This window comes from Pleurodeles waltl, chromosome 8, assembly GCF_031143425.1.
Source record: "Pleurodeles waltl isolate 20211129_DDA chromosome 8, aPleWal1.hap1.20221129, whole genome shotgun sequence".
Lineage (NCBI taxonomy): Eukaryota > Metazoa > Chordata > Amphibia > Caudata > Salamandridae > Pleurodeles > Pleurodeles waltl.
This window is the reverse complement of record NC_090447.1, coordinates 81,836,233-82,124,590: the sequence shown is the minus strand read 5'-3', so window position 1 is coordinate 82,124,590 and position 288,358 is coordinate 81,836,233. Positions and strand designations below refer to the sequence as shown.

Genomic DNA, 288,358 nt, shown 5'->3' with positions numbered 1-288,358 from the left:
TCTATGTAATTGATCCCAGAGAGACATCCGGAGATTAGTTTGTACAGCCTGCTTTGTTGGGTGAGAAGAATAGGGTGGATTGACACTGGCAAGGGGTAAATTGTTTGGAACAAACTAGCCAGGGGATGTGCATTACCCCACACGATGGTCAGTTGTCAATCTTTGATCAGTTGGATGCTATTTGTAGGCTTAGGAGTTGGTATTTTGTGGTTGGTTAGTATGTGGATGGGAAACTTGCCTGAGTGGGGAGTGGCCCTTTCCTAAAGGACCAAACAGGGATTGTGTGGTCAGTTGTCTTTAGTTACTTTTGTCCTTTGCCCACACACCTGAACCAGACTTCCTTGTTGGGTCCTACACTAGTAGCCACACATTACGGCCCTCATTCTGACCTTGGCGGGCGGCGGAGGCCGCCCGCCAAAGTCCCGCCGTCAGCTTACCGTTCCGCGGTCGAAAGACCGCGGCGGTAATTCTGACTTTCCCGCTGGGCTGGCGGGCGGTCGCCTTCAGGCCGCCCGCCAGCCCAGCGGGAAAGAGGCTTCCACGATGAAGCCGGCTCGGAATCGAGCCGGCGGAGTGGAAGCTGTGCGACGGGTGCAGTTGCACCCGTCGCGTATTTCACTGTCTGCGCAGCAGACAGTGAAATACATTTAGGGGCCCTCTTACGGGGGCCCCTGCAATGCCCATGCCAGTGGCATGGGCACTGCAGGGGCCCCCAGGGGCCCCGCGACCCCCCCTACCGCCATCCGGATCCCGGCGGTCGGACCGCCGGGATCTGGATGGCGGTAGGGGGGGTCGGAATCCCCTCGGCGGCGCAGCAAGCTGCGCCGCCGTGGAGGATTCAATGGGGCGGCGGTACACTGGCGGGAGCCCGCCAGTGGTGCCGGTCCGACCGCGGCTTTACCGCCGCGGTCGGAATCCCCATTGGAGCACCGCCGGCCTGTCGGCGGTGCTCCCGCGGTCCTCCGCCCTGGCGGTCTTTGACCGCCAGGGTCAGAATGACCGCCTATGTCACCTGTTCTCAGCCAGTTCACTCAGCCCAATCTGACCCTTCCCTGCCTAGCCTTGTTTACTTCCTCTCTATAGATCTGACAGAAATTCGAAATCAAACATAGATGATCTCTGCACCCCAAAAGATAATGCACAAAACATCACATCATTCAGCCCAGTCCCAAATATGACCTGGAATATTGTGAGTTTGTAGAATACCTGAAAGTAGGCTCTTCAACAGAACCTCAAGGCTATTTTATTGTCTTTTTTCTGGGACGCCGAGCAGGGGAAGGTTATCCACCCGGTGGCCACACGCGCGGGTTGACTATACAAGCCTGGACCACTGATGCTTATCGCTATCCCGATGGGGCCCATCCTTTAATACAAGGAAGGTTTTTGTGGTACGAAGAAATCCCGTATTGGGTTATAACATGTGGATTAGGTAGGTTTTTTGGTCCTGATGAATCGCACCGATCTTAACAGACATTTTTTGCCAGAAACATGTTGACCCCGATGATAGAAGTATAGTTAGTTCTGTACTCTAACTCTCCACATTCCCCCAATTCAGGGACTGACAGTTTTTTTGTTTCTGGGGGTGGACTAGACATTACTTCTAATCCTTACCCACACTCTGTTTTTAATCATGACAGGGGTCTGGGTTGATTAAATATGATATTTCCAGACCTCTAGCCAGTTTGATTTTCACATACTCATATACCAATCCCACATACTAGCACTCAGCTACCGGCATTCTTTACACTCAAAAGATCTCCGGCAAAGAACCCCCACGAGGTGCCCGTCAGGCATTGCAGTGCCGGCCTGACATGGAGCAAAAGCCTGATGATGAAGCATGTCACCATTTGGTGAGTGAGGGCTCTTGTTCTAATAAGAGCAGACTCATAGACTCTATTACTTACTGTATACATTTGTACTAGTCTATTGGCTGGAACTGTGTACTTTTGTTTTTTTGGTATTTTATTGTCCAGCCTGCCTTCACCCAGTACCGTATCCCTTCCCATCCCCTAACCTGCTTTCCCTTTCTGCTCTTGGACACCCTGCAGCTCAGCGCCTCAGAGCTACCTTCAGTATGGTGGGTAAAGCAATTAACGTTCTCCGTCATACAGAGATCTGTAGGATTGGCAGTTATCAGGAGTGCAGAGTCAGTCTCCATGTTATCAAGAGTAGAACTCAGAGCGAGTTGGCATATCAGCAGGAATAGAGCTCGGAGTGACAGTCATTTCTGGGATCACAGCTGTAAATTACTCTACATTTTTTCACCAGAGCTGCAAACAAAAGTTCTCAGTAACCCTGGATATTATTAGGATCGGATACCTGTGTTACGTTTGTTAAAATCAGGGAGCCAAGCTTTGAGTGACTTAGAATGTTTTTAAAAAAAGCTCTCTGTGAACTTGACTCCCTCAAGGACAGATCTGTACATTTTTCAGAGTATTATCAAAAAGAAAGTTTTGTGTTGTTGGAGCGCAATATTTAGCAATGCTTTTAGTACACCAGAAGTCAGCATGTGGTAATATATGTATATATATATATATATATATATATATATATATATATACACGCTATAAGGCCTTAAATGAGAGTTATTGTATTGAGATGTATTTTGAAATTGTCTTCATTTAGAAAATGGTGGACATTGTGACCACCATACTTTGTAAAGTGCTAACATGAGGTAATACAATATTTAAGTATAACCAATTTAGAATGATAGTTAGAAGAGAAATTATTTGATTTATAATGTTTATTTAATTATTAATCCGAATTTACATGTGTGCAGAAAAATAAATGCATGTTTCTGTTATACTTAACGTGATGATTTAACATGGATTGCAATTATTAATTAAACGTGCTTGTTTATTTAGATGAAGTATTAGTAATGTAGAATGTATGAGTTTGCGTATTATGTTTGTTTAACTAATGGTAATAATGAATGCAATATTTTGTCTGAAATTTTTGTATTTGAAATTACATGGCTGCTGAATCATTTCTTTCCTGACATGAATTTTTCCACTAGGTCGTTTCTCATGAAAAGTAAAGATCTCTATTGTACTATGTGTAATTCGTTTGCAACAGTTTGGGAATAGATATTTTGGGAATAGTAGTTTTACATGAAAAAGGAGGAAGATGGACTGAGCCATGAGAAGGAACATAAGTTGCAACAATTGATGTACAACATTTTTATACTGTCTGAGTCATGCGGAAAGGAGAAATGCCTTCGCACCAAGTCCTGGGAAGCAGAGCCCATGTTGCAAAGTGAAGCTAAGCTAAGATTTTAATTGGACATTGCCCTTTTACATCAGATGGTCATAGTGGACTGACCAATCAAACTGTGAGAAGGATTTCTAGTTAGGTGATGTACTGACTAAGTTTGAGATCAAACCCCTTTTGACTTTCAAGTAGTTAACACCCTTTTCTGGGGGGGGGGATCTGGCCATGAACAGCAATGGCCGCCTGACTGCAGAGCTCCGTGTGCCGGCGGGCTGCCATCTGTGCCCCGAGGGTTTCTGCCTACAGCACGCTGCACCCAGGTGGCTTGAAGAGCGCCCCGCCATCGGCAACTATAGACTGCTGCTCCCATGCGGAAGGGGCCTAGCTCGCTGAGTGCAGCAGCTACCTCGAGTCTCAGCTGAGGCGCGGCCCTGCTTCAAGACCGAGCGATCACCTTCTTCATCACCTCTGTGTGCCATGGGAGCACCACAGAGATGACAGCCCCCTGTCAGCACGACAGCTGTGGACGATGCCTTGAGGGTTTCTTTTTGGCTGTCCCACCCCTACTACGAAGCCTCTGAAGCCTCTGCTGGCACAGACCTTAGCCCTCGGGGCCTAGTCGACTGGACAAGGTGGAGGCCTCAAATTCAAAGTTCAGCAGGCCACCTGCAGCCCCACCCGGGTACATGGACCCAACCGCCTCCCGGATCGGCACTATAACATTGTTTGGAGCCCAGTGAGCCTCTCTGCTCCCTGGGCTCCGAACTATTCTCTACAGGTAGGCCCCCCTCGTTGTTGACTGTTTCCTGCTGGAGCTGGGGGGGCTAGCGTTAGCGATGGTACCAGCATGAATGTGGAGCCCGCCGTAGAATCTGCACCTGCCTCAGCCTTTGGCTTTGCTGGGGGCACTCTGGGACTGATATATTCAGGGCGGGACAAGGAACAGGCGCAGAAGAGCACTATGGAGCATTTACCTGTTCGCTCCCACCCCAGTCAGACTCGCCTGCTTTTCACGCCACGCTGCCCGTCTAAACTTGGTGAGTGATCCGGATCTTCCAGCTTTGTGGGACACAGCCGGATCATTGTTGTGATACCTGGCGGGGATCTCCTTGGGGCCAGGTGAGGGCCTAGTGACAGCAGTAGCACTACCTCACCCCCCCCAGCTGCGGCGACCATCGTAGAAAATCTGGAGATGTCCGAGGAGCCTCACCACATTTCTACTGCTTGAGGGCGCAGAGGTGTCTATTTTCCCACTGTTGTAATTTAGTAGCGATTAGATTAAGTATTAGCAGAAGACATCTTGTATTTAGCAACTATTGTGAACATTTCGCGGAATCCATTTTGTATTCATGGCAGCCATTATCTCTGCCACATCCTGCCATGTGCTCGCCATGTGCTCTGTCCTACCTTCCTGTTAACTACTCTTGAAAATCTGTCTAGTGACAAGTTATATTTAGCATCTCCCACTTTGCACATGCCCAGTAAGGTCTGCAGCTGTTAGTAATTAGTAACTGGCAGTAATGTGTCTACTAGTCCTTGAAAACTGTTAGCCCCTCCTACCTGTCGACTGTGCATTTCCAAATGACCTTATATGTCTAAAAGTCTTGCTTCTATAATTGTACCACCTTCTTTTAGCCCCAGCGTGGGTATAAAAGGACCATGCTCTCTTAGTTCAGTGTGCTACTTCAAACATTATCGAAGGGTGCTGTTTGAACTGTGGTACCACCTCATGAGGTTTAATAAACTTTGTCTTTTATTTCAGTTTCTGTGCCAACTTCTTCCTATATGGTCTGAGGACTTTGTGCAGAGAACGGCGAACCCCTTGCACTAGTAGGCCTTGCTGAGGCTTACTTCGACAAATTGGCGCCCGAACAGGGACTCATTGGCGACTTGGACGCCCGACGGATTGGTCGCGACGAAGGATTGGGATCTCGCTGCAGACGATCAATGCCTGAGGAGACCCGAGTCTTGGCAACCACTGCGTTTTTCCCTTCTTTCTGATTTTACCATCCAGGGGGCTCCGATCCTCGACTGAGATCCTTTTTGTTCATTTGTCATGCAGTGACCATTTGGTCGATTTTAGAACTTGGCAGTTGGAACCTGGACGCCCTGTGATTGGTAAGAGCCATTTTACAGCACTTGCTGTGGGTTTTGATGCCTTTGTTTCACCACTTACTGTGGCTCTTGTGTTTTGGGTGACTAGTCAATTTGTGTCCTTTGAATTGATATAGAAATTGCAATTTATATAGGCAGGTAATGAGGATAATTTTCTCCAATTTAATTTTGATTTGAAAGGCACCTTAAGTGCTACTTTGATTATAATACTACATATTCTGCATTATTTTTGGCATGCCTGTTTTTAGCGCACTTCGTAGGATGTGTTGCTTTTGTAATGGTACCAATTTGAGACTGGAAGAATCGCAACCAGCACCCCCAGAGGGGACGCCCAATAGAGATATGAATGTTAAACATGGTCTTTCTTCTATAATGTACAGCACATTATGAAATAAATACACTTGTGCGGATCCTGAGTTACGTTAGCCTATGCATGGGTCATTTGATTTGCGAAAGATTGAGTATGTGGAACAATGTATGTGTAAGCGAAGTTTTAGGCAAGATATGTTTGACTGTGTACGAATGTGGGAGAAAGAAGTGCGTGGACGAGTGAAGCGTGAGCAAGCCTTGCTTGGGAAAGAGCAGCGGAAGAATGTATATGTAAATGCATTGGAAATGAGAAAGAAAGAAATAAATGACTTAAAGGAGATAGAAGAGAAAGAACGTGAATTACAGGTAACTGGCCAATACACTGTTCGGCAACCTCTCTATCCTATCCTTAATAAACCGCACAATGCTTTTCTGTTACTAGATCGCCCTCCACCTCCGTATGTCGTTCCTTCTGCCCCTCATGAGTTAGCTGAGGTCTCCGGTATGGAGAAACAGAAGATACGAGACAGTCGCTCTATGTTGCCTGCTGACCGTGCATCTGAGCTTAGATCTACTGCTCGTAAAACAATTTGTAGCGTTGTCTCTGCTTCTGAACTTTTAGACAACATGAAAGGGTGGACGGAAAAGGAGCAGCTATATTTTACTGTGGCATTTGGCACAGAAGTTATTGAACTATTTCGGAAATATTCTGATGAGTTAGAGCCCAATGATGTAGCAGCTGATCATAAGCAAATGCATGTTGGTCTTTTTGTTTTCTCCCAGGTGGCTGATGCAATCAGGCGTTTGGTGAAATTATGTGTTGTGGCAGTCCGTTTGCAAGAGGAGAAAAGGGCCGTGGACGTAGTTGCACGGACATCTCAGACCGGCGGGGTGCAAGCTTCCATCTTCGGAACAGATAAGACTATGATAGTTCATGCGAAACCAATGCGGGAGGCCGCGCCTTTGTTTGTTCCTACTAAAGGATCGGATATAAGTGATGATAAAACTTCTGTTGATGCTAAGGGTTATTTTATTTATAATTGGGTGTATACTCCTTGGAATAGGGCAGATGTAATGGCACTTAAAACAGCATTACCTGACCCGCAGAAAAATCCAGCTGCCTTTTATGAGGAAGTTGAGTGAGCAATTAGTTCTTGTACTATGACTTTGGCTGACATTGATTTATTTTTCAGATTGATATTACCCCCAGATATGTAGAGAACTGTTCGTAAAGTTGATGATCGTGTAGTTTTTAGGGCGTCATGGAAAGAATTAGAACAGATGGTCGGGGATAGGGAACCTGCGAAAAAGCCGTATCAGTTGATTCTAGATCTTCCCGCAGCCATATTAGTTGAGTTAAAAACGATTATTCCCCCTAAAAAGATAGATTGGACTGTTTTAACGTCTTGTAAGCAAAAGGCAGGTGAATCGGTCTCTGATTTCTTTACACACTTTGAAGAAGCATTTCATGATTTTAGCGGCCAGTTATTGTCAGATGATACGGGCAGATATTTGTTCGTCGATAAATATGTCGCAAATCTGTTACCAGGAATAGCTAGTCGTCAAAAAGCCAGTGAAACTTCGTGGACTACCTCTACTCCGGTTTCTCTTTTGACTATGGCTCAGTATTATGAACGTCAGGAATTAGAAGCAAAAGGTAGCGAGGATAAAAAGATTAAAGAATTAAAGACAAAGGTTATGTTGGCTCAAGCTTATGGTCCACCTTTTAGAGGTAGTGATAGAGGTGGACGTGGATCTTATGGTTCTTCTTACAGTCGTTCGAATTTGTCTGTTGATCAGTGTGCGTATTGTAAGAAATTTGGGCATTGGGCTGCCGATTGTCCAGCACTACGTGTTCAGCAGTGTTCACGTGGTTGGGGACAAATGAGAAATCACTCAGGATATTCAGGGCCTAGAAGAAGCATGAATGATCATGCTAGGTTTGATGCTAATGTATGAAGGCAGGATGGGTTTAACACTTTTGATAGACGGAACCAATACCAGATGTCTAACTATGTGCAGCCTAATTTCCAAGATTCTGCTTATGCCTAGGATTGCCTAGGATGGGGTAAGGAATCAGTTGAAGTTCCAGTAGATCAGAGGGGTCCCTATGTCATAGCACATGTTTTGGGTTCTACTGATCAGTTTCTGGTTGACACAGGAGCCACTCATAGCGCCTTGTCTAAACAATTGGTTCCAAGGGTTCCCCTGTCTGGCTTAACCATTACATCGATAGGTTTCGATGGAACACCTTCCCCTAGCCCATTGTCACAACCACTTGCATTCATGTTGATAAATTTACTGCTCCATGTCCGTTTTTGCTTTCTCCAAATACACCAGACAATATTGTGGGTCTTGATATTCTCAAGTATTTCAGGGCTACAATACGATGCTCTCCCGAAGGGGTGCGTATTATTTTGAATGATAATCATCCTGTGATGGAAAGAGTTTGTCTTGTTAAAGAGGATATTGCATTAGCTTCACTCCCTAGTACTTTGTGGGCTACTTCAGATACTGATGTGGGACAAATGATTATTCCACCTGTACATATTAGTGTCAAGGAGGGAGCTGTATTGCCACGTTTGCCTCAATACAAAATTTCACAGGAGGGCGAAGAAGCACTCACACGAATTGTGGATGATCTTATTGCAGTTGGAGTTGTTGAGGAAGTTCCGTATAATGTTTGTAACAGTCCGATACTTCCTATTCTGAAAAAGGATACTGATACTAGGATTTATCGATTCATTATTGATTTACGAGAAGTGAATAAGATTGTGGTTCCACAATATCCTGTGGTATCTGACATCACAACACTTCTTACTTTGGTTCCCCCAACAGCAACTACGTTCTCTGTGATAGACTTGAAGAATGCTTTCTTTTCGATCCCTATTCATCCTGACAGCCGATATTTGTTTGGTTTTACTTTGAATAAACGATCATATAGATTTTGCAGAGTTCCTCAAGGTTATACTGAGAGTCCTAGTATTTATAGTCAAGCGTTAAAACAACAACTTGATTCTTTTGTTTTGCCTGAAGGTGTGGCTCTCATACAATATGTCGATGATATTTTGTTGGCAGCTGATGCCCCTGAGCAATGTGAAAAGTGCACTTTGTCCTTACTTTCTTTTCTTGCTTCACACCATCATAAAGTGTCACGAAAGAAATTGCAATATTGTAGACCAAAGGTAACCTATTTAGGTCACCTTTTGTCTAAGGAGGGCCGTGCACTTACATCAGATCGTATTCAAGAACTTTTAAACACACCGGTACCCTCTACTCAGAAAGATGTTCGTGCATTCCTTGGTCTTACTTCTTTTTGTAGGCAATGGATATTAGGGTTTTCACACATTGTCAAACCTTTGCTAGCACTTTTGACTAAAGATACTCCAATGCCCCTCCCATGGACAGATGAATGTGAAACTGCTTTCCGGCAGCTACGACAAGCCCTTTGTTCAGCACCAGTGTTAGGTACTCCAGATTACACAAAGCCTTTTGCACTTCACGTACATGAGAAAGGTGGATGTGCATTGTCAGTTTTTGTACAGACACATGGTGATAAGCAGCGTCCCTGTGCATATTTTTCAGCAGTACTTGATCCTGTCACTCGAGCGTTGCCTGGGTGTTTTCGTTCAGTTGCGGCAACAGCTGTGTCAATACGTCAGAGTGAAGGGATAGTTTTGTCACATAAGCTGTTGGTGTTAGTACCCCATGCGGTTGATGGTCTTTTAAATCAAACAAAGACGGAACATTTAACTAGCGCTCGTCTGACAGGATATGAATTGACATTGCTGGCTCCTCACATTACACTGAAGAGATGTGCAACACTAAATCCAGCCACTTTGTTGCCATATCCGGTGACTCAGCCTCAGTCACAAGAAACACATGATTGTATATTCCTTACCGAAGAACAGACAAAGGGTCGTATTGATTTGCTATATACGCCCCTTCCATAGGTAGACAGGGAACTGTGGGTTGATGGGTCTTGTTTGAAGTTGCCAGACGGTACGACTTCAGATGCATATGCATTCACCACAATACACATGGTAGTGGAGACAGCTCGTATACCACAGAAGTCAGCTCAAGCATCTGAACTAATAGCTTTGACACGAGCATGTGAGCTTAGTACTGACTTATGTGTGAATATTTATACAGACAGCCGCTATGCTTTTGGAGTGGCTCATGATTTTGGTTTGCTTTGGAAGGAGAGAGGCTTTCTCACATCCCACGGGATGCAGATAATGCACGGAGAATTAGTGCATAACCTCTTGGCTGCATTGACATATCCAAAGAAAATAGCTATTGTGAAATGTAGTGCACACAAGAGAGTGACTGATAAGATAGGGCAAGGTAATGCCCTTGCGGACCGCATAGCACGTGAGACTGCGATGCAACGAAGAACTACTTCTATGTATGTAGTGAAGTCACAAGCTGAACGTTGGCATAATGCTAGACAAGACGTATTAGATATACAGAAATCTGCTTCTGTGAAAGAACGTGAGCAATGGTATGAAGAAGGAGAACTGGATGATGAGGGCTGTTGGCGGAATAAGCAGATGGATAAATGGAAATTGCCTATAGCTTTTGTACAACGTATGGTTCAGATGGCACATGGGCTGGCACATGTTGGAGCTTCAACAATAACGAAGTTGCTTACGCAAGTTTGGGAGCATCCAGAAATTTCCAGTACAGCTAAGAGAGTAGTACACTCTTGTTTGATCTGTTTACAATACAATCCTGGAAAAGGGACACAAACTCCTGCGGGAGGGTTTGCTACACCAACTGCACCTTTCGAAGTTCTACAAATGGACTATATTCAGCTTGAACGCTGCAACAATTCAAAGTATGTCTTGCTGGTGGTATGTGCCTTCAGTAAATGGATAGAGGCGTACCCCACAAAGGATAATACTGCCATTACCACAGCGAAGGTGCTTTTGAAATAATTTTTCCCTAAGTTTGGTGTTTGCAGACTTTTATGGAATGATGACGGACCTCATTTTGTTGGGGAAGTTATTAAGTATGTCCTGAAAGGATTAGGGATCAAACAGAAGTTCCATGCGGTTTTCCACCCACAATCAGCAGGGTTGGTGGAAAGGTATAATGCTACTTTGAAGCTGAAGTTAGCGAAGATACAGGCTTCCACATCTTTAACTTGGCCGGATGCATTACCGTTGGCATTATTGTCTATTAGGCCAGTGCCACACTCTCGAACAGGCCTTACCCCCTATGAAATAGTACTTGGAAGGCTAATGAACATTTGAGGAGTTCCTAAGCCAAATTCTGTATATGATGTACCTTGTGTCCTGATGATTGATTATTTGGCACAGTTAACCGACAATTTGGTTTCTATTCATCAACAGGTTCGAGAAGCACTTCCTGACAGATCTACAGGTGAAGGCCATGAACTCCGACCTGGTGACCAGGTGATGATTAAGTCCTTTGAAAGATCAAGCAGCTTGGAACCAAGGTGGCGAGGCCCAGAGCAGGTGCTCCTTGCGACAACGAGTGACGAACCGAAAGAATTGGGTCCATAGTATTCACTGCAAGAGAGTGCTAACTACCTTGGTGGAACGTGCTGTGCTGACCGATCATCGAGAGATTTTGACTACGGAGAAAGGCCGTGCTATATCACCTGACGAATCTGCAGAGTTCTTCCCGGACCATACGATTTCTGGAGTGTCGCGATATAATATGAGACCGAGGAAAGAATCTGTAGTGCTGAAAAAAAACTGGTTGAGCTACCGCCCTGGGTTTGTGAAACTGAGAGCCAATGTTGCAAGGGGGGTGATCAGCCAAGCATTAGAGTAGTGACACCCGTCTTGGCCCGTGGTGAAGAAATCAGCAGCTGCCCAGGGATAAGAGCTCCAACGATTGTTTTTAATTAATTTCTGGAAGGGTCGATTATCACTGTTGCTAAAATGAATAACAAAGTGTTCATTAGTACTATGGGGTTTGTTGTTGTTTTGGTGGTTATAGCAATAATCACCTGGTTTGTTGAAAAGATGGCTCCTGCTCGTGAGTTTTTTGTTGCCACTACTCCAGTACCAGAGGATCACTATTACTTTACGCTTCCCTATCAGGAGCAGAAGCACCGTCAATCGCACTTCAATAATGCTTTCATTCAGATGTTGCATCATACTCATAATGCTACAAATACTACTAACTGTTGGGTATGTGGAATGATATCTGCGCATCAAAAGAAAGGAGGAACACCTTTCATTCCTCTTCCTTTTTCACACAATGTTCTTGTCAAGCTTGGTATATGCTTTTGTTTGCATCTGGAAAATGTACAGAGGGCGGACTTCTTTTTCGCCTTAATAAAGTATGCTACCGAGACAAAGATGGGTATCCCCAAGCCAAAGGAACTAAATGGGAATGGGAGGAGTATCAACCGGACAATGTTTCAATACCATATGTCTTCACAAATATAAGAGACTCTGACAAGAAAGAACAATTTGTGATTTCTGTTACAAAAACTAAAGCAGATTTATGTATACGTAGCATTGGGCAAATTCCAGTGGGACAAGCGGTTGTACCTTGATTTTAACTATTGAGGGTGTAAATAATAGTAGTTTTACAGCTTCACATAATACATATTTTGTTTGTGCTAACTATGGATATTACCAACTACCTGTTGGGTGGTCAGGTGTGTGTTATGTATCTTTTCTATTACCCCCTGTGTTTTTGGCACCTGCATCATATCACCGAGATTTTAAACTGTTCAATGACATCATTAAAAATAGATATAAAAGGACAATAAGTACAAATGAGGTAGACCAAACGGACACTAGGTTGCAACAATATGTTGGTTTTAATTTAGGGTTGTTCTCCTTTGTGGGTGCTGCATTAAAAAGTAGGAAAGTGAGACGATTGACCAGGGTTGTGGAAGCTGTTACCAATCAGGCAGCTCTGGCACTTGGGAATATTACAGAGGAGCTCCAAATTGCGAGGATTGTAGCGCTCCAAAATCGTATGGTACTAGATGTGATATTAGCTGATTGAGGTGGTGCATGTTGCATCATCGGTAGTAGTTGCTGTGTTTTCATTCCAGATCACTCACCTTCAGTATATCATGCAATATCTAAATTGCATAAAATTGCTGCAGAAATTCACACAGAGACTAGTACTTGTACTTTTTCTGGATGGTTTTAGGCTCTTGTTTCTGCTTGGGGCTGGAAACTACTGATTATCCTGTGTGTAATGATTGCAATATTTTCACATGCTGTATCTGTATTCAGTGTGGTCCAATGTCCTGCTCCATGTGCATTACTGCTTGTATAAACAACAAGTGATGGACGGAATGCTGAACATTGTCAAACACTCACCCCCAGTCACAGATCTGGGTTTAATCCATCGTTTTTTTGCTCACCATGCCACCCCAGTTTGGACCCAGCCATATGCAAATCAGTCTTGACCCGGTTCCTCATGGGAACAGTCCAGCCCGAACTGCCAAGACAGGTCCTCACTGGACCGGAAACAAGCAACCTGGGACCGGTTTCGGGGTTTCACCCCTCATCAGCCAGGCTAGCTTGAATCCAGTGGCATGGGAAGCACGGGACCCACGTCTGGGCATACCCTTCCCACTTAGGGCGACAAAGCAAAAACAACAAGTGATGGACGGAATGCTGAACATTGTCAAACACTCACCCCCAGTCACAGATCTGGGTTTAATCCATCGTTTTTTTGCTCACCATGCCACCCCAGTTTGGACCCAGCCATATGCAAATCAGTCTTGACCCTGTTCCTCATGGGAACAGTCCAGCCCGAACTGCCAAGCCAGGTCCTCACTGGACCGGAAACAAGCACCCTGGGACCGGTTTCGGGGTTTCACCCCTCATCAGCCAGGCTAGCATTAATCCAGTGGCATGGGAAGCACGGGACCCACGTCTGGGCATACCCTTCCCACTTAGGGCGACAAAGCAAAAACAACAAGTGATGGACGGAATGCTGAACATTGTCAAACACTCACCCCCAGTCACAGATCTGGGTTTAATCCATCGTTTTTTTGCTCACCATGCCACCCCAGTTTGGACCCAGCCATATGCAAATCAGTCTTGACCCTGTTCCTCATGGGAACAGTCCAGCCCGAACTGCCAAGCCAGGTCCTCACTGGACCGGAAACAAGCAACCTGGGACCGGTTTCGGGATTTCACCCCTCATCAGACAAAGCAAAAACAACAAGTGATGGACGGAATGCTGAACATTGTCAAACACTCACCCCCAGTCACAGATCTGGGTTTAATCCATCGTTTTTTTGCTCACCATGCCACCCCAGTTTGGACCCAGCCATATGCAAATCAGTCTTGACCCTGTTCCTCATGGGAACAGTCCAGCCCGAACTGCCAAGCCAGGTCCTCACTGGACCGGAAACAAGCACCCTGGGACCGGTTTCGGGGTTTCACCCCTCATCAGCCAGGCTAGCTTGAATCCAGTGACATGGGAAGCACGGGACCCATGTCTTGGCATACCCTTCCCACTTAGGGCGACAAAGCAAAAACAACAAGTGATGGACGGAATGCTGAACATTGTCAAACACTCACCCCCAGTCACAGATTTGGGTTTAATCCATCGTTTTTTTGCTCACCATGCCACCCCAGTTTGGACCCAGCCATATGCAAATCAGTCTTGACCCTTTTCCTCATGGGAACAGTCCAGCCCGAACTTCCAAGCCAGGTCCTCACTGGACCGGAAACAAGCAACCTGGGACCGGTTTCGGGGTTTCACCCCTCATCAGCCAGGCTAGCTTTAATCCAGTGGCATGGGAAGCACGGGACCCACGTCTGGGCATACCCTTCCCACTTAGGGCGACAAAGCAAAAACAACAAGTGATGGACGGAATGCTGAACATTGTCAAACACTCACCCCCGGTCACAGATCTGGGTTTAATCCATCGTTTTTTTACTCACCATGCCACCCCAGTTTGGACCCAGCCATATGCAAATCAGTCTTGACCCTGTTCCTCATGGGAACAGTCCAGCCCGAACTGCCAAGCCAGGTCCTCAATGGACCGGAAACAAGCAACCTGGGACCGGTTTCGGGGTTTCACCCCTCATCAGCCAGGCTAGCTTGAATCCAGTGGCATGGGAAGCACGGGACCCACGTCTGGGCATACCCTTCCCACTTAGGGCGACAAAGCAAAAACAACAAGTGATGGACGGAATGCTGAACATTGACAAACACTCACCCCCAGTCACAGATCTGGGTTTAATCCATCGTTTTTTTGCTCACCATGCCACCCCAGTTTGGACCCAGCCATATGCAAATCAGTCTTGACCCTGTTCCTCATGGGAACAGTCCAGCCCGAACTGCCAAGCCAGGTCCTCACTGGACCGGAAACAAGCAACCTGGGACCGGTTTCGGGATTTCACCCCTCATCAGACAAAGCAAAAACAACAAGTGATGGACGGAATGCTGAACATTGTCAAACACTCACCCCCAGTCACAGATCTGGGTTTAATTCATCGTTTTTTTGCTCACCATGCCACCCCAGTTTGGACCCAGCCATATGCAAATCAGTCTTGACCCTGTTCCTCATGGGAACAGTCCAGCCCAAACTGCCAAGCCAGGTCCTCACTGGACCGGAAACAAGCAACCTGGGACCGGTTTCGGGGTTTCACCCCTCATCAGCCAGGCTAGCTTGAATCCAGTGGCATGGGAAGCACGGGACCCACGTCTGGGCATACCCTTCCCACTTAGGGCGACAAAGCAAAAACAACAAGTGATGGACGGAATGCTGAACATTGTCAAACACTCACCCCCAGTCACAGATCTGGGTTTAATCCATCGTTTTTTTGCTCACCATGCCACCCCAGTTTGGACCCAGCCATATGCAAATCAGTCTTGACCCTGTTCCTCATGGGAACAGTCCAGCCCGAACTGCCAAGCCAGGTCCTCACTGGACCGGAAACAAGCAACCTGGGACCGGTTTCGGGGTTTCACCCCTCATCAGCCAGGCTAGCTTGAATCCAGTGGCATGGGAAGCACGGGACCCACGTCTGGGCATACCAGCAAAAACAACAAGTGATGGACGGAATGCTGAACATTGTCAAACACTCACCCCCAGTCACAGATCTGGGTTTAATCCATCGTTTTTTTGCTCACCATGCCACCCCAGTTTGGACCCAGCCATATGCAAATCAGTTTTCGGGGTTTCACCCCTCATCAGCCAGGCTAGCTTGAATCCAGTGGCATGGGAAGCACGGGACCCACGTCTGGGCATACCCTTCCCACTTAGGGCGACAAAGCAAAAACAACAAGTGATGGACGGAATGCTGAACATTGTCAAACACTCACCCCCAGTCACAGATCTGGGTTTAATCCATCATTTTTTTGCTCACCAGGCCACCCCAGTTTGGACCCAGCCATATGCAAATCAGTCTTGACCCTGTTCCTCATGGGAACAGTCCAGCCCGAACTGCCAAGCCAGGTCCTCACTGGACCGGAAACAAGCAACCTGGGACCGGTTTCGGGGTTTCACCCCTCATCAGCCAGGCTAGCTTGAATCCAGTGGCATGGGAAGCACGGGACCCACGTCTGGGCATACCCTTCCCACTTAGGGCGACAAAGCAAAAACAACAAGTGATGGACGGAATGCTGAACATTGTCAAACACTCACCACCAGTCACAGATCTGGGTTTAATCCATCATTTTTTTGCTCACCAGGCCACCCCAGTTTGGACCCAGCCATATGCAAATCAGTCTTGACCCTGTTCCTCATGGGAACAGTCCAGCCCGAACTGCCAAGCCAGGTCCTCACTGGACCGGAAACAAGCAACCTGGGACCGGTTTCGGGGTTTCACCCCTCATCAGCCAGGCTAGCTTGAATCCAGTGGCATGGGAAGCACGGGACCCACATCTGGGCATACCCTTCCCACTTAGGGCGACAAAGCAAAAACAACAAGTGATGGACGGAATGCTGAACATTGTCAAACACTCACCCCCAGTCACAGATCTGGGTTTAATCCATCGTTTTTTTGCTCACCATGCCACCCCAGTTTGGACCCAGCCATATGCAAATCAGTCTTGACCCTGTTCCTCATGGGAACAGTCCAGCCCGAACTGCCAAGCCAGGTCCTCACTGGACCGGAAAAAAGCAACCTGGGACCGGTTTCAGGGTTTCACCCCTTATCAGCCAGGCTAGCTTGAATACAGTGGCATGGGAAGCACTGGACACATGTGTGGGCATACCCTTCCCACTTAGGGCGACAAATACTGCTTGTATGCCTACCAAAAGAAGTATTACAGAAATGAAAGCACAACACATGTTAGATAAGGAAATAGCTGAAATGATGAGCATAAATATACAAGATGAATATTTAGATTATCCCAGAAAGACGAATGTCTTCAGCTAATGCTGAAAGGGTCGTCTGTTGTAATTTAGTAGCGATTAGATTAAGCATCAGCAGAAGACATCTTGTATTTAGCAACTATTGTGAACATTTCGCGAAATTCATTTTGTATTCATGGCAGCCATTATCTCTGCCACATGCTGCCATGTGCTCGCCATGTGCTCTGTCCTTGAAAACTGTTAGCCCCTCCTACCTGTCGACTGTGCATTTCCATATGATCTTATATGTATGTAAGTCTTGCTTCTATAACTGTACCACCTTCTTTTAGCCCCTGTGTGGGTATAAAATGACCATGCTCTCTTAGTTCAGTGTGCTACTTCAAACATTATCGAAGGGTGCTGTTTGAACTGTGGTACCACCTCATGAGGTTTAATAAACTTTGTATTTTATTTCAGTGTCTGTGCCAACTTCTTCCTATATGGTCTGAGGACTTTGTTCAGAGAAGGGCAAACCCCTTGCACTAGTAGGCCTTGCTGAGGCTTACTTCGACACCACTTCCTGAGGTTGACCTTTGGCCTCCACTTGGAATGCACATGGTGGGGCCAGGTCCTGAACTGGACCAGTTACCTCTGTGGCCGTGACTTGCGGATTTGCTCCTCCTGGCATACTGTAATCTGTGCATGCACCCGGGCCCAGACAACTGACTTTTAGTGCCATAATCTACAGTTTTCATCTAATGAGCCCAGACTGGAGATGCCCACCAGCAAATTCGCTGGTAAACCCATTAGCAAACCAGCACAGCAACTTCTTTTCTCAGAAGCCCTCCAGCACTCCCGCCAGATGACTCTGTCAAGGGACCACATCCGGCGGACATGCCCACCACCACAGCTTGCCCAGCACAGGAAACTACCATGGAACGTATACTCCAGGGAAGTCATAGTGGTGATCGTAGGCCGGAGGGAATGGACTTCACTAACTCCTCGCTAGCGGCTGAGACTAAATCTATCGGCCTGGACATCGCAGGTTTCCAGTCAGTCTCATGTGACGGCTGGAACAGCACATAAAGGCAGTGGAAAACCATCTCAACCCCATGCCAGAGCGAGATCAAGAAATCCTATTACTCCTCAGTAAGCTTATTGACTTGGAAGACAGGAGTCGAAGAGATAATGGCCCTCATTACAACATTGGCGGTAAAATCCGCTTACCGCCATGCAGAAGACCGCCAACACACCGCTGCAGCCGCGGAATTCTGCCACAGTTATTATGACCCACAGTTCTGAATCCGCCAAAATCTAGACACCCACACAAGTCCGTCATACCAAAGGTCAGTGATAAACTGGCGAAAACAAAACCTCCCCCGTCACGCCAACAGAAATACGCCCACACTATCACGACACACGAATCCATGCGGCGGTCTTTCAACCGCGGTATTCCATTGGCGGTACACACCGCCGCGCTCAAAATACACACACATTAACAAAACACAGCCACATTGGATAAATAGAAATACACACAACTGATACACATACACACACAACTCCCACACACCCAATACAATATAAAACACACACCCACATCACCCATAAACCCTTACGACAACAAAATCACCCACAGAACTTCCACGCACCTCACACAACACCCCACTACAGATCAGCACATTTATCACCCCACACTTCACCTACACCACCCCATGGCACGGCAAAGGCACCTCAGGTTCTCGGAGGAGGAGCTCAGGGTCATGGTGGAGGAAATCGTCCGGGTAGAGCCACAGCTATTCGGATCACAGGTGCAGCACAACTCAATTGCAAGGAAGATGGAGCTATGGCGAAGAATAGTGGACAGGGTCAACGCAGTGGGACAGCACCCAAGAAATCGGGATGACATCAGGAAGAGGTGGAACGACCTACGGTGGAAGGTGTGTTCCGTGGTCTCAAGACACCACCTGGTGGTTCAGCGGACTGGCGGCAGACCCCCACCTCCTCCCCCACAACTAACAACATGGGAGGAGCAGGCCTTGGCGATTCTGCATCCTGAGGGCCTCGCAGGAGTAGGTGGAGGAATGGACTCTGGTAAGACAAATCTTAACTATTACATCCCCCACCCTACCCGCATGCCAGCACATACCCCCACCCTCACCCCCAGCACTCCAACTCCTCACATATGTCCACCCATCACTAAAGCATGCCCACTGCACATACCCATACACCCCCCTAAACCATCATCACACAAGGTCCCACACAGGAATGCTAGCACTGGGGTACACGGTCACCTACCCATTGCACACCATGCCACACACAGATGTAATAAACATCCTTTTATACCCCTGCAGGACCCCTACCCAACGTCACCGGACAGGAGGGTCCACACATGTCCACACCACCAACAGAAGAGGCCCACAGTGATGACAGCACCTCTGTCCAACTGGATCTAGATAACCAGCCCGGCCCATCGGGGACCTCGGGACAGTCGGTTCCCATCACACAGTCACAGGCCACTACAGAGCTTCCCTCCTCTGGAAACACCAGCACAGCACCCACCCAGCGGGCCCATACCTCCGCACCCAGGACACGTCAACCAGCAGTGTGTCCACCACTACAGGGAACCCAGGCTAACCCACCACCCCAACAACAACAGGGACCTGGGGGCAGCCGCTGTGGGCACACGGATCAGGGGACGGAGGCCCAGGAACACAGGGCAACTGGGAGGGCTGCTGTGCGACAGGTGGAGGACAGGCCAAGGGAACCCACTCTTCACGAGGCCCTCTCCAACATCATGGGAGCCTACCACCACTCCCAGGAGACGATGGCAATGGTACTGGCCAAGTTTCAGGAGACCCAGCGCCTGCAGGAGGAACAGTAAACGACAAACAGTAGAGAGGCAGTAGTGTATAAGTACATGTAGTAGGCAGGTCTGTACTCTTACCTGTGTCTCACTGTAAATATTGCTGGATCACTGAGTCCCTGTTGTTCATGTATTCTTCCTCTGCTTCCTCGTCTTCAGTGTCCACAGGCTCCACAGCTGCCACAACACCTCCATCTGGACCATCCTCCTGCAGAAAAGGCACCTGTCAGTTGGTAATAACTTACTCTTCCCCCTGTACATTTCATGTAGGTTAGCGCCCACCAGAAAAAACATATTTGGCGTGCCATCGCCAAGGACGTCCGGACCCTGGGGGTCTACCACAGATGGATCACCCACTGCCGGAAAAGATGGGAGGACATTCGCCGCTGGAGCAAGAAGACGGCGGAGGCTCAGCTGGGGATGGCCTCCCAACGTGGGAGGGGTGCCCGTCGCACCATGACCCTCCTGATGTTCAGGATCCTGGCGGTGGCCTACCCGAAGTTGGATGGGCGCTTGAGGGCATCACAGCAGCAACAAGGGGGTGAGTACACTCTCATTCTGCTGACTTTGCACGCAGTGGAGGGGTCTGGGTGGGGGAGGTGGGCTGTGGGTTTCCCTAGGCCAGGGCGAGTTCCGTAGGCAAGGTCCCTCCGTAAGGCAGGCCATGTGGCACCCCACCCCACCTCTGTAGAGTGCCAAGTACACCTAGTCATGCCCCTGTGTCATCTATGTGTGCAGATGTCATCCATAGCCATAGCCTTGTAGCCCATTTCCCAGGAATTGAACAGTGGAGCCCAAGAGCGGGGGGCTTCTGTGTCTGTCGTGTCCGCCAACGGTAGCGGTAATGCATGCACTCAACATGTCTTTCTTCTGTTGTCCCTCCCTTTCTGTGGTCTCCCTGTTCTTGTGTGCATTAGCATCATCAGGCGGAGGAGCAGTGGCACCGGAGCACCAGGGGCCTGCATCCCACATGGCCATGGAGGGCCACACTACGGACTCGGACTTCACCAGTGGGACGGAGTGCGAGGGGAGCTCCACGGCGGGGACTGGAGCTGAAACCAGTGACACGGACTCGTCCTCTGATGGGATCTCCCTTGTGGTGGCGGCAACATCTGTGCCACCCCCATCTACAGGTACAGCTGCCACCACCCCTTCCAGCACCGCACTCCCAGCAACCCCTCAGCCTTCGCCCTGTGCCCGCTCACCCGGGAGGGTGGGCATCACCTTCGCCCCAGACACCTCAGGCCCTGCCCCAGTCACCCCTGCTGCCCTCAGTGAGGAGGCCATTGACCTCCTCAGGTCCCTCACTGTTGGGCAGTCTACCATTTTGAATGCCATCCAGGGTGTAGAAAGGCAGTTGCAACAAACAAATGCATTCCTGGAGGGCATTCATTCTGGTCAGGCGGCCCTTCAGCGAGCTTTTCAGACTCTGGCCTCAGCACTGATGGCAGCCATTGTCCCTGTGTCTAGCCTCCCCCCTCCAACTTCTTCCACCCCGACCCAATCCCCTGTACCTCAGCCTATCCCAAGCACACCTACAGACCAGCATGCACACACGTCAACACACAAGGGAAGCTCAGGCAAACCTAAGCACCACACATCCCACAGGCACTCACGCAAGCATCACACACATGCAGACACACCAACATCCACTGCCTCCACTGTGTCCCCCTCCTCCTCGTCTCCCTCCTCCCTCCCTGTCTCGTCTACACTCACACCTGCATGCACTACCTCTACAGCCACTACGTCCCTCTCCAGCACACCCACCACCACACCCCGCTCACGTGCAGTCACCACCCCCACTACCATTCACACGTCCCCTGTGTCCTCTCCCAGTGTGTCTGTGATGCCACCTCCCAAGATACACAAACGCAGGCACACACCCACCCAACAGCCATCCACCTAACGACAGCCTCCAGCGCATGCACCTTCACCCAAAGTCAGCAAACGAACACCTCCTACAACCACCACCTCTTCCTCCACTCCCAAACCCCCTCCAGCTACCCATCCCAGTGTGTCAAAAAAACGTTTCCTGTCCAACCTTGACCTCTTTCCCACACCTCCCCCACCCCGTCCGTCTCATAGGTCCCGAACTAGCACCTCAGCCACAACATCTCCGGGACCAGTGGTGCCTGTAGTCACCGGAATCTGGAGTGCACCGGCCACCAGGGCAGCCAGTGTGGCACGGAGCCACAGCACAGACAGTCCCCCACCTCTGAAGCATCAGAAGTTGGCCAGTGCCCGGCGGGAGAGGGGGAAGACTCCAGCCACCAAAGCCGCTCCCAGGGGTCCCGGTTGGAGTGTGGAGTCAGCTATGACACCTTCCAAGGTGGGGAAGGGCCACAAGAAACCCGGCAAGTCTGGGAAGAGCAGCATGGCAGAGAAGACCGCCGTCATCCCCGCTGCCCAGGAGGCCACCTCCAGCACCAGCCCAGCTGCCCAGGACAGGACTGCCAGCACCAGCCCACCTGCCCAGGACAGGCCCGCCAGCACCAGCCCAGCTGCCCAGGACAGGACCGCCAGCACCAGCCCACCTGCCCAGGACAGGACCGCCAGCACCAGCCCAGCTGCCCAGGACAGGACCGCCAGCACCAGCCCACCTGCCCAGGACAGGCCCGCCAGCACCAGCCCAGCTGCCCAGGACAGGACCGCCAGCAGCAGCCCACCTGCCCAGGACAGGACCGCCAGCACCATCCCACCTGCCCAGGACAGGCCCGCCAGCACCAGCCCAGCTGCCCAGGACAGGACCGCCAGCACAATCCCAGCTGCCCAGGACAGGACCGCCAGCACCAGCCCACCAGCCCAGGAGGCCACCTCCAGCACAGGCCCAGCTGCCCAGGAGGCCACCGCCAGCACAGGCCCAGCTGACCAGGAGGCCACCACCAGCACAAGCCCCTCTGGGCCATGAAGGACCACCAACAAAAGCCCCGCTGGGCCATGAAGGACCGCCAGCAGCTGAGTCCGTGCATTGGAGACTGCCGCCTCAAGCACCGCTACACAGGGCACCGCCGTCTCAAGCACCGCTGCACAGGGCACCGCTGTCTCAAGCACCGCTGGACAAAAACAACAAGTGATGGACGGAATGCTGAACATTGTCAAACATTCACCCCCAGTACAGTGATCTGGGCCTAAATCCATCGTTTTTTTTGCTGCCCATGCCATTCCAGTTTGGACCCAGCCATATGCAAATCAGTCTTGACCCTGTTCCCCATGGGAACAGTCCAGCCCGAACTGCTAGGCCAGGCCTTCCCTGGACTGGAAACAAGCATCCTGGGACCGGTTTCGGGGTTTCACCCCTCATCAGCCAGGCTAGCTTGAATCCAGTGGCATGGGAAGCACGGGACCCACGTCTGGGCATACCCTTCCCACTTAGGGCGACAAAGCAAAAACAACAAGTGATGGACGGAATGCTGAACATTGTCAAACATTCACCCCCAGTACAGTGATCTGGGCCTAAATCCATCGTTTTTTTTGCTGCCCATGCCATTCCAGTTTGGACCCAGCCATATGCAAATCAGTCTTGACCCTGTTCCCCATGGGAACAGTCCAGCCCGAACTGCTAGGCCAGGCCTTCCCTGGACTGGAAACAAGCATCCTGGGACCGGTTTCGGGGTTTCACCCCTCATCAGCCAGGCTAGCTTGAATCCAGTGGCATGGGAAGCACGGGACCCACGTCTGGGCATACCCTTCCCACTTAGGGCGACAAAGCAAAAACAACAAGTGATGGACGGAATGCTGAACATTGTCAAACATTCACCCCCAGTACAGTGATCTGGGCCTAAATCCATCGTTTTTTTTGCTGCCCATGCCATTCCAGTTTGGACCCAGCCATATGCAAATCAGTCTTGACCCTGTTCCCCATGGGAACAGTCCAGCCCGAACTCCTAGGCCAGGCCTTCCCTGGACTGGAAACAAGCATCCTAGGACCGGTTTCGGGGTTTCACCCCTCATCAGCCAGGCTAGCTTGAATCCAGTGGCATGGAAAGCACGGGACCCACGTCTGGGCATACCCTTCCCACTTAGGGCGACAAAGCAAAAACAACAAGTGATGGACGGAATGCTGAACATTGTCAAACATTCACCCCCAGTACAGTGATCTGGGCCTAAATCCATCGTTTTTTTTGCTGCCCATGCCATTCCAGTTTGGACCCAGCCATATGCAAATCAGTCTTGACCCTGTTCCCCATGGGAACAGTCCAGCCGGAACAAGTGATGGACGGAATGCTGAACATTGTCAAACATTCACCCCCAGTACAGTGATCTGGGCCTAAATCCATCGTTTTTTTTGCTGCCCATGCCATTCCAGTTTGGACCCAGCCATATGCAAATCAGTCTTGACCCTGTTCCCCATGGGAACAGTCCAGCCCGAACTGCTAGGCCAGGCCTTCCCTGGACTGGAAACAAGCATCCTGGGACCGGTTTCGGGGTTTCACCCCTCATCAGCCAGGCTAGCTTGAATCCAGTGGCATGGGAAGCACGGGACCCACGTCTGGGCATACCCTTCCCACTTAGGGCGACAAAGCAAAAACAACAAGTGATGGACGGAATGCTGAACATTGTCAAACATTCACCCCCAGTACAGTGATCTGGGCCTAAATCCATCGTTTTTTTTGCTGCCCATGCCATTCCAGTTTGGACCCAGCCGTATGCAAATCAGTCTTGACCCTGTTCCCCATGGGAACAGTCCAGCCCGAACTGCTAGGCCAGGCCTTCCCTGGACTGGAATCAAGCATCCTGGGACCGGTTTCGGGGTTTCACCCCTCATCAGCCAGGCTAGCTTGAATCCAGTGGCATGGGAAGCACGGGACCCACGTCTGGGCATACCCTTCCCACTTAGGGCGACAAAGCAAAAACAACAAGTGATGGACGGAATGCTGAACATTGTCAAACATTCACGATGAATTAAACCCAGATCTGTGACTGGGGGTGAGTGTTTGACAATGTTCAGCATTCCGTCCATCACTTGTTGTTTTTGCTTTGTCGCCCTAAGTGGGAAGGGTATGCCCAGACGTGGGTCCCGTGCTTCCCATGCCGCTGGATTCAAGCTAGCCTGGCTGATGAGGGGTGAAACCCCGAAAACTGATTTGCATATGGCTGGGTCCAAACTGGGGTGGCATGGTGAGCAAAAAAACGATGGATTAAACCCAGATCTGTGACTGGGGGTGAGTGTTTGACAATGTTCAGCATTCCGTCCATCACTTGTTGTTTTTGCTGGTATGCCCAGACGTGGGTCCCGTGCTTCCCATGCCACTGGATTCAAGCTAGCCTGGCTGATGAGGGGTGAAACCCCGAAACCGGTCCCAGGATGCTTGTTTCCGGTCCAGTGAGGACCTGGCTTGGCAGTTCGGTCTGGACTGTTCCCATGAGGAACAGGGTCAAGACTGATTTGCATATGGCTGGGTCCAAACTGGGGTGGCATGGTGAGCAAAAGAACGATGGATTAAACCCAGATCTTTGACTGGGGGTGAGTGTTTGACAATGTTCAGCATTCCGTCCATCACTTGTTGTTTTTGCTTTGTCGCCCTAAGTGGGAAGGGTATGCCCAGACGTGGGTCCCGTGCTTCCCATGCCACTGGATTCAAGCTAGCCTGGCTGATGAGGGGTGAAACCCCGAAACCGGTCCCAGGATGCTTGTTTCCGGTCCAGTGAGGACCTGGCTTGGCAGTTCGGTCTGGACTGTTCCCATGAGGAACAGGGTCAAGACTGATTTGCATATGGCTGGGTCCAAACGTGGGTGGCATGCTGAGCAAAAGAACGATGGATTAAACCCAGATCTTTGACTGGGGGTGAGTGTTTGACAATGTTCAGCATTCCGTCCATCACTTGTTGTTTTTGCTCAAGCACCGCTGGCCCATGAGTGGCAAGGGCACTGACGCAACTGAGTCCGTCATGGGGTGAATGATGCACTCTGGGCACAAAGCCCCCTCCAGAACCAGTGGAGAAAGGCATCCACTACCTCTGTCCTTAGCAGGATGAAGCACTCTGGGCACAAAGCCCCCTCCAGAACCAGTGGAGAAAGGCATCCAATACCTCTGTCCTTAGCAGGATGAGGAGAAAGGCATCCACTACCTCTGTCCTTAGCAGGATGAAGCACTCTGGGCACAAAGCCCCCTCCAGAACCAGTGGAGAAAGGCATCCACTACCTCTGTCCTTAGCAGGATGAAGCACTCTGGGCACAAAGCCCCCTCCAGAACCAGTGGAGTATCACATCCACTACCTCTGTCCTTAGCAGGATGAAGCACTCGGGGCACAAAGCCCCCTCCAGAAACATTGGAGACTGTCATCCACTTGAGAGACTGTGGCTTTGCACTCCCCAGGATTGAACAGTGGGCAACCCACCCACTGTAGAGACTTGAGAGACTGTGGCTTTGCACTCCCCAGGATTGAACAGTGGGCAAACCACCCACTGTAGAGACTTGAGAGACTGTGGCTTTGCACTCGCCAGGATTGAACAGTGGGCAAACCACCCACTGTAGAGACTTGAGAGACTGTGGCTTTGCACTCCCCAGGATGGAACAGTGGGCATGTGGCCCCCTCATGGATTTGGCGTTGTGCACTCACCCGGCTGAGGTGCCCCCCCTTTCCCTCCCCCTGAGGTGCCTGTTTAGTTGCTCTCTGATGCCCCTGCAGTGTTCTCTCCGTCATGGTCGGGGATCTTGTGTGGGCCTCGCCCATACCGTGTGGTCCCAGTGTTCCACGGACTTTATTAGAGCACTACCTGGACTACTATGCTTGGTATATATTTTGTACATGGGGTATATATATATTTCTCCCTACTTGCTTTTAATACATTACAATGGTTACACTCATTTTCTATTGTCTTTGCATTCTTCCAGGGGGTTTGGGGGGGGGTAACTGTGATATATTGATATGCATTAGTGTGTGTGTTGTAGTGGGTGAGGGTGGGAGTGTTGCGTGTGTATGTCCCTGTTTTTTCCCTCCCCTGTCTCGTAGGTGCAGTACTCCCCGTGGTCTTCGCCGCCGGCGTTCGTGCTCCTGGTAGAGGAGCAGGAAGACTATTGCAGGTAGAATTTGGAGTTCCGGATCCATGGCGTCCTCGTGGGGTGTGTAGAGGTGAGCATTTTTCCTTCGGTATTCCTGTTTCTGCCGTGTTTTTATCCGCGGTGAATCCGCCCCGGAAAAGGTGGCAGATTGGCCTGTTGTGATACTGTGTGTGGTACATTGTCCTCCGCCTGTCTGTTGGTGGTGACTGCCAAGCTGTTTGTTTGTACCGCCGTGGCGGTTGGAGTGTTAAAGTGTCTGTCTTTGTTGGCGGTTTCCGCCACAGTCGTAATAGCAAAAAAATTCCGCAGGCCTGTTGGCGGTCTTACCGCCGCTTTATCACCGTCCACCAGGGTTGTAATGACCACCAATGTCTGCTTTTTCGGCTTCCTGGAAAATATGGAGGGATCGGATATCCAAACCTTTCTCTGGAACACCCTCCCCATACTCACAGGCCTGGCCTTTGACCCTCAAATGGAGTTCCAGCGGGCACACTGCTTGGGTCCTAAGTGGCCGGATGGCTCATCCTGACCCCGTCCCATCACTGCCTGCCTCCGGCGCCTTGGCCAGGCCCGCCAACTCCTCATGACGACCTGTTCTAATGGTCCATTTAGGGCTGAGGGATACAAGATCCGAATGGCTGCAGACTTCTCAAAGGAGACCAACAATCTTCACAAGGCATTTCTGTCTTTCCGCCCTTGACTTCGCCAACTGGACGTAAAATATGGACTATTTGAACCAGCGAGAATGTGGATCACAAAAAATGGCAAGTTAAAAGATTTTTATGACCTGGAGGACCTGCGTCTCTTCCTGGATGGTTTGTCGGCTCAGGCCATGGACATGACCTCTTTGGGCTTGACTTTGGGGCAGTCTTGCGATCTCTCGGCTGCGCAATCCCACCATGCTCCCCCGGATAGACAGAATAGTTGTGACGGCAATCTTCACCATAGAGGCAGGGATCCTGAGAGACTGTCGAGACCCTACGGTGACAGGGACCAGGCATTTCAAACAATGGCGCACTATATTCAGCCCTCAGACAGATACAAGTCCTGTTCCGCTCTGAAACCTACCCTTGTTCTAGCTCAGATTTCTGTGGCCATACAGGTCCTGCCTGCTTGTGGGGCAGAGATGGGGCCGCAAGAACTGTAAAAACAAAAAACTGTAAACTTCGCATTTGTATAGCGCACTACTCACCCGCTAGGGTCTCAAGGCGCTGTACGCATACCGCTGTGGAACCCCTCCTGGCTTTTCCCTGTGAGGCACCCACTCCTGGATAGCCCCAGGGTGAAGCCAAGCATCCAAGCGCTTTGAGGGCCGTTGTGGAGATTAAGCAAGCTTTTGCCCAGAGTTACAGAGTGGGACCCATTAATTAGATTAGGCACTGAGGCGAGAATTATCTGGTCCAAGGGAATTGAGCCCAAGACCCCAGAGGTGGGAATTTAACCCTGGTCCCGGGCCAGATCTCTGCATCAGGGTCTGCCGCTCTTACCATTGTGCCACACTTCTCCACTGCACTCCTACCCCGTCGGAAGGCTGAACACTTTGCTGCATGCTTATATGTGATATGGTTATGCTACGTTGTGTTGTACCCAAGGATGCGGCACCTTAGATGGCTGTGTCATCCCCTACTGACCGGACTGGTCCCAAAGATGTCAGCAAAAAGACTTGACCTGAGACCATGGATTGGTGGACCACTGGAGGCTTATACACACCTGACAGATAGAGAATATACTTTTTTCTCTGCCCATGTCCGGGTCTCTTGAATCCTGGAACCTGCCCTGTCTGATCACTCTCCGATACTGCTATCTGTAGACATAGGTCTTACTACCCCGGGCCGTAAACCCTGGTGCTTAGCCATTCATCGCTATTGTAACCTGAGGGCAAATCACAACTACGGGTGCATGTCTCCACCTACATACAGGACAGCAAAGGCTCAGTTTCATCTGAGCGGGTACTGTGGGTGTCTGTGAAGACAACTATCCAAGGGCAAATGATGAGCGATGCAGCACTGGCTAATAAACAAAAGATAGCTCGCCAAACAGAACTGGAAGGCAAAATTGCGTCTCTCACTCAATTATACACAGCCCATCCCTCTCTGTCAGTGCGCCAACGCCTGGAGCAAGCTTGTGTGGCCCTCAATGAATTGTATACATCCCAGGAAGAATATGCGCTGCCACGGCTGCAGGGACACCACTATGAACAGGGGGGAAAGGCTGGCCAACAAGCTATCCCCGCGATTTATTCCTCAATCGGTGAGCTACTCACTCGACTGCAGGATATTGATAATGAATTTGCAGCATTCTTCTGACAATTGTACACTCAGGAAACTGTGGCTAGCTCTAATCAAATAGAGGCCTTCCTGTAGGGCCTTCGCCTCCCCGATTATCGAATGACGGTCAAACCCTATTGGATGGGGAGATCAGTAGGATCAAGATAGCGCAGGCCATATCTACACTCCCATCACCCATGGAGGATGGCTTTCCTAGGGAATTTTACAAATGGGCCGGTGAGGAGGTAGTTGACTCCTTATATATGGCCTCTTGAGAGGCCATTCAGAGGTCAGTCAAGAGGGATCACTGGGCTCTCTTTCAAACAGGGCAATGATCGCGGTCCTCCCTAAACCTAGGATAGATCCCAGGTTTAGGGAGGACAGCTATTGCCCCATCTCCCTACTGAATGTTGATGTCAATATTCTTGCCAGCGTCTTGGCCGCCCGCCTAAGCAAAGTCATTCCATCTTTAATACACCATACCCAAGTAGGATTTGTCCCGGGACGCACCACCAGAAACCATCTCCGTTCCCTCTCATATGCCCTGTGGGAAGCCAGGGACATACCGGAAGAAGCCTTTGCCTGGTCCCTCAACATAAAAAAGGCGTTTGATATTATTGAATGGGGCTATTTGTTTCCAACACTGCGGAAATTCGGTCTGGGTAATCAATTCATCACCAAAGTACGTCTGTTATATGATTGTCCCACAGCGCAGGTTAACTGTGGCAGCTTCTTATGTGACCCTTTTCCGATACGTAGAGGGACGAGGCAAGGCTGCCCACTTTCGCCACTACTTTTTCTGCTGGCAATGGAACCATTAGCGGCTACCATCCATCAATTCCCTCTCCTTACTTGACTACCTGTACAAGGGTGTGTGTCCAAACTCTACTTATACCCGGATGATATCCTACTCACCTTGGCAGACCTGGGCTTCATTAGAGAATATAGATGGCTTCGCGATCTTACCGGGTTATCGGGTAAATCGGGACAAGAGTGTAGAGCTGCCCTTTTCCACAATCACCACGCGGGCAGCGATATATACAGCTTCTCTTTTTGGTGGATGCCACCTGCCTCAAATACTTGGGGATCCTTGTTAATGGGGGATTAGAATGTATGATTGCGGACAACTTAGACCTGCTCATAGCTAACTTTGAGATGTGGTCCCATTTGGGACTCTCATTGTGGGGTGGAGTACAAGCAGTGAGGATTGTCACACTACCGTGCTTTACTTATGTGCTAAGTATGCTACCCCTCCAAGTGCCCCTATCGACATTCCAATTGATTTATGCAGTGATTTGAGCCTTTGTGTGGGGTTCCTCTCCTCCCCATTTGTCGCCTGCTAAGCTCATGGCACGCCGTTCTTGCAAAGGTATAGGGCTCCCATTTGTAGAACATTACGCCCTCACACTCCATCTCTCCCAACTAGCATACCGAGGTACCGGTCCCACCACAAAGAGGTACCGGTCCCACCACAATGGGTCACCACTGAACAACTGTTACTCTCTAGCCGGGGAGGCCTCAGTTCCTTATACAGAATCGGTTCCTCTCAGTCCTGCTCTGATAATCCGATGTTGTGGGCTATGCATGCAGCCCGGTGCAGAGCGCACCGCTTTCCACCATACATCCCCGTCTCCAGTTACGGGCCCCCCTTATGAGGCAATGACGGCCTTTGTATCGGAGGGGACACCCTCAATTGGGTGCAATAGAGCGTGGCCAGTATCGAAAGCCTGACCAGGTCATTGAAGACGGCGAACTTTAGTCATTTGTGAATCTGTGAGAGGAATCTGGCCTCCAACCCACCAAGCGTGGCAGTACCTACAACTAAAGCATTGCCTGGACGTTGCATGGGAGCTAGCCCTTGGACCCTCCAGACCTCATGTGTGCTCTCTTATCTCAGGACATGGGGTCACTTCAAGGGCGTTAAGTTGGGCCTTTATGAAGTCCTTACATACCCATCTTTTCTCGCAGCTTCTCCTCGACAATGTGTGCTCTAAGTGGCAGGTCTGCCTCCAGAGGGAGTTCGAGGTAGAGGACTGGACAAACATCATGGTGGCTCTCAATAGTTGTACTCGGGAAGCCCGCCTGAAGTTTTGTCTATTTAAAACAATGCACGATTGGTATTGGCCCCCCCGAAACTGTGCAGAATGGGTCTTCTACCTCATGCGAACTGCTGGTGTTGTGCAGAGACTCGATGCGACCTGACACACATCCATTGTGAATGCGCTTCGAACCGACCCCTCTGGGTGGGCTCTACCATAGGTGCTTCCAAGGCTCTTTGGACGCCGTTCTCTTCCTCTTCCATCCTTCTCCATGAAATGGCGGATTTACCCGATCTGTGCCAACCGCAACACCGTCTGCTGCACACAGCTCTTGCGATGGCCAAGATCTGTATCCTCCGTCATTGGAGATCTCCTGCTCCACCTACAACGGATGATTGCATGGTGGCAATGGTCCAGACCGCCGCCCATGAACGCATCATTTACTAATTGCAAGACCAGGTTGCCCTGTTTATACAGACATGGGTGTACTTCCTTGCCAGCGACTCAGAGCACGCTTACCACTCTCCCATTGCTGTTGTTAATGCCACAGCTGCCAAAGGAAAGGAAGTAAGCAATGACTCTTCTGCTGCCCTACCTGCACCACTCCATCTACCTTTTATCCTCCTCCACCCTATCTTCCCTGCTTCTATACCCTTCCCCCCCCCACTTCTCACTGAGTCCTCTATTTTCCCTCCTCCACTTCCTCCTCCCCTTCCTCCCTATCCCCTCTCTCGGCATGCACTCCTGTGGCCTCTTCCCCTCTTTCCCTTCCCCTCTTTCCACCCTTCGTATTACTATCCATTCATCCTCCCTCCTACTTTTAATGCAATATTATTTTCCTTTGTCCCACTATTTTAGAAGTTAGCATGCTGACACTTGGTATTTTTCTTTTTCTTAGTTTTACTATTGTCTGCATGTATAGTCCATTCCCCCACACATGTGTCCTAATTTATCATTTCCCTTTGTCCCACTATGTTAGAAGTTATCATGCTGACACTTGGTATTTTTAGTTTTCTTAGTTCAAACTTAACCCGAGTTAGTTGTTTTTCCAAATTATTTTGTCTACTATTTAGTCCATTCCCCGACATGTGTGACCTAATTTGGATAGTTGTAGGGAAAACCTATGTCCATAAAGATTCCTAATTAATATTCTGTGCATTTGAATTGACTGTGTCCTGAGCCCAAATTGAATTGTGTTTCTAATGCTCAAATATTGATGTTATTGATATGTGTTATTCTTCTTGAATGGTTAATGGTGTTGATGTTTAGTAGATTAAGAGCCTTATTACGAGTTCTGCGGTCCGACAAGTCGACTGGCAAACTCGCTGGGGGGACGCCACTGCCACCATATCACAATGTTCTCACCGGGCTGACCGGTGAGAACATTTTAATACGCCGTTCCCGCCGGGCTGCCTGGCGGGAACTGTGCCACGGTATTGGTCTCGGCTCCCTTAAGATCATACACATCATATACCTGGACTGCTCCCTTAAGGGTGCCGAAGCCAATACTGTAGCACAAGGCACCCACGGAACGCGCACTATCTATAAACAAAGCAGACAGTGTGCTTTCTGACAGTGCAGGGGCCACCCTGTGGCCTCTGGGCACTGGCTTTCCACCAGCTTTCTCATAGCGGGGACCCTGCCATGAGAAGGCGGGCAGAATGCAAACTTGTAATCAGCCAGGTGGCGCTGAACTCAGCCCCGCCCTGGCTGATTACAACTCCGTCCGCGGTCTACACGTCAGGAACCATGTTCCTGGCAGTGACAGCGGTCCCCTGGCTGGTACGCCCACAAGTATTTTAATGTGGCAGTCGGACCGCCATGGTTTCAGTGGTCCGACCGTCACTATGAGGTTGGCGGTCGTGGGACCGCCAGCCTCGTAATGAGGCCCTAAATTTGTTTTGGAGATTTGGTCAGCCGATGGTTTTCATTTATTTGTGCAATTTAAATCTTGTCAACTATTTACATGACTTTGGTATTGCGGTTGTGAATATAAGGCTTTAAACTTTTATTGATTGGAGTTTTTATTCAGTGGTCACATTGGTCATGGTGCCTGAATTATTGATTGGCATATGGATGTAAATGTTGATGCATGTTGATGCATGTTTCTTACTGGGTCAAAATGTCCATCGGCCTCGGTGAAGCGTTCTAGCGCTGTGAAGAGTGAAAAACGCACTCACAGTGTGACTCAGCATTATGAAGACCAGAGATCTAAATTCTAGTTATTCTAAAGACTGAACGAAAAAGAACCATAGAATATTATTTGTTCAAGATGTAGAATCTTGCAGAGTATCTTAATTTAAAAACAATCTCAGATGAATGTTTTCAAAATACTCTTTGCTGAACAATTCACAGTATTTAATGTTAGTTTAATTTTTTTGGTGTGCCTCTTCATGCGTCTACTAAGACAAATCTGTTTTATTTCATCAAACATTCTACTGTATACTAGGGCGCCATATCTACAGCACAAATGCCTTTGGGCATAGTCTGAGTTCTTCCTGAGGGTCATTTCTACATGACACAATAGTTTGAATGCCAGTATATTATTGCTAGGAACAAATATGTGCATTGTTTTAAAAAGCTGCATTATTGTATTGTTTTGTACTGTAACATTTATATAGCGCTTAGAGGGCGTGGGTATCGCGTTGTGGGATGCAGCGCTTAGCAGCATGATGGATGAAGACGTGTGCGCAGGGCCAGCCTTAGCGCTTGTTGTGCCTGGTGTGACAGTCTTTTTTGGCAACCCCCGGTTCCCTCACTACCACGCTCCAACAGTGTCTCATCTCTCCTAAGCCCCTCTCTGACATACATATAATATTTTTATAGCGCTACTCATAGTTCACTCACACGCAGTCTGTGATCTGCATGGTACGCACTCTTTGCAGCAGGCGCATTAACCCTCGGTGATGCTTTAGGATGCGACTGAGCTGCACTAGACAAAACTCCAATGCCTCCAGCAGTAACATTCATCACCAGAGTTATCTTGGCATTTCATTGTTGCCTGAAAACTGCTAGACATGCAAGGAACTCTGAAACACGTCCCTTAAAACTGAGTCATTTGAAACAGCGCTCCTTCCCTCAGGTCAGCACCTGGTGCAGCTGCACCAGTGCTCTGCCCAAAAGCTGGCCCTGAGTGTGCGAGATAGGCATGCAGTTTATGAAGTTTCAGTAGGCTGGCAGCTTTGGTGAGCTTAAGGAAAAAGAACTTAAAGGGGTCCCTGATATGATAAGGAGAGAAAAACCAGGGAACTAAATACAATTTACAAAAAATATATATAACTTTCCTATCTTATGCACAAACAAACCATTGTTGTGAGGTATATCTTAAACATAAAAAATATATTTTTTATTCAAATCATGCTCATAAATATGGATATTAAACTGAATATAGTCAACAAATGACATACATCCATTGATCAAACTAGCGGACGACAAGACAGCATAGACTCAGACAAACCACAATTGACACAACATGCAGACACAAACCAAACAAAATATCAAAGGATACACTCATACAACAGACTATGCCTCCATTTAAACACAAGCAATGTTCTCAATCTAATGACCTATAGATATATAAGTATCTGATATAATTCTCAATGTAGGAGGGTAAATGTCCTTTCACATCCGTGGCCGTGTTATATATACTGCCCATCAAAATCCTGTACAGTTAAGTACTGCCACTGTACTGCTTTGGTCAGCTCTGCAGGTCCCTTAATGGTGCTTGCGGGTACCGCCTGGGCTTGTTCATTCTGAAGTGTTTTGTGATGTGTATGGGCCAGAGCAGGCATAAGATGGAGAAGGGAAGGTGTGATAGGTGGACTCTGTTAGAATCATCTGTTATATGATTTTCATTGTATGTCTCAATACTGTGAGATGCTGAGAAGTGGTTATGGTATGTATTACTTGGGGCCTGCAGTCGTGGACTAAATTAGAGTTGTCTGGTGGCCACCAGTGTGTGGAAGATCTCTTCAGTTGTGCTGGTTTGTTGCTGTGGAATGGTACATGACTGGGTGGTTGACATGACCTGTAGCACTTCTATCTCATGCGAGGGTAAGGGGGACAAGCAATGCAAGGGAATTACTATGCAGCCTGCACGACCTCTGCCTGTTATAATATTAGAGAGGGATAAGAGGGCTATGCATGAATTACTGTAGTGAAATTGCACAATTGGAACCGTGCCTACACTAAAGGAACCACACAATTGGAGCCGGGCCTGCACTAAAGGAACCACACAATTGGAGCCAGGCCTGCACTAAAGGAACCACACAATTGGAACCGGGCCTGCACTAAAGGAACCACACAATTGGAGCCGGGCCTGCACTAAAGGAACCACACAATTGGAACCGGGCCTGCACTAAAGGAACCACACAATTGGAACCAGGCTGCACAACGATTCAAGTAGCAACAATGGCTCTTAGGTGGAGGCAAAGAGGCTTATGTGGCACTTGGCATGTTGTGCCTGCTGTAGTTCAGAAACAATGGCGGCACTTTGCAAAGTTACGCTGCATTGACTGGCATAGGGAGGATATTAGTTCTGCTTCTCACAAGTGCCATAGTGCAGCGACCATATTGGGTGGCGCCTTGCATAAAAGAGGAGCCACGTGTGCAAACAAGGGAGTAGGGAGAAAATGAAAATACACTGCACTTAAACTAAACCTCTATTCACAGGAGCACATTAGGCAAGCAGTCCCTCCCTTCTCTGGGGAGTTACCTTCACCATTTAACCATTTATATATGCATTCATGTTTTCACACATCCACCCATCAATTCATCCACATGTCCATCTATGCATACTTTCACCCATCAATCCTTTCTTCCTTATTTCATTTTACCTGGCCTTCTTTTCATCCTTTCTTTTTCCTCCTGTTCCTTCCTTCCTCTTTCTATTTACCCATCTTTTGTCATTTTATTATTACTTTGTATGTCTTACCTTTCTCTCATGTTTAATTTTTCTATGTGTCCCTCTGAGTTTTCCCCTATTTTTGTGATTGCATCCTTTTTTAGGAGTCGAGTGCGCGCAAGCGCTCTGTCCCTGTTGTAATCTCTCTGTGGGCTTCTAACCACGCCCATGCCACTCCCGTCACTTTCATTAGTTTGTGGGCTTGCCTTTTAAAAATTGATTGATTCCATTTGTGAAAGGCATGCATGGGTCCTACCTTTTCCGGTGTTTAGCCCTCCTCGAGCGCACCGCTAAACTACTGAAAACATACGAGGCTCCGTGTTTTCAGCTGGTTTCTGGACTACTTTATCTTTTCATTTCCTGCGCAGCGTGATCTTGCTGGGCAGAAGCCGACATGACATCGACCCTGTTACATGGATAATTGCACTTTTGCTGGTTACATGGATAATTGAACTTTTGCCGGTAACATGGATAATTGCACTTTTGCCGATAAGTTTCACTGCGAGCAAACTTCTGTTTCCTTTTCTGTGTCTCCTTACACTCATGGAGACCGTTGGCTCACGTATGTGAAACTGTTTTACTTTTCATTATTAGTTTATGTGGCAAGAAAAGTCCGGTTTGGAGTTCACAGCGCTATTAGCTCTAACGTGAGCAATCGTGAAACCCATTGCATTGCAAATGCTTGTTCTTTCTTTCCTTTGCTGTGCATGTATGCCCACGGCCCTCTGTCATATATTACCTAGTAGTAATATTTAGTGGTACTTTGTCACCAGATCTGCACACAGAAGAGACCCATTAACAACTAATTAATGGTTAATGGGACCCATTTCTCCGTTTTAGGACACCCAATAGCAGGTGGGGGTTGCCTTCCCCCCTGTGTGCACAATACTGAAGGTCCAGGGGGAGAAGGAGTCTCATCAGAAACTGTGCTGTAGATTCCACAGCAATGGAAAGATGCAGGCCTGCTGATTGACTTAAACATACTGAAGAGAGGTAGCAGTGCGCCTCTCCACATGAAAGGACATTTGATTTATATTCCTAAAGTAATTGGGGAGCAGCTGTTCAAGAGCACTCAAGCGAATGAGATGTTCTTTGTTTGTTTGCACTGAAGTTTGAATTGACTTTGCTTTATGTCGAATTGAGATCATTACAAAAGACTTCTCAGCACCTGGGGTGTGTAGAATGCAAAGAAAGGCTCTGAGTACCGGCAAAACTACAACTTTAAAGAAGATGACAAATAAAAGTTTATCAGAACTTTTCCGATGTGTTTATATACACGTAGCTGGGGTTAATTTGTGACTGCTGGAAAACGACTATTAAAAAATAAATTAACAGCTTTAATCGAATTTAAAGTTAAACCAATGCCATAAATGTTCATTTTTGTTCTCGTGTGATAACAGCTTCCCACTACAAAGAGACATCAGACAATTACAATAGTTTCACTTTACAGCCATGTACCTGGCGGTGGTGGGCAGTAGTTCTGAATCTTAATGTATTCACCGTGATATTGACATTATGAGAGCAATGCATGAGAGTAGAACACTCATGCGGTGTCTTGGTATCATTTCAGTGGCCCCTCCTTGATGTTCCTACCCCTGTACACTTCTCCACACCACATCAGTCCTCTATTCATCCTATTGAGGAGGGACTCGGTGTTGCCACTAGGCAGCCCCATCAGCATCGCACTACGGCTGAGGACCATGTTGGATCCGACATTTACAGTGCCATGTAATACCCAAGCAAGGCATAGGTCAGAGCTTCACAACATACGTGGACATAGAAAGTTGTGAGAGTGTTTGTGAACATGAGGAGAGGGCGCTGGTTGGGCTGTTCCATATCTGTGGTCTGTAGTTGTACTTAAAGGAGCAATTATTCTTCCAGGTTCTATCCAGGGTTATGGTTTGGTGTAGTTATCCTGGAAACAGCCACGTTTTCACCTCATTTCACCTCATTTCTGAACTGTAAGTGCTCTGCATACCTTGTACTTTGACTGGTAGTGAGATTCAGAGCTTGTCAGCTGGTACTGAGAAACCAGAGCCTCCTGTGGACTTCACATAGTAAGGTGGAATGATGATCTGTAGTGCACTTCTAGAGCACTGTGGCCTGTTGAGTTTGTTTTTGGATGTGTTAGAAATGGGGTTTTTGGTTGGCAGTCAGGTTATCCTCTGTCCAAGCAAGAACCCTCACTCTAGTCAGGGTAAGTCACACACAATCCAAAATTATCCTGGGCCCACCCTCTGGTAGCTTGGCACGAGCAGTCAGGCTTAACTTAGAAGGCAATGTGTAAAGTATTTGTGCAATAAATTATACAATAACACCATATTGCACCACAAAAATACACCACACAGTGTTTAGAAAAATATATAATATTTATCTGGATAATTGTAGGTCAAAACGAATAAAGATGAAATGTGAAATTGTAGAGATATCACTGAAAAGTGATATAAAGGGGGTGATTCTCACCCTGGCGGGCGGCGGAAGCCGCCCGCCAGAGTTCCCCCCTCCAAAATACCGCTCCGCGGTCGGAAGACCACTGAGGGTATTTTGGCTTTTGCACTGGGCTGGCGGGCGACCGCCAAAAGGCTGCCCGCCAGCCCAGTGCAAAAGACCCTTCCCACGAGGACGCCGGCTCAGAATTGAGCCGGCGGAGTGGGAAGGTGCGACGGGTGCAGTGTCACCCGTCGCGTATTTCAGTGTCTGCAAAGAAGACACTGAAATACTTTGTGGGGCCCTCTTACGGGGGCCCCTGCAGTGCCCATGCCATTGGCATGGGCACTGCAGGGGCCCCCAGGGGCCCCACGACAACCCATACCGCCATCCTGTTCCTGGCGGGGGAACCACCAGGAACAGGATGGCGGTATGGGCTGTCAGAATCCCCATGGCGGCGCAGCGAGCTGCGCCGCCATGGAGGATTCTAATGGGCAGCGGAAAACCGGCGGGAGACCGCCGGTTTTCCGCATCTGACCGCGGCCAAACCGCTGCGGTCAGAATGCCCTGCGGGGCACAGCCAGCCTGTTGGCGGTGCTCCCGCCAACCCTGGCCCCGGCGGTCCATGACCGCCGGGGTCAGAATGACCCCCAAAGTGTCTTAAGTCTTTAAAAAGCTACCGCCGCCGGCCTGGCTGGGACCGCCAGAGGACCGTCCCGCGGTCAGAAGACCGCGGCGGTCATTCTGGGTTTCCCACTGGGCTGGCGGGCGACCGCCAAAAGGCCGCCCGCCAGCCCAGTGGGAAACACCCTTCCACGAGGAAGCCGGCTCCGAATGGAGCCGGCGGAGTGGAAGGTGTGCGACGGGTGCAGTGGCACCCGTCGCGAATTTCAGTGTCTGCAAAGCAGACACTGAAATTCAAAGTGGGGCCCTCTTACGGGGGCCCCTGCAGTGCCCATGCCATTGGCATGGGCACTGCAGGGGCCCCCAGGGGCCCCGCGACACCCCTCACCGCCATCCTGTTCCTGGCGGTCGGAACCGCCAGGAACAGGATGGCGGTGAGGGGGTCGGAATCCCCCATGGCGGCGCAGCAAGCTGCGCCACCATGGGGGATTCCCAGGGCAGCGGAAAACCGGCGGGACACCGCCGGTTTTCCTGTTCTGACCGCGGCCAAACCGCCGCGGTCAGAATGCCCTGCGGGGCACCGCCAGCCTGTTGGCGGTGCTCCCGCCGACCCCGGCCCCGGAGGTCCTTGACCGCCGGGGTCGGAATGACCCCCAAAGTCTCTTTCAAGCACAAAGTACCTGGTTTAAAGTGGAAAATCTCCGCAAAGGGCCGCAGAAGAAGAGATAAGTGGAAAACTGGTGTGTGTGTCGATTTATCCCCTGCACACACCCCCCTGCGTCGTTATTTTTCACACGGGGAAGTCAGGCGTCATTTTCCGGCGCGCGGACAGTCTTTTTCTGTGGGTCGCAGGATTACCAGATGTCCCGGGGTCTGTGTGTGGATTCTCCTGCTTGTTTTCCAGCTGCGCGTTGTTCCGCGGGGCTGTGCGTCGAAGTTTCGCTCCCACGGCAGGCTTCGCCTCTGGAAGTCGGGCGGCGTTGTCCAAGCGAGGCCGTGCGTCGAAGTTCCGGTCGTCCCGAAGGCGTCGCATTGATCAGCGTCGGTGTGCAGCGTTTTTCTCGCCACGGAGCAAGCAGCGCGTTGAAATTTTCAGCGCACGAAGAGTCCAAATGAAAAAGAGAAGTCTTTTTGGTCCTGAGACTTCAGGGACCAGGAGGCAAGCTCTATCCAAGCCCTTGGAGAGCACTTTTACAGCCAGCCAAGAGTTCAGCAAGGCAGCAGGGCAACAGCAAGGCAGCAGTCCTTTGTAGAAAGCAGTCAGGTGAATCCTTTGGGCAGCCAGGCAGTTCTTCTTGGCAGGATGCAGGATCTGGTTCAGGTTTTGAAGTGGGGGAGACTTCAAAGAGTGGCTTAGAAGTGCACCAGGTCCCCTTTCAGTTCAATCCTGTCTGCCCGGGTCCCAGTAGGGGGTGTGGCAGTCCTTTGTGTGAGAGCAGGCCCTCCACCCTCTCAGCCCAGGAAGACCCATTCAAAATGCAGATGTATGCAACTGAGGCTGAGTACCCTGTGTTTGGGGTGTGTCTGAGTGAATGCACAAGGAGCTGTCAACTAAACCCAGCCAGACGTGGATTCTAAGGCACAGAAAGATTTAAGTGCAAAGAAATGCTCACTTTCTAAAAGTGGCATTTCTAGAATAATAATATCAAATCCAACTTCACCAGTCAGCAGGGTTTGGTATTACCATTCTGGCCATACTAAATATGACCTTCCTACTCCTTTCAGATCAGCAGCTACCACTTCAATACTGTATGAGGGCAGCCCCAATGTTAGCCTATCAAGGGAGCAGGCCTCACAGTAGTGCAAAAACGAATTTAGGAGTTTTACACTACCAGGACACGTAAACTACACAGGTACATGTCCTGCCTTTCACCCACACAGCACCCTGCTTTAGGGGTTACCTAGAGCACACATTAGAGGTGACTTACATGTGGAAAAAGGGGAGGTTTAGGCTTGCCAAGTTGAGGTGACAGTGAAACTGCACACACAGGCCTTGCAATGGCAGGCCTGGGACAAGGTAAAGGGGCTACTTAAGTGGGTGGCACAACCAGTGCTGCAGGCCCACTAGTAGCATTTAATCTACAGGCCCTAGGCACATATAGTGCACATCACTAGGGACTTATAAGTAAATTAAATAGTCCAGTCAGGTATGATCCAAGGTTACCATGTTTAAAAGGGAGAGAGCATATGCACTTTATCACTGGTTAGCAGTAGTAAAGTGCGCAGAGTCTAAAAGTCAGCAAAACAGAGTCCAAAAAATGGAGGGAGGCAGGCAAAAAGTTAGGGGTGACCACCCTAAGGCATGTCAGGTCTAACAGGATGTATAGCAATCTTTTTCCTTGGAAAGCTCTATGGACGATGCCGAGTGCCTTGAACATTAGCTACACGTAGCCAGTGGAGTGATTGCAGACAGGTGTCATGTGTGCTCCAGAGTGAAGACTGAGAAAGAGTCTTGCAGCAGCATTTTGGAATATTTGTATTTTGCGTATGGTGAAATTGGTGTGTTGAGGGATAGGCTATTGGTATAGTCTAGCATGGATATCATGAGTGTGAGGATAGAGTGTTGATTTTGTTGGTATCCATGGTATGGGAAGATGAGTTGCAGAGTTTTCATTGTGTAGAAGGCATCTGGTATCAAGGATAGATTTGAATTTATTGTTACTCTTTTAATTTGTATATCTCTTTATGCAGTTGGATGGGCATCAAGGGTCATATGTACGAACACATTTTCCCATTGACACAGAATGGGAAAAACCCTTTGCTACATCTGGCACCAAGTTCTTTGGGCCATCTGCTAGTAGTTTAGGATTTGTGTCATTTCCCTAGTGAGTATTATTTATTTTCTTTTGTTTTTTTCTTACACAGTGCCTATGATCCTTGTTATATCTTCTTTTGCCTAACATTTTACTTTACCAACTTTTCTGCTGTTATACAAACTTTCTCAAGTTGAACTTTCAAAGTTCCAACTGATCACTGTGTTTCACTGGAACTGGAAAGTTTAAGATCAATTGATCCTGAGGTCAGGATTTGAGGTCACCCGGAGAAGGACAGTGAATGAGTCTATGAATTACATAGAAAGGGAGCATGGTTCATTTAATACAAGTGTGACTAGAAGGAGTCTGCATAGCGTTTGGTATTTACAGGAAAGAATATTTAGAGCATCAATGTGAATTACCAAGATCTCAACAATGAAAACACTTTTGTGTTTTAAGAAACAGTTTGTAGCCAAGTTGGATATTACAAGGAGCGCATGTCTGAGTCACTCAGTGAGTCAAGGGTCTCAAGAGCAGAGTTCCATTTGAATCTATGCTGTGAATTTAGGGATCCAACAGGGGACACATATGTTTGATGATTTGCAATACGTTTTGTATTTGGAAGAGGCCATCACACTGCAAACTCTAAAAAGTGAATATGAACTGATTCCCTGAGATGGCTTTCAGGTGATTGTGCTGATTACACGACATTCAGAGTCCTTTTAGTTAGTATTCATGTTTTAGGGAAGTCTGGTGAAATGCCAACTTTATTCCTATTTTCCAACATGTCTAGGGGGTAACACTGTGGATGTCCCGTTGTCTGCAGGAAGGAATTTGCACTTTCTCTGCCAAGTAACACATATTTGACTTTAGTGAGGGAAGTCTACTTGCCAGCACCCCCACCTTGAACATTCTTCCAGAACCACTGAAGCATAGAGATAAATATTACAAAGTTATTGTGAGAGGAGAGGCTGCTATGACACAACAGAGCTGTAGTCAGTGATGGTGAGCCCACGCAGAGCCATGATTTATCCCACAGCAGAAGGTATAAACCCCACCCACAAAATGTCAATATTTGTGGGGACTGCCTGGAAGGCTAACTTCAAGTATAGCTCTGGTATTACACCATGCCTTGTAGAATTAGTCATATCCCACCCAGTGGTGTAATATTAGCGCGTGCAGATCCCGCGGTGCACCGGGCCCCCGAGCTCCCAGGGACCTCCTCAGCACAGTACCCTGGCCTGAGAGCTCCAAACTGAGTGGGGGGGAGGGGGACTCCATGTACTTTGGAAAGGGTGAGGCTCAAGTTTCGTTACACCACAGATCCCACCTTGTTTGGCATTTCTTTTGTGTAACACCCACCCTGTCCACTTACCACCTCTCAGTAGAACCTAATTGGAGAAGGGTGTGTAGATATTGCATATTGAAATGTCAAAGCCATAGAGGAGAAAAGAATGATTTTCAACAGCGAGTTTCCATGGTGCACCTCTCGTCTTCTCTCCTCCAGGTCATCGAGAACTAAAACACTCTTTTACAAAGCAGGGTAATATTGTTCAGCATTGCGGTGACTCATTAATTCAAGTGAAGTCTTCAAAAGTTCGCATTGTTGTCAGACAGGGAAAAATATTATAGAAATTATGAGTACGTTGCGAGCAATTGCACCTGGTGAATAAAAACATGAAATAACACGTTAGCATTCAGAAAAGTTGAACTTGTAGAAGGATGGTCTAGCTAATAAACAATATTATAACTAATTATTAGCTGAGCAAAATGATTGTGAAGTAATTGCTTTGCATCATGCTAACCACTTATAAAAACTGAGGGCATTATGTTATCACAGAGAAACCTGAACAGAGGAATACTTCTCAGAGAAAGCAAGAAGCAATACAATTGGTTAACAAGTAATGGCAAAGTCAATAAGTCTCCTTTTTTTATAACTGTTATGCCAGTCAAATATTGCAACAGAGGGGGGCACAATCATGCCATGAAGGCCCTTGATATACACGGAAGTACCATAGTTAGGGCAGTGCAGTGAGCACTACATCAGGGACGAAGGACATCACGTAAAGAGCACCTACCACTACTCTGACATTTAAAGGGACACATGTCTTTTCCTCTAAAGTAAACATTATTCTATTTGAGTTGAAGAAGCCGACCACTATTTGGACGCAGAATGTAGGAACATCTGAAGCTGCAGCACTGGCCGGGGTAAGAGGCGATGCTCGGGGAGGGCGGGCGAGCGGGCAGGCTCCTGGTCAGTGGTTTCAGAGTGACCGGGTGTGTGTGGGGGTCCCCATTGCTCATGTAAGCTCAGAAAACCAACAATGGAGTCTGTATTCTTGGCTAGCACCAAGAAGTAAGCAATTCTCCCCGCTTGACCACTAGGGGAGGAACGCAGATGGTTGCCAAGGGTACCAATTTACAAGGGGCGACCATAATGTAGGCATGGCTCATTTTTTCTACTGCACATTGATATTCAGTTTTACATCCTTTATTTGCTGGGACGCCCACACAGGGTTGCAGAGGTGACCCAGTGGGCAAGAGTGCCCTAAATAAGAGAATCCATGAGCACCTGACAATTGAGAAATGTTTAGCACATACTGTCATTTTTTATCCAACGGGGTGATAGTGTATTCTAAGGACAAATAAGTTTGCTTTCCATACGGGCCCATGGGTATAATCCAAAACTGGTGGAAGGTGCAGAGAGTGTGCTGTTAAGGTGATCAAGTGGTAAGTATATACTACATTAGGTACCAGTGATGTGTGCCAGTGAGTGCGTCTAGTGCTGATCGGCATTGCAATTGCAGCCTGCAGCCTTAGGAGAGTGACTTAGGGGTTAGGGGATAAGTTAGCATCAGGCTTCCTCGGGTCAAGGTCACTTGCAGCAGACCAGGCTACAGGATGCTAGCTGAGCCCATGTCATGCCCAAGCTTCTAGAAAGTGACTCATTGGGGACAGTTTTAGCCACACATGGGTTCTATCAGAGAGTCCTTCTCTGATCATGGCAGCTCAAAAGCACTGACTTGGTGTGTGTTCACAGAATGTCTGGACTCACAGCTCCCCCTCCTCCCCACTCAGGGTGCATAGATAAGGACCCAGAAGCAGTGTGCACCTGCAACCCATGACTATTAACTCCCCTCGTCCTGGGCAGTCCATGGCTGCAGCTAAATGCAAGCTGCAGCACAGACCCATGCTCAACATTTGTTGGCAAATATATTTTGCACATGTTGGCACATCGCAAGTGACTGAGGACATACAAAGGAGCAATTATTCACATAATGTTATGTGTCAGTACGTGTAATCGACAGTGAGGGAAAGGTGCTCAATCAAGATGTCTGATGCATTATCAAGTTCATGTGGCAGCCATCATAGATGCATTCAACGGGATGCCAGCTTGGTGGTTTAATGATCAATGCACTTGTATTTATGTCTCGCCTACAACAGCGCATGCCAGAGATGTATAAATACAAAGAGCCCATTGTTTACCATTCGTTGGCTTCATTGTCACTCTTATTTTCTGTCTCCTAATTGGTCAATGCCCACCATTTTCACTTACTCTTCTTTCCTCTGGAGCATGGACCACGTACAGATAGCTTCATCTTAGTTAGGGCACTTCTGCTGCTGGTGCTGTGATTGACGTACTAGATGTTCTGTTGCTTTCTTGTTTCTTCTTCCCGTTGTGTGCCTTGTTGCTTTGTTTTTTATCTTCCCTTCCACCCCAATCCACCTTATCTGTGCTGCTTCTTTTCTCCTGTTGCGCAGGTTCTCATTATCTTAATGAGACTACTGGATTTTGGGTGGCAGAGTCACCTGAATTGTAGGGTACTGAGTACAATATCGCACCATGTGACACCTGTCAGCCTAATCTGTATTTTCCGGCCAACTAGCAGTGCCTCATCTCCACCCAAGAGCGTGAATGATTGTGGCAACTGGGCGCATGACAGAGAGGGCTCCTCAGGGGAATCGTGGTTGATCAGATCTCATCCTTTTCTCTCAGTTGCATGAGTCTCACACATACAAAGGCAAACGGAAGCAGAACATAGTTCAATAAGATTTATTGAAGTAACTGCATCTTAGATAAAATGGCATGTATTGCAATAACTAGGATGCTAAAATACTAGGAGCAAAATTGTGACAATGAGGGAGAAACACAAAAACAGTCCCACCATACTGTCACTATGAATAATATATTTGTTTCCTACCTAAGCTAGGTTAAAACACAGCGTGATAAGCTCTAATCCACCCTTCAGGTTTCCCTCCTGGGAAGACATCATCCCCCATACCTGAGCAAGGAAGCCTGATTTCTAGAAAGACACCGTCCCCATGTAGGCCAGGGATTCAGCAATCTAAGCAAGCAGCTGTAGCAAAGACATTCAGCAATCAGCATGCAGTTGTGGCCATCTGGCTGGAATCTCCCTCTTACGTGTACGGGACAGAGAAGTGTTTTATAATAAAACAACTGATGTTCCAAGAAAGGGTCCCCATGTAAGGATATGTATGTTTCTGTGACACAGCGTACCACTTTTGCCAGCAACCCTATCTGACTGCAACCTTGAGGAAAGCACAAAGTGCAATGCTAAGAACATGATGCTTTCCTTGATGAAAGAACAACTAGGTAGAGAAAATAAAACAACACCGCAAATGTGGCTAATGCTAGAAAAATAAAAAATGCTGAATAAAATGTAGCTGGGCTAAAGTGCACAACGGAAGGCCTAGTTTGCTAAAATAACGTGTCTAAAATGTGGCTAAAATAGCTATACAACACTCCTAACCACATCCTCCCGTTGTCTGTGTTGCTCTTCCCTCCTACCACTCCACCCCATTGCCCGTGTTGCCACTTACCTTACATCTACCCTCCTATTGCCAGTGTTGCCTCTGTGAGCGCTGGAATTAACATTTATAATTATTTCATGTACTTCAATTTTTGATTTAACATAGAAAATGTATTAACATGGAAAATAACATGTGATTCGAAAAGGGCCTACTTGATTGGCCACCATCATTTACGAAGTTATTTATTAATAGTGTATTAATATGTTTGAAGAGTTTATATAAATGTTGAAATGCAGTACTCTGTCATACTTTTAGCTAAACGTTATGAACTTGTTTATGATAACTGTAGGCCTCAAGTTAGCGAGGCCTAAGCGGAAATAGAATGTCTGACAAATACTGGAAAAATGCTACGTTAGTAAAATGATCTCATGCTTGCTGAATAACAAATCCGTTGTTTAAATCTTAAAGTTGACCCAACCTCTAATAACAAAACGTATTTCTCTCAAGGAAATGTGTGTAAACCTGAAAGTTTCTACATTATTACAACTGTTAAAACTCAAAGCATGTGGGAAAGCAAATCTTCCAGAAACTAACAAAGGGTCTACTAATAGAGGACGGAAGGATCTACAAATTGATTCTTATTGTATCAACTAATGTATGCAGACGGAGAAGAACCAATCATCAACGTGTGAAAGACTGTTTAGTTATATTTCCAATTTAGAATATTATCATTATTGGACAATTGTTTATCACAAGATGTTTCTGACCAATGACAACGTGGGACAACTTTAACTTAACCACATTGCTCTTGGAGTTTGTCAGTCATTCCTAGGATGTCCAGCTCTTCTTCTCTTGACACTCTTCACGTGATTCGCCTGTCACTTTGACACTTTCCAGCCTGTCTACTGACATTTTGGTACTTTGCCATTTTATTTCTGATGCTCCTTGCAATGATGCTGGTGCTTACTTTAGCTCTCAATGCTTAGAGCCTGTAGCGCTTTGCTGCCTGCCTTAGATTATTAACCTGATGGTTCAGAGAATGTAGAGCCCCGATTCTGAACTGTTCCCCTTTCTTCTTCTCTGTCCCAATGATGATGTCCCCCCTGTTGAGGACTACACTGCTTGCTGATCCTTAAAAACAGGTAAATGCTGAAATGTTTATTATTGATTTGTCTTTTGTTTTCCACGTACCAACTGCTGCCTTTTGATAGAGCCATAGTTAGATGCTCTCCAAATTCATGTTACTAAAACATTTGCGTGCAGCCCAATATGCTAATGCTAATGCTAATGTGGAGTCAGTGAGGAGTTTTCATTATTCATCTGTCTTTGACAACGAACTGGCAACATTCGATCACTGATCAAATGTATGTTATTACCATTGCGCAATTACTCTTGTTATTGATTTGTATTGTAGGTATCGAGATTCTAGTCATTACTACTCTGATAAAATTGAGATTCTTTAGGAGTTTCCGTCAACCAATTCTATTCCTGTATACTTATCATTTAGTTTTGAGACTAATTTACGTGATCTTGGCATTGTTAATATAGGGAAATAAACATTTTAACTAATACTAAAGGTGTGGTTATTCCTGGCCAAATGGGTCATGGTGCTTACAATTACTGACTCCAATAAATTATATTGTTTTATTTGAGGATATTCATATGATGTACAGAGTAGATGGTATGATCATCTTAAATGGGTCAAAAGGTCCATCAGCCTAACGACGCATCCCCTTACTAGTTATCATATCTAAAACAGATAAGGCCAGACGTGCACAGACCTCTTCCAGGCATAATGTATGCAAGGGGTGTTTCACCATTAGAGGTGTTTGAAAAAATGGTGCAAAGAAATCTGAAAGATTTTATGTGACATTTTTGGCAGCACTTGTAACGCCTGCTTAGAGCAGGCGTTAAAAGGGGGCACATCATTGGTTACAATGGGCCCCTATGTACTGTTCAGGGTTAGCGCCCAAATTTTGGTGCGAACCCTGAACAGTACATCAATAGCGTCAAAAAAAGTTACACAATTGCCCCCCACCCTGTGCTATGGTGCGCCGTATTTGAAATACAGCACACACATGGGGGTAACAGGGGGCGCTAAGGTGCTCAAGAAAAGTGATGCTGCACTGCGTGCAGTGCGACTTTTCTTTAATATGCCCCTCACTCTTTATGACTTGGGGCCACATGTACAAAGGTAATAGTTTGCAATAACAAATAGTGAATTTTTGTGATTCGCTATTTGATAATCGCAAACACCAATGTACAAATGTGCCTTTGACACATTTTGTGATTCCTAGTGGGTCGCAAATAGACCTAGCTCATGAATATTAATGAAGTAGGTCTCTGTTTGCGACCCATTGGGAATCGCTAAAATCACAGGGATGGTGCCTGCTAGAGTCAGCAGACCACCATGTATATGATTGCTTTTGAATATAACACACTTTTTTTTTACCCAGCCTGATTTCCTTAAAGGGCAGTGGGATGCATTTCAATTAAAAAATGAAAAGTTTTATTTTTATTTTTTAAGGGCAGGCAGTGATCCTTAGGACCACTGCCTGCCCTTAAAAAATGTTTTTACAAACATTCCCAAAGGGGAAGCTGTCCCTTGGTGACCCCTTCCCATTTGCAAATGGATTACCACCCACTTGAATTGGATAGTAAAATGCAAATGTTTAGTGACTGCATTTCAGTCGCAAAACATTCACACATACCACTGCTATTCAGTGTTAGGATGGGGGTGCCTTAAATACACTCATTACTTATACCGAATTGCAAACCCAATCCACGATTCAGTAATAGGTTACCGAACCACAAACAGGGCTTTGTATGTGTATCCTGCGAATCGGCCCATGTGCAACCACAAAAAGCCTTTGTACATTTGGTCCTTAGTTTCTCTTGCATTCTTTAGCATGAACCTCAGCGGTGCATAACCCGTGCTATTTGCTGTACTTTCCCTGCACACCATAATTCCTGATTCACCACCCTAAAATGCAGGGAATTTGAAAGTGGCTTCTAGGAAATCCCCAGAAAAAGCCCCCTGCTACACAGTCAAAGCTTGTTGTAAGGATCAGCCATCAATGGTGAAAATCCAGGACACGCACATCCATATCACTAGAGCAAAAAAGCAATAAAAAGTGGGAGTGAGGATGAAGTGAAAGTCACATAGGTGGCAAGCCATGTACCACTTCTCAGTAGGATCATGGGGACGCAAACACTTCTGTCGCACATTCACACCTATCTAAATATACATCAACTTTGATATATTACAGTGTTGTAATCAATGATGGATACTCGTAGGTTATAAGATGTAGGTTTATTAGCTTAGTTGTAGGTTGCAGATAAACTCCCACCAGGAGTAGCATTCTGCCGCTCAGCCCTTCTCACTCCAACTGTCCGCTCATCCAAGCACAAATACTGTCAACATTCCAACCATACAATGACCTCACTCACTGGCTGAGCCGCAGGGAACATTAAGGTAATTGGGAGAATGCATAAAATAGAAAGAGGCCACAACACATCTCCCCCCTTATGAAAACAATGAAATATTCAACAGAACGGAAACTGCAAAACACCCCCCTATCAACCATCCTCCAAAATTGAGTACCACCCCATCGAAGTAAACAGAACAGGTTAACAAACACTCCCTCTGCATAACTTCAGTACTCCAATGAGATGTAAGATGGTAAAATACAGTTTATCAATATGTTCCACAAATTTACAATACAAGTGTACTAACTACCTGCTCCCCTTCACATCATGCACACTATAACAGGACCAGCCTATTGCCTTCCACAACTCAACACTCAACAGGACTAGAGCTTCTTCCACCTCTACTATATTGGGGTATAACCACAAATCCCCATCAACATTCACTTAAACAAAACCAGGGTCTCACCTACCCTCCACTGCATTGGGGTGTAATCATGTACTCGACCAGGACCAGGGTTTCACCTACCCTCTACTTCATTGGGATGGAACTACCTACCCCCTTTACATTGGGCCTAAACTACTGCCCCCACATCCTTAACCCAATAAAAAGGACTGACACATATCACTGGGGTGTACCTCCCTTAACATTTGGCTTAACACACTGCCCCCACATCCTTAACCTCAAAGGAAGGATTGACACATCACTGGGGTGTACCCCCCTTAGCAGTGGGCTTAACATGCTGCCCCACATCCTTACCCCTTAGTAAGGATGGTCAAAAACACGGTCCCAAATACAGACCAATATACTAATACCACAACATTAAAATGTCACTCTGCATGTGACTTTAGCATCAAATTATACATCTCTAAAATCAAGCATGACTTTAAAACTTCAGGCCAATATATACGCGCAAAATATGGTAAGCAAAATGTCATGTTAAAATAGCATTAGGGCGCACCTCCCATGCGTAACATACATGCCACGACTCCACAACTTTAAAACATGTCAGTAACGGCTTAACATTTCTCAATTCAATAAAAGTTCATTTCAGCAGCGGCAAGCATTGTCAGCATAAACATAACATTACTCAATTCAACCCAACGCATCTTTAAAATCCAGTATAGCAGTACTGAAAAATGCACCCAAGTAATGTATGGTATTGAGTAAAATGCACATGAGAGTATATCTAAAGTAAAATTATTCCCTGGAAAAAATTCAAATACTCCACACCGGTGAGCGACTTCTCACCCGGAATACATTGCCACTGTAAATTTTATTCCATTTAAGTGCACGCACAGATCTTTATCCTTGTACGAAAAATTAGCACGCATGTTCTCAACTCTATATGAGCTTTTCCCATGTACAAGGTCGGGCTGTAGTCTTCCTCGCAGATCAGGTACCCAATGATCTTTCTTGTAGAATAGGGGGCGGGAAACTCAGCAACCCAATCAACAGGTAGACTGTAAGTGTTAATCACAGCGTGTGCCCTTAATCACAGCGCTTCAAGTGGCTGCTGCACAGGTTCACTGATCACTCTTCAGATAGTGTTTAAATGCTGACACCAGTTGTTCCTCTAACTGAGTTTCCACTAGGTTGCCAAATGTTCAGTGCCATACATTTTTAACTCTGTACAAACGCTGTTCAGCAGAAACATTTCTTTAATATACCCAGCCCATACAAGGAGGTACAACAGGTCTGGATCCGGGCATAGCTGAGCAGAACACCTTCTCAATCTGCAGGCCACTGCACTTCCTGTTTGCTTTGCACCTAGTAGATTAAACAGCTTGCCTTGAAGTTAAACAGGTCACATGCCCTCTAAACTCTGTTGAGTACAGGCTGTCTGGTAACAAAAACACAGGTGGGGCTCCCAGGGCGTTCTTCTTCACTTCAATTTACAGTTTCTTTTGCTTCATATTTTCTCTTAAAGTTTCAATCTCTCTTCTCTTAGTTTTCCTCTGTAATCTGGTTCCTCTTTAGATTTTCTGTAGGTTCAGGTTCTTTCTTTTTTCATGCACTGGTTCTTCCTTAAATCGTCACCAGTGTTGTAATCAATGATGGATACTCATAGGTTATAAAAGAGTTAGGTTTCTTAGCTTAGTTGTAAGTTACAGATAAAGCCCCACTAGGAGCAGCATCCTGCCGCTCAGCCCTTCTCACTCCAACTGTCCACTCATCCAAGCACAAACACTGTCAGCATTCCAACCATACAATGACCTCACTCACTGGCTGAGCAGCAGGGAACATTAAGGCAGTGGGGAGAATGCATAAGATAGAAAGAGGTCATAACATACAGTTTTTAAGTTTTTAGTAGCTTAGTTTTGCTACTAGGTATTAAAATTTTTGCATCTGATACTTTCTTTAAAAAATCTGCTCCTTTCGCCTTTCTTCCCTTTTATTATTGATTTGACCAAGAATTTATTTTTAATCAGATGTCCATCAGTAGCTGTCTTACTGAGAAGCATCCTAATCAGCAATTTTCCTCTATCAATTTGATCCTTATCCAGTAGGACCCGGACTTAGGGCCTCTTTTCAGAAAAGTGGGGCTGCATAGAATGCAGCCCCACTTTTCTTGAGCCCCTTGTGCTCCCCTACCGCCACGATGTGTCCACCGTATTTAATATACGGCGCACCATTGCACAGGGTAGGGGGAATAGCATTAACATTTTTGACGCTATTGATGTACTGTGCAGGATTAGAGCCAAAATGTTGGCGCTAATCCTGTAGAGTGCATAGGGGCCCACTGAAAACAATGGTGTGCCCCCTTTTAATGCCTGCTCTGTGCAGGCGTTAAAGATAGCCACAAAAAATGGCATAGTGGAATCTAACAGATTTGTGGGCCTCCTAATGGGGGAACGCCCCCTTGCATACATTATGCTTGGTGCAGGGATAATGTGGTGCAATGGGTTACAAAGTGGTGCAATGCATGCCTTGCGCCACTTTGTAAATATGGTGCAGCACAATTACGATAATGTGGCTCAAGGAGGCGCTAGGCCCTCTTAAATCTGGGCCTTGGTGAGAAATTATCTTCTTAGGAATGTATCTCTACTTCTGCCGGAACAATGCCTGTCGCTATTTGAGGTCAATCTCTATGGATTTTCGATGGAGCATATTTTCTCCTACAATCTATGTTCTTAAGAATTTATATCTATTCATCTTACCTCAGTCACATACACACAATTCTATGAGATCTCACTGACACCCCTGAGACTCTTCCATAAAAGGGAAGTTAACGCTACACTTGTTTTACCCAGTCTGCTTTAGGTTCTCCACCATGGACAAGTTATCTTCAAAACGTAACCCAGGTACTCATTAAGTTAGCCAATTTCCAGTAGACTGGATGCAAGTACAAATGTCTTATGCCCTGCTGTTCAGGGTAGTGGCCATGGATTTTGTGAGATACTGGTGCACAGCAGCTGTAGCAAACTGTGAACCAGATTTATGCATTTTTAATGCAAAGTGCAGCATCCAAATTTGCTGAGTTGTGCAAAGAGGACAACAAAGTGCAGGGCTGTTTTTCCAACAATTGACTTGCAGCTGGTATCATCCCATGAGCTGGTGCTCAAGCAAAGATGCCTGTTTGACGCACAGCCTCCCACCATGGTACAGAGGCGAATGTGTGCTGTCAAGCATAGGTTTTGGACTGAAAGCATATCCTTTCAGTATAAATTCCTGTATCTTTACAAGCTCAGAAGACTCCCATGCGCTGTATCTCTGCTGTGCCTTCAGTACATATGCAATGCACATTTTTTTAAAGAAATAAACAAATTTACCCCTTTTTGCGCCTGCCTTGAGCAGCCTTTAGTTTTTGATCAAGGCTGTGTCAAGCTACCTTAGAAAATTGGGCTTTGCGTTAGACCCTATGAGCGGTTGCACTGATCCACCTAATTAACACACCGTTGCTGAAAAGTGGCCTAAAGCAGATTTTGTGCTGTAAAAAGTGCACCTTACCAGTACAAAACACCTTTTGCGTTGGATAGTACACCGCATCCACGACTTTACATCACTTTGCCTTGAGCTGGCGGCATTGCAGAGCCTCAGGGGGTTATTTACAAGCCCCTTGCACTAGCGGAGCATCACTTTCTGTGATGCATCGGTGGGGCTGTGCCCTGCTCCATATTTACAAGGCAACGCTAAGCTACTTTTTCATGGCTTAACGCAGTCTTGTAAATATGGGCCACCAGACCCAGTTTTGTGTGGCAAAGGGGTGTACAATGGGTGTTGCTGTGGGCGTACCCACGGAACGCCCATTACTTTTAGACATTGCCCCAGATTAACAAGGAAACGCCTTTGGTGGTGTTAGAGTGTCACAGCGAGCAGAAATACTTTTATTTCTCCTCCGTTTATGCTCTTTCTATGTGTGCTGCATTCTGCAGCACACTTAGAAGGAGCAAGACGCCATTAATGATTGTTTTTCTGCAGGAAGGTGTACCTTCCTGCAGAAAAACAATCACCCCGCGCAACACAGGCATCCATGTTACAAGGGTACCTGCATTGGTGCTAGGCAGCTGATTTAGCGCTATGCAGGGGAAAACTCATGGATGTGCCGTATTCTGGTAAATGCAGCGCATCCCTGTGTTTTGGAAATTACAGCTCAGCACAATAAAGTTGATTGCGGCTCCCCGCTGTGCCATTTTCTCGTAAAGGATCCCCTTAGTATCTGGGCTTTTATTTTTAATGATGATACAAAAATGTGCGGTTGACTGAAATGGTCACTGTACCACCACGCCTAGCATCTACTTCAAAGCAGTCTTGCATTTAGCTCCTGGGCTATTCATTGAACGTGGAAAATCATGCGGAATTCAATAACGCTTTCCACAGAAAGATCTGTAATAAGGTTAACCTTTCTGATAAGACTGATACTAATTTCTTGTCATTTTTGCATTATATAACGAGGACAATTAATGGCAATCCACGCCCATTAATATGATCATTATTGTTCGGCTGCTAGGCAACAGCTAACCAATCCTTCAGTATGGTAATTATTCTAATACTATAATGAGGGCCTCTCTGGAGTATTGAAAACAAGGATAATGCAAAACTATCTTTGGTTTAGTAAACATGAGGAATCGAATGCAATCTTCATATTAAGACATACACAATAACAGCCATTTGTTAAAAATTGAGTAAATAAAGGGGGGAACCATTTTGGTGTGGTGGGATGTTAAGGCTAAACTTGTAAATCATGTAAAAGTGTAAAGTCTTGACATTGCAGACATATCTTCATGTAAGTGGGCCAAGAGATGTGCTTTAATATAGTTGCGGCTGCCACTGAATGGGGGTGGCAAGGCTGGGGAGGGAATAAAAAATAAAAAAATAAAAAAACTCTTACCTGGTTCGTCGAGAGACAGCTTCGTCTCTGTCCTCATCCCGAGCAGCCTCTTCCCACACTGCCCTCAGCCAATCACGATGCTGCTGTCACCAGCATGACAGCAGCATCGTGATTGGTGTGAGCGGCCTTGTTCGGCGCTCACACAGGGAGTGGGACCCTGTGCACTTTCTCCTCCTGGCTGTGCAATACAGCTGGGTGGAGAAATGCTAAGTGCGCATGTCTGTTTGGCAGGTCCAACATGGCCGGCCAAACAGACAAGCGCACTTATGGTGCGCATACCACTCCTCCTCCAGCCCCCTCCACCCTGGCTCCAGATAAAAAATAAAAGATAATAACATTCCATTATTATCATTTTATTTTTTCTTCTACGCACAAGCAGTAGGGGGACGCTCCTCCGCCCTAGCGGAGGAGCCACCGCTACTTTAATGGTCAGCAGAGCCATCAGAATGAGTGGCCGTTGTGCCCCAGGATCTGCACTTTTTCAGAGCCCCACACTGTGCTGCATTAGATTATAAAAAGGAAGCCTAACTGTTTACCAATAAGGAGTCAGTGAAACACACACACCGCTAGATAGCAACAAATGATGGAACTTCTATGTCTTCTCATTAATATGTTTAGAGGATAAAGTGGATGGCGGTCCCAACAGTTGTTTTGATCCGGTCCTGCAATAAGTTCTAAGAGGCCTGAATGTTCGAAATAGGGTGAGCAGGCATCCTGGACTTCCAGGCACAGTCCTGGTTTTTTATCATCTGTTCTGGCAAATTTCAATACAGTTAGAACATGCAGTGGCGTAGCGTGGGTTGTCAGCACCCGGGGCAAGGTAAGTAATTTGCGCCCCCTAACCCGGGGCAAGGCAAGTAATTTGCGCCCCCTAACCCGTGGATTTAGTCTCTTCCAAGATGTTGCGCCCGGTGCGGCCGGCCCCCCCCTGCACCCCCCACGCTACACCACTGAGAACATGTCCCAGTTTTCAAAAAGTATCCACTGTACAGAGAGGGAGGCAAGTTCCTATGTGCTCCAAGGCACGATTAGTTAGCATCCACGAGCAGTGGCGGGTGGTGACTCTTAAAAAGTGTGGGTCATTCAATGGGTAGTTGCTCCTGCTGCATTAACATGTTTTTTTTGCATTTTTTTAAATAGCGCAAACTCGGCCAGACAGTATTGGAGCACTTTACATGAGCACCAGTTACATTACTTTACAAAATATAGGCAATTCTTTTCATTGCTTACCCGTGACTGACTCTTCAAAATCAACCCGCACCGTGCTGCCTGGCTGTACCGAAGAGATGAACATGCCGGGTATGCGGAAACTAAGCATCACGTAGTTCAGCCAATGAAAGCACTGCTCTCACGCTGTTTATAATAGTTAATAGTTTGAGGTCAGCGCGTGTATTGGTTGGGACAGGTGAACACAGAGCTCCATCTGAGACCGACTGGGCTGTGTCTCTGCTTCACAGCTGCCTTGCAGCAATGACTGGGAAGCCTGAGCTACACGTCGGGCTAGCCACAAGCAAAATACCGGTCAACCTGACATGCACAGTTCAGGTAAACAGCCCCAGCTGTTCACAGCAATAAACCATGCCTAGGACCATAGTACGCTTGTTGTCTGCCAGAAGAGACAGTGCCGTGCTAGCCCCACCCAGAGGAGAAGAGGAATCCACTTGCGATAAATAAGGTATATGTGGGACCGAATGTAATGGCTCACAGGTAGGGGGTCAACGCCTCTATGGAGAAACCACCCCTGTGAGTTTTCTGGGGAGGTGAGCACTGTCAATTAATCATTGTGTGACCCAATCACCCTAGTTAGAGTTGAGGCGATTCATGTGTAAAAATGGCAACATAATACATTCATAGAGGGGTTTTCGGTCAGTAATCCTAATCCATTTGTCTGTTCAACTGTGAATCATTTTCACTTTCCACCAAAGGCACAGTGTGGGACAGTGGGTCAGCCCACTCCAGGCATTGGCTCACATACACCTAATAAGAAGTGTATTTCAGTTCCACGGATCGTGGACTAATACTTTGCTTTTCTAATGCCTTTTTTCCTTTGGTACTCTATCCTTTTTGTCATCCTTTATGTGAGCTTAAACTAAGAGACTCATCTAGAGTTTGGCGGAGCGGGTTACTCTGTCACAAACATGACGAATATCCCGTCCACTTTAGTACAATTCCATTACAGCCTGTGGAAACCGTTATGCGGCCGACAGGATATCCGTCACATTTGTGACATAGTGACCCATCCGCCAAACTCTAAATCAGGCCCTAAGTCTTCAAATTACAGTATTTTAAAGGCAGTAGTATCTTTACTTAGCACCTTTAAGAATCACATTTTCGTAAAATGGGCATTAAAACCAGAAAACAAATTTCCCATTTGGACATTCCAGCTTACCTGCTTAGTCTTCTCTGTTGGACCTCCATGTAGCTGAGGCATTTAAAAGAGTAGCAGAGTCAAATGGGACCCTGATTTTCCTGTTTTTGAGAAAACAAATTGTTGTTCTTAAAAGCTTAAAAAGTTAAAAATATGAACTTCCAGTTCCTAACTGTTGGAAGTATTTTACATTTTTAGTGCTTTTCAGTTCTTCCAGACCTGGAACTTGCAACTGGTTTCAGTGCATGTTTTAAATGGAATTATAAAAGGAATTCTGTGATGATTGCATTGCCTTTGTGGAAAATGGAAGTCTAGGGTTTTTTAACTTGGAGAATGGACATGTTTAACTGACAGGTATCTGCACTCATGCACATCCATCTTTGTCCCTCTGCCGCAGCATCTCAAACATACTTATTGATAAAATACATCCAGTGGCACTTGTAATATGGCAGACAGGATATCTCTCACAGTTGTGATGGTGTAACCCATCCGCCCAATTCTAAATAGGATCCTAACATTCTGCACCTTCCATATCCATTTAGCCTTCATGGATAAAGGTCCAGCTGATCACACGCGTAAAAAGGCAAATATATGTTCACTGTCCCTTTAAATCCAATGCATGGAAACAGTTTAAATCAATGCAAGCTTTGAAAATGTCCGTTCCATGCCTGGAACATGGCTTCACCCCTTTTCATCAGGTCTGCATAGTGCAGACATTCTGGACTGCATTTGTGCTGCATGTACAACTCCTTCACAATTCTTTCCAATTCAGCTCCCTATCACTGTCTCTAGTCGTTTGACATGCATGACCAACCAGTGGCCAATCTCTAGTTGACCACCTGATTGAGAACCAGTTTTAAACAGGTTTTGCATGAATGCAGACCTATCTAAAATCATGTGACATACTGGATAATTCACTGGCAATTCCCTTCTTTGTAGTTCGGATGATGTCCTACCAAGTTTAGATAGGGGTCAAGCATACTGCAGATGATAGACCTGTCATAGGACTTAGTAGCCACAACATTCCAATCAATCGTCACAAAACATATAGGGGCATATTTAAGAGCCCCTAGCACCACCTTAGTGCAACCATAGCCTCATTTTTTTAACGCTAAGGTGGCACTAAAGTGGTTTTTTTCTCGTGCCATGTTTACAAAGTGGCGCAATGCATGCATTGCATCACTCTGTAAAAGCCTGCACCACATTATGCCTGTTCCAGGCATAATGTATGCAAGGGGGCATTCTGGTGCTAGGAGGCCCGCAAAGATAGTGCAGTGGAATTTAACAGATTTCACTGTGCATTTTTGGCATCATCTATAATGCCGGCTCAAACCAGGCGTTAGAATGACGCTCCCATAGAAACCTATGGGCCTCCTTGCACTTTGCTACACTAGGTAGTGTAGCAAAGTGCCACAATAGCATCAACAATTTGGACACTATTGTGCTAACGACCACCATGGTACGCCGTATTATAAATATGGTGCATCCATGGTGTCGTTAAGTGGCGGTAACGGAGCACAGAAAAAGCTGAAGCACCACTTTTTTTAACTATGGGCCATAATATCTCTTGACATTGGATGACTTCATTCTTAAGAGAAATCAGTCTATTTCTAAGACTTTGCTAAAAGTGCTTTATTGAGAGTTCCTTAGTGGTGGCTTGTCTGCTCACCATTATGTAGCATTTTTCATTGGCTACTTGATTGCTTGTGTCAAAGTGAATTCAGAAATGACAAAGAGTGTTTAGTTAACATGAATAGGTTGTAAATAATGGAACAGTATTTAACATAACGACGCGTTTTGAGTTGAAATAGCTAGTTCTCAAATTCATTTCCATTTGTTGTGCTTTGCACATTGTAAAATGCACATAGTTCCTCATTTCTCTGTCTGTGCAGCTCAAGTTAAAAAAGTGCCCTTAAGCATTTTATAAAATACCCTTAATACAAGTGGACATGTTTTTGATTTATCTTTAAAATGTATTCTTCTTCATGTTGTTGATGTCCTGGAGGAACAGGAGGAAGAGCTTGACTGTATCTTTACAAGGCCACTTTTCTGCCTATAATTTGAATCTGCCTGTGTTTTCTACTTGTGGCATAATACAGAGTTATTTATTAGTACTAGAGAAAAGGTTATTTTCCCTATGATGTGTTTTCTGTTTTACCATTGGAAATTTTGATGTATCATTTATTTCTCACCATTTCAACTGTGTGGTTTTCCTGTTTGAAAAAATATGTAACATGCTGTTTTTGGGATGTTTGTCAGATTTTCCTTTGATGTAATACTGAGCAGTCTCTAGGTTATCTAATTATGTACTCAGAATATTTTACAAAGAAGCTTTTTCGTTTATTTGAAAGAACAGTTTCCGCTTTGGTCTGCTTTTTGATGTCATACTTAGAGAATTTAGGGACTCTTCCTTGTTCTCTTCAGAGGCAGACATTGTCAGATCTCTTGCTAATGCATTATTTTGTCTTCTGCTATTCCATATCTGTGTTTGGCTATTTAAGTAGCATCCAAACTAAGCTCTAAAGTAATTCCCATCATTTTAGAAATGTTGAGAATTTATTGACATTTTAGTTTGAAATATTTTTGCTTTCTGTAATGATTCTAAAATTAAGTAAATGTCCCTGGTTTTGACTTTGAATCTTGACCTGTGAAAATTTGGTTTAGCTAGGATTAACTCTATTCCGTGGTCATTGCTCTTAAGTACTCACACATAGCTCTCAATCTGGAAACTGAGCGCTTGAGAATAATACTTTAGTTTAAATAGCTTTGAGGGAATAATTCAGTGCTAACACAGTCAGTTTAGTTTGAGTCAATGGACCCAGAAGGCTGACTTGGCAGGGGCATGTGTTCAATATTCAGATTCTGGACTGCTTTCCTGACCCAAACCAAGGAGATGTAAACATGCACACCTCTGCAGGTCCAACTCAAGACTCTACATTTTGTGACAAGAAAGAACAGCCAGGCCATCTTTCTGTCTTCCTAAAGGTCAACTAGACCTATACTGGCTCTCAGACAGAACTGATTAAAAACGTTCTCAATGTTTTTCTCGAGATGTGACTGAGGTCACAGTCACTCAAGAAGATATAATATGGATTGACGAGCATGCTATTGAACCAAATGCTAAGCTACCTCAGGTGGCTTAATTTATTCTGGCCCATCAGAGACCAGGTTGGGATATAGAAACCTTCTTTCACTAAATGCACTCCAGAGGCATAGCAGCAAATAACATCACTTGCACTGACTCATTGTTACATAGGCAAAACAGGCTCCACACAGGTGCCTTGAGACCACCAGGAGATGCAGATGTATCCTCTAGTGAGACCAAATGAATTCCATTCAAGGCACCTTGAGATTCTTACATCACATGCCACAGACATAGCAGCAAATGACACCACTCAAACTGCGTCATTCTTACATAAATAATGCAGGGTTCATACAGGCACTCTGTAGCACCAGGTGAGACAGAAGTGCTCTGTAGTGAGACCACATAAACTACATCAACAGCGCCTTGATATTCATACTCTTGGACCTCTTGCAAAAAGGATAAATGTTAAAACTCTCTCCCTGGACTGGCATTCCTAGTGTTCTCCCTAATTAGGAACAATACCATTCACACTGATTTGCTGTGCAGTCTATTTATGTCACTCTGTAGTGCTTTACTACTGAATCTCAGACCATCTATTTAGATAATTCCTTCAACTAGTCCTCAAAATTTGTGTCCTCCACTACAAGATGGCTTCAGTCAACACCCGGTGATCTATAAAGACATAAGAGGCTACAGCCTCCTGTAGGCCCTTCAAATGGTGTCCTGTCTGAGCGGGATGTCAACAGACAGGAGTAGTCACTTGTGGAGGACCAAACACCCTAAACGTCACCTTGGATGAAGGTGGACAACTTCACCATACTTTGCTCTACTTTCCAGATGCCCAGGCCTAAATTAACCTAGTTACTGCCATTTTTTCCACTCTGTATAGCTATTGGCAAGATTAAAAAAAGGGGTTAGATTAGGCATAAAAAACTCAGAGGAAAACCAAGACAATGGGTTGTTGTGTGGCTGAATTTGTGTCCCGGTTTTACCACTATTGTGTGAAAAACTCTGTTAGATTATCTATAGATTGTACCTTTTCATTGTTGACTGCTTGTACCATCAAGCACAGCTACATGCAATCTCCATTACTATACTTTAGTTATAAATATTTGTACTGTTCTCTGAAACTATGCCTTTCTCATTGAAATGCCCACGTTACACATTATAAATGCACATTTTTTATCAATATATAGTTTAAAATTATAGTGTAAACCATTACATCCTCTTTTCCCCTCCTTGTCCTCATCCATACTAGGACTGTGGACAGAAATATATTGTGAGAAATTGGTTAATGATTGAGGGAGGTGAAACACTGCTCAAGCAACATCCACAAACCCTGTCAGAGTGAACCACAAAAGTCACTAAATTTTTATGTTTTTAACACTCTGGTACCTCGGCACAAAGCAGTCAGGCTTTACCTTTGAGACAATGTGTAAAGTATTTATGCAACACACCAACAGTAATAAAGTGAAAACACAACACAGGAAAATTCCTACACCAATTTAAAAAATTGAGTACATTTTAATAAACAAAATGAGACCAAACAACAAAAATTCAATCAGTAGAACCGAAAATATGCAATTTAAAAGATTTAGGTAAGTATAGTGTCCAAAGGTGCCACTCACAGTTATCTTGTTGTGCTAAATCGGGGGAAATTCACATGTTCAGGCTGGTTGCAATGGAGCATCGGCCAGATACAGACACTAGGTTAGTCCTGTTGAAATAGTTAACTTCTCAAAGTCAGGTGCAAAGAGCCCGGTTTGTAGTGGAGGGGGCTGCAAGGAGAGTGTTGCAGATGGTTGTTGCTGTAGCACAAAGAGCAGGATGTGCATCTCAGATGGTTATCGCTGCAGCATGAAGAGGACTCTGGAACTTGTTATGCGGTCTCTCACTGAAGCTCTGAAGAGCAGATCAGCCACCTGCCCCTTGGAGTTACTCTCCCTGGGATGAAGAGGGCAGGTTCAGTCTTCCCTCTCCGAGAGCAGGGCAGGCCTCAAGCAGCAGGACATTACTCTGGCAGCAGGGCAGTCCTGCTTCCATAGTATCCACAGGTCAAGGAGTATTCTGAAGGGTGAGTCTGAGGGTCCTATTTTTATAGGTGCCCGCTTTGAAATTGAAGAAACATCTTGAGGTTACTTCCACTGATGGTTCTGGAATTTCCTGCCTCCCTGCCCTAGTCCTGGGATGTCTGTCGTCCCAGAAGGCTAGTGTGAAGTCCTTTGCGTGTGTGCTAAGGCAGCTTATCTGAAGTGTTAATCAGATTATGCACAGCTCTACTCCTACCATCCTGGCAGGAAAGCCCATCCTGCCAACACCCAGTCCCCTTTTGTGACACTGTCTGGGTGGAATACACAAAGACCAACTGTCAACTACACCATTTCATGTGACCTAAGACATAGGCTTCAGGCACCAAATGGTTAAGATAAGAAAATGCCAACTTTCTTAAAGTTGCATTTTCAGAATTGTGACTTAAAATCTGTCTTTACCATTTAAATTGCAATTCCTTAGAGACCAAACAAGACATTTGTAGCAGTTCCCAACCAAAAGTTGTCACTTAATAATTGTAATAAGGTAACCCAATGTTATTCTAGGGGCGAGGTAGGCCTTCCCGTAGTGAAAAACAAAATTAAGAGTTTTCCTCTATCAGGACATGTAAAGCTTAAAAGTATGTCAACTTTCTAATTCACTGCGTCCTCCCTAAGGGTTGTTTGGGGTCTACCTTAGGGATGACATATGTTTTCAAAAGGAAGTTTTTTTGCCTGACAAATGAGTTATTTTGGCAAGTTGATTTGTCAGTTTAAAAGTGCACCTAGGCTGCAATGGCAGGCCTAAAACATGTTTTAAAGAGCTAGGTAAGTGGATGACACAATAAATGCTGTAGGCCGACTAGTAGTATTTAATTTATGAGCCCTGGGGACACATAGTACCACTTACCAGGGACTTAAATGAGAATTAAATGTGCCAATTGGGTGTAAGCCAACTTTACCATGTATAGGTGAGAGAGCACAAGCACATTAGCACTGGTATGCAGTGGTAACAGGCACAGAGTCCTATAGCCAACAAAAACAAATTCCAGCAAAACTGGATGAAGGAAGGGAAAAAGGTTGGGGGAAGGCCATCCTAAGGCTTACAGGTCTAACATGTATGTTGCTGTTTTTTCTTGGGCCAGGTCCTGGCTCACAGTGGTGTTTGTTGCTGATGCTATGCATCTTAGTGATGGCAACTATAATGTATGGGCTCCTATGCATGTTGAGGCTCTGGTGCAGCTGTCATTCTGCTGCATTGAGCTCGACACGTCTCTGACATCCTTGAGCTGATAATGAGAGGTAGCTCCAGACCTACATGGCATTGCACTCAGGGAAGTGTTTAACTGAGCTGTGTGCAATTTTCTGTGTAGTTTGTGACTTTTGTTTCTCAACTCTTGAACGTGTGCTCCATTGAGGTTCCTCAGATGCTATTGGGCTTTCAGAAGCCTGTCTTTATGCTCTAACGGTGGGAACATTGTTTGGATTTGGTAGCTGGGTAGCTAAGGATAGTCTGAGAGACACGTCTCTTTGAGTTCTACTATCTCTTCCTGTACATCCCTGGAGCATAAGGAGGACTCAAATGCCAGTATCTTATCTAATGTCAGGGTTTGGTTAGTTGTCAAGGACAAGTTGGCCCTTTCACAAGGCTACATAAATGCCAGGGATTTTCAGTTAATCCTGTGGATGTTCCCAGCATCAGTTCTTCTTAACACATGCAGTTGTATGCCCTACTCCCACTACTCCCATATTCATGTTGAAGACCAGCATTCCCCATTTCCCTGACAAGATGTATCCAGTTGATGATTTGGATTTTCCACAGGCTGTTCTGCTGGATCCCATGCATTCCAATTTGACAAATACCCACACCGGGCGCTGGAGCATTCTTCATCTGCAGATCAATTTGACAAGATGTGGCACTTTGTAGGGCTCACTCTGGCTTCAACCTGGCTGGATGCCTCAAAGTTTAATCCAAAACTTCTAGTCTCTCTTCTCAGAGATGTTAGCAGGTGATGATTGTGTTTTGCTTCTCACCAAGATGGAACTACAGACACAGTCCTTGGCTGATGCTTTCTTTGATATCCTTTTTGCTACTGCCATTGCTCCTAATGCTGTTGCAGGGGGTTGATGCCAGATTTGGACTTATTACTGGAAGGTAAGGGGTCATCAGAAGTCAGCAGTGCTTTTAATCTGTTTGGCTGGAACCTGTATGACCTCCTACACAATTCATTTAGGAGCCGTAAATACCTAACTGCCCTTTACAAGGGCTCAGAGTCTTCCAGATATTCTTCCAGGAGGGCTGGCTTGGTGCCAGTTACTCCATGAGCAAGAAATGGGTAATTTTCTTCACTCCTGACTATTTCAATCTTCCAGTAGTTGGTCCTACATGGTGAAGATCCATGCTCTCATCAATAGGACGGCAAACCAGGTCTTAGATACTTGGGTGGTGGGGATTTTCGGAGAAGGGTACAGGATAGAATCTTTTTCTCTTTTACAATATTCCAGACCCCGTCACCATGGGCTGTGGAAATACATGAGTTCAATCCTTGTGGGACAGGACGACGATCTCCCTTGCTCATCCAGAGGAGTGGGATCAGGAGTTTTCCCCTCACAATTTCCTTGTTCCAAAGGAAATGGGTGCTTTGCAGCTCATCGTCAGTTTGAATGGTGTACACTTATATGTCCAGATGATTTTATTCAAAGTAGAGACTCCACAGAGCATAATTCCTCTTATTCAGTCAGGGGATCTTTATGGTGGCATTGGACATGTAGGAAAATGATCTCCACATTCCTGTCTGGCCTTCTCATCTGTAATTCCTGAAGTTTACAGTCTTTTTCTCACACTTCCAATTTAATGCTCTTCACTTCAGCTTGATGTCTGTTCTAAGGGGGTTTCTAAGGTGTTTACTCTGATTGTGGCCATTCTGAATGACATGGGGACTGGTTTTCACTCGTATCTTGATAAAAGGTTGATCTATTCATCTTCCAGGGCCAAGACTTTTGTGTATGTGGAGGCTGTGCTTCACTTGCTGGGGTTTCTGGGATCGTTGATCAATTTTTCCAATTCCCAGGTGGAGCCCACCCAGGATATTTTGTTCATTGGTCTAAGGTTCGCAACAGATGTGAGGATTGCTTTTGAACTGTTCTGAGTGCAATTATTTGCCTCTGCTGTCTTTTTTCACTAGGCTGTAGGCATTATCCTAAAGTGATTCGGGTACGAGGGAGCTGTGGTCTATTTTGGGAGGGATCTAGGCTTCTTTGTTAGAAGGGTTTTATATTCCTTATGTGACTGCCCTTTTTGCCTCTCTGCAGGCATCCACTGCATTTGTGGTGCTAGGGGCATAGGAGCAATTGAGCTCTGTGTTGAGGCACATCCTCAGTTGGTCTGTAACAGATGCTATCAATATGACAGCAGGATTCCTATATTGGAGGACATTGTCCAGGAGCTACATCCATGGATGGTTCCTATTCATCTCTGGAGGGGATTTCCCTCTTTTTGTCAAACAGTATTGATCACAGATACCTCAGGTTATGGTTGGTATGGGAATCTGGACTCTATCTGCAGCCCCAACTGGAGGGTGTCATTTACTGTAATTCTAGCTCTTCAGACATTTGTGGAGTCAATCAAAAGCAGGACGACAGCTCTAACAGCAAACAACACTTCCACCAAGCCATATGTAAGCCTATAAGGGTGCAACCTGTGCAAGTAGGAAGCAGTGTTGGTAATTTGGATGGCCCTCTGGTCAGAAGAGTATTTGCTATGTACTTCAGAAGAGTGGTAAATCAAAGGTGAACTATTTGAGATGGGTTTTTCCCTCCTTCTAGGACTCCAGTCTTTCTGCTGTGTTCTTGCAGGTTTGGCACATAGATGGCACATAGATGGCAGACTTGGTTTAGAACATAGAAAATGTCTTGCTTTCAGTGTCCTGGTCCAATTTTCACTTGGTAAGGGCTATGAGATTGGGTATATTGTCTTGCCCCTCATCAGAGGGCCTCTTGCTTGCTGGTTCCAGACACTCCCAGGCTCTTGGCTTGAGGGTGCACCAGGAGAATGTTATGGAAGTCCCTATTTGTCATTGGAAGGCATAGTGTGCTGTTTTCTGTACGATGGCCTCATCTTTAGAGTAGATTGTACCTGTGTCACCATCACCTCTCAGATCTCTTTCTCTCTTATTATTGTCTCTTGAAGTGGTTAACTACCCCAGGAATGGGGCACATGGGGCTTCAGAGGGGATTGTTTCCGCAGTTCAGGTTTCCAGGTGCCTGTTCACTTAGAAAGCACACAAACATCACTGGTCTTCTTTTAAAAAATCGTATTCTGAGAGGACTGCTATGCTCCAATTCTAGTGTTGAAAATGGCTTTTTCTGGAGTTTGCCTTCTGCCACTCTGAAGCCATCTGGACCAATAGGGAACCCTGGCAACTGCTTCAGTCTAATGACTACTTTACTGTCAGCTTATCAAGGGGGTTCTTTTTGGCTTGACCTCTAATTTGTGTGGACTCCTCCTTCCACCCTGCCTCTGTTTCTGTGCATACTTCAGTCTGCTCCTTTTGAGCCTTTTGTTAGGTGTCTCTGAAGCTCTTGTCCCTAAAAACATTTCTCTGGCGGTTATGACCTCTGCCTGGTAGCTTGGTGAGTTGGGGTCCCTAGAGTCCAAAGTTCCCTATCTCTTGGTTTCACCAAACCAGATGATTCTGTGGTTAGTTCCTGGGTTTAACTTAGGGGGTCATTATGAACATGCCTGGGAAAGGCTGGAGGAACACAAGATCTTTATCCAGAGGGCAGCGCTGCTTGCAATGCTGCCCTGTCGGATAGAGAACTCTGCCATCATCAAGTTGCCTGGCGGCGGTAGCCTTGCGGTGGTGGAGGGGCACCTGTGGCAGTCTCCCTGTGTTCGGAATATGGCGGTCCAGACGACCATGTCGGTGGTGGTAATTTCAGCCACTGCCGGCAAGGCGGTCTGGACTGCCATGTTCATAATGAGGGCCTAAATGTTGTTTTGACGTTTCATAGGAATTTTGATGTTATACTCCCTTTGTTTTACCCAGATCCTATCTCCCTGAAGAGATTGTCTTTGTTTCCCCACATGGACAGTTTTTGCTACATTTGTCTCCAGTCATCATGACTTGCACCCTTCAACTAGAACTTTATTGGGTGAGGTCCTTGGCCTCCAAAGTTTCACACTGGGTCGTGCCTACTCAGATTCAACGCCATTCAACAAAGCACATAGTGGCTTCTTGGATGAGGCTTAGCATGTCTGCTTGGGTAAGATTTGCCAGGCTGCTTCTGTGGAAGCTCTCTCTACTTTCATGACACGCATCATGCTGGGTTTTGTTTCTGAGGATTGTTAATTATTGGGCTTTGGTGTCTTGTCTGCTGTCTCAAAGCCTGTATGTTGAATTGAACTGTCATCATTAAAAATTCACTGGGAGATGCATTTTATTTTGACATTTCTGCCTCTTTTATTGGTGCGGTTCCGAAGCTGCAAACTCAGCTTTTTAGGGCTCTCATGAGTTATGATATATACAAGAAAGTGAGATGAGTAGTGTAAGTCCTGACGGCTAGTGTTGGTCCTGAAAACCTAATGGTGGTCTTCCCCCTAACTTTTTGCCTACCGCTCCTTCTTTCTGAACTTGTTTTTGCTGGCTTTAGGGCTCTGAGCACTTTACCACCACGACTAACCAGTACTAAAGTGCATATGCTCTCCCTAAAACATGGTAACATTGGCTCATACCCAATAGCGTATATAATTTACTTATAAGTCCCAAATAAAGTCAAGTGCAGCGCTTGACATATGGAGGACAGGCTCGAGGACATGGAGGACCGCTCACAGCGCAAAAACATCCACCTTGTTGGATTTCCAGAATGCGTCAAATGCCCTTCCGCTGAATTGTTTTTGGAAGACTGGATTGTAAATACCTTGAAAACAAAACACCTATGTAATTTCCATTGAACGTGCACACCATGAGCTGGTGGCAGAGTAACGCCCTGGTGCTCCTCCTAGGGCTGTTATATCAACTGTTTAATTATAGGGATGGGATGTGATACTTCAACATATGCAAACTTACAGTCCCCCAAGATATGAAGACAAACCAATCCTCATTTTTCCAGACTACACAAGGCGTGTTCAAAATCTACAAAATCTATGAAACAACTTCCTTATGATTAAATGACCGTCTACGGGAATGCAACATGAAATACAGTTTATTATACCCTGCCAAACTCAGGGTTCCACACAATGGCACAGTCCAGTACTTTGAGCCAGCCCAGGATGAAACTGTCTGATTGGACACGCATGGCTTCGGTACAGGTGGTCGATCCCCAGAGTTGGAAGAGCAAAAAAGATGGGGCCTGCGCCACTCTGCAAGGAACAAGATGAAATTTCAGAACTTCTCTGACTCCCAAGGAGGAGAGGTGGGTGACGTCCTGGTCTGCCCAGACGGCATGCTACAAACTGAGGAGATCACAGTGCTGACCCAAAATTCCTTTTGTCAGCTTCTAGAAGAGCCAGACACACGGAGCGACAGCACGGGGGCTGAGTGACTCCCTCCACGGAACCCAAGGTCTCAGGACCTGTGAGTGGTATCCGGTGATGGGTGAACAGATGTAATTCTGGACGTGGGTGAGACTGCCAAACTCCTAAATTGCATTTGGCTGCAGGGTTTTGGTGGGGTGCTTCTAGCACTATTACTGCTGTTTATTGTTGACAGCTTTTCTCTCTTTCTACTTTGACTCAACCACAAGATAAGTACATTTGCCTGTTCTTGAATGCTAATTCACAGTGGGGACCGTCTGGGGAGTTGGGCACCAGGATGTCTAGGCTAGAACTATCACTTAATGTTTACTGGTTTTGTAGTTTTGTTTCAAGGGAAAGGTCCATGGGAGGGCATTTGGGGTAGGTGCAAGGCCCTAATGGCCAAGGGTTGTGTTGTGGGAATCCCGATCTGCCTGTGGGAGGGTTTAAGGGATGTATTAAGATGGGCAATGCTCATATATAGTTTGCTGTTGAATGGAAAGGCTTCTATGTTCATTTGGCTCTACTGGGAGGACTTAATGGACTAATTGTTTATGTGGTACTCACAATACAACACTTATATGCACAATGACTAACTTAAATAATATCCACTGACAAATTGCGGCAGGGTGGCTGCATAATCTCTCTGGTCTGTATCCGGAAAATCACTTTATAATCGTGCAGGATGACTTTGGCATTTTCAGACTAGGCTGAGAACAATTCTTACAATATGCGTAACTAGCTACCACCACCGCCGGCTCTGGTCGTCATTTTGTGAGGCTGCAGAACCTTTGCAGATGCTGGTTGGTCTGCTGGCTTTGCCTGAGGCCAGCAGCTGATTACACATGTCTATCAGACATCTGGGGTCGCTCCGGGTTGAAGAACAATGGCAGGGAGCAAGTGAGGAACACATTACCCCCAAGGAATGAGGGAAAATACATGCAGGGGTCAAAATGGTGTTGATTAACGTGTGATTCAAGTTAGTTCAATATAACTATGTTACCCACATATACCCACAGAGATGCTTCCATTGTGCACGTTGTAACGCAGACTACGCATATTTTTTGCATGTAGTCTGGGGCTGAGAGGTGAAAATGACTTTTTGGGTAGAGATACTGACACACCTTAGAACAGTGGAACTTAGCAGAAGGCACACACTGCTGGGTCTCATTGTTGCCAAACAGTGTATTGCGATACACTTTGTAGGTGCTCCACCCCTGCTGATGAGTAGATGGTGGGACAATCTTGTAGAATGGGCAGGAGCTGAAGAGGTCCACAAGCGCTGCACTAGGCATGACCAAATTGCCAGACGCTCTTCTCGCCTGTGGAGGGATGACCCACACTCTAACAATAGTATTAGATGACACAGTGAGCACTTTGAGCAGGCCCCCGACTACTGGACCCACATGGATCATCCGCCCGAGTGATCACAGTTGCCACACACGTTGCTAGCTGCATCCCAATATACACAGTCCAGTAAATTGCCCGTCCGGTCCTCCAGCTGTGCTCTTTCTGTGAAGCTTCAGTGTAGAGGGATGGGTGGGGGGGTTGTAACACTTTGGGGGTCTGCATTGCACTAACCTCAGGATCCCTTGTATGTAGTCTGGCCCTCCTTGCCACAACTGTCATTGTAGGTGAAACAGCCCAATGTTCTGTGGATTGGGCCAGTGGTTAATGGAAGAGTGGCAGAGCTATGATAATTGTGACTTTCTGTCTCTGCTGCTGATTATGTACAGAGCTCATGCTCATTTTTGTGAGATCCTGATAGTTATTGCGGAAATGCTAATAAAAACAACTTTTTAAAACGTCCCTAGTAATGTGCACTACATATGCCTGGGGCCTGTAAATGTAATGCTACTTGTGTGCCTGCAGCACCTATTGTGCCACCTACATGGGTAGCCCCATTCCTAAGGCCTGCCATTACAGAGCCTGAGTGTGCAGTTTATACTGCCATTTTGACCTGGGAAGGATAACCTCTTCCCAGGCCTAAATGTTCCTTTTTTATACATATAAGTCACCCCTAAGGTAGGCCCTACACAACCCAGGGGGCAGGGTGCAATGTACCTAAAAGATAGGACATGTGCTTTTAAACTTAACATGCCCTGGGTCTTGCAGTAATGAAAAACTGCTTTTTCACTACTGCAAGGCATAGCTCTTCCATAGGTTAGCATTGGGATTTCCTTATTAAATTTTATAACTGTAATTTCCAATTGGGACAAGATAGATATTTTGAGTTTGGTGACCCTGGACTCACAATTTAAAATCACAACTTAAGGTGAAGTCGGATTTAAGTTGAAAGTCTAAAAATGCCACTTTTGGAAAGTGGATATTTTCCTTAACTAAACCATTCTGTGCATTATGCCTGTCTCCAATCCTCATCTGGGATGGGTGACACCTGGGCTTTGTACATCCCCTCCAGACAGCCACACACAAAGGGAGCTTAGGTGTACCTGATGGGCTATTCACTTCCTGATGGCCCATCATCAGCCTGATGGGTCTTCCTGGGTTGGACGGGAGGGAGGAACTGACACTTGCACCTGAAAGGGCTGGGCCTGTCCCCACACAAAGAGCTATACAACTCCCTGTAGTGAGTCTGGAGCTAGGGCAGGAAGGGCAAGGACCTTGTGCACTTCAAAGCTTTTCACCTCACTTCAAAGGCACAACTGGGTAAAAGTACCTGACTCCTGACACCACCAACTCAGTACACCTTTGGACCTGTGACTACTCTGCCAGAAAGAAGAACTGCTACTGATACTAGACTGCTGCTTCGCTGAACTTTGCCTTGCTGTGCTCTTGCATTGCTGAGGTGCCCTGCTGCTTGCTATTCCCCTGCCTGGGTGAGAAGGACTGGACCTGCATCACTTGACCCCGAGTGTCTCCTATGGCTTGCTGGCTTGCCTTCTGTTACCTAAGTCTCAGGGACACAAAAGACTTGGAAACCTCCTGTTCTAGCCCTTTGGCTCATCTGCTTGTGAGTCTGTCCTGCCAAGTGGTGCCACCTCAGTCCTGTATCCTTGGAAGTGGACCTAGGGGTTTGCTCCAGTGGAACCGACGCATCCTCTGCTATGAGAGCAGGATCGATGCAACGCTGCTGTTGTGGGAACCAAAACGGCGCATCACACTCTGAACCACCACTCCAGAACCAATGCATTGGTGCCACTGTGTGAAGAAGACTGGCGCATCACCTCTACAGCATGGAGAAATCCAGTGCATTGCATTCAGAACCAATTTGCTCCTGGACCCAACGCATCACCACAGTAGTGTGGAGAAATTCTACGCAATACCTCAACTTCATGGGGATTACCAACGCATCTCATGCTGCAATAAGGACTAAGGTATTTTTGCTCACTGGGCCCTGCTTGGGTCCTATATCTGACCTGTGCTCCATTGCAGGCGACTTAAACTCTTGACTTTGTCCCATTTCAGTGCGAACAAGTAAGTCTTTAAGCGCTATTTGCTTATAAGTGCTATGCTTGCATTTAATTTTTAAAAATTCATATATCGACTGTCACTTGATGGATTTTTGTCGTTTTGGTATTGTTTCATTTATAAAATCATAATCTATTTTTCTAACATGGTGTAGAGTCTTTCTGTGGTGTTTTCACAGTGTTGTTGTTTAGGTATTGCACAGATACTTCACACATTGACCCTCATTACAACCTCAGCGGTCTTTTCAAAAGACCGCTGAGGCTGCAGGAGCCAGAAGACTGCCAGTGCTGGCGGTATTTCTGGCTCACTATTACGACTTTTCCCCTGGCCCAGCGGACGGTAACAACGTTACCGTCCGCTGGCCCAGCGGAAAAGTCATATCAACATTGGTGCTGGCTCGTAATAGAGCTGGCGGCAATGCTGATGTGCAGCGGGTGCAGTAGCACCCGTTGTGCATTTCACTGCCAGAAATTCGGGCAGTGAATTGCGCGACAGGCTGTACCTGGGGGCCCCTGCACTGCCCATGCCAAGTGCATGGGCAGTGCAGGGGCCCCCAGGGGCACCCCAAGTCCCCCTTACCGCCAGCCTTTCCATGGCGGTGTTTACCGCCGTGGCCAGGCTGACGGTCGGGGACTCATAATCCCCAGAGCAGCTGTGCTTGCACCTCTGCCCTGGGGATTATGACTGCAGGCAGAATCCTGGTGGTATAGTGGAGGGGCCGGCGGTATGGCCGTGGCTATTGTGCCACGGTCATAATAGCTGGCGGAACACCGCCAGCCTGTTGGCGGTGTTACCGCCAGTTTACCGCCGGCCGCCAGGGTCATAATGAGGCCCTAAGCTTCTTAAATTAAGCCTTACTGCTCTGTGCCAAGCTACCAGAGGGTGAGCTCAGGATAATTTAGGGTGTGCTGTGACTTATTCTGGCTAGGATTGTGGTCCCTACCTGGACAGGGTGCACACCTCTGCCAACTAGAGACCCAATTTCTAAGTAGGCAATGTCTAAATTACCTACCAGTAATGCCAGTACTCAGTTTCGCCTTTTGCTTTTGAAGGCTTTAGTTCAATCCTCTCTGCCTTCTTGATCTGCAGCTTTGATTTTTTGGAGATTGGATAGTTGTGACCCGGAGGAATTTTGGGCAGTTCACCTTTTTATATGGGCCATAAAAAGGTGCAAAAGATCTGTCCAAGAGGTTGTGCCACCTCATGAGTAAGGCTAGGCAAGAGGAGGGGAGAATCAAAACAATGGGGTTGCTGGTACATAAACTCTGCATTTTTAAAACCAAACAGATTATTTGTCCAAGGCCATGAAATGCATACAAGGGAAGAAACCCGGTTTTCAACAGTAGACTTCTGGATTGACATCTGGCCACCTTTAGAATAGATTGGTGGGGCTACAGGGTGAATTTTCTGGACCCAAACTTCAGTCATTTTTTCAAAGAAAATTAATTGAAGGAGAAAGATGCATTTGGTTTCCTCCCGTCTCCTGCTTTCAGCACTTTCATTAGTCAACCACTAGGCGGGAACATCAAGAAGAAATCCATATAAATAAAAAGACACAGCATGCCCTTTCAGCTCTGTTTTGCAATCAATGGGGGAAATGACATTTGTTCTCACTTTTCACACCATTGAAAGTTCTAATGCTGACACTCTGGGTAATTTCTGCACAGTGCCCGAATACATCTTGCTTCTTGAGCCTTGATTTGATTATCCCAGCTGAACAAGAGAAGCTTCTGATACATGGATTTGTCATTCACCTACAGATGAGTCATATAACAGAAAGAGGCTAGGGACAACGATTTTGCACAAAACTACCAGATTTATGCTTCAGCACACATTGGTATTGCAGAAGAGGTCATGCAGCCCTTGCAGAATTAGTGAATAGGATACAAAGGTGGAAGCCCTCTAATTTGCAGGGGTGTCATCCAGGCAAAGTAGGGAATACCTGCTTCTCTGATGCAAGTTCCATTTGGGACATGGACAGGAGGAAGTGCACATTCCTGGGTGGCACACAGTCCACCTACAGGGGTTGGTTCACAATGTGGCATCCTACTTGGGGAAAGCTTTGGTAGTGGGCTAATAACATCCAATGGATTCCCTCGATCAGTGACAGAATATCAGAAACACAAATATCGTATGGACAAAATATTGTGTCAAAAATATTGAGGACAAAAATATCGAGAAGGTAAGTACAAAGTATAAAGTCACTATTCTTAATTCCAGATCTACGTACCTTGAAGATATATATATATTGTCAAAGTACATATATGTGGAGCAATAGATAGTAAAACGTGACTTACCCATAGAAAATGGACTTCACTATCGTTATCCCTGATGTTTTTGAAATAATATTTGTGTTTCCGCTATTTTCTCCAAACACCGGATTCCCCGACACAGAATGCATTCACATAAGCAGCACTTCTCAAAGTAAGGCCAAGAGTATCCGGTTGCGTATCCCAGCAAAATGGCTGTGGATGCATTATTTGAGTCCAGACAAAGGTACCCTAGCTTAGGCCATTGTACAAGTGCATCCTTAGCTCACAAAAAATTCAATGGGTTAGGGCATACAGGATCATTTTTTGCTTTGTAGAATGTCACTCATCCATAGTCATTCATATTCTTCTTCCTTCACTCAACAACCTCAGCCACCTAACAAATGAAGTACCAAAACTCATGTTTTATAGCATTCTTATTTTTTTTTACCAAAATGTGGTTTTCCTACCAGATGCCCCTTGGTATTACTATCAGGTCTAACTAGAATGATATAACATTTGGGAAAAAATATGCATCCAAGCAATCCAGCGCTGGAACACAAAATAGCAAACACTTCCACGGCTACCATATATTTTCCCCGTGTGCTCAGGTATGCTGGGATAAAGGACAGCCAAACACTGACAAACACCAGCATACTGAAGGTGATAAGCTTGGCCTCGTTGAAGCTTCCAGGCAAATTCCTTGAGACAAAGGCAACTATGAAGCTGACTGTAGCCAGGAGACCCATGTATCCCATCATGCAGTAGAAAAATATGTTTTCTCCTTCATTACACTCAAAGATTATTTTCTCAATGTATGACTTAGTATTCAGTTCTGGAAATGGAGGTGACTTTGCAATCCAAACACTACAGATCACAATTTGGATTGATGAAGATAAGGAGACTATGTAGATGGGGGTCTTTGGTCCTAGCCATTTCCTTGCAGAGCTGCTGGGATTTGTTGCCCTGAATGCAAGAACAACAATAATGGTTTTTGCCAGAACAGATGAGACACTAATGGAAAAAATGACCCCAAACACAGTTTGTCGGAGAATGCATGTGAATGTCCTGGGGCGGCCGATGAATATGAAGGAGCAGAGGAAGCAGAAGACAAGGGCTACAAGAAGCAGGTAGCTGAGGCCACGGTTGTTGGCTTTCACAATCGGGGTGTGCCCATACTTAATAAAGACTCCCATGGCAGCAACAGTGAGGATACTCAGGAAGGTTGCAAAGAGGGTCAGTGTTAGCCCCAGTGGTTCTTCATAAGTCAAATACTCAACCTCTTTTTCGATACATTCATCCCGTCTGCTGTTTGGCCACTGGCCATCAGCACATTTGAAGCATTTGATTGTGTCTGAAAAAGAGAAGATATTTGAGTGTTACCTTTAAAGGTTAGTTCATGAAGCATTAGAGACTTATCCAGATAATCTCATAATGAGACTTAAATGGATTTTGCTCTCAAACAGCCAAGGAAACCGTAGTTGCATTTATTTTGTTTTTTTAGATCAAACGGACAAATTACTGTAATCTATCATGTGCAACCAACTTGGAAAATAAATATATATTCCCTAAACTAGAGAATGTTTCACAGTTAGGAAGTATATTCTACTTTTGTTACCCTGCAGCAACAAGTTGTTGGAACCAGCCTTTCACCTTTCCAAACATAGTAAGCATCATGTCAGCATATTTGCTCCCTCAGCCACACTGGCCCTTGGGTGCCATCAGCTTTCTAGACAGACTGAAGACAGGTGGAAGATGATTGCAGAAAAATGAGAAAATGCTTTTAAATAGTTTTTCTAATGTTTAGATGGCTAAATGGCAGTGGATGGCGAGTTCATTCGATGAAAGGCCTGCGAAAAATGTGTTTGCCAGTGCTTATGACTCATAAACATGCCATAACCGTTCCCAATCTTTGCACAAATTCTGTGTTTTCCACAGTGTGTCCCACCTTTAGGCAAATATTTTGTTCACTGAGTTTGGGGGTATTTCCCCCAGTATAAGAGACGCTAAGGTACAGCTAGCTAAGGTCTACTTACATTTTCTGGAATCAATATACTCAATAAATAAACAGACATCTACACAGCAGCAGTGCACCATGATGTGTGAAATCGCACTGAGAATACCACTATTGTCATCGGCAGTAGTGGATAATCTGAATAATGACAATAGCTTTTGCTCAAATCATAGTGGTCATCATTACAGTATCCAAAGAGGGGAGCATATAGTAATGGAGACAAAAGAATGCCTCAACAGACGGCTCTCCTTCTACACCCCGACCTGGCATCTCCGCTCCGCCGACCTTGCAACCGTCCCATGCTTCCTCAGAACTACAACCAGCGGTAGATCATTCTTGCACCTTGCTGCCAAAACGTGGAACACTCTTCCCACCCACCTGTGCCAGGCCAAAGACCTCCTTACCTGCAGGAAACTTTTCAAGACCTGGCTGTTCGAGCAGTAGTGGCACCCCCCCACCTCTCCTCCTCCCCTCCTCAGCACCTTGAGACCCTCACGGGTGAGTAGTGCGCTTTACAAATTCCTGATTGATTGATTGATTGATTGAAAATGAACAAATATGTTTATGAAGATCTGATTCTGAGTACCCCATCAAAAAGAGAAAACATTTCAAATTGTACTGATAATATTGCAAATGAAAATTTCCAAAATGAACCACAGACCTGACACTGTCACTAACCAGAGCATTAAGAGTGAATTTAATCCTGCACTTGACAATGAGCCTAAATTAAAAATTACACCATGATCCACCTTCAACCTAACATTACCGAGACACTAATACTTAGCTTTTCTCTAACCCCGATCTAAATGCTTATTTGAATACAAACTGTAACTCTGTCCTCAACCCAAACTTCACCCATAACCTCGACTATAAACTTCAACATAACCCTCATACATGCGTTATGCCCTTGTACAATCTTAAAGCTATGTCAACCCACATCCCAAATGCTATAATGCTCCTTTGTCCCTGTGATGAGATTAGGTAGGATACCCCAACACACTTTGGTGGTCATTCTGACCCTGGCGGTCTTTGACCGCCAGGGCGGAGGACCGCGGGAGCACCGCCGACAGGCCGGCGGTGCTCCAATGGGGATTCCGACCGCGGCGGTAAAGCCGCGGTCGGACCGGCACCACTGGCGGGGTCCCGCCAGTGTACCGCGGCCCCATTGAATCCTCCGCGGCGGCGCAGCTTGCTGCACCGCCGCGGGGATTCCGACCCCCCCTACCGCCATCCAGATCCCGGCGGTCGGACCGCCGAGATCCGGATGGCGGTAGGGGGGGTCGCGGGGCCCCTGGGGGCCCCTGCAGTGCCCATGCCACTGGCATGGGCATTGCAGGGGCCCCCGTAAGAGGGCCCCTAAATGTATTTCACTGTCTGCTGCGCAGACAGTGAAATACGCGACGGGTGCAACTGCACCCGTCGCACAGCTTCCACTCCGCCGGCTCGATTCCGAGCCGGCTTCATCGTGGAAGCCTCTTTCCCGCTGGGCTGGCTGGCGGTCTGAAGGCGACCGCCCGCCAGCCCAGCGGGAAAGTCAGAATTACCGCCGCGGTCTTTCGACCGCGGAACGGTAACCTGACGGCGGGAACTTTGGCGGTCGGCCTCCGCCGCCCGCCAAGGTCAGAATGAGGGCCTTTGTCATCTGTTGTATATTTTACAAAGGACTGAGGACAGGATTAATAAAATCCATATTAATTAAGGAGAGTTTCTCCCGGAATGGATCTACATTTTTCTTTCATTTTATGTGAGGATCGCCAATAATCAATCATGCTTTTGGTCATTTGAAACATATAAAGGCACTTGCATTTTTAATAAGATCTGTAGAATATTAATCAATCTGTAAATTAATGTGGAGGGAAAAAGTTCCAATGAGTGTCGAATGACAGTTCAGAATAATTGTTTTTCGTTGGGCTTTTTCTATATTTCACCTTGATTATTGATTTTTTATATCGAGTCTTACATTTAGTTGAGAAATACATTTTTATTTATTTGTTCTTGTAGTAGGCAAAAATCCTGTTTTTAATCAAAATACATCAACAGTTGTGTCTTACTTTCTGCTATATGTTGTTTTATTGTAATGGATGTTTTTGAAATTCTGAAATAAGTAAAGTGATCTGACAAAGTTGGTATTGACTATGGAAACAATATTCTCCTGTTTAATTTATGTTCTTCATTATTATTCGAACAAAACTACTTCAAATCAATTTCTACAGTGCATTGTATGATAAATGATTTCATCACAATGTTTGCTCATAATCACATTGGCCCTCATTACAACCCTGGTGGTCCAAGACCGCCAGGGCTGTTTTGACGGAAGCACCGCCAACAGGCTGGCGGTGCTTCCTGGTGTATCACGACCGCAGCGGTAGCGCCGTGGTCGCACCGCGGTCGCACCGCCAGGGCCGGCGGTTTTCCGCCACAATGGTCCCGGCGGTTGTAATCCTCCAGGGCAGCGCTGCCCAGGGGATTACGAGTCCCCCTCCCGCCAGCCTTTTCCTGGTGGTTTGAACCGCCAGGAAAAGGCTGGAGGAAAGGGGAGTCACGGGGCCCCCTTACAGGGCCCCATGGAGCTTTTCACTGTCTGCATGGCAGACAGTGAAAAGTGCGACGGGTGCAACTGCACCCGTCGCACAGCCGCAACACCGCCGGCTCCATTTGGAGCCGGCTCCTGTGTTGCGGCCGAGATCCCCGCTGGGCCGGCGGGCGGAAACTCGGTTTCCGCCCGCCGGCCCAGCGGGGATGTCCAAATGGCCACTGCGGGAGTGCGGCCGCATTGGCGGCCGCACGGCGGTTACAACTTGGCAGGCGGCAGTAGCCGCCCGCCAATGTTGTAATGAGGGCCATAATGTCTCTGTAAGAGTGGTTCAAGGTGGCACTCAAAAATGTCAACTGCTGCAGCACACCACTGTACGAAGACGCAGATCACAATTAAGCGATGGGTGGTAAAGGCAAATCCTCCATTTTCTGAAGGAAGTGCTAAATCTTTAGGAGAAACAAAAAGAGGAATTTCCTCCACCAACCATCCTTTCATTGGAGGAAATGCTTCTGCTGGTTTCTTCTCCAGAGTTCAATTTTTATCAGAAATCAGAGGATTTTGCATTCCTACATCATGCCTTCATTGTGCCTTTACTCTCTGCTGAAGGACTTGCCTCTATTTGGAACAATCCAGGGTTGTTATGGGTCCCGTTACATTTTTTAACTTTTCTCAGTCATGGTCCTCTAAGGAACCACATTTCTTGAAGACCCCAGCTGACAGCATCAGTGTCTCTGGCTGCATTGTCAGGAACCCCAATGTTACAGCCACTGTGCAAGCTTGAGGACTTTTAGGCAGCAGTTAAAGCCCTGTGCATTTAGTCCAAACTAAAATACAAACAAACCTAGAATAGTGGACCACCTTTGGACCACTGGTGGCAAATCTATGCTGTTCAGTTTGCCATGTACCACAGGAGACCTAGCAAAATTCAGTGAAGTTCGATAGCTTTTTGGAAAAGCTACGGATAAGGATAGAGCATACAAATGACGCAACTTAAGAATGAGAAATTATTAAGATGACCGTTAAGTGGATAGTGGCTGTCAAAATATCATTGTGACACAAAGGGAATTACTTTTGGGAAGTGAGTAGTTTGTTAAAACAGCACTAATTCATCGCAGTGTAGGGGTGAGGTTCAGTTAAGGCTATTGGAGAAGTATTGAGGATTCTCTTAAAATCCAAAGTGTGAGGTTTAAAAAGGTACCCATTTTGCTATGTAGCAGGACAACCTGATGTTGACATAGAAAAGTCGTGGTCATTGTGTGAAAAGCTATAAAACTCTGTAGGCCCACTGTTCGCTTTACAGCTGACAAAATCCGGCTCCTTTGTAGAAATGTAGCCACTGAGGAATGAAGGATAGTGGATGAGGTATAATTGATGAGGGAGAAGGAACAATGGATCACAAATGATGGATGAGGGATGATGGATAAGGGATGTTGGATGAGGGATGATGGATTTGGGAGGATGGGTGAGGTTGCATGAATGCGGAACAATGGATTATGGATCAGGGATTAGAAACGAAGGATGAAGAATGAGGAATGCTAGATGAGGGATGAGGTATGATGGATGTGGGTTTAGGAATGATGGATGAGGGATGATGGATAAGAGATTAGGAGGATGAGGAAACCATGGATGAGAATTGCTGGATGTAGGTTGAAGGATTAAGGATGATGGGTGAGGGATGATGACACAGGGATAATGGGTGGGGACTGATAGATGAGCGACGATGTATGAGACATGAATGCTGGATGTGGAATCATGGGTGATGTATGATATGATGAATTAGGGTTTAAGGTGAGGAATGATGGATGAGAAAATGGTGATTAAAGAATAATGGATTAGGGATAAGGATTGATTGGTGATGGATGAGGGATGAGAGATGATGGTTTAGGAATGATGGTTAAGGGATGATAGATGGGGAATGAAGGATAATAGATGAGAAATGCTGAAAGATGAATGAGGAATGTTGAATGAGGAATGATTTACATGGGAAGAGGAGTGACAGATGGGGAATGATGGTTGACAATGGATGAGGGATCAAGGATGATGGATGATGAATAAAGCATGAAGGATGATGGCTGAGGAAAGATGGATAATTGATAAGGAAGGATGAATGAAGACTGAAGAGTGACAGATGAGGAGTGAGGGATGAGGAGTGAGGATGTTCCAAAATTGATGGTGGAATAAGATACAATGCACCTTAAGTGCTGTATGTGTGCAAATATTATAACTCGCTTTGAAAATAATAATAGGTCTGGAATTTTGGTTTTTAATTGAGATGGCTTTTTCACTGAATGACAGATGTGTGAGGTGGGTGTGAGTGGATGAATGCGAGAATGAGGCAATGCGATTTGAATAGATGAAAAAGTGCATGGATGAAGTGGCATGTGACTGATTGTATGGAATTTGATTGATGTATCTCCAGTTTCAGAAGGTAGCAATGATGGAGCTGTGCTTGTGTATGCACATTCTTCAAAGCACAGTAAAATATATTTTTTAAGGAATTGGGTATATACACAGTGGTGGGTGTGCAAGGCTCAGGAGACAAAGGACAATGTGTGCAGCATTTTCATGGGGGGTAGAAGGAAGAGAGTAACATGGCCATCCATAGGTTGAGGCGGAGGGAGAGAGGATGGTGAGAACAGAACAGGTGAAGCAGAGTAATAGTAAGGATATCAGCAAGGAAAATGGGATCACATGAATGCTGCAGTATGACAGGCTTACATAAAGACAAGGAGAATCGGCTGGTGTCTGTGAGGCAAAGTGTCAGGGTTCTCTTCGAGTAGTAAGTTCAAACCTTGTAAGAAAGGGTAGCAATCTCCCCTGTTCTACCAGAGGAATAGGACTTCGGGGTCTCACATGAACCCAGTCCCAAAGGTAATGGGAGAATCCGTGTCATCAGCAACTCGAAAACGGTCAACCTGTTTATCTGGATGATTTCATTGAAAATCACCATCACCATTCTCTATATCACAATTCCTTTGATCCTGATGGTGGAAGTTATGGTGGTGCTGGACTTGCAGAAAGCTTACTTTCACACTCCTGTCTGGCCATTTCACTGGCAATTCCACAGGTTTATGGTTTTGCCCTCACATCTTAATGGTCTTACCTTCAGCATGAAGTCCACCTGAGAGTGTTTTCCGAAGTGATTGGCCCTGTGGTGGCCATTCTGCAGGACAAGGTTATTTGGCTTCATCTATACCCCAGGGAATGGTTGATCCATTCACCTTCCAGGGCCAAGATTATTGAGGTTTTGTGTCAGTTGATGGGGTTTCTGGGATTCAAGATGAATTAGGCCATGTCCTAGTTAGAGCCAACCCAGATCTGCAGTTCATTGGTAAGAGGTTCCAGACAGTTGTGGGGCTAATGTTCATGAATTTAGACTGTGCCGACTGCATTCATTCACATCTGATGTCGCTTCTGGCCAGGCTGTAGGTGCTAGACTGAAGTGATGCATGAGATGAGGGATTTGGACAGCTGCAGTCTACTTTGGGAGGAAGCCGACCCTTTATTGGAGGTATTTTTGTGTTCCTTTTGTGTCTGATTCATATTCATCTCTGCTGGCTTCCATTGTGTTTCTGGTTCTGTGAGCATAAATGCAAACGGGGCCTGTGTCGAATGGGGTCCTGTTTTGGTGGAATATGGTTCCCATCAATGCAACAGCAGAATTCTGGTGTTTGAAGACATTGTTACGATGCTGCATTGGGGACTGGTGATTGGAGATTCTTTTGTATAGGGAATTTCCTCTTCTCTGCTTAGATATGGTGGTCTTAATCATGACAAACAGAATGGAATAGACACATATGTGTACAGCATGAACAGGAAACTCACAGAGGTATCCCTGACACTTTTAGGGGCAGCCAACAAACTGAGCATCTACCTGCACAGCACTGTGAAATGTTCAAGATGGTAGAATCAATCAAGGATTAGAAAGGCCTCTTCTCTGAATCCTTACCCTCCAGAGCCCAATGGGTTTCTTTCCTCCAAGACTTCAAAGGGAACCCCTGGTATGACAGACATCAGAGTTCAGCCTGCCCTCTCCTTGCCTACTGTGGCAGCAACATGCCCAGGATTGCCAGACAGAGACAGCTAATCACCATATGTCACTGACTTTTTTTTTTACACTGAACCAATTCAAAGGAATAAATAAGCATTTTTTTCAATGTGTAAATACAGTTAATACACTACAGATTTACGTTTCAGCCAAAAAGAAAGGGGATACTTCTTTATGGAGGCTTAAGGCCTGATTTAGAGTTTGGAGGAGGAGTTACTCGATCACATTTGTGATGGATAGCCATTCCTCTGAAATCTATATATCATAGGATTTAGAGGGATTTAGATTTCAGTGGACAGGATATCCATCACCGTTGTGACAGAGTAACCCCTCCGCCAAACTCTAAATCAGGCCCTTAATTGAATTAGGTTATTTTAAATGGTTGGCTCTGGGGATACACTGAACATCATTTTCACTCCATTAGGGAGACTCACTCCAGAGATCTAGAAATTAGGAAGCCCCAAAAAACAAAAACAAAAAAAACTTGGGACGGGAGAAGACAGGGAAATTACAGGTCAGAAGCCACCCGCTTACACCTTGAGCACCCATATAATGGGGGAAGTTAACTGTACTTTCCTGGCCTTCACTGCACATGCGGCGTATGAGGATGATACTTCCAAAGCATCAGCGTGAGAGCTGTGTGTGAGGCCAGTCAGTGTTCGCCAAATACCTGGGGAAAATTCCCAGGGTAAAAACATCAGTCAGTGGTGGTAACGAACAGCAGCATCCCCCGACTAATGGCAGACCTTTAACCAAGGAGGGAATGGGTAATGGACAAGGCAGCATTAGCCTACATTAAAGTTTTATTAATTCGTTGCTGATGCAAGGCACCCTGCAAAGCGCTGGATGATGACTCTGGAAATCCTTCAACAGGTGCTGGACAAAAACAGGAACATGGCATGACTAGGACTCTATTGAGTGAGCTTTTTGACTGCTGAAAATCTGATTCCTCTGTCAGAGTAAAACTAGTGGGGCATTAATATGATCCCTGACTATGGTCTTTGAATTTGTGGTTGTGTACTGTTTTATGCACAACTTATTTGTGAGTCAGCAGGTGAAATTGCTACTTGAGTTACAAGTATATGAGAAACTAATAGCAGTGTTGCCTGTAGGTCGCCCGTGATTTCAAGGATGATTGCACCATCCAGTTCCTGCATATCCAATACTTACACATATGGCATGCGTCTAAGATGCAAGCATCTGCAGTAACCCATCTAGAACTTATCTCACTTTGCTTCTGCTGTATCGTATATGCTGCAAAAAGGATCTAATAAAATGCTCGGGTGCACATGATGTAGTGAGATGTGTGATCAAAAGTACAGTGTCAATGAAAGGCACTATTTGGTGCATATTTACAAGAAAGTGGTGCATCATAAATGATGTGTCACTTTTCTTGCGCCTCCCTACCGGCACCTAATGACACCATGGTTGCGCAGTAATTAGAATATGGCGGTCGTTAGCACAATAGCATCAACATTTTTTACGCTATTGAGGCGCTTTGCTACACTAGCATCAAAAATGTTGATGCTAGTGTGGCAAAGCACCGGGGGGGCCTATTAAATATAAAGGGTGCGTCATTTTAACGCCTGCTCTGAGGAGGCGTTAACAATGATGGAAAAAATGGAGCAGTGAAATCTTGTAAATTTCACTGCATCATTTTTGCAGGCCTCCTAGTGCCAGAATGCCCCCTCTTGCATACATTATGCTTGGCGCAGGCATAATGTGGCGCAAGAGTTTACAAAGTGGGGAAGTGCAAGCATTGCGTCACTTTGTAAATATTACACTGGAGAAAGGCATGAAGAAATGACACTAGGGCGGTGCTAAGGTGGCACAAGGGGCTTCTAAATATGCCCCTTAATCTTAAAAATACATTCTTAGTTGCAATACAACACATATCAGGACAACACAGGTAACACTATGATGCCACAATTCCAAGTCTCAAGTACAACAATCACAAATTCAAAGGAATTCCAGCAAAGTAATAGTGGTCAACCCACCATCCCTGCTTGTGTTTCCATACACTACAGCAAACATTGGGGTCTTATCACAGACATATTAGTGCCACGTCATTCATTTAAAGAATCCCATCACACACAATTGCACTTCTGTATGGAGTTGACGGCAGAAGCCATAGGCCCTCATTCTGACCTTGGCGGGCGGCGGAGGCCGCCCGCCAAAGTCCCGCCGTCAGGTTACCGTTCCGCGGTCGAAAGACCGCGGCGGTGATTCTGACTTTCCCGCTGGGCTGGCGGGCGGTCGCCTTCAGACCGCCCGCCAGCCCAGCGGGAAAGAGGCTTCCACGATGAAGCCGGCTCGGAATCGAGCCGGCGGAGTGGAAGCTGTGCGACGGGTGCAGTTGCACCCATCGCGTATTTCACTGTCTGCGCAGCAGACAGTGAAATACATGTAGGGGCCCTCTTACGGGGGCCCCTGCAATGCCCATGCCAGTGGCATGGGCACTGCAGGGGCCTCCAGCGGCCCCGCGACCCCCCCTACCGCCATCCGGATCCCGGCGGTCCGACCGCCGGGATCTGGATGGCGGTAGGGGGGGTCGGAATCCCCTCGGCGGCGCAGCAAGCTGCGCCGCCTTGGAGGATTCAATGGGGCGGCGGTACACTGGCGGGAGCCCGCCAGTGGTGCCGGTCCGACCGCGGCTTTACCGCCGCGGTCGGAATCCCCATTGGAGCACCGCCGGCCTGTCGGCGGTGCTCCCGCGGTCCTCCGCCCTGGCGGTCTTTGACCGCCAGGGTCAGAATGACCGCCATAGTGTCCTCGGCTGATGCACTTCTGTGACAGTTTTCAACAATCACCTATTGGTTTTCTAATGATATTTTGCTGGAAGAACAACCCTTGACTGGAATTCCTGCCAGTGGGAACACTGCCACATACCATTATTAAATCGGTTCTAGTAAACAACTGCACAGCTGCCATTGTCCTGTGAGGTCCATGCAGATCCATCCTAATGTTATTGAGACTCTACCTACTGTTGCTATATTTGAGGACTCTAAATTGTATACATCATGCATCTGGGGTCATTGCTGAAAGGGCCCCAAAGCCTGCCCCTGGCTCTGTGGAATGATAGTCATGCAGCTGGGTCATCATACCAAACATAAGATCTGGCCTGCCAACACCTGGTAGAGCTTCAAGAGAAAAGGAGAATGACTGATGCAGTGACCACTAGGAAGATCAACCCAGCAGAAGAAGACAATATGGTGCCAATTGACATATCTCATATGGCACATTTTCGTGATGGGCTGGTCTAACCTTTATGGCCACCTGCAAACAAAGGAAGAGGAGCAAGAAATGTATCTATGACTATATGGTACATGTTTTATATGCGGATTAGTGTAGCACCACCTGACGCTTGAAGGTTTTATTTAGAGACAGTAGTTAGCAGGACAGCAAGTAAAATAAGGAGTTTCTGTGCCACTGCTCGACATAGGCTAGCCTCATTTGCAGGGTGGATGAAGGATGCGCTTCCCATGTTGAAGCATCCTTTGGACCAGGCAGCAGTGGTGCCACAAAATACGTGGGTGACTTGCCGTAAGCATATACCCATTTCAAACTAGAGTTTATACCATGGTAGTCTTACCCCCAGATATTGTCATGCCCTCAGAAAAGTCCCAAAATTCCAAGGACATTTAATTTTGCTAGACTATTACCAGTATCCAAATTAATTATTGAAACCAGAATGGGGCTGCTTGCAGAAATGGTGGCAGAGTCACTGGGATAGATGACCATACCAGGATTACAGGTTGCAGGTTATATGCTGGAGTCATGGGGCTGGAGTCAAAAGGGACTGGTACAGCTGGCCTGAGCCAATAATAGTTTTCTACCAGGCAATTTCTGGCATCTTGGAAGAATTGTGATTGGAAAGGCAATGCCAGTTTGTGATAATTTCATTCTTTTGCCATGTACCTACCTTTATGAAGAGGCAATGTAGGGTTGCACATAAAAATAGTCTAATTGTTTGAATCATATTGTCTCCAACTTTATGCCATACATTTCCTTAACAGAACACCGAGATTTAGTTGAGGTGGAGATTCAAAAACATTAGCGTTCAGAGAACATTGATGAGATGCCTCTTGCCTGCTCATCCCAGCTGAGAAATGTCTTGGATTTCTAATGTAGCTCATGATTATTCTCCCAAGCAACTTGGAAAAAACTTAGAAAGTGTTAGACCTGATACCTTTATGGTGGTCTTCCTCCAAACTTTTTTCCTTACTCCATCATATTTTTCTGATCTCGTTTTGGTTGACCTTAGGCCTCTGCGTACTTTACCACTGCTAACCAGTTCTTAAGCGTATGTGTTCACTCCTTAAAACATTGCAGCAGCGGTTTATCCCCATTTATCAGATTTAATTTACTGATAAGTCCCTAGTAAAGTGGGACGACGTGTACCCAGGGCCTGTGAATTAAATATTACTACTGGGCCTGCAGCATTGATTGTGCCACTCACTTAAGTAGCCCTTTAAACATGTCTCTTGCCCACCATTGCAGTCTGTGTGTGCTGTTATTAACTGCCATTTTGACCTGGCACACTAAACCTTTTGTCAGACCCAACCTTCCTTTTTAATACGCATAAGTCACCCCAGACTATGCCCCAAACAGCCCAGCAGTGCAAGGTGTAATGTATTCAAAAGGTAGGACATGTACTTTTAAGTTTTACATGTCCTGGTAGTGAAAAACTCATACATTCATTTTTCACTTCTGCAAGACCTGCTGCTTCCATAGGATAAAACTGGAGTTACCTTATTACATTTAATAAGCTGTAACTTCTAACTAGGAGCAGTTGAACAGTTCATGTTCGGTGTTTTTGGAATTGTAATGAAAATTACTCTTTTATGGTAAAATCAGATTTTGAATTACAATTTTTAAAATGCCACTTTTAGAAAGTTGTCATTTTCCTGCTGTAGACATTTAGGCCCAGATTTATACTCTGTTTGCGCTGAATTAGTGCCAATTCTTTTTACGCTAGACTAGTCTAGCGTCAAAATATTGTAGTTGAAGTAATTGTTTGGATGCGTGAAACCATCTTGCGTCATTGAGATGCAAGGTAGGCGTTCCCATCCCAAAAATTACTCTAAGGCCCTAGGACCTTATTTATCCTCCTGTGCAAAAATAGTGCACGGGAGGGAGGCTGGCCTAAATAATGGCGCTAAGCCTGCTTAGTGCCATTATATAACGCCTAGGTCTGGGCAGGCGTTAGGGGACCTGTGGACCCATTTCCACAGTCAAACACCCTGGAGAGAGCCCACAGGTGCCCTCCCCATGACCCCAGGAACACCCCCACCCACACTAGAGGGACACCACAGCATGCGGGACCCCATCCCAGGTAAGTATAGGTAAGTAGAGATAAGTATTTTAGAATGTCTTTAAAGTGCCAATGGGGGCCCTGAAATGGGGCTCCCCTACATGGCACAGGGTGCAATGGCCAGGCCCAGGGGACCCTTGTCCCCTGTGCTGGCCATTGGGGTGGTGGGCTTGACTCCTTTCTTTTATATTTATATGTGGTATGGATGGTTTTGAGTCAAAAAATGACGCTAGGCTGGTTAGAATCAACTTTTTTTGACTCTTACCAGCCTAATGTCATTTTTTGGTGCAAAACACCATTCTTCCATACCACCACCCCCACCTGGCTAATGTCATTTTTTTTTTACATTAGCCCACCCTTTGCGACGGATTGCGCCATTCCATTAATATGCCGCTCGGCTGGCGTCCTGGAATGATGCAAGCCGGCGCTATATTTTTCGACACAAAACTGTGCAAATGCAATTTTGCATCAAAAAGTATAAATCTGGGCCTTAGTGCTTGTAGCCTCTTTCAAGGTCACATGGCTGCGGGTAATTGGCAGTCGGTCTTTTGTGTATTCCCCCTAATCAGCCACACACAATAGAGTGCTTAGTTATGCCTGGATGGGCCATCACTGGCAGGATGGGAGGGCAGGGTTAGGTGCAGCCCCACTTACACCTGAATAGGCTGTGTCCTGCCTTCACACAAAGGATTGCATACCACTCTAGGTAGTCTAGAGCCAGCATAGAGGAGGCAGGAAATTCGAGCACTTCGAAGCAAATCCTTTAGAAGTTTCTCCCACTACAAAGAAAGCACCAGGTATAAGTATAAGATTTGAGACGCCAACTCTTCATTACACTCCTGTACCTGTGGATACTGCAGAAGAAGGACTGCTTGCTGCTTGCTGCCAGGAGGGAAGGACTGCCACTCTGCTGCCCTGCTACTCTGCAGCTTTCTGCCCTGCTTACTGAGAAGGAAGATTAGACCCATACCCTTCATCCCTGGCTGAAGTGACTCCAGGGGGCAGCAAGCTGGCCTCCTGTTCTGCATGAGCCCCACTGACCTCTGCTGGATTGAGTTGCTGACTCCCAAGAAGTGCCTTTCAGGTTCTGGATCTTTGGAGTGGCCTCATTTCAGGACCCCTCAAGTTTTGGGACTCTTCGCAAACACAAGTCGTCCAGTTTGCACTAAGATATTACCACCATCACAGTCGTTTATGGTGCTATTTCCACCTACATCTTTCAAATCTCTTGTTCTACAGATTGGATTTTTGTCTTTTTGGTCTTGTTGTATTTATTAGAACATAGTCTATTTCTCTCAATTTGTGTGGGATTTGTCTTGTATGTTTTCACTTTATTACTGTATAAAGTGCTGCAAAAGTACTTTACACATTGGATCTAAGTTGAGCCTGACTGCTCTGTGCCAAACTACAAGAGGGTTGTAGACAGGTTAATGTGGGATTTGCTTGTGAATTCAGCCTGAAAAGGATTGTGGTTGCTGCTTGAGTAGGGTTTTACCCCCTCAACATTTAAAAAAGAGTGACAAACTGTCTTCAGGGCTGCAGCATATTTCTTGAGATGTGTTTATAATGCCTGAACCTGAGAAAGAAAAGGATGATGAATTTGTTTAAAGCATTCTTTACCTGTGCCATTGCTGATCTCTCCTTGTGAACATGGAATGCAATCAAAGCAACACACAGGCTCTCCCTGTTTGGCAGCTTTTCTGTATCCTGCAGGACAAGCCTCACTACAGATGGAACGTGGTACCTGTGGGTGGAAAAAAAGTCAAACACAAAGTGAAAAAGATCACAGAGAACATACGGGACTAGCATAATAGATGCAGCAAACATTAGCTTAGACGATTACAGAATGGTTGTGGCCCTGCAGCAGAGAAAAGATAGAACTACAATAAAGGGATTACACATGTGAAGCCAACAAGATGAGGCACTCAAACAATCACTGAATAAGGAATCCTTTACTGAAAATGTGTATTCAAATGGTTCTCCTACCAAATGTGCATCATATGTTGTTTAGTGCCTTACATGCCCTACATAAGGAGTAATATTCGGTTTGGTTGGGTTCATAGGCCATTTGGTTGGGGGTGCCAATTTGATTTGTATTGGTTAATCTGGATTCTGGTGAGCCATACCTTGAGAGTCACATATGTTATACCTTTTTAGATCACATTTATAATTGACAACCCAGTGGGTTAAAAGTTGGCGGTTCACGTGTTGGAGCGATCTGCTTCTGGCAGGTGGGTGTTTAGTGGTTGTTCTGATTTAACTGATGAAGACATTCCAATGCTCAAATTATCAGTAGTTTGATGAAGGACAAAATGGCCTCATGTGTTTGAAGAAGTTGCTTGAACAGACTGCAGGTATGGGAGTGGTGTTGAAGACACTCTTGGTGATAGGGATGGGCTCTGTTGAAAAGTAGTTTGAATTGTGGCCTCTTTTTGGCCAGCCAATGATGTACCTGCAGATGATTGCAGTGAGTCGCAATATGGGTTGTGTAATAAGGAAGGGTCTTAATTAATAATTTTACCAAAAAGAGCAAATACATGGGCAGAGAACCCTACCAGCAGGGTGTGACAATAATTAGGTTTGATTATAACTAGTATATTGTTACTTAGGTTGGGTGTCTGGAATGGGTTGTGGGTGCAGAATCTCCTCATGTTAAGCGATTGCAATCTGTTGGGTGTCGTGATGGAGATGATGAATGGTTGCACCTCCATGCTGTTGTTGAAGAGGGACATTGCTACCTGGTGCATGAGAATGATGTCAGATTGTAACCAGGAAGGCAGTGGATATGATGAGTGCTGGAGAGTGATAAGACAGCTCAATGGATGACTTCCTTCTTTGAGGAGCTGAGCATTATTGAATGAGGTGGATTCAGTGCTGAATTGCTATAAGGCAGTAATAGTTTTTTGATTGGAGGAAAGCAATGACGCTATTGAAAAAGAAAATCTGATGACATCAGTATAAAGATAGTATTACAATTTAAAGTCGAAAATGATGTCTCTGACAGAGCTGGTGTATCCAAGGAAGAGAAGCAGTTCCAAGAGGAATCCTTGGGAAACTCACAGGTGATGGATTTGGATCTGAGAGAGAGGTGCCCACTGAGGGGATTCTGTGGCATAGGATACATGTTGAGACACATGTTGAATGATACCTAGAGGAGCATAAATCTCAGGGACCTTTGCATAGTCCATAATACTGATGAGAGGTTTAAATGATAAAGATAGAGGAAAGGTGGTGGTGTCTGTGGAGATTAAAAAACTGGAGCCTTTTTCATCAATTGAAGATGCCTTTTTGAATCATTTGTCATAACAGCAGATGAGCAGGGAAAATATAAAAAAGAGAAGAGAGGCAAATTAGGAAGAAAATGAGAGCAGAAAAGGGTCAGAAGAGGTACATGCTGCCTACCATTTTAAGTGTAGGAAGGAGCTCCTCTGGTGAGGTAGGAGTAAAAGAGTGACGATAGACAGTACAAGAGAAAGTTTTTAGGATGTTTAAGGTATGAAATGTAGGAATCTGCAGGAAGACACTGATATTGACATTAGTCAAGTCAAAAGAAGACAATGTTATTATAAATAAAAGTTCATGAAACACAACAAACGCTATGTACGTTGGCCTCACATATATTTCAACAATAATATTTAAAAAAAGTCCAAACAGTAATGTGACTATGACATCTCTCATGTAATCATGGCGTTTGCTTGTTACTATTGGTTTTTCACAGATGAGGGGATTGTTCCATTGGTAGTATTCTGAAGTCTGATGTTCATATTTACAAGTCCCGTGGCTCACGGCAGCTCAGCAAGTGACCTTGCTGCGCTGTCCTGTACCACAAGGAAAAGGCAGAAATGTACCATAATTATGAAATATGGTGCATTCCTGTCCTTTCCCGCTGCTTTGGCACACAAATTGGTGCCTAGCGCCAATGCAGCCATCCATGCACCATGGTGCAAGGGTGTCTGCATTGTCAGCAGGAATGTTTTTGTGCAGGAAGGGGCACCTTCCTGCACAAAAACAATCCAGAGAGACATTTTCCTCTTTCTATGTGTGCTGCAGCACACATAGAAAGAGGAAACAAGTTGTGTCTAGCTTGGTGCGGTGTACAGCTAGGATGCATTCCCAGGTTTACAGATTCCTCTAAATCTGGGAATGCATGAGAGCACCCACCCCAACGCCCATGGTACACCTCCCTGATGCAGTGTGAGGCAACACAGCAACTCTCACTCAGTGGCGGCTTGGCGGCTCCTCCGTTAGGGAGGAGGAGTGTTGCACCCCACCCCCGCCAGCAGCAGAAGCTGCAAAACCTTTCACAACAAAAGGATAATAAACTGGGTTTATAATCCTTTCGGTGTGAAAGAGGCGGGGAATTAGGGGTGATGAGCAGTGAGGGGAGTGCATTGTGCACTTCCCTCAGAGTGCATGTGTGTTTGGCCGGCTGTCTTGGGCCAGCCAAACAAACATGCGCAGTGTGCTCTCTCCAGCCTGGTACCGTGTTGCCAGGCTGTTGAGAATAGGAACAGGCTCCCAGTCTGCTTGGGAGTGCCCTGGCTGGATGCTCCCAGCCAATCCTGACACTATTGGCCACAGGGCAGGCTGGGAGCCTGTGCCTGCAGTGATGGGAGAAAGAGGAGCGGTGCGGCGGTGGATCAGGTAAGCTTTTTATTTTTTATTTTTTTAGTAAAATTTTACCCCCACTCACTACCAACCCCATGCATCGCACCCGCCCCACCCAGTGTGAGCGCAGAGTGTGGTGCTTTACACCATATTTACAATGCCATGAAAAGCCACACACAGTCACTTTGCGTGGCCTTGTAGATATGGGTCTGCACTATGAGCCGCTGGTGCGTCACAAAAAGTGACACACTGGCGGCGTACGAGGCTTGTAAATATGCCCCTAAGTGCTTGGAATGTATGAAGATGCAGGGCAGACAGTTAAAGTAAGAACAAGGTTTAATTTATGATTGAAGAAGAGTAAACACCCAGTGGCTGCTGCTCATGGAATTTGGATAAAATACCTGGGTTCCACCTTCCACTCAAGAATGCCTCTGATCCAACACCCCAGAACACCTTCAAGTTAGGTGATTATGCAGGATGGTACAGCACTTTCCTCTATTACATCAACAAAATAAATATTACCCTACTAGAACCAATCATATAGTACAAGCAAAACTACAATACAGAATGTGCATGAGAATGAAACAACAAAAAATAGGAAATACACTCACAGAAGTAATAGCCCACAACAATCAACATAACAAGATTATCAGTCCTTTTACCTGAAAGGTAAACACCTCTTCCTCCTACTCTTCTGAATCTCAAGAAGTCTCTCTGTCACTTTCACCAACAATGTGTGCACCCACACTCTGACCACCAAGACATCTTCATTTGGCAAGGCACCATCCAGATCATCCCTCCTTATGCTATTCCCAATCATACCTGCCTTCCTCTTAATTTTAGACGTTGTGAACTGTGGAAAATGACCCACATTCCACCACTGGTTGTCCAAATTCCTGGCAGATCATTTCTGGACCTCCAACACCTGGATCGGTTGACAAAACTTGGGGGCATATTTCTGAGAGGCTTGCGCCGCTTGAGCATTACTTTTTTGATGCTCCGGCAAAGCAAGTCTCCCAACCATATCTATGAGGCCACGCCAAGCTACTTTGAGTGGCGTCATAGATATGGACTAAGACAAAGCAGCCCAAGTCTTACTCTGCACCAGGGAGGCATTCAATGGGTGCTGCAGTGGGGTTTCTCATGCAACACCCATGTATTTTAACTCTGCCCCAGATTTACTTAATCATTTTTGTTTCTCCTTGTTTTTTCCTCTTTCAATGTATTCTGCAGCACACATGGAAAGAGGAAAACGCCTCACTGGATTGTTTTTGTGCAGGAAGGTGTCACATCCTGCACAAAAACAATCCTTCATGCAACGCAGGCACCCCTGCACCATAGTGCAAGGGTACCTACATTGGCACTAGGTGGCCAATTGTGCACCAGCGCAGGGTAAAGGTCAGGAATGCTCTGTATTTCATAAATACAGTGCATTCCAGCCCTTTCACATTGGCGTAGGGCAGAACATCAAGAGGACTTGCGATGCTGCCCTTTGCCAATTCCCCATAAATATGGGCCTTGGTGTTACACCTGCCAGCCTTAGGGTGGTCTTCCCTCAAACTACTTGCCTTTACCCCTCCTACTTTTGCTGAATTCGTTTTTGTTGGCTGTAGGACTCTGTGTTCTTTACCACTACTAACCAGTGCTAACATGCTTGTGTTCACTCCCTAAAACACGGTCAAATTGACTCACACCTAATTGGGATATTTAACGTACTTATAACTTCCTAGTAACAGGCTGATAAATTAAAAGCTACTTGTGGGACTTCAACACTAATTGTGCCACCCACTTAAGTACATGTCCTAGGCCTGCTATTGCAGCCTGTTGGCAGCTTTAAACTGCCAATTAAACTTGGTGAAATGACCCCCTTGAATGCCTTAAATTTCCTTTTTATTACATATACATCATCCCTATAGAAGGCCCTAGACAGCCCATAGGGCAGGGTACATTGTGATCACAAATTGTTACATGTACTTTTAAGTTTTACATGCCTTGGTAGTGAAAATCCCACAAATTTCCCGTAAGACAACATTGGGTTACATTATTACATTTAATAAGTGATAATGTTTGATTGAGGGCAGGTAAGGAAGTCATGTTTGGTGTCTGTGAAATTGTAATGCAAAGTCTTCTTTACAGGTACAGTTGGATTTTAAGTCACAATTTTGAAAATTCGGATTTTAGAAAGTTGTGATTTATCTGTCCTATTTGGTGCCTGCAGCTTGTTCCTGGGTCACATGACGGTGTGAGTGTCATTTGGCCTTCGTATATTCCTCACAGACAGCCACACAATATAGGGACCAGGTCTGCCTGATTGGGCAATCACTGGCAGGATGGGGGGGACGGAGCTGTGCACAGCCCTACTTACACATGAATAGCCGGGGCCCTGCTTACACACAAAGAACTACACCTAGGCCGTTGAGCCTGTAGTGCCATAAAGTCTTATGATCAGACTCAATTTTGGAGTAGGCCCGACTCCATCTTAGCTTCTGTAAGTCACCATCTTTACCAGTTTATGCAGAATCATTTTCATGTCTGCCACTGACGGAGATGTTGTCTGACCTTTTCTTTCTAGGAACTGTAAAAGTGTCACATCATTCAGATAATGACCTAGGTATAACACCTAATGCCACATCTGTATGTGACAAGTGTCTACTTATCACTATGTCTAGGTCAAATAAGTACAAATACAGACATATAGCCAAAACAGTGTAGTCAGAATTGACAACCTTTCATCTTATATGTACATTACAGGTACAGGTACAGGTACCGCCTGGGACGGTCACCTTGATGTACATTATCTAGGTAAGACATTCCTAAACTTATGTCCAGACAGTTCCAGTCTCTGATAAGACTTAGGCTCTGATTTAAGAAAAGTGGCGCTGCACCCAGTGCATCGCTATTTTTCTTGCACCCCCTAGTGCCCCCCTATCTAAGATACGATGCACCATGGTGGTTGTTAGGGGAACTACCGTCAAAATGTTTGACGCAAGTTTGGAGCTTTTCTAGATTAGCATTGAAAATGTTGACGCTAATCCTGCAAAGCCCGTTGAGGCCCATTGAAAACAATGGCTTGCCTCCTTTTAACGCCGGCTCTGAGCAGGGGTTAAAAGTGCCAAAATAGATGATGCAAAGAAATCTTTTAGATTACTTTACGCCATGTTTTCAGCCCCCCTCTAATGGGGGAACGCCCCCTTTGCATACATTATGCCTGGCAAAGGCACAATGTAGCACAAAGGGTTACAAAGTGGCTCAATGCATGCATTGCGCCACTTTGTAAATTTGACGCAGCGATTTTGGCCTTGTTGAGCCACATTAGCATAACAAATGACACTAAAGTGGTGCAAGGAGGAGCTAGGAGCTCTTAAATCAGCCCCTTAGTATATAAGGATTTCCACTTGTCCACTTGTGTCTCTGCCAGCACTCTTCAAAAATGCTACATCTCATCTGATGCTGATAAAGCTGAGCCCTGGAGGAAGGCGCTACTACATGGCGCGTTTGCCCTTCACAGGGAACACTGCCTTCATGTCTCCACTAATAACAACAGCTTTTGCTGTCAACAAGATATGCAGTGTGTTGCTTCTCCCTAAGAAACTCTAGACTGCAAGTTGTTCTACTCTCAATGCACTACTAGGGTAGCACATAGAAGTTGGTTTTAGGGTGTTAGGTTTTAGATTACATTTTAATCATGTTAAAAATGTTCAATTTATTTTTGTTGTTCACAATGTGCCTGTTTGCTGTTTTTATGATATCCTGTGTAGTTATTTTTGATGTGCTGCGAAACAGGTTTTTCCTCATGTAATAAATGTGTTTAGCTAAAAGTGTCTATTCTTCTTAGTTCTGTGTCTGTGATATTGTCAATCATGAAATAGGAGTGTTTCTGTTACCGCAGTGGCCCTGATTCCATTGCATGGACTGTAATTAATGTAAAAGCAATACCTCTTCTTCAACAATGCATTGTGTATGGTTCTGCAGGGCTACAATAACCTCTTTCACATTCAGCGCTGGTGCATTGAACTGAATTCACCTGTGTCACCCATGGGTAGGGAAGCAGACCTTCTAAAACTACACCAAACTTGTAGATTATACAACTGTAGCCAGTCTGGACCCAGGGCAGTGAGGCAGGAAATTCCAACCATACTAGAAAAGGGAAATTCAAGAAACGTCTCCTACTTCAAAGAATGCACCAGGCATAAATATAGGACCCTCAGACCCACTCTTCAGTTCACTTTCTGGACCTGCGGAGGAACTCTCAGAGGTCTGCCTGTTGCCGTGGCCTGCTGTGTACTTCAGAGTCCTTAGAAGGACTGCGCTGCTGCCTGAAGCCTGCCGTGAATGCCCAGAGGCCTGCCCAGCTGCTTGAGCCCTGGTCTATTGCTTAAACCCAGGGCTACCACAGTGACTCCAAGGGCTAGTTGGCTGGCCTCCTGATCAGAGCCTCAGGAACGGATGAGGCTCCCACTATCTTGGACATGCAGCTGAACCCAGCCTGCCTGAGTCCTGACCCTCCAAGTGGTGCCCCTCCAGCTGTGGACCTTTTGAAGTGGTGCCAAAGGTGCCCAGATAGCCCAAATCCAAAACGTGCAACTATTTTGACCAAAAATTGCGCTGAGCACTGAGGAGACCAGAACCTACCTGCTCATCGATCCGCCAAAGGTGCATCACCAATCAGCCTGACTTCACTGCAGCTCCCTCTACATTCTTCTTTGCAACAGCAAATCTTTTTCAACTTCTTTTCACAGTAGGGCTATCGGAGGTCTTCAGACCGCTGTACTAGTAATGATGCCCTACATCTAGAACCTCTGAAGTCCAACCTTTTTTCTACTGTTGCTTCAACTGGAGTGGGAATAGTTAATTTAACCCCTCTAAAGTCCAACACTTTCCATTATGTTGCGCTGACTGAAGTAGGAATAGTATATTTCACCCTTCCAAAGTCCAGCGTTTTCCCTACCTTTGCCTTGACTGAAGTGGGAACAGTAAATTTAGGGCCAGATGCAGGAAACTATTTGCGAGTCGCAAATTCCAGTTTCCAATGCAGAAATGCATATTGCGAGTCGGGACCGACTCGCAATATGCATTTCAGAACCGCAAATAGGAAGGGGTGTTCCCTTCCTATTTGCGATTCGGAGTGGTATGCAATACCATTTGCGACCGCATATGCGGTCGCAAATGGTGTCGCAGTTACCATCCACTTCAAGTGGATGGTAACCCACTCGCAAATTGGAAGGGGTCCCCATGGGACCCCTTCCACTTTGTGAATGGACCCAAAACTATTTTTTCAGGGCAGGTAGTGGTCCAAGGGACCACTACCTGCCCTGAAAAAATACAGAAACTAAAGTTTTTTTTTTTTTTTTAAGTGCAGCTCGTTTTCCTTTAAGGAAAACGGGCTACACTTAAAAAAAAAACCTGCTTTATTTAAAAGCAGTCACGAACATGGAACATGGAGGTCTGTGACTACAGTAGGCCTCCATGTTTGCGAGTGCCTAGACTCGCTATGGGGCCGCAATTTGCGACCCACCTCATTAATATTAATGAGGTGGGTCATTGCGACCCCATAGCGACTCGCAGACGGTGTCTGAGACACCGTTCTGCATACCAATTTGCGAGTTGCAAATTGCGAGTCGCAGGGACTCGCAATTTGCAAGTCGCAAATTGGCTTTTTGCTACATCTGGCCCTTAATCTCTCCGAAGTGCAACACTTTCCTTGCTACTGGTTAGACTGGATTGGGAATATTAAATGTAACCCTTCTGACATTCAGTGTTTTCCCTACTGTTGCACTGACAGGAGTAGGAATAGTAAGTCTAACCCCTTTCGTATTCAGAGTGTGAGATGTGGAGTTCCAGAGGCATATGTTAAACCCAAGACAAATTTGATCAAGGGAATTATGGCAGTAGCTTTACCTCACAACAAAGAATAGCTCCCATCATTCCTATAAATGTGTGAGCTCTACTCCTGCTGCCTGGAAACATTTGGTGATATTGAAAAATCTAGGAGAGTCTGGCCCTACAAATGTCAATAATCACTTGAAATAATTAGAGACCAGTTGAGGGATGTGGGCCACCAGGAGTCGTCCCAAGCTGAGGTGGCATATCCGAAGATGATGAGCTCAGTCTTGTCCGAGTTGAGCTTGAGGCAGCTTTCTCTCATCCAGATGGCGACGGCTTCCATTCCTGAGTGGAAGTTACTTTTGGTCGTGTCCGGGTCCTCGGTGAGGGAAATGATGAGTTGTGTGTCATCGTCATATGACACAATGTTCACACTGTGGCTTCTAGTGACGGCAGCGAGAGGGGCCATATATACATTGAACAGTGTGGGACTCAGTGATGATCCTTGGGGGACTCCGCAGTTGACTCCTGTGGGTCTGGAAGTATAGAGCGGGAGTCTGACCCTCTGCATCCTCCCAGAGAGGAAGGAGTGGATCCATTCCAGAGCTCTTCCACGATTCCTGTGTAGTGGACTCTGGTGCTCAGAGTGCTGTGGGAGACGGTGTTGACTGCTGCTGAGAGGTCAAGGAGAATGAGTGCTGCGGTGTGGCTGCGGTCTAGGAGTAATCGGATGTCGTCGGTGGCTGCCAGGGAGGCTGTCTCTGTGCTGTGGTTGCTGTGGATGCCAGACTGGGAGCTGTCAAGGGGGTTGTTGGCCTCGATTAAATTATGTAGTTGTAAGTTGATTCCTTTCTCCAGTACTTTGGCGGGGTAGGGTAGCAGCGAGATGGGCCGGAAATTCTTCAGTTCTGATTGGTCGGCCGAAAGTTTCTTCAGGAGAGGACATATTTCGGCGTGTTTCCAGTCCTCAGGGAAGGTGCCAGTGTTGATGGAGCAGTTGATTGTGTTCCGGAGCTTGGGGAGATGGATGCGCTGGCTCTGATGTATATGTGGTGCGGGCAGGAGTCCGTGGGGGCTCCGGAGTGGGTGTTGTTCATGATGCTGACTGTTTCCTCTGTGGTGAGTGTGGCCCAGCTGTGGATGGTCTGGGTTGGTTCTAGGGAGGGGGGTCGGTCACAGGTTCCGGTGCCAGAATTTTCCGGATGGAAGCTGTCGTAGATGTCCTGGATTTTGTGGTGAAAAAAGTTGGCGAGTTTGTCGCAGAGTTCCTGTGACGGGGTATGTTGGTGACTTCGGTGAGGGGATCTGTGACCTCGTTGATGACTGAGAAGAGTTCCCTAGAGTTGTGTGCGGAGGAGTTTATGCGCTTCTGGAGTGCGTCCTTCCTTGCGTTCTTGATTTTTCATCAGTGGGCAGCGGTTGCGGCTCTGAATAAGGCAAGGTCTTCGCTGTTTGGCTGTTCCTCCATTTTTTCTCTAAAGGTCTGCGGGTACGCTTTGATTCTTGGAGTTCGGTGGTGAACCAGCTGGCTTTCTTAGGTACACGTTTGGCCAGAGTCAGCGGGTGGTGGGCTAGAGTGTTGGCGCCCTCCATCATTCAGTCAAATATGCACAATACAGGGTCAATACCAAAATACAAACTTCCTATTAGTGTATGTAATATTTTAAAAGAATAATTACAATCAATAAATACACATAAAAAAATGATACACATTACAATATTGAACACAACAATATTTTTAACAACAATATTAAGAACACTTAAAAAACAGTATTCTTACATGCAAAATTCTATCCCACAATACTCTTCATGTCACAGTATTCTTTACATGATATTTGTGCCCTACAATATCTTTGAATTGATATTATGGCAGAACATTCAGACAGGCTTTTGTAAGAAAACAGGTGAAGGTGCAAGAATATGCATAGCACCTTGTCATTGGTGTAGTAGTCGGCAAATTCCGACAATGACACTTCCTGACAGATCCAAGTTTCCAACTGTTTTCACTTTATCGATAAGTGGTTTGGGGCCAGATGTACAAAGCCTTTTGCATGTCGCAAACTGCGAAAAACGCAGTTTGCGGCATGCAAAAGTCTGAACGCGATGCTCATCCCCAAATTGCGAGTCGCTACTGACTCGCAATTTGGGGATGCGACTCACAAATAGGAAGGGGTGTTCCCTTCCTATTTGCGACCGCATCGCCATTCAGAGTTGCTTTGTGTCCGCGAATGCGGTCGCAAACCAACTCGCAGTTACCACCAGTGTCACACTGGTGGTAACTCATTCGCAAAAGGGAAGGGATCCCCATGGGACCCCCTCCCCTTTGTGAATGCTGGAAAAAAAAAAAAAACAGAGCCGGCAGTGGTCTCATGGACCACTGCCTGCTCTGAAAAAACCGAAACCAAATGGTTTCGGTTTAGTTTTCATTTTGCATCTCGTTTTGCATTTTTTCAAATTGAAAAAAAAAACTGCTTTATTGACAAAGCAGTCACAGACATGGAGGTCTGCTGACTACAGCAGGCCACCATCCCTGTGAGTGCAGGGACTCGCTATGGGGTCGCAAACTGCGACCCACCTCATGAATATTGATGAGGTGGGTCTTTGCGACCCCACAGCGAGTCGCAGAAGGTGTCTGAGACACCTTTCTGCATCCAATTTTGCGAGTTGCAAATTGCGAGTCGGTCAGACTAGCAATTTGCAAGTGGCAAAATTGAAGTTTCCTACATCTGGCCCTTAATGCTTACAAGCAATGTGCCCATACCTGCTCTTCAATACGGCGCATACATCACTGTGACACAGGTAGACCACGTTATTAAGGTGTGCTCATCACTGTGATACACTCTTCTGTTTGTTCAGCATTGGTGAGATATTCTTAAGTTTCTTTGCAACTGCCTCTGATCGTATACTGACTCATTATATTGTGCGCAGAGACCTCCAGCGTGGTGGCGATCTTCCTATGGTCAAGTATAGAAAACCTTTCCCTGTACTTTACCATAGGAAGATCTCCACCTAGACTGCAGAGATCTATCTGTGGTAAAGCTACTTTTCTCTCTATTTCATGCATGCTATATGTCTTTGCTGAGACCTAAATGAATCCTTACTTATATGTATTTCTTGCTTGGCATGATGCACTGCTTGAAAAAGTTTCCCTGTCTCATTACTATGCCACATGGTTCCCACCATGGTGCAGGTTGGGGACAATAGTGTCAAAAATGTTTACGCTATATTTGTACTTTGCAGGATTAACGGCAAAAGTGTTGGCACGAATCCTGCAAAGTACATGGAGTCCCATTATAAATAATGGTGTGCCTCTTTTTAATGTCTGCTCTGCTCTGCACAGGCGTTAAAAAATGCTACACAAAATGGCACAGTGGATTCTCAGAGATTCCACTGTGTCATTTTTGTGGTTCCACTAATGGGGGAATGCCCCCGCTTGCATACATTATACCTGGCGCAAGCATAATGTGGATGCAAGCATTGCTCCACTTTGTAAATGTGTTTTTGCCACACCATAGCCACATTAGCATAAAAAATAATGATACTAATGTGGCAATAGTTGGCACTAGGCCCTCTTAAATTTGGGCCTAAGTATTTGTGTTGCCTGTCTAGAAGTTCATATTTCTGCCCTAAGGTCCTCCAACACCTTTCACAAGTTTCCCACTGCTATGTGCAAATAAGATACTTTCACGGTGACAGCCTTCATCTTGCAGCCACAATCATGGTGAAATCGTGGGCCTGGAGTCTAATAGAGGTTATGGTAGTGAATGTGGCAAGGTCAAGAGAGCTGACGCCCCTTAGATTCAGCTGCAAGGGCGAGGCAAGTTCCCCATGCCCTAACAGAGCTCTCACTGGCCGGAGTTCTTACAAACTCGGCACCAATGATAGCCCCAAAAGGGGGAGGGGATGATGTCGACTCGGACACTCAGACTCAAGGAGATAAAGAAACCACTAGGTACATCAGTAGCAGGTGTTCTAGAGACAGCACTTGTGTGCGTGAATAATAAATGCAAACCCTAAAGTAACTTATGTCATGTACACGTTTAGCTGTGCATTAATCTTCTGTTACTCTCCCTGTTTATAATTACGAAATGTGCACCCAAGAGATTGCCCCCAGAATGGAATCACATATAATTTATGTTCCAGTACCACCAATTTCATAAAGGAAACCACGCTCTGACTACTATTTAACTTTTCTTTTCATTTTCTTTTCTTCTCTCTGTCGCTCTTTCACTCTTGCATTTTCTGCCTTTCTCTTCTATGATTTTCCTTTTCTTTTCTTCTCTCCGTCACTCTGTCACTTTGACATTTTCTGCCTTTTTCTTCTATCACCCCTTGTTTTTCCCTAGTGCTTTTTCCTTTCTCCCCTCTTCCTTCGCCCCTGCTCCCTCCCCACAAAGCACCTTTCCCGCCCTCCCACCTGACTGCTCCCCCCTCCTGTTCTTAATGGACGGAGGCAAGCTCGTCTGTGCCCGTCCGCGCCTGGATGCCGCCCAGCGCCAAGAACCCTGGTGGCTTTTGGTTGAGGTCCCCCTCTCCTCCCAACACCTTGAGACCCTCACGGGTGAGTAGCCGTGCTTCATAAGCATTGATTGATCGATTTATTTATTTAACGAGATGCCCAAGATACATATTGCACTGAGCAGTTACAGGACAGGCAAGTAAGCTCTGCAAAGACATCTCTGTGGGATTTTCCCACAGGACATCTGGGCACTTCACAAACTTCAGGAAAATGAAAAAGCAAGTAAGACATTTCCATTAAGCTCGGGTCGACAATTTGATGACGCTCGTCAAATTGGTGGAATGTGGTCACTCTGGTTACTCTGGTAATTTGGAGTTCCGACCAAATTCCGACAATCACTGTGTGGCAGAATTTTGCTCCCACCTGAGCAATGCGATGGCAATGGGAACAATGCAAGGCCCTGGCCAAAGGGCTGGTGAGACCAGTGAGATTGCACACCCCCCAGCATGACTTCTGGTCGCTAGGAAGCCGTCAGGCGCCATTTTCCAATGCGGGCAGTTGCATTCAGAGGGCTGATTTCTTGAGAAGATTATCTACTCAAGAGGCAGCAAAATCAACAAAAAATTGCATTTTCAAGTAAGTAACTATTCCACCTGAACGGATGGGTCAGGTAGTGTTTTAGCACAAAGCGAATTATTTTCATTCTACCTTTTTTGTTTTTTTTGTCTATTTTGCATTAACTTTTTTAGTCTTCTAAGGGAAATGTTTAAACAGTTTTGGGGGGGCTAGGGACCCGGTTTTAAAACTTTTAGAGTACTTTAGAAATATCAAACTCCTCTAATTAAGTGGCTGTAGTCTTGGGGTTACTTTCAGTGGACACATGTCACATAATGGATGCACTCAGCTAAATGTTATAGCAGTTGACATTTCTGAGATTGATCAGCCAGCTACATGCAGCTATAGAGAAATGTAAGGCAACACTAGAAAAGAAGTCAATGCACATTCCCATAGTATTCCTAGAGTATAGTAATGGCTGAAGGTGCTCAAACACTAAAGCACACTGTTGCCATAATGTGCATCCCAGAATTCCTGTACAGGAACCCAGTAAAATAGACAAAAGAAAAAACTAGCGGAGCACACACAAGATCTTAAATATAGAAAAAAAAAAAAAAACAATTGAGAATTTTAAATGAAAAGCAATGTAAAGTACACAAAGTCCCTAGAATAATATTCTTGCATTCTCAACAAAGGTGTCAGTCCTTTTAACAACACGTACCTATACACAAGAAAAAAATGTTTTTTTTAAATATCAAAAATATTTATTATTACAAAAAATACAAATTCTAAAATACACATTATAAACAAGAGTTAATACAACAAAACCACACAAATATATACCTAACAAAACAAAACGAAATATTCTGTTTAAATAATCAAATCTTAGACTAAGTGGGCCTGGAAGATGTGCATTGAGCCCGCATGTAGCATCAGCCGACACGTGTTTCGTCCAAAATTGGACTTCTTCAAGGCTTAATTATTCTTGAGTCCTTGGATCACAAGCCGTTACTCAAAATTCGTAATATAAAGCACACCCAATCATTGTAATGGGTTCCGAGAGTAGATTTTTCTATCGAAAATACTCCTTCCGCTGTCAGATTCTCAGCTAGTCCCAGAACACGAAAATATTTACGTATATCCCATCACTGGAAGAAACCGTCACATACGACTATTTTTTCATCTTCAAACGGAAAAGAAACTCGGCTTCAAAATAGTACCTATACCGTTTAGCTCCAGCATCGTGAATCCGCATCGCGTCAAATCACTCAGTACATGCAGCTACTTGTCTGTGATTGGTGGTAAAGGATTGTTCTCACTTCTCAGTTAAAGTGGCGGCAGCATTATTACTGGCTTGTAGTAGAGCCAGTGGCAATGCTGCTGCATGCACGGGGGACCAGCACTTTCGAAATGCTCAATGTCTGCACTGGGCATGGGCAGTGCAGGGGCCCCTCTGTGGCCCCCTGCACGTGTTCTCTGTCAGCCTTCTCATGGCAGTGAAACCACCATGAAAAGGCTGGCAGAGAATAAGGTTGTGATCAGCAGGACGGTGCTGAGTTGTGCCACCCTGGCTGATTGCAACCTGCACCACCATCAGCCCGTCGGGATCTAGGATCCTGGCGGGGATGGCGATAGGTTGGCGGGTCTGCCCGCCAACCTTGTAATTTGGCAGTCGGACCGCCACAACCACAGTGGCCTGACAGCCACCACAACATTGGCGGTCCTCAGACTGCCAATGTCGTAATCTGTCCCTCAGTCTTTGATTACCCACTAAATCTGTGTTTTCTTTCAGTCTAGTTGCCTGTGATGGATAATCCTTTTGAATAATCCTACAGTTGAAGTTGATCTCATTCAGAATAGGTGGGTATGGGGCCTCACTTTGTGATGTCTTCCCTATTAGCGCTAGCCCACTACTGCTACAGCACTAAGAAGTACCATTGGGAAACACTGCAATAAGGTTTGGGAAGATCAAGAGAAGCAGCAAAGATTGCTTGATCTAGTCAGGTAAGAAGAACTAGTTAATAACTTAATACTGAATTTGTTCTTGGAAAGGAGAGATAAATAAGATTGAAATGTTTGTGTATGTTGTTGGCAGACCCTATTTGTGGTCAATAGTTACAGAGGGTAGGACAAGGGCAATAACTAAACCAACTAGTGTACAGTATCACTGATAGGTGGCTGGATGCTACAAAACCTCACCAAGTAATAAAGTGAAACAGAATTAATGGGTTTTCTGTTCCCAGTGCCAATGTGATGGTGGGGTATAATTACTGGACTGCAAGACAAGGTAAGTCCCACTGGCATGGGACTTCAGATAGGGAAGTTGAGGGGGAAACGTTGATGTACAGTATAATGTGTGACAATTTCAAAGGACAGCTTCTCTTCTCACTTTTGTCACAAAACTACAATGCTATGCTACACTAACTAGAAATGCAAAGACAGATAGCGACAAAGAAACAACTGAAGTTCACTTATTTTTTTACTCTCAAAGCCCACCCTCCCCACCCACAACAGGCGCACCCCTTCCCCAAGAAAACAAATGTGCTTTTCACCCTTTCCCCAACTTACCTTTCCATCGAATATAGGACCCCCCACACCCAAGCAGAAACATGTCCCTTTCAACCTTTCCCCAACTTCCCTTTTGGCCCTCTCCACCAACAACAGGCCCACAGCCCTCCCCAAGCAAAACCTCAAAAGTCCCTTTCACCCTTTCCCTAACTTCCCTTCCCAACCTCTTCACCCCAACAGGCCCTCCCACCCAAAAAAAGTTAAATACAGAAGGGTTTTAAGGGCACCCTGTTCAGTTTTTGTGTCTGCCACATCCCACACAAGGATCTGCTGCCTGGGCCTAACCAGCACCAGCAAGCATAGGGCCTGGTAGAGGAGACGGTCGGATGATGAAAAGGAGGGGGGCTGGTGTTGTTCCAGGAGGCAGTGGACCCCGTCTGCAGGTGACAGAAGCACTGAAGTTGGCGTGGCCGAGTTAGAGATGAGTCTGTCTGGCGGTCCAAGGAACTGGAGGCCTGTGCCTCCTCCTCATGCTCATCCAAGGCCATCAGCCAGCAATCTTCAACTGCTATGGCCTCCACATTTGAAGCCACAGCCTGGGTGCCTATCTCCTGCCAAGATGGTTGCTGACCAGCTTCAGCAGCAGGAGTAGCTGTAAAGTAAAAACAAAAACACAAATTGCAATGTTCAGCACAACCACTTGTTTATACTGTCTATAGTGGCACAGTAGCAGAACATTGATGGTCCCCTCGAGCCTTGGAAATTAATTTGCATGTGATGATTAGTCACAGGGACAAGTTTTTTCTACACATGCATCACATAATGCAAAAGTGTTGACTGAAATGTGTTTGTACATATGGCCCTAAGTGCCTGCTTTAGAGATTGGCGGATGGGTTTACTCTGTCACAAATATGACGGATATCCCATCAACTATATTATGATCCCATTCTATCCTTTGGAATCATAATATGGCGGACAGGAAATCTGTTGTGCTTGTGACAGAGTAACCCGTCTGCCAAACTCTAAATCAGGCCCTCAGACAGAACACCAACATAATGAAAAAGTCATTTTAGGTTAAGGATTTCATAGTGAAACTTTATGTGTGTTAATAAAGTAGCTGACATTAATTAGTAAAGTGTATGCATCCTGCACAATTAATACTTGACTATTCAACATTAACAGAGCCATGCAGGTGGGTCTGCTACTCTGCAGCATGTTATTGGGGCAGCTGTAGCATGTTATGTCAGTAATTTATAATTGCAATGTCCTGTTCTTCTCCAACTTCCTCTTCAATTCTATCCTGAGTCCAAATTTAGGGGCTGATAGAGTCTGGCAGATAAGATTCTCCATCGCACATGTAGAGGATAATAGATATCCCAACCACCGAATTACAGTAGACAATGCACAGGATATAAACAATGCACTGTAGTACAGAAAACAGGATATATCTTTTATTTGTCATGTTTGCCACAGAGTATTCCATCAGCCAGACTTTCAATCAGGCACTCAGTCCCACATTACACCCTGTATGCATTGGAGACTTTGTTGTGCTGCAACAGACGCACACTTCACTGGCTGCACTACAGCAAAAAATTAAAATGCACTGCTGTTTTAGGTAGCAAAATGCAGTGGGCAGGGACTAGAGGCGATGGGTGGGATATCTGCCTCACTTAACAAATAAAGTATTGTCAATAAGAAAGCAAGATGACTTACCACTTGTCCCTGCCACCATTGGGACTGCTCCCTCTCCCTGGACCGGCTGGGCCTCCTCCAACATCTCTGGCTGCTGGTGTGTTTTATGGTGGCACTGGTGGTCTGTGCAGCTACAGAAAAACATAATGCACCCATTTTAGATGCCAGATTACCCACATAAGTATTTATTTTGCACAAGGTCAAACAGTTATACCTCACTACAGTTAGGTTAGCTATCTCTCAGTATCTTCTATTGAAAGTACCACTGTGGGAGGTGTGTTTGTTGGCAACATTTAAAAAAACAGGTAGTCATTGAGTCAACCAAAAACTTTTTTCTGCTAATGGAGGGATACCGCTATGAAAGGATAAGAATGAAACAGAATAAATGGGTGGAGGGAATGTAAAATACATATGGTATTGGTTGGTAATGGTATCTCAAAGTACACTGTCACGGAAACTGGTAGTATAAGTGTCAGAACCCCATTCAGAGGGCCACGAGGCACACAGCAATTACCAGGCTCAGCCAAGGTGGTCGAGGCCTTTTACCCCTACCCCTGATGTGTCCCGGCCCACCGTACTATGGATTCTGCTCACCTGGGTCAAGTACCCCCTTGTGCTCCTTGCTGTCAGTTAGGTAGCGTAGCTCGAGCAGTCAAGAATCCTTCAGGAGAAGCTCAGATACAGATCGGTGAACATGACTCATGACTCAACGTGCAGGCAGCGCAACAGTAAATCAATGTCCAGTCAGCTACTTGTTTTGTATACAAAGAAGTATTTTAATGCTAACTCTACACAAGCAAAGACAAATGACATTCAAAAACAATAACACCATCCTCTTGAGGTCAGGCTCTAGTAGTTGTCAAGCCACTCACTGTCTTCTCCCCTGTAGTGCAACAGGTTCTGTGTTATCCCTCATTCACTAATGGCCACATCCAGGGAATGTAAACTAATAGGCCGTACTCAAGAGTTCCTACATTGAACTCTGCTAGTGAGTTCAGTCATTACAGTGTAGCAATTAGCAGCACCATGGTGGTATGTCACCTGGGGCCCCAAAGACCCAATTTTCAGCTTGCCTACTCTGGCAGTAGAGAACCCTGCAGTGGTACAGAGTTGTCCTTTCCTAGATCGGCTGAGTCAGGCCGCTTAAGGTCACATGCGACAGCACCTGACAGGAGCTGGCTCTATTAGTTGAACCACGCTTCCTGCAGATTTTAGACAGGATGAGGTTCTCCGGCTCCTGTGGTTACGCTGTAAGTCACTGCTCAATCAGTGGGGATATGGGGTGGTCTCCTTGCTTCGACGGGGCTCCATTGGTGCAGTCCAAACAATGCAGTTGGGTTGCACCTTGGTCATAGACGTTTCTTGGTCCCTGGAGATGATTTGCACCTCTCAACACCAGCATCTCTAATGGCCTCTCCTGGCATACAGGGTCGCCACTCCGTCTTCACATCACGGTCATGCTGGCCTGATGTGAGTGCTCACAGTGGCCACAGTTGGCTTATGGAGTCACCAATACAATCCAGAACATGGGATCTGGTGTATTCCGTGTGATGATGGGTTTCTCCCGTCATACTTCTTAATCCTATCAACAGCGGCCCCTCCTGGCACATGGGGTCACCAAGTTACTACAGCACACAGGTGATGGCCCAGTTGGTGCAGGGAGTGTTTTTTTTTACCGCTCTCCTCTAACTCAGTTCACAGTGGCCTCTCCTGGCATACGAGGTTGCCAGTGCAGTCCTCCACATGGGCTACGGCCCAATCAGCACATGGGTAGATTCCTCACACCTTGCACAATGAGTCCTCATGCCAAGACTTCCTTCTGGATGTTGCTCTCTACAATGGTCTCCTTTTCCTCAGGGGCACACTTGTCTTGGTGAGCAGGTAGGTACTGGTGTTCCAGGCTCCAGGGCAGGTGTTCTTGGATTCCCTGGGTGATGTCTCCTGCCCAGCAAGGAGACTAGTGGCTGGACCCTGCAGAAGTCTTGCAGAGCTTCCACTCCTCGCACAGCCTGGCTGGCTGCTTGGTAGATGACAAAGTTTGGGGTCTGAGACTCCCCAACGTATAGTTCTTTTTCGGACACAAAATGTGATTTCATTTCTGGACATATGAAATTTCATGTTGGGGGTTCTGCTTTTTTGAAGTAGGCATCTGTCCCCTTTCTTCTTCCTCCTGAAGGCTATCTCTCACAACAAGCAGGACTCTGAAGCTTATTAACCTACAACTAGATTAGATTCATGGGAGTGACCAGAGCTCACCTGGATGTCTGCCACAATGATATGTGCATCAAAAGGTTAATCCTGGACTCAATCTACATTCACAGCATACTCCACTGTCTAGTACTGCTATCCTCAAGACTACCAGCATTTCCACATGCAGCACACAGCCTCAGTCTGTGCACACTGTTCAGTACTGCAGTCTCTCTATGAACCCCAAACTAACTCCGGACCTGGAGAGGTTAGGGGGTCCGATCGATAAAACCATCAGAGAAGTCCTTCAGCCTTCCCATGACTTGATCCAGCTCTATGCTCCACAACAAAGTCTAACCATTACAATAAAAGAGACCACCTCAACAACTTGGAATTCTCTCCCTTCATAGTCATCAACCATTTCAGTGGCCTATGATCTGTCACAAACTTAGGGCCATACTTATGTGATTGTGGCGTATCGAAGTGCAGCAAGTCACAAGGAAAGGACAGGAATGCACCATACGTATCCCAATATGGCATATTCCGGTCCTTTCCCCAGTGCTAGTGCACAATGGGCTGCCTTGCATCAACACAGGCACCCTTGCACCACTGCACAAAGGCGCCTTTGTCGCATGCAGGATTATTTTTGTGCAGGAAGGGGCACCTTCCTGGGTGGTCTTCCCATGAATTGCTGAACACAGCAGTGTCATCTAAATAGGCCACACAAGGCTTTTCCAAAGATGTGAGACCATGATTCACCTGGCGCTGAATAGTGGCAGGAACATTCTTCAACCCAAAAGCATCACCTTGCACTGACACAGACTCTCTGGCATAGCAAATGCAGTCTTTTCCATCGCACTTGGTGCTAATGTGATCTAACCATAACCACTGGTCAGATCAAAGGTGCTCAACCATAAGCTTATCCCCTCTAGGGACTCGAAGGGCATCGGTTTTGGTTACCTCATTGAGGGTTCAGTAGTCCACACAGAACCACAAGTCAATAGATCCTTGCTGTGGTACTAGAACCATAGGACTAGACAAAAAAAGACTATGAGATCTCTCAATGACCCCCAGGTCCCGCATTTTGGAAACTTTCACCTTAAGGCATCCCTCAACCTGGTCAGACATTCTGTACATCCTGTCCTTTGCTGGCAGATTGTCTCCTGTGTCTATGTCATGCACAGAGACAGGTGTGAATCCTGGGGTCAGTGGGAAGAGGTTGACAAACCTTCACAGTACCTCTCTACACTCTCTGCCAAGGCATTAACTCAGGGACTAACTGTAGGAAAGTACCATCTTGCCTGGCATGTTACCCCCATATTTCACTGTATATATGTTGTTTTAGTCTATGTGTCACTGGGACCCTGACAGCCAGGGCCCCAGTGCTCATAAGTATGTGCCCTGTATGTGTTCCCTGTGTGATGCCTAACTGTCTCACTGAGGCTCTGCTAACCAGAACCTCAGTGGTTATGCTCTCTCTGCTTTCCAAATTTGTCACTAACAGGCTAGTGACTAAATTTACCAATTCACATTGGCATACTGGTACACCCATATAATTCCCTAGTATATGGTACTGAGGTAACCAGGGTATTGGGGTTCCAGGAGATCCCTATGGGCTGCAGCATTTCTTTTGCCACCCATAGGGAGCTCTGACAATTCTTACACAGGCCTGCCAGTGCAGCCTGAGTGAAATAACGTCCACGTCCACGTTATTTCACAGCCATTTACCACTGCACTTAAGTAACTTATAAGTCACCTATATGTCTAACATTCACCTAGTGAAGGTTGGGTGCAAAGTTACTTAGTGTGTGGGCACCCTGGCACTAGCCAAGGTGCCCCCACATCGTTCAGGGCAAATTCCCTGGACTTTGTGAGTGCGGGGACACCATTACACGTGTGCACTGTACATAGGTCACTACCTATGTACAGCGTCACAATGGTAACTCCGAACATGGCCATGTAACATGTCTAAGATCATGGAATTGTCACCCCAATGCCATTCTGGCATTGGGGTGACAATTCCATGATTCCCCGGGTCTCTAGCACAAAACCCGGGTACTGCCAAACTGCCTTTCCGTGGTCTCCACTTCAGCTGCTGCTGCTGCCAACCCCTCAGACAGGTTTCTGCCCTCCTGGGGTCCAGGCAGCCCTGGCCCAGGAAGGCAGAACAAAGGACTTCCTCTGAGAGAGGGTGTAACACCCTCTCCCTTTGGAAATAGGTGTGAGGGCTAGGGAGGAGTAACCTCCCCCAGCCCCTGGAAATGCTTTGATGGGCACAGATGGTGCCCATCTCTGCATAAGCCAGTCTACACCGGTTCAGGGATCCCCCAGCCCTGCTCTGGCGCGAAACTGGACAAAGGAAAGGGGAGTGACCACTCCCCTGACCTGCACCTCCCAGGGGAGGTGCCTAGAGCTCCTCCAGTGTGTCCCAGACCTCTGGCATCTTGGAAACAGAGGTGTCTGTGGCACACTGGACTGCTCTGAGTGGCCAGTGCCAGCAGGTGACATCAGAGGCTCCTTCTGATAGGCTCTTACCTCTCTTGGTAGCCAATCCTTCTTCCTAGGTAGCCAAACCTCCTTTTCTGGCTATTTAGGGTCTCTGCTTTGGGGATCTCACCAGATAACGACTGCAAGAGCTCATCAGAGTTCCTCTGCATCTCCCTCTTCACCTTCTGCCAAAGGATCGACCGCTGACTGCTCAGGACGCCTGCAAAACCGCAACAAAGTAGCAAGAAGACTACTAGCAACCTTGTATCGCTTCATCCTGCCGGCTTTCTTGACTGTTTCCAGGTGGTGCATGCTCTGGGGGTAGCCTGCCTCCTCTCTGCACCAGGAGCTCTGAAGAAATCTCCCATGGGTTGACGGAATCTTCCCCCTGCAACCGCAGGCCCCAAAAGACTGCATCACTGGTCCTCTGGGTCCCCTCTCAGCACGACGAGCGTGGTCCCTGGAACTCAGCAACTCCGTCCAAGTGACTCCCACAGTCCAGTGACTCTTCAGTCCAAGCTTGGTGGAGGTAAGTCCTTGCCTCCCCACGCTAGACTGCATTGCTGGGTACCGCGTGATTTGCAGCTGCTCCGGCTCCTGTGCACTCTTCCAGGATTTCCTTTGTGCACAGCCAAGCCTGGGTCCCCGACACTCTAACCTGCAGTGCACAACCTTCTGAGTTGTCCTCCGGCGTCGTGGGACTCCCTTTTGTGACTTCGGGTGGACTCCGGTTCACTTTTCTTCTAAGTGCCTGTTCAGGTACTTCTGCGGGTGCTGCCTGCTTCTGTGAGGGCTCCCTATGTTGCTGGGCGCCCCCTCTGTCTCCTCTTCCAAGTGGCGACATCCTGGTCCCTCCTGGGCTACAGCAGTACCCAAAAACCTCTACCGTGACCCTTGCAACTAGCAAGGCTTGTTTGCGGTCTTTCTGCGTGGGAACACCTCTGCAAGCTTTATCAAGACGTGGGACATCCATCCTCCAAAGGGTAAGTTCCTAGTCCTCTTCTTTCTTGCAGAACTCCAAGCTTCTTCCAACAGGTGGCAGCTTCCTTGCACCCTCAGCTGGCATTTCCTGGGCTCCTGCCCACTCTCAACACTGTCGTGACTATTGGACTTGGTCCCCTTGTCTTACAGGTACTCAGGTCCGGAAATCCACTGTTGTTGCATTGCTGGTGTTTGTTCTTCCTGCAGAATCCCCCTATCACGACTTCTGTGCTCTCTGGGGGTAGTAGGTGCACTTTACACCTACCTTTCAGGGTCTTGGGGTGGGCTATTTTTCTAAGCCTCACTGTTTTCTTACAGTCCCAGCGACCCTCTACAAGCTCACATAGGTTTGGGGTCCATTCGTGGTTCGCATTTCACTTTTGGAGTATATGGTTTGTGTTGCCCCTATACCTATGTGCTCCTATTGCAATCTATTGTAACTTTACACTGTTTGCATTACTTTTCTTGCTATTACTTACCTAATTTTGGTTTGTGTACATATATCTTGTGTATATAACTTATCCTCATGCTGAGGGTACTCACTGAGATACTTTTGGCATATTGTCATAAAAATAAAGTACCTTTATTTTTAGTACTTCTGTGTATTGTGTTTTCTTATGATATTGTGCATATGACACCAGTGGTATAGTAGGAGCTTTACATGTCTCCTAGTTCAGCCTAAGCTGCTTTGCCATTGCTACCTTCTACACTAATAAGGGATAACTGGACCTGGCACAAGGTGTAAGTACCTCTGGTACCCACTACAAGCCAGGCCAGCCTCCTACACTAACTGCACCCTTTCCAGAGTCTCATCCTTGATGTTAATATGCAGCATGTCAGGAAGAGGCTCACTCTCTTCCTCCACTTTTCTGTGATATCCATGTCACTCACGGTGTATTCCCTGCGAAGATAAAGCTTCAGGCTGTTCACATGGAACAACCTCATGGGCTCCCTTGTGGCACCTGTGTTCACCAAGTAGTTATCCTCAAACACTTTCTGAGCTAGCTTGTATGGCCCACACCATTAGTCTTCCAAAGCCCTGGGACAAAAGGTCTTCGCACCAACACTTTCTGACTTTCTTGATACCCAATCAGTGTAGATTTCTGGTTGTACCATTCCTTCTGCTGGTCTTGGCTAACCTGAAGGTTTTCCTTTGGTTGACTCATCTATTGCGCCATCAGCTTCCTGAGGCCAATCACATAGTCTACCACAACCCTATGTGAGGTTTTCAAGGTTCCTTCCCATCCTTCTCTACCTACGGCAAGTGAACCCCTCAATGGGTGTCTATACAGAAGTTCAAAGAGACTAAATCTTATCATCTTCTGCAGAATCTCTTAGTAGGCAAACAAGAGGCATGACAGGAGAAAATCCCTCTTCCTCCAGAGGTTCTCTGTAAGAGTTCCCATTATGCTCTTCAGTGTTTTGTTAAACTGCTCCACCAAACCATTGGTTTGTGAGTGGTATGCCGTGGAGAAGTGGTATGTCACCAGCCTCCTCCCACATCTCTCTCATGCAAAAAGAGATGAAGTTGGTCCTCCTGTCAGAAATTACCATTCTTGGATATCTGACCCAAGAAAAGAATTCCTAGGAGAGTTCTTGCTACCACTTTTGCAGACATGCTTCTCACAGGTACAACTTTAGGATACCCGGTAGCACAAACCACCACAGCAAAGGTATACTTGTTGTCTGACTATGAGGAGGGGGGTGGAATGGACCAACTATGTCTATTCTCACCCTCTCAAATGGAACACCTGCAACTGGTAGAGGCACCAACGGTGCTTCAGACTTCTATCCTGTCTTACCACTCAGCTGGCAGGCTGGAAAGGTTCATCAGAATCGTTCTTTGTCCCTAGAACAGAAGGTCTAAGGGTCTAACCTATCCTTGTTTTTTCTAATCCCTACGTGTCCTGCTAAGGACACTTCATGGGCTACTGACAACAGGAATTTCCTGTGCACTAATGGAACAATTAGCCTCTTGCTAGTACCTGGCTCAGGATACACTGGTTCACTATAAAGTATGCCATCCTTCCACTCAACATAGGGTCTGATTTAGAATTCAACAGACTGGTTACTCCATAACAACAGTGACGGATGTCCCATCTGCCGAAATCTGAATCTCATTATCGTATATGGGATTTAGATTTCAACGGACAGGATATCCATCACCGTTTTGACAGAGTAACCAGTCCACCGATTTCTAAATCAGGCCCATAGTGTTTCCCAACATAGCATAGTACTGCTGACCTGTTCATGGACATCCTTCCAAAGTCCCTCAAGCATAGGGCACTCTTCTTGTTCCTTCCGGAAATCTTTCCCAGTAGCAGCTAACAACCTTTTCAACTCTGTAAGTGACCTAGACTCTGCTTCAGGAATCTCATCCTCCTCTCCCTTTGGTGTGGAAGCGATGGTCTCCACGACCACTGCCTTTCCAGAGTCTCCCCTTTCTTGTAAACTACTTGTCCTGGTCCCTGCAAATCAGAGATGATCACAGCCTCAATCTGAAACTGTGATGCAGCCTGTGCTCTGGTCAACACAGTCGATGTTGTCCAAGCTTTACAGGCCATTGCTCCTAGCACCAAGCCAAGGGAAATCAAATAATTTCCCTATAGAGACCCAACTCCCTGCTTTTCCCTTACTCCAACAGCAATCGTGGCCAACTTGCCATTGATCTCAGTCTCAATCCTGACAGAGAATACTCCATGCTGAACTTTCTTCACATTTACTTGTAATGTCCCACCTTGTGGCACTTAAAACAAGTCACCAATTTGGACTTAGAAGGGCTTCCTTGCCTTCCCTTCTAATGATGTGCCTTTTCAAACACACCATGACCATTCCGATGTTTCTTGGGCCCTCCTCGAGTCCCATCAGAACTACCCTGGCCCATACCCTCTGGTCGGGAACCAGTCTGGGGAGAGTCCTTCTCCCCTTTTAACTTAGAACTATGCTACTCCAGCCCTTTGTGAACCCTGTTAGCTAACCAATAATCAGCTGACACAGTAGGTTTTGTTGGACCCCCCTCTGTCAGATCAGACAGGTATTGCGTAACTGCTTAGTTGAGATAGAGCACCTCCTCCTTGAGGATCTCTGTCACAATCAACTGGTTAAGGAACTGAAAATCCCTGGCCTCATCCCTTTTACCCACTCATTCCAATCGTGCAATACACCATGAATCCATGTCTCAAACGGAACACAATCTGCTCTCTTTCAGTCAAGGAATCTTCAAAGGTATTGAGCTGGCTTCAGCACAAGCTGCCTAATGAGAGCTTCCTTTATTTGGTCAGAGAACGTCTGGTCTGCCATAGGCATCCTCCCAGTGATAGCTGTACCTTCCAATGGCATGCACCCCATTAAGGCAGCAGCCTTAGGCACCTTATTTAAGGCTTCTGCCTTACAAAAGGCCTAAGAGCACATAAACATTCCAAAATATTGTGACCTTTCACATACACATGCAAAAGATCTTTTGGAGCCTTGCTCCCAACCTGGCCTAATTGAATGTAGAGTCATTCATTCCAGAGTTGTCATTGCTGCCATCCTATCCTTCCCTCTCTCAAGAGCTATCCTTCCCCTTTCCAGCTCTCTTTCCTTTTCCTCCTGTTTCTCCACCCACTTTCTCAGTTTTTCCCCCCTTTCTCTATGTTTCTCCCCCCCTCTTGCAACTTCAAGCTCAAAGTCTCTGCTAGACTCAACCCACCCAAGTGATCTATTCCTGGAAGTGGTGACAGTGGTACCCTAAAAATGTGAGGTGGTGTACACACCTGAGATACTCTAGAAACTAAAAGTGGTGTGTCTCTAGGAGGCTGGCCTAGTTTGTGGTGGGTACATAAGGTACTTACACCTTATACCAGGTCCGGTTATCCCTTATTAGTGAAATGTAGGCAGTGTCTAGAATCCAGGCTCTCTAGGGGGTAGCTGCAGCTAAGCAGCCAAGGCTTATTTAGGAGACATGCAAAGCTCACACAATACCAGTATTTGGTTGATCCTGGCCCTCTGTATTTAGTTATGATAAAACTTCCCCAACCCTTATCTCTGAAGCATCAGTCTGAACTATAAACTTCTTGGAGTAGTTTGGTGCAGTGACATGGCCTGCTTTAGCTCCTCAAACGCTTTCTGACAGCTAGCTGTCCATATTATCTTCTTAGGCATTTTCTTTGAGGTGAGGTAATTAAGAAGGACAATAATGGAGCCATAGTTCTTAATGAACCTACTGTAATACCCAGTGAGACCAAGAAAGGCTCTCACATGGGTCTTTGTTGTAGGGGAAGCCCATTCTAAAATAGTCTGGATCTTCCCCTGTAGTGGTTCAATCTGTTCTCCAACTGCCAGGTGTCCCAGATAAACCAACATCCCCTGCCCTATCTGTCACTTTGAGTCCTTGATAGTGAGGCCTGCCTTTAGCAGGGTCTTCCAAACTTTCCAAAAGTGGACCAGGTGGTCATCCCAGGTGGCGGTAAAGACAACAATGTCATCAAGATATACTGCACTGAAAGCTTCCAGGCCTTGGAGGACTGTGTTCACCAATCTCTAAAAAGTGGCAGGTGCATTCTTCAAACCAAAGGGCATAACTGTAAATTGATAATGCCTTCCAATGGTTAAGAAAGCTGTCTTAGGTTTAGCATCTTCTGATAGTTTGATCTGCCAATATCCTGCAGTCAAATCAAAAGTGTTCAGATACTTGGCAGATGCCAGTGTATCTATCAGCTCATCTGCCCTAAGTTTTTGGGTGAGCAGCAGTCCTTGTGACTGTGTTGAGCCCTCTGTAATCTACACAGAACCTCATGTCCCTTTTTCCATTCTGAGAGTGAGGTTTGGGTACAAGCACTACTGGGCTAGCCGCGGTACTATCAGATTGCTCAATCACTCCTAAGTCAAGCATTTTCTGAACCTCAGATTTAATGCAATCTCTGACATGGTCACACTGCCTATAGATCTTAGTTTTGACAGGTAAACTGTCTTCAGTATCAATGATGTGCTCACACCATGTAGTCTGACCAGGTGTCAAAGAAAAAGTTCAGAGTATTGACCTAAGAGGTTCCTGCAGTCCTACTTCTGAGATTGAGTAAGGCAATCTGCTAGGACAACTCCTTCCACTGAGCCATCAGCTGCAGTGTTGGAGAAAAGATCAGGGAGAGGGTCACTCTCTTCTTCTTCCTGTCCCTCATCAGTGGCCGTGAGCAGGGTTAAGTCAGTCCTGTCATAGTAGGGCTCCAGGCGGTTCACATGATGTACTATGAGAGGTATATATGTATTGTTCTAGGTATAGAGTATTCTTTCCTGTGGAAGGCACCGGTGACAGAGTGATAATGTAATTGCAAGTACTTATACCACCGCTGCACCACCAATGTAGGAGGCTGGCTTGGTTTGTAGTTGGTATCTGTTAGAAATGAGGTCTTTGGTTGGCAGGCAGGTTACCCCCGTCCAAGCAAGGACCCTCACTCTCATCACGGAAAGTCACACACAATCCAAATTATCCTGTGCCCACCCTCTGGTAGCTTGGCACTGAGCAGTAAGGCTTACCTTAGAAGGCAATGTGTAAATTATTTGTGCAATAAATCATGCAATAACACAGTAGGCCGTGCGTCGAATTTCCGGTCACTTCGCTGGCGCTGCGGCGATCTTCTCCTTGCGAAGTCAGGCTGCGTCATTCTGGTGATTTTTTTTTCTCACCAAGATGCAGGCTGTGCATCATTTCTCACAGGCTGTGTGTCGATTTTCGCTGCACAGGGAGTTCTTGCAGGAATGAGGGCTTTTTGGTCCTGAGAATCAGGGAACAGGAGTCAAGCCCTATCCAAGCCCTTGGAAAGCACTTCTCAGCACAGCCGGAGAGCATCAAGGCAGGAGGGCAACAGCAAGGCAGCAGTCCTTCTTAGAAAAGCAGTCAGGTGAGTCCTTTGGGCAGCCAGGCAGTTCTTCTTGGCAAGTTGCAGGTTCTGGTTCAGGTTCTTCTCCAGGAAGTGTCTGAGTTGGTAGGGGCAGAGGCCCTGTTTAAATACCCAAATGTGCCTTTGAAGTGGGGGAGACTTCAAAGAGTGGCTTAGAAGTGCACAAGGTCCTCTTTCAGTTCCATCGTGTCTGCCAGAGTCCCACTAGGGGGCGTGGCAGTCCCTTGTGTGAGGGCAGGCTACTGTCCTTTGACATGTAAGTGTCAGGCCCTCCACCCTCCCAGGAAGACCCATTCAATATGCAGATGTATGCAAGTGTGATTGAACATCCTGTGTTTGGGGTTTGTCTGAGTGAATGCACAAGGGAGTTGTCAACTAAACCCAGCCAGACGTGGATTGTAAGGCAAAGAAGGATTTAAGTGCTGAGAAATGCTCACTTTCTAAAAGCGGCATTTCTAAAATAGTAATATTAAATCCAACTTCACCAGTCACCAGGATTTTGTATTACCATTCTAGCCATACTAAATATGACCTTGTTACTCATTTCAGATAAGGAGCTCCCACTCAAACAGCATATGAGGGTAGCCCTCATGTTAGCCTATGAAAGGAGCAGGCCTTGCAGCAGTGTAAAATGAATTTAGGAGTTTTACACTGCCAGGACATGTAAACTACACAGATACATGTCCTGCCTTTTGTCTGCACAGCACCCCTGCCCTATATGTTACCTAGGGCCTACCTTAGGGGTGACTTATCTGTAGAAAAAGTGGAGTTTTAGGCTTGGCAAGTACTTTGAAATGCCAAGTCGAATTGGCAGTGAAACTGCACACACAGGCCTTGCAATGGCAGGACCGAGACATGGTTAAGGGGCTACTTAAGTGGGTGGCACAGTCAGTGCTGCAGGCCCACTAGTAGCATTTAATCTACATGCCCAGGGCACACATAATGCTTTATTACTAGGCACTTATAAGTAAATTAAATAATTCATTTGGGTATGATCCAATGTCATCATGTTTTAAGTGAGAAAGCATATGGACTTTAGCACTGGTTAGCAGTGGTAGAGTGCAAAGAGTCCTAAAACCAGCAAAAAACGTGTCTAAAAAGTGGAGGGAGGCAGGCAAAAAGTTAGGGGTGACCACCCTAAGGCTGTCAGGTCTAACAGTACCTAAGGTAGTTACACCTTTTACCATGTCCAGTTATCCCTTATAAGTGAAATGTAGGCAATGTCTAGAAGCCAGGCTCTCAAGGGGTAGCTGTAGCTGAGCAGCCAAGGCTTATCTAGGAGACATGCAAAGCTCATCCAATACCACTGTAGTCACACAGTACTCACACATATGAAAGAAAATACTCAGTGTTACAAAAAGAAAGGTTGTTAGAAATGGGGTCTTTGGTTGGCAGTCAGGTTGCCCCCTGTCCAAGCAAGGACCCTCACTCTAGTCAGGGTAAAAGAGAATCACCCTCAGCTAACCCCGCTCACACCCTTGGTAGCTTGGCATGAGCAGACAGGCTTAACTTCAGGGTGCTAGGTGTAAAGTATTTGTACCAAACACACAGTAACTAAATGGAAACACTACAAAATGACACAACACAGGTTAAGAAAAATAGAAAATATTTATCTAAACAAAACAAGACCAAAATGACAAAAATCCAACATACACAAGTCAAGTTAGCAATTAAAAAGCAAAGAGTCTTAAATCCTTGAGAAAAAAGGTAAAACACTGTTAGCACTGAAAAGTATCTGGGTAGCGTCTAAAATATCAGGCACAGGCGAGTGTGCGTCGAAAAAAGTAAGAGGTGCGTCGATTTCTCACCCGCAAGCGAGCTCGTGTGTCATTTCTTCTTCTCCTGTCAGGTCAGAGTGCATCATTTTTTCTCCCTGCAGGGGAGCAATGCATCGATCTGGGCAGCACTCCGGTCTGGGCAGGCTTTGTGTCGTTTTTCCACCTCCAGCAAGGTTTGTGTCAAAAATCCTGCTGCATGGTCTTCGCAAACCCACCCAATGTGGGTTGCGACGTTAACAGCCTCCGTCAGTGGGTCGTTCTTCCAGCTCCATGCGTCGATTTTCCAGCCGCGATGCCGGTGGAGCGTTGATTTCTGCTGCGTAGCTGGCGGCGCATCGTTTTTCAGATGCGTCTCTGAAGGTGCGTTGAATATTTCTCCGCACGGTAGTCTGTACGGGGATTTTCAGTCTTGGTCTGCCAGCTTCACCTTCCAATGCCCCAGGAACTGGATAGGGCAGGAGTCTCAGCAGAGAGTCCAGGTGCTGTCAGGAGAAGTCTTTGATGGCCCTGAGACTTCAACAACAGGAGGCAAGCTCAGGACAAGCCTTTGGAGATTTCTTCACAAGCAGGAAGGCACACAAAGTCCAGTCTTTGTCCTCTTGCACAGGCAGAAGCAACAACTGCAGGATAGCCCAACAAAGCACAGTCTCAGGCAGGGGAGCGCTTCTCCTCAGCTCTTCAGCTTTTCTCCAGGCAGAGGTTCCTCCTGTTGTCCAGAAGTGATCTAAAGTCTGTGGTTTTGGGTGCCCTTCTTATACCCATTTTGGCCTTTGAAGTAAGCTTACTTCAAAGGAAAGTCTCTCTTCTTTGTGAAATCCTGCCTTGCCCAGGCCAGGCCCCAGACGCTCACCAGGGGGTTGGGGACGGCATTGTGTGAGGGCAGCCACAGCCCTTTCAGGTGTAAGTGATCACTGCTCCCCCTCCTCCTAGCACAGATGGCTTATCAAGAAATGCAGACTACACCCCAGCTCCCTTTGTGTCACTGTATAGAGAGAGGTGCAAACAGCCCAACTGTCAAACTGACCCAGACAGGGAATCCACGAACAAACAGAGTCACAGAATGGCTTAAGCAAGAAAAATGCCCACTTTCTAAAAGTGGCATTTTCAAATACACAATCTTAAAACCAACTTTACTAAAAGATGTATTGTGAGCTCAGAGACCCCAAACTCCACATGTCCATCCGCTCCCAAAGGGAATCTACACTTTAATCATTTTTAAAGGTAGCCCCCATTTTAACCTATGAGAGAGATAGGCCTTGAAACAGTGAAAACCGAATTTGGCAGTATTTCACTGTCAGGACATAAAAAACACATTAGTATATGTCCTACCTTAAACATACACATCACCCTGCCCATGGGGCTACCTAGGGCCTACCTTAGGGGTGTCTTATATGTAAGGAAAGGGAAGGTTTAGGCATGGAAAGTGAGTACACTTACCAAGTCGAATTGGCAGTTTAAAACTGCACAGAGCTACTAATGTGGGTGGCACAACCAGTCCGGCAGGCCCACTAGTAGCATTTGATTTACAGGCCCTGGGACCTCTAGTGCACAGTACTAGGGACTTACCAGTAAATCAGATATGCCAATCATGGAAAGCCAATAACATACACATTTTGTACAGGACCACTTGAACTTTAGCACTGGTAAATTGCCCAGAGTAACAAAAACAGCAAAAGGAGAGTCCAGCACACATCAACAACCTGGGAAACAGAGGCAAAAAAGTTATGGGAAGCCACGCCAAGAATGAAAAAGTCTTACAAAAGTGCTTTATTATGGTGACACAAATGCCAAAAATACCATAGAGACTATACTCCCTTAGGAGGTAAGTAATATATAAATTATATACACTAGTATGCAGAAATAGCTGTGAAAACAGTTAGAAAACAGTGCAAATAGTGAAAATCACAACAGTTCGAAATGGGCCTCGGGGGAACACAAACCATATATTAAGAAAGTGGAATGTGAATGTCGGTTTCCCACCTAGGCAATTGTAGTGTGTAGAGGTGCTCTGGGAGTATTAGAAAACACCAAAGGTATGCAATAGGATCCACCCCATAGCCCAGGAAAGCGGGAGTAAATCACAGTAACTTTCCTAGAACAGACAAGGACACGAGAAAGAAGATTATGCAAGAACTAGAAGAGACTGCAAGACCCCAACAGTGGATTTCTGGACCTGATGACCTGTGGAAGAAGGGGATCAAGTTCAAGAAGCACAAAAGAGTCCAGGGAGAACAGGAGCCCCTGCTAACCCGGATGAAGGTGAAAAAGAACCACTGGTGAAGAACAACAATCAGTACTGCACCCAAGAAGATGGATGTGGGTTCCTGGTTTGTGCAGATGATGTCCCACGCCGGATGGATGATTGCAGTCTGGTTTGCGTCGCGGAATTCCACCAACTAGGCTTGGCACAAGCAAAGCTCCCGGTTAGCGGAAAATGGCACTGCCCTGGACCAGGAGTGACCAGGTGGACTCTACCCAGGAGGAGGAGTCAGACGGGGCTCTCAGCAACTCAGAGAGCCCTCAGAAGACTGGGCATCATGCATATGAGTCCCACAGCATAGGGAAAAGGAAGGTGCAAAAGGAGGCCCACACAGCACTACAACAAAGGGTCCCTCGCTGCCGGAGAACCACGCAGGAAGCTGTGCATCATAGGAAGGAGTGCGGGGCGCCAGAGTTGCATGGTGCATGAAGAACTTTGTGGAAGGATTCAAACAAGCCTTGGCAACTGCAAAACACGTTGTGCACAGGGGTACTGTCTTGCGTGGGATGGCAAGTTCTTACCTCCACCAAAGTTGGACAGTTGGACGTCAAGATCATTGAGGCCACTTCAGTCCACCAACCATGATGCAGGAGCCATGCAACTCATCAGGAGAGGGGACCCACGCAGCCAGTTGTTGATGCAGAGAGGTGCCTGCTGAAGCAGGGGAGTAACTCCTTCACTCCAAAGGAGAGTCCTTCATTCTTCTGGTGCAGGCTGGAGAAAGGCTGTCCTGTGAGGATGCACAACCAGGAAACAGGTGCAGTTGCTGGCAGGAGCTGAAGATACAATGTTGCAGAAGTCATCTTTGCTTCCTCATTGCAGTTTGTAGAGTTCCTGGAAGGTTCGGATGCAGTTTCTTCAGTAATAACGTGAAGTAAAGGGTGCAGAGGATACCTGCTGGAGTCTTGCAATCCAAATCTGAAGAACCACCCAAGAGAGAGACCCTAAATAGCTCTATCAGGGGAGGGTTCAGACGTCACCTGTTGGCACTGGCCACTCAGATGCTCTCAGATTTCCCTGCCAACTTGGAATCCAAGATGGCAAAACCTAGGGACCCTCTGGAGGAGCTCTTAGCACCACCCCTGGGATGGTGATGGACAGGGGAGTATTCACTCCCCTTTCCTTTGTCCAGTTTCACGTCAGAGCAGGGACTGGGGGTCCCTGAACTGGTGTAGACTGGATTATGCAAGGAGGGCACCAAATGTGCTCTTCAAAGCATTCTCAGTGGCTTGGGGAGGCTACCCCTCCGAAGCCTGTAAAACCTATTTTCAAAGGGAGATGGTGTAACACCCCTCTCCGAAAGGAAATACTTTGTTCTGCCTTTCTGGGCTTGAGCTTCTCAAGCAACAGGAGGACAGAAACCCGTCTGAGATGTGGCAGCAGCTGGGGCTGCCTGGCAAACCACAGAAGGCTGGAATGGCAATACTGGGGGTCCTCCAAGGAGCGCCCAGAGTGCATGAAATCATACAACCAATGCTTGCAAAAGAATTGGGGTATAATTCCAACATGTTTGATACCAAACATGCCTATGTTCAGAGTTACCATTATGTAGCTGGACATAAGTAGTGACCTATGTCCAGAAGATGCATAAAATGGCATCCCCGCACTCACGATTCCGGGAAAATGGTCCTGGAGATTGTGAGGGCACCTCTGCTAGAGCAGGGGTGCCCTCACATACAGGTACTCTGCACCCTGCCCTAAAGCCTGGAGGGCCTGCTATAGGGGTGACTTATAAGTGACCTGGTGCAGAGTAAATTGCAGTGAAAGGGTGCATGCACCTTTTCACGCAGGCTGCAATGGCAGTCATGCAGAAGCCTTTGCATGGTCTCCCTGTGGGTGGCAAAAGAAATGCTGCAGCCCATCGGGATCCCCTGGTACACCAATGCCCTGGGTACCTAGGTACCATATACTAGGGAATTATATTGGGGAACCAGTATGCCAATTTTGGGTGACATACTGGGCTACCAGTATGCAGTGACAAAATTTAAAGGAGAGAGAGCATAATCACTGGGGTCCTGGTTAGCAGGATCACAGTGAACCCAGTCAAGTGCACTGACATCAGGCAGAAAATGGGGTAACCATGGCAAAGAGAGGGTACTTCCCTACAGGGTCTTGGTGAAACTCTGGAAAATGCATTAGGGGACACACTCGCTGTTTGTCTGGTATCTAATGAAATTAGCAAGGACCTCTGGTTTGGAGGGAAAGAATAAATAACGTTTTACTAACTATAACTTATCTGTAACCTTTGCTTTTTATGTATTTTCAATGTTTTTTAAGTTTTTAATGAAAATATGTTTCAAGTTGCAGTATTGGGTGTTACTTATTAAGGTATCATTCATTGGAGTGTTGTACAGTAAAATGAAGGCTAGGGTTGTAGAGTGGAGAATTGTGTAATTGATTTGAGTGCAATGTAGTAGGCCAGTCGTTCCCAACCTGTGGTCCAAGGACCCCTGGGGGTCCGCTAAGCCTCCTCTGGGGGTCAGTGACTGCTTAGAAAATTCAATAATATTAACAGATTAAGGGCCTGATTACAACTTTGGAGGAGGTGTTAATCCGTCCCAAATGTGACGGATATACCACCAGCCGTATTACGAGTTCCATAGGATATAATGGACTCGTAATATGGCTGGTGGTATAGCTGTCACTTTACCATCACTTTTGGGACGGATTAACACCTCCTCCAAAGTTGTAATCAGGCCCTAAGTCCCCAGCTTCCATTAATGACTCAGTGGGGGTTCCGCAGGTTCTATTAATGATTGATTAGTGGTCCCTGGGTTCCAGTTTTAATAAAGCGGAGGTCCACAGAAGTCAAAAGATTGGGGACCACTGTAGTAGACTGTAGTGGGTTGAGTGGGAAACAGTGTAGTTGAGTGTTTGGAGTGGAGTTGTATAAAGTACAGTACTGTGTTTTACAGTGGAGCTGCGTAGAGACGATGATTGGAAAGTGGCATAGAGAGAGGTAAAGTCTCATATAGTGGAGTAAAGTTTAGTGGAGTTACATAACGTAGTGTGGAGTAAAGTATAAATCAGTGTATTAGCGTGTCGTAGAGTAGAGTGGCGTGGAATGGTTTATAGTGCAGTTGTATAGCATATAGTCGAGTATACTCTTAGAAGATAGAGTGGTGTCCCGTACAGTAGCATGAAGGGCTATATTATACAGTATTTAAAACAGTTGTTTAGTGGAATAAAGTGTTGTAAAATTAATGTATGGGCAAGGATTGGACTGCATAGATAGACAATGGAGTGTACATGGATAGCAGTACAGTCGTGTACAGGGCATAAAGTGCAATATAGTTTTTATCGAAATACTTTACTCAGTTACAATAGCCATAAAAGTGCACAGAACAATACACAAATCAATACAGATTATAATAAAATACAATAAAATAGGCCATGGGACTATGGGGGTCATTCTGACCACGGCGGTCGGTGGAAATATGGTGGTAAGTACTGCCAACAGGCTGGCGGTACGTGCCGCCATATTATGACATTGGTCCAAATGAGGGCCTATATGTCCCAGTACTCAAAATTTCATACACTTCCACATCACGAACGAAGTGAATAAGATACAATGTGACGAAACGCTGAGGCCTTGGGAGAACATTTAAGACTGTTGCAACAGTCGTGATATTTGTGAAATCAATATACTCAAAGGGCAAACTTGCATTCTTTGAAAGTTTGCTTGTTTCAGCATATAAAATCATAACAAAGCAGTTCAGTCCATAAAAGAACAAAATGATCAAGTACGTTCAAGCTAAAACCAAACGAAAAACAATATTAATTAATCCTAAAGCGTTCTCACAGAGAATAGCATGACTGGCAATTACCCTTGATGGAAGACATTGACAAATAATATCAATTTAAAGTGTCATCGTCCAGAATCTACTGGGGAATTACCAGGAGTCGGGGAAGGGAAAAAGAGAGACACCCATCAAACTTGAGGCCACTACAGTGCTTTGACTCTAATGCTCCAGCTCCAATGTAAATACTTAGAAAAACCACACACATTTGATTCTTTTGTCTCAGCATGTAACAGCCTAAGGGACAGATTTACAAGGCCCAGCGCCTCCTTGTGACACATTCGTGTCTTTTTTTTTATGCTAATGTGGCTCAAGGAGGCAATTTTCACTGCGCCATACTTACAAAGTGGCGCAAAGCATGCATTGTGCTACTTTGCGACCCCTTGCACCACCTTATGCCTGCGGCAGATATAATGTATGCAAGGGCGGCATTCTGGCATTAGGAGGCCGCAAAAAATGGTGCAGTTTGTGGTGTCATTTTTAACGCATGCGCAGGTGTTAAAAGGACGCACCCATTGGAATCAATGGGCCTCCTTGCACTTTGCTACACTAACGTCAAAATTATAGACGCTAATGTAGAAAAGCTCCACAATAACATAAAAAGTGCTGTTGCTACTCGCCTAACGTGCGTCATGGTGCGCTGTCTTAAATAAGGTGCACACGTGGTGTCGTTAGGTGGGGCAAGGGTGACGCAAGAAAAGTGGCGCATCAATATTGATGCGCCACTTTCTTGTAAATCAGGCCCTAAGTGCTGCTGAACACTGGCTATTCCCAAGCTGTCACAGATCGGCAGGATCCAGGGCTTCCTTGGGCGATTGTATCCAAGGTATAAGAAGAAAGAATGTAACATTGTTTCTTCTACCTGCATGCAGACTGGACATATAATGCTCGTGTCTGCGGTGACTTTCCATTGTACGCAAAAGGGTTTAAGTGGAAGGGTTCCGAGGCAAAACTTAATATATAAATGTCTGGCAGCTGGGGTTAAAATATAATCAAGGAAACATTCAAACTCACTATGTAATTTAAGTTCTAAAAATTCTGCAGTGAGAGATCCTTAGTTCTTGTTGCACAACTCCAGCCCCCACATGTGCGCCCAGAGGGAGTCCTTAACATAATCCCTGGAAAGGTGTTTTGTGCACCCTTTGTCACTCCAGTATTCATCATGGCCTAGCTGGTACAGGGATTCCTTGACGTAACGTACCCACTTTATTTTGCAGTTCTTTTTACTATTTCCTTAAAGGCATGATAATACTCTTCAAGGACTGGGGTATACTTTAGCCTTCACCAGTACAAGCCAGGTCTTAACTGTACCTTGTGGATAATGGGTTTAATACCCATGTTCCACCAAAGGTCTAAGAGGGTAGTGCTTTTGGGCAAATTCAGCAGACATCTTAGGAAGTTTTTTCGGCTGTTCCCAGCATGGCCAGTGCTGAGAAGCTACACAACTCGGCCCCATATAGGACACTTCCTTCTGCGTTTGAATTACAGACTTTTGAAGCTGGAGTGATCTGCCGTACTTTTGTGGAACGATATATTTCAATATCCCTGACGCGTGCTGCCACAGACTCACACCACTTTTCTTATCTTTGGGGGCCATGCCATCTTCCTAGTTAGACCGGTTCTACAGTAATCAAAATTGGTTACTCTGTCTAGGCTACTTCCACCAAGAATAATGGAGCCTCTGAATGATCTATGAGGATTGATAGTCATAAATGTAGTCTTTGAGTGATTTATCACCAGCTCTCGATCATCACAGAAGGCTGCAAAGCAGTCCACTAGTGTCTGAAGGTCGACCGGACTTTAAGACACCAACAAGGTGTCATCTGTGAATAAGAGCAAGGGTATCTTTCATCCGGCAATCTTAGGTGCATCACTCTCACAGTCCTCAAGTTGGGCTACCACGTTATTTAGATAGAGAATAAAGTGAGATCCAGTATGCATCCCTGGTGTGCCCATTTATATATCCCTATGCGTTTAGTTAATTGGCCCAGAGGCCCCCAGCATTTTTGTCATATGTATTGTGGTGCAAGCGTATCAAGATTTCTAACAATTTTGGGGGCCCTCGTTATGTGCCAGTACCTCCCATAATTTGAGGCACCGGAACTAGGTCAAAAGCAGACTTTAAGTCCACAAATGCTAAGTATAGATGTGAGTTCTGGAGGACAATCATCTTTGAGTAGATGGTAAAAAATCTAAAGACCTGGTCAATGGTGCTTATGTGTTTCCTAAAGCCTGTTTGCAGGTACGACAGCGATGCATGCTCTTCTATCTACAGTTCAAGTTTGTTCAATATCTGCCTGCAATTCTACGCCCAATTCTAAGGGTCTGAAGGGAAAAGGCCCCTAGCGCCCCATCAATCCCTGCAGCCTTGCCAGGGGCAATACACTTAATTGCACTTAGTGTTTCATTTAACTTTATAGTTAGGAGTGTGATATTTGAATCTATCCTTGGCTGTAATGACTCCCAGGCATCTGCGTCCATTTCCAAGGATAAACCATACAAATCAGAAAAGTGCTTGTACTAAGGCTCGAGGTGGGTAGAATTAGCTAAATGGGTTTTACCACTCTGACCCCCGTTGGAAAACTGGTGCCAACATTTCCTGGCTTCCTTGGGTTTGGTGCATCACACAGGTTTTCCCAAATCCGGGTGTCCCATTTCCAGTACCTGTTTATATTGTTTCCTCTTCCATCTAATATGATCAATATTGCAACTCTCCAGGCATTGGTATAGCTCCTTTTTCGTTCCTCTTCTGTCTTTATTACACCATGTACTAGCTGATTTAACAGCCGGCATTCCCCGAAAGTTGTGCCAATGGAAGCATTAACCAACTATATCAAAACGTTTCCCTTGTAGAGCTGTAACCACAGAGGTTTTATCCTGTGGAGTCATAGGTCTATCCAAATGTACTATGGCATCTAGAAGGGCCCTATTCATTACAGCCCTAGTATCCGGCTGCACTGCTATTCTAGCCCATTTTACTCTGTGTCTATTATTTGTTGGCCTCAAATCCCTGGAAAGGAACAGCGGCACATCCGCAAGATGCTTGATAAGATCTGTCCGTGTACAGTGGATGGCATTATGGGCACTGTCACACCTTGTGACTACCTTCATGTCTATTGCAGATCTTCATAATGGGAGAGCAATCAAGATGCAATCAATCCTACTGGTTTGACTGAGGCGATTGTAGGTGTGAAGGGCTTGCAGGTCTGACTTTGTTCAGCCATTGCAAGACCTCTAACCGTAGGACAATGTTAGTGATAGTAATTGATATGCCGCATCAATCCACCTCCTCACTGGTGCTACCTCTAAAGGGGTCATGCCCCATTCCTCATTCTCTGCCTCAGTGAGAGGACAGCCATTATTATCAAGAGGTTTGAAAATGGTGTTAAATTCTCCTACGACAATTATGGGGGCATGCTTGTCAAATTCCTACCTGTGTACTGTAAGTTGTTTTAGTGTAGGTGTTTTACCACCCCCTCTCATTCCACCGGTTGTATACATCATACAGACAGAACACACAGCCACAATTCCCTGTGATGGTTATACCCTGGATGTCAGGTGAGGCAATATCAAGTAAACCAAATTTAGAGCTCATTGACGTTCATATCCAATTTAAAAAGCCACCAGAAGGGTGATCTTTCCCATTTTGCCTAGCGGGGACAAAGACGCTCACATAACCAGGCTTGTATACCGAATCATGACTCCATTTTTCTTGGAATATGCATATGTCAAACATGTCTATGAGCATGCCTCAGGCGGGGTCGTCTAGCTTAGATCTCACAACTGCCACATTCCAAGACAGGATGTTGATACTATTGGGGTCTGCTTTTCCAGCATTGGTATCAGAATCTCCTCAGGGTGTGAGGCACAGATTTGGGCTGCCCCCCTGTATAAGCTTCAGCCTGCATTACCTCATTAGCAAAAGAGGACTCCCAGTTCCTTCCAGATGTATGATGGTGTCCAGTTTCAAGTCAGTTCACCATATGGGACCCTGAATCCCCTGCACTGTAGGCTGAATTTTAACTGGATTGAACTACCTAACAGAGAATTTTTATGTAATTCGAGTCCCACAATCCCTTCTGCAATATTAATGTCTCATCTTGATATAATCAAATTAATCAAAGGTCCCCTCATGTGCTGTTGGATCATGAAGTCTTCTTGCATTTATTAATGAGTCCTTTTCCTCTCTTACCCCAGGGATTAGTCTTGGGACCTTTGTCATGTAGACACGGCCAGGCCTCCCAGCATAGTCCTTGTGCTCCCTCCCGGGTGCAATCCTTCTTTGTAAGCTCTGAGAAGAGCCCATTATTGACTGCTCACTACTGGCCACCACCACATGGCCTGCGGCCTGCCAGTAGGACCCATAACCTAACGGGGCCAGGTGTGAGAGCCATTCGCTGTGAATAGGTGGGGTGGCTCATGAATGGACTGATTTACACTCCACATTGCATGGGAGGATTTATCACTAACGTTTGCACCTGTTTTGTTCGTCTTTCAGGGTGGCGTATGTGCTGTTGAGCAGGTTAGGGGGATCTCTGGCTTGCATCAAACTCTCAGCTTACTTACATTGACTTGATTTCTCAACTTCAGCTGAAAGAGCTGCAAGCTGTGATCTCAGATCTGTAACCTCACTCTGTAAACTCCTAATCAGCATGATTATATTAATGGTTTCAACATTATCATTTACCCTCAGACCAGAGTCTACAAGTCAACCCATCAATTTGCTGTTATCTGTTATTCTTTTATCTCTCCCGGGCCACTACATACTTGGAGATGCAAAAGGGTTACAGGTTCCAGAAGTATGGGTTCACATTTGTTAAGGTTTGCCTTGTCAGAGTTTTCATCAGTGACCCTCAAGGACACACTGGAGATCAAAGCATCTGATCAAGCTGATTTCAGGTTATCTTAGCTGCTGGCCATGAGCTTTATCACCCGCTAGAAGCATTTGGACCTTCTCGATTAAAATGTCAATGTCATCAGGCGTTGTGTTGTCTTGAGTTCCCTTTTCCTGGGTCAGTAAGGGTAAGCTTTGAGCTTTAATCTTCTTCCCTGGCAAGTTCTCATTCGCTTTGTGCTTGGCCACTGAGGAATAAGTAATTAAACAATGGTCCTACAGGGGGAAGTAAAACCCTTGTCTTCCTAGTAAACAATTTTTAAACAGTCTTCAAACATGTGCAAATGTTGTCAAAAATTCATATTTTATTATATATTTACAAAAAAAACACAGTCATTCTTGATTTTGAATTCAGTCCTTACGGTGCTCCTATAGTGATGGCGCAGTGAAAGTGAATGTAATGAAAAACGTTTGTGCAAATGTGCTCTGTACAATATATACAAAATGTGCTTAAAATATAAATTCGCTGCGATCTTCTACAAGTGGACTCATATTACTCCTGATGTCCAGAAGTCACTTTTTAGTCTCTCAAGAAAAATCCACACTATCAAAATGTCGACGTTTCAACCACATTTATGTAGATCAAACTATCCGGGGTCATCATCAGGACTGATAGTTTGCTATAGGTAGCACCAGTCAGTCATCGTATTCTGTCTTAGGGTGATTGTTTAATCATCTCATCTTCCATTGACTTTAGATCCTAGTAGTCTGTCCACTCCCTGTACCTCCATATGGTTTGTTTTTCATAACGGAGGACGAGATGCAAGCACTGCCCCATAGAACCATCTACACATGCTAATATGTAATTCTGCCAAATTTCATAAAAATCCAGCTGATGGTTTTCACACTATGCGAAATACAAAAGTCTACAGAAAATGCATTGGATTTCAAGCCTGTTTTGGGATCCCCCTTATTTCTTTGCACCCCATAACCAAAAGCCAAAAAACCTTCATTCATCCAAAAATGAAATGGGCGGCACCAGGTCTACAAACTTACACTGGCATTCATTAAACGGGTGCATAGTTATTAAGGAACAACAATCAAAACAATCCATCTGCCGGAACCGTGAAAAAAAGCAAGTCGCTGTCTGCTGTATTTCCAACGAGTTCGATGCCACCGCTGCACTAGTTGGTAAAGAGACTTGGTTATGAAATAAATATATATATATATATATATATATGTGTGTGTGTGTGTGTACATATATGTGTGTGTATATATATATATATATATATATACATATATATGTGTGTATATATATATATATATATATATATATATATATATATACACATACATATATACGTATATATATATATATATATATACTTGAACAACCAAAGGTTACAGGGACGTTATAGTTAGGCTCACATTTTAAATGTACAAAACCATAGCAATTCAGCTGTTATAGTTAGAGTTATTTCAAGTAATGATATCTTGTGCCCTAAGGTAACTATAACTCGTGCCCCCACCTTGCACAGGAGCTGGGGCAGAGTGTCCCCCCTTACCAGGCCCATCTCAGCCCCGAAGACTCCATCCCCTGGGGCATGGCCTAATTATTTCATGTTTGGGGGGGGTGCACAGCCCCCTTCCCAGGCCGATCTTGGCCCTGGGGACCCTATCCCCTGGGACCCCGCATTAGTTTTACATTGGTGCCCCAGGGAGGTGGTGGTCCCTGGGGATGTAGGAGGGGCTGGAGTCCCCCACATTACTTCTGATTAAGGCCCTGGGTAGATGGTATTATCCAGGGCTGTGGGGGAGCCAGGCAACCCTGCATTAGTTTCAGAGAAGTTCCCTGGAGAGGTGGCAGTCCCTGGGGCTGGCAGGAAGGCCGAAAGGCCCCTGCATTACTTTTGATTAAAGCTCCGGGGAAGTGGTGGTTTCCGTGGCTGATGGGGAAGGGCCAGGCGGCCCCTCCACACTGTTTTTGACGAAAGCCCTGGGGAGGTGATGGTCCCTGGGGCTGCAGAGGGGCTTGTCAGCCCCCTGCATTAGTTTCAGAGATTTTCATCTGGGAGGTGGCAATTCGCAGAGCTATGGGGGGGCTGGGTCCCCCCCACGTTAGTTTTACATTGGTGCCCAATGGTGGTGGCCCCTGGGGTTATTGGGGTCCTGGTGGCCCCCTGAATAACTTTTAATTAAAGCCTCGGATAGATGGTGGTCCTGGAGTTGTGGTGGAGCCTGCCCCCCCCCCACATTAGTTTTAGGAAAGTGCCCCAGGGAGGTGATGGTCCCCGGGGCTACTGTGCGTTAGTTTTACATTGGTGCCCCGGTGAGGTGGCGGTCTCTGGGGCTGCGGTGGGGGGCAGGTGGCCCCACTGCATTAATTTTGATTAGAGCCCTGGGTAGGAGATAGTCCCCAGGGCTGCAAGGAGGCTGAGCGACTCCCTTGCATTAGTGTCAGAGAAGTGCCCGAGGGAGTGGTAGTCCACGGGGCTGCGGAGGGGCCAGGCAGCCCCTTAATTGTTTTTGACTAAAGCCCGGGGATGTGGTGGTCCCCATTGATAATTTCAATGCCCCCAGGACCTGGCCCAGCCAACTGCCTCAAAGAAACAAGTGCAGGAGCTAACGCTTGGGTTTTTTTATTCCATTTTCAGCGGACCCACCACAACTTCTGCTGAAAATTTTACAAAAATGCTTTTTTGCATTGGAGCTAAGGGGTCAGGGTGTACCTACCCTGGCCTGTTTGTTTTTTTAATATCTTTTTTCTTTGTCTCGACTGAAGCTGAGTCCCAACATAGATGCCAACAATTCCTAGTGTTGAGGGGGAGGGTTGCTAAGCCTTCGTGCCGATATAAATATATAAACTTGGATTTTCTTTAATTTCTTAGAACCTACTGAATGGATTTACACCAAACAACTAAAAGTGCTCTTTCTGGACCAAGAGTTACTGTTCTGCCAGATTTGGTGTGATTCGGTACAGAGGTTTGGGTGCTATAGCTGTTCAAAATTCCTATGGGATTTAACTTTGGAAACACACTTTTTTAACCCCCCCTTTTTCTCTGCCTCTGTTTGAAGGATCATCCCAAAGCTTTCCAGACAGCAGCTAATGTGACTGTCGATTTTTTAAAAAAATTGCGTGAAGATTTGTCAAGCGGAGCCAAAGATATAGGCAAGTAAAAAAAAATCTATAGAAACTAAGGGGGTCATTACAACACTGGCGGTCCAAGACCGCTAGGGCTGTCCTGACGGAAGCACCGCCAACAGGCTGGCGGTGCTTTCCATGGTATCACGACTGCGGCGGAAGAACCGCGGTCGCACCGCCGGGACCGGCGGTTTACCACCATGTTGGTCCCGGCAGATTTAATCCGCCAGGGCAGCTACCGTCAGCCTTTTCCTGGCGGTTTGAACTGCCAGGAAAAGGCTGGCGGTATGGGGAGTCGCACTGCCCATGCCACTGGCAGGGGCCCCCTGACAAGGCCCTGTGCAGCTTTTCACTGTCTGCCATGCAGACAGTGAAAAGCGCGACGGGTGCAACACCACCGGCTCCATTTGGAGCCGGCCCCTGTGTTGCGGCCGAGATCCCCACCGGGCCAGCGGGGATCTCCTAATGGCTGCGGCGGGAGTGCGGCTGCATTGGCGGCCGCCCGGCGGTCCGTTCTTGGTGGGCGGATGTCGTAATGAGGGCCTTGGTCCTAACTATAACTACTTAGTGACCATTAGGTAATAACTGCATTCCCTGTCATTTTTAATCCTATGCACCCTTGAATGTTGGTATTTTCATGAGATGCTTAAGAAACCCCATATTGTTGCACAAAGTTTCTGACTTCGCTGTCTATGCCGCCGTATACACACACACATCTCATGAACTTAACTTCCTTGTGGTCATACTGCTTAAAAAATTAGTCACATTAGAATTTTTTTTAGAAGACAGGTTGAGCAGGTTCTGTTCCCTGTCTAGCATGTCCGCAGAGTCATGTGTCAGCTGCTGCTGAGTGCACTGGATGCCCATGCTAAGGCTGTTGCACTTGCCCCAGAGAACCTGGCGCTCACTGAGAGTGTAACTTTTACTGGGCCTGCTGCCAGCATGTAGAGGAAGTGCCACTGAATCCAGAAAATAGATTGGGTTTGAGTTGGGAAACAACATTGAGAAAAGCAAGCAAGAGCAGACAAAACAAAATGGCTGCACGCTTTCACACAGCAGGCTGCCATTTGCACTGATTTTTCAGCATGGAGCGTGTTACTGGCACTAAATTGCAGCACAAGCAGCATGATGTGCTTTTTCTGCCCATTCATCTCACAGGGATTTTATGTAACTCCATAGAATTTGATGGAGTGCAATTCCGCGAGTTCCCCCAACCCTTAATTTCCATGTTTTTGAGTGAGAAATTATAGCTGAACCTTTTCTCACAAATATCCCAAGAGAAGGATGTATTGAAGAGATGAGAATCCCTCCTAACTGCAAGCATGTGTGGTTTCAGTTTAAAGAACCTGAGTCAGTGAGAGACAGCTTAGCCCAGGAATCACACTTAATATTTGTTTACAATGGCAGGTTAACACATGTAAGAAATTGGGTTATTAGTTATGAAAGATTTGAGTCCGTCACAAGTGATAAGTCTGGTATATTTTTTCCTGGCAATCAAGTTTCAGGCTTAGTGAAGCAGAGCAGTCCAAGGCCAAATCATGGGAGGTTGTGTGGGCTAGTAACCCCAGCTCACTGGTACACAACAACAGCAGTCAATAAATCATTCTCCAGCCAGAGTTTTTTGTTATTAAAAGGGAGCACTTTTATTACACACACCACTAAATACTATGCATTAATTACACATATATACAACCAGGCAGATGGAAATACCTTTGATGACACCCTCATTTCTTGTTACACCCTTAGTGGGACCTGACCATGTAACCACAATACACTCACCTATACTAGATGCAATATCACTATATAAGGGGGTGTCATCATCAATATTGGCTTTACTAGAGTGTCAGCATCAGTAAAAGCAGTGCTTGCAATTCAAATTTGCAACCCCATTGAAATCAATAGGGACTGTACCATGCAATACATGTTATAACCCACCACTGAAGTAAATGAAGGCAGCAGTGAATAGCGTTCATTACAATGCAAAACCTTGCATTGCCAGCCATGGAAATTGTCAATTAAGGATTGCCTTTAATACAATGTGTCCCAGAGCTTCTCTTCTATGTTCACTACTCAGTTACTGCAGCTTTAGTGCCAAGTAACAAAGGTCCCCCACTCCAAAGCTTATGAACACAAATCTCCAGCTTTAGGAGTGCTTTTAAACATAGACATCTTCTTCAAGGGTCATAATTAAAAGGCCCTTGGAGACTCAGGCTGATGTTTTTCATAAACTCAAGGTTGCACTGACCCCTGGAGGCTTGCTCCTGAGAGCATAAAGAAAAATCTATAGAATCTATTGAAAACCACTACTCATCTATCTTGGGCCCGCAAGGTAATTTTGGGTGGGGTTATATTCTTCAAGATTCCTGGTCTCTAAAGGGGTCTATTTGTGTGGGAGCTTGGTTTTATGGATCACTGTGCCAGACCTTTCCTCTTCCTAGGCTTCTGGTGCTCTTTCCTGTTTGTGAGTGTAACTTGCACAAGCCCCTCTGCAGCCAACCTTAGAATAACTTCCAAACAGCACTCTCCTGGTCCTATTGTTTTGGCCATCTTTCAGGGCACCTGTGTGTCAGCAGAGTCAGTGATAACCATCCTCACCCAGATTTAGGACCAGTCCACAGAAGTCTCAGGGGAATTCTTCATGGTCCCTCAGCAGGTTCATTCTCCTAAATGTTCCTCGGGGCAAAAGGGGGGCAGTGCGGGTGGCAGAGGACAGACCCATCCTAGTACTGGGGTCAGCAGGAGTTAGCAAGAGTTTAAAACTCCTTCAGTCCGTCCTTGCAGTGGCATGAAGTGGCTTCCCCTTCCAGCCGAGCATTCTTTCATTGTTGTTGCATGTCTTCTCTTCTGTCTCTCCCACTTGCCGGGTTTTTAAGTGTGGGTAGAAAGTACTAGAAGCTGACACCCTATCCCAGCCTGCCCACATAGCATTCTGGAACATTCCAATATGGCGACTTTGAGTTGTTTGAGGAAAGAACTTCCCCGAGAGCCTCTGCTCCACCCCTAGCTGACACAGCTATCTGATACATTCCCAGCAAAAAGGGGATACACTCCTGTGTTTGGGTCCAGCGGGCTGGCTCTCCTCCTTGGTTTCTGTGGATCTGGGCTGTCCCACCCCAAGTGCAGTGTGACAAGCAAATTCACACATGTAGATTTCTTCCCACTCCTTCTTTTCCCAGGGATTGGGTCAAGCACTGTTGATGACTCTATTGAGTGAGGAGTCCTTTGTTCCTCCTACTGGGCAGCAGAGTAATTAACTTGGCCTAGTAGGGGGAACAAAGGCCTAATATCTAACTATGAGCTTAGCCAGGGAAATTTGACAATTCTCAAGAAATGTAGCTATGATGCAAGAGAATCCAGATCTACACTTTGGATGCATAAAAAGACACACACACAACACATTAACACAGTCAAACACACACAAAGATAGTCAACACAACTCTAGCTGATATCTGGCTCCAAAATGAAGGAGAGAGAGCACAGCCCAGGCTCTATTACAAATATTAATATTTGCAAGTGTTATTATGTTCCACCCTCCTTTTTAGGGCTTACTGTGGGTGTAATATTTATTTGCTTCAGCACTAGAGTAGTCTCCTCATTCAGACACTCAAAGGTCTATTTGCAGCACCCACTTGTGAAGTAAAGTAGCCAAGTAGCCTGCGGGTGGTGAGTAGTGTAACTTTACATGCCACCTATATTTTTATAGTTCATCTGTCTTATTGCTACTTTGCTCACAACTGCATTTCCTTCGCAAGAGCTCGCAAATGCTATATTGGATCCCTTGCTGTGTTTTGTCTGTCACCTTTCTTATTCTCTTTAGTCGAGCATTGTGTTGACCCCTAACTCCAGCACCTGGTCACTTGTGCCTAGTCTCTTACACAGACAGGCAGCTGTAACGTCTGCATTAGAGCTCTACTGAGCCAGGTGCAATCTGGGCTTAAGTTAGTGTCTGCAGAGGAATCTCTTGCCTATGTCCTGTACCTGAAACTATCTGAGAGTGAGTCACAATATTGTCAAACATACCAAACTCAATGGGGTCACTCATCAATAGAAAACCCATGCTGAGGCTGGCTTTCAATCTTCTATTTGAAATTACCTCTAATCATTGGGGATCTGGAGATCCCCTCCACTGTTCTATTTGCAACTGATGCAAGCACTTTGAGAAGTTTCTTGGGATTCAAAAACTGGCAACTTACCAGGACCATTCTGGCCTCAGAAATCCAAAGTGAAATGATCGTCTTGCGCTACTTGTCCCATAAATAATATTCTATTGCTTCAGGGACTTAGGAGGTGCCATTTAAATATTCTGAGTATCCCCATACCTGATATTTTTTCAATGTGAAAAATAGGTTGACTATCTTCTGACTTGATTTGATCTCAGATAAATATTGTTTTATATGGCTCTTGTCTTCACAGTTAAAACATTCACCCATAATCTGGTTCTGCACCTCCATGCCCACCTATATTGCCTTACCTTTATGAAGTCATCTATTGTCATGTGTCTTTCGTTGTTGATGAGGGCCCTGGGAATCACTATATCTATTTCAGAAAAAACCTTTGGCATCCCTTCAGGTTTGGCCTGCTGTGGACACTGTCCTAAGCTGTTTACCTGCCACACTCATCATCATCAAATACACTTTATTTGGTCCCGTAAACGACCATAAAAGCACAGTGTTTATCATCACAACAAAGTCATAAAACATTTGATAGTGAAAACAACAATAGTTTAACCATCTCCCACCATAAATCATGGGGCATAGTTTTTCCTTAGTCTCAAAGCCCCAGTAATAACATTCAAAACTGCAAGATTGGAGACTGTAAATGCTTTACAGTCAATAAACCCTCATGATATGCTCCAAGATGATTCTTTCTAAAAAGAGGACATAAAACTGCTTTATAAAAACAGAGTAGTATGCAAAATAGCATAAAGTGCAAAGTAGACTGCTTCGAACCCCCATCACATGGGCAACAGGGTAATGAGGCAAACGATGACCCCACAACTGGAAAAACACCTAAAAAATGGATTGTGTTGGTTCTGAGGTACGTTAAATAAAACCTGTGTTCTAAACCCCTTATCCACTTCAGATAGTGCTCCGTACCATTACATATTGAAATTGGTATTTACAAGTGAACTGAAGACATATCATCCACTTCTGCTAGCCTCAATCTATCCCTGTGGGCAAATTAAAGTTCCTTAACATGGACCTTGGTGCCCGAGCTGATCTTCTAGGGAGTCTCCAAGAGATGACTCAGACTTAATTCCTGCAGTATACTCTTTACATAAGAAACCCAGGGGAAGGCTGAGGACTTACTTTGTTTAAGGCAATTGTCCGGGATGGCACGAGTAAAAATCAACTCTGGAGAGGATCAGATTTTAACCCATAACAAAATGGGTGCCAGGCCCAACAAATCTTCTAGGAAACCTGCCCCCACTTCACCATGGGAAATGAAACTCAAAGTGGGTCTAGGAACCCCTAAGAGTCTGCTCAAAAACCTATTTTTTACTAACTAAAGAGGTTTCGGTAACGTATACCCCTACACTCCCACACCATATATATATATACCTGCAGAAATACATTTACTTTTATATAGCTGGATCAGTTCCTTTTGGGGGTTTATGGCCTTAATTCTTCGCGAATCTAAACAACATTTCGCACCTCGCCTCCATAGTTTGTGACTTTTGTAAAAGTAATTGGCCCCATGACAGGTTTGGGGCAATTACAATACTCAAATAACTAAAATGCTTATTTTGTTTTTAATTGGTGTATCACCCAAGCAGAAATTTTTTGAGCATGTGTTTTTTGGGCCACAAATTAGGATATAACATTTGTCATTATTAACCTTAAGATTCAACCCCTGCATTAAACTAAGGAACTCATCTAAAGTGCATGCAGACCATTATCTGTACATGCTAAAAGAACCGGATCATCTGTGTATAGCAGGACGGAAACTAATCGGGCACCCATTTTGGGCACATCTGAAGTACAAGTACTTAAAAAGGAATCCAAAGCATGGATATAGAATAAAAATAGAAAATGGGCCAAAATACAGCCGCTCTCACCCCATGTGTGACTGGAATAGGGGGCATCAAGTCCCCCAACTGGGAGTACCGCACTCGCACTTCAGAACAGACAGTAAAGGGGATCAATATCCGCTAAGCTCATAATGTCCCACAGTTTTTCCTTGTCCACTTTGGCAAAAGCACAGGAGAGGTCCAGGAAAGCCATATGAATGGCACCTCCTCTGGCTTTTATGTATTTCCCTTGGATCAGGGAAAGGTTAATGCTTAGTCTGTTGTACCCCGGCCTGGGTGAAAACCTTATTGCACATCTGTGAAAAACGAGTTATCTTTCACCCAAGCTTCCAATGTCCCCAGAATAACCCTGCCAAAAACCTTCGAGGATTAATCAAGCAGGGAAATGGGACAAGGATTAGAGGGAACATTTTTATCTCTTTTTTTGTAAATAGGGACAGTGACTGACTTTTTCCACGATTCCTAATGCCCCCTGTTTATTAGAGACCAAAAAACAGTAGTCATCAGAGGAGCCCACAGATCAAGGTTATGCTTAAAAAGTTCCCACAGGGCAGCACAACAGCACGTTCCAGTTCATCCAAAGCATTTACTCTATTTTTTCTTTCTTTTTCTCAGTAGCTATTTTATAATGTCTTCTAGCTGCTTGCACCATTATCCCGTGGAAACATTTTGGTAACTCGTTTTAGGACCTTTAGGCTGTTTGTACACTCTGAATTGAACCAAACATGGAGGGGGTCTCTCCCTACGAGGGTTCTCTATCAACAGGTCTGAGATGAATGTGCACATTTTGGTAAAATTAAAGCAAAAGGGGCTTGATCAGGGTCATCCACTAAACTACTATTCATCTCTCTCAAGTTGTTACCAACCACTTCTAATGAAATTTTATTAGCATCAACACATTGTCACTTCCTACAGACACCTTTGTTTAAAGCAAAAATTAACTGTGGAAGCTTCTCTTAGGTCAGAGGAGCTATAAGTGAGACGGTTAACTCAATAATGATCGAATAATGATCACTCCACAGGGAATGACACACCTCAAACTTTTCCAGCCTTTGGACTAAATCTTCTGACAAAAGGATATGATCTATAGCACTCCCTTTGCCTCTCCCTACATAAGTTGGATCATACACAGGGTTTCCATTTCCTAAATTTGAAGCAAAAGACAAATTATTAACCAGCACTAGTCTAGTCAATGCTTCACCATATGGCGTGTACTGAAAATGACCTGTGTGGTCCCCCTGCCCATTTGTAATCCCGCAAACACTATTCCCACTATAACAACAGTTGTCTATGTTAAAATCACCCATCCAAAAAAGAGAAGCAGTGGGCTCCTTTTCCATAATTTCAGTAAGCATAGTCCCCAACTCTTCAATAATCCCCTCTGGCTGGGACCCAAAAAAGTTGTAATAAAAATGTATAAGAACTATGTTAAACACCACAGAGTAAGATAGCTTCAGAAGTTGGTAATATGAATTTGAGAATACTTCCTTAATTGTGAGATTCCCTACTGCTGTTGAAACAAAAACTATGAGTCCTCCCTTCACCCTACCAGCCACTAAAGGGTCTGCAGGGGAGCCGAAGGATCTAAACCCATTAATAGATGGTCAATCAAACAACCATGTCTTTAACAAATCTCAGCCATTCCAGATTAATCAATTTGGTTCTAAGCCACATTCCTAGAGAGGGTTCGTAAAACCTTTAAGCACGATATATCAGAGATATCCTTAGTTAATAAACAGGCTGTCTGGTATGAAGTTGAGTCATTTGGACTGTGCAAAAAGGCCTGGGCACTGTCCTCCTTTCTGGGGCCCCTCAAGCCTTTAACTGGGAGCCGCTTCCCATCTAGATGAGTGTTTTTGACCCGCTTGTTTGGTGAACTAAGCTTCCGGCCTACCACACATTTAGAATCCACGTCAGACTGACCACTATCTCTCACATATGGTGGATCAGCAGCCAAGGTCTCACAGGCAATATTCCGTGGGCATAAGCCATCCCTTCCTCAAGTGGACATCTATCCGCCATTCAAGATTGAAAAAAGCAATCTGACATAAGACCAACTAATTCTCCTTCTTGGTGTTCGCCATTTTTTCTGGCCAGTCAATTATTGCTATCCAACTCTGATAACACCTGAAATCTATTTTGGGTTGGGATCCCATGGGCTCCTTGTAGGAGGATGGCCTGGCCTATAGTGGGTACCTGATGGTACTTACACCTTGTGCCAGGTCCAGTTATCCCTTATTAGTAGATTAGTAGTGTTCTAGCAGCTTAGGCTGATAGAGGTAGCTATAGCAGAGCAGTTTAGGCTGAACTAGGAGACATGCAAAGCTCCTACTATACCACTTATATCATATAGCACTATATCATACGAATCACAATACTCAGAGTTACTAAAAATAAAGGTACTTTATTTTAGTGACAATGTGCCAAAAATATCTCAGAGGATATACTCCCTTAGGAGGTAAGTAAAATACACAAAATATACACACAATCCAAAAATCAGGTAAGTAAACAGTTAGAAAATTAGTGCAAACACTGTAGAATACGATAGGATGCAATAGGCCTAGGGGCAACACAAACCATATACTAAGAAAGTGGAATGCGAACCACTTAGGGGCCCCAGGCCTCGTGTAGTGTGTAAAGGGTCACTGGGAGTGTAAGAAAACACTAAGGGTGTCCAAGATACCCCACCACAAGACCCTGAAAAGTAGGAGTAAAGTTACCCTACTTCCCCAGAAATACACTAAAGTCGTGATAGGAGATTCTGCGAAGACCACAACTGACTGCAAAGCACTGAAGATGGATTCCTGGACCTGAGGACCTGCAAAGGAAGGGGACCAAGGCCAAGAGTCACAAAAGTGTCTAGGGGGGGCAGGAGCCCACTAAACCCTAGATGAAGGTGCAAAATGGCTGCCTCCGGGTGGAAGAAGCTGAAGATTCTGCAACAACGGAAGATGCCAGGAACTTCTCCTTTGCACAGAAGATGTCCCACGGCACGCTGGAGGATGCAGAGTTGTTTCCATGCAGAAACAAACCTTGCTAGCTGCAAAGGTTGCAATTGAAGAAAATGGAAGCTGCCCTGGCCCAGGAAGGACCAGGAGGTCGCCCCTTTGAGAAGGAGACAGAGGAGGCACTCAGCAATACAGAGAGCCCACGCAGAAGAAAGCAGCACCCACAGAACTTGAACACAGTTTCAAGAAAACTGAGCACTGCGGTCATCTCAACACTACAAAGGAGGGTCCCACGAAGCCGGTGATCAACTCAGCGAGTTGAGCAATGCAGAACGGAGTGCTGGGGACCTGGGCTGTGCTGTGCAAGAAGGATTCCTTGCAAAAGTGCACAGAAGCCCTAGCAGCTGCAGTTCACGCAGTACACAGGATTACTGTCTGGCATGGGGAGGCAAGGACTTACCTTCACCAAATTTGGACAGATGGACCACTGGACTGTCGGGGTCACTTGGATCCAGCTCCTGTGTTCCAGGGACCACCCTCGTCACGATGAGAGGGGACCCAGAGGACCAGTGAAGCAGAAGTTTGGTGCCTGCGTTAGCAGGGGGAAGATTCCATTGACCCACAGGAGATTTGGTCTTGGCTTCCAGTGCAGGGTGAAGCAGACAGCCCCCAGAGCATGCACCACCAGGAAACAGTTGAGAAAGCCGGCAGGATTAGGTGCTACAATGTCGCTAGTAGTCTTCTTGCTAATTTGTTGCAGTTTTGCAGGCGTCCTGGAGCAGTCAGCAGTCGATCCTTAGCAGAAGTAGAAGAGGGAGATGAGGAGGAACTCTGGTGAGCTCCTGCATTCGTTATCTGATGAGAAGCCCACAGGAGAGACCCTAAATAGCCCTCAGAGGAGGATTGGCCACCTAGGCAGGTAAGCACCTATCAGGAGGGGTCTCTGACGTCACCTGCTGTCACTGGCCACTCAGAGGCCTCCATTGTGCCCTCACACCTCTGCATTCAAGATGGCAGGGGTCTGGGACACACTGGAGGAGCTCTGGGCACCACCCCTGGGGTGGTGATGGACCGGGAGTGGTCACTCCCCTTTCCTTTGTCCAGTTTCGTGCCAGAGCAGGGGCTGGGGGATCCCTGAACCGATGTAGACTAGTTTATGCAAGGAGGGCACCATCTGTGCCCTTCAAAGCATTCCCAGAGGCCAGGAGAGGCTACTCCTCTCAGACCCTTAACACCTATTTCCAAAGGGAGAGGGTGTAACACCCTCTCTCAGAGGAAATCCTTTGTTCTGCCTTCCTGGGACTGGGCTGCCCAGACCCCAGGAGGGCAGAAGCCTGTCTGTGGGTTGGCAGAAGCAGTAGCTGCAGTGAAAACCCCAGCGAGCAGGTTTGGCAGTACCCGGGGACCATGCTGGAGCCCCGGGGATGCATGGGATTGGCACCCCAATACCAGATTTGGCATGGGGGGACAATTCCATGATCTTAGACATGCTACATGGCCAGATTCGGAGTTACCATTGTGAAGCTACATATAGGTATTGACCTCAATGTAGTGCACGCATGTAATGGTGTCCCCGCACTCACAAGGTCTGGGGAAATTGCCCTGAACTATGTGGGGGCACCTTGGCTTGTGCCAGGGTGCCCTCACACTTAGTAACTTTGCACCTAACCTTCACTAAGAGGGATAGACATTTAGGTGACTTATAGGTTACTTAAGTGCAGTGTAAAATGGCTGTGATATAACATGGACGTTATTTCACTCAGGCTGCAGTGGCAGTCCTGTGTAAGAATTGTCTGAGCTCCCTATGGGGGGCAAAATAAATGCTGCAGCCCATAGGGATCTCCTGGAACCTCAGTACCCTGGGTACCTAGGTACCATATACTAGGGAATTATAAGGGTGTTCCAGTGTGCCAATCAGAATTGGTAAAAATGGTCACTAGCCTGCAGTGACAACTTTAAAGACAGAGAGAGCATAAGCACTGAAGTTATGATTAGCAGAGCCTCAGTGACACAGTTAGGCACCACACAGGGAACACATACAGGCCACAAACTATGAGCACTGGGGTCCTGGCTAGCAGGATCCCAGTGAAACAGGCAAAAACAAACTGACACACAAGTAAGAATGGGGGTAGCATGCCAGGCAAGATGGTACTTTCCTACACTCCTTGTGCAACTAAACTGTTGGAGATGCAGAGGCCGATGCTAGCCTTCTTCCCACTAGAGTCATATAACCATTAAAAATAATCTAGTGGGACAACAGACTCCAAGTCGTCAGGTCTCTTCCACTAGCCCCTTCAACCTGAGTTTATCAATTGGTGGGCCAACTCTGGGTACCTGTAATTAATAACAATGCAGTCCCCTTTTGAAGATTTTAAAGAAGAGCCCTCGCAGCTGACTCTCCTCTCAATGAGAATATCATTAAACTCCCAAATGGCTAAATCTGTATTTCTGGAGAGCCAATGGCACACTTTGGGCTAGAATCACAAAGATAAACATAGATGTTTGGTCTAAACTCAGACCAAACGTCTAAGTTTAATACTTTGGGAATTCACAAAGGGCATTTACGAATAGTATCTTTAGGCCTGCAAGTTTACCTTTGTGAATGAGGCCCTTGGCTTTAGAGGGCTATATATATAAGATTCATCCACATGTGGCTGCCTAGGAGAAACTCCACCAATACGGCCACATATGGAGAGCATTTGGGAGGCAGATGTAAACGCTCCTGACTGCACGTGGGATAGCGCTCAGGGGCATTCTCAGAAATAACTAGAGAATTAGGGGGACTTTCCACTCTGTGGCCAGGTGGCAATTACGGGGCTTCATGCTCGAGCATATAACACATCACCCAGACTCTGCTGGGATTATTAGTTAGAGTGTTTTTGATGTCACTGGACCTTGTGAGGCTCTGCTTTTGCTTTCTGGGACCCGCCTTAGCATTGGCACTGCTAGAGTCACATGCAGGTGCATTCAAAGATACATGGCAAATTATCTGAGCTGGTGCTTCAGGGGGCGGCAGGACTGGAGTAGAAGATACAAATGTACGCTGGGAGATTAAGGCCCTCATTTTGACTTTGGTGGTAAGTACTGCTTACTGCCATGCTGACTGCCACCAACATACCGCGACCGCCACGGATCACCGCTACCCATATTATGACACACACATAGCAATCCGTCACTATACAGCTACACACACAAGTTCGCCAGCCCAAAGGTCGGTGATAAACTGGCAGTAGCAAAATGTTATGTTATGTTATGTTATGTTATGTTATGTTATGTTATGTTATAGTTGTTTATATAGCGCCTAACTGCCCGAAGGCCTCGTAGCGCTTGTATTGCCATAGCAGGAAGTGAGCTATTTATGTTCGTAGAGGAGTTTAGATTTTAAATAGCCAAGTCTTCAAGTCCTTCCTAAAGGAAGTCTCTTGAGAATTAGATCTTATATTGGTAGGCAGGTTGTTCCATAGCAAAGCACCTTGATATGCTAGTGATCTTCCTCCCCATCTTGCTTTCTTCACCGACGGTACTATGATCAAGTTTGCTGATGAGGATCTGAGTGGTCTAGCTGGAATATAGGCCTGTGCCAATGTTTTAAGCATTTCAGGACCCTTATTGAAAATGGCTCTGTGAATGTGGCATAGGGCCTTGAACTGAATCCTCTCCTTTACCGGGAGCCGGTGTAAGGACACGATTCCTGATCATATAGAGTGTTGCTTGGGATGTTTAAAAGCAGGCGTGCGGCAGCATTCTGTACCCTCTGTAGTCTTTGAATAACATTTTTGGGTGATCCTATAAACAGGGCATTGCCATAATCAATTCGAGATCCTATCAACGCCTGAATAACCAATCTTCTAGCCAGAAATGGTAGTATCGTGAGAACCTTCCTCAGCATCCTGAGCAGGGCAAATGAAGTTCCTGCTACTCTGTTGGCATGTTGAGCCATTGATAATAGGGGGTCCAGCCACACGCCCAAGCTTTTAATAAGGCTTTTTGGAGGAGGCAGGGTGGGGACTCCGTCTAGTAAGCTGGAATTAACTAGGGGCATATTTCTACCAAAGAACAACACCTCAGTTTTTTAATCGTTAAGCTTCAGTTTGCTTCCCGACATCCAGGTGGCGACTGCTTTCAGGCAGGGTCCTAATGCCGTACCCATATCTGGGTGAGCTTTAGAGAAGGAGACGACCAATTGGGTATCGTCTGCATAGGAAACCAGATTAAGTCCGAATGGTTCCACGATCCCTGCAAGAGGCCGCATATAAACATTAAAAAGTAGCGGACTCAAGGCCGACCCCTGAGGGACACCACAAGTACTGAAGGTACGCTTAGAGATGTAAGTGCTATCCAGCATCTGAAAAGATCTACCATGTACAAATGAGCGGATCCATTCTAGTGCGCGGCCAGCGATTCCACATCCTCGCAGTCTAGCTATGAGGATATTTAGATCAACTGTATCGAATGCCGCGCTCAAATCCAGAAGGATGATCGCGGTTTCAATTCCTTTGTCCATCCTTTTTTTTGCTTCCTCTGTAATGGCAATCAGTGCGGTTTCTGTCCCATGCTTAGGCCTAAAACCCATCTGAGTGGGATGTAGGAGTTTTCCTTCTTCCAAAAGCATAGACAGCTGAAGGTGTACCTGCTTCTCCGTAAGTTTAGCCATTAGAGGCAGCAGTGAGATTGGTCTGTAATTATTCAGTAGCCTGGGATCTAAGTTGGTTTTTTTTAGAAGAGGCTTAACAATACCCTGTTTCCATGAGTCTGGTACCATACCAGAGACTAATGAGGTGTTAATAAGTTTGGTGATTATTGGGCCTAAGACTGGTAGTCCCATAGCTAAAATATGGGGGGGTGCAGGATCCAACGGGGAACCTGATTTCGTTGAATTCAATGTTTTTACCACTTCATCCACACTAATGGGAATAAAGCTTGTTAGGAGGGTTTCCTCCTGCACTTCCTGATGCCTCGTCTCCTGATCTTTGCTTTGGAAAGTGGGAAAAGCTTCATAAATATTCTGAATTTTGCTTAAAAAGAAGCTTGCCAGATCCTCCACATGTTGCTGTGGAGAGTCCCTACTTTCTAACTCTTCGGTGGGGTAAATAAGGTCTTTTAAGGCATTAAATATCTCTTTAGGAGAGTTAGCTGCTGCTTCAATTTTTTCAGAATAATATGCCGCCTGTGTTTTTCTAATTTCTAAGTGGTAATCTCGAATCATAATCTTGTACTCCCTTTTAGCAGAGTCATCCTGGGTGTATCTCCATTTCCTTTCTAGTCTCCTGCAACCTCTTTTCTTCTCAAAGAGGCTATCATTAAACCAGGGGGCATATTTATTTCGGGATGTATTTTTGGTATAGGAGAGGGGTATAATTTCGTCCAGGCTATCCTCTGTCCATTTATTCACGGCTTGCGTAAAGTCTGATATATTGTTTATATTTATATTTCCTGGTCTCTTTTTTTCGAGTGCATTAATAAATTCAGTGGCCTTTAGCTTGTGCCACTTTCTTCTGCATGAAGGGGCAACCGAGTTCAAATTCTTATGATGCACAGTGGATAATTCTAGCTCTAAAAGATAATGGTCCGACCATGCAAGAGGGAGTGAGGATATAAATTCTAGACATGGTACATTAGAAAATGCCAGATCAAGTGTATGTCCTTTATTATGAGTAGGTCCATTAATTAACTGTACTAGATCACATGCATTCATATCTGATATCAGCATCTTAGTTGAGGCATTGTCCAACATTTCCGCATGTAAGTTAAAATCTCCCAGCACTAGAAAGTTAGGTTTAGTATATATTGATTGCGAAATAATTTCAGCCAGTGAGGTCATAAAAACACCCATAGGACCTGGAGGACGATAGATTAAAACACCAGATAAAGTGTAGTGAGGGTTCACATTAATAGAGAAAGACATACTTTTGCAGTCTTTAATTAAACTGGGTGCTGTAGTGATCCTACATGAGTCTTTATAAATCACTGCTATACCACCTCCTCTGTTGGGTCTATCAATTCTGCTGATCTTGTAACCAGTAGGAAGTGCCATTACAATATCTGGAGCAGAGCTCTCGTCCAGCCATGTTTCTGTCAGGAACATGGCCAGAGGTTCTCTTTGTTCCACCAAGAGATGAATATCCATTGTGTGAGCTCCTAGCGAGCGACAGTTAAGTAAAAAGATGGGTAATTTGTAAGGGCCCTTATCCTTTCGCAAGTGCATATGAACTTTGAGAGACCAAGCACAGGAGGGGCATCTAAACTGACCATTATAAGGGTCTATGCTCTTCATACACCTCTTGTGGGGTAAAGTATTTAGGATGAGCAGTTCCTCTCTAGAGTAGGCGATAATTTCTTTCCCTAAGGGGTTTTGAGCATAGTTTCTTGGCTCTTGGCTCGGTCTGGCTCGGTCTGGCGCGGACGGGCGCAGACGGGCTTGCCTTCGGCGCGCCAGCGGCGCGCCCGCTGCGCGCCGCGGTCATGGAGTGTCTAAATAGCTCTCTAGCAAAAAAAGCTAGAGTGCTAACCTTTAAAAATGGCGGCGGCTTTCTAGTTCTTGTAACACAGGGAGCGACCTGTATTTAATGTAGTTTATCCTCGTTACTTAAGTCAAAAACGTATTATTTAAGTCAAAAAGGATTTTACCTTATACCAGCATGTCTTTAACAAACAGTTTCATATAGGTAAAAACAATAAAAAAACGATCGTGTAAATTAAGCAAAGTGCATAAACGTATTGCATTTAGATCAACAGATTCAATATATGGCTTTATAACAGTTTTACCCCAACAACCAACAATAGCTTGCTACGGGCACAAAAGCGTAGGTAGTAGAACAGAAAAAGCTCTGCCTACCTTCCGCTGCGCGCGCGGTCATGGAGTGTCTAAATAGCTCTCTAGCAAAAAAAGCTAGAGTGCTAACCTTTAAAAATGGCGGCGGCTTTCTAGTTCTTGTAACACAGGGAGCGACCTGTATTTAATGTAGTTTATCCTCGTTACTTAAGTCAAAAACTTATTATTTAAGTCAAAAAGGATTTTACCTTATACCAGCATGTCTTTAACAAACAATTTCATATAGGTAAAAACAATTAAAAAACAATCGTGTAAATTAGGCAAAGTGCAAAGTGCATAAACGTATTGCATTTAGATCAACAGATTAAATATTTGGCTTTATAACAGTTTTACCCCAACAACCAACAATAGCTTGCTACGGGCACAAAAGCGTAGGTAGTAGAACAGAAAAAGCTCTGCCTACCTTCCGCACACAGTTATGCCAACAAAACTACGCCCACAACATTATGACCCACGAATCACCACGGCGGACATTAAGTGGCAGTAACCATTGGTGGTACATACCGCCGCGCTCACAATGGACACCCACAGACAAAACAACACCACATGGGACAATTCAAACTACACACACCTGACACTCATTCACACACCACACCACTATAAAACACACACTCACATTACCCACAACCCTTTACGAATACAAACAAGTGTCACAAGAGAGATGGCAAGACCACAGACAAGACCACAGCCACACACCACCATCACCTATTCACCATCCATGCACCTTACATCAAACACCCCAACACATCACCCTACACAGCCTCACACACATTACTCACACTACACCTATGGCACCACAACGACACCCCAGGTTCTCAGAGGATGAGCTAAGGGTCATGGTGGAGGAAATCATCTGGGTTGAGCCACAGCTATTCGGATCACAGGTGCAGCACACATCCATTGCTAGGAAGATGGAGCTATGGCGGAGAATCGTGGACAGGGTCAACGCCATGGGACAGCACCCAAGAACAAGGGATGACATCTGGAAGAGGTGGAATGACCTACGGGGGAAGGTGTGTTCCGTGGCAGCAAGATACCAACTAGCTGTACAGAGGACTGGTGGTGGACCCCCACCTCCTCCCCCACAACTAACAACATGGGAGGAGCAAGTCTTGGCAATCATGCATCCTGAGGGGCTGGCAGGAGTAGGAGGAGGACTGGACTCTGGTAAGACAAATCTCTATAACTATCACCCCCCCTTACCTGCATGACATCACATACTCCTAACCTTACTCTCACTCCCATCACCCAACCACCTCCCACACACCCCACCATCACAAGCCACACATCCCAATATGAAGCCCTGCATGCAACACCAATGCATGGACACCCATCAAAGACCTACATGGACACCTATCACTAAAGCATGCACACTACAGGGAAACAGCTAGCCCACCAAATAACAACTCACATAAGTCAAAGCTGCCAGGGCAAAAACAACCTTAGAGGGCAACACACCCATGCACAAAATGTCACATGCAGAAACAATAACACTGCATTTACATCCCAACAGGTCCCCACACAATGTCACTGGAGGTGCCAGAAACATCCAGTCCCCCCCCAGAAGAGGCCCACAGTGATGACAGCAGCTCTGGATGCTTGGATCTGGATGACCAACCTGGCCCATCAGGGATCTCCGGACAGTCGGTTACCCAGGCACAGTCCCATACCACCACAGAGCCTCCCCCTTCAGGAGACACCAGCACAGTACCCACCCAGCGGGCCCATACCACTGTCCCCAGGACATGTCAATCAGCAGTGTGTCCACCACTACAGGGACCCCAGGCCACCCCACAAACAAGACGATCAGGGACCTGGGGTCAGTGGCAGTGGGCACAAGGTTCAGGGGACAGAGGCACAGGACAACAGGGAAGCTGGGAGGACTGCTGTGTGACAAGGGAAGGACAGGCCCATGGAACCGACTCTCCAGGAGGCACTCACCAAGATCCTGGGAGCATACCACCATTTACAGGAGACGATGGGCCAGATACTGGACAAAATGCAGGAGAACCAGCGGCTGCAGGAGGGACAGTACATGGGGATCAGGGAGGACTTGAAGGACATAAACACCACCCTGCTCACCATTGCAGGGGTGCTGGCACACATGGGCAACACTATGAGGGAGGCAGTGGCACACCACCGGGCCCCTACCACTAGCCAAACCGATGAACACCCCTCTTCCTCTGCTGCCGCTAGTGGACAGGAGGCCCCGCCACAGGACCAACAGGCCACCAGCACCCCTCCCCCTGCAGAAGGAGAACCACCCTGCAAACGTTCCTTGTGATCCAGGCAGAAGCCAGAGACTGTGGCCAAGACCCTCGCCAGGAAATAAGACTCTCCTGAATGTCACCCTTGTATCCCACCCTGTCACCCAGTCCACCTTGAACTGCCATTGCTCCCCTTCCTAAGCCCCCTGGACAATGCACTTGTGATCCACATAGACTGGACTCTATCCTGGACTTTCCTCCACCATCAACCCAGTCCCTTGCACATCCCCCTCTACTTATTAGCACTTAAATAAACACCCTTTGAAAAAAATACAAGTATGGAGTATGTCAAGTGATTTAACTATATATTCATTTAACAAGGTATAAACACTGCAATACAACTGTACAGTAATGTATACATAGGAATGACCTGTAGTTGGCTGCAGTCAACACACCAGGAGCGATAGTGGGGCACAAATATCTGCAAATAGAGATGCCAAAGGGTACAGTGAGTGGCCATAGAAGTGGGAAAATCAGCCTGCCAGTGACAATGTCAAACACAAAACTGTCAATTAAAAGAGAAGTTACACTGTCTTACCTGTGTGTCATTGGAAGTATTGACGAATTATTGCACTTCTGTTGTCCTCATCCTCATCCTCTGCCTCCTCATCTTCACTGTCCACAGGGTCCACTGCTGCCACATGGCCATCTCCAACCTCATCCTCCTGCAGAAAAGGCTCCTGGCAACATAAGAGAAGGTTGTGCAACATACAGCATGCCACGATGACCTGGCAGACCTTCTTAGGTGAGTAGTACAGGGAACCACCTGTGAGATGGAGGCAACGAAACCTAGCCTTCAGGAGGCCGAATGTCCTCTCTATAATTCTTCTTGTTTGCCCATGTGCCTCATTGTAACATTCCTCTGCCCTTGTCCTGAGATTCCTCGCAGGGGTCAGTAGCCATGAGAGATTGGGGTAATCAGAGTCTATTGCAACTATTGTGGGACACCAGTTAGACACACACTAACCCTTAGGGCCCACACCATACCATACGCCAACACCCACTGGCTGGGAACCAGTGCTCACCTATTAGCCACACCCGGTGCCTTTGGAGTTGAGCCATCACATATGGGATGCTGCTATTCCTCAGGATAAAGGCATCATGCACAGACCCAGGATACTTTGCATTGACATGGGAGATGTACTGGTCCACCAGGCACACTATCTGCACATTCATGGAGTGAAAGCTCTTTCGATTTCTGAACACCTGTTCATTTCTCCGGAGGGGGGCTCAAATGCAATATGTGTACCATCAATTGCCCCAATAATGTTGGGGATATGTCCCATTGCATAGAAATCAGCTTTCACTGTGGCCAAATCCTTCACCTGCGGTAAAACGATATAGCTGCACATGTGTTTAATCAGGGCAGACAACACTCTGGTCAGCACTATTGAGAACATTGGCTGTGACATTCCTGCTGCCAAGCCACACAGTCACTTGGAAGGAGCCAGTTTCCAGGAAATAGAGCAAAGATATGACTTGCACAAGAGGGGGGATCCCGGTGGGGTGATGGATAGCAGAGATCAGGTCAGACTCCAGTTCGGCACACAGCTCTATAATTGTGGCCCTGTCCAGTCTATAGATGAGGATAATGTGCCTGTCCTCCATTGTTGCCAAGTCCACCAGGGGTCTGTACACGGGGGAGATCTCCATCTCCTATTCATCTGCAGCGGTTGCAATCGGCAAAACGGTGAGCAGCTGGTCAGTATCTCATATATCCAAACACTACACTTCATTGCATGTTGTGATTGTAACAGTATATTGTGGGATAGGTCTAAATGGTGCTTATGTGTACTGTGACGCAGTTAGGTGCCATGGCCTGCCCCCCCCCCTGAAATGGCATCCGTCTGTCCTGTATGGAGGGACATGTGGAAATGAGGTAATTCCGCTGATGTTGTGCGCCGTTGCGGGAGGAGGTCGAGAACCACCATGCAACTCCTCATTGGTTATCATTGGGCCCTATGGATTACAGTGGCCAATGGTAATGTACGCCAGCGGTGACGGTACACACCGCCGAGGACATGACCGCCATTTTCTATCTGTTCACTCACTTACTATGTGACCTTCAACAGGAGAGGACCTGCATTGCATGGTCTGCTGTGACCTGTGTCTGGAATCGATCATGGCTCGTGTCACTGGGAAAAGAGCCCCTGCCTTCACCGCGGCAGAGTTTGAGAGATTGGTAGAGACTGGTGTATGGGGTCCTACCCCAGTAGCAAATGCTGTTTGGGCCTCCAGACCAACACTGTGAGCACGATGCATGGGTCATGAATGCATGGAGTGCTATGTGTGAAGGCCTCGTGTGGGGGGGGGTTGGTGGAAGGGCCCCGGGCAGCGTGCTCCATTTATGTTTGGCCATGTCTGTGCATAAGGGGATGTGAAGGGCTATGGCGGGCCATGAGTGTAACAGGCAGGACGGTCAGACTAATATCTTTCTCTGTATCCATTTCCCTGAAGGTCAGCTCCCAATAGAAAAAGGGTATATGGCGTGCCATCGCCAAGGACGTGCAACCCTGGAGGTCTACAGCAGGCGGAGCACCCACTGTCGGAAACGGTGGGAGGACCTGAGATGCTGGGCACGGAAGATGACGGAGGCCCAGCTAGGGATGGCCTCCCAAGGGGTGCCTGTCGAACCCTGACCCCCTTATGGCCCACATACTTGCAGTGGCCTTTCCGGAGCTGGATGGGCGCTTGGGGGCATTACTGCAGCCACAAGGGGGTGAGTACAGTACCCCAATATACTACTTGTGCGTCGTGGGGTGGTATCCGAGTGAGGGATGTGGGCCTGTGGGTGCCCCTAGGCCAGGCCGGACATTGCAGGGTTGGTCCCATGTTGGACAGGGTCTGATGTAAACTTCCTCCAAACAAGCTAGTAGGCATCCACTACTGGGTCGGGGTCTGTGTGTCTCAGGTATGCTGCAATTGGGGTTAGGTGGCTAGCATTGTGACTGGTAGTGCATTGCCTAGTGCGTAGGACTAGTCCCTATGTGTGTGTGTGTGTGTGTCATGCACGCTACCGGTGGTGTTGTTGGTGCCATTGATCAAGTGTATCCTTTGTCTCTCCCCCCTTTTTGTTTTGTCACCCTGTCCTTATGTGCATTAGCATCATCTAGCGGAGGAGCAGGGGCACCGGCGACAAAGGGAGCTGCATCCCACAGGGCCCAGGAGGCTGAATCCACCAACGGTGAGGGCACCAGTGGGACGGAGGGCGAGGGGAGTACCACAGCGGAGACTGGAGTGAACAGTTTAGACAGTGATACCTCCTCTGATAGAAGCTCCCTGGTGGTGGCGGACACCTCTGTGCAAACCCCCAACTACAGGTACAGCCGCCACCCCCGTACAAGCAGCGTTCTCCCAACAGCACCTCCTCAACTTTTCCGTGCCTGCTCACCCACCCAGGAGTGTGGGCATCTCCTTCTCCCCAGGCACCTCAGGCCCTGCCCCAGTTAGCCCTGCTGCCCTGAGTGAGGAGGCTATTGACCTCCTGCGATCCATCTCTGTTGGGCAATCAACCATTGTGAATGCCATCCAGGGGCTGGCAGCCCAAATGCAACAGACCAATGCATTCCTGGAGGGCATTCACACTGGCATGGTGGCCCAACAGAGATCAATCCAGGCTCTGGTCTCCTCTCTGATGGCAGCCATTGTCCCTGTTTCTAGCCTCCCCCTCCAACTTCCTTTACCCAATCCCATTCCCCTCAACCCCAACTTATCCCAAGCACACAGGCAGACCAGCATGCAAACAAGACAACACACAGGAGCGGTCCAGGCAAACACAAGCACCACACATCATCCCACAGGCACTCACACAAACACCATCCAGATGCAGACATACCAACATCCACTTTCTCCACTGTGGCCCCCTCGCCTCGTCGTCCACCTCCCTCTCAGTTTTGTCTACACTCAGACCTGCATGCACTACATCCTCATCCACTACCCCCATCACCAGAACACCTATCAGCACACGCCCCTCACTGGCAATCACCACCCCCACTTCCATGCACACGTCCCCTGTGTCCTCTCCCACTGTGTCTGTGCCCCCTCCTCCTAAAGTACACAAATGCAAGCACTCAGACACCCAACAGCCATCCACCGCACAACAGCATCCAGCCCAGGCACCTGCACCCACAATCAGCAGACAGACACCTCCTACAACCACTTCCTCTTCCTCCACTCCCAAACCTTCACCCTCTTCATGCTCCAATGTCCCCAAGAAGCTTTTCCTCTTCACTGTTGACCTCTTCCCTACCACTCCCCCCACCCCATCCTTCACGTCAGGCCAGGGTGGTCAGAACCCTTGTGAGCACCTCAGCCACCCAGTCCAAGGACAGAGTAGTGTTGACAGCTACTCCAGGTGGGAGAGGATACCAGGCACCAGGCAGCCACACTGAAAGGGTGCCTGCACCAGGTGCTGCAAGGAAGGCTAAGGAGGCACCACCAGCTCAGCTGCATCAAGGAAGGGCAAGGAGGCACCCCCATCTGCTACAGGGAAGGGCATGGAGGCACCCCCATCTGCTACAGGGAACGGCAAGGAGCAATCCCCGGCTGCTGACAGGAAGGGCAAGTTGCCTGCACCAGCAGGCAGGAAGGACAGGAGGCCTGGTGCTGGGACTCATTCGGAGCCCCCACCACCATCATGGTGGTTCAACCATCCGAGGCTGCAGGGGAAGGGCTGGAGCCCACTGCCAGCACCCCCACCAGCACCGCCACCAGCACCACTGCCAGCAGCAGCCCCAGTGGGCAGCCGTCCGAGGCTTCAGGGGAAGGGCTGGATCCTACCCCCACTGCCACCAGCACTGCCACCAGCACCACTGCCAGCAGCAGCAGCCCCAGTCGGCAGCTGTCCGAGGCTGCAGGGGAAGGGCTGGAGCCTCCCCCCACCACTGCCAGCACCGCCACCAGCACCGCCATCGGCACCACTGCCAGCACCACTGCCAGCAGCAGCAGCCCCAGTGGGCAGCCGTCTAAGGCTGCAGGGGATGGGCTGGAGCCTCTCCCCACCGCCATCAGCACCGCCGCCAGCACCACTGCCAGCAGCAGCAGCCCCAGTTGGCAGCCGTCTGAGGCTCCCCCCACCACTGCCAACACCACCACCAGCACCGCCACCAGCAGCAGCAGCAGCCCCAGTGGGCAGACGTGCGAGGCTGCAGGGGAAGGGCTGGAGCCTCCCCCCACCGCCACCCACACCAGCACCACTGCCAGCAGCAGCAGCCCCAGTGGGCAGCTGTCCAAGGCTGCAGGGGAAGGGCTGGAGCTTCCCCCCACCACTGCCAGCACCACCATCAGCACTGCCACCAGAACTGCTGCCAGCAGCAGCCCCAGTGGGCAGCCGTCCGAGGCTGCAGGGGAAGGGCTGGAGCCTCCCCCTACCACTGCCAGCACCCCCCCCAGCACCACTGCCACCATTGAGCAGCCGTCACCACCGGCGGACAGTGTGTAGACCTGCATCCATGGGCTGTTGTGCAGCCTGGCTCTTGCACATTCTGTGGGTCTGACACCCAGGTGAGAGACTGTGACCTTGAACTCCCCAAGATCTGCATCACAGGGCACAATGCCCCCTCCAGAACCAGTGGAAGAAGCCATCCACTCACCTCATTCTTCCCAGGATGAAGCTCACTGGGCACAATGCCCCCTCCAGAACCAGTGGAAGAAGCCATCCACTCACTCCATCCTCTACAGGTTGAAGCTCACTGGGCACAATGCCCCCTCCAGAACCAGTGGAAGAAGCCATCCACTCAGCCCATCCCCCACAGGATGAAGCTCACTGGGCACAATGCCCCCTCCAGAACCAGTGGAAGTAGCCACCCACTAGAGAGACTGTGGCCTTGCACTCCCCAGGACAAGTCAGTAGGCAAATCACCAACTTGAGAGACTGTGGCCTTGAACTCCCCAGGACCAGGCACAGGGCATGTGGCCTCCTCCAGAGCATGTGGGCAAATCACCCACTTGAAAGACTGTGGCCTTGCTCTCTCCAGGACCAAGCACAGGTCAATTTGCCCCCTCCAGAGCATGTGGGCAAATCACCCACTAGAGAGACCGTGGCCTTGCACTACCCAGGACCAAGCACAGGGCATGTTGCCCCCTCCAGGGCATGTGGACAGATCACCCAGGGGTAGATATTGCCTCACTGTACATCTGTAGCTCACAATCAATCTGTAACACCCTCAACTACTCCAACATGCCTGCAACATTGTTATAGTTTGCGAGGGATCTTTTTGGAGAGATTGGGATGAGGAAACATGCTTATTACAGCTAGAACTGCAAAGGTGGTAGTGACTACCTTCACTGCCTCAGGTTCTAACTCATACACTTTAAGGACATTTGACATCTATTCCTCCTCATAAAGTCAATCCTTTTTCTTCTCTGCTCTTTTGCATTTCTGCTCCACCTGTTCCTAGTACTCATTTTATATGTGCATTTTATGAAGTTCCTTCTTAAACTCCTTAGTATTTTCTTCTTCTCTAGTATTTTAACTAAGTATCCCCAGTCCAAGACCTTTAATTTTGAGCAAATCTGGAAAGGGTACGGTGACTCAGAGCAGACATTCTAGGAGTCAGCCTTGTAGGAGAGCTATATACTGAGGAATCAAAAAACTGTCAATTTAAAACTCTAGGTAGGAGCCCACCCTTATGAAGGTACATCCTTAGGAATCCTTGGGAGGTTTCAGGACGTACAAGTAGCAGCACCTTGACAGACATGGACATCAGCACTTTTACGTCTACCAGTTGAACGTCAAACATTTTTTACGTGGCCACCCACTGTGAATGCACTCATCTTTATTCAGTGCTATCATGTGTCTGCATCTCAACTGTCTGGCCATCACCAAAGTGAAGCTATTTTCTAGAACCAGTCCAGAGGATGTGGTGCTTATTCATGGTGAGTATTGGCATCTGCCCCAGTTTTCACATGACCTTGGATACTATTGCTTTCTGTCTGAACAACGAAAACTCCCTTTTTACACATGACTCATCATAAGTAGCACAGTTGAGCTTGTAAGCCTTACGCTAGGAGTCAAAATGGGTATGAAACTTAAAAACAGTTTACACATTAATAGCACAAGATAAAGATCATAATCCGGTCAGGGCTATGATCTGTCTTACCTTTCTGTTAGTTTTTAAAGTGTACTTGTTTCAAGGAGATAAGGGAGCTCAGTGGGCCTTAGTTAATACTATGATGTCTGTCCTTAATCATACTGATCAACAGCCAAGGATTAGGTGGGCTCTTGGAAAGCAAAGTGGAAAGGGGGCAGTTCTTCAATTCTCTGGAATGCTTAAAATATTGAGGCAGGTGCAGTAAACATTGTGTTACCTGGGACACCTCGTAGGCCAGTTATGGCTCCAACTGATACCAAATCATTTCAGGGTGTAAAGGGATCCCAGGTTACAGGGCACACCACATAGCGTTCACCCAAAGAAAGGCAAACATTTTAGGCATCACTATTTCTGAGCTGTTGAGAGGTCCTCAAGATATTTGGTGCAGATAGAACCCACAGAATCAGGGGCACAAACTGTACAAGGTGACACTGGGAGGACATAGCCCTAGTTTAGGATAACCAACACTTAAAACTTGCAACAGTAATAACATGGAAATTGTAAGAGGCAGTAGGATGGATCTAACAGGTTATAGCCCAGTGCTGTGATTTGTATCTGAAAGGAGAGAATCACTAATGTTCCTCTAGAACAGTGGTTCTTAACCTGTGGTCCAGGGACCCCTGGTGGTCTGTGAATCCTACTCAGGAGGTCCGCGACTGCTTAGAAAATGAAATAATATTACTAAATTAATAAAGTGTATTTAATAATACATTGAAAATTTCAAAACGTTCTGTAAATGTGAAGAAAATTTAAATGTGAGTCTAAAAAGTTGTTATCCTCAGATTGATTTGTGGGACAGTATGAGTGCATCCAACAAAATATAGTATGGATGATTGTTTGCCTTAATGGAATTTGGAAAAGCTCCAACCTTTCCATCAAAATTCGAATTGTGTTTTTTTTCAAACATATCAGTTTGTGAATGAAATAAAATACTTCATTATTTGTGTATTGTTTTGTGGTTCAAATCTTCAAAATTGCTTAGGCTTGGGTCCTCGGCTCCCAGTAATGGTGCAGTGGGGGTCCCCGGACTCCAACAATTCTTCACTGGGGTCTCCTGATTCCAGTAATATTTAAGTGGGGTTCACAGAAGTGAAAAGGTTGAGAACCACTGCTTTAGCGCCCAGAAAAGGGTGAGAGGGTGCAGTGGAGAGGTGTATGGAGGCTTTGATTTTGGGCAGGTTTATTAGAGGACTTGTGTACTATGTTGCTGATGACAGTTTTTTTAGGTGTGTTACTTATTGGGAGTAGCGTTCAATCTAGGTATTTAAAAGCTTACAGCTGTGAGCATGATTTTGATTTTCTGCAACACTTCTCCTTTCATCTTATATCTAACTTTGACTCACCAGTGTGTGCAGACCATGCTGTGTACACAGATAGTTTCATTAGGAAATTGATTTGAATGTGTATAAAATAGCTGAACAGAGTATCTCTAAAGGCATAGAGGGTGAGTAGGTGAAGAGATATCAGACAGTGAATCCTCCATGTTATAGGTGATACCAAAGGAAAAAAGTGGACATAACATATTTCAAAATAAGGTCCAGTGTGAGGTCTTTCAGAAGTTAGTGGTCATGGACTAGTGCCAATATGTCATTCAGAACAGTCGAGGCCAATATGTTAAGAGGATAGCTCATCCAAGTGTTACATTCACCTGTTAATATTTCAGCCTCCTGACCCTCTAAGAGTTTGGGAAATTCAAGAAAGAAATCCCTGCTGTTGTCCCAGCTGGGGAAAAACATATAATTATGTTTAGATAGACATTTGGTAATTGCATGTGGACAATAAAGTACTATATGTAAGCAAAGTGTGGCATGTAATTTACTGACACAGGTTTACTGCAAGTGCATCAAACTAAATATAGTAGGGATGAATGATTGCCTTAATAGAATTTAGAAGAGCTCCAACCTTCCCATTAAAAGTCAAATTGTGATTTTTTTAAAATATTTGTTTGTGAATGAAATAAAATATTTCATCATTTGTGTATTGTTTTGTGGTTCAGATCATCAAAATTGCTTAGTTTGGGGTCCCCGATTTCCAATAATGATAATCAGATGAAAGACTTGGAAAGATGAAGGATGAAAGTCCATGTTTAATAGCCTACAAAGGGACTTGCTAAATTGAGAAAAAATTAAAGGCCAGATGTTCATAGATTTCTTTAGGTCGCAAACGGTCCAATTTGCAGAAAAAATTCCTTTTTCTATGTACCAAACCTCTTTTGCGATTCAGTAATCTATTACCAAATCACAAAATGGTCTAGTGATTCAGTACCAGGAAGGGGCATGTTAAGTGTGTCACTTCCTAACAGCGACTGGCAGTGGTATGTTTTGCAACTGAAATAAGGTGGCAAAACATTCCAATTTTAACACCTACTCCAAGTAGGTGGTAACCCATTCTCAAACGGGAAGAGGTCCACAAGGGAAGGGATTCACATGCAAAGATGTTTCTTAAGAAAACGTTTCATTTTAATTTTTGAAACATATCCCATTTTCCGTTAAGGAAAATGAGCTGCATTAAAAAAATGTTCCTTTATTTAAAAGCAAACAGCCATGGTGATCTGCTTTCCGCACCAGGCCACCATCCCTGTGTTTTTAGCAATTTCCAATGGGTCGCAAATTGCGACCTGCCTCATTAATATTAATGAGGTAGGTCTATTTGAAATCCACTGTGAATCGTAAACACAGTAAAACACACTGTAGTGCATCACTGTTTGCATTTCCTAAGAGCGAATTGCTAAAATTCACTATTATGGAATCTCAGTTTCGCGATTTCGTACATCTGGCCTCTAATTCCTGAACCTCAAACTACACGGATGGGATTACATTTACACAATAGATGTCGTAAACAAAAAGTTACAGTAAAACTACTGATTAAGGCACTACATGTAAAGCACTGAATTGTGTCATTTAAAAGACCATGCTTACTACAGCTACTAAAATGTGTAGGTATTTTTCTTGAAAAAACTTTCATAAGATACATACTCAAGTACAATTACAGTTGTGGTGGAAAATATATCCTGCAAAGTATGGGAACTGCCAGGGGCACACAAATGGTAGGCTAACTTTTTAATAGGTGTTACACTAACAAACCATTAAATTACTGACAAGACCATGTTACTTAAATTATATATTCACAATTTGGCCGGAAGAATGAGTCATTTGGTCGCCTGCATTTGTTGCCTAGAATTCACCAAGGGACAGTCTCAGGAAAAAAACAACATAGAAAAGTATAAAAAAGAGACAGCTGAGCTACAGCAGAAGAGCCATCTGTATATACAAATCATATAACATTGGTGCGACTGAAAATCATGGTTGAGGGCTTAAAGCTGATATTCAGCAGTAATAAAATATATTAATGATATAGGAAATCATTTTGGGGAAAGTCGTAATAGAACGTCTATTACAAAATTGCAGATGACCCCTCCACCCACATCTTGCTTGTACATTGACATAGTATTTGTGTTTTTCTGCTTATGTTTCCCCATTGCATCTGAGCGCATATTTTTCATTTATAAGTGTGTGCTGCATTTAGTATTGATTGCATATATATAACAGAGAACATTTGCTGTATAGTACTTTGACAGCACATAAATTATTCATAATATGTGATAGAACTCGGTGTATATGCAACAAGATTAATATGTTAATTCTTGCATTTTACATCATTCAGCAAAAGGCTTGCCCTTTACCTAATAAACAGAAACGTGAATTAAAGCCTGGCATAGGCATGTATTAGGTAGAGAGGAACCTTCAACTTTTTGGGAGACTTGGCTTCTGCCAGCTGAAGTTGCAGACATACTCAGTGGAGACCCTCAGCTTCTCAGATCCAGCCTGTTCTTACCAGCTCGTAGAGAACTTCAACACAGAGACACATAGAGACCTTCTCAAAATACAATAGGCTTGCTGTTCCCCTAAATTATGTGGGGAAGAGGCCACCTCAAGAAATTCACGACGGCACTTTTGGTGCTGAAACAGAGACAGATTAGAGAGGGCCAAGGGAGGTTTTGGGGAAGAGAGACTTGTTCCATCAAACAAATCAATCAACTTATGAAATACTGTCATAATCTTTTGTTCCTCAATTGCATTCTTTAGCACTATATTGTTTGTTTTTATAGTTACATCTATACATATTATCTGCACAAGATGAGAACTTTTCTTTTAATAAAGTTTGTGTCTATCCATGGTGAAAGGAATTCGGAGCTCATTAACAAATAAATAAATCTCACAGGACTGATTGTTGCCTAGAATTCACCATCCTCGTGTAATGTGCAGGTGGTTCATGGGTTAAAGGCCACCAGGTCTCCTTTTTCCAGCGAAGTTAGCACATGCACTGTTGTGGGGAAAATTCTTGCAGCAGGGCAACTGCTTTCAGGCATATTGTCATAAGGCCTACCCTATTTAAAGCAGTCCTTTTCAAACCATATGCCTCAGCTTTTTTCCTGCCCAGGACCTCAATATACACCATGGTGATGCCAGACAAGAAAATGTAAAAAGGTACACCACATGCTGAGATGTGTATCAGGGACATTCAGGAGAGACCCTGATTGTTCTCTTGTTCATTAAAGCAGCTCCCACTATGAAGGTGCATTCACTATGTGCTTTTTTGGTGAAATAATAGCTGACCTGGAGGCAAACGTAAAATAGTATGGGCCAGGCACTGCTGGACCATTGGAAGTGCCTCCACTGCTGCAGCCATTTGTCGGCAAGGCCAGCAAAATATAAATGAAGCAAATGTCTGAAAAAACAGGCCCAGATACAGATCAGAACTGGGACATAATTGTCTAGTGCAGGGTTCTGCAAAGTCGGTCCTGGAGATCTGGGTCCATGCAAGATTTTTAGCATATCCACATTTAGAAACAAGATGTTTCAGAAATCTACATTTTTCTAAATGTGGATATGCTAAAAATCTGGCATGGACCCGGCTCTCCAGGACCGACTTTGCAGAACCCTGGTCTAGTGGAAGCACATGGAAAGCTTGTTAATAAAAATTTTGCAAGACCCTCGAAATTGGAGGCTGCGCTTGGAGCGAACCAAGATGGCGACTCCCTGAATGGGCTCTGCACCTCACCAGCCATCCTGCCTTATCCAACCGAATCTGGGACTCCACCATCCGGCACTCACCAACAACTGAGGACTGCAACACTGGTGCCACAGGGCTGAACTGTCTCTGATGCTGCGTGAAGCCCTTTTGGGCCAGCAAGGTGGTTGCAGCCTACATAAGGAGCAGCATCCCTGGGCTTTCACAGATCCCCTGCTTCCACCTCCCTTTTGAAGAACGGCTCCCAAACCACTGCAAGCCTTGCCACTGCAGTTGAGGACCTTGAAAACAGCCAACCCAGGGGCCCCAACACCCGATACCCATCTGCAGTATAGGGCCCCTGTGCCATGCCACTGGGATGAGTCATCTCTGATGCCTTAAGGAATCCTGGGCTCATTGGTGGCCTTGGCCAGCATGGTGTGCAGAAGCCACAGGCATGTCATAGGCCCTGGTGGGTTGCTTCTTTCTTAATGTGCTGCGTCTGGACCATTGCTGGCCTCCCCACAGCCCCTGGAGATCCCAGGTGGGGCAGTAGACGGTGCAGTGACAGGACTCTTGACACTTGGCCGGCCACCCCCACACCTCTGAGAAGAAGCGCAGCTCCCAAATCTTTCAACCATGCCACCACCACCACTGTGACCCCTGAGAGGGTGAGTGGGGCCATAGAATGACCTGAGACAGGCCAGCCCACTAAGTGGCCAGGCCCCAGCACCAGTGTGGTGACCCCACTGAGGTGTCCACCTCTCTTCGGTGGCCATGGGGTGACCTGCGACAGAAAGCCCTACCAAATATGACCGAATAATCTGGTCCCATTTTAGGATGACACACCTGCAGTGAGTGAGTGTTTCCCCTTTTGCTCATCCACCTGCTCTACCGCTCCTCCAACAGCACTACGTGCTGCAGAAATAAAATGAGCATCCCCCCATGCTTGCCTCCAGTCCTTGCCTTGGCTCTGGCCCTGACTGCTGCTGGGAGGTGACCCATCTTGCCAACCATTTCTTCTTGACACAGGCGACTGGCCTCTACCTGTTGTCTATCAATAGGATCTGCATCTCTGCCCTTCAGCCTCCTTCTACCAGCACAACCAGATGTAACTGCCATTAGGGGTGCCCTGGTCTGTAGGGGGCTCAGCCTAGCTGACACCCGGTTCTCTTGCTCCTTGTAGGAGCTGTTGATTGGCACCAAAGTAGGCCAACCCACTTTCCTTTCTTGTTCTAGGAGAAACCCCCTAGGTCTTTTGTGGCATCCTCTTTTGGACCTGCATCCTCCTCCTTCTCCTGGCTTTTCTCTTGGCCTGTGGTTTTCTCTGGGTGCTCAGGGCAAGAATTCACATGCTCTGCTCACATCTGTTCCCCCCCCCCCCCCCCCCCCCCGGGCCACATGTCGATCCATCAGTAGCCGGCCAGTCAGCTGCTTCTCTTAAAAGCTGTGAGATGCTGTTTGCCACCCTCGAAGGTGACTTCTCAGGCAACACCAGAACAATCTGGGCTGGACATGAAGGCACTCCTTAAGGAACTATCATCCATAGGGTCCACCCTCACAGCGATGGATGCTAAAATGTTTGATCTCACGTAAGAGGTTGTCAATCCAGCAGGATATGTAGACAATTTGCATGTGACTGGATGGGGTGGAAAACAGGTTGAACATTGACAAAGCCCAGTACGACTGTCTCCAGACTGGGGATGTGACATCGAGTGTCTACACAGGAATGTGACTGATTTGAAGGACAGAGCAAGAAGAGTTAACTTCCAGGACTATGGGGTCTAGGGAGGGTGTGGAAAAATTGGACATGATTGCTTACCTAACGTCCATGCTCCCTGACCCTTCCTTCTACTCCTCCTGGAGACACTTAGATTCCAACTGCAAACTCACTGTGCCTCTGGCACAGACACCTCTGCACAGTCATTGCCTGTGCCCTGGCCCACCAGCACACATGATTGATCCTACAAGCAGCCGTAAAGGCATCAGAGCCTCTTATCATCAGTGACACCAGGATTAGGGGTGGGCAGAAAAAAATCTAGGCCTGGGTGGAGCTCGCGGAGATCTGCTGTGCCTAAAAAACTCAGCAAGATTTTGCCTCACTCCACGAGCCGGCAGAATTGTGCTCGTCTGCTCATTTGCGTGGATTGGTGCCAGTAGCATGTTACGCATGGCAAAGTGAGTGAGAATGGCACCACACTGTTGCACGTGCCTGACCATTATGTTTTACCTGTTCTGTGCATGGTGCTGGGCCCATTTATTAATCGATCCTAAAACTTTGCAATCCTCCCCCTAACCCACTCATCCATCCCTCTTCTCTTTTACCCATATTATATTATATTATATTATATTATATTACATTATATTATATTATACAATATTATATTATATTATATTATTTAATATTTTATTATATTATATTGCATTAGTGTGTGTATTTATGCTTGTGTATTTTATGTTTTTGTCTTTTTTTATTTTTCTATGACTTCCTTTTTCCTTTTTTTCCCTCCACCCAGCGCAATGGCAGAGCATGGGCGAGGCGGCACCATGTGACTGCTAACCAAACACCATGCGGTTGCCAGCACTGCCAAGGGGCTCTAATTTTTCAGAGCCGGAGGTGGCCATACTTGTTTTTTTTTGTGCAGCGTCATCTCCCCTCCATTCTGACAGCAGGCGACAGGCTCGGAAGTGGGTGCAGCTGGTTGGAGCATTAGCTCCCCTGCGAGAGGGTGTGTCAGTGTGTGAGGAGGAGAAATGAAGTCAGGTGCACCCAGCAGCACTTGACGTACCGCTGGACAGACATCCTCGACCAGGAGCAGAATCTGCTAGTCCTGCTGGGCATCCAGGCTGTGGGGCTTGGTGAGTAATTCTGTATTTATTGTGTCCTACAATGCTAATTGTTTTTTTTTAAATAGCATGCTGCTCACACTCAGAGTTAAGTTAAGTTTAAGTAACGTTATGAATATTATGTGATCTAATTTGAGCATGCCAGGTGCTCGGCACTACCTAATTGTACTCATCGCTGCAGGCAGTCTCTTGGGCTAATTTTTTAAGAAGTCATGCAGACTTCTCTGTCCTGTCACTAAATCAGTGATAGTAGTAATATCAGCAAGTTAGCGTTCTCGAACAGTCCCAAGCAATTTCCAAGTGATGTGTAGTATGCATCTATGCATTGAAATGGGAAACTGAGTTGGTCCATCAAAGGGGGTTGAGAAGCAAAGTTCATTCATTGCAATGCATTAGTAGATCCAAATGTAGTTTAGGAAATTTGGAATAAGGCTTAGGTTTAGGAAATTAGGGATAGGTCAACTTGACACTAGTAATATAGGCGGTCTGATTTAAAAAAATACAACGTCAAAATGTTACTGCGTAAGCCTTTGTCTGTCAAAATATTTTCTGGGAGATTAACTGTGCCACTAATCTATTTTTGTTACATTCTTTATTTCTTACATCATCACCAAAGGGCAAGAAGAGTGCATCAGACGGTCAGGCCGAGTATGCCACCACCAGTGCTGCAGCAGGTGGAAGTACCACAGCCACCAGTGAGGCTGCAGAAGCGGCTGATGGCTCTGCTGGTCTCATCAAATCCTCCTGTTATTATTATTTGTATTATTATTTCCCTAACCTTTATTTCCCCATTTTATGTGATGGTTTTTAAATGTTCTTTGTTCTATTTAATGTTTGTTAATTATTCTTATCCCTGCATCATCCTTTCTTCTATATTTCATGTTTATGTAGCTGACTTCCTGCTATCTGTACTAATGGTTTCTTCTGATTTGTCATAGAGCTTTCCCTCTCCCCCACCATATATTCTGTGGACTGGTACTTTAAAATTAAGAGACTAGATTTCTATGCATGTTTCTTGAGAAGGCTTCTTTTTCTTGCCAGTGCTCAAATAATAAAACAAGAGAGTGGCCATGGTCATTTCAACGCCCCCTATTGTTGTATTGTATTCATTATTCTGTATACCAGCAGTTTCGATGATGGTGCAGCATGGCATGAAAGTAGCATAAGGATGGTACCATTTCGCCAACCAAAACCATATGTCGTTCATTGACCAATTCATTCTACCCTTTCATTGTGCTCAAATGACTCACAGTCATCATAGCTCTGTCCCTCCATTACAAAAGCTTTTTGGTTTCTATCACTGTCAACCAACAAAATGCCCAAAGTGATATTTTTGATAGAAAAGAAGATTATGCTAACCGAACTGTAGTGATGTATTGTGGTTGCATTATTTATTTAAAAAAATTTAAAGTGGAGGCGTATCGGGCATCTAAAATGTGTAATGATTTTTTCTAGCCGCATCGACCATCAGTGCTTGGACCAGCGAAGAGTGCCAGATGTGGAGGCTGTTGCAGGGGGAGTCCAAGTACTGACAATTACTAGTATACTCAGTATATTTGTTAAACTAGTCAGGTCCCACCCATCATCATTAATTACCTCCCAGGCCATGGTAGTTTGGGGCCCATGACCTAACTGCAGCATGGTTCAATTCAGCACAGCAGTTTTGGCTGTGCAATGGATATCTGCTTCAGTTACTGTGGCATTTACAAATTCTTCAATGCATTGCAAACCAAAACAAAAACAAGGTGTGCATCCCTTTCCTCCCAGTGCCCACTCAGACAGCTCCTGCCACATTACTCTTTTATTCTTTCCTAAATTCCATCCCAGCCTACCAAAAACATTGAAATATCAGTTCTCTGAATGTGCCACATTTGTCCTGCCTGGTGGTTCATATATTTAATGTCGTCAATAATGGATTCATGCCTGTTCAAATATTTTCCTTTTTTACATTCAGCAACTTTGAACTGCAGTGACTGACTAAGACAAAGCTTCGGCACGTGCTGATCAGTGACACCCCACTATTCCATTGCAAAACCTCTACCTACCTGGACTTACCTACCTCTAACTTACCCTGTTTCATTTCCTTACTGCCAAGCAAATGTTTGTTTGAAATACTTGTGTTTGAGGATGATAGCATGCAGTAAAGTGGGACTGAATGTCTGTGATTTCATGTTTTGCAGATGGGCTAGTCTATGATGAATATGTACAATAAAATCTATATATCCTGTTCCTGTCCGTGTACTGCAGTGCATTGTTTTCCCCACCATCTACTTGAAACAGATAGGATATCTATTATCCGCATGTGTTGTACACGAGGTGGGTGACGTAAATCTTCCATGTGCCTCTTTGTTTCAGGGTAGAAATGAAAGGCATTTAGAGAAGAGCAGGGCCATTGGAATTAAATTAAGTTAATTGTCTATTGCTGCTGCCCCAGCTACAGACTGCAAAGAACACCAAAGTAGTACCCGATGGCTAGCTAGCATGCCTTTGTTAAATTAGCACAAGAATACTTGTACTCTATAGTGGATGATGCCTTATTCATTAACAAGAGTTTATTTTTCCACACACAAGTGCCTGTTTTGATTTTTAGGAAATCCTTCACAAGAAAAATAAATCACTTTGTTTTTTTAATGTAATGTTATGCTGCCTTAAGCCAGTCGATGTTTTATGTGAGGTATGTGTGGGTAAAATCATGTCCCTGTGACTCTTCTAAACACATCAAAAATTTCAATGGCCCTAGGGAACCACAATGTACTTCTACTGTGCCACTATATAATTTAACACAAGTGTTTGCCTAAAGCATTGTTTACAATTTTAAATTTTTTTCTTTCATGATATAGCTACTCCTGCTAGTCCACTACTACCTCCAACACTACAGGAGATAGCAGCCACACTGCGGCGGCAGAGGTTGGAGCCCACACAGGTGGAGTATCAACAGCTTGAGGAGGAAAAAGGTGAGGCACATGCCCTGCCCTGGGCCCTAGTTCCTCCATCCAGCCATCTGTACCTCCATCCTCCAGGCCATGTCAATGCCAGCACCACCGGTAGCCACCTGTGTACTTACCACAATTGCTCCCCCCCCAGGCGCTTTGTGAGATGGCTCAGTTGGTCATCGGATGGAATACCTCAAAGTGTGGACCCTCATAGCGAATACCCTCTTCTAAGCCCTTTTTTATTTTTGTTTTGATAGCAGGAACTTTTGTTGTGGGTTGAAAGGGTGAGAATTGGGAAGGGACTTTTTAGACTCTTTGGACATTAGGTTTTTTAGACATTGGTTGGGGACGGGGTGATTTAGTTGGGAGACCATGGGCCTTTTTAAAGTGGAAAGGGTGGGTTTTCTACTTTTTTTGAAAGTCAAGTCGATAAGGGTTATTCTTACACCCCACCTCATTGCTCGCTAAATCCCTCCCTCCCCTGATGACACAAACAGAGCAGTGCACAATCACAATGCATGGATCACCGAATGCGCTGCCACTCTAGCCCCTCTCCGGCTGACATCGACCAAATGCGCACCTTAGAAAGTCAGCTGGTTTACCACCAAACTCCAAGAATCAAAGCGTACCCACAGACATTTAGAGAACAATTGGAGGCACAGCCAATCATGTGAAGACCTCGCCTCATTCAGAGCTGCAACCGCCGCCCACTCACTAAAAATCAAGAATGCAAGGAAGGACGCACTCCGGTAGCGCATCAACTCCTCTGCACACAACTCTAAGAAACTCTTCTCAGTCATCAATGAGTTCACAGATCCCCCCTCTGAAGCCATGAGCATCCCCCTGTCACAGGACCTCCGCAACAAACTTGCCTCCTTTTTCCACCACAAGATCCAGGACATCTACTACAGCTGCCTCCCGGAAAATCCTGGTACCGGAACCTGTGACCGAACTTCCCCCCCCAGAACCCACCCACACCATCCATGGCTGATCGTCCACAGAGGAAACAGTCAACTTCATGAAAAGCACCCATTCCGAAGCCCCCTCGGACCTTGCCCGCACCACATATACATCAGAGCCAGCACATCCATCTCCTCCAAGCTCCATAACACAGTCAACTGCTCCATCAGCACGGGCACCTTCCCCAAGGAATGGAAACACACCAAAATACGCCCTCCACTGAAGAAAACTTTGGCCGAACCATCAGAACTAAAGAATTTCAGGCCCATCTTGCTGCTACCCTACCCCACCAAAGAACTGGAGAAAGCAATCAACACACAACTACGGAATTTCATCGAGGCCAACAACTCCCTGGACAGCTCCTAGTCCGGCTTCCGCAGCAATCACAGCATGGAGCCAGAACTCCTGGCAGCCACCGACAACATCCGATTACTCCTAGACCGCGGCCACACCACAGCACTCATACTCCTCGACCTCTCAGCAACATTTGACACGGTCTCCCACAGCACTCTGCGCACCAGACTCCATTGCATAGGAATCCGTCAAAGAACCCTGGAAAGGATTCACTCCTACCTCTCCGGGAGGACGCAGAGGGTCAGACTCCCGCCAGACCCACAGGAGTCAACTGCGGAGTCCCCCAAGGATCCTCACTGAGTATCACACTGTTCAACATATACATGGCCCCTCTTGCTGCCATTGTCAGAAGCCATGGTATAAACATCGTGTCATATGCCAATGACACACAACTCATCATTTCCCTCACTGAAGACCCGGACACGGCCAAAAGGAACTTTTACTCAGGAATGGAAGCCGTCGCCACCTGGATGAGAGAAAGCTGTCTCAAGCTCAACTCCAACAAGACTGAGCTCATCATCTTCGTAAACTCCACCTCAGCTTGGGACAACCCCTGGTGGCCCACACCCCTCAGCGCCCCCTTGCACCGACAGAGCACGCCTGCAACTTAGGAATCATGCTTGGCTCCTCCCTATCCAGGACCGGCCAGGTACACTCAGTCGCCTCCTCTTATTGGCACACACTCCGCAAACCTCGAAGATCTTCAGATGGATCACAGCAGACTGTTGCAGGACAGTCACCCACGCCTTAGTCACTAGCAAGTTTGATTACAGCAACGCCCACTACGCCGGCACCTCAACTAGAAACATCAAAAACTTCAACTCATCCAGAACGCTGCTGCCAGACTCATTCTGGACCTCCCTAGCTAAGAACACATCTCCCAACACCTGAGGACCCTCCACTGGCTCCCGGTCGAGAAGCGAATCACCTTCAAGCTTCTCACGCACACGTACAAGGCCATGTACAACGCAGGACCAGCCTACCTGAACCACCCCGTCTCCTTCCATACCCCCACCAGATCCCTCTGCTCCACCCAGATGGCCCTGGCCACAGTCCCTCGCATTCGCAAAACCACCACCAGAGGTCAATCTTTCACCTACACTGCAGCAAATAGCTGGAACAACCTCCCCCTGCACCTCAGACAAAGAGGAAGAACCTCAAGATGTGGCTGTTTGGATGAGGGCCCTCCCCTCCTCCCAGTGCCTTAAGACCCTCAGGGGTGAGTATCCGCGCTTTACAAATATTGATTGATTGATACCTTATGCCTGGAATAGTTTTTTGTGTTTTACTTTTAATATGCTCTGCTGCCGCCGCATGTTTTGGATTGTCAAAGTGTATTCCCTGTTGATTATAGCTAGTTCTACCCTTGTCGTACTACCCCATGCAACTATATTGACCACTGGGGAGTATGCAGCCATTGCTATATTGCCTGCAACAACCTAGATAAACAAGAACATACTACTTATCTGTATTAGAAGTTAGTTACTTACTAACTATCCTAGTTCACATTACTACATAGTTCTCTTACCATAATAGATAAAGCGATGGCTGCTACCTCTCTCTCTTCCTTACTGTAAGGTTTCCCAAGGAGCCTTCTTAATGGAGGTGGTAGTGCGCTAACAGGGAAGGCACCATAAGTGAGATCCCACTTCCACCTAGGTGAGCTCCAACTGTAGGATTAATCGAAAGGATTATCCATCATGGCAATGCCCTAAATTGAAAGAAAAACAGTAAGTGGGCTACACATTTATATCATGGCTTTAGAAAGACTCATACCAGACTACTACCACCATGACACAACAAAGAATATCAAATATTATTCCAAGACTAGCAATAGTATATTATTCAGAGCAATGGCGAGCATGGCATTTAATGAAAACTAAAGAAACGGAAAACCGGCGGTGTACCGCCGGTGTTCCGCTGCCCTGGGGAATCCTCCATGGCGGCGCACCTTGCTGCGCCGCCATGGGGATTCCGACCCCCATACCGCCATCCTGTTCCTGGCGGTTTTGGCCGCCAGGCACAGGATGGCGGTATGGGGTGCCGTGGGGCCCCTGGGGGCCCCTGCAGTGCCCATGCCAATGGCCATGGGCACTGCAGGGGCCCCCGTAACAGGGCCCCACCAAGATTTTCAGTGTCTGCCATGCAGACACTGAAAATCGTGACGGGTGCAACTGCACCCGTCGCACCCCTTCCACTCCCCCCGGCTCCATTCGGAGCCGGCATCCTCATGGAAGGGTGTTTCCCGCTGGGCTGGCGGGCGGCCTTCTGGCGGTCGCCCGCCAGCCCAGCGAGAAACCCAGAATACCCGCGGCGGTCTTTTGACCGCGCAGCGGTATTCTGGCGGTTCCAGCCAGGCCGGCGGCTTCCGCCGCCGGCCGGGGTCAGAATGACCCCCTAAGTGTCTATGCAACACAAGGCCTGAATGATGATGTTGACATTAGCAAATGATATTATTCTACATCTAAAACATATGGGTCCCTTTTATGTATGATTGGGTAAGGAGGGATGGTGTGGGCTATTGCTCAGATAATAGAATATCTCGCAATGAGTTGGTGTCGCATTTAACCACATATACCCCACCAAGTGTGTGATCCACTTGATGTAACTTAAGTCATTCCTCAATAATTCACACAGCCTGAGGGAAGAGGGAGGAGGGAATGGATGAGAAAGGGAATTTGGGGAGAGGTGTGACAAGACAAACACTACACAACAGAAAAACAATAATATTCATCAGGGTGATGAGACGCACATCATCATCAATCTGCTGTCAAAGCAAATGAAGGAATGAGTATGACACAGTTCAGGTAAATTCATTCCAAACAGTCCTTGAGTTCCCATAGATCCATTAGATATGTAAATGTTCTGTCTTCTCAGTTTGAAAAATACAAATTATGGAGAAGTGAAGTGAACCCACCTAGTTCTAAAAAATATGATTGTTAAAAGAAAAATGACACTGTGTTGCCAAACTGGGCAGTGCATCTGTATTCTTCTTGGAATGTCTGTCACTCTTGGATGCCTGGCTGAAGCGATCCAGTAGGTAAGCAGGAGTATTGAGCTTTCCCCTTTCATTCGTGCAGGAGAGGAGAAGGCTTGCAGATTGTAAAACAGAAACTGTATTGTAGAGTGAAGTACACCTCTCTCTAGCCCTCCGAGCTGAGTACTAGGCCTCAGAGTCATCATTGTCATGGTTTCCCTTTAAAGTCAATTATGTCTTCTTCAGGCTGTTGAGGTAATCCCGCCCTGAGTCCTTCCATCCTCCTCCTGTCTCCGAGTAACTTTGTCTTACTACCGACCTGAGCGAGATAAACCTGTACTGCTCTGCTGTTGAAGAACAAATAGAGAAACAGAATTGGAGTATTTTGTATAGATTTCTGTTTGTTAACTAAAGTGACTGGTCTGGTCTCTGAAGACCCAAAGAAAAGGAATGGACCCTGCAGGTGCATTTCACTAAGTTTCAAAGGGCCAATCACCTTCAGGAAAAATGATCACCCATCAGGCCCTAAACATTGCAAATCATTGAAATCAAGTTTACAAATTAGTTGAACACCCTCCCTTGCTGTCTGATATCACATACATCATCAATCATCACTCACAATCACTCAATAATACATCATCACTCATTGGTACAATAGTTACCTCTTTTAATCCGAGCAAAGTGGTAGCTACATAACTGTATCTCCTCCTTGATGCAAGCAACACATTGTAATCTGGCAGACTTGTAAATCAATGATCTTCTGGGGAAGCCCTGCGAGGTGATGGAAAAAAGACATGCGTGGGAGGGAGGCAAGCATTGTCTCCTATGTCATTAAAGGAATGGGAGGCTTCTTCACTGCACACTGGTCCATACATGTGCCTGAAAATGGTAGAGCAACACATTAACATAATATTCCACTAGCTATATCCTTTTTTGTTACAGAAAGAAGTTTGACGATAATTAATTAAAAAGTACCATGGCGGCATACTCAGTCAGAGAAGTAGAGTTCATCATCAAACTCAGCTAGTTCGCACCAGATGTTAGTCAGCTAACACACTTGAGTCTGACTAATTATCCTCCTCTTCCTTCTGTGCTGTTTCAGGAACAGAGTAAGTGTGTGGTAAGAAGTGTTGGTTCATTTTCATCATGGTCAATCTCTCTATGTTTTGAGGAGAGAGACTGGTCCTTGTCACTGTGACAACTGTGCCAGCTGCATTGAACACATGCTCAGCAGACATACTAGCTAGCAGACAAGACAGATACTTTATTGCCAGCCTGCTGAGACCGGCCATTGGCACATCTTCGCATACCAGTACACCAAAGGGTTTTGATCCACATAAACATCTTTTGGGTCATCCAGATATTTCTGGGACATCCTCTCAATGGTCATTGGTGCTGCCACTCACTGGATCTCTTTTGTCTTCGCCTCTGCACTGGATTTAAGACCTGCCACTTGAAACCAGCCAATGCAGAGGTTACGGCCAATTCTTCTGTTCCTGTAGTTGTGGTTAGTGCCATTGTTCTTCTTGCTGGTATCGCCTGCTGTGAGACAAGAGTGTCCACTCTAGAAGCTGAAGGCAGCACCCCAGAACTTCTGCACGGGAGTGGGACTTGTAATTTCCATCAGTTCTTCTTCCAGGTCTCCAGATTGCTCAACAATCCAACTCTTGCATTGAGAAACACTCCTTTCAGAAAAAGGAATAAAAATGGCCAGAATTATTTTATACCTTGTATCAAGTAATGTGGCATACATGTGCTATTTGGACAGCATGATGTATTTTTGCAGCCTGGTATTAACAGCCAAGGTAAGGCTTGAGCTTTCAACCAAGGCATGTGCTACTGTGTTTTTGTTCACACCTGTGAGTGTGAACTTTTCAGACACCTTTTTTAACTGGTCCTGTAGCAGATACAACTACAGGATAGCTTGGCCCATCGTACTGTCCTCCTTGCTGACTTCCCATGTGAAAATCTCAAAAGGAAGAAGCATCTGTGCTAGGCATTTGACTAGGCCCCATTTGTCTGCGTCCATGGTCACGCTTTTCCGAATTGCATCCCTCCTCTTTGAATGACTTAGTTGTTGATCTGTCTGTCCTGCTCAAACAGATGTTGAACCATGCACTAGACTGTGTTCCAGTGTGCTGGGACCTCCTGTATGAGAGCTTTAACTGATACTCTATTAGCACACTTAATAATCCTCAAATGCTTTGGGGATTTAAAAGAATGGCTCAAATGAGTGCAGATTCTTCTGAAGCTAGTCAGTGTGTTGCTGACTATGTCTTCTTTTTTTAGAAAGTCCTGTACAACCAAGCTGATACAATGTGCCAAACACAGGACCCTGAAATAACCACCTTCTGCCATGGCTTTGGCTATATTACTGCCATTGTCTGTGGAAACAAATCCAATTCTGAGACCTTGTTAGTTGTAGCCAATCACACACCTTGCAATTAAAGTCTTCCAAGATGTTTGCAGCTGTATGAGATCTCTCCATGGTGAACATGGCTACTGTTCCACCAGCACTGAGACCTGTAGATAGCTGTTGCCTAACCCCAGCAAAAGAGATCCAGTATGCAGCAATAACGTGTAATCAGTTGCTTGACAACTGGTACATGTATGTTGCCAGGTGGATAGTGTGAACAGCACTTTGCTGCAAAGCTTGTACAACCAATTGCACCACATCATGATGGAGTGCTGGAACAGCTACTCTGGCGCAATAGGTCCAACTAGGAACCTTCTATTTTGGGCAGATGACCGCCACAAATTCTAAAAATCTCACTTCTTCCACAAAAGAAAAAGGGAGGAGGTCCAACGCTAAACTTTTAGCCAGCTCACCATTGTACAAACGTGCCATTGGGTGGTTGCGGTCATAGGGCCCCATCTTCCTAAATAATCCAGTAAGAGTAGACTGGATTTTCTTCTGTGATTGCAGTGGCAGCCTCGCTGATGGACATCGGCATGGGCTTAGGTTGGGGTGGTGCTGTTGATATGCTACTCCCAGCTTCTTCCCTGGAGGCCGGTGCGGCAGGCACAAGTTTCTGGAAAAAGGCTGCAGTCTGCACACCACTGGTGGAAAGCTGCTTCTTTTCAGTCACCACTTTCTTGGCATCACCATTCTTTGGGGCCATCTTAAAGCTGTCAGTTGGCAGTGACAATGGGCTGCACAAGCAGAGGAGATTGGAGGAGTGATGTCAGATGTTGTGTGAGCATGTGTCTTTCTACAGGCCTTCTGTTTGGCAGTACTGTGGGTAATCTCTCTTCTCTTGTGCACCTAAAAGCAAACAAGTAAGAAAAGAATTTAATGAAATTATTAACAGTACATCAAACTATGTTAAAGTCAAATCACATCACTTTAACATCAAATGTAATTTTCAATAAGGATAACAACATACAGATGTAACTCTTTGCTTTCTGTTTATCTATTCTAAGGGACACACCTGTGGCATTCAGGGAGGTGCATGGGAAAATAGAGTAATCCTTAAAAAATGAAGGCCCAGATTTAAGAGGGCCTAGTGCCTCCTTGTACCACATTAGCGTCATTTTTTATGATGCTAATGTGGCCCAACGAGGTCAAATTCACTGTGCCATATTTATAAAGTGGTGCAATGCACACATTGCGCCACTTTGTAACCCCTTGCACCACATTATGCCTGTGCTAGGCATAATGTATGCAAGGGGGGCATTCCCCCATTAGGAGGGCTGCAAAAATGGTGCAGTGGAATCCAAGAGATTCCACTGCACCAATTTTAGCGGCTATTTTTAATGTCTGCACAGAACAGTGGTTAAAGGGGGGAATACCATTGTTTTCAATAGGCCCCTGTGTACTCTGCAGGATTAGAGCCAATTCTTTCACAGTACATCAATAACGTCCAACATGTTTAAGCTATTGCCCCTAGCCTGTGCCATGGTGTGCCGTATATTAAATACGGCGCACACATGGTGGCGGTAGGGTGGCACTAAGGGGCGCAAGAAAAGTGGTGCTGCATTGGGTGCAGCACCGCTTTTCTTAAATTTGGGCCAAAGGCTGCTTGAGCCTATGGCAGGCAGGGTTCCAGGAAGAAATTAAATAATACCTAAAACAATTAATGCTGTTGTGGGACTGTGCACCTGTGGCAGTCAGCGGGTGGAGGGATGGAGGCAGAATGCAAAAAAAATTGAAACAAATTGAAAACAAAAACATCAAAAAAAATGCATGTAATATTAAGCACAGTTCATCATAATCATATTCAAAATAGACATATACTACAATGATCCTCGAGCATATTGTTAAACTGATATCAGGGAATAGTAATAAAATGAACGAAAAAAAGCCATAGCCCTCTCCTATAAATCTCCCTAGAAAATTGCTTTGAAAACTAGAATAAATAAAGGGTGACTGCACAAAATGACCGCTGGCCACATGGTCAACCAACAACAGTCAGTAAGGAGGCATGGAGAACAAAGAACACACGCATGCCTATGGCAAAGCACACTGGCTGGCTACACAAAATGGCCACCAGCCAAATGGTAAAAAAACACAGCAAGCAAGGAGGCATGGAGAACAAAGAACACGTGCAAGCCTATGGCAAAAGCACACTGATAGGCTGCACAAAATGGCCTCTGGCCCCATGGTAAAACAACAACAGCGAGCAAGGAGGTAAGATGAGCAAAGAACACATGCAAGCCCATGGCAAAGCAGATTGGCTGGCAACACAAAATGGCCTCCAGCTACACAGTCAAACCAACAACAACGAGCAAGGAGGCATGGCAAACAAAGTTCACATGCAAACCAATTACAAAACACACTGGCTGGCTACACAAAATGGCCACCAGCCACATGGTCAACCAACAAGAAAGGAGTCATGGGAAAACAAAGAACACATTCAGGCCTATGGACAAAGACTACACAGAATGGCACCCGGCCACATGGCATGGAGAACAAAGACAAATGGTGGCCTATGAAAAAACACACACTGGCCAGACAAAGGAGGCATGGTAACACTGAAGAAAACACTACCATTAATTCAGTAATGCCAAACACGAAAATTAACTGAACTATAAATATTTTATGACAACACACATCCTCCTATGGCATTAAATATTACCCACATATACACTTTTTACAGAAAAAAGTGAAATACCACCAATACCCCACATTTTTTATTTAATCCAATGCAAACCCTGCCCTAAATGATGTTTTAATTAAAACAACATGTACCACAGAAACAGTTCTTTTATGCACTGATGACTAGTACTGGGCCTACTGGCCGGATGGCCCACTGGCAGACTAGGCCACATAGTAGAATAAATGAATATTGCAAATGTAACAAACAGGGAGAAAAGATACTGAACTGTGCAACGCTTTTCTTTTACAAATGGTGAAAAATGAAATGCAAAAAAATAACTAGGCCCCTACTGAAACTCAAAGCCACCCAACACAATGAAATTTAAAAATCAAATAAAAATACAAAGAAATATGGGTGCCTGCCCTATCAAACAAACAACACCCTTATACAATATTTTTTGAACTTGTGATATCACAAAAACAAAGGCCCTCATTATGAACATGGCGGTCCGTTCCGCATCGCCTGCGGTGGCAGTAGAAACCACCAACAAAGGAGTGGTCCGGACCACCAAATAATGAACCAAACGAAAATCACGCATCCCGCGCACCTCCCACCGCCAGGAAAGGAGTCCCGCTGACGACGGCAGAGTGTGCCCACAGGCCGTCGGAAAGGCCCAACCCGCCCCTCAAATTATGAACCACCATTCCGCCACCAGTTCCTGGGCGGGAACCACCACCACACAAAGCCAGGCGGAAAAGAAACAAATAGAAGGAAACACTCACCGGAGTTCCACAAAAAGTGCAGCGGCAGCCATGGACAGAGAGCTGCAGATCATGCCGGCCTTGCTCCTTGCCATATATCTACACCACCCAGACCGCCGACGAAGACGACGACGGTAAGTACCGCAACCTACGACACAAGGGAGGAAAGGGCAAACTTATATAGCCACCCACCCCGCAACGCCCCCCCAACCCTTCCCAGCAGCACAAGTCAGACACCCCACACCAAGAGGGACGTACCCGACCAAGGCCACTGCAACTTGGCCATAGTACATACAATAGCCCCATACCCATAAATAATTTAAACAAACACCAGGGTGGAACTGCGTGCAGCCCAAACACAGGCCACACCGAAACTTTATTATGTAGCTCAGTGAGCTCAATGGTGCCAACAGGGCCAATGGCCAGTCCATCAAAAGTCAATTGTCCTTGGCCACAACTGGCCACACCTGACTCCCACAAGTGCTGGGTACTCCACTGAACAGGGCTCCATATGGGGACCCAGGCACCGCACGGAAGGGGGGTGGGGGGAGAGGGTGGGGATTTACGACAGGGGTGGGACTTAGACTTGCGTGAGGAGGTTGGAGGGGGGGTGGGCTTCTCTTTTGAAGGGGGTGGGGGCTGTTTGGCTCAGGTGGAGCAGGATGCCTTAGGCTATGAGTGGGCCTTCTTCTTCACCGGAGAAGGGGCCCGGGAATGGGAAGACTGGACCGGGAAGGGCTGCGATGTGGAAGGAGCGGAAAGGGCAAGGAGGTGGGCACGTTTTGGGACAAGACGGGGTGGGCCAGTGGGTTCGAACAGGTCTGCACGGGAGAGGAAACGTTTTTGGGAGCAATTGGGGTGGGCGTGGGAGTAGAGGCAGAGGGAGTTGATGTATGGGGTGTAGGTGTGCGTGTGCGTGTAGTGGGTGCCGGTGACTGCTCAGTATGCTGTGGTGTGGTAGATGTCTGGTGCGTTTGAGTGTTTTGGGAGGTGGGGGGTGGACACAGTGGGAGAAGACAAACAGCTAGTTTGGATGTATGTTGGGTGGGTGTCTGCAAGTCGGGTGAGTGTGCTGCATGTGTCAACTACAGAGGAGGTGGTGAGTGAAGGTGTGGTGTATGGGGTGCATGCATGGCTGTCTGCTATTGTGGTGAGTGCAGGAAGAGGAGCAGTAACAGTGAGTGAAGGTTCAGTGCATGAGGGTGTGGATGTAGAGGGGACAGACAGGGAGGCGGAAGAGGCGGGCACACTGGGGGAAGTGGAAATTGTTGTGTGTGCAGGTGTCTGTTGGCTGTGTGAATGCTTGTGGTGGGATGTGTGGTGCTTGTGTTTGGAAGTGTGCTTCTTGTGTGTTGATGTGCCTGTAAGCAGGTGTGATTGTGTGCCTTGGACGGGTGAAGGGAATGGGGTGCTGGAAGAGGTAGAGGAGGTCGGAGGGGGGACAGAATGGCCAGGGAAACTGGCTGCCGTCAGAGAGGAGGCCAGAGCCTGAAAAGATCTCTGTAGGGCAGACACGGCACCGTGAATGCCATCCAGATAGGCATTTGTCTGCTGCACCTCTGATGGTAGCCCCTGGATGGCATTGACAATGGTTGTCTGCCCTACAGAGACGGTTCTCAGGAGGTCAATAGCCTCCTCTGTGAGGGCAGCAGGGCTGACTGGGGCAGGGGAGGAGGTGCCTGGGGCGAAGGAGACATCCACCTTTCTGGGTAGGAGGGCACGGGCAACTCGGTGGGGGGCCGAAGGGAGAGCGCTGATGGTATGGGGGGTGGCGGAAGATCGAACGGTGGTGGTTTGTCCACTAGTGTCCGCCACCGCCAGAGGACCCCCATCGAAGGAGGTTTCAGAGTCACTACCTCCTGTGGTAGTAGCCTCCCTCGTGGAAGTCCCCTCGCCCTCCCACCCACTGGTTCCCTGGGTGTCCGTTGTCTCTGCCTCGGAGGATCTGTGGGCTGCTGCCTCCCCACTTACCGATGCCTCAGCTCCCTCGCCTGATGTTGATGCTGTTCCAGACAAACACAAGAGAACAGGGATGGGGAGACAAAACAGGAGAGACACTTGTAAGTAGCTGAATGCTGATACACAATGACCAGACATACATCTACCCAGCAGACAAACACAACAGGCAGCACCGTGCACAAGGCCCATGACCATGGCCCTGACTACTGTGCAGTATACTGACCTACACCCATATCCTGTAATTGTATTGGAGCTGAGGTATGTGAAACCTGACAGGAACACCCCTACACCCTTTGGGGAGCAGACAGTAGCTGGACACCAGTCAAAATCCCTGCTCTAAGCACCATGAGCCCTATCGCAAACACACTCATCCTTCCAGGCTGAAGTATGGGCTGTGAGTACTCACCCCCTTGTGACTGCTGTGCAGCCTTCAAGCGCCCATCCAGGTCTGGGTACGTCATCACCAGGATGCTTCGCATGAGGGGGGTCAGTGCCCAACGGGCACCCCTTCCACGTTGGGAGGACTTCCCCAGCCCAGCGCCGCAGGTCCTCCCACCTCTTTCGACAGTGGGTGCTCTGCCGGTTGTAGACCCCCAGGGTCCGTACCTCCTTGGCGATGGCATGCCAATGTGCCCTCTTCTGGTGGGCGCTGACCTAGTAGGGAGTCACAGAAATGGAACACAGAGGTCAGGCACCTGCACGATGGCAACAGCTGGCAGATTGTCAGACATAGGACAGACAGTACTCCCAGACATGCAGGACAGTGGCACGCAGCATTCCATGCACTAAGCCCCATCCTGGCTTACAGGAGCACACATCAGAGCAATCCACTCCATCCATCACTCACACAGTGCCCCCCAAACCCGGACTCACCTGTACCTGTGGCCGGCCGTAGAGTCTGCCGTACAGGGGCAGGACCCCTTCCACCAGATTCTCCAGTTCTTCCTGGGTGAAGGCCGGGGCCCTTTCCCCTGCACCACGTGGAACATCCATAGCCAGAGGCAGGCCACAGCACTGCACAGGATCAGGGAGTCAAGTGATCAAACGAAGATGAGCGCGCGTACGTTCCGCGGCGGTATGCACCGTCACCGCCGGCGGCGATCATGATACGCCAGGATTCCCCATTGGCATCCATGTTATCCAATGAGGGTGCGAACAGCGGTCAACACCGCCGTATGCTGTGACGTCAACCGCTAGCGGTCTTAGGTCACTTCCACAACGAAGGGGCAGAACTACATTGGGCAGACATTTTGCCATCACCTACGCATCTTGAAATTCATAATACTCACAATGCTGGGCCTACTAGCTATATGAAGCACCTAGGGCTCTATCCATTGAGTATATAATCACACATGATTTACTCTGTTCCCTCTTAGTGATGTACATGTACATCTGTCAGGTTGCAGTTATTGTACAGACACTACTATGAAGAATGCAGTGAATGTATGTAGCAAATATGCCAGTCTATGTGTGAACATGACTCCTTTTTCTTACCCCTCATAGGTACCGACCCTTGTGGCGAGGAAGGGCACCATCAGTGTACAGACCACTTGTGGATATGGGGACCATGGTGGAGCATCAGATCATAATCACCTATAGATTCACATGTGCAACTATTCAGGACCTATGTGCATTACTGGATCCTGCACTGACTCCAGGAAATCGTAATCAGCATGCCATTCCAATTGAGGTGCAGGTGCTCTCCGCACTCCATTTCCTGGCCACAGGGTCTTTTCAAGTGACATTGGGCATGGGTGCTGGTTTCTCACAGCCAATGTTCTGCCAGGTACTGACAAGATTTCTGAATGCATTTATACAACATCTGCAATCCTATGTGCGATTCCCCCAAAGTGCTGACCTCCCTGCCATCAAGTCTGACTTCTATGCCTTTGCAAACATTCCCCATGTTATAGGTGCCATCGATGGTACCCACAAACCCATCATCCCCCCAAGAGTGAGTGAACAGGTGTACAGAAACAGGAAGAACTTTCACTCCATGAACATCCAATTGGTATGTACTGCAGACCAGTACATATCTCATGTGAATGCCATGTTTCTGGGTTCTGTCCATGATTCCTTTGTGCTGAGGAACAGTAGTGTGCCACAGAAGATGGAACAACTACAAAAGGACAGAGGGTTGATCATAGGTAAGTTTGCCTGTCACTAACTGACACATTGCAGAAAACCAGCCTGTCTGACTAAGGACATTACAACGACGACTCTGTATTGACCATTTCTCTAGGTGATTCTGGCTATCCAAACTTGCGTTGGCTCCTGACACCAGTGAGGAATCCTAGGACGGATGCAGAGAGGAAATACAATGAGGCCCATGGACGTACTAGGAGGGTGATAGAGTGTACTATAGGTCTCCTGAAGGCTAGATTCCGGTGCCTACATATCTCTGGTGGTTCCCTGGCCTATGGGCCTGATAAGGTGTGTAGAATAGTGGTGGCCTGCTGCATGCTGCACAACGTGGCAGTGAGACATTCAATCCCCCTTTTGGAGGTGGAGGGTGCTATAGGTCCTGATCAGTTACCTCAGAGAGGTGAGGAGAGTGATGGTGAGGATGAGGAAGGGGAAGATGTCAATTCCAGGAACCAACTGATACAACTCTACTTCCAATAACTGTGTGGGACTTCAGCCTGTAAATGTGGGTAGTGACTGAAAGTGTAAGTGTGCCATGTCATCTGGGGGAATTGGTCATGATAGGCGAGACATGGACCTCTTCAGCATGGTACTGACAGACAATATATGCATTCCCTTCTTGACTAATTTGAAACACACATTACCACCACCATGCACAAATTGACAATAAAGTTGTTCCCTGCCAGTTGCATCCATACTCCACTTTGTTCAACATTGAAGACAGGGGACAGTGTTACAGGTGAGATATGTTGTTTATTGGTGGAATACAGTGCAATGTGCTATGTACAGTGATGGAAGTCGTAATGGTTGGGTGTCCTCAAAACCGACTTGGTGGCAGGCCTGTTTGATGTCATAGGTGGGTCCTATTTGTAGTTTAGTACTTTATTTAGCCCTCAGCTAAGTGCAGTTGCTGAATGGGTGGGATGGTTGCTTGGCAGTAGTAGCAGTGTCAATTGTTGGAGGGGGGCTTGTTTCCAGTGCCATATCTTGGCCTGAGACTACGTTTGGCCTTGTGATTCCTGGGAGGGTATTTCCTGTGCTGTTTCAGCTGCTTGGGTCATCGGTTGCTGGTTGTCCAGGGCTGTTGTGGGGGCCTCTTGTCCGGTGTGGGTGTCTGAGTGTTTGTTTACCAACTGCTGCAGTGCTCCAGCAATGGTGGCCATTGTGGCATTGTGTTCTTTCCACTGGTCCATGTCCCGTTGGTGTTGTTCCAGCTGCATCCTCTGACTTTGCTCCAGGGTGGATACAATCTGTGCCAACCTGTCTTGGGTATGTTGGTAGGCCCCCAGTACCTCTGCAATGACGTCCTGGGCTGCTGCATCTATCCGGTGCCCTACCCCCTGAACCACTGGGGCACTTGACCTTGCCCTGGCCCCCTGTGGCTCTGTCCCCTGCCCAGGTCTTGACGTGCCACTAGTACTGGGGCCCTCATCTTCCTGCATGTTGAGGGTGGGAGACTGTGGCCTCTGTAGCTGTGTTCCACCTGTTTGTGCCCTAAGTCCACTGGTGTGGGTACGCCTCCCCTGGCCTGCTGGTCTTGGCTGTGTGAGGGGCCTGCCTGCTCATCAGTGTCCAGGGATCCTTCACCAGTGTCCTGTGATGTGCCTCTGTCTCCCTGGAGTGCTGTGGCACTCCTTGTCCCCTCCATTTGGGTTGCATGGGTGGTGGTGCCTGTTGGGGGACATAGAAATGTATGTTACATAGGCATGAGGGTTTGAGGTGTACTGAACTGTGCAATTTTGTGCTGGTGTGCCTTTCAGTGGCCTTCTAGGGTGCCTTTGTGACATGGACATTGCACTTAGTGTCAGTGGTGGGGTTACATTGTGGTGGGGGTTATTATTCCATTGTGGGTGGCTGTGCACAGCGGGAGTGATGTGGGCCTGGTAGTGAGTTGTGGGGGATGCAGGGTGGTGGATGTGGTGGGTAATGGCTCGGTGGGGTGTGGGTCTAGGTCGGTGTGGGTGGGGTGGGGTGGTGCATGCATTACAGGTATGGTGTATATGGGGTAATTGTAGATGACTTACCCGAGTCCATTCCTCCAGTGAGTCCAGTGAGTCCCTCTGGGTGCAGGATGGCGAGTACCTTCTCCTCCCAGTCGGGGTAGTCGGGTGGTGTGGGTGGCAGTCCTCCCCCAGTCTTCTGCACTGCGATATGGTGCCTGGATGCCATGGCCAAGACCTTCCCCCGCAGGTCGTTCCATCTCTTGCGGATGTCATCCCAGGAGCGTGGATGGTGTCCCACTGCATTCACCCTGTTCACAATAGTCTGCCACAGCTCCATTTTCTGGGTGATGGGTGTGTGCTGCACCTCGGACCCGAATATTTGTGGCTTTACTTTTAGGATCTCGTCCACCATGGTCCTTAGCTCCCATTCGGTGAAGTGTGGATTTTTTTGGGGGGACATGGTGAGGGCGGTGCATGGCGTCGGGAATGGGGACGGGGTTTGGGTGCTCCTGTGTGGGTCGCTATGCGTGTCCTGTCTGCTGGCGTTCGCTGTCTGGCTCTAGTGCTCTCCGTCTTCTGGTCCTGGTTTCGTTGCAAGGGATTGTCTGGGGGTGTTTTATGGTGTTCTGGATGTGTGTCAGGTGTGTGGGTGCTAAGCCTAGTCAATGTGTGCACTGGTTGCTGTTGGGCCCACTTGTCGCCTGTGGTGGTCGCAGCCGCCAATGGTCGTCCGGCCTCCACTGTCCGGCAAGGTGATTTGTGCATCATTATTTGGAGGGCGGGATGTGGGTGTGCTTGGTGGTGGCGGGGGGGGGTGGTGGGCTGGGATTCCCGCCGACAGGGTCCTGGCGGGGAGTGGTGGTCTAGGAATTTTTGGCAGGGTTGGGTTTTTCGATCATTATATGGCGGGTTTCCATTCGCCGCTGCCGGCAGGATTCTGTTCACCGCCGCCACAGCGGTCAGCGGTCTTTCCTGCCATGTTCATAATGACCACCAAAGTCCTTAAATCCAAAAGTATATATCTGCAGCAGACAAAGAGAGTGATCCTTCCACCTCTAAATCAAAGTAAACAGTTACCAGGAGAGGGACAAAGCACTAGGAGGAGCCTGCTGGACTGAAACAGGAAGTTGAAATCTCTGGGGCACTTACTTCCTGTTGGAAAAAAGTTAAAAAAAAAAGACTTCTTGCACTAAAAAACAACTTGAACAGTGTGTTGGATTGGAATATCCACTCAAAAAGGTCTTTTCGAGTAGATTTAGCTGCTTCCCGAGTAGAGAATCTGCTCGAGGTGCTGCCGTGGTACTCACGCTCATCTCGGGCATGATAAAGGCGCTGTTGTGGCTGGAAGCTGCATTAACGAGTGTGAAATCTTGTGCATGCTTGCCAGCAGCCTGAGGGTATTATGGCACCCGCCAGCATGTGCCAAAACAAGTCTCACATGTGATAACGAGAACAAAATTCCACCATGCAATGAATGGTGGAATTTAGGGAACACTGCAGTACTCCACGTAGCACGGAGTTCCCGAATTCCAAAGCGGACATCACCCACACTACTGCCAGACAGAAGGCCTGTAAAAAGACACTTTCCCACACAACATATGGCATCAGTCCTTCAATCTCTTTAGCTTTTGCAACCAAGTGCCACTGCCAACTGACAGCTTTAAGATGATCCCAAAGAAAGGTGCTGCCAAGAAAGTGGCAAGTGAGAAGAAGCAGCTTTCCACTACTGGCGTGCCAACCACAGTCTTTTTCTGGAAACTTGTGCCTACCACACCAGCCTCTGGGGCGGAATCTGAGAGCGTCACTCCCACATTAACCTCTCCACCCTAACCTAAGCCCAAGCCTATGTATGTCAGTGAGGCAGCCACTGTAATCATGGCAACACAGACAAGCAATAACGTTGAACTGGACATGGATTGGACCCCGCCAGAGTCCCTAGAAGAGTCTGAGACAAACCAGGAGCGGCAAGGGAAAAGAAAAGTTCCTTAAAGCCTTAGAATTATGGAAGAGGGTAAGGAGGATGTTGAGGCAGTGATTGTTATGGAAGCTGGCCCAGAGGAAACTGACATTACCCCTCCTTTTCACCCTCCGCAAGGGATGTAGCACAGGTACCACCACCAGCACCAGCTCCCATATTTGTAAGTCCCCTGCTAAGACCTGCATCAACCCTAACCTCAGAAGTATGCACTGCAGAGAGGCAATTCTAGACACACCAACCTTCCTCCAGTCCTTCTTCAGGCATTGGTAAAGGCACACTAAGAAAGTTCTCCTCCCCAGTTTGGGACTTTTTTAAGATTAGCAAGCAGGAGGATAACATTGCCATATGCTCCATTTGCCACACAAGTGTTTGTCGAGGTAAGCCTGGTTCACACTATGGTACTAGAGGCCAAACAGCTCATATGAAAAAGCATCACACAATTCAGTAGGAGGGGCACCTTAATAAAACTGCTGCAAGTGGTGGTGGTGAAGGTGAGGAGAGTGGGGAATCATCAGCTCCAATCACAATGGGAGGTGAAGTAGAGGGTGACATCTTTACAGAAACCAGTCCTGCCCCCAGCAGTGTGCCAGGATCACCCGACTCAGCAACCTCAAAATGGCACAAGAGTCTGATAGACACCACAGCATACAGTAACCACCCTAAGACGCACATTGAGTCTACCACGTTTTACTTCACAGAAGTCAACTTCATCAGTGGCCCCAGGAAAGAAGAAAATTGAGTCTACTATTCCAGGATTGTACAATGAGAAACTGGCTAAAATGTTAGCGCTGGGCTTCCTCCCTTTTTCTTTTGTGGAAGGAGCGGGATTTTTTGAATTTGTGGCTGCCATCTGCCCAAAGTGGAGGGTTCCCAGTCGGACCTGTTTTGCCAAAGTTGCTGGTTTAGTGCTCCATCACAGTGTACCGCAATTGGTTGGACAAACTTTGCAGCAAAGTGCTGTTCACACTAGACACCTGACAACAGACATACGAACCAGTTGTCAAGCAACTAATTACATGTGTATCACTGCGTATTGGATCTATTTTGCCGGGGTTAGGCAGCAGCTATCTGCAGGTCTCAGCACTGAGTTAAGGGCATTTGGCAGCATGCAACAGTAGCCATGTTTGCCAAAGAGAAATCCCATACAGCTGCAAAAATCACAGAATTTGATTTTTCGCCACGGACAATGGAAGTGATATAGTCAGGACCATGACAGATGATAACTTTTTCAGAGTCCTGTGTTTAGTGCACTGCATCAACCTGGTTGTGCGGGACTTTCTAAAAAAAGAAGACAAAGTCAGCAACATACTGACCACCGGCAGAGGAATCTGCACTCGTTTGAGCCATACTTTTAAAGCCCGGAAGCAGTTGAGGATTGTTCAGAGTGCTAATAAAGTACCAGTTAAAGCCCTCATGCAGGAGGTCCCAACACATTGAAAATCAACCTGTTACATGTTGCAACGTCTATTTGAGGTACAGACAGATCAATGACTATATCATTTAAAGAGGAGGGAATGCAATTGGGAAAATCATGACCATGAATGCGGGCAAATGCGGTCTAGTCAAATGCTTGACATACATGCTATTTCCTTTTGAGGTTTACTCATGGGAAGTCAGCAAGGAGGACAGTACGATAGGCCAGGCTATCCCGCTGTTGCATGCTTTGCATTCGCAGGTGTGAATGAAAACGCAGAAGCGCATGCCATGGTTGAGAGCTTAATCCTTCGCTTGGCTGTTAATACAAGGCTGCAAAAAGACATCATGTTGTCCAAGGAATACATCTGTGCCACACTACTTGATCCACAGTACAAAAACATTCTGGCCATTTTCTTTCTTTTTTCTGAAGGGGATGTTTCAAAACACAAGAGGTGGACTGTTGAGCAAGATAGAGACCTGGAAGAAGAATGATTGGAAATTACTAGACTCCCACTCTGGGGCAGCAGTACTGGGGCACCTCCTTCAACTTCCAAAGAGAGCAGTCCTATCGCACAGCAGCCAATACAAGCAACAAGAACACCAGATACAACCACAACTACAGGAATAGAAGAATTGGCCATTACCTCTGCATTGGCTTGGTTTCAAGTGGAAGGTCTTACGTCCAGTGCAGAGGCGAAGGCAAAAAAGTTCAAGCAAGTGGCAGCACTAATGACCATTGAGAGGATGTTCCAAGAGTATCTGGATGACCCAAAAGAGGTCTATGTATATCAAAACCCATTTGTGTATTAGTATGCAAAGATGCGCCAATGGCCAGTGCTCAGCAGTTAACCAACACTTCATATCACAGAAACAGCACAAGAGGAGTAGGCTTGGGTGGAGTTTGCATAGCAGTGCTACGCAGAGCTATGCAGAATAAAACAAAAACTGTTGCATTAAGCGGATTTCCGCTAGCGCACGGAGTTTCTTGCCACGTTTAACGTCACTGGCAACGCAAAGTTGTATCTCTCAATGGAATTCTTGCACGAATAGCACCACGCAATTCACATGGGCGGGCCATCTTGTTCTTTTGCTTGTTTATAGTGATGGGGACTACTTTTATGATCCTCTCTATATCTCTCCTAGCTCCCACTTTTAAAACCTTTTTTGCCTCGTTTCTCTTTATTATATTACCTTTTCTCTTTTTCTTTTTATATTTTAACTTTTTTCCAGATTTATTTTGTGTTTTAGTGACTTCCTTTACTTTTTTCCTTCCTTTTTCCCAATCCCTCCTTCCTTATCTCTCCCATCCAAGTCCTCAGCACCATAGCACATCAGGGGAGCGCCAGGCCCCTATCTGCCAGCCGCCTTCCTTGCAGAAAGCTGCGACGGCAAGGGGTGCAGCCCCGCACCATATTTGCAGAGGTGTCTGCCTTGGTCTTTTATGTCCAGCACCATTTTCCCTCCACGTTGGCAGTAGGCGGCAGGCCCGGTTCTGGGTACGGCCTCCGGGAGCGCCAGCAGCACTGGGAGAGGGTGCATCGGGCTGTGCACCACAGCTCTGGGGTCCGGCGCTCCCAGCAACAGCTGGCGCACCAGTGGGCTGGCATCCTGGATCGGGACCCGGAACTGCTCGACCTCCTAGGTGTCTAGGTTGCGGGGCTCGGTCAGTAAAAATCTATTATTATCAGTTGTGCTCTATGCTAATAGTTTTTCTTCCCAAATAGCAAGCATGCTGTTCAGTAAAACGCAGGTAAGTTAACTTTATGTTACAAATATAATATTGTGTGATCGTCATCTAGACAGATGCTCAGCGCTACCTAATTGTATTTCTTTTTGGCGCTTGCTTGGGTTGCATCAGAAGTAATGCAGAGACTCCTCTTGAGTACTATGTCCTGTCAAACATAGTCATTGTTAATATATTAGTATTAGTGATTTTACATGTTCTCTCACTTCTCTGTGCATTTCTTTTTTTGTTCTCTTACAGTTCCAACTGGCAAGTAATTTCCCAGTAATGTGTAGTAGTTTTGCATGCATCCAATGTAATGCTTTGACATTGATAATGAGATGAGAGTGTTGAAATCATTCATTGCAAGTTACTAGTAATTCAAAAATGTAGTTTAGGAAATTAGAAATAAGGTTAGGAAATTTGAAATAGGACGGTGGTCCTTAATACTAATATTATTATATTATCCATGCCACCTGAACCTCTGATATAGAAATGTTACTGCATTTGCCTTTTCCTTTAAAAAAAGTAATATTCTTGGAGAGATTATTTATTAACAGTACCACAAATCTTTTCTATTTTTTTTCTTACATCATCCAGCATCCAGGGGCAGCAGGAGGGCTGTTGAGGCAGGCAAGGCAGCTGATGGCCCCTTCACAAGGGCCGGGCAGATGGGTCTGCTGGCCTCAGTAAGTCCTCCTGATGTTGTTAATATTAATATTGATTTCCCTATCTTTTTCCGCTAAACACTTAGAATTATTTTCTACCTTTTTACTGTGCCTGTCTCCTATTTTTTTCTAAATCCACTTCGATTTATCTGTTTGTAAAATCTTCTTATCCTTGCATTATCCTATTAACTTATTTTCTATACTTTGAGTTTCTTTACTTCGAACTGTCTGGCTATGATAGTCTGTCTTTAACTTCCTTCTTCTGCTTCCCTCTCCCCTTATGTATCTTATCTTGTGGAGTGATGGTAAGGCTCAGAGAACATATGTAATGAAGATTGCATGCCCATATAAGGTATTCTACACATGTTTCGTGAGAACATAGGCCTGGGGGTAGTGAACGGAGTCCGGCTTAGCGGAATTCCGCAGAGTTGGAAAAAAAACTCTGTGTGATTCCGCGAAGCCGGAGTTCCGTGCCCTGTGAAGTTCTCCTGAATGCACCCATCTCGGAAGCGCTAAGCAGGGACCCTGCTTAGTGCTTCCGATTGGGTGCTTTCAGGATAGCCGTAGGCAGTGAAAGCTGCAGTTGCAGGCCTCTTGTGCACTGGCCTGTCCTGTGTGCACGGCCTTGTAGTAGTCCAGGTACAAAGAGGCACAGGGCCATTGGAATAAAATAATTTTCTAGTACACCTGCCCCAGCTGCAGACAGTAACGAGTACGACTATGGCGCCAACAGAGCTAACAATGCCACCATTAATTTAGCACAGCAGTAGAGAGAAGAATACTTGCACTCCATAGTGCATATTATGGCTGTGACAGATATCACCAAAAAATGAATGGCCTGAGGTGGCCACCAAATGTACTGCTACTGTGCTGCTACACTACATGATTTTAAACAAGTTGTTTGCCAAGACCATTGTTTACAATTTCTCTTGTTTCTTTCTTGATATAGCTATTCCTGCTGGTCCACCATCAACGGCAGGAAATAGCAGCCTGGCTGATGGGGACAATGCTGGAGGCCATATGTGCCGAGCACCAGAAGCTGGTGATCCTCGAGGAAGAGGAGGAGGATACTCAGGGCCCCAGTGCCTCCAGGGCAGCAACACCTATGCTGCAGTGCCAGGGCAGCCGCCCCCGTCACATCATCCCTGCCCCCGAGACCGTCTTCCAATGCCACGTCCTGCGGAGGCTGGCGCAGCTAGAGGCCCGTCAGGCACGTATGGAGGGGCTCCTCAGGAGAATCCTGGCCAGCCGGTAGTGCCCTCCTCTGCTCTTTTAACCTTTTATTTTGGTGGGTGGGGCTTGCTGTGGGTGGGGAGGATGGGAATGGGTTTTTGCCACATTTTTTTTGCCATGGACAATTGGACATATTTCTGTTTTGGACATTCTTTGGGGAAAGTGACAATTGTTTGGGGATAGTGGTGGGCACGTTGTGAGTGGAGGGGGTGGGTATTTATTTATTATTATTATTTTTGTTAGGGACGCGGTTTAAAATAAATAGTTGTGTAAAGATCTTTATGCCTAAAATCTTTTTTTGGGGTGTTTTACTTCGCACTGCTGACTTTATTCATCATGCTTTCTAAATTTCCTGATAGTGTATTCCTTTTAGCGCAGCATGTTTTAAAAATCTGCTGATAGTGTATAAGAATTATTTATGCAGTTAGGTAAACTTGGCCCAATACTCTTCTAGTCTCTGCAGTGTATTCTTAAAAATTTGACCCATAGGAGTGGGGTGGAGAGATTTTCCATTGCCAAATATATTGCTTAAACTAAAAGTACAACAATGTTCCATAATTATTTTACCTGAATGGTTGAAGCAAGGGACGCATGCTTTCTCAAGGTACCATGGTGGTGTAGCAGTAGCATGCTAGTGCACTAACAGTGAAGGAATCAGAAGCAAGGTCCCACTCAACTTAGGTGAAATGAAATGAAGATCCTGCACACTGAATTGGGATTGCTTCTACCACATCCGCCCCACCAAGTGTGAGATTAATCAATGGTGTAAATTATGAAGTAACACCTCAATCAATCATACAGCCCGGGGGAAGGGTGTTAGGGATTTGATGAATGGATGGGGAAGGGATTTTGGGAAAGGTGTGACAAAAAGACAACCAGAACACAAACACAAGATTCACCTGGGAAATGATTATCAGCCTGTTGTGGGAGGTATAGAAAAAGAAAAATGTGAATATGTATGACACAGATAACTTAACATTCTGCCAGCCAGAGTGAGACCCAAGTTGTATATATCTAAAAATGTTCAGTCAGCTACATTTACAAAATAGTACATTATATAACAATTAATCTTGGGGTGAAGGTAACACACACAGTTCTACAAAAAATGAATATTGAAAGAAAAATTATACTAGTCTGTATTGCCAAATTGGATAGTGCATCTGCAATCTTCTAGGATTGCCACGTCAATCTTCTTGGGTGCCTGCCTGAAGCGGTCCGATAAGGTAAGCATGAGTGTTATGGTGCAGGAGAAGAGAAGGCCTATGGATTGTAAAAGAGAAATGATTATCCTCAAGATATTGTAGAATAAAGAAGTATGGAATGGAAGGTAAGCTTCATGAAGAGTAGTGTACCAAGAAGACTTAGAGGTGGCAGAGCAAGAGAAAGGACCTTTGCAATCATCCAGCAAGAATCACAGACATGTGTCAGCAGCATGTATCGGGATGATCTAACTCGCAACTGTAATGCTCATCATAACATTTAGCCTACAGCACTGCATAATGTGACATTATTATCATCTATCACATGTCTGTCTCCTCCAGTTTCATACAACAGGCCCCCCACCCAACTACATAGTTTCAAGTTTGAGCCAGCCAGCAGACACACACAGCAGCATTGCATTTCCCAAATCAAGGAATTTACGCACCTCTCACCACCAGTCCACAGATAGGGGTAGGCCTCTTAGACTCCTCCTCACATCACCCCTGTTGATTTCTATGAAGTTGATAACTTCCTTCTTGTGGAATCACACTCTGATTCCTTCCATGATACTCAAGTCCAGACTTAAAGATTATTTTATGTCCAACTCCAGTCCCTACTAACTGCTATTGAGAGTCACAGTCTCAGTCAGGAACCAATTGAGATAGAGTGACCTGTAGCTGTTTAACAACAGAAACATTGAGTATTTTTTATTTTCTGGACTAGAATTTTGTTTGTTAGCTAAATGGACTATTCGGGTCTTTTTTGACAAATGTGAACCAGAAAGCAGAGCACCAGAAAACAAAGCAGTGTGAAAACGCCGGCAAACAAATTTCGGTAAGTGTGGTAAGGGGAAGGGAAAAACATCACCTTCAGGTAAAAAATATCACCAATTATTTTTATGCTATCCAGATTGTAAATTGATCACGACACAAACACAAGCCAGCGTTATATATTTAAACAATATAAACACCCACTCACTATCTGCCACCACTAGACATCATGAGTCACACCAACCATCTCAATTCTCAACATTGAAACAAGTGTCCCGCATATCAATCGCTGAGGCATATATAGCATTACTTACCTGTTCCAATCTAGCATAGTGGCACATTGCTGATCCTCTTTGATTCAGGTAACTAAACACACTTTGGACAGTATTTCTAAATCAAATATCTGGGGAAGTCCCGCTAGGGGACAAAAGAAAGGATAGGCACAAAATGGAGGCAGGCATTGTCTCTCAAATCTCCTTGAAGTGATTTGGGTGGGTTTGGGGGCTTCTTCAATGCACACTGGTCCATCTACAATTTGGCTATACATGTGCCTAAAACAGTTGTGGTTCATTAGTCATTTAGACAGAAACAAACAATACACAATAACAAGGTTCCCACAGCTAGCTATTTTATTTCTCAAAGATGTTCATAATAGAAAGTAGAAAGATCTATGGTGTCCCAGATCTAGTGAGGCAAGTAGAGATAGTCCTCAGACTCAGGTGTTTCACCCAGACATTGGGCAGCTAACACACGACCATGACCTGATCCGACCAATCATCACCATCATCATCTTCTGTTGTACTTCAGGTATGCAGTAATTGGGTGCTATAAAGTGCTGATTCATTTTGAACATGGTCAATCTTTTGACATTTTGGGGTGAGAGACTGGTCTTTCTCACTGTCACAACTATACTAGCTGCACTGAACACACTTTCAGCAGACACACTGGCTACAGGGCAAGCCAGATACTTTATTGCCAGCCTGCTGAGCACTGTCCATTGACGCCTCTTTCCATACCAATACACCAATGGGTTTTGATCCAGATAGACCTCCGTTGGGTCATCTAGGTAGGCCTGGACCATCCGCTCAATAGTCATTGGTGTTCCACCTTGCTCGAGCTCTGTTGCTTTCGCCTCTGCACTGGACTTAAGCCCTGCCTTTAGAAAACAGTCAAATGCAGATTTTGGGGCTGCTGCTCCTGTTCCTGTTGTTTTTTCTGGTGTTGACTTTGGCTGATGTGAGCCAACAGCACTCTCCACAGGCTCTATGAAAGTTGTAGGCTGCCCAACAGAACTTCTGCCCGTGAGTGGGCCTCTAATTTCCAGCTGTTCTTTTTCTAGGTCTCTCCCTAGCTCAGCTATCCATGTTTTGTAGGTTGATACATCCCCATCAGAAAAAGGAATGAAAGTGGGCAGTAATTGTTTGTACCGTCGGTCAAGAATTGTGGTACAGATGTGATTTTGGATGACACAATGTCTCTTTGAAGCCTTGTATTAACAGTTAAGCGAAGGATTAACATCTACACCAACTCCTGTGCATCTGTTTTTCATCCACACCTGCGTGCATTTCGGACACCTCCTTTAGCTGTTTCTGCAGCATATGCACCAATGGGATGGCTTGACCCATGGTAAAGTCCTCCTTGCTGACTTCTCGTGTAACAATTTCAAAGGAAATCAGTATCTCTGGCAGGTATTTGACCAAGTCTCATAGGTCCATCTCAATGATCATGCCTTTCACAGTTGCAACCCCTCTTTGCATGACATATTCATTGATTGGTCTGTACTACTCAAACACACATTGTAATATGTAATAAGTAGAATTCCAACGTGTTGGCACCTCCTGTATGAGTAATTTAACTGGCATTCCAAACACAGGACCCTGAAATAGCCACCCTCTGACATGGCCTTAACTACACTACTGCCATTGTCCGTGGCAACAAATCCAACGTTAAGCCCTCTGGGGCGCAGCCATTCAAAGAGCTTTTTGTTAAAGTCATCCAAGATGTTTGCAGCTGTATGAGAGTTCTCCATGTCTAACATAGCTACTGTTGCACACATCCGAGCACCATTAAAAATTTCAGCTGTGTCAACACCTGTAGATATCATGTCTCTAACCCCCAAAAAAGAAATCCAGTGTGCAGTGATGCATATGTAATCAGTGGCTTGGCAACTGGTCCATTTGTCTGTCGTCAGGTGGATGATCTGTCAGCACGCTGCTGTAAAGCTTGTTCAATCAATTCCAGCACATCGTGATGTAGCACTGGAACAGCAACTCTGTCGAAATAGGTCCGGCTGGGAACCTTCTATTTCAGGCAGATTATGGAAAACCCACTCCTTCCACAAAATAAAAAGGGAGGAGGTGCAACGCTAACACTTTAGCCAGCTGCCCATTGTATAAACGTGCCATTGGGTGGTTGCGTTCGTACTGTCTCTCCTGCCTAAACGTGGCAGTAGTAGTAGGCTCAATGTGCCACATCTCTCGGAGCAGGATGAGAAGATGGGGTAATGTTTGACTCCACTGGGGCTGGGCTAACATCCATGATGACTGGCTCATCGTCAGACTTGTCATCCTCCTCTTCTTCATCTATAACTTTAAGGCTTTCAGGAAACTTTCTTTTCACTCCTTGCCTCTCCTGGCGTGCCTCAGACTGAGGTGGCATCCAAGTGGAGTCTTGATCATCAGAAGGGGGATTGAGGAAGAAGATGGTGGAGATCTGGAAGACAGTGGGTCTTGTGAAAGAGGGGCTTCTTCAGCTTCCTCTGTATGAAGCTAAACATACTGATGTGCTCCTACGTCGGAAGGGACTGCTATTGCTGGCTGCAGCTGTTGTTATTCACTGACCCGAGTTTCCACCAATGATTAGGTACTACTTTGAGAAAGAGATGTGTCTAATTCAGTGTCACTGCTCGTCTGTGTTCCTGTGATGAGAGAGGCTGCCTCTGTGTCAGACATGGGCTTGGGCCTACTTTGGAAAGGGGCCGCTGATGCAGGAGTGGTGCTCCAAACTTGCTACCCAGAGGCTGGTGCGACAGGCACACTTCTTCTTTGCCCAAAAAAGGTCTGGGGTGACATACCAGTAATGAGAAGCTCCTTCTTATCACTGGCTACTTTCTTGGTAGTAGCTTTCTTTGGGGCCATCTCAAAGCTGTCAGTTGGAAGTAGCACTTAGCTTCAGTAGCTGAAGAGATATCCATGTGGTCATGAGTGTGGTCACGCGTCACATCGAGCACAGGCCTTCTATCTGACAGTACTGTGGGTGATGTGTCTTTCTCTTTGTGCACCAAAAGCAAACATGCAAGAAGGATCAGTGAAACGTGGCATTGTTGTTGTTGTTGCATTCGTAGTAGAAACAAACAATATCATAGAATGGTTACTTAAATAAACATATAAATAATTATGAAATACAGTGTATCCATTTGTAAAAACAACACACCAACATTAACTTTCAGTAGCATGTAAGTCATGAAGGATAAGAAAGAGCAACAACTACAACATACAGAATGTAAATGTTAGCTTTATCTGTCTGCATCAAGTTGGCATGTAGCACTCAGAGAGGTGCTGGTGACAAATGGAATAATCATTTAATAATGTAATGTTATAAAATGTAATGCAACTGTACGTCTACGGCAGACATGAGGCTAATGGGAAAAACTGGAGAATTTTTTTTTTAACTTATGTAAAAAAATCAAAAAGCAAGAAAAAAAGTTTAGAAAAAATAAAATATTATTATTCTTATTATTAAACTGATATTATAAAATAAAACAAAATAAATGTTGTGAAAAAAATAGAAGAAAAGGATAAACATTTTTTTAAGTAGATTGCAATTGCTGATGTACTAGGGGCAGGGGAATAGCATGAAAAACCACAGAGATTTGGAAGGCAAGGAGTGGTGGAGGTGAAAAATGCAAAAGAAAGTATGGAAATATAAAAAAACTACTCATTCACTACATTTAGTAATAAGCATCATTGACCTACTAGGCCTGAATAAACAACACACAAAATGGCCGCCAGCCACATGGTCAAAAACAACCAGCAAGGAGGAATAGTCATCAACACATGCAGGCCTAAAGCACACTGGCTGCCTACACAAAATGGCTGCCAGCCACATGGTCAAACAACAACCAGGAAGGAGGCATGGCCACCATAACAAAGAAGAACACATGCAGGCCTAAAGCACACTGGCTGCCTACACAAAATGGCTGCCATCCACATGGTCAAACAACAACCAGCAAGGAGGCATGACCCACACAACAAAGAAGAACACATGCAGCCCAAAAGCACACTGGCTCCCTACACAAAATAGCCACCAGTCACATGGACAAACAACAACCAGCAAGGAGGCATGGCCATCACAACAAAGAAGAACACATGCAGGACTAGTGGCTTCCTAAACAAAATGGCCAACAGCCACATCAAACAACAAGCAGGATAAATAGAAAACATGGTGGCTATGACAAATACTCTCATGCACTGGCCAGACAAAGAAGGCATTAGTACAGAAGAAAAAAACAGCATTAAATCAGTATTAGTAATTCCAAAAACTTAAACTATAGAGGCTACAAAAGTTACAACAACACACATCATACCAAGGCATCAAGTACTATACAAGCCCCCATACACTGTTTGCAGAAAAAAAATGTGAAATACCGCCATACAACATCTTGTTATCTTTAATTCAATGCCATCCATGGTGTATCAGTTCCATGGACACCGCAAACAGTTGTTTTTCATCATGCATCCACGCCTAGTACTGGACCTACAGCTGGAAGGCCTATTACATTAGCAGACTAAGCCACCTTATATTAACATTCAATTTAATGAATATTGTAAATTTACAGAACAGAACATGGAGCAAATGTAGTGCACTGTTAAACATTTTTCCTTCGTAGAACAAAAATTATAAGTAAATAAATAACTAGCCCACAACTGCAGGCCAACCACCAACATAATTTAAAAAAAAACAAATACAAGTACAGATAAATACTGGGGCTTGCCCCCTATCAAACAAACAAGTTGTACAACACCCTTATGCAAGGGTTTTTTAACTTACTTGTGAAAACTGAAATACAACTGTCTTTAAATTCAATAATTTATCCAGGAGACAAAAAAAAGTGATCCTTCCAGCTTGAAATCCAAGTGAAAAGTGGGCAGGAGATAGACAAAGCAGTGGGATGAGCCTGCTGGATGGTACAGGAAGTTGGATTCTCTGGGGCACTTCCTGTTGTTGGGAAAATAAAAAAAATAAATAAATTGTACTATATCAATAAGGATGGTAAATTAGAGAAGATTTTTACTAAGAGTTGTATATTTTAGTTGTTTCAGCTTTACCAGGTTGCAGCAGCAGCCGATCGCACTCACTCGTGCTTGCCTACATCAAAAAAGATGCACTGGAAGTTGCTAGTGTGGCACTAACTCTTGCGAGCGGGTAAAAGATCTCGTTTGTGATCCGGATAGAGTGGAAGTCTTTAGTCTCACATCTTGCGTACGCGAAATAACAGAGAGCGTGCGCCAATGGGGGAAATCAGAAAAAAACTCTGCTACTTTGCGGAGTCTATCTGGAACTCTGCGTTCTCCGTAGAATTCAGAGTTGGTGAAATCTGCAAACTCCACCAGCAGAGTGGAGTTTTTCGCCCAGCCCTAAAGAGGAGGAGGAAGATGATTGGTCAGACTCAAGTGTGTTAGCTGACCAACTTCTGAATGAACCACATAAGTTTGAGGACAAACTCTACTTCCCTGATTGAGTATGCCACTGAGTATGCCACCATAGTACTTTTTAATTATGTATTGTTGAACTTCTTTCTTTGCCAAAAAAGCATATAGCTAGTGGAACATTATGTATGTGTCTGACTTATGCTGCCCACCCATTTTAGGCACATGTATGGCCGGATTGGAGTTGGACCACTGTGCAGTTAAGAAGCCTCCCCATTCAATTCAAGACATTGGAGACAATGCCTGCCTACCTCCTATACCTACCCATTTTCCATCACCTAGCAGGACAGCCCCAAAAGATCCTTGATTTACAAGACGGACAAATTCCAATGTGTTGCTTGCATTAAAGAGGAGGTACAATTGTGTACCTATCACCGTGCTTGGATTGGAAGACGTAACTATTGCTCCAATGAGTGATGATATATTATTGATTGATTGTGAGTGATGATCGATGATGTATGTGGTGGCTGACAGTGAGGGAAGGTATTCAACAATTTTTTAATCTTGATTTTGATGATTTGCAATGTTTGGGGCCTGATGGGTGATAGGTTTTTGCTGAAGGTGATTGGCCCTTTCAAATTTAGCGAAATCTAACTGCAGGGTATACTCTTTTTTGGGGGGGTTTCTGAGACTAGACCGGTCACTTTAGTTAGCAAACACAAATCTACACAAAATACCCCAATTCTGTTTCTTTTCTTGTTCTTAAACAACAGTGCACTACTGGTCTATCTTGCTCAGGTCTGGAGTGGGACAGTGTTACTCTGAGTCAGGGGGAGGATGGAAGGACTCAGGGTGGGATTACCTCAACAGCCTGAGGAAGGAACCACAATTAAGGGGATAGTAATTGTATGCAACTTGCACTTCCTAGGTTGTGTATAGTAAAGGGCAAAGTACAAACAACACTTAGTCCAAAGGTTGATGCTAGTGTGATAACAGGTATCCTACTACCTAGGAAACCATCAACAGTGAGTGTAAGCCCACTGTGTCTAATTGCAAGTGTTATTACCACAGCACACATAACAATCCATTCATTTAACAGTGTAGAGATAGTTCACATCAACAGTAGTCCATATTTTTTTTCCGTAAATGTATGGATCGAAAGTTTAAAAAATGGTGGTACAGTCCTTAATGTACTCCAAAATGCGGTATATCAGTTAGACAGGCTGCCAACACATGTTTCATCCCCACAAGTGACTTGTTCAAGGCTAAAGCATCGTATATCCTGAGCAGGTGATGAGAAATAATCCTTATGCTGTATAAGTGAAGAAATGTTGTGTAATTGGAGCAAAGGCCTTCTGGTTATAAGGGTAGATCAAATTGGTAGATAGTAGACTTAATTCAGACCAGGTCAGTTATAGTTGATCACAAACCATGTAGATTGCAGTAGCTCTAAATTGGTGGGCTAAAGCCTCCATGTGAGTTTCAAAGAAACGCTGAAAAGCTAGTCCTGAAGTGTTTGAAAAGTGCTCATGTCTGCGTCAAAAGTAAGCCAGGTCTACCCTTGTAACCAAAACGCTTTTGCTCCAATAACACAGTATTTCATGACTTCCATAGCATATATATAGCTTGCTCAGCCTACACAAAGCTTTAGCCTTGAAAAAGTCACTTGTGGTGACGAAGCACGTGTTGGCTGCCTGTCTAAATTATATACCACATTTCGGAGTGCATTAAGGACTGTACCTCCATTTATTAAATTTTGGATCCATGCATTTATGGAAAATAAAAAATAGAGAATACCATCTACTTACGTTGCTGTTAACTATCTCTACATCGTTGATTGAACAGATTGTTATGTGTGCTGTGGTACTAACATTTGCAGCCAGAAGAAGGAAGTTATTGAGTTCAAAGGGAAACATTGATGATGATGATGAATCTGAGGCCTAGTACTTAGCTTTCTGCACTGTAGAGAGGTGTGTTGATTGGGGAAATGCTGCTGTGTGTGTGTGTGCTGCACTGCTGGCAAGCGTTTAATGTCTCTTATGTTCTTGCTCTGCCTCTAAGTCTTCTTGATACACTCCTCATGAAGATCCTGTCCTTCTCCTTGACTCCACAGTACAGTTTCTGTTTTATAATCCACAGGCCTTCTTCTCTCCTGCTCAAACGAAAGGTGAAAGCTCAACACTCGTGCCTACTGGACCAGTTCAGCCAAGCACCCAAGAGTGATGGACAATCCGAAAAGAAAGCAGTTGCACCACCCAATTTGGCAATACAGTATCATTTTTCTTTTAACAATCATAATTTTTAGAACTGGGTGGGATCACTTCACTCCTCCATAATGTCTATTTTTCAAACCTAGATGACAGAACATTTAGATATATAAAGCGTCTCTAGGGATGAATGACTGTCTGCAATTCATTAACAGAACTGGGTCATACTCATACCTACATTTCCTTTCACAACAGATTGATGATGATGTGATGCTCATCACCCTGATGAATATTGTTTTTGTTGTGTACTGTTTGTCTTTTTCACACCTTTCCCCAAATCCCCTTTCCCATCAATTCTTTAAACCCCTAACCCTCTTCCCCCGGGCTTTGTGATTTATAGAGGTGTGACTTAATTTACACCAAATGGATCCCACACTTGGTGGGGCAGATGTGGTTCAATGTGATACTTAATCACTGCAGGATCTTCTATTACCTGAGCAACAGCCCACACCAGCCCCACTTACCCAACTATGCCTGGGCGGCCTCCAACCTTTGCCGCCACAGCCTGGCTGCTATCTCCCGCTGTGTCGGTGATGAACCAGCAGGAGTCGCTATAGCAAGAAAGATAAAAAAGTTAAAAAAGACAAATTGTAAACAATGCTCTGGGCAAACACTTGTTTAAAATTATATAGTGGCAAAGTAGCAGTACATTGCTGGTCCTGTAGGGCCATTAGAATTTTTAATGTGATTAGAAGATTCACAAGGACATGATTTTACCTACACATGCCACATGCCTCGATGAAAGGAATTAAGCCAGCATAACACTACATTAAAAAAACAGCCCCAGCCCGATAAACAGAACCATGCATAAAAGAGATCCATAAATTTTAGATGTAGAAGAACAACATTCATCAACATCATCATTCAGGCCTTGTGTTGTGTAAACGCTTAACCTTGTCTACTCCAGACTTTCAGGACACTTTTTCTGACTTGAGCATTTCGTAACTTTAGTTTTCATTAAATTCTATGGTCCCCATTGCTCCAAATAATTTACTATTGCTGCTTTATGTTATGATATATGGTATTGATTGTTGTTCATGGTGGTAGTAGTCTGATCTCAGTCTTTCTAAAGATATAATATAAATGTATAACACACTAACTCTGTGTTTTTCTTTCAGTATAGTTGCCTGTGATGTACAATCATTTTGACTAATTCTACAGTTGGAGCTCACCAAGTTGGGAGTGGGACTTCGTTTGTGATGCCTTCCCAGTTAGCGAGCTACCACCACCATCTAAAAAGCACCTTGAGAAACCCTACAGTAAGGAAGAAAGAGAGGAAACAGCCTTTCCTTCATCTATTCAGGTAAAAGAACCATGGAGTAAAGTGAACATGCTCAGTTAGTAAGTAACTAACTTCTACTGCAGATAAGTAGTAAGTTCTTGTTTGTCTAGTTTGGCGTAGGCAATATAGCCAATAGCAGCATACCCCCAATGGTCAATATAGTTATAGAGTGTAGTAGGACAAGGGTATACCAATCTACAACTAACTGGTGCACACTTTGATAATCTGATACATGCTGCATCAGCAGTATAAAATAAAAGTAAAGCACAAAAAACTATTCCAGGCATCGAATAATCCTTTATCAACTTGAGTTTCAAGAAAAGTAGAAAACCCAGCCTCTCTACCCACAACAGGTCTACCCCTCTTCCCAAACAAATCACCCGTCTCTAACCAATGTCCAAAAAAACTAAAGTCCAAAGTGTTCAAAAAATCCCTTCCCAACTCTCACCCTCTCTACCCACAATAGAAGTCCCTCTCACCAAAACAAAAAATAAAACAAGGGCTTAAAGGAGGGCATTCTCTATGAGGGTCTACTTTTCTTGTTGCTGGGCCTTGAGGCACGCCATACGAAGGCCCAAGTGTGCCAGCTCATGAACCATGCAGCATTGGAAGAAGCGGTCTGAGGAGGGTGCAGCAATGGTGGTATGGGCACCAGCGGCTGCCGTGGTGCTGGCGTTGATGTGGCCTGGATGATGAAGGTGCAGGCAACTAGGTGGAAGAACTGGACCCCGAACAGAGTCATGTGGCTCACCCTTCTCCACCTTGAGCGTTGTTTCTCTACTCATGTTGCCACCAACCTTTGCCACCACAGCCTGGCTGCTATCTCTTGTTGTGTCGGTGGTAGACCAGCAGGAGTAACTAGATCAAGAAAGAGAAAAAAATAAAAAATAGACAAATTAGAAACAATACTCTTGGCAAACACGTTTAAAATTATATAGTGGCATGGTAGCAGAACATTGCTGGTCCCCTAGGGCCATTGGAATTTTTAATGTGAGTAGGAGATTCATAGGGACAGGATTTTACCTACACATGCCACATGACTTGATGAAAGAAATTAAGGCAGCATAACACCACATTAAAAAAGTTATTTTTTTTCTTCTAAAGGATTTCCTAAAAAAACAAACCGACATGTTGTGTGGAAAGATATAAATACATTAACTCTCATTAACGAGTAAGGCTTCATCCACTATCTAATACAAGTATTCTTGTTGTGCTAAATTGAGGTATGCTAGCTAGCACATTGAGCACCACTTTACTACTCTCTGCAGTTTCAGCTGCTGCAGCTGAGATGGACAATTTTCTTATTTTAATTCCAATGGTCTTCTCAAAATGCCTTTCAATTCTTCCCTGACTCCAAACAGGCACATGAATAATATATGTCAAAAATGTCACGTATAACACATGCGGATAATAGATATCTTGTCTGCCATAAGTAGACAATGGGAAAAACGATGCACTGCAGTACAGGGAAAGGAGCGGGATATGTAGATTTTTATTGGACACGTTCGTCAGAGAGTATCCCATCCACAAAACACAAAATCACAGGCAGTTAACCCCACTTTACTCCAGGGCCTCACCCTCAAACACAAATTATTTCAAAGTAACACATTTGCTTGGCAGTAAGAAAAAGAAACTTAACTTACCCTACTCTAGGGTAAGTTAGAGGGAAAAGGCAGAGTAGATAGAGGTTTTGCGATAGAATAGTGGGGTGCCATTGATCATCATGTGCCTAAGCTTTGGCTTAGTCAGCCAAGGTAGTTGAAAGTTGATGAATGTCAAAAGGGTAAAATTTGAACAGGCTTAAATCCATTATGGAATTATGGAAGCCATTAAATATATGACCCACTTGGCAAGACTGGGACAAAACTTAGGAAAGAATAAAGGAATTAAGTATTAGGAGGTGACCAAGTGGGCATTGCAAGGGAAACACACCTTGTTTTAATTTTGGTTTGAAATGCATTGAAAACTTTGTAATTGCAGCATTAACTGAAGCAGACACACATTGCACAGCCAACACAGCGGTGCCAAATGGACCCATCCTGCAGCTAGGTCATGAGTTGCGAAATACCACTGGTAGGGAGCTCATGAATGATGTGGGATCTACTTAGCTTAACAAATACAGTGAGTATACTAGTAATTGTCAATAGCCAAGCAATGTGACTTACCACCGCCCATCTTTGCTGAATCTGGGACTCACCCTTCAGCTGCCTCAGTGTCTAGTGCACTGGCATTGGCATTGGCGCTGGCCCCGGCACTGGTGGTCTGTGTGGCTGGAAAAAAAACATTACACATTTTAGATGCCAGATACGCCTTCACTTTTTATTTTTTTAAATAAATAATACAACTGCAAAACATCACTACAGTTTGGTTGGCAGTATCTTCTCTTCTATCAGAAAGTATCACTTTTGGCATTTTGTAGGTTGACAATGTTAGAAAGGCCAGGAACTCATGAGCAAGAAAAAGAAAGCATTTGCAACAAACAAGCAAAGAATAGCTTGTTTGGGTCTGCAATCGTCACAGTAGAGTACCTAAAATCTATTCTCTTAGTCTTACAGTACCAGTCCACAGGATATTTAAGGTAGGTGAGAGGGAAAAATTAATAACAAAGCAGAAGATAGCATTAGTACAGACAGGAAGAAGTCAGGTACAGAAACATGAAATACAGAAAAAGAGGATAATGCAGGGATAACATCAATTAACAAACATTAAATAGAACAAAGAAGATTTGCAAAAAATCAGTCACAGTATAGAAACAAAAAGGAAACATTATTCTAAATGGGGAGAGGTTAGGGCAAAAAGAAAAACAGGCGGACTTACTGGGACCAGCAGAGCCGTCAGCCACAATTGCGGCGCTGGTGGTGGCGGTGATACTTCCACCCGCGGCAACACTGGTGGTGGTAGCCTCGGCCTGACTCTCTGGTGCTCTTTTCTTGACCTTGGGAGCTGATGTAAGAAATAAAGAAGATACATTAGTGGTATAGTTAATCTCCCAGAAGATATTTTCATAGGCATAGGCAAACGCAATAGCATATTAACATCGTACTTTTCTAAACCAGATCACCTACATTACTAGTACTGAGTTGACCTATTCCTAATTTCCTAAACCTAAGCCCTATTCCTAATTTCTAAAACTACATTTGGACCTTTGCTTCTCACCCCCTTTGATGGGCTAACTCAGTGTACCTTTTGAACACATAGATACTGATATTATTACTACTCCTATCTTAGTGACAGGACAGAGGATTCTGTATGACTTCTTAAAGATTCAGCACAAGCGAGTGCCTCACAGCAGGTAGCGTCAAGCACCTGGCACGCTTAAATTGGATCATATAATATTTTGTTAACGCTACGTAAACTTAATTTACCTCTGAGTGTGAGCAGTATGCTATTTGAAAAAAAAGTATTAACATTGTAGGACACAACAAATAAATACTCACTGAACCCCGCAACTTGGACACCCAAAAGGTCTAGCAGATCCTGCTCCTGGTCGAAGATGTCGGTCTAGCCGTGCGTCAACTGCTGCTGGGTGCGACTGACTCCAGTTCTCCTCCACACACACCGGCGCACCCCCTCCCACAGCACCTGAAGCTTCCGTAGGCTGTATCCACTCCTAGGCCTGCCGCCTTCTGTCAGCATGGAGGGGAAATGGTGCTGCACAAAAAAAACAAGTGCAGACACCTCCACCTCTGAAAAAATGATGCTGGGCTGCACCCTTTAAAGGAACTGGCAATTGCAAGGTGTTCAGTTAGCAGCCACACTGGTACCGCCTCGCTCATGCTCTGCCATGCACTGGTGGGGAAAAAATAAGAAATAGGAAAAAGGAAGGAATAGGAAGGAAGAAATGATGAAGTAAGGGGAAAACCGAAAAGGTATAAAAGTCAAAGAAAAAAAAAAAAAGAAAAAAATTTAAAATACACAAACACAAATACAAACACTAATATAATAAAGGTATCCGAGGGTGGATGAGTGAGGTAGAGGGAGGATTTCAAAGATTCTGGGTAGGTTAATAAATAGTCCCAGCACCATGCAGAGAACAGGTGAAACAAAATGGCCACGTGTGCATGTGATCGTGTGGTGTGGTTTGAGCTCGCCTTGCAGCATGGAATGCACTACTGGCACCAATCAGCACAAATGGGTGATCGAGCACAATTCCGCCCACCCACTCAGTGAGGTGGAATCTTTAGGCAGTCCGTGGAATTCTGGGTAGCAGAACTCTGCGAGTTCCGCCCATGCCTAAACAGGATCTCATTTGCAGTGGACTTCTCAGTGGTGACCAACATCTAGTGCAGGAGGCTCCTGGTGGTCTGCCCTAGGATGAGACTTGGGGATCTCAAATATGGACTGCTGCACCCAGCTAGGATGAAGGTGACTTTTGATGGAGGGACCCAGGAATTCTCTGCCCATGGCAACTTAGAAACATTTTTGGATTCACTGGAGGAGCCCCCAAGGATGGCCGCAACCAAGATGACACACTCCCCACCTGTAACTCCACCCCCAACATCAACGCAGCCTCCAGCGAGGCGGTGGAACCACAAAAGAGAATAGGACAGAGCTGGGCTGCATCAGGTGATGGAAGCTCTCTATAAGGACAGGGACAGAGACAAATTGTGCTACCTGCTGAAGCACCCAGCTGTGGCAGATGGAGAGACCATGGATGACTGATTGTATCCTTTCTCTTTGCCTGTTGTATGTTCCAATCTGTTTTTAGTGTGAGTCCAAAGACAGGATGGAAACATTGCCTTCACCCCTTAGTTCCAGCGACCACTCTATCCTGCCAGATGAGCTGAGCTTGCTGGCTGCCCACACCCTGGGGACCCTCAAGCCTGGGTGAAGTGGTGGGCACCACCTTAGTCTTAGTATGGATCCTCCCCCACAGGGGCTATCTCACCCACAACAGCCACATCCTGCAAGCCGTCCTGACCTTCATGGCCCACCACCTCTCTTCCCCTCACCACAACCCTCCTTCTCTGCCTGTGAAAACCTGTAGGATGGGCTCTGGCTTGGCCTCACTCAGCACAGGCACAAGCTTCAGACTGAAAGTTACTAGTGTCTTTTCCCCTCCCCTGGTTTATGCCTCTATCTTTCTTCTTCTCCTTCTCCATCAGCCCATCCTTGCACCTGTGCCCTGTTAGCCTCAGCAGCTCACGTCCTTGATAGGTTCACCTCAATCAGAGTGCCTTCTGCTTCCCCTACCCACGGCTCTGGGAATATCTGCACCCATGACAAGTGTCCCTGAACGTTAATGGCCTGACCCACTATATTAAACTTGAGAGAGTCCTACACTATTTTCACACTAAGTGGAGAAGACACACCTATCCTCGGAGGAGTCAGGCAAGCTGGGGCAAAACTGAAATTTGGTAGACAAGCCATCATCAGCAATAGCTGGGCTGTTAATTACACAGGGGGGCCCTCCACCATGACGGGCTGCTCCAAGATGTGCAGAGTGGTGATACTAATATGGCAGACCTTGACCCTCCAGGTTCTCCAGATGTGGATGGATGTGGAGGCCAGGTGGGTGTTTGCTAAACTAAGCATACTGGAGTGTTCTGTGATATTGAGGTCAGTTTATGCCCCTGCAGCTGATAAAATACACTTCCTGACTTGCCTTTCATGGCTGCTGCCGGGGTTTGGGAGGACACCAGTTTTGCTGGGGGGGGAGGGGAGGTTGATTGGAATCTAGCCCTAGACCCAGTCCTAGACAGGAATGGGTGGATAGATGCTCAAAACAAACGTGACAGGGCACTACTTTTTTATCTTCTTGGCGACCATGCTCTTTGTGATTTCTGGTGCCTGCTTCATCTGTCCGATAAGGACTACAGTTTCTTCTCCTGAACCCTGTATTAACTACTTCTTATTGAGAGGAGGTTTAATTCCTCAAGTTACACACTGTGATACACCGGAAGGGGGTATTGCTGAATACTTCCTGGTCTGCCTCGATTTTTAGCTGGTGAACACTCACCTGCCCCCAACCCCATGGAGGATGAAAGCATTAATAAATAAATGCCTGAAGGGCAAGGAGGAACTCCACCGTCACCTCAGTACTTCACGGAAAAACCAGGACTCTGTCAGCTCCTGCTGAGTACTATGGGTAGCGTGCAAGGTGACACTGAGTGGACAATTGATGCAGGACTCTGTGCTAGTAATGTGCAATGCCAAGACAGACCTTAAGGCGCAGGAGGCCAAGGTGCAATCCCTCATGGCCTGTCACACAGTGAACCTTATGCAAACATTGCAGACCCAATTAGATCGTGCATAGATTCAGTTGAACTCTTTCTTAACAGCAGAGGCTGAGAAGGCCTTGGCTTAACTCCTCTGGCATCCATACAACCATAGGGAAAAGGTGGCAGACTACTGGCTGCTAATTTGCAGCAGCAGGAATCCCAGCTCACCATAGCAGCAATTGGGGATGCCTTGGGGCATCTACTGGTACACCCTAGAGACATAGTGGGCTGCTTTGGAGCCTACTACTCGGCCTACACTCATCAGAGCTGTGCGCCACCCCCAACCAGATTGAGCACATTTTGACAGCTTTACATCTTCCAACTCTTAATGACGAGAGCTGAGCAGTCCTTTAGGGGTGTTCATGGAAGAAGTGGTGGCTGGCACCATATCAGGGCTCCCCACCTATAAATCCTCAGAGGAAGACATGTTGCCTGCCGAGTTTTCCAAAAGCTGAATAGACATCCTCATGCCCCAACTGACAAGGGCCTTCTTCCTCGAACTCGAACCGCTATCAGCACTCATTTTCAGATTGCTGGAGATGCATGGGATCTCCACAGAAGATGTAGAGGTCAGGATCTTGCTCTACAGAGATTACATCCTGCTCCTTTTGTCCGAACCACACTCCTCAATAGCAGCAGTCATATCTATCATCGAGGTCTTCTCAGGGCTGTCGGGCCATATTGTTAATTGGACAAACAGTGAGGCCCTCCCTGTGTCAAGAGCCACCACCACCACTTGCATCCATGGTTATAACATGAATTGGGTGCCAAGCAGACTTCATTACCTGGGCATCCCGGTCAAGAGAAGCATTCCATCCATTGTTGATGACAATCTTCTCCCCTTCCTGGAATGAACATGGCAGGACGTCCTGAAGTGGTCTCACCTTAATCTGTCTTTGTAGGGGAGAGTGCAAATGGTGAAAATTACCACAGCCCCCCGATTTCAAAATATCTTTGGCATACTGCCCATGTGGGTAGCCAAAATGCTACTAGCATGCATCAAGGCTAACATCCAGTCATACATTTGGAGTTGGTGGAAGCCTTTCATCTGAGGTTCCTGACTCTGGGCTGATACAATGGCCGGGGCCTTAGACTTCCCCATCTCGCCTCCAACAGTCTGGCATTTCATCTATCCCAAGTCATGGTTCATTTGCACGTCGACTGGGAAGCCCTATTCTGGGCATGCCTGGAACAACACCTTCTCTCATCAGCGACTTTGTTGCTGCTCCCCTACCTCCCAGCCAAGGATCCAAGATTGGCTCCAAACCCAATCATGGCAGTGAAAGCCTGGGCCTGATGAGAGACACACCACCTAATGGGAGTGTCTCTCTACTTAAACCAAAAGGCCCTCCTCCGGCACAACTCTACCCTTCACATCGCATTCAGTTCTACTGGACGACCTGGAATGCCAGCAGCATACAGTGCCTCACCACATCCCAAAAGACGGAAGGCTTAAATCTTTCAACCTTGTGTGAATAAAATTCAGGCTCCAACCAGAGGACTCCTCCTGGCATTATCACCAACTGTCTCATTGCATCCATGCAGTCCGTAGCCCACACAGTCAATGGAGCTATCCCGCCTCCCATAAATGAGTGTATTTGGGCCTTCGGCAGACATAGGGGATTATTTCTGGCCTCTCTGTGGTTCTCATTAAAGGACCACACTCTCTCCTATCCCTCTCCACTACCAGACTCCACTGGCAGCCTCTCCTGGGAAATGCAGACTCTCTGGAAGACTGGACATCACTACTTCTTGATCATGACAACGCCCTCAGGGATCCCGGCTGAAATTGCTTTATTTTAATATTCTGCAAGATTAGTACTGGACCCCCTGGAAACTTCATAGGGAAAAACTTCTACACCATGAACTCTGTTGGCAGTGTTTTGCCACTCGCTGTGACCTGCACCATATTCTGTTTTGTGGACCTGCCTAGACATTACACGCTAATGGGCACTCATTTAGAATCAGCTACAATGACATAACACCCTCCAGACTATGACATGACTTTCCACAACTGGTGATGGCTTGCCACCTCACTCACCACAGCCAAACTCTGCATACTCAGCCACTGCTGACAGCCCACCCTCCCCTCACTAACTGAATGGCTCCTTGTGCTCTATCCAGGGTCACTGGAATTATGCGATTGTGCAGTCGCTGCTATTTTCGTATATTTTTACATTTGCCACATTTGCCACATAATCAGTCATCTGCTGCATAATCTGCAGGTATTAACAAAAAAAACTTGTTTCTAGCTCAAACAGTTCAAAAGTTACTAAAAATGCAGTTACGCGATGCTGCGCAGTGGAAGGTCATTTGCAAAAGTTGAGTGGTCACCTTTCCGTATCTTACTGCTATCTTTGGGTGTTAAACTGGTACTACGGAGGTGCAACTAATGCCCAGACAGTATTAACAAGTTTTTAAAATTGACAAAATAATTAAGTAATACTGTCACAATATGTGGCACATAATTTGCCTTTTCTTGCTGCATTATGTGCTCAACCCTGCTGCATAATTTGGCCTTCCACTTATGCATAATTCCAGTGGCCCTGACTATATCGCATTGCAGGCTAAGAAGAAATCACTTATAATATGAATGATCAATCTCACATTTTTAAAGCCATCTCGGGCACCTCCAACTGAACCCTTTGCCTGGAATGTGGTGAAATGAAGCATGCTGGCGAATAGAGCACAAGGCCACGTAAACATGGGGACGTCTAGCTGACTTTTGGTGGTATTATATGTGCATGCCGCTGTTGGCATTTCTTTGTGCCTACCTCATGCCACAAGGCCCCCTCCCTCTCCTACTCCACCCCACCCCTCAACAGGGCCAGACTGGCCATAACGGCCACCAGGTGTTTTCCCGGTGGGCTGGAAGGGTGGGGGCCGGATTTGAACTGGTGGGGGGCGGTTTTGCAGCAGTGCTGCAAGCTCGGCCCCCAGTAACATAATCAGCAGTGCTTCACACTCTTCCCCCGCACCCCTCCTCGCCTGCCCACATCCCCGCCCACCAGCCTGGGGGCTGGTCTGATAAAATTGCTAGGGCTGCTTTGGGTTCCCAGTCCGGCCCTGCCCCCCAAAGTCCCTCTTTTGGTTTCCTGGGGGGTGGGGGGGTTTAACTACTGAAGCCGGGAGCACCTAAACAGAGAGCTGGTGTTTGTACTTTCTACAATAATGACCAAAGCTGTTTCCTCTTCATCTTTGTTGTATCCTTCTTTACCCTCACTAATGTGTGCCTCTCCAGGCGCTCCTGATCTTTTCTTCGGCATGATCTTCGACAAATAACTGCTGCAAAAAAAGGACCCTCGAAATGAACCTGACTCAACAGAACAATATGGGGCATATTTGAGAGCCCCGACCACCATTCCATCGCCACATTAGCATCATATTTTTATGCTCATGTGGCGTTAGGGCCAAAAATGCTGTGCCATATTTACAAAGTTGCGCAATGTGCCTGCTCAGAGCGGGCGTTAAAAGAAGGCTTCCATTGCTTACAATGGGCCCCTGGGTGCTTTGCAGGATTAGGGTGAGAATGTTTCTTGCAAAGCAAAGGACTAGAATCAAAAATTCAGACACTAGTCCCTAACTACATCCATGGTGCGCCATATTTTAAATACAGTGCATACATGGTGGCGTTAGGAGGGCGCTAAGGGGCACAAGAAAAGTGGTGCTGCACTCTGGCAGTGGCATTTTTCTTAAATATGCCCCTATATACCTAAAGAGTGGACAGCCTCAAAGCAGCCAATATTGACTCTCATACAAAAACAAATTTGTCACTAGAAGAACAGCATGCCGAAGCTTCAAAAAGAATTTGGCCAACACAATGTTACCATCGCATTAATGAAACCCTAGTTTGCTAGGATTTAAACATGATAGGCACATAACAGATTGCATGAAGAAGGACTTTAGGAACACGTGGAGCTAAGGAAATTGTGAGCTCAGGTATATGACAACCCTGGAGCTTCAAAATAAAGATCTTAGCAAGAACATGGTGAAATTTAAGCCAGATACCACTAGAGCAAGCTTGTGAAAAAATACAATGGTACAACAATGACATACGAGTGACTTTTCAGTGCAGCTCCAGCAACAACTGTAGGAAACAACTTCTTAAGATTGTCAATGAGCATAACAAAGCCAAGATATCTACTGTGCATGTAAGTGTATGTAAATGACCCTACTACGCCACCAGAGGATCACCATCACAACACGAGATGTCAACAATGCCATTTAACAATTGTGACTGAACTTCCAGTGGGACCAAACCTCTATCAGCCTATCACCTTTATGCATGAGACAATGAAAACTCATATTTTCTCAATTAGGTGAAGTGGATGCCCAGTGATAAAGACTACCCTCATATACGCCAACACACATGAATGTCAGATATATGTGATCTGTGGTGTTAAAAGAGTCGAACTCAACTTATCCACAGGTAACTGAGTGTCTCCCTACCCACTCTGCTGTTTTCACACCACAGGACCAAAGAGCAAAATGGAAATGATCTTCATGTCACAAGCTACAAGTATGAATTGGAATGTTAACCTGGGATTTATAGGTGACAAACACAAGACAAATAGGAGGGCAGCTACGTTTCCACATGGCACACAGATTATCACCCCAAGTGTACTACTGCAGTAATCTTAAACAATTAATATGTTTATTTTTTGCACTATTGTGCTTGTTGGTGATTTTACAGATGTGTAATGCATGCAGAGACTGTCTAGATAAAGCACCGGTAAGGTCCACTTAGATTACACTTGCATTCAGTTTTGTGGATTAGGCTTTTTCCTGCATTATTTATGGCTTGATCCTATTGATGTTTCTATGAATTGGCTTCAAAATGTTTATGCACAATTAAGGCGCCTAGTTGTACTATTTTGCACAAATAAGAGAAAGGCAATTTCTGCTATTGCAAAACGGTGCATCCTCACAGTAAACTCTACCTGAGAAGATACTTATTACACGTCTGGTTGGCAGGCCATTCGAAACAGTTGGGTGGCATTTTTGTGTTCCTATTCCTCCACTCTGCCATCCTCTGAACCCATCTCCACCACACTTGGCATCCCCATTGAAACAATGACTGATTGGTTGGATTTAAGATATAATTTTGTATCACACTGTCCAAACATTTTGTAGTTGTATAAGTAGTCCTACTGCCATACTTCATGAAACCTCACCATGGAGTGTGTTGTTTACATGGCACCAACATGCAAATGCTTCCAGGGTCAGTGCAGAATAAGCAATGTGTGTGACGGTGAAAACCCAGATTTACAGTGTCAGAATCTCTCATTGGCACATTAAATGTAAATCTGTTTGTATTTCCTGTGGCATCCCTAACCTTGCTCCATGTGCATTGTATTTCAGTGCATATATAGAGACTGGGGTTTATATTTTTTTTAATACTTTTTAAATATTTAGAATGACACAATGGTGAATGTGCTACCAGGGAAGGCATTGGCTCAATGATGTCAGGCAGAGGCCTGTAAATACTAGAAGGAAGCCTCTGTAATATCCATGCACGAAACATGACTAGAGATACACGTGTTCCATCGAGGCGGAACCAGCCTTTCATCCTACCGAGGTAGGTAATGTGTGTATAATTAATTTAAAAAATAGATAATAGTAATATCTGTGATCACAGTCATATCTACCATTTACATCTGTGAGAGTTTATGTCACGTGTGATCAATACTTTGTAGTGAAAGGCCAGTAATGAATTGGTGTCAAACATAGGGCCAGGTGAATGGTACATGCTGCATTTCTTTTGCAAGCTTGAAGACAAAAAATCGAGATGGCTGCACTTTGGTCACATCATTCAAAGGTGAGAGAAGATTTGTAAGTTAAAAATGTATGTGTATTTTTATGGCTGTAAGGTAGCAAATCTAAGTTGCCAAACGAATTCACTTGGCCTATTGTTCTGGTTGCACTGACAGATGAAATAAGATGGGTTTTAATAGTTGCACCACTTGCAGGCTTTCCTTTTCTTTTTATGTTTTTCCTTTTCATAAAATAGATGAAATAGGATCTATATCTGTGGTGATGTTTATTTGAACTGTATCAATTAATCTGCTTCAGATGAAGCCTGCCAGAGATGTTCTTATATGTTGCAGAATCAGGTCTGTTGCTGTCTGCAGTCACATCTGTTTGTCCATTCATTTTTAAATGGTTTATTCTTCAATCACACAATGTCATTTAATTTGTTTGTAGGGTAAAGGGGGTAATAATTAGGAATGGGTGATAAATTCCACTCTGTCGGAGTTGCAGCCAAATTCTGCCAACCCCCACATGGTGGAGTTTTTTCTCGCAGCTCGCCAACAGTAAGTTGAGGAGCGCGGGGAAGAAATGGTGGCCCTAGCGCAATTTCCCGGTGCTAGGAGGGCACGTGGCAAGATTTTCTCACCAAGAAAGGTTGCGGGCTTTCATTACCATTTGTGGTGCGAAAGCTGCCACTCGAGTAGAAAATCTACTCAAGTTGCAGCAAAATCAACTAGAGCAGCAGCACTCACCAGCGCACCACATGATGCCGTTCGTGCTGATTTTTCAGCGCAGAACAAGTTGTTAGTGGTTAAAATCAGTGCAAAGTGACAATTTCCACTTGTTCGTGAAACTCTACAGAATCTCGTGGAGTTTTCATGCAACTCTCCAGAATTTGGTGGAGTGAAACTCCGCAAGTTCCGTCCACCCTAGTATTTATTAATCATTTATTTGGGTGGTCTCTAGAGTAGCCTGCTTTATGTAACACAATTTTTACAATGTTGATTGGTTTGTGTCATGAAGCTTTATTAGTTCAGTCATATGTTACCACGTCATGTTATGTCGAGGGCATGATTGTCTACTCCTGTGAAACTATAAAAAGTGCCTTTTCTGGGATATATGCCAGACATTTTGGTTTATTTCATGAAGGCTGAATGCACAACACTTTGCCATTTGATTTTGTGCCACATCTTTTTCCCTTTGCCTCGGAGGCAGACTCAAAGTTAATCCTTTTATTTATACCTGGCATCCTTGGCATGGTTTTCCTCTAACGTTTTGCCTTCAGGCCTTCTGTTTTTGATGACTTCATTTTTGCTACCTTAGGACTCTGAGCAGTTTACCACAGCTAACCAGTTCTAAAGTGCATGTGGTCTCTGCTTAGAACAAGGTAAAATTGGCTCATACCCAATTGGCATACTTAATTTACTTCTAAGTCCCTAGTTAAGTGCACTACATGTGCCCAGGCCATGTAAAGTAAGTGCTATTAATGGGCCTGCAGCACTGATTGTGCCACCCATTTAAGTAGCCCTTTAAGCATGTTTCGGGCCTGACATTGCAGAGCATGTGTTCCATTTAAACTGCCATTTCGACTTGACACAATTAACCTGTTGCCAGGCCCAAACCTTCTTTTTTTATACTGTATAAGTCATACCCAGGGTAGACTCTGGACAGCCCAAAGGGCATGGTGCCATGTCTTTAAAAGGTAGGACAAGTATTTTTAAGTTTTACATGTCCTGGAAGTGAAAAACTCCTAAATTCATTTTCACTACTGCAAGGCCTATCTTTCCCATAGGATAACATTGGAGTTGCCTTATTACATTTTATATGTGTCATTTCCAAATGGGAAGAAATGATTGGATCATGTTTGGTGTCTTTGGAATCCTAATTTAAAACCCTAATTTATGGTGAAATCATATTTTAAATTACAATTCTGAAAGTGCCACTTTTAGAAAGTTGGCATTTTCTTGCCTTAGACATTTGGTGCTTGCAGCCTGTCTCTGGTCACATGAGTTGATGTAGTTGGCAGTTTGGCTTCTTGCATTCCTCTTAGACAGCCAAACACAATGGATGCTTGGGTGTGACTGGATGGGCTATCACTGACAGGATGAGAGAGAGAAGCTGGGCCCAGCCTCACTTACACATGAAAAGGCTGTGTCCTGTCTCCACACAAAGGGCTGCATACCCCCTGTAGTTAGTCTAAAGCCAGGGCCAGGAAGGCAGTGCATCTGTGCACTTCAAAGGTATGCCTCTAGCACCTTCTCCCCACTTCAATGGCACAACTGTGTATGAAAGAAGGACCTCTGACACACAACTTCAGTACACTTCTGGACCTGTGGATACACTGCCAGGAAGAAGGACTGCTGTGCTGCTACAAAGACTGCCATTCTGCTGGATGGCTGCTCTACAAGGAACTGCTGCCCCACTCTGCTGACCTGTTTCGTGCTTGCCTCTTGCCTGGGCAAGAAGAACTGGACCTGTAATTCCATCTTGAACCTAGGACCCCAGAGAGACTCAAAGGGGGTAGTCTGCTGGCCTACCGATCTTAGCCTCAGGGACATAACAGGCTTTCCAACAGTTCCTGGACCCGTCTTTAGTGAGTTACTGACTCCTAAGAGGTGCCTGCCAGGTCCTGGACCCTTGACGGCTCTTGAGCTCTTACATTCAAGGTTTTGGGCTCTTCATGACCGCAAACAGGCCTGTTTGCACCGGAACCGATTTGCAATTATGTGCTGTAGCAATGATCCAGATATTACAAAATGCATATGTAGAGTTATACATATACATGTAAGTGACATAAGACATTTTGATTTGACATAGTAGTCATGTAAATTGCTTTGTAGCCTAAAATGCTGTGTATTGTAAAGGAACAAGACCAGGCACTGTGCTCTTGGAAACTCTCCTTGCATTACTAATGCTGCCAAAGCAAGCAGTGTCTTACAAAGTTGCATAAGTTGATACACAGTGGTCTGGGAATATTTTCTGAACATAGACATAAAATAGCCTTTGTGTATTCACATCTGACCTTTTGATCATAAAAAAGATTGAAAGAATGTGCATCTGCACCTGCACCTGCATCCTCTGTATTGTAAATAATTGTTCCCTAAAATGAAGACTCTCAACAAGGTTTTTTTGTTGTTATCTTATTTCTACTGTTGTCAAGGTGCCTGGTGTTAAGACACCAAAAGACAAATGTCTGAAAAGAACAAGCTCGGTTTTGTTTCCAAGCCAAGTGTTGCCAGTGTTTCTTTCAGGGTAATGTTTGCCAAGAAGTGAATTAGACCTATTGTATTATTTCATTTTTAAACCTCTAGTGCTCCAAGTGACCAGAAAAATCCTTCATTCAATAAATTCCTACCCTAGCTTGAGACTGGCAGAATACTATAACTGGACAGGGAGAAGCAAGTTTGAAGGCAGTGAACCTGGGTCAGTCAATCATGATCAGTTAGTCAGTCAAGCTGAATAATCAGCCTTGGTCCATCAATCTTTGTCAATTATTCTGTCCGTCTGAGAAGGAATAATTCTGTCTTTTACTGAGGGCTGTCTGACTGCTTTCCTGTAGGTCCTGTGCTGGCCGAGCTGGTGACTCATGATTCCAACTGCTGGTGTCCAGAACAGGACAACTGACTATTTCCCTCAGAAATAAGCTGGGTCATCACTAAAACACTTAGGCCCACATTGAAGGATGGCCTTGCGCCATTTAATGCCACATTAGGGTCATTTTTCTTATGCTAATGTGGCGTTAGATTGCCAAAAGCACAGCACCATAGCTACAAAGTGGCATAATGCATGGATTGCACCACTTTGCGACCCTTTGCACCACATTATGCATGCGCCATGCATAATGTATGCAAAGCGGGCGTTCCGGCGCAAGGAGGCCCACAAAAATGGCACAATTAAATCTACAAGATTTCATTGCGCCATTTTTTGTGTCATTTTTTGACGCACCCATTGGAATCAATGGGCCTCCTTGCTCCACTAGCGTCAGAATTTTTGACGCTAGTGGCGCAAAGCGCCAAAATAGCATCAAAAATGTTGACACTATTGTTTCTAATACTGCCATGGTGTGCCATATCTTAAATACAGCACACATATTGTGACATTAATGGGGCATAGAGGGGCGCAAGAAAAGTGGCACATCACAACATGAAGCGCCTTTTTTCTTAAATCTGTGCCTTAGGGTCAGAAATTACAACAGCACACCTTTAAACCAGACTAGGCAAATATCAGAACACATGCAATCAACAGGCACCAAACAGTTTTAGGTTTAGGTCTGGTGTTGAACAAGGCCTTTGGAAATTACTAAAATTATGTGTATAATATACTTAAAGAAGCTTTTAGCCACCTTTCTTCATCCCCTGGTTGATTGTTGTGTCGTGCACATTTAGCTTCCACCCTCTCCAGCATTCAGCATGGGGCAAAGGGTCAGTCTTTACACCCACTGGTTAACTTCACTTTGAGAGACTGCATTTAGCTCTTTAGTTCCTTTCAGTGCATGTTTTTTTTTTTACTTCATAATTGCTTTACTGTTTCCTTTCTGTTTAAAGCCTCAGGTGGAAGCAGGACTTTCCTACCAGATGTGAGCATAGACCACAGTTTATGCTTTATCAGATCCTGACCCCTGCCAATCCTGTTGTAAATTCCTTTTGGAGTATCTTTTGTTTCTCTGACTGCTGGTGTTTCACAGTGTAAGGGATTGCATTGCACCCTGTATTAAGTTATCCTCAGTGTTATACATGTGAATTCAGAAGCAGACAGTTCTTCAGAACAAGTTTATTCTGGACTCAATTTAACCAGCGGTTCTCTAATAAACTTTGCCCAGAAAGAAAATCAGCGTTTATCTTGTTTAATTTGCAGCACTTGTAACACTTTTTTTAAATGTATTTATTGAATTCTTTCATTCATTCATTCTTTCCTTATTCCTTCTCTTTGTTTATTTCCTTCTTGCCCTTTTATTTCCTTCTCACCTTCATTAGTTTTATCTCCTTTTTCTTTCTTTCTTTCCTTCTTACTTCCTTTCTCTCTTTCCTTTTCTTTCTTTCTCGTTCTACATTTCCTTTCTTCTTTCATTGTTTCTTTCCTTTCTTTTATTGTTTCTTTCCTTCTTTCTGTCATGTTTTTCAAACTTTCTTGCTTTGTTTCCTTATTGTATTATTTCCTTCCTTTTTTCTTGCTTTTCTTCTTTCCTCTTTTCTTTCTTGCTTTCTTTCTCTCTTTCTTTCTCTCCTACTTTCTTTCCTTTCTTTTTTCTTTCTTTTCTGCCTTCCTTCTTTCCATATTTCAGTCTTTCCTTCCATCTATCTTTGTTTATTGATTTCATTCTTTCCTGCTTTCTTTTCTTCTTTCTATACTCCTTACATGTTTCATTTTTTCTTTCCTTCCATCTCTTTCTTTCTTTTCTCCTTCTTTACTTTGTTTCTTTCTCTTTCTTTCTTTCTTTTCTTTTTCGTTCTTCTTTCCCCTTTACATTCTCTCTGTTTCTTCTCTCCATCTTTACTTTGTTTCTTTTGTCTTTCCTTTTTTCTTGCTCTTTTTTTCTTTCCTTCTTTCTCTCTTTCTTTCTCATTCTCTTTCTTTCTTTTTTCTTTCTTTATTTTGTTCTTTCTGTCCTTCTTCCTTCCTTTCTCAAATTCAAGAAGCTGGCAGCTAATAGCAAAATTATAGGCTTTTTATGTCTGTGTTACCCACAAACTTTTGATTTTACTAAAATTAGGTGTATGATATAGTTACTTACAGAAGTCAACCACAATGCATCCATTTGTCTGCGGTTATGCCCTTCTCATTTTTATCCAACTCATTCAAGCATGCATTAAGGGGCAGGGCATCAGCCCAATTCAGCCACTGGCTGACTTCACTATGAGTTATGGCATGCTTCACTTTCACAATGAGCACATCCGCACACAAAGTAGTTCCTTCCTTCAGTGCCAGGGAGTACTATGGTAATGGGTGCCATTCTGACCAATAAGCTATTTTTGCCTTTAGTCGTTTTTTTTTTTAAACTCGTGAACAGCTGGCGGGTCCCCGAACAATAAAGGTTTGCAAAATGAAATGCAATGAAAAGACAAAACAAGAATTGTTAAAAGGCTGGAGGCCAACGCCTGACCAATTGGTTTTGCCTATGCTTGTTCTTGGTGAATCGACTTCATGTCTTGTGAGTGCAGGACAAGTTCATGTTAAACTCTGTGCCAGCTTTATGCAGCTGAAATGTATCCTACATTCATACAGAAAATAATGAATGAAAGTGTCCAGCTTAATTCGTTTTTGTAAACAGCGATATGAACTGATTTATTTGTGTTTATAGTTGGATGGAAACGCGGGCCAGGGCAGGTTTGTTTCTGGGTCCAGCCCTGTGTGACTTGGAGTTGCCTGTGTGTGAAATGCACTGTGACCTAATGTTCGTAAAGTTCTGCAAAGATTCATGTTTCATTACGATTAGGTTTAAGTAACAAATGAAGTTTATTTTAGTGGCGTTTTGAGTAGCATTAGACTTATAAATTCGAAAACTTGGTGTGTGATTTATTGTAATTCTGTGCCCTTTGCTCAATGTTAAGTTCCTGAATAACTGCACATAGGAGATTTGAGTGATAAGCCTGGCAGGAATAGTCAGGATTTGGTGGGGAATAAAACGCCTGCAGTACTAGGGGAGGAGTTTATTGAAATCCCCTACCTTTGAACAAAGAGGTCCTGCAAAGAGTGAGTGGAAATCGGCTCCTGCTGGGACCTCAATATTCTCAAATTTTACAGAAAGAGACAGCAGTATAAGAGCTTAATAAATGCATGTGTCAGCAAATGTGCAAAAGGGGAGACCACTCCAGTGCATAATTTGTATATAAAAACGCACCAGTGCCCAAAGCCCTCCTCTTAAACACGCGGCTCCTGCCATTAAACGTGCGAGCACAGAATACTGAGGCGGCGTAATCCTGAAGCCATATCGGGCCTCTTTGATCCATTTACAGCCACTCCCTGCCCCCTCAGCTCACTCTTGCAGCTTTCTGCTTCCCCCCATTGTGACGCTTTTTCGTTTTTCTCTTCCTCTGTCTTTACCATATGTGCCTTTTGCTCGCAGTAAATATGCCTGAGTCAGAAAAATAAGCCCCCCCTCCAAAAAAAAAAGTGCAATTTAAGCACTGCACCCCTCTAAGATGGAGTGGTCCCCAAAGTGTGAACTTAGGTTTTGTACCGGGGGGAGAGGGGTGTGATTCGTTACAGGTCATCCCTAGATCGAAACCCTGCATTATTCGGACAATTTACTTGTGTAATCATGGATATTTTTTAATTACTAGGGTCGTGTAAAACTGCGAATTTGTTTCCCCATTAATTTTGCACAAAATAGATGACATTATGGTATGCCTCACATATAAATGCTACAGATGATAACATGATAACAACAGGGTCGCTTTCTTGAGTAGAAAATTACTCCTAAGAAGAAAAAAAATCAAAACAATCTACTGTCAGTCATGGTCTGCTTGGGCCAGTCATCGACCGAGAAAAGATGTGTAAAATTCCCCTCATCCAAATTTTTCAGAATTTTACATAATGCAAATTTCACACATTTCACTAATTTTACCGATGGGGGTCTCTAAAGTTTCTTTAGTGCAATCAAAATGTTGCACACATCCCGATTATTGGTAGTTTTCTATTTTTCCTTGGTAGTTTGCGAAGTTTCCTCCAATCTGCCGCTCTTTCCGCATCAGCAGGACTGCTAGTTAGAGCTAAAAATGGATTTAGAATTTTCTCACAAATTAACTTTAAAAAAATGTTTCCCTTACTTCTTAAATCTGGATGGTTGATGGGGATTTTTTCTGTCTTGCAAAAATTAAAATTGATGTGAACGTTCCAGCCTTCACGTGAATAGACGTGTGTATACATTAATGACCTATAGGTACTAAACGTGATATCTAAAAGAATTACTCAGGTTTAAGACAGGAAAACTCCTCACACCCTTAATTAGAGTGCACATTTTGTACGTCTATCCCTGGAGAGGGATTGGCTAATCGCCACTCATTGTTATACACTGCAGTGGTCATATAGTGCCACATGGGTTTACTCTTTTGAAGCACTGTCACTAATAAAAATGGCATTGCCTTAGCTCAGTGTCACCTATATTGTTGACCTTAGGAAGATGGTAAACCGAGCGGCATCACTGCTATATGAACTTTTCACTGCAAATTGTAGAGAGATCTCAATGGTAGCCACTCTGCTGATATCTGTCAAAGGGCCCCCTCCAAGCACTACTCCACTCTGACCTGAGAAAGTCCATCTCTCCACAAGATGGCCCCGGAGTTGAGGATGATGCCTTTGCCTTCTTGCACATTCGGGTCTATCTTTCCTACTTTCACAACATGGAACTCCTCATCCTGAGAAATCTGCAAATTCAGGATGTCGTAGGTGGCGGGGGCATCTCCGTTAGCATCAAAGTATAGTTCATCCCCAACAGGAGTTTTGAAGTGCACGTGTTTCAGGTAGTGAAGGATCTGGGACAACAAGATATATGATTTCAAACACAGATTGACTACTATAATCACTGAGATTATAACATAACATGACATAACATAACATCACATAGTTTTTTTTTTAAACAGCTCAGTGGTATCTCAGAAGAATGAGAAGCTGAGTGGACCCTGTAGGATGTGAACTTATAACTAAGAGGTCAACTAGACTCCTGTAGTGGACGCATTAGTCCAGTTGACCACCAGAACCGCCTCAGTTATGAATATATTATGCAGAAATAGCTATTAAAGTTTAATTTGTTATCCTGTGTATCCATACTCTCTCACATTTTTGTTGGGCTTGACAGTGCAACAGCAACTATCTGCTAGAGGTACTGTTACCAATTCTATAAACTATACATCGCATGGGCCTTGGCTCAATCCAGAAGAATATTGCTATTTGTTCTATAATGTTAGCTTTCCACGAAATACTCCAGTTAATATTCATGAGGGACTATTTTACATCTGAAAAGTAAACTCAATCACCACACAGTGTGTCACATTAAATTATCCCCTACATGCACTCTTGACAGAAATCAATAATGTTTGCTGCTTTCCCTCAGAATTGTCTAAGTCTATAGGGCAAGCTTAGAGATGATTTACAACATTTCTGCATGCAACACATGTAAACAGCATTTGTGAATGCAAGTTTACATACATTGTCACATTAAAGCCAGACCTGCTGTCTTTGCCAACGCATGTTCATTGTTCTTTTACTGTAATAAAATGGACTATGATCCACATTTGCCAAGGTAGATTTGCCAAACTAGATGATTTCTAAGTGGAAATGAGCAGAGGCAGGGAAATATGCACTTCTTTAAAACTTTAAAAAAGGGACCTGTAATTACTCCCATAACAGGAAATTATGAATTAAGAAAGCAGTGGTATCTATCACCTCATTAGAAATGGACTGTCTATGATTGAGAGGGACTGGTGTAGAGGTGTCTAATGTAGGTGCAGGGGGGCCGTGTCCATAGCAGATTTTCAGAATATCGACATAGATCAAAACTACTTACAATGAATCTAGATCGAATTCTAAATCGAATTTATGAATGTAAATAGAAGTAATTTGGATAGTCAGTGTTAGCCTATGATATGCATAGCTAGAATCAGGTTTACCATAAATAAGAATTCCTCAGATGTTTGCCCACTAATAACTTTGCATCTCCTTGATGACTCGCCATGAAACTTTGCAGACTTTATCCTCTTTCTACTTTGGCAGATGATGCAAAATATTACTGTGACTGGTCAAGGGGGTGTAAAGAAAAAATGGGGTTCTTAAAACACATTTTGCCCCCAATACATTTTCCACAGATTTTGTATATGTGAGACCCGGCCAAACGCCAAGTCGGATTTTCATGAAATTTTGCAGGATTAGAGATTATGTTGTGTAGATGATCCTTTTAGTGAGTAAAGGTAAGGAGTGTGAGTATTTTTTTAAGTTATAAGGCATTTTAACCTAGTGATATCTCAGGCTGTGGTAGTTTGGAGAAATTTCGCAAAACTGCCAAGGCACATGACAAATGCCATTATGTGATTGTCTAATGGCTGCCAAAACAGTTTTAAAGCAGCCATGTTGTTTTGATCACATATTGGCTGTGTTCTGGGTTAGTGGCTTAAATCGAGGTGAGTATTGGGTTTTATATTTTTGCCTACCTATTACCACTTCAGTAAAGTGGTAATTGGTAGGGAAAATATTTATAAGCTTCATTATATTTAAAGAAGTATTTACTGAGTACTGCTGTACTTAAAAAAAAAACAAATATATGTATATATGTAACAAATTAGAAAAAACAGTGTAATACACTGCATTTCACAAATATAGTGTACTACAGTGCATTTGCAATTTTTAACAAACTTAACTAAGTCAAGCAGTACCGCACAGTACTTAGAATTTACAGCACAACTTAAAGAATTACCAAAAAAAAGAAACTTTTTTCTTAAATGTTGTTACTAGGTACTTGTGCAGTGCTACGGAAAATGTACACTCGAAACTACTTCACTCTATGGTATTCTACTCTACCCCACTCCACGGTACATCACTGCAGTCTACTCCACTCCACTGTACACTACTTCACTATAAGCTATTCCACTCTGCGCCACTCTGCTGTATGCCACTACACTGTATGCTATTTCTCTATATGTCACACCATTGTACACTACACTACTATACGCTATTCCACTCTAAACCACTCCGCTGTATACCACTATATGGCACATTACACCACCCTATGCCACTCCACTGTATGCTACTCCACCTACACCACTCCAGTGTACGACACAACACCCAACGCCACTCCATTCTACGCTATTCCATTGAAGGCTACTCCACTCTATGGCACTGCACTGTATGCTATGACACTACCCCAGTCGCTGTTCACCACTCCAGTCTAGGCCACTCCAGTATATGCCACTGCACTCTAAGCTACTGAACTGTAAGCTATTCCACTCTACTCCCCTCCTCTGTACACCACTCTACTCTATGATATTCCACTTAATGCCACTCCAATCTAAACCACTCCACTGCAAGCTAATCCCGTCTACACCACACCCGTATATGCCACTCTGCGCCATTCCTTTTTACGCTATTCCATTGGATGCCACTCCACTCTACGCCACTCCACTCCATGCTATTCCACTCTACCCCACTCAACTGTGTGCCTCTCCAGTCTATGTAACTCCACTATATGCCACTTCACTGTACACCACTCCACTGTACACTCCTCTACTATTCGCTATTCCACTCTACGCCACTCCACTGTATGCCACTACACTGTACGCTATTCCACTGTATTCCACTACACTCTAGAACTATGCTATTCCACTGTGTTACACTTCACTGACACTACTCCACTCTTAGTCACTCCAGTGTATGCCACTCCGGTCTATGCCACTCCACTGTATCCTACACCACTGTACACTATTCCACTTTACCCCACTTCACTGTACACCACCCCACTATGCTTCTCCACTATATGGTATTCCATTCTAGCTACTATAAGCCACTTCACTGTACGCCACTACACTTTCCGCTATTCCACTGTATGCCACTACACTCTACGACACTTCACTCTATGCTATTCCACTGTATTGTACCTCCCTGTACATTCTAAGCCACTCCAGTGTACTCTACTCCACTCTACTCCGCTGCATTCAACCCCATTCCATTGAAAGTCAGTCTAGTCTATGGCACTCCACTGTAAGCTATTCCACTCTACCCTGCTTCATTGTATGCCACTCCAGTCTATGCAACTCCTGTGTATGCCACTCCATTCAGAGCCACTCCATTCTATCCTATTCCATTTGACTCCACTCTATGTTACTCCTTAATATGCAATTCCATTCTACCCCATTCCACTGTCCGCCACTCAAGTCTATGTGACTCCACTGTATCTTACCCCACGCTATGATATTCTACTCTACACTACTTCACTGTACACCACTCCACACTACGCTACTCCACTATACACTGTTCCACTCTAGCCACTCTATACTACTTCACTGTAAGCCACAACACTATACTCTATTCCACTGTATGCCACTACACTCTACGGCACTCCACTACACGCTATACCACTATAGTCCACTCCATTGGTCACTCTAAGCCACTCTAGTGTATGCCACTCCATTCTACCCCATTCCATTGGAAGCCAGTCTACTCTGTGGCACTCCATTGTAAGCTATTCCATTCGACCCCACTCTACTGTATGCCACTGCAGTCTACTCCACTCCATTGTAGACTACTGCACTGTATGCTACTCTACTATATGTAATTTCGTTCTATGCCACTCCATTGTACGTCACTCCACTCAATGTTATTCCACTGCCTGCCACTCCACAAGAGTCCAGTGTACGCTATTCCACTATATGCCACTCCACTGAACATTAATCCACTCTGTGCCACTCCAGTGTATGCCACTCCATTCAAAACTAGTCCATTGGGCGCCATACCACTCTACACCACTCCACTGTATGCTAATCTACTCTACCCAATCCACTGAACGGCACTCCAGTCTACACCACTCCACTTTATGCCACTTCACTGTACACAACTCAACTCTGACCTATTCCCACCACTCCGCTGCAATCTAGTCTATGCTATTCCACTGTATGTCACTCCCCTCTACCCAGCTCCACATCACACCACTACAATCTACTCTGCTCTACAACACTGTGCTCCACTGAACGACACTCTACACAACTCCCTCTCTGCCACTACAACCCACTTTACTGCACTCAACTCTGTCACATACTACTCTAATCTACTCTACTGTTCTGTACTAATCCACTCTACACCACTCCACTCAACCCAACTCTCTGACAATTAACTCTACACAATTTGAAAGTCACTCCCCTCTACCACATTGTATTGTGCTCTAGTCTATTACATGCCACTCCCCTCTACAACACTCTAATCCACTTTTTGCCATTACACCCTACTCCACAGTACAGCACTTTCCGACAGTGTACCACATGGCAGTTCACTACACTGTACGACATAGCACTCCACTCTATGACACTTTACTACACTATATACTATTACAGGCCACTCTGCTCCACTCCACGCTATGCCACTCTACACTACAACATAACACTGTACTCTATGACACTTTAATCCACTCTATCCTATATGACTCCTATTAACTACACTTCACACTACTCCACTAAACAATACTTTACTCCACTGTACGCCACTGTTCTACACTCTTCTCTACACTGCTCCACTCTACCACACTCTCTTCCACTCTTTGCAACACCACTCTACAAAACTCTATTACACTGCATGCCATTCTACAACACTGTACTCAACTTCATCTGTGTATACTCCACTTTAGAACTCTGTACTCCACACTATCATGCAACACTCCACTGTACAACACTCTACAGGACTTTAGAACATTTACAACACACCACTCCACTGTAATGTACGACATACCACTCCAATTGATGACACTTTATTTGACTGCACACTACGGCACTGTACTCTAATGCACTCTATTGTACACCACTGCACTCTATGATTTGAAACACATTTTTATTCACAATTTTAAAAAAGCCTTTGCAATTTGAAGAACAAAAATCAAAGGTTAAAACTAAGTTATAGTTAGGAAAACTATTTTCCCTATACAAACCTGTAGTAACATAGATCACTCCAAGGTGAAATAAAGATGCCAAAATGTAATCCAAGATGAGCTTTATTCCAGTAACAGAGGTCCCATCCAGACACCGTCCAACTGCCAGCTTCTCTGCCTCCAGCCTTCTACATGCATCACACTGTTCCATTCTACTCCTAGGAACTCTTTACTCATTCTCTAATGAATACTACACACCTCCCAGTTTTATTAACAAAAGAAAAATACATACAGAAGGAAGAAAGGAAAAAAAACCAAAAAGACAAAAAAAAAAATCAAAAATTCAACAAGATTGCTAAATACATTTGTTCTAATTAGCTTGATGAATCAGAATTAACCAAACTATCATTAAGAAATTTCCCAAACATATTACATTTGAGAACCACCACCCGACTGAGATTCCACATCTTGGAATCCTCTGTTCTTACCGCACTGATGAACAATTTAACCACCCTTGCAGGTTTAGATTTATTTATGCCTCTCCCTTTGTTCGCAGGTCCACGAATGAGTACCCAATCCCCTACCTTAACTTTAGTTACTTGTGCTGACTTCCTTGAATCAAAATATCTTTTCAGAGATTCTATTTTCTTTTGTTCACTCTCTCTCCAACAATCATCTGATACTACCACCCTTGTCCTTAACTCCATATCATGCACCCAACTGGGAGCCACAAAGGTATTCGGGTGTCTGGCTCTAAGCAATTCAAATGGTGTTTTCCTGTAGTGGAGTGTGGTGAGACCCTGTACTCCTCAACCCTTTTAGTCACTTCTTTCTTCCAATTCAATCCATTATCCTTGGCCAAAGCTATAGTCTCTTTCAACACCCTATTGAAACGCTCTGGATGGTACAGCGCACATTTCTTGTGCCGTATGGAGCAGTCTGCTAAAAATTGTTCCATCTCTCTAGACACTAACTGTACTCCATTGTCAGTGAGGATAACTTTGAGAATACCCTCTCTCCCAAAGGAGAGAGAAGGTATATCACCAAAGAGAGAACTAGTAGATACCTGTCAACACCAGGGCAGTGTGCGCTCTATTGGCGACTAGAATGCAAAAACCCAGCACTCTCAAAACAACGTAATTTATGCATTGTGCTGATATGTTGTTGTGTAACCTTTTGCATTGCAGAGTTTAATCCTGAAGACTTATTTTTTATGTGTTCACAAATACTATTCATTTGCAATGTATTGCTGCAGGCTTTCAGAGTGTGTTAGGGTGTGGTCCCTTTCCAGGGCCTTCCAGAGACTTTCCCTGCAGCATGCCTGGGTGTGGTTGTGGGCTGGGCCAAGACTCTATAAAAGGGAGTCAGCCCAGCTCCAAGTGCTCACTATTCAGAGGTCCCGGTGCACTTGTCCCAGTGGCCTATTTGATCTTCCAGGCATCTGCCCTTCATTCTTCATTGGTGATCCTTGTTCTGGGCGGTAAGACGGTGGTTGGGCTGACCTCCCGACGCCGTTATCGAGAACTTTCATATTCTTTGCGTAATTCTTTAATGATTAACAGATTACTTTGCGCGCTATCATTTCTTGACATTTGTATGGTGGCTTGCGAATCGGCAAGACGCGCAATTCGTTTCATGATGATTTGACTTTGTTATTCATTGCGCGCTACCATTTCTTCACATTTGCATGGTGGCTTAAGAATTGGCAAAAGACGCGCAATTCGTTTCATGGTGCTTTAATCTTGTTATTCATTGCGCGCTGTTATTTTTTGGCATTTACATCTTGGCTTACGAATCGGCAAGACGCGCGATTCGTTTAATGGTGATTTAACCTTAATATTCATTGCGTGCTACCATTTCTTGACATTTTACATGGTGGCACTCGAATCGGCAAGACGCACGATTCTCTCTTCGAGCTTAATTCATGTTGTTCATTGTATGCCATTTATTCTAAGACATTTATTAGGTAATATTCAAGTTGACAAGTTGTGTGATTTGTTTCCTGAATCCATATTGTGTTATTCATTGTGCACAATCCTTTTATGTTTACTATATATATGAAAATCTGCAATGTTCACAATTCGTGTTGAAATATTTCAAGAGAACACAAAAGACCAGAGTTTCTAGATGCAATATTGCATGGTCCTAGTATGCATTCTCAAAAAAGGATTTATATGACTGGTTTAGAACTTATTCAGAATGTTTTCCTGATTCTCATGTAAAGGAAAGTACTTGAATTTGAAAGTTTCATTTAATCCATCTTGATTCCCTTACAGGTATCCGGCCATCTTGAAACTTAGTCATTTTAAGCCTAATTCTTAGGTTGTTCATGTTTTCAGAATGACTAGGCTTAGAGTCATAGTCTAGTATTGATTTCATGAGATGTAATTTTCATATTGTGTGTTTTAACCTTTCTCTTACTACAGGTCTCCTTCCCAGCTGTTCCCTTCCTAATCCCCTCTTCCCCTCTTGAACTCTCTTAGCCTCTGTGATTTATCTATCAGAGTCTTGGAGCTGTTCAGTGGTGGACGTGTTGGGAACGTGTGCAGACCCAGAGGATCTGGTGACTCTGACAATACCATTAAGAATTTACAGTCACCATCTAATAAGGAGGAACTGATGAAATTCATTGGCATGGCTGAGTACTATGGGAAGTTTGTCAAGAGTTTTGCAGAAATATGTGTGAATATGAGAAGGCTGTTATGGAAAGGTGTAGAGTTTGTATGGAGTGAGGAGTGTGAAAGAGAATTTAAAGAGATTAAGGAAAAGTTGGTTAGGGCTCCCAAATTGAAGAATTTCAACTCTAATCTTTCATCAGTTTTGATTACTGACGCCAGTGCAAAAGGTCTTGGGACTGTGCTACAACAAGGTGATCATGAGTCTGAGCAAGTGATTTTGTTTTTGTCACGAGCTCTAAAAAATGCCGAGTTGAACTACTTGGTTATAGAGAAAGAAGCTTTAACGATGCATTGGGCTGTGAAGAAGGTTAAGAATTTGCTGCGGCAGCAAATTTGAGGTTAGGACGGATCATAAACCACTTTGTGAGATTTATAAAAGTGTCAGGGAGACCAGATCCTCAGGGCTTGCGCATGTTCCCAACATGTCCACCTCTTGGCAGCTCCAAACTCCACTAGATATTATATCACAGAGTTAGGCCAAGTGGGGGAATGGATTTTGGGTTGGGAACAGCGGGGAAGGAGACCTGTGGAAGCAAGAGTTAACACAATTGCAAGATTAATCACAATGACTTTCAATAAGCTTTGTTTTCAAATAACATTATACTGAGAACTTGAATGGCCTAGAGCTTTACTATAACTAGGCCTCAGAAATCTGGGTACCTGGAAATCAAGAAGGATTATGCAAACTTTCATATGAGCATTCCAGAGTTAACATCTCACACTTTGAATATTAAACACTCTACATTTGGTTCTTAGAATAGTCACTGCATTATAACAAAGATCAAAGAACACATGGTTTTTTCTTAATGAATGAACTGTACTAGAATCATGAATAACACTACAACATCACACTCTGACTATAAGTCTTAAGTTTCGATTTGTTCAGGAATTATTATGCACCTTAATAATCAAACTGTGCATCAAAGGTTTCAAGATCTAGAAATGATCGCGCACCTTGCCGATCTGTACTTCAAGAGTCAAATGCCATGAAATGATCACACAACCTGCCGATCTGAATGCCAGGATTTCAATGCCAGGAATGAATCGCTCACACTGTTGCCGATTCGAACATCAAGATGCAAATGTCATGAAATGATCGCACACACTGCGAACCGAATGCCAAGAGTTTTAATGCCTGGAATGAATCGCGCACACTGTTGCCGATTCTAACATCACGATGCAAATGCCAGGGAATGATCGCGCAACCTGCCAATCTAAATGCCAAGAGTTTAATGCCAGGAATGAATCGCGCACACTGTTGCTGATTCAAACATCACGATGCAAATGCCATGAAATTATCGTGCACACTGCTGACCTGAATGCCAAGAGTTTAATGTCAGGAATGAATTGCGCACACTGTTGCCGGTTCGAACATCACGATGCAAATGCCATGAAATGATCGCACACACTGCCGACCTGAATGCAAAGAGTTTAATGCCAGGAATGAATCACGCACACTGTTGCCGATTCGAACATCACAATGCAAATGCCATGATCGCGCGCACTGCTGATCTGAAAGCCAAGGTTAAATTCCAGGAAACAAATTGCACACGCGATTTCAGAATTAGGCCCAGAACTCGAATGTCACTGAAAACGGAGTCGGGCCTAACCCGACCTCCGCCTTACCGCCCTGCTTGAGGATCACCAAGGAATGAGGGCAGGCCTGGAAATGCCTAGGTAGGCCTCCGGAACGGGAGCTCAGGAAAATGCTGCTGCTCTGCACCGGGACCTCTGAATAGTGAGCACGTGGAGCTGGGCTGGCTCCCTTAAATAGAGCCAAGCCCCGCCCACAAGCCACACCCAGCCATGCTGCAGGAAAGGCTTCTAGAAAGTCTTAGAATAGGGACCACTCCCTAACCACACCCAGTAAGCCTGCAGCAAAGCCTTGCAAATGAACAATACATTACAAACAGCATTAATGGCTTTTCATGGTAAAGGTTCTGCAATGCAAAAGGTTTAGAAACACAATGCATGAATTATGACCCTCCATAAGGACTGGGTTTTTGCATTTACGCCGCCCGTAGAGCGTGCACTGTCCTGATGTTGACAAAAAGAAAAGGAGTTGATGCGATATCAAGTAGGATCACAAAATGGGTGATATCACTACAGGATTTTGATTTTGAAGTTAAATACATTCCTGGAGTGCAAAACAGGGTGGCTGACACATTATCTAGGTTGGTAGAGTCGACAGAAGACAATCAAGTGGAAGAAGGGAGTGATGAAGATCTGGATGGTGAAGTGGTATGTGAAAATGAAGGAAATGGTTTTGATGACAGTGTTGTGACAGAAGAAAGATGGAGGAGAGAATGTGAGTTGGATTGCACGATGGTTGAGGTGCTTTCCTTGATAGAGAGATGTTGGGGAAACAGGAATGAAGGAAGTTTGGAGACTCAAAAGTTTTGGCATGTGAGAGGGGAATTGTCAAGTAGAGATGGTCTGCTGTTTAGAGGTACAAGACTAGTTCCTCCTATCACGTTGAGGCAGTAACTTATTTCTCTTGCCCACTCGGGTCATCAAGGGATATCTAAAACCAAAGGAAGATTGCATTTGAGGTACTGGTGGCCAGGGATGGACAGTCAGGTAGAGAAGACTATTAGGGAGTGTATGCAATGTGTGATGAGCGAGAAAACTGTCAAACACAGGGTTCAGCCCATGGAGATTAGAGACCATCCCACTCGGCCTTGGGAGGAGGTTGCGTTCGATATTCTGGGGCCCATTCGTGGAGAGGGTTGTGATGTATATCTCCTGGTGCTGATAGATGTTTTCTCAAGGTTGCCGGAGATCAAGTTTACCAGGGGCATTGAGACAAAGCATGTAATTGGTTTTCTGAAAGAAGTGATTGGGAGAGAGGGTATTCCCAAAGTTATCCTCACTGACAATGGAGTACAGTTAGTGTCAAGATGGAACCATTCTCCATACTGCACAAGAAATGTGCGCTGTACCATCCTGAAACCAGCGGCATGGTAGAGCGGTTCAATAGGGTGTTGAAGGAGACTATAGCTTTGGCCAAGGATAATGGATTGAATTGGAAGAAAGAAGTGACTAAAGGGTTGAGGCGTACAGGGTCTCACCACACTCCACTACAGAAAGAACACCATTTGAATTGCTTAGAGCCAGACACCCGAATACCTTTGTGGCTCCCAGTTGGGTGAATGATATGGAGTTAAGGACAGGGGTGGTAGTATCAGATGATTTTTGGAGAGAGAGTGAACAAAAGAAAATAGAAGCTCGGAAAATATATTTTGATTCAAGGAAGTCAGCACAAGTAACTAAAGTTAAGGTAGGGGATTGGGTACTCATTCGTGGACCTGCAAACAAAGGGAGAGGCATAAATAAATCTAAACCTGTAAGGGTGGTTAAATTGTTCAACAATGCGGTAAGAACAGAGGATTCCAAGATGTGGAATCTCAATCGGGTGGTGGTTCTCAAATGTAATATGCTTGGGAAGTTTCTTAATGATAGTTTGGTTAATTCTGATTCATCAACAAGCTAATTAGAACCAATGTATTTAGCAATCTTGTTGAATTTTGGATATGTTTTTTGTCTTTTTGTTTTTTTTCCTTTCTTCCTTCTGTATGTATTTTTTTTGTTAATAAAAGGGGGAGGTGTGTAGTATTGAATGAGTAGAGAGTTCTTAGGAGTAGAATGGAACAGTGTGATGTCATGTAGAAGGCTGGAGGCAGAGAAGCTGGCAGTTGGACGGTGTCTGGATGGGACCTCTGTTACTGGAATAAAGCTCATCTTGGATTACATTTTGGCATCTTTATTTCACCTTGGAGTGATCTACGTTACTACAAAACCCAACTTAAACTATACAAACATAAAAAATTGGAATGTTATAGTTTGATTTACAATTTATCCACCGCCTTCAAACTATTATGAGTAGTGCACCTCCATACACACTCCTTTTAGTTTGCTAATCACAGAACACTAATTATAACACACCAATAATGGCACTCCACTCTATGACACTACAAAGTACAAGAAACTTTGCCACTCGACACCACTGAACTGTACGACACTCTTCTCCACTGAACTCCACTCTAAGCTACTACACTCTACAACACTGTACTACATTCTATGTCACTCTATGACATTCTACTTGACAACACTCAAGTCCAACACACTCCATTTCAAGACACTCCATTCGATGACACTCCACTTACAACACTCTTCTTTACTGTTTGACACACTGCTAAACTGTAAAACAGGCCGCTCCACTCTACTATACTCCACTCCGCTATATGACACACCACACAACGCCACTGCACTGTTTAACAGTTTACTCCACTTTACTCTATGTCACTCCCCACTTCACTCTATTCCACACTGCAATACACAGCATTACTCTACTCTACAACCCTAGGCTCTATAACACTCTCCTTCACTATACTGTCAATCAATCAAATCAATCAGGCACTTTTAAAGCGTGGATTATCACCCATGGGGTCACAAGGCGCTGTTGCGGTCATGCTGTTCACTTGAAAAGCCAGGTCTTGAGATTCTTCCTGAACTGCTTCAGCGAAGCAGCTTGTCTGAGGTTGAGTGGGAGCGTGTTCCATGTCCGGGCTGCGAGGTAAGAGAAGAATCTGCCTCCAGCTGTGCTCTTCCTGAATCTGGGGCTGGCGGCAAGGGCGAGTTGGGAGGATCGGAGCTGCCTGGTGGGAGTGTAGAAGGACAGGAGGTGGTTGAGGTAGGCCGGTCCAATGTTGTGCAGTGCCTTGTAGGTGTGTGTCAGTAACTTGTAAGTGATGCGTTTGTCAATCGGGAGCCAGTGCAGGTCTCTGACGTGGGCAGAGATGTGGCTGTGGCGGGGGATGTCCAGGATGAGCCTGGCTGCTGTGTTCTGGATTCTCTGTAGTCTTGTCTGAAGCTTCTTTGTGATTCAGGCATAGAGTTCGTTGCCTTAGTCCAGTTTGCTGCTGACAAGTGCGTGGGTGACCGTCCTTCTTGTCTCAGTGGGGATCCACTTGAATATCTTTCAAAGGACGCGCAGGGTGTGGAAGCATGACAATGAGACGATGTTTACTTGATGGGTCATGGAGAGCGTGGGGTCAAGGATGATGCCCAGGTTGCGTGTGTGGTTGGTGGGGGCGTTTCCTAGGGCGGTTGGCCACCAGGAGTCGTCCAAGGGGGAGGAGGTGGAGCTAAGTACGAGGATCTCTGTCTTGTCTGAGTTGAGTTTGAGGCAGCTGTTTCCATCCAGGTGGCAACTACTTTCATTCCGTTGTGGAAGTTTCTCTTGGCTGTTGGGTCTTCAGTCAAGGAGAGGATCAGTTAGGGGTTGTCGGTGTAGGAGACAATAGTTAGGCTATGCTGTCTGACAATTTTGGTGAGCGGGGCCATGTAGATGTTGAAGAGGGTTGGGCTTAGTGAGGCTTCCTGTGGTACTCGGCAGCATATTTCTTTGGGTGCTGAGGTGAATGGTGGGAGTCTGACACTCTGGGTTCTTCCAGTGAGAAAGGATTGAATCAATTCTAGTGCTTTACCGCGGATGCCGGCGTCTTGGAGTCTGGTGCAGAGGGTGGAGTGGGAGTCTGTGTCAAACACTGTGGAGAGGTCGGGGAGGATGAGGGTGGCTGTGTCTCCGTGGTCCAGTATGGCCCGGATGTTGTCGGTGGGTGTGAGGAGGGCTGTTTCGGTGCCTTGGTTGCTCCTGAATCCAGACTGGGAGGGGTTTAGGATCTGAATTGCTTCGAGGAACTCCGTGAGTCTGACACTCTGGGTTCTTCCAGTGAGGAAGGATTGCATCAATTCTAGTGCTTTACCGCGGATGCCGGCGTCGTGGAGTCTGGTGCAGAGGGTGGAGTGGGAGGCTGTGTCAAACACTATGGAGAGGTCGAGGAAGATGAGGGTGGCTGTGTCTCCGTGGTCCAGTATGGCCCGGATGTCGTCGGTGGGTGTGAGGAGGGCAGTTTCGGTGCCTTGGTTGCTCCTGAAATCAGACTGGGAGGGGTCTAGGATCTGATTTGCTTCGAGGAACTCCGTGAGTTGCATGTTGATGGTCTTTTCAGTTACCTTGGCTGGGAAGGGGAGCAGAGAGATGGGACTATAATTCATCAACTCCCTTGGGTCAGAGGAGGCTTTAGGTTGATCTCTGCATGCTTCCAGTCAGTTGGGAGAGTGGCAGTCTCAATGGAAAGGTTGAGCCAGCAGAGCTATGGTGCGATGGTGGCGTAGGCCATGCTGAAAATGTGATGTGACCACGGTTCTGAGGGTGCCCCTGACTGGATGGAGTTCATGAGTTTTCGGGTGGCTTCTGCAGAGATAGGTGCCAGATGGTTCAGGGTCTAGTAGAGTGTGGGGTCTGTGATGGTGCTGGTGGGTGGTGGGGATGGGCTTTCGTTCTTGAATCCTTCATATATGTCCTGAATTTTCTGTGGAAAAAAGGTGGTGAGGTCGTCGCAGAGGTCTTGAGATGGCGGGATGCCTGAGGTGTATGTTCTGGGGTTCGTGAATTCCTTGACTATGGTGAATCGCTCCTTGCTGTTGTGTGCATTGGTGCTGATGCGTTCTTGAACGGCAGCTTTCTTGGGGGCTCAGATGAGTTGGTGGTGCACGGTGAGTGCGTTTTTGTAGGCTGTGTGATCTTCAGTTGTTTTGTAGTTTCTCCATTTTTGTTCCAGTCGTCTGCAGGTGCGTTTTGATTCTTGGAGTTCTGTCGTGAACCAGCTTGGGTTCTTACGGTGTTGGTTTCTGGCAGGTTTTTTGAAGGGGCTATGCTGTTGGTCATTCTGTGATCCAGCTACTCAGGTTGCATGCTGAGTTGGTGGTGTGCGGTGACTGCATTTTTGTAAGCTGTGCGGTCTTCAGTTGTTTTCTTGTTTCTCCATTTTCGTTCCAGTGTTCTGCAGGTGCGTTTTGATTCTTGGAGTTCTGTCATGAACCAGCTTGGTTTCTTACAGTGTTGGTTTCGGGTGTGTTTTTTGAAGGGGGCTATGCATTTTGTGATCCAGCTGTGCAGGTTGCGTACTGAGTTGTTCGCTTTCGCTGCGTCCAGTGGGGGGGGGAGTTGCTGAGTGTGTCAGTGAGTTGCACTTCAGTGACTTTGCCCCAGCTTCTGCTGGAAGGATGGAAAGGAGTGGTGGCATACGGTGGTCATTGTGAAAGCGAACTGGATGCATCAGTGGTAGGTCCAGTGGTGTTCGGAGGTGTGAGAGATGGTGATGTTGTTCCCTGCAGAGAAGACGGGATCGAAGGTGTGACCTGCTGAATGAGTGGGGAGGTTGACTAGTTGCTTGAGAAAGAGGGTTGCGGGTTGTCCAAGAGGGTTGTGGTGTTTGGGTGATCGTGGTTATTGAGGTGGAAGTTGAGTGCGAGTAGGATGTAGTCAGTGGAGGTGAGCGAATGGGGGGCAATGAGATCAGTGATAGCTTCGCTGAACTTGGGCCAGCGCCCGGTGGGCTGTAGATGAGCATGCCCCAGAGGGAGGTGTTCGGGTCGGTCTGAATCTGGAAGTGTAGGTGTTCAAGGGTGGTTGGCTGGTTCTGTGTCTCAATGCTGATCGACAGGCGGAGGGTGTTCCTGTATGCTATGACGATGCATACTACTGGTCAATTGACTGTGTCTTTGTGGATGATTTTGTAGCCATCAGGAATGGTGGTGGCGGTGTCCAGGGCTGAGGTGGGGGTGATCCAGGTTTCTGTGAGGAAGGCAGCGTCAGGGGCGATCAAGTTTTCCAGGGTCTGTTTCTGTTACTTCTTGTGAATCCATTCAGTAGTTTTGTGTTATTAGAGAAAAAAGAAATTTGTATATCTAGGGACGCGGATCCACCGCAGATCCACTGCGGCGGATCCCCTGATCCATGTGCCAACACCAATGCTGTTCTTGGCTGGCTACAGCCCAGCCGGAAAGTTGCGGCCGCCATTTTATGTATCAATATATATAATTTATGTTTGTTTCCACCAAAACGACTTCATGACTTTAGAAAAATCACTGTACCATGTAGATTAAACCTCATCAACAGTATAAATGTAAAATCTTCAAACAAATCCCTCAGTCAATTAAATCCCAATTTAATCAGTTCACATTTAGTTCAAGTTAAAAGTTTATTTTCATCAACTATACCCTTTTAGGATATTTTCTGTGGTCCAACAATTTATTCAAACAATTCTCAACGTTCAACGGGTCTCTTGAAAAGGAAATTGCATATTCAAGTAGAAAGGCCTGCCTGCAGCAACACTGCAGCACAGTTTCCTGGCAAGGATGACATCAATCATGAGGGAAGCTGTACTCCCAAAGCTTTGAAACTATCAAAAGTTCAGCCTGCTGGCACCTCTAGTTCACCCCTAGTGAGCTCAGCACATCCCCCCTCCAAGTGCTGCTTCAGTCCATATAGCACCATCACTGTGAAGCAACCGCTGACGTTCCCTGGACAGCAACACACATCGGAACCACACAGTGAGGTAAGCAGCACTGCCATCTTCGATACCTAACTCAAGTACCCTCATCAGATGCAAATAATTTATACACCTTTTGTTTTAAATATCATTCTATTTTCACCGCACTCACTTTCCCTGAGTTCCATCCAAAAAATAAGATCAGAGCTCTTCATGACCTTTGTCTGCAAATCTCTTATCCACCTTTCTAGGTTTTACCTCTTTGTTTGCCTAAAGGTAGGAATCTATGGAATTTGTTCCTACGATACTCCCAAGCATCTTTGAATAGAACGTTATGAATTATGAATCATAGTTAGAATCAAATACATATTGGAAACAATATCATACTGTTTGAATCCTTCTGCCAAATTAAAAAAAAACAGTATGAGTTCTTTGCATGTGGATTTGAAGGACATTCAGAAGTACAGAACGCAAACATTTACTATTGTGCATGTAGGCATTTGTCAAACCCCATAAAACCAGGTCTCCATTTCCTGCAGATATTGACCAATGTTTGCTTAGTTTGTGGTGTTGAAAGAAAGTGCCTTCCACCAAATTTCCACTCACTGCACTTATATTTTCATGACATATCTATATTCTATGTCACCCCAGGTGTTTGACTTTTTTTGAGAGAATAATGACTTTCCAAAGAAAGACCTTGGAGGGTGACATGTTTTTTTCACACTCAAGTCTCCTTTGGACCTAAAACAGATTTTTCTCATTTAAGAAGAGAGGAGTGAGACCATTCTCAGTTTCCGCCACAACTTTCAGCAGAATCCAATGGTCTACTGTAACAAATGTTGCAGACAAGTGCATAAATAATAGCATGTAGATTGTCTCATGAATGATAACCCCACCCAAATATTTTGGTCCTAGTGTTGACCAAAAACAGACAATGCAAAGTGAAACAGATTATGATAATCAAGATGTTTCTGGAATTTAGAAACTATTTCTTTCTCTACAACATTGGGAAGATGGGCAGAATGGTGACAGGCATGTAGGTTGACATGCTCTTGTGCAAAATTAACACATACCAATAGCTTGAGGTGCAGAAGACTCCTAGAGAGTACCCGTGTGCAGTTGTCATATCTTTTGCATCAGAATAAGCTGATAGGAGGAGGCATGATTTTTTACTGGGGAGCTGGGGGTGATAGATCGATGAGAGATCAGCTTCATTGTCCCATCCGATAGAAGCATAACGTGATCCTTGTTGATAGAGAGCATATTCCTATAAACCCTAATTGTTGAATGTACTGGGTGAGATTTCCTGGAGTTAATTAGAAAGTCATATTGTTACAAAGCCTTGCAACAAAATGAAAGCATTCTTGAAGGAGAAGGAAATAACCAATCAAGCATAGGACACATCTGAACTTAAATTCCAAGCAATATTCAAGCCAACAGACCCAATAGCTTTGCAACAATTCTTGTACCAAGGATGAGGACAAACCTGTGTGTTCTGCATTAAATTACACGGCACAAATGGGAATGTTTCACATTATTGAAATTTAGCAAGACTATCATATTGAAACACCTCTTTATCATCACATCTATAGGGCATAGAATCAACACCACCTATAAGTAGCCCATACGTAGTGTAAATACTATCCAGTTGCATTGTAGATTACTAAGACAGTTCATTTGTTTGTTACTGAGTCAATCCAAGCAAATACCCATTGGAAAATGTGTTGATCCTCAGAAACACTTCACTCTACCTCAGAAGTGAAACATAGTCATTGCCTTGTAGCTGAGACTTCCCATGCATAGAACTCAGCTATTTTGGAACAACCTTATCCCTGTGAACATTATCGAATGGGCTGATTGGTGGCACAAAGAGCTTAATTGATAAGGGTGGCTAACCTCTGAAAATATGAATTGACTTTTGAAAATAAAGCACCACCATCCTCTCTTCCTCAACTTTCTTTACTAACTCCTCAATTTGAGGACCAAACAGCTGGATATCTGACAGAATATCGGAACCAACAATATTGTACAGAAATATTGTGTCAAAAATATCAATTACAAAAATATCGTCTCTCTATTCTTATAAGGGTAGGACGAAAAACATCGAAAAAAATATTGTTGCACACTAGTATTGTTAAATACTTAATACTATTTTTAACTATATACTCATAAACACACAAGTATATACACTATATGTGTGTCTATATGGCTATAGATACATATATATAATGACAAATTATCAATAGAAATATATATTTCACTGTATATTAAACTTTTTGGATTATTTTTTAAATTCACTTCTGTAAAGCATGAATATATATATATTTATATATATACATATAAGTGTAAACAAACAAATGTAAACATCAACAGAAAAACATTAATTAAATTATTAAATTAATTGAATATAAATAACTATAACATTCAAAAAATATTTAACTAAAAAATTACAAAAATCATATAAAAATCTATATATAAATAAAAAATATAAAAATCAAACAAACTAATAATAACAATATATAATTTTAAACAATATTAAAAATGTACTGAAGTCTGTGAATATTAGATATACTATTCCCACTCCAGTCTGTGAAACACTAGGGAACGTGTTGGACTTCGGAAGGGTTAAAATGTGCTATTCCAACTCCAGTCTGTCCAACAGCAGGGAAAGCTAAGAACTTCAGAGGGATTCAATTTACTATTCACACTCTTCTATGTGCAACCATAGGGAAAGGGTTGGACTTCGGAAGGGTACAATATACTATTCCCAATCCAGTCTGTGCAACTGTAGGAAAAGTTTTTGACAATGGAGGAGTTACATTTACTATTCCTACTCCAATCTGTTCTACAATAGGGAAATAACTGGACTTTGAAGGGGTTACATGTACTATTCACACTCCAGTCTGCTCTTGAGTAGGGGAAGTGCTGGACTTCGGAGGGGTTACATTTACTATTCCCACTTCAGTGTGTGCAACAGTAGGAAAAGAATTTGACTTCAGAGGGGTAAAATTTGCTATCCCCACTCCAGTATGTGCAACATTAAGGAAAGCTTTGAACTCTGAAAAGGTTCTATTTACTTTTCCCACTCTAGTCTGCTCTACAGTAGGGAAAGTGTTGGACTTCGGAGGGATTACATTTACTATTTACTATTCTCACTCCAGTGTGTGTAACAGTAGGAAAGTATTGGACTCTGAAGAAGTAAGATTTACTATTCAAACCCCATACAATGCAGCAGTAGGCAAAGTACTACAGTTCACACACATAACAAATTATAATAACCGTATTGTGTTAAAGAAATATAAAACTCTCATGAAGAAAATTATATATACAAAAATAAAAAAAACAATTAAACAAATTTGTTGACTGTTAAATAATTTAGGTGGTCATTACAACCCTGGCGGTCGGTGTTAAAGCGGTGGTAAAACCGCAAACAGGCCGGCGGAAAAAAAATGGAATCACAACCATGGCGGAAACTGCCAACATAAGACAGCCACTTTAACACTCCGACCGCCACGGCGGTACAAACAAACATCGCGGCGGTAACCGCCAACAGACAGGCGGAAGACAATGTACCGCCCACAGTATTACAACAGGCCAATCCGCCACCTTTTCCGGGGCGGATTCACCGCGAACAAAAACATGGCGGAAACAGGACTTGGAAGGGAAAACGCTCACCTCTACACACCCCACAAGGAACCAGGACGTCATGGAGCCGGAACTCCATATTCTCCCTGCCTTTGTCTTCCTGCTCCTCTACCAGGAGCACGAACGCCGGCGACAAAGACCACAGTGAGTACTGTACCTATGACACAAGGGAGGGGGGAGGGAAAAGAGAGTGACACACACACGCAACACCCCCACCCCCACCCTCACCCACTACAACACACACACTAATACATATTGATACATTACAGTTACACCCCCCTGGAAGAATGCAAAGACAAAAGGAAATTATTTGAACGTTTGTAATCTATTAAAATCCAGTACTCAAAAATATATATACACTATAAACAAATATATACACCAAGAATGCAAGTCCAGGTATTGCACCATTAGAGTCCGTGGACCACTGGGTCCAAAATGCATGGGCGAGGCCCACACTCAATACCCAATCAAAACGGAGAGAACACTGCAGGGGCATCAGATAGAAATACAACAGGCACCTCAGGGGGAAGGGAATGGGGGACACCTCAGCAGATGAGTGCATGACGCCAGATCCACTAGGGGGCTCCATGCCCACTGCTGTATCCTGGGGAGTGCAAAGCCACAGTCTCTCAAGTCTCTCCAGTGGGTGGTTTGCCCACTGCTTTATCCTGGGGAGTGCAAAGCCACAGTCTCTCAAGTCTCTCCAGTGGGTGGTTTGCCCACTGCTTTATCCTGGGGAGTGCAAAGCCACAGTCTCACAAGTCTTTTCAGTGGGTGGTTTGCCCACTGCTTTATCCTGGGGAGTGCAAAGCCACAGTCTCTCAAGTCTCTCCAGTGGGTGCTTTGTCCACTGCTTTATCCTGGGGAGTGCAAAGCCAAATCTCTCAAGTCTCTCCAGTGGGTGGTTTGCCCACTGCTTTATCCTTTGGGAGTGCAAAGCCACAGTCGCACAAGTCTTCTCAGTGGGTGGTTTGCCCACTGCTTTATCCTGGGGAGTGCAAAGCCAAAGTCTCACAAGTCTTTTCAGTGGGTGGTTGCCCACTGCTTTATCCTGGGGAGAGCAAAGCCACAGTCTCACAAGTCTCTCAAGTGGGTGGTTTGCCCAGTGCTTTATCCTGGAGAGTGCAAAGCCACAGTCTCACAAGTGGATAACAGTCTCCACTGGTTCTGGAGGGGGCTTTGTGCCCAGAGTGCTTCATTCTGCAAAGGACAGAGGTAGTGGATGTGAATCTCCACTGGTTCTGGAGGGGGCTTGGTGCCCAGAGTGCTTCATCCTGCCAAGGACTGAGGTAGTGGATGCGAATCTCCACTAGTTCTGGAGGGGGCTTGGTGCCCAGAGTGCTTCATCCTGCCAAGGACTGAGGTAGTGGATGTGAATCTCCATTGGTTCTGGAGGGGGCTTTGTACCCAGAGTGCTTCATTCTGCCAAGGACAGAGGTAGTGGATGTAAATCTCCACTGGTTCTGGAGGGGGCTTGGTGCCCAGAGTGCTTCATCCTGCCAAGGACTGAGGTAGTGGATGTGAATCTCCACTGGTTCTGCTGCCCCGGACTGAGGTAGTGGAAGTGAATCTCCACTGGTTCTGGAGGGGGCTTGGTGCCCAGAGTGCTTCATCCTGCCAAGGACTGAGGTAGTGGATGTGAATCTCCACTGGTTCTGGTTGGGGCTTTGTGCCCAGAGTGCTTCATCCTGCCAAGGACAGAGGTAGTGGATAACAGTCTCCACTGGTTCTGGAGGGGGCTTGGTGCCCAGAGTGCTTCATCCTGCTCGTGGCCGCCTCAGTAGCGTCGGAGCTTGTGGCGCTCATTGGCCTGCCATGCTGGTGGTGGCGGTGTCCTTGGCAGCGGTGTTGGTGGCGGCGGTGTCCTTGGCAGCGGTGCTGGTGGCGGCGGTGTCCTCTGAAGCGGTGCTGGTGACGGCAGTGTCCTGTGAAGCGGTGCTGGTGGCGGCGGTGTCCTTGGCAGCAGTGCTGGTGGCGTCGGTGTCCTGTGAAGCGGTGCTGGTGGCGGCGGTGTCCTTGGCAGCGGTGCTGGTGGCGGCGGTGTCCTGTGAAGCGATGCTGGTGACGCCGGTGTCCTGTGAAGCGGTGCTGGTGGCGGCAGTGTCCTGTGAAGCGGTGCTGGTGGCGGCGGTGTCCTTGGCAGCGGCGCTGGTGGCGGCGGTGTCCTATGAAGCAGTGCTGGTGGCGGCGGTGTCCTTGGCAGTGGTGCTGCTGGTGGCAGTGTCCTTGGCAGCGGTGCTGGTGGCGGTCTTGTCTGCCATGCAGGTTTGCGGCGACTTGCCTTTCTTTCTGTGCCCCTTCCCCACCTTGGATGGTGGCGCAGCTGTCTTCCCACTCCCAACTGTACTTCTGGAAGAGCCTTTGGTGGCAGTTGTTTTGCCTTTCTCCCTCCGGGCAGTGGCCAACTTCTTATGCTTCTGAGGTGGGGGACTGTCCGTGGTCTGGCTCCTTGGCACACTGGCTGCCCTGCTGCTTGGCGCACTCCAGAAGCCGATTACTGCTGGCACCACTGTTCCCGCTGATGTGGTGACTGAGGTGCTGGGTTGGGACCTGGAAAGGCGGGCCCTAGGGGACTGAAGGGGTGGGGGAGGTGAGGGGAAGAGGTCAAGGTTGGACAGGAAAAGTTTTTTAGACACACTGGGACGGGTAGATGGAGGTGGTATGGGAGTGGAGGAAGAGGTAGTGGTTGTAGGAGGTGTACGTTTGCTGACTTTGGGTAAAGGTGCATGGGCTAGAGGCTGTCGTGAGGTGGATGGCTGTTGGGTGGGTGTGTGGCTGCGTTTGTGTACCTTGGGAGGTGGGCTCACAGACACACTGGGAGAGGACACTGGGGATGTGTGAATGGTAGTGGGGGTGGTGAGTGCACGTGAGTGGTGTGGTGATGGGTGTGCTGGTGATGGACGTAGTGGCTGAAGATGTAGTGCATGCAGGTGTGAGTGGAGGCGAGACAGGGAGGGAGGAGGGAGACGAGGAGGAGGGGCACACAGTGGAGGCAGTGGATGTTTGGTATGTGTGCATGGGTATGGTGCTTGTGTGAGTGCCTGTGGGATGTGTGGTGCTTATGTTTGCCAGAGCTTCCCTTGTGTGTTGAGGTGTGTGCCTGCTGGTCTGAGCGTGTGCTTGGGATAGGCTGAGGTACAGGTGTTTGGGTCTGGGTGGAGGAAGTTGGAGGGGGGAGGCTGGGCACAGGGACAATGGCTGCCATCAGTGCTGAGGCCAGAGTCTGAAAAGCTCGCTGTTGGGCTGCCTGACCAGAATGAATACCCTCCAGGTATGCATTGGTCTGTTGCAACTGCCTCTCTACACCCTGGATGGCAATCAGAATGGTAGACTGCCCAACAGTGAGGGATCTGAGGAGGTCAATGGCCTCCTCACTGAGGGCAGCAGGGCTGACAGGGGCAGGGGCTGAGGTGCCTTGGGTGAAGGAGATGCCCACCCTCCTGGGTGAGCGGCCACGGGGCACACGCTGAGGGGCTGCTGGGAGGGCGGTGCTGGTAGGTGGGGTGGCGGCTGTACCTGTAGATGCGGGGTGCAGAGAGGGGCCCGCCACCGCAAGGGAGCTCCCATCAGAGGAGGAGTCCGTGTCGCAGGTCTCAGCTCCTGTCCCTGCTGTGGAGCTCCCCTCGCCCTCCGTCCCACTGGTGGCTTCAGACTCCATTGTCTCGCCCTCCAGGGCCTGTGGGATGCAGCTCCCTCCTGCTCCGGTGCCACTGCTCCTCCGCCTGATGATGCTAATGCACACAAGAACAGGGAGACCACAAAAAGAGGGGTGGGGGGGGAAGACAGAAGAAAGACATGTTCAGTGCATGCAATACCGCTACCGTTGGCGGACACTACAGACACAGAAGCCCCCTGCACTACGCCGGGCACTTTGAGTTCCCTAATTAATCACAGGGACATGGGTTACAAGGCCTATGCCCGATTGCTGCACACATGGAAGTCACAGGAACCTGACTAGGTGTAGTTGGCTCTGAACACAGGTGGGGTGGGGTGCCACATGGCCTGCCTTACGAAGGGACCTTGCCTACTAAACTCGCCCTGGCCCAGGGGAACCCACAGCCCACCTCCCCCACCCAGACTCCTCCAATGCGCACTGAATCAGCTGAATGAGGGTGTACTCACCCCCTTGTGGCTGCTGTGATGCCCTCAAGCGCCCATCCAACTCCGGATCCGCCACCGCCAGGATCCGGAACATCAGGGGGGTCATGGTGCGACGGGCACCCCTCCCACGTTGGGAGGCCATCCCCAGCTGTCTTCTTGCTCCAGCGGCGAAAGTCCTCCCATCTTTTACGGCAGTGGGTGCTCCGTCTGCGGTGGACCCCAGGGTCCGGACTTCCTTGGTGATGGCACCCCAAATATCCTTCTTCTGGTGGGCGCTGACCTACAGGAATAGTACAGGGGAAAAGGAGAAGATATAAACGTCCGCACCGTCACAGTCATTGTCCTGCCTCCCTACCCTTGCCATGACGCACATCCACTCACTGTCGTTTCATGCACGCCCCATTCTCCCCCCTTTATCTTCCATCCACAACAGTCCACACAGGCATTGCCCATACAGCATGCTCACAGTGTACTTACCTGTTTGTCTGGAGGACCGTAGAGTAGCGTGTACTGGGGTAGGACCCCATCCACCAGTTTCTCCAACTTCTCCGTGCTGAAGGCAGGGGCCCTTTCCCCAGACACATGAGCCATTGTCTCTTCCAGACTGAGGTCACAGCAGCGCTTGCAGTCTAGGTCCTCTCCTGTCGAAGATCAGGTATCAAGTGAGTGAACAGAGAGAAAATGGCGGTCATGTCCGCGGCGGTGCGTACCGTCACCGCTGGCGTACATCGTCATTGGCTCCTGGGACCCATAGGGTCCAATGTTAACCAATGCAGGATTGCGCCGCTGTCTTCGACCACCTACAGCGACGGTGTACAACGCCAGCGCAGTTACCTCATATCCCCTTGTCCCACATTACAGGTCAGGCAGCCGCCATTTCAGGGGGCCACATGGCATTAATTTTAAATGTGTCACACATATCTAGGCCTTGCATACACACTAAGACAGGCACCTAGCGGATTTAAAAATTTGTGGAATAAAGTTGTGTTTTCGTACCTCAGTGTTGGCTGACTCTCTGCTCGCTGTTCTCCTCCATAGAGCCCGTCCGCTGGGGCAGGTGAGGAGATGGCGGCATCCTCCGGTGTACAGACCGCTGGTGGACCTGTCGACAATGGAAGAGCGACATGTAATTGTCACCTACAGACTGGACCGTGCCACAATCCATGAACTGTGTGCCCAGTTGGAGCCAGACCTGATGTCAGCTATCCGCCATCCCACAGGAATCCCCCCTCTAGTGCAGGTCCTGTCAGTACTCCATTTCCTGGCAAGTGGGTCTTTTCAGACAACAGTGGCCATAGCATCAGGTATGTCTCAGCCTATGTTCTCCAACGTGTTGTCCAGAGTGTTGTCTGCCCTGCTGAAACACATGAGCAGCTACATCGTTTTCCCTCAGGTGGAGGATTTGCCTACAGTGAAAGGTGACTTCTATGCCCTGGGACATATACCCAACATAATAGGTGCCATTGATGGGACACATGTGGCCTTGGTACCCCCCGCAGGAGTGAACAGGTGTACAGAAACCAGAAGAGTTACCATTTGAAGAATGTGCAGATGGTGTGTTTGGCCGACCAGTACATCTCCCATGTGAATGCCAAGTTTCCTGGCTCAGTGCATGACGCTTACATTCTGAGGAACAGCAGCATCCCTTATGTGATAGGGCAACTCCAGAGGCACCGTGTGTGGCTATTAGGTGAGGACATGGACCCTATACAGTGTGACTAGGTGTCTGGGTCTGGGGATGTCCCTAAGAGTTAGTGTGTGTCTAACAGATTTCCCTTGACATTTGCAGGTGACTCTAGTTACCCCAACCTGTCATGGCTACTGACCCCAGTGAGGAATCCCAGGACAAGGGCAGAGGAACGCTACAATGAGGCCCATGGGCGAACTAGGAGAGTTATAGAGAGGACCTTCGGCCTCCTGAAGGCCAGGTTCCGGTGCCTCCATATGACAGGTGGTTCCCTATTCTACTCACCAAAGAAGGTGTGCCAGATCATCGTGGCCTGCTGTATGCTTCACAACTTGGCTTTGCGACGACAGGTGCCTTTTCTGCAGGAGGATGGTCCAGATGGAGTTCTTGTGGCAGCTGTGGAGCCTGTGGACAGTGAAGACGAGGAAGCAGAAGAAGAGGATATCAACAACAGAAACACGGTGATTCATCAATACTTCCAGTGAGACACAGGTAAGAAGACATCACTGCCTGCTACATCTGATACCCTTGTTCTACATCTCATCTGTCTGTCACTTTCACCCAGTGTATGGACCCTGAGTTGTCATTTTCCCTTTCAATTTCACAGATGTGGGTCCCACTGTGTGACATCTGCTTTGTTTCCTCATGGACTAGAGCTGTGTGACATAGGTATGTTGACAATACAATAGATATAGCATTTTTCCACAGTTATTGAAAATACAAATTTTTGAAAGCACAGACTGATTCCACATAGTTTTGTGATTTACGGGTGTTTATTTAAGTGCTAAATAGTGGAGCGGGTTGTAAAGTGGTCAGGGGTGATGGTGGAGGAATGTCCATGGCAGAGTCCAGTCTATTAGTCTCACACGTGCATTGTTCAAGGGGGCATAGGAAGTGGAGCTGGGGCAGTTGATGGACAGACAGGGTGACAAAGTGGGACAAAAGGATGATAATGGGGGTCTTGGCATTGTTCTATGTCTTTGTCCTGGATCTCAGGGACCGTTTGCGGGGTGGTTCTCCATCTGCAGGGGGTGGGGTGCTGGTGTCGTGGTCCTGTGGCGGTGCCTCCTGTCCACTAGCGCCGGCGGAGGTGGAGGGCAGTTCATCATCCAGGCTAGTGTCAGGGGCCCCTTGTTGTGCCACAGTGTTCTCCTGGTGTTGATGAGTTCCTTCAGCACCCCTACAATAGTGCCCAGGGTGGTATTGATGGATTTGAGTTCCTCCCTGAACCCCAAATACTGTTCCTCCTGCAGCCGCTGGGTCTCCTGAAGCTTGGGCAGTACCGTTGCCATCGTCTCCTGGGAATGGTGGTAGGCTCCCATGATGTTGGAGAGGGCCTCGTGGAGAGTGGGTTCCCTGGGCCTGTCCTCCCCCTGTCGCACAGCAGCCCTCTCAGTTCCCCTGTGTTCCTGGGCCTCTGTCCCCTGAACGGTGTGCCCACTGCCACTGTCCCCAGGTCCCTGCTGTTGTTGGGGTGGTGGGTTAGCCTGGGTTCCCTGTAGTGGTGGACACACTGCTGCTTGACGTGTCCTGGGGACAGAGGTATAGGCCCGCTGGGTGGGTGCTGTGCTGGTGTTTCCAGAGGGGGAGGCTCTCCTTGTGGCTTGTGCCAATGTGAGGGGAACCGACTGTCCCGAGGCCCAGATGGGCCGGGATGGTCATCTAGATCCAGTTGGATAGACCTGCTGTCATCACTGTAGGCCTCTTCTGTGGGTGGAGTGGACATGTCTGGAACCTCCTGTCTGGTGACGTTGGGTAGGGGTCCTGCAGGGGTGTAAAGGCATGATTATTGCATCTGTGTGTGCCATGGTGTGCAATGGGTGGGTGACCCTGTACCCCAGTGCTTGCATTCTTGTGTAGGACCTTGTGTGCTAATTGTTTAGGGGTGTGTGTGGGTATGTGCAGTGGCCATGCATTGGTGATGGGTGTCCATGCTTTGTTGTTGCATGCAGGACTTGTTGTTGGGATGTGTGGTTTGTGATAGTGGGACATCTGTGAGGAGTTGGAGAGATGGGGGTGAGGACGAGGGTGGGGGAATGTGATAGCATGCAGGTAGGGTGGGGGATAAAGTAGTTAAAGATTTACCTTACCAGAGTCCACTCCTCCAGCTACTCCTGCGAGGCCCTCAGGATGCAGTATAGCCAAGACCTGCTCCTCCCATGTTGTTAGTTCTGGAGGAGGAGCTGGGGGTCCGCCGCCAGTCCTCTGAACTACAATCTGGTGTCTTGAGACCACGGAACGTACCTTCCCCCGTAGGTCGTTCCACCTATTCCTGATGTCATCCCGTGTTCTTGGGTGCTGTCCCACTGCGTTGACCCTGTCCACGATTCTGCGCCATAGCTCCATCTTCTTAGCTATGGTGGTGCGCTGCACCTGTGATCCGAATAGCTGTGGCTCTACCCGGATGATTTCCTCCACCATGACCCTGAGCTCCTCCTCAGAAAACCTGGGGTGTCTTTGCGGTGCCATGGGGTGGTGTGGGTGATGTGTGGGGTGGTGTGTGTTGTGATGTGTGGGGTGATGTTTAGGGGTGTGTGGTATTTTGTGCGTGGATGTTGTGTGAGTGATGGTGTTGTGTGCCTGTGGATGCTAGTTTGCAGATGGTGGTGTCTCTCTCTGGCCTTCTGTCGCAATTCTGGTCGTAAGGGTTTGTGTGTGATGTGGGTGTGTGTTTTATATTGTATTGGGTGTGTGGGAGTGGTGTGTGTATGTGTATCAGGTGTGTGTATTTGGAATTGTCCAATGTGGTAGTGTTTTGTAAATGTGTGTGTATTTTGAGTGCGACGGTGTGTACCGCCAATGGAATACCGTGGTTGAAAGACCGCCGCATGGATTCGTGGGTCGTGATAGTGTGGGCGTATTCATGTTGGCGTGACGGTGTCGGTTTTGTTATCGCCAGTTTATCACTGACCTTTGGTGTGGTGGACTTCTGTGGGAGTCTGGATTTTGGCGGATTCCGGGCTGTGGGTCGTAATAGCTGTGGCGGAATTCCACGGCCGCGGCGGTGTGTTGGCGGTCTTCAGCACGGCAGTAAGCGCCATTTACCGCCAATGTTGTAATGACCCCCTTAATATTTATCAATTGAAAATGTTAATTTATTAATCAATTAATTATGCTGCAACAAACCTAGCAGTCCACACTCAGAATATAACTAAAATAAATAAGTATAATACAATTAACATAACTAATATTTAATTAAATAATTATTAATACATCAATAATTAATTGATACTTAATTAACAGTAAAATACATTTCCACCATATACCCCTACAAACACAAAAGCCCTCAGCTAATATATAACTTAAGAAATATCATTATTGCACAAGTTACATTATAATCAATTACATAATTAATAATAAATGAATAATTTATTGTTAATTATCATTTAATAGCTTCCCACCCTATACCCCTAGATACCCACCAGCCTACACCTAATATATAACTCAAAAACATAATTATTATACAATTTACATAATTAATAATCCATTAGATAATTAATAATACATAAATAATGAATTGCTGATTAATTATTAGTTAATGTCCCGCTTTATAACCCCAGAAACCCAGCAGCCTGCACCTAATATATAACTTGAGAAATATTATTACACACTATACATAATTAATAAATAATTAAATAATTAATATTAAATTAATAACTAACTATTACCTAATTATTACTTAAATAACTTCCCATTCTGTCCCCCTAAAAAACAGTAACCCACACCTAATATATAACTAAAACCTTGTTTTACACAATTTACATAATGAATGTGCAATTAACTAATTTTTTATAAATTAATAATGACTTGTTAATTAGTTATACATAATTACTTTCCCACCCTGTACACCTACAAACCTCACAACCTCACAACCCACTAAAATACCACAGGATACTATTAGCAACTAAATTAAAAGTTACATAATATATTTGAAAATATTGTTAACAATTATACAAACAATAATTAAAATATACAATTAGTATGTAACTAAAAAACATAAAGATAATTAAAAAACAATATTTGAAAAATAAAATGATATTTAATTATCATTTTATTTTTCAACTGCAGGCTGAGCCAGCATGGGCAGGGAGGGGTGGGGCAGGGCCATGGGAAGTGGGAGGAGGAGTGGAGTGAGTGCACTTAAAAGTGTGCATGTCAGTTTGGCTTGCTGTCTTAGGCTGACCAAACTGACATGCACACTTAGGTTTCTCCAACCCGGCTGTGTTGCACAGCCAGGTTGGAGAAACTGCACAGACTCCAGTGCATTGTCTGAGAGGCAGACCAAGCAGATTCAGCCCAATCCTGATGCTGCTCTCATGCTCGGCTCAAAGTTTGCCTTTGGAGTGAATCATGACTTTGGGCTCATCTGGATGCAGAGAGGTTTCTTGACCTTGGCAGGCATTCCTATCAGGAGCAGCCAATATCTTTTGAACCTTTTAAACACCCAAAAGTTGCCAAAAATGTCACCCTGGTTAAGTGCATTTATTACCAACATCCTCATGACGATGTTTCAAGGAGCTTTGCTCTAACTGATTCAGCTTCTAAGAATGCCACAGTGTTGATGATTCCATTTATGTTATAAGAACTGCTCTGTTTCCTGCACCTTTGTGACAAGATTTGTCTCAGTTGCAGAGGATAATCTTTGGAAATGAAACAACAGCCATGGATCAAGCAGCAATGTAATAAGACCTAGGGCAGGGGGTGTTGAGAGATAACACTAGGCGTCCTCATTCTTTCCAGGTTGTATCATGGAGAAGCCAACATTGGCAGGGAGGGAATGGGTATACTGCTGCAGCCTATTCGTATGTTTCCTTTTACTTCATAGCCATAAGCTATTGCCAAACCTTTCCTTATGCCTGCCCTTCAAGGGAAAAAGAATTAAGACCGCACCCAATGCTCATCCCCGGTCTGGTTTGCTAGGATACCGGAAGTGAAAATGACTATCAAAGCAACCAAGAGTCAGGTAGGACAGTCCTCTGTATTCTGCCTTGGACATGAGGTGGGTAATTGGAAGATTTGCCTGTTCGATGTCAAGATTCAGTCTGTGATGGAATGGGAGGTGCCTACTACGCAGACTGTTGTGAGTGCCTGTCTAAGGCTCGCCAGGATATTACAGGAACTTTGTAGTAAACTACAGAAATATGGTTGCCCTATTGACTGATTTGACTACCAAGAAGCAGTCCATAAAGGTGATCTGGACTGGGGAGTGTCAAAAGGCATTTGGGGAAGTGAAGAAGACAATCTGCACTATGCCATGCACCTGTACTGAAAGTACCTGACTACAGTCAGCCTTTCCCTGTACAGACTGATGTCTTTGACAATGGAATTAAAGCTGTGTGAGCTCAACTGGATGACAACAGTAAAGAGCTTCTGGTTACCTTTATAAGTGAGAGATTACTACTCTGGGAACAGAACTAGCCGGCTATCGAAAATGGGTGCTTGGCCATGTGTCACTCTTGTGCAAGTTCTGCTTTTTCATGTTTGGCATGAGGATTGTAGTGAAAATGGACCCTATGACATTGAACAGGTTGATGGTTATAAGGGAGAGAATCCCAAGTTGATGAGATAGTCTATTTCTCTGTAAGGGTTACTTTTTGTAGTGGAGCCAGAGCCAGATTGAGCCAAAGAAATGCAGATGGGCTTTCCTGTCAGCTTTCTCCATCCGGGAAATCCAACCTTTCCAGGTCACGACTTGGTTTCGGTAGTCTTATCTGGGATTTGGTATGGAAAAGTCCCCTGCATGGTGATGACGCACATCCCTGCCCAGATCAACCCAACTGAATTTTTGCTTTCTAGCCACCAGGGTAGGGTGCTTAGTATTTAAAAGTGGTGCATGCAAGAATTTAATGTTGGCATGTATCTACAGTGACTAACCGCCAAAAGCTGTTTTCACTGTAAAGGGCTGAACTGTGAGAAAAACTAGAGTTCAGTACTGGGACAATGCACTGGAATAATTCAAACACTATTTTTAATGTTTATTAAAAATTCAATTCATTAGTGAAATTGGTTTGATAATAAATATTTAGGAAAATTGACTTTTAAAATGTTACACTTTACCTATACACTTTACCTACCAGGATCTCTAATCGACTAATTAGTATTAGCCTGGTGGCAGATGGCTCTGTCAGTGCTTCCTGTTAATATGATATGAAATTTTATCCCAGGGCAGGAACAATGGCTTAGGCCAGTGAGGGGTGGGGGGTGGGGGGTGACGCAGGGGGGAGAGCAGCTCCCAAAACCACTTTGAAATAGCTGAAGAGGAGACAGCTGCTCAGTTCCCTAATCACACCTAAGGCTGGCACATAAATTCCATTCAGTAACAGAAAAATTCAGCCATGTTGGTTTTGCCTCAGAATAGTGCAGTCTGACAGTTTGCAGTAAGGCAAACAGGATGTGCTGCAAAAGAGGGGCAGACGCCTCCTGGTAACTTTTTTCTCATTTGTGTAGGAAAGTGCCACTGGTGGCATGGTCACTCCCCCCCCCCCCCACACTTTTTGCCTAGTGTTGATGCTAACTTTCATTGAGAGTGTGCTGGGATCTTGCTAACCAGACCCCTGCACCAATGTCTTTCCCAAAAACTGTACCTTTGTTTCCACAATTGACACACCCCTGGCACACAGTTACGTCCCTAGTAAATAATACCCATGGTACCAAGGGCCCTGTGGCCAGGAAAGGTCCCCAAGGGCGACAGCATGTATTATGCCACCCTAGGGGACCCCTCACCAAGCACTTGTACACTGCCTTGTAGCTTGTGTGCGCTGGTGAGGAGAAAAAGGCAAAGTCGACATGGCACCCCTCCTAAGGTGCCATGCCTACAAACCACTGCCTATGGCGTAGGTGAGTCACCCCTCTAGCAGGCCTTACAGCCCAAAGGCAGGGTACACTATACCACAGGTGAGGGCATAGCTGCGTCAGCAATATGCCCCTACAGTGTCTCAGTCCTTTCTTAAACATTGTAAGTGCAGTGTGGCCATGTTGAGTATATGGTCTGGGAGTTTGTCATTACAAACTCCACAGCTCCATAATGGTTTCACTGAATTCTGGGAAGTTTGGTATCAAACATCTCAGCACAATAAACCCACACTGATGCCAGTGTTTAATTTATTGAAAAATGCACACAGAGGGCATCTTATAGATGCCCCCTGTATGTTAGCCAAACTGCTAGTGTAGGACTGACCGGTCTGTGCCAGCCTGCCACTTTCAGACAGGTTTCTGACCACATGGGGTGAGTGCCTTTGTGCACTCTGTGGTCAGAAACAAAGCCTGTCCTGGGTGGAGGTGCTTCACACCTCTCCCTAAAGGAACTGTAACACCTGGAGGTGAGCCTCAAAGGCTCAGGCCTCGGATTAGAGTACCCCAGGGCACTCCAGCTAGTTGAGTTGCCCACCTCCCAGACAATGCCCCACTTCTGGCAGCAAGTCTGGCGGGAAAATTAGGGAAAACAGGGAGGAGTGACCACCCCAGCCTAAAGTGTTCAGAGCTGAGTTGACCCCCTCCCTGCAGATTCCTCCATCTTGGTTTAGAGGACAGGGACCAATAGGATTAGGTTTGTGCCCCCCTCCACAAAAGGAGTGGGCACAAGGAGGGTGTAGCCACCCTCAAGGACAGAAGTCATTGGCTACTGTCCTCTGACCCCTAAAACGCCCCTAAATCTAGGATTTAATGGCCTCCCTGAAACCAGCTCACCAGATTCCTGGTGACCTGACAAGAAGAAGAAGGACTGCTAAGCTGAAGCCCCCAGCAGAGGAGAAGGAAGACAGCAACTGATTTGGCCCCAGCCCTACCGGCCTGTCTCCTGCTTCAAAGAACCTGCAAAAGAACAGCAACGCATCCAGCGGGACCAGCGATCTCTGCCAAGCTCCAGAGGACTGCCCTGCACCCAAAAGGACCAAGAACTCCTGTGGACAGCGGCCCTGTCCAAGAAGAAACCAACAACTAAGGACTCCCATCTCACTCTGAATGTGTGAGTCCTAACCACTCTGCACCTGCTGTACATGGCCTGTGTCCAGATGGGCCAACCAGCTAGAGAGGATCCCCAGGCGATTCCAAGCAAGTGCCCACCCTGGGTTGACCTCTCCACTCCCCACGACGACACCTGTAGAGAGAATCCCTAGGAGCGCCCTGACTGTGATAGCTCCGGATGAAGATATCCGACACCAAAGGACCCACTGCACCCGCAGCCCTCAGGCCTTGGAGAAACCAATACCCAGTGCAGCCACGTTCAGCAGGCAGCCCTCCTCCCTGTCCAACCAGTGATGTGCCCGAGACACCCCCCCGGACCTCGCCTGCAGCCTCTGAGTGACCTCTGGGGTCCCCTCATTGACCAACATTGGAAACCCGACATCCTGTTTGTAGCCTGCACCCGGCCACCCCTGTGCCGCTGAGGGTGTGTGTTTGGTGCCTACTTGTGGCCCGCCCAGTGCTTCTCTAATCCCCCCTGGTCTGCCCTCCAGGTAGCGGGAACTTACCTGCAGGCAGCCCTGATTCTGAGAACCCCTTGTCTCTATAAGAGCCCATGTTAAAATTGCTCATTGTTGACCTCTGCACCCGTGTTGCTGGTGGTGGGTGCTTGGGATTAACTTGAACCCTAACCGGTGGACTTCCCAAAACCCGGAGACTGAAACTGTAAGTGTTGTATTTACCTACAAATCAAACTAACATTTCTTTCCCCCAGGAACTGTGCTGAAAATTGCAGTGTCCATTTTTAAAACAGATAATTGCCAATATTTCAAAAACTGTATAACTTATCGATTTCAAACGGAGTTCTGTTGATACATGTATGAAATATGAATCTATTGAAATACTTATCTCAAAAATAAAACTAAGAAAATATATTTTTGCTATATTAAAAACCATTGGTCTGGAGTTAAGTCATTGAGTGTGTGCTTCGTCTACTGTCTATGTGTGTACAGGAAATGCTTTGCACAACCTTCTGATAAGCCTGACTGCTCGATCACACTACCACAAAAGAGAGCATTAGTATTATCTACTTTAGCCTCTGTTAAGGCTCTGGGGATCCCCTGGACTCGGTGCACACTATATCTCATTTTGATATAGTATATACAAAGCCAGCTTCCTACAATTTGTTAGAGAGTGCCCAAGAGTCACCCCTACCCACTGGTTACTGAAACTTATAAAGCTAGTGCTTTATCCACAGCTCAGGAGAATACTGTCTTGACCCGTGGAAGTACAAAAAAGGACTGGACATGCTCTTTGATACCTGTGTGGTGTCTAGACCTGCTATCACTTTTTCCCAGTCCTACAAAGTGGATTCCATGAATCAACTAGCTGACCTCCTATGTGGCCACAACAAGCCTCAAAAGGTCTTTTTTTCAGAAGCACCCAGTTGTACGTAAGGTCGAAAGAGTCTTAGAAGTAACCAAGAGGAACTGCTCCAGAAGGTGGTGCTTGAACTATTTTCAGAGTGAGGGTGCTGCGATTAATGTTATTTCAATGAAGTCATAGGAATGGTGAAAAATCTAAGCGTCACACAAAAAACAAGTGTAGCGAATGTGCAACACCCATTCAGCAGAAGAGTGGTATAGGTAAGGTATGTAGTTCGTGGTGTATTTTGGAGCATTGGTGTGTGGGTGTACTGTCCCTTTCAGATACCACAATTTCCACTGGAATGACCACTAAATTTGCATGGACATGCAGTTTTCCTGGTAAAACTATATAGCGCACAAACAATAATGTGTGGCAATTGGGGTTCAGCAAATATATAATTTGCGCATCACCAAGTAAAGTGTCCTGATTTGTTTTGATCATATTAAAATCTTACCCTTCAAAATTACAAAAAAAGTTCTTCATTTGTTGTTTCCTAATTGGTGATCAATTTTGAAATATGTGTATATTGAATTTTGAGGTATTTAAATGTTGTATGATAGAAAAAGAATGGCATCCTACTGCTTTTCGTTTTGCTTTCTGTCCACCATAAAGGTTGTCACCTAGGTTAATTTTACAAAATCCTCTCATTTTGCAGTCCAAGAAATAAAAATAAACAGCAGTTTTTGAATAAGAAACAGTTTGATATAGATATACCCTGACCTTTGACCTTTGTCTTTGAACTCACAGCAAATGTGACAAGATAAACACAAAATGCAAGGGCATCAAAATTGCTCATTCACCTTACAGGGGTGTTGCGGTGCCCTTGCACCGCTACTTCCAGCACCGATGGCTCCAGAAACTCTGAAAAGTTGGAACTTAGAAAAGTTTTGGATTGCCGCGACCTCTGGAGCATCAGCAGAACCTGACAAAAGCAGAACCTCATGCAAATGTGTCAGATTTTGAAAGGACTAAAGGCTTTTTCACAGATAGCTTTAGGCATGCCCCACTAGAGAATTTTGAGCTCTTTAAAAAGACCTGGGCCCGATTTACAAAGACTTTCAGTCAGGTTTGCATTGCTTTTTTAATACAGACCAGACACAAAGTCTACTTTACAATCCAACACAATCATGAGTCAAGCCTAACTGCTGACTTCCACTGGGTGACACCCGGGTTTCGATAACTGTTATTATTTACTATATCATGTTTGTTGTCTTATTCCTTGTAGTGGACTTCCTGTCACCTAAATTAATAATTCATTTTTTCAGCATGGTACTCATGGCACAAGAGTGTGTACACACAAATCTTTGGTTTGGGTATTGGTCTAACAGTGTATCTACTATGAGGTCAAAGCCTTTTGACAGGTACATAATCCGGGCTCTTGCCCTTTATCTTTGCACAGGGTGCCACCAGCAGATTCAGTGGGCTGTGTGGCTGGGAAAGGGCATGGCAGCGGAAGGGTAGGCCAGTCTCAGGAATCCATATGGAAGAAGAAATTATAGGTCCAATAATTCTTAATGACTTTGCCCCTTTCTACTTGGTTAAAGAAACTAAAATCACTGGTTGACCCACTCCACCCATTCATATTTGTCTTGTAACTAATATTTAATTAGTACTAACCCTTGAGAGCCTTCTATCACAATGGGAATGCAAAAGGATCAAGCCCTAGGTTATGGAATTAGGGAAAGCAAAACGATCACTCCCTAAATTATGGAATTAGGGAATGCACAAGAACCAAGCCCTATATTATGATGCAGAAAATCTCTGCAGGTGCAAACAGAGTGTGTTCTACAGCAAGAAGTACTAAATGATTAATGTGTGCAATTATGGAGCTGTAAATATCTCACTGTATTTCTATGGTGTAGGGGTTTGCTCTAGCAATATCCTGGGATATAATAGAAACCTCCTTAGTTCAGCCATTCGAAGAGTGCTTCAGAGAGTTACACAGAAAATTGAAGAATTTACAGTACCAAACATCTGTCATCTGTCCACCCAGAGGAAATCCTCACTTCTTTCCTTCCATCACTCTTTTATTTTCTACTAACACCAAGACTGCAGTAATACTTATGGCTGGACTGTCCTCTTGAAGCAGAACCAAGCCTCATTTGCATAAGGCGGTCCCTGTTTGAAGTGGCATAGCAATAAAAAAGCAAAAAGGACTGAAATGATGAACAGAGCACTGGCCATGAGCAAAAATTTGATCACCTGCCTGAACAGTTCCCTTACATTTAAAAGGGGAATTTCAGTCAGAGCAAAAAACAGTTTGCTGTGCACCAAATCCTGTACCTCTAAAAACCATCAACAATAGGCATTCATCCATTTTGATGATGTCTGCTGGAGTTTTGAGCTCTGTTGTGACATCATTTACTTGGTGGCTGCATTAAATCATATTTGTACAAACTTGACAAATGGACATTACTTTAAATAAATAATACCCCCATAAGATCACAACTTTTGCTTTATTTTTTGGGAAGGTTGTCAGTGTGGAGTTCATCAACATAGTCTCTACCAAATATCCCACACGCATGTGCAAAATACACCTCTATCCTGATCTTAAGAAATAACCAAAATCTGTATTGCTCTTACCTGCCAGGGCTGGATGTCAGCAATGTCAGCGCAAGAGCCATTTGTGAATGGTCCATGCCCAGGTTTGCATGCCATCAGATTGTTCAATGCGTGACCAAATGCATAGGTTGCAGTATAACTTTGGTATGTTAAGCTTAGATCATTCAGTTCAAATAAAGACATAGTCAATTGATCTAATGTCTCCTTCCCTGAACAATGCATTGGTCTGTTTTCAAGTTCTTCTGAAGAAGCATTTCCAGTCCCATTGGCCTTTGGAAAGTTGCAGTGGAATGCTTCCTCCCAGAAGAGTTTAATAAATATATCATGGAAGTTTTTAGTTGGTTGCAAGCGATGCAAAAACTCTTCAAAATTTGGCATGTGGTATGTAGAAGGTGTGATGCCTAGAGATCCATTCAATATCTTCCAGGCATGGTTGGGGAGGAGTCCAGTACTTATAGTAAAGGCTGCACTGAAAATCCAGACTTTACTTGTTACATTTTGTGTGTAAAGGGTTTGTAGCAACACCTTGAAATGAACCTCTGGACCGTGAACAATGATCACCTTTGCTGTATGTCCCTGGACCATTTCAGCAATTTGAAGGATTTTCTCCTTCGAGAATCGAAGGTTAATTTGCTCCATGTATGCTACACAGCCACCAATACCTTCTATGGCTTTCTTTATTCCCTGTCCTCCTTGCAAACCCAAATCATCGTCAGACACTATCATTCCCACCCATGTCCATTGGAAGTGCCCCATTAGTCTTGCCAGGGCCATGTTCTGGAATGTAGAAGCTGGTACCATGCGCATAAAAGACGGAAACTGGACCTTGTCGCTGAGGGAGGAAAGCACCGACCCATGGCTGACCTGTCAGAAATGTAAAATATCAAAAAGGCATTGTAAAGAGGGAACATACATCTTTACAAACTGTTCTAGCTCTATAGTTGCTACTTGATGTAGACATTGCTAGCTGCAATAGAGAAAAAGTTGTGAAATATTTGAAGGTTTCCCAGACATAAAGCAATACAATTTCAAGGGAACTTAAGTGTACACTGACATAAAATGGATAAACGATTGGATATTAAAGTATTTTAAAAAGTCAATTAACAAAAGAACGAATGCCTTCATAATAAAAACAGAACATGCTGCCATTATACAAAGAAAAAGTCAATCATTTTCACTAACATGTATACTCTTGAACTCATTTGTACCATAGGTACTGGACACCAGACAACTTACTAGACTTTATCGAGGTATGTATCGATGCATTTCGTACCACCAGAACAACTTGGACTAGAGGTTCCGCGCGGCACTCCAGGGATCAATGTTCTTATAAACTCTTTATTAAACCTAATTAATAAAGAGTTTATAAGAACATTGATCCCTGGAGTGCAGCTTGGAATCTCTCATCGAAGAAGTTCTGGTGGTACGAAATGTTGGCAGAGGGAGGTCGACCTCTGTCACCTGCACCGGCGGAGTGTGCGCTGTAATATCCAGCTATGGTGGAGGACCATATGTATATATATATATATATATATGTATATATATATATATATATATACATATATATATCAGACTCAGTTTGTCTGGAGAATAGGTCTCACCCCTATGCAATATTGTATATAAAAAGGAAAAAATAAGAAAATGTAAATGTTTTTTTCTGTCACTTTTCGAACAGAGAAATGTATTAAATAATTCTCAGCAATTAATGAAGCATTGAACTTTCTCAAACTAGGGGCATATTTACAAGTCCCTTGCCCCTCCTTGCGCCACATTAGCGTAATTTGTTTTGACGCAAATGTTGCATCAGGTAGGCATTTCTGACGCACCATATTTGCAAAGTGGCGCAATGCTTGCATTGTGCCACTTTGAAACCCCTTGCAACACATTATGCCTGTGTCAGGCATAATGTATGCAAGGGGGGTGTTCCAGCGCTGGAAGGCCCGAAAAAATGGCACAGTGAAATTTACAACATTTCATAGCGCCATTTTTTTCAGCATTTTTAATGGCTACTCAGAGCAGGCGTTAAAATGATGCACCCATTATGTTCAATGGGCCTCTCTGCACTAGCGACCACATTTTTTACAATAGTGTAGCAAAGCACCACAATACTGTAGAATATTTTTATGCTATTGTGCTAGTGACCGCCATGGTGCACCATATTATAAATACGGAGCAGCCATGGTGTCGTTAGGTGCCGGTAGGGGGACGCAAGAAAAGTGGCACATCATCTATGATGCACCACTTTTTATTAAATATGCTTCTTAGTGGCAACATTTCATCCAATAATGAGTCAAAGCCTCGCTCAACTATGGTCCAAGTGCAAAAATGTAAGGGCCTGCTTTGGCATTTAATTACATCCTTACATTTTGATAGATTGCTATTTATAGAGAATATGAGTGACAGTGTAGGCAAGAAAGAGGTGATAGCCTTGATATGAGCTAATATTGAAGATTGTACTATGGAATATCAAGCATTCGAATTTCTTGGTATTAGAATATCGTGGATGGTATATCAAAGAACAAAATATTGATGGCTAAGTGCTTCTAGAAGAAGTATAGATTTTCTACTCTAAACTCCAAATCCATGCACCTTGCGGGTATATATGTAATTAAGGTGAGTATATGTGGAGTTAGGTAAATCTCTACTTGTTTACCTTTTCAATATTTCCAGCGTGATATTCTGATCATGATATTTCATACCCTCACTATTTCTATCTTGATGTTCTTGGGGCAAACCATTATTGAGTAGATTTGGTACAGATTTTTATGCGTTTGTATTTTTGTGCATTATTAATAAGATGCAGAATACATTTCCACGCTTGATTACACATATATACCCTGATATCATAGTGTCGGTGTTGAAAAATATTCTTTATAATGTGTACAGGTGTTCTTCTGATACATGTTCACTAGGCCTCAATTTAGGTATAAACGCCATCTTGTCCCAGATGGAAGTCACTCATGTCACTCATCTCATTCCTCCTTTTCACGTCCCTCCTAATAATTTCTGTAGCACACAGTCAAGCTGAGATATACTTGTTTATTTCCACCGTCCTTGTTTATGCTACTCTTGATGAACTTTCTGTTGTTCACAAACTGCAGCTCTAATGTCAAGGTCCTTCTGTTGGTTCACTGTGCCCTACCCATTCATATAACATGCTATTGTTCATGTGTCCAGTTTGTTCTAGCATCTCAGGACAACTTTAGCATAGAGTGGGCAGAATAATTATTCATGCAGTGGGATAATGCTTAGGTGTTTTAAACAATACAATGTTTATTTGTTGATGCGATATGGTCTGCTGATATAATGATACACTGGTGCACACCAAAGAGATTCTGCAGTTTTCATTATTTTCATATGAGAAAATAATGCATAAAAACCCTCAAAGCTGTCTGATTTTGCTGCCCATTTGGGACTTAGAATTTTTTTTGATTTTGCATTGCTTGTATGGTCCCTTTCTTGAGAGCCTTCATTTCATTGGCTCTGTACCGCTTTACTTTTGCATTTGGTAATAAAACACTTTGGGCCTGATTTAGATATTGGTGGCTGGGTTACTCCATCACAATGGTGATGGATATTCCATTCATCGAAATGTAAATCCCATAGGACATCATGTGATTTAGATTTCAGTGGACGGGATATCCATCACCGTTGTGACGGAGTAACCCATCCTCCAATATCTAATCTAAAACCTGGCTCTTCAACTGACCCTCAGAGGACAAACCCCCTTAGCGACTTGTGACGCTTATGGGTGAGTAGTTGCACTCTTTAAATCCTGATTTGATTTGATCTGATAAACCAGGTCCTTTAACTTTTCCATTGATCTAGGAATCAGTTACTGAATGAACCCATTTACATAATTGATTGTTTTCTTGATATTATTGGTGCATTGGGAGATGCCTTAATGCGGAGACACACTGCCTCATGAAATTGAGGTTATCGTGGTCTCCAATACAGCTAAATTGGGCGTTCTGATTGAGGTAATTCTTGGGTTGTAAAGAATTTTAGGGAACCCCACACACACAGATGTGGGTAGCAGAGGGTGGTTGCACATTAAATAGCACTTCCATTCTGCTTTAGAAGCTCCCTGTTGGCACAAACCTTAATGCTAGTGGATTTAGCGGTGTGAATCTTTCTATATGGATGTTGCAGAAATCCTGACTTGCAGTGCTGTTCATGAACTGTGATTGTAAAAATGAATGGGGCAGAATGATTCTAGACCTTGGAGTGCTTTTGCTGTGGTTTTGAGGTGTTGAACCATGTTCTGAGTGGTGGATTGCTAGGCTATATGTGAGGCTTTTGGTTACGAGATGATGATTTAAGGTTCAAACCATGGTTTGATCACTGTTGTTTGAATGTACCATTCTTATTCTATTGCTTTTCTCAAAACAGGAATATGCAATTTGGACACCTACTGATTTGCAAATGGGAACGCAACTTAAGATACAACCAATGTATTAATATGTCAAATCACAAATCATCCACTTACAGTGGGTCATAAAATGAACAGCCTTATGTATATTAATTCATCAGTTACCAGCCCCTTCTGATTGGCTGCAAATACAGGGATGGGGTGTGCAAAGGACAGCAGACCCTCTTCTGTGAATTAGCATTCCCAAATGCAGAACAGTTTTAAAGCAAGCCATGTCCACTAAAGGACCTGGTGCTGCTTTAAAAAATCTTTCCTGTATTGGAAGACATTGGTAGTCTACATGTTTAGATGGTGAGTCTTCAAGAGACCTCTGCTGTCTTGGTGGCTGAGATACTCCATACATGCCTGCACCATAATGCACGTAATCACCTAGATAGGTGGGCGTGCCTATTGAAGGTCTTTTTCAGGATCAGTAGCAGGATCTGAAGCACTTCTTTGAAGTGTAACAGGGGGTCCTCAGACCCTTAACTGTAGGCTGTACTGTCATCCAGGTAAGCACCACTAAAGACTCCTAACCCAGTAAGGACACATTTAACCAGCAGGGTAATAGGGACATTCTTTAACACTTTGAATCGAATCCCTTTGAACTGAACATATCTCTCTGGGCTGAGAAGATAACCTGCCCTATGTACCCTCAATAAGGGTCAGATCATGAATTCAGATTAAGGGTACTGGTGAACCTGGCACACTCCCACTACCCACTGAGCTCATATGGTCTGCACATCAGTCAGAGTTGATTCCCTTGTAGTACCCAAGCAAACACAGTTCTGCAGGACCCAGTGTAAGAGGCAGCCCTTGGTACCAGAACCTGCAGGCTTAACTAAGGACTGAACTAGAGGTCTTAATCACTCCCAAGCTCCACATTTTCAATGCTTTTTCCTTCACCATGGCCCTTGCCTTTTCTGACAACTTGTAGACTTGTTTTTTTCTCAGTCATGCTTTCACCTATGCCCATAACATAAACACCAAGGTGTATACGTACAGCCACCAAGGAGAAAGAAAGCAGAGAATTGGTGCCCAACCCTCTATTGCTCATCAGTTTTCAAATTCAATTCCACAAAAAGAACATTGCAACCCCAGCATTTACAAACTGAGGGGCCTACTTATAAGCCTTCTGCACCACCTGAGCATCACTTTTTTCGACCCTCCGGTGGCGCAGACTACAAAATCATATCTATGAGGCCAGGCAAAGCCGCTTTGCATGGCTTTGCATGGCCTCATGGATGTGGAGTAAGGCAAGGCAGCGCAAGTCACTGCGTTGCCTTACTCTGAGCCAGAGAGTCATTCCATGGGCACTGCGGTGGGTTTTCCTAAACAACACCCATGGATTTTTACACATCCCCAGATTTACGAGGGCCTGTCAACCTGGAGATGCTCCAAAACTTTATGCCTCCCCAGAGCAGACGTAGCAAGGAGAAATATTTTTATTTCTCCTCGTTTTTTCCCCTTTCTATAAGTGCTGCATTCTGCAGCACACGTCGAAAGAGGATAAAGCCTCTATGGATTGTTTCTGTGCAGGAAGGGGCAAAACAATCCTGCCAACAACACAGGCACCCTTGCACCTTGGTGCAAGGATACCTGCGTTGGTGCTTGGCTGCCGAAATGGAGCCAGCGCAGGGGGAAAAGACAGAAATACATCACGTTGAATAAATACAGTGATTTCTGTCCTACTCAAAATCCCTGTAAATGTGAGCCTAAGAAATTAGTTGAAAATGTGATGTAACAAGTGCATACATCTCATGAACGTCTTTGCACTTTGCATAATTTAAGAGCAATAGTGCTTGTTTCAGAACAGTTTTTGATCTGTGGATACTCTGCCAGGAAGAAGGACTGGTGTGCTGCTGGAAGGAGTGCCCCTCTGCTAGACTGCCACTCTGAAGGAGCTGGTGCCGTGCTGTGCCAACCTGCTGCCTACTGCCATCTTGCCTGGAGAGAAAGAACTGGACCTGGAACCCATCTTGTACCAGGACCCCAGAGTCACTCAAAGGGCTATTTTTCTTGCACAACATGCATGCTAAAATCATTATGTTTTGGAATTGCTGTGACTAGCTTTCACTCAGTACTAGCTGCTCGGTATCCTACATACCCACAGCGGCATCCCACACAAAGACAGGCAGGTGCACAAAGTGTTATTTTACATACACAGGGTGTTGTTTAACATAGCAAAAAGTTTTTTTTTACTAAAACCACGTTTAAATACATTTTTAAACCGTTTCTCTTCCTATTACTACAAATACATTGTTTTGTTTAGATTGTCACTTACCTTTTTCAACAAACTGCAACAAAATAAAAATACAATACCAAAATGCATATCAGGCAACATTACTATTGTACTGCAACTATGCTTTGCCAGATTTCTGATGTCATTTTCAAACCACATGGCTTCCAAATGCATTGTGTCACTAGAACCAGGTCATGACAGTTACGCCTCCTAACTCATGGTCAGCATTTATATATCCTTTACATGACATGTTTTGCTCTACTTATGCACTACTTATGCTTTCTACTACTTCGTTTCTGTTGATGCGAGGGGAATTTCAAACTTCTTTCTGCTCGGTACAATGGGTCCAATTAGTTGTAGGGAAGGTTATTTTACTGGGTATGAGCATTCCCTGGAGTATGTATGTCACAGAAATTGTGACCTGTTGAAAAATATTGAAAATATTTCAAGGGTATGACATGATCCCTATTTAAAAAAACTCTCACTAAACATATAGGCAACATCAAGGGCCTGATTTAAGAAAAGTGGCGTAGCACCCGGTGCAGTAACACTTTTTTTGTGCCCCCTAACGCCAGCATGTGTTCGACGTATCTAAGATACGGCGCACCATGGCGGTAGTTAGGGGAACTAGCGTCAAAGTTTGCGATGTTAGTTTGGAGCTTCGCAGGATTACTGTAAAACATGTTGACGCTAATCCTGCAAAGCCCATTGAGGCCCATTGTAAACAAATGTGCGCCTCCTTTTAATGCCTGCTCTGAGCAGGCGTTAAAAGTGCTGAAAAAAACTTTTCGATTTCTTTGTACCATTTTTTCGGACCCCCTAGCGGGGTAATGCCCCCTTTGCATACATTATGTCTGTCACAGGCATAATATAGCGCAAAGGGTTACAAAGCGGTGCAATGCATGCATTGCTCCACTTTGTAAATTTGGTGCAGCGATTTTTGCCTCGTTGGGCCACATTAGAGTTTTAAAAAATTATGCTAATGTGGCGCGAGGAAGCGCTTGGGGCTCTTAAATCTGCCCCCAGGTCTGTTATGATAGTTTCAGGTGTAAGTCTTTCAACACTCATGATTTTCCTCCATAAACTTAAACACAGTCATTACAAAAGTTAAGCAATTACATCAATGTCTTGCAGGACGGGGATCAAGGAAAAAACTGATAATAGCACAATGCGTTTCATTATTCTCAGCCTACGTCAACAATCATAATGAATGCTTTTCACTACTTATTCTCCATTTTATAAGTAGTTGTCTAAGACATAAAATACAACCCAGTGAAATACAGGCACCTTCAGTAACCACATGAATACATGTTTTCAAGTCTTTGCCACAAAAACAACACCTGCTCAAATTCATAACCTGCAGCCAAGCATCCTTCACATCATTTGTGGTTAATTAGTCAACTCTAAATCTTCAAAAACTTGAACTCATCTTGGGTCTAACAATCACACCACTTAATCTTAAGTGCTATTGAAAATTGAGACTCCAAATACAGAAAACAGGTTTCCTTCCCTTGAAGCTGTGACATATGAATTTTCCCAATTATTCATAGAATCTGGTGTTCCAAAAACAGTTTACATTTTATTTGTGAGCCAGGGATTACCAATTCGTGCTCTAAGTTCAACAACCTCTGCCTTTGGTTAAATTTATTTAATCTTCCATCCCTGCGAAGACGTAGGCCCATATTTATACTTTTTTAGTGCCTCATTTGCGTAATTTTTTTATGCAAAAGCGGTGCAAACTTACAAAATACAATTATGGCCCATATTTATACCTTTTTAGCGCCGCATTTGCGTCATTTTTTGACGCAACAACAGCGCAAACTTACAAAATACAATTGTATTTTGTAACTTTGCGCCGCTTTTGCGTCAAAAAACGACACAAATGCAGCGCTAAAAAAGTATAAATATGGGCCTTCATTTGAATAATTGCACTATTGCAATTGTGCTGAATAAAGCAGCCCACTTGTGCATCTGTATGCCTACTTTGAAGAATGTCAAGTTTAAAAAAAATGACAATTAAAAATGTATTTCTCTATAGTGATAGTTACTTTGCATGAATCATATTGTGAATTAGACAGCTTTACGCTACCAAAATCCTGCATTTTGATTAGCTCCTACCCAAGAGATTAAGAGCTAGTATTGAGACAAGTTTGATTCCAGCATCAACCCACATATCACTATGCCTTCATACCATAAAAGCTGCCCTCGAAGATCACACCTTTTGAATCATTCACTTTCTTTAACAGAAGTCAGAATGTGTGTTGTTTCTCATCCCTGCTACTACATGTTACTGGTTTTAATTTGCTAGTTGTTGTTTATTTAACTCATGCAGATTTCCTTGTATTCTGCACTGTATTTTACACTGGTGAAATGAACTGCAACGTTCACAAAACATATAATGCAAGTGGATCCAGTAAAAGCCGTGGTCAGCTGAAAAAGTAGAATGAGGTTGTTGGTTTTTCTTGTCATTTTCCAGGGGGTTGGCTCAATGTGTCATCAAATATTTGTTATTATTCTAGAGGTTAAAAAATGTATATTTGTATCTTCAGTCCTTAAGAGGATAGCAATGTTTTGCTGCAGCAATCTGCACTCTATTGTTTTAGCTAGAACGTCCATGCTAGATTTGTTTAGCAAGAATTGTCAATATTCACCAGTGGGTACCAAGAATTTATTTCCTTGCAGTAATTTCATATTTTATTTAACATGTCTTTAATATATTTATTTCATAAGTAATAGTCTATCTTTACTTGTGGCTAATGTTACTTTGCTTGCCTATAATATAATCCCCAATCTTACATTAGTATCTGAAATCTCTTTTTTTAAATGTGTTTTGTAGGAAATTTCCACCTTTACTGATGGAAAGTGATGTTTTACTTTCCTACAGCACTCTCACATTTTATCTAAAATCTCTGTTACATTTGTTTTATAAAAAATTTTGATCTTTACCTGTGAATATTGATGTTTTGCTTACCTAGAGTAATCCATAGTCTTCAATTTTTTGTTGATCCAGTGCCTCTAAATTACAATTGTTTTGACAAGAAATGTCCATCTTTACCTGTGGGAAGTGGTACAGTCCCATAATCCTGGCCATTGGCACGCTTAAGGATGACATTGTTTCCCCAATGACTCCAGCCAGCGGCGGATGAGCCGGACACCTGTATCCTGGGATCAGGTCGGATTTTCCATGCAGAAGTCCCAGAATCCTCTCACCGGCTTTGCTCTCGGACATGCAGGAATCAAAAATCCGCACACCAAGTGTGATGTTCGGCAGCAAGTCTGGGCTCTGATTTATTTCTTCTGCAGCAAAAACCATAGCTAGCAAATCCCGATAATACCGGATGTTGAACCTATGTAATGAATTTTAAATATACAGCTGCATTAGTGGTTCATAATCATGACTAATATGTCTCTTTAATGTCCTAATTTATATCTGGTTCTTGCATATGAGTACTCGCTTAACATGTTAATACTGAAAAAGAACTGTGAAAAACGGCTTAAGATATATAAAGAAATCCACATTTTTTGCTTCTTATTTAAGTATGTATTTATTTTATGTTATTTTGTTACCTGGACCCAGCTCCATCAATTGCCAAAGCGCTAAAAAGTGATTAATGATGGATACAGGGTCCAAGAGACTCTTGTCCATACACATACAATAAATCGACAGTGGCTCTGTATCAGCACATAACAACAAATTATGACAGAGGTGACAGAGAAGCTGTTTACATATCAATGAGGTGACTCATAAGGGGTGGTTCACCGAATTCTGGAAGTCAGATAATTCAGGAGCGAAGATGTTTTGTATTCCTTTCTGAAATTATGGAGAAGGGGAACTTCCTGGAAGTCGACCAAAGCCCAAAAAATCTCCAAATGGCTGACTGATGTACTAAAATTGGCTAAGGCAGAGAACTCAGTAGCCATTATCCAGCACTAAAGGACTGGCAAGGCTATCACTGCCACACCCTGGATCTCAGTTTTACTGGATGTGGAGAAGACAATGATGAACCACCGCTGGTGAAATTCTTGATAGATCTACCTGTTCTTGATATGTTCCTGGTGAGCCAATAGTAACTTTCTCGGTTTAGTGTGTCACACTGCTGGTTCTTCTAGAAGAAAGTATATATTTTCCCTGAGTGATATCCAAGTGGGATATTCACAACAGCTTCGTGAGACAGACAACCCTTCCATCTGGAGTATCTTGGTGCCCACAGACATTGGCACTTTTGAGATGCTGCTGTCAAACTTAACCTAGGCCAATCAGACATGGCTGCTTTCACCATAATAGTCACACCAAAACTGATTAGTGAGTCTTAATGTGTATTATGTATGCACTTTCTTCCTTAACTGCAAGAAATGTATAGTGATATGGATTATGTAGACACCGTGTTACATTGAAAATCCAAGGAAGGTTGTTTGTTTTAGTTGTCACCTAGGGACAGCCTAATTTCTATAGTGAGAGCGTTTGCCACTAGACAGTATGTACCACAACATACAACATACACATAAAGGTGGTTATTATGAACATGGTGGTAACAACCGCCGTGTTCATGCTGGCGGTCGAAACACTGACTTCGAGGATTGAAACAACACAAAAAACGTTCCACGCATATTCTGTTTTTAACTCCCCCAAAACATCCCCCCTGCTCTCGAGGGCTCCTGCCTCTGCAGGCTCTTTATTTACTCCCTTCTGCCTCCCACAGATCTCGCGATTTGCTTCCTGACACCCCCCCTTTTCACTATTGTCCGATTTACTTGCAGTGCCTGGTGAGTACACTCCCTGAACAGTAGCCCATCTCTCTGGTTGCAGGAATAATTGCTACCAGCGTCTTGCATTGAATGACACTTTAGTGGGCAGGGGCCTTGAGCTGCATTCCCCTGCTGAAGGTTGACCCTGGTTTCACATGCCCATCAGCTACAGTCAGTAAGGAAGCGATCAGCCTTTTGATGGACCAGCACTCAGTTAATCCCGTCACCTCTGCTCCTCTTTGTGTAATTTGCCCTCGCACCCTGTGAACCTGGCTCACCACCTGAGTACATCATGGATGTCTGTGAGGGCCAAAAGGTAGTTCAAAGTGTCCCTGTACGACTCTCAGGAGAGACATCTAGAGCCCGATTTACAAAGGACCTCCGCACTCATGGCGGAGGCCCCAGAGTCCTGATGGTGGGGCCTGCACTCGTGGCAGGGGCCCTACAGTCATTTTTGGAGCTCCGCACAGCAGAGGTCCCACCATGAGTGTGAGGCCCCCGCCACAAATGCAGAGGCCCTTTGTGACCTCACCACCATCTGGGTGGGTGTCTGTAGCAACTAGGCTTACCTGCACATAGGCAACACAAGTGCAGATGTGATTTCATAGGCCAGTGCCAGAGGGCTTCAAGGCATTTTGTTGATGGATAACTGCTTGGCAGGCACCGGGTATTATCCTCTGCAGTGATGGGAATGTTGTTTAGTGGTTGAATGATGTTAGTCATGTCATTGCCTACTCCGGAGAAACTGTTGGGGTGAAAACAAAAATAGCTACTGTGTGGGTGTTGTAAATCTGTCAGCCAGAGTCACAGCAACAGTGACAACCCTGCTGCTGTTGTTGGTCCTATATTGTAGCGGTAAAGGGGACCTGTCCGCCTCAGAATCCTCCTGGTGGGAGTCACCTGCAAGGGTGGGTTTTGATTAGTGTGTGGCACGCGTGTGGACATCTGCTCATCCAGAGTTATATCTACTATCCTGGACTGTCAACAATCGGGGGAGTAAACATATACACACTCCATCTTAATTTCTCTCGGGGTGATGTTACGATCCAACACATACTTCCACCCTTCACGATGTGGGGTGCAGAGATCCTTCAGTTACTGAGACAGGCGATGCCACATGGTGTCATCATCCTACAGGACATTTTCATATTAGCACCTGGCAGTAGGTAGGTTTGTAGACTCCCTGGGAGAGCACTGGGGCTACTTTGAATGTGCACAAACACTGTCTTTTTGTTCATTTGATGCATAGCTCTCTTTCCTGTCTTAAGAATGTAGCATCCACACAAACTCAGGACAAACTCAATTTCACCCAGATAGGACTTTTTATTTTTGGGGTGATGCTCCCCTACGCTCTCCCACCTTCATGCATGCCTGACTGCCTGACTCTGAGGAACTCTCTCATCTTCAGCACCACTCATCCCCTCTTCTCTCGTCCGTCCAATTCCAAACACCCTGTCCTGGACCGAGCAGTTACCTATGTGCTCTGACCTCCCTCTCTATGCCCCAAGCTTCTCCACCCGGTGTGCCATGCAGCTCTGTTGCTTTGGAGCTAGGTTTGCACTCAATGAGTCACAAACAGGAATACATTTTGGCTGTTGGTGTCCCACTATGATGTCAAATTCAGGGGCATTAGAAGGATTTTGGGGACCCTGAGCCAAACGTATTTTGGAGGGCCCTGTTGAGAACAGCTTTGCGTTTATGATCCAGTTTCAGCTCTTTCATGCCCTCTTTGGCCAGGTCACCAGCAGTGCACAGGCACATTCATCCACATTCTGGATATATTTACATCTAATATTCAGGTTTAGTCACGTAGGTTTTGAATATTGTAACACAGCAGCAGCTCACTAATATTACTGCAAATAATCTCTGTGACGCCCTCCCATTTATCATCTGTGAGATCCTGCTTTGAGCTAAAAGAAACAATTTTTATGGATGTTGCATAAAACATTTCCCTGCAAAATATCTATAAAGGACTCTCACATCACCCATATTAAAAATAAATTAAAGGAAAGCAGTATTTAAAACAATAATAAATTAAGGTCATTAGTGCATGACTCTGCAGAAGAACACTGGCTCTATCTGGCCCCCCGAAAGGCTGGGGCCCTGGGCCAGATCCCACATTGCCTGTGCCTTAAAACGTCTCTGGTCAAATCTACATGACAGATCAATGTGGTACATCTGCTGTACACCTACCGGGATGTTGGGATGTGTTTTCTGCATCCTCACCTTCCCTGATGCCATCAGTGCCCGAAGGTTCAGTGATGCTCGGTACCTCCTTCTTCTTCCAGGGTTTAAAGAACAGGCGGTGGGGCCTGGGCCTCTGGGTAGCGCTACACGTCAGCCTCCTCCACCATCCACTTTGGGTCCAGCCACTTCTTCTTTACATCATCAATCTCTGGGGAGTAAGATGACTCCACGCTGCCTTTCCACAGCACCTTCCGGAGTGGGGCTAGCATCAGTCGCCCAATGAGCCACCTTGTCTTTTATGACAACTTCAGCCACAATCTCTAGCTCAAGGTCAGAGAACCATGAGGCAAACCTGCTTGCTGGGAGCCAGGGCCGTAATCTTTCAGTGTTGATGGCATGTGCTGTGGGCAGTTGCCTGAGGACGGCCCTGAATCCTGCCTGGTGCTCTGCCTTGAATACTCTGCCTACAGAACACCTGCTTCTTCACCTCTGCAGGACTGGACGGCCCAATGAGACTGATTGGGTGCCCTGAGGTGTTCCTGTTGATGCTCTGAGTTGAAGATGAGTCAGCACACGTTAGCCCTTCAGTTGGGTTTGGAAATGCCCTGTGTTCACATATGCAGAGCTTTCACAGAGGGTAAATTTGTATGCAAAACTAGAGCAAGGAATTTTGTCAACTGCTCTGGCTTTAATATGGTAAAATCCTATGCAGACCTACTGATATCCAGGGAGCCATTTTTATGTGCAATATGTTCGCTTGCGCATTCACTGCATCAGTACTCCTGCATGTGAACATTTTCTGCAGTTTTACTTCAGGACTCAGAGTGAGGGCCTCAAGCCCTCATTGTGAATGGCCTGGAGTAATCTCCATTATTTTCACACCGCTAGATTTACTCTTACCGGTCTCATCAAGTAATGCCTGATCACAACAAGAGCAGAAATCCCTCATTAACGCTCTGGTCAGTAACATGTTCTTGGCTGCACTGGGATCATCAGTTGTGCCAGTACCGTGCCAAGTTTATGGGTCACTCATGGGGCTTAAATATCACGATTATCGGCGTTTGTGTGCAATAGCCAAGGGTTGGATTGTGGGGATTCACAGAGAGATGTATGCATCTATAGGTCCTAAAACACCTTCTTCTATAACAGAGAAATATTTTTAAAGCGGATGCAATGGGATCAGGATTCAACCTTTCCTCAAATTCTCAGCTTAATAATCTTTCACCTGAATTAGAATCAGGTGTTAACCTAAAGGCTGATTTCTGAGGAAGTGCTAAAGAGGCAGAAGAATCCACCAATGGCATTTCCTCCTCTAAACATCCACTGAGGTGGGCACAATACTGCTGATAGATCCAGATCTAGGACTTTCTAAACATTTCAAGGAATTTAAATCAAGGATTTTGAGTACTAGAGGAAAGTTTGCCATCAAGGATGCCATGAATCAAGGTTCAATCAGAATTATCACAGTTCGACGTAACAAATGAACAGCTCGGGTTCCTTTGTTAGATAGAAAACTAGCCAGGCAATGTGTTATGTTGTATAACACCCTGGCATCATTTTGGCTTGAAATCTTCAGCCAGTCTCTTAAAGTGACTGACTAGTAGCCAGTGAAGGGCTTCCAGAACTGGTGTTTATACAGCCACATGTCCCTGCACCGGGTTCTACTTTGAAGTTACATTCAGATGTGTATTTTAAGATGTGTCCATCTCTTCTCTTTCGAGTGACCACGGTGTCTGACTGTGCTGAACATTTTAGTTTACATCTGATGAACGTCTAAGATCTCCAGATCCCAAGTTAGCAGAGGTTTGTGGATCTGGGGCCCTCTCATCACTGAAGCACCAGGGATCTGAAATAATAATAGGCAGTATTTCTTGCTGGGGCACAGGCATTGTTTCTGATGTGCATCGAGTGTGTCTACCAGGCGCACAATTTCCAACTGGGCACTTAAAAATGTTTTCCTTGCAGGAGGGAAATATATTACTCGCCACTGCGACAGACGATAAAGATTTTGATTATTTCCCGAGTTCTCCTTCGGAAATGTCTCTAAACCGCGAGGCATTTTTATCAATACTTTGGGGAAACGTACTTTCAAGACATCAAAGATAAGGTATACTTGTATTTATTTGAATGTTTATTTCGGAAAGCCCTAAGTTCCCCCAACTCTCGCCCACCCCTTCTCACCCGAGACTCTATATGACCCCCACTGATGGACAGTTTCTGAAAACTCCCGTTTTTGCATAGAATGGGACTACAAGTGGTGTGGTTTTATGGCCTGTGTGTGGTTTTGTTATGGGGGAAACCACGAGAAAACAGTCCCATAATTCTGTATCGAATATGTTATTGCACATAGAGGGCCAAAAACTCGGAATTGTGGGTGATAACGCGTGAGAACAGTAATCTCGAATCATACGAAGGAGCAACTGTAATTGGCCGCTCACTGCATGTTTCTCCAATCAGCTGGCTTTGCGGCCTTTTAAATGCCTAATGACAACAATGATACCTTCACGATGCCTAGTTTTGGAACACAGATCTTATTTATGTAACGTGCACCAGTGGCCCTTCAGCTAGGTGATGAAAATTCTTGTTTTTGAGAGATTGGGCTTCTTGTGAACATGGACTGTGATTTAAATACTCCTTGAGCCTCTCTCTTTCCTACATCACAGAAAGTGTATTTCAACAAGAGGTTTCCAACGTAGGTCTTGGAGAGACAGGTTCATGCCATGCCAATAAAGTGGCAATTTGATCTAAAACCTGCCATGGAACGTAGGTTTGAAGCGTGAGTTTTAGACAGTAGGTGGTGTTTGGGTTTGGGGAATGCACGTGATTTTTAGGTCTGGCTAGAGAGCGGAGCTGTTTGCAAAACGTATTGTTACCAATTCTTTAAAACATACATATAGTGGTCTGTGGCTTCACCCAGAGAAGTCTCTCAACTCTTGCTATTTGTGTTTAGATGCATCATGTTTGCTGTATCATTCCGCCTTCTAGGAAGTGCCTTCATTGAAATGAAGAGGGGCTATTTTACATCTGAAAACAAAAAGTACAGAAAGTAATCCTTTTTTGCTATATTTTTTTTACCTAGCATTAGAAAAGAAAATGGAGCAGGATTTAGTCTAATGAGCCACATTTGCTTATGCAAAGCATCAATGCAGCACTTGTGACTGCATTATGTTTAGATGTGTGTTGGCACATTAAATATGACCTAGTGTCTTTATCAATGATTGTTAATTTGTCGCTAGATTTTGACAGCACGTGGAGCCACTTACAGCCTTTCCAAGAAGAGGTTTCAATGTGCCCTCTTCAAGCACAAAGAATGAAACTGGTCGTGATAAGCTGCGCTCTTACCTGGCACATGCCACTCCCTTTTAATATTTCATGCCACTTTGATCTCGATTAGCTATTATTCCTTAATATTATTAAGGTGTCAACCTCACAACTATGGCACTTTGAGTCACAGCCACCAGGATCTCTACTCAGCAGCGACCGGATAACTCCTGTGCCATCCCCCCAGCAGTTGTGTGTGTGCGCGCGCGGGTGTCTCTGTGTGTGTGTGTGTGTGTGTGTGCGCGCGCGCGGGTGTCTGTGTGTGCGCGCGCGTGTGTGGAAGAGAATGTGCACTAGACACAGAAGTATCACACGCTCTTCATTCCTTCCATGGAATATTATTTGCAACAATTTTGAAAAAAAAATCGGAAATAGAACTCACACCTGGTAACTTTCTGCTGTTTGTGTAACACGGACAGGACCAGATCGTATTAAAACTCGACACGCGGACCAAACATTCAGCAAACTGATTTCACGATACTTGAGCTATTTTACTCAAGAAAAAAAGTGAAACAATGTTCTGCAACTTTTACATGTTAACTACGCGCTAAACGTAATCAAGTCGCTTCATTTTTAAAACAAATCAGTGCAAAATTGGTTTGGCTCTTTCTTTAAAATATTCGTGGAATACAGGGATTTACAAGCAATGCGTACGTTATATATGTTTAGCTATATATGCGTGCCATAAATGGTTTCAAAACACGTGCAGAATATTGCAAATGTTTTTAGCCCTGTTTCACGAGCACAAAGTGTCGGTGACATGGACCCAAACTTTTCAAAGTGACACCACGCGCCGCGCTGTTCTAGTTATTATGTTCCCTGTAAACCATTCTTCTGTTCCTTAACCTAGGTCTCTGCTACATCAGCGACATAGAAATAGGACTAATTTCCGCCCCATGGTCTTCAGTGTACACTGACATAAGATGTACGTACCCCTCACATGTTATTTGCTTCGGCTCTTCTTCCAGGGTGACTTTGGGGGAGCTGTACCCCGAATGTACCACAAACACTCCACCAATGAGAATGTCTCCGTTCAAGGAGTAGGATTCCTGTGTCCAGGCCTGAAGTCTACACCCAGGCTGCATTGAGCCTCCGCCAACGAAGAAGACCAGGAGGATTGATAGGCAGCTCCATAGACCCATGGAGGGGGAGGTGGCCCTCTGAGGTCACTGCACAAGCACCTGTTGGATGGAAACAGAAGATGCTTGGAGGACACGCCCACCATCAATGGAACCTTCCCTCACCAGGAAACCACCACAGCTGCAGGTGGCTAGTCGTACTGTGGTGGCTGCCAAGGTTCACAGGCAGTCACTGCGCGGTCCTTCACGCTAAAGCACCTGTTGGATGGAAACAGAAGATGCTTGGAGGACACGCTCACCATCAAGGGAACCTTCCCTCACCAGGAAACCACCACAGCTGCAGGTGGCTAGTCGTACTGTGGTGGCTGCCAAGGTTCACAGGCAGTCACTGCGCGGTCCTTCACGCTAAAGCACCTGTTGGATGGAAACAGAAGATGCTTGGAGGACACGCTCACCATCAAGGGAACCTTCCCTCACCAGGAAACCACCACAGCTGCAGGTGGCTAGTCGTACTGTGGTGGCTGCCAAGGTTCACAGGCACAAAAGCAACTTCTAGATATCAAACTCAGCAAAGAGGGTGGCCCTGATTGCATGTTCTCCAATATTCTAGAAATTGTTTCAGTCGTTTCAGAGTTTTATAGTGTCATAGTATCCCAGCTGGTGCCACAGTCACCCTACCACAGAAGGTCTCTCTCTTGGGTGTTTTATAATAATCATATTTTAGATAATTACAGTGTTCATTTTAATAAGTAGGAAGACTATATTTAGAGTTTCTTTTTAATGATAATTAAAAGGATCTATATTATTAGAGAACGATTTGATAAGATTCAAACTATGGTGTCACATAACAAAATAAGGTTGCCTTGCTTTAGCCAAGGTTTTGGTGACTACATCGTAAGCTGCCTACAATCTATAGATGTCGTTTTTCATCAGATTATTTTCTTGAAATATCTAAAATACGAATATTATCATAAAATGAAAGAAGTCGAGGTTAACATATACAAATAGTCAGCAATGCACGTACAAGCTTGTTTCTAGGGGTCTGGGAGCGAAACCATTATTGCGTGACTGGGTCGAATCGAGTAGTTTTGACTCCCCATTCAGAATTTCGAATTTTTTCGCACAAGTTAAAACCACACATTATCCTCGTTACCACCCTGGTTTCCCTGTAGAAATTCTCATAGGACTCTTGTTCTGAGCTATTCTGAGTAGCACTTCTGAAGGACTTCTGTGGGATTGCCACCTGCAAAGTTAAAAGTTTTACTAGGTCCGCAATTACACCTGGAAAAAACACCTGGATTTTAGCTCATATTTTCCAAGTGGTAGAATTGGAAACTGTGAGCTGAATAGGGCGTTGAAATTGGGGCGAACCCATTGTAAACATTCCAGTAATTCTGGGAACAACATGTTATTACCAATTTCCAGGCCTCAGACTCGTAGTGGTAATTAGGGTGGTAAAACCTGCTAGAATCAGTAAGACGGCACCTCAGCTTGACATTTCATGTACATAAATAGTTTCAAAGGTGTTAGGCCTTTGTGTGCAACTCTGTAACCTCTGACGTCCTTTGGCTCATGGGCTCCAATCTATCTATCTATCTATCTATCTATCTATCTATCTATCTATCTATCTATCTATCTATCTATCTATCTATCTATCTATCTATCTATCTATCTATCTACATGAACCTATATATATATTTATAAATATGCGTGTGTGTGTATATCTAATCACTACAAATTTCAAAGGCTAAAGGGATGTTATAGTTGGCTTAAAATTTTACACTCACAAACCCATAGAAATTGAGCAATTACAGTTACTCTTATCTCAAGAAACTATAACTCATGCCCAAAGGCAACAATAATCCGCACCCCCCTGCACAGTTATTATCAATAATCTTATTGCAGATGTTATGACTGATGTAATATGTGGGATTATTAGGAGTGCAAGGCGAGGGTGCAAGTTACTTACCTTAAGGCACGAGATATAGGGGGTTATTCTAACTTTGGAGGAGGTGTTAATCCGTCCCAAAAGTGACGGAAAAGTGACGGATTTACCACCAGCCGTATTACGAGTCCATTATATCCTATGGAACTCGTAATACGGCTGGTGGTATATCCGTCACTTTACCGCCACTTTTGGGACGGATTAACACTCCTCCAAAGTTAGAATAACCCCCATAGTGTCTCAAGATAATTATAACTATAACTACTGAATTTCTATGGTTTGTGTTTGTAAAATATGAACCTAAATATGAGGTCCCTGTAACCTTTTCATTTTTGTTTAATTTCTGAGTTAAAAAAAAAATCTATTTCCTAACTATAATGTCCCTGTAACATTTGTTTTTTCACTGAATTTCTAGGGTTTAATTACCATACATTAATCCAACTGCCGCCAAGCACAGCCCTTGGTCATGCATGGTTGGGGTTGCCCCACTGCTTGGCATGTGGCCAGGGTCTGCGGCCAACCTGCCACATTCAGCCAACCACACACTGTGGGTCTGTGAATTGGTGGGTGACTTGCTGTATGAGTGTGTGACTGGGTGTGTATGGGTTTGCAAGTGGGTGTGTGGCTGTATGAGTGGATGTGTGATTGTGTGGTTGAGTGGCTATGTGAGTCTGTGAGTGGGCATGTGAGTGGTTTTGTGGGTCTGTGAGTGGGTGGGTGAATGTCTGTATGGGTGTGTGAGTTGGTCTGTGAGTGGGTGCATCTTTTATTTTAACAAGGATCTGTATCCATCGATCTATCTCAGACTCACACAGGGGCCGCACTGAGTATCACGGAGGATCCGCTGATCCTCATGCACCCAAAAAAACATTTTGGGCAATTTCTTGCCCATGAGGAGTCCATAACAGACCCTGCGTCAGTACCACTACTCTGACCACTTGAATCACTTCTAACTTTTATTCCTGCCCTACCCCTCCTAGGACCAAGTCCTGATACAGAAAATGGTGGCCACAATCTTTCTCTCAGGTTGCTGTTGACATGTAGATCCGCAGATCGACTGTGGTGGATCCACGTCTCTAGATTTCATAAACTAGGTCCTAACTTTAACTACCTACTGGCAACTGCCAGTTGGTAACATCTATCTATCTATCTATCTATCTATCTATCTATCTATCTATCTATCTATCTATCTATCTATCTATCTATCTATCTATCTATCTATCTATCTATCTATCTATCTATCTATCTATCTATCTATCCATCTAGATGGATAGATGGATGGATAGATGGATAGATGGATAGATAGATAGATAGATAGATAGATAGATAGATAGATAGATAGATAGATAGATAGATAGATAGATAGATAGATAGATAGATAGATAGATATGGCTATATAAGTTATGATGTTATGCTTGTGTTTTATTATTATCAGCTACAAGTGTTCGCTATTATTATGTGTTGTATATATTTTAGTAGTGCTCGGCAGTACCTTTATGAGTGCACAACACAGCCTTTGTTGTACTCTAACACTAAACGTCATGTTTAGAGGAACATCATTTTCACACATCCTAAAGTGAATGCATACAAATAGGCCACTGTGCCCTGTCTTGGCAGAGAGGGGCATTTCATCCTGAACAGAAGTATCTCCAAGGACATTGGCACTCATCCCAGACTCGGCTTGCGGCTGGCACAACCTTGGCATTCAAGTATCAGGTTTTGTATTACATCTCTCATTAGAGAACATGTTCTACCTATTGCTAATTAGTGCTAGGCTACATCGGAAGAAATGCATCCAACATAATTTATGGGATAAGCTACCTCCTGCCATACATTATAAGGATATTGCAAGTCAATGAGGAGTTAATTTCTAAGGTTATGGAAATACAAGCCAAACAGGCCGAGCTTTTAAAAGGCCCTGGGTATCCCTAACCCCCAGGGCCTTGTCTATGTTTAAAGGCAGCGGCAATATCATATCAGTGCTGGCAGAGAAACAGATCAAGGGGGTCATTCTGACCCCCGCCGGCGGCGGATGCCGCCGTCCTGGCGGGATCCGCCAGAAGACCGCGGCGGTCATTCTGAGTTTCCCGCTGGGCTGGCGGGCGACCGCCAGAAGGCCGCCCGCCCGCCCAGCGGGAAACCCCCTTCCACGAGGATGCCGGCTCCGAATGGAGCCGGCGGAGTGGAAGGGGTGCGACGGGTGCAGTTGCACCCGTCGCGATTTTCAGTGTCTGCCACGCAGACACTGAAAATCTATGTGGGGCCCTGTTAGGGGGCCCCTGCACTGCCCATGCCAGTGGCATGGGCAGTGCAGGGGCCCCCAGAGGCCCCACGACACCCGTTCCCGCCAGCCAGGTTCTGGCGGTGAAAACCGCCAGAACCAGGCTGGCGGGAAGGGGGTCGGAATCCCCATGGTGGCGCTGCTTGCAGCGCCGCCGTGGAGGATTCCCTGGGGCAGCGGGAAGCCGGCGGGAAACCGCCGGCTTCCCTTTTCTGACCGCGGCTTTACCGCCGCGGTCAGAATGCCCCCGGAAGCACCGCCAGCCTGTTGGCGGTGCTTCCGCGGTCGTTGGCCCTGGCGGTCCATGACCGCCAGGGTCAGAATGACCCACCAAATGTCTGCTCCCAGATGGTGGGGGTATTTTTAAAGCTTCTGTCCATTCGGAGCTGAGTTTATGTTTGCCCCAGTTGGGTGGGAGTTTTGAAAATGCTCCAGCCAGGTGGGAACAAGTACAAGTTTCCCTGTCCGTGCCAGTGCGGGCAGGGAAACTGCTAGGTCCCAGGAGTGGGCTCTTTGGGACACAGCAAGTGATCCAGTCCTGAGGGATGGGGGGCTCACTGCAAACGTCCATTTTTTAATGTAGTGGCCTTCTGGGAGATGTGGTCTGAAGGGCCTTTTAAAGGCTTAGGGAGGAGACCATTTGCCCCCTCCCCTTTATTTGGTTGTTTCGGCCCCAGGGGTGGACTCCTGGTCCCTATAATGGCTTGAGGACGCCAAGCACCCGCATACTGTAATAAAATGTAGCCCCAGGGCTGGGTTCCATGGGGACTAAGGGCCACATGTATCAAGCGTTTTTGCATTCGCAAACAGTGCGAATGGCTGTTTGCGAATGCAAAAATGCCTTTCAGTATGTATGAAAGGCATTCGCTGTGCAATTTTAAGGAATCGCTAAAATAACGAATCCTTAAAATTGCGAGCCCGTTTAGAGAATCGCAAATTGCGATTCTCTAAATAAGAAATTGCAAAAAAGGAATCCTCATTTGCGATTTCTTAAGCACATGTATCAAGCTTTTCCTTAATGCAAATCGGGCATTAAGGAATCACAATTACCACCAAGTATAACTGGTGGTAAGCATGTGCAAATTAAAAAAAATCATTAAAAATGCATTTTTTAAATTGACATGTAACGCACACATGCCCCTTTGGCATGTGTGCGCCTTGCATGTCCAAAAACATTTTTTTGAGGTGCAACAGGCCCACAGGTGCGAATGGAGGCTGTATCACTATTTGCGATTAGGTAATAGCATTTGCAATTTTTAAGAAATCGCTATTACCGAATCGCAAATATGATACCATTTTGCGACTCTGAAATAGCGATTGCCTAAAAATCGCTATTAGAGAATCGCAAAATGGATTCTTGATACATTTGGCCCTAAATGGCTTGGAGAGGTGGGGCCACGCACCCCCTGCCCTTAATTTACCATAGCGACCACAGGCTGCCATTTATTGGATGATCCTGTGTTGGAAAATAGGTTATTGGTAAGGGCAGGTAAGTACCTACACTTAGCAATAGGCCACTAACCTCCACTTAGGTCCAGATAGGTCTCAGTAAATTAAACCCAGCTCAACCCTTGTTAGCTTGGCAACGAGCGACAAGGCTTAACTTAGGAGACAGAGTGTAAAGCATTCAAATATCACAAAACAGCAATTAAATAAAACACAGAAAACAGCTTAAAAATCCAAAATCAATTTATAAAAATAGATTATATTTTTATCTTTAAAATGACACAAAAACAAAAAAAATCGGATAAGGAGAACCAGAGATATGAATTTTTAAAGAATTATTGTTTTCTAGCGCATAGAAACAAAAAGCGCCAATCTGGTCATCTAGTCGCAACTCGACCGGGGCAAAGTAAAAATTTAAGGCCGACCGCGATGGAGCCCAGCTCGGCTATAGCCCTCGAGAGGCCTCGGTCAAAAGTTTACCTTAGGACTTAGTCGTTTTTCTGAAGATTTTCTTCAACAGGACGAACCTGCCAGTCCAATCCGACCTCCTGGAACTCTTCCACCGATACGCGTTGCGGGAGCCCTCGATGGAGATTTTTACCTTCGGACTTAGTTGTTTTTTTGAGGTGAAAATCCTTAGACCGGGGCAAACATGGATCTTGA

The 288,358-nt window shown here is 45.6% G+C and overlaps 1 protein-coding gene across 1 annotated transcript; it reads right to left on the bottom strand.

Annotated features, from left to right (window-relative positions):
- Window positions 1-75,418: 75,418 nt before the first annotated feature.
- LOC138249474 (vomeronasal type-2 receptor 26-like) lies at window positions 75,419-282,058 on the bottom strand. The gene is made up of 7 exons (XM_069203433.1): window positions 281,878-282,058; window positions 273,746-274,037; window positions 264,178-264,901; window positions 239,702-240,399; window positions 226,384-226,611; window positions 90,514-90,637; window positions 75,419-76,335 (listed from the first exon to the last, which is right to left on the bottom strand). The coding sequence occupies exons 1-7, from the start codon at window positions 282,027-282,029 to the stop codon at window positions 75,419-75,421; spliced, it is 3,135 nt and encodes a 1,044-aa protein (XP_069059534.1). The 5' UTR covers window positions 282,030-282,058.
- Window positions 282,059-288,358: the final 6,300 nt, after the last annotated feature.

Excerpts from the sequence above, each read along its gene's own strand:
- LOC138249474 (XM_069203433.1), bottom strand. The coding sequence starts at position 282,029 with ATGCAGCCTGGGTGTAGACTTCAGGCCTGGACACAGGAATCCTACTCC. Across the intron at positions 240,400-264,177 it reads TCTAAGCTTAACATACCAAA|CCAAGGTAACTGAAAAGACC; the intron begins GTTATACTGCAA and ends TCCCCTTCCCAG. Across the intron at positions 76,336-90,513 it reads AGAGATCAGCAATGGCACAG|ACACAATCAAATGCTTCAAA; the intron begins GTAAAGAATGCT and ends TCTCTTTTTCAG.